Consider the following 249,767-nt stretch of genomic DNA (forward strand, 5'->3'; position numbering starts at 1 on the left):
TGGCAGGCCTGGGCCCAGCAGCTCCTCACGGGAAGCAGCAGAGGGAAGAGGGAGGGCTGGAGGCGAATGAAGACGCGTGTGTGTTGGGAGAATGACAGATCTGGCTCTGGGGAACCAGCTTTTTGCCATGAGCTGAGAGCGTCCCGTCCCGCACAGCTCCCGGGGCCGGCGCTGGGTGAGCTTCACGAGAGGTTCGCTCCAGGGAGGCCCAGTGATCAGTGGCCTCTGGGCTCAGCTGTTTGCCCCAGTCGGGGCGTGGAGCCGCCTGGAAACATGAAGTCACCTCTGCAGCCTGTTATTACATTTCCACCTTCCTCTCCCAGGGACGTTTCCCAACTCTTGCAGGGCCCTGCTGCTTCCCTGTTCCCTTTGGGAGGGGCAGACACCGGGGGCGGCTCTCTTGTGCAATGTCCCCTCCTGTGACGGCAGTGCCGGGCTGGCACGATGGTATATAAGCCGGTGCAGCTCGGCGCTGGGCATCCTGGCACAGCAGCACCATGAAATCAGGCCTCCTCCTCCTCCTGGGGCTCCTCGCCCTCTGGGCTGAGCTGCCGCCTGCCTCTGGGCAGCTCCGTCAAGGTGAGGGCTCCCTACCCCTGGCTCCCCACCCAGCCCGGCAGCCAGCGCTTCCCTCCTGCCTGCCCCCAGCCCTGAGCCTGCCTAGCCCCGTTCGCTCTCAGCGGGTCCTGCCCCGTATCCCCCACGTGACAGCCCCTCGCAGCGTCCCTGGGCCTGCTGCCAACCCGTGTCTCTCGCCCCCGGGCGTGGGGCTGTTCCCAGGCCTCCCCCATTACGCCCCAGTGAGGCCTCCTGGCTCTGTCCCGCCTGCCCCAGAGACGCTCACAGCGCTCACGCATTAGCAACAAGGTCCTTGTTTAGCCCCATCTCCCGCCCCAGGCACTGCAGCTTGCAGCGACCCTTGAGACTGGGGCCCGTTAGTTTCGAATCAGGCAGCTGAGATCCTTTGCAGGGTTCCCCCTTCCTTCCTAACCCACCTTTCTTTGCTCCGTAGCGAACGCCATCTGCAGTCTCCCTGCGGATCCCGGCCCTTGTGAAGCCTACATGCCCAGCTACTTCTACAACTCGACCACCCAGAGGTGTGAGCAGTTCATTTATGGCGGCTGCGGGGGCAATGGGAACAGGTTTCCCAATGTGAACGAATGTCTCAAGACCTGTGGAAGCTCAGGTAAGAGCAATAGAAACTGAGCTAGTTGGGTCATGAGCTGGGCAAAAGGATGCTCTGTCCCCCATACCCCAGAGATGCTCACGCATGCGAGCGAATGAAAAGCAGCTGGGGCCACAGAAACTGATCTCCACTCTAATGACTGACTGGCTGCATCACAGCAGTGCCTAGAGGATCCAGCAGAGCCAGGACCCATCATGCCGGGTGCTGCAGAGATGCAGTGAGAGGCAGCCCTGGCCCCGAGGAGCTCACAGTGTGACTAGGCAAAGGGAGGAGGGCTGAGGACGAGCGTGGGCACAGCTCATGCTGGGAGATGAATCTAAACTGAAGGTCCCTGAGTCCTGGTAGCTGCATTCCAGCCGGCTCTGGAAGGCCCCTGGCTAGGGCGTTAATGACAATAACAATCCTGCTGAACACGTCTCTACTCTGGCACCCAGAACCGCAGACCTGCTGGCCTGGCTCAGAGGAGTCATGCTCATCTCTGGCACGGCTGGGGCGGGGGCTGAAGGAGCAGGAGTGAGTCCCAGTTTCAGACACTTCTGTGCTGGAGAAATGGCTCACACAGCTGCCATGGGTGCTGGGCATTTCTTCTCTAACCTCGGGAGAGCGCCCACGAGCCCAGGTTGCCTTTGGCTCAGGGATCCTGGTGTCCGGAGAGCCGAAGCAGCAGCCACCATCCGGCGTTATTTATTACAAGCCGGGTGGGCAGACGCTCTTTAGCGTCATCCTACATTATCACTGTTGTTGCTGAGGGTGCAGTCCATAGTTCATCAGTCATTGGCAGTGGACCACATCCACCCTGATTGAATTGGCCCTGTCAACACTGGTTCTCCACTTATGAGGTAACTCCCTTCTCTTCCTGTGTCAGTATAATATGCCTGCACCTGTAATTTTCACTCCAGGCATCCCCACTTCCCCTCCAGTCTGGGTTCACTAGCCTGAGCTCTCTTGCAGATTATCGCCTCTCCCAAGGTGACATTTGCCTGCTCCCGCCTAAGACGGGCCCTTGCAAGATGCACAGCCGTCGCTTCTTCTACCACCCGGCCTCCAGGACGTGCAAAACATTCATCTACGGCGGCTGCCAGGGCAACGGGAACAACTTTAGAACTCCCCAGGAGTGCCAGCTGGCCTGCATGAAACGCGGTAAGGGGACCAAGCGCGTGAACCCACTCGCCTGGGCTGGGCAGCTCAGCGAGCTGGGACAGCCTGAGAATTAACACATCTCCCAGCGGGACTGATCCCCAGGACAGGGCCGCCCAGAGGATTCCGGAGGTCCGGGGTCTTCGGCGGCGGCGGAGCCCTTCCGTTCCGGGACCCACCGCCGAAGTGCCCCAAAGACCCGCGGTGGGGGCCCCCCCGCCGCCGAATTACCGCCGAAGCGGGACCTGCCGCCGAAGCGCAGCCCGGTCTTCGGCGGTAATTCGGCGGAGGGGGGCCCCGCCGCGGGTCTTCGGGGCACTTCTGCGGCGGGTCCCGGAACGGAAGGCCCCCCCCTCCGCCGCCGAATTACCGCCAAAGACCGAGCTGAACTTCGGCGGCGGGTCCCGCTCCGTCTTCGGCGGTAATTCGCCAGCGGGGGGTCCTTCCGCCCCGGAGCAGAAGGACCCCCCGCCGGCGAAGACCGGGAGCGGCAGAAGCTCCTGCGCCCGGCCCCACAAGAGTTTTCCGGGCCCCCCGTAGCGAGTGAGGGACCCCGCTCCAGGGGCCCCGAAAAACTCTGGTGGGGGCCCCCGGGGGGCTCGGGGCCTGGGGCAAATTGCCCCTCTTGCCCCCCCCTCTGGGCGGCCCTGCCCCAGGAGTCCAGGGTGGGAAACGGGACTAAATAAAAATAGCTTGCTTGTTCTGGGGGCTGGATTCTAGTCCTGCTGTGGGAGGTCAGGGCAGGGGAGACAATCAAGAAAATCAGTTAAAAATATGTTCAGCGTATGAATCTGTGCCATAAGTATTCATAAACGAACAGCCCTGGCTGTACCGTGAAGGAGCCCTGCATGAAATGGCCATGAGCAGTCGTATGCACGTGTAGATTGAGAGTTTGCATACACAGTCTGTAACTGTTAGCAAACGGGGTTTGCAGTTGCACATACGTTTTGTCTGCCTAACCTTAGTTTCTGAAAATCCGGCCCTAAATGTTCTTCAACCAATATGTAAATGAAGTGACCATTAAGGAACGGGTTTTCATGGGGTTCGGATACGCACACGGCTCTCCCGCCCTTGTGACCAAGTCCTCGCCATCCCCCAGAGCATTAATGCTTGTGCCTAGAAACCTGCCCACCCCAGAGTCCAAGCAGCCTAGTGAGCATCAGTTCCTTCTGTTTGGGGGCTTTATCCCCATCCGTCCTTGTGATCTCAGTGGCAAACTCAGTGATGGGAGGAATCCACTAGCACGATTCATCCTCACGGGGGCAGGGAGGGCAAAACAACAAACATCATTTGTCCTCTTTAATGCCCCACAATAGTCCGTCTGGTGTCAATGGCCCGTTCCTGTTGGCAGGACATAACATCAGCCATTCACACTAATTCACGGCTTTCTCCCCTCTGGCGAGTTACACAGTCACAGGGACTCACCATATGACTGCTCAAATATTACCGTACACTATGGGATACGGATGCTGTAAGCGAGATGAATGCAGGCGGCAACACACCAGCATTCAATAAACACTAAACAGATTCCTGTCATCCCACCCCCTGTGTTAACACCACTAACGCACAGGTGAGCCAGACTGATTCCAGTGCTGTACCGGATTTACCATGGCGCCAGTGGCACCATAGGGCCGGGCCCAAGCTCAGAAGGGGCCCGTAACACTCGCTTCGCCCCCTCTGCAGAAACAGAGCCTCAGAGCAGCCTGGATCCAGCATGGGAGCTGAGACCCCACGGGGCCCTGGGAGCTGTAGTTCCCTGGCCAGCTCCCTGCCTAGAGGGCCTGCCCTGGAGTAGGGAAGGAACTACATTTCCCAGCATTCCCTTGGCTGCTATCAACAGGAAAGGGAGGGGGAAGCTGCGAGACTCCATGTGCTGCAGCTTGCTGTGGCTGGGGAGCTGGCTGCTAGAGCAGGGTGGCCGTGTGAATGGGGAACAAGTGTGCCCAAGGAGTCGAAGGCTTTGGCCCCGATATCACCCTCAGAAGACTTCCCCAGCCTGGCTTAGGGATGCTGGTGTCACCTCGCCTGGCAGCCCCCAAAGAAGGAACCAGGTGGACTAAATGGACAGTGCCCCCCTCTATCTGAAGCCTGGCAAGGGAGGTACGTGGGTCCCACCAGAAGTTATAATGGTAAGTAAGGGAGGGAAGGCTCTGCTAGAGGACCTGGGCAGCTTCAGATACAGCACAGGAGGATTTCCACTTCTGAGCCATGAAAATAGAAATTGACTTTTTCCTTTCCAGGTGTATCTAATATTCAGAAAGGGAATCTAGCACCTGCCTTACAGATCTGAACACCTCAAAATTCAGGAGTGCTCAAGCTCAATGTGGGCAACTGTTACCACATTTCTCCCAAATCAAATATGCGGATCCACTGTTATTTGCTGTAGAAAAAGTAGGATAAAAGTGAGCAACAAATGCAGAGGTCTTCCCAGTGCTAACTAGGGCTGGAATTGCTATTTTCAACAGCCATTGCCATTTTTTTTTAGTTTCCTTTGTTTAAAAGGAAGACAGTGATATTGCATTGGCAAATTCCCCACAGAAACAAAGAGGGGAACAAAAGAATAATAAACGCTCCTCAACTTTTCCTCATTTATGTAGGACAGTCTTAGAATATGGATCCAGACATCTTCCAATCACACAAGCTGAAAATTGTTCCACTTTACTGCAGTTCTGTAACCATGCGGGAACCAATCCTGTTCTGTGCACATCCCAAATTCCTGCTGAATGCAGAAGTGCCTTGCTTTTGTGACCATCTCACCTGATCTGTCCAGCCCTTGTAAGCGAAGCAGGTTCACATTTAGTAATTAGGTGGGAAGCCTCTAAGAAAGCATTAGGTGCTGTAGGAGGTGTTGCTTATTCACTAGGTGATGTGGGACCTTCCTGTTACACTAGTAAACCAGTGCCGCACAGAAGGCACTTTGCTCCTGGAGTCTAGAACGGGGCCTTTGCATCTATACGCAGCCCGTTAAAGACAATGAAAAGCCTCCCACTCACTTCAGGAGGCTTTGGACAGAGCTGGTTATACACAGGGTAACTCCGCTGTCTTCACAGGGTCCTGGTCCCACAGCGGAGGGGGGGCATGTGCGCTTGTTGCAGAGCTGCTGCTCAGGGACGGGAACCTCCTGGCACCCCAGCCTCCACAATCACTCAGGCTGCACTTTGTGCACGACTAGGTGCTGGCTGAGGGGGGCGTGGGAATTGGTGGCCTCTGCTGCAGGTGATGGGAATCTCAGGTATTTAAAGCCATGGCCTAGAGGAGGGAAGTGCCTAACTCCAGAGTCTGCAGCTGCCTAGGGCCAGGGCTGAGGATTTAGAGTCCCTGGTGCTGCCGTTGCAAGGTTCAAGCATGCTCAGCCCTGGCATTGCCACCCCTCCTGCGGCTAGTAGCTGCAGCTGGCTAAGGCTGGCCTCTGGGAACTGGCCCCATGGCTGTAGCCAGAGAAGCAGCAGGTGGCTCTGTGACTACTGGGGCCATTAAGCTAGAGCAGATACAGACACTGGAGTTCACCTCAAGGAACAGAGGTCACCAGTGGGACAGGAATGTCAGGGGAAGCAGGGAAGGAGGGAGCAGGTCAGGCTGGCAGAGGGAGCTTCCAGCTGGGTGGGAGCATGTCCAAAGTAGAAAGGAAACAAGCGTGGGGAGAGGTGGTGGTGACTAGCATGTAGATGGGAGCAGAGGGGAGAGGCTGGTGGCTTCAGATTCCCAAGGGCTAAGTCCTGACTGTGGGGAAATGGTGTTTGCAGGTGGCTGGCTCACATGGCAGGATGGGGGCTGAGTGATCAGGTGTCTGCTGGCTTTAGAACTTTGAGCTGAGACTAGGACCACATGCCGTGACTGGTGACATGGGGGGTACTGGAGACGTGGCTAGAGAAGGTCTCAACGAGGAAGGAGATAAATCTGTGGGGAGTTTCCTTGATCACTGTGAAAGTTCTGCTCACTGTGGACACTGGTAAGCCCACATGGGTTCAGCTCAGTGAGAAGAACCGGGGGCTGAGGGAGCTGTGTAGGGCAAGGCGTACAGTCATGGAGGGGTGTGTGATCAAAATGAAAAATGTCTCTGAGGTTCAGTACTGGGTATGCTATGGCACCACTGGCACTGCCCCACCAGGCCCACACTCGGAGCCCACAGTGACTACATAGGGGCCCACAAAAGGTTAATCCGGCCCTGTTCCAGCGCTGTGTCTGTCACTGCTCCCCTGAGACGCGGGGACTCGGATTGCCAGTGTCACCCCACCCTGGCTTTGTTAGGGTCGGGGGGGGGGGGTTTATAAAGCTCTGGCCTGAGCAGGTAGTTGCCACGTTGCGCAGCTGCGATCCTGTTGCTACATTTCACGTTGGAACAGGAACTGACCGGCCCCTTCCTGAGGCCGTTGGGCGTTCAGCTGCTGAAGCAACTGCTCCCCTTCTCCTGTTGTCAAACGGAACAAATGGCTTCCCAGGGAGGTGCCTCTTTGCAGGGGTGAGAGCGCAGCTGGGACGAGCCCTTGGCCCTCCCGCTCGCCACTCTGCACCCGTTGGAAACGCTGTTACTGTTATGGCCCCCAAAGGGGCTGGGCGCGGCACAGCCAGGATCTCCCATCAGCCCAGCATGAGAGACACGAGCTCTGTGCAGGATTCACAGAGAACCACAGAGAGACTGGGACTGGAGAGGGACTGGGCGGGGACCCCTAGCTCTAGGGCAGAGGCCAGGGGTGCCCTGAGCGCAGGCCTGGGGGCAGTTTTCCATCTGGTATCTAATCTCTCACTGCTGTCTGCAGGGCTGGTGCGTTTCTCTGAGGACCCCGCTCAGCCCCACATGGAGCTGTTGGGCTTTGTTACCAGCCAGGTGTCTCAGTGCCGTGGGACCGTTCTGTCTTCCAGAGAAACCCGGGTTCTGCCGCGTGTTCCCCCCAGACACCAGGGGGATCTGTGCTCTGCTCTGCTTCAGAGATGACGACTGCCTGGAGCAGAAAAGTGCTGCAGTGTTGGGTGTGGCCGCAGGGCCGGATTAACCTTTTGTGGGCCTGGCACCAAACATATTTGTGGGCCCCAATGGGGGCAATGGAGCATGGCGCGGGGGGGGGGGTCTGTCCCCGGAGCGAGGGGCTGGCCAGGGGCACGGCATGGCAGGGGTGACCCCGCTTCACCCAGCCCATTGCAGGGGACTATTTACTAACCGGCAACTGTCAGATGCCCAGTGGCCTGCCCAGCCCTGTGCCGCCAGCATGGCCCATGCCACGCATACAGCCCCCCCCCCCCCCAAAACCCCCAGGACTCCCTATGGCCAGAACCCCCCACAGACCCTTTGCAAATGCCCAGCGCCGTGCAGAACATCACCCCTGCCCAGTGTCCCCCTGCTCACAGCCCCCCCAACTGCCCAGCACCCCACATAGAGCCCCCACTCCCTAGTGCCCCAACACACACACCTTCCCCCCCGCTCACAGCCCAGCACCCCCCTCCCAGAGACCCCCTCCCTCCCAGCCGAACTCACTGGCACTGCTGGGAGGCGACTGTGTCTGCCGGGCTGAGCCGGCAGCGCCCCCAGCGCTGGGCCTGGGGCAGGGAATTGCTTCGGGCCCTCGGGAGTGGCGCAATCAGCAAGGCCAGAGCCTGCCCCAGCCGGGCTCCCTCAGGACCCACTTTACTGGAGGGGCCCAGACAAGCCCCCAGCACTGTCCCCCCCCCACCCCCAATTGGCTGAGGCTGGCCAGGCTCCTGCACCATCCCAGGTGGCTCAGCTCTGGGGAGACAGGCAGGGCCCCTCAGCTGGTGGAAGCAGAGACTGCCAGAGCCGGAGGTGCACTGGGGGCTGGCCAGGGGGCTGGGGGAGCAGGGGAATGGGGCCGGGGGAGGAGAGGAGCCCTTGGCCAGCCAGCAGGCAGGTGGAGAGGAGCAAGTGGTGGGCGGGGGGAGCCGGTGGGCTCTCGGGGCGCAGTGCAAGCAGAGCAGGCCGGGGCCCCTTCTGAGCATGGGCCCGGCTCCCTGGAGCCACTGGCGTCTTTGTAAACCCGGCCCTGTGTGGCTGGACTTGCCAAACCCCCGCGGCAGGTGAGGTTCAGCTTAGTGCCGGGGGTCTGCCGAGCGAGTCCTGCCTCCCGCTGCACGGGGCCGTTCTGATCACCAGGCACAAGGGCTCCCTGCCCCCATCTCTGAGCGCTGGGAGGAATCGGGGTCACGCAGACAGGGGCAGGGCCCCAGCATCACAGACCTGCTCCGAGGGACCCAGCTCCCCCAGGCCTGGGGTCTGCGTGGAAGCTGGGAGTGCAGATTGCCCTCTCCCCGCACGGTGCTCCCAGCTCTCTGGGGACGAGGCGAAGGGCTGCGGGAGGCTGGCGTGGAGATGGGGAGAGGGCTGCTTAGGGGTGATATCGGCCGGCTGGGTCTCCTGCCTCCTCCCCGGGGCTGCTCTGTGCCAGGGGGTTTGCCCAGTGGTGGCTCCCGAGGTCACCCAGCCCCGTGCCCTCAGCCCTGCTGCAAGGAGGGCGATTGCCCGGGAAGGGCCCGGTGCAGCTGCATCCGCCGTGCCCCCGACCCCCCCCCCAAGGCAGAACCGCTCTGCCTGCACCTGACACCGAGGGGCCCCCTGCGTGCCGGGATCTCTGTGCCCAGCCCTGCGCATGAGGCAGTCCAGGATTGCAGGTCCTTGCTGCTGTCACCTCCCTCCCTGCCCCCCAGCCTCAGGAGCAGCCCCTGGCCTGACCGACTGCCCCTTCTTCCACAGGGCCGACCAGAGAGAGAGACCGGGACGAGCCGAGAGCGTGACAGCAGGGCCTGTGGGGGGATGGGACAGGATCCTCCAATCCGCTCTCCACCTGACACCCACGCCCAGTCGCCCGTGGGCCTGATCTCGCCCCGCACGTGGCTTGTGTAATAAAGAGCTCAGCTCAGTTGGCCTCCCTGTGATTTCCTGGCTTGGGCCTCACTGTCCTTGTATGTCCCCCGGGACAACCCCCCTGCAGCTGGAGCCTGTGCCCCAGGCTAATGTCCCTGGTGAAACAGGGTCTCCGGGGGGGTGGCAGGCACTGGACAGTGTCACTAGAGCGTGAGCTGCCCCATAGGCCCTGGCTCCAGAGAGCAGCTGTTTGTGTGCTGGAGACACCAGATCCCGAGGATCGCAGTCCCCCGCCCCACAGGACCTTCGCTACAAGAGGAGCATGTTCCCTCTGTAGCCCCACCTCTCGTAGCATCTCCCCAGCGCAGTGAGCTGCAGACGGTGCCCTGGGGCTGCATGAGCACGGCTTCGCCCCGCAGTGGCAGCCTGGCTCTGCCACCCTGAGACTCCCCGCAGAAGCTGGGGCCGTAGCACTGTCCCTTTGGGCAGGAGAGGGGCCTGCTGCTGGAGGCCGGGGGTGTGAGCCGATGGACCCTGCTCCCTTCCCACACTCCGGCTTGCTTTCCCATCCCCACCAGAGCGACCAGACCCCGGCCCGTGGGGCCCGCCTCTGAATCCCAGGGGAAAGACTTTCTCTGGGGTTCCTGCTCCGGACCCCAGCCACACCCGACATCAGCTAGAGCCCTGTTGCTCAAAGTGACCAACTTTGACTGGTGCTGGGTTACAAATCACTTTAGTACTGAATGCAGGGGTAGGTAGTGAAATGTTATCAGTGTTGTCTTTATTGCATGAATAAAGGTGACCAGGACTGTGCTTAAGCTGTCCCAAATGAGGGGGTCACCTCAACTGAAAGAACCTTGTTAAGCCAGGGGCGTGAATGCCAGAGCCCTGTGAGAGTAAGAGGGGTGGGGATGGTGTCCCAGCCAGGCGGTATGGACTCTCCCCAAGGGTCCCCCATCTGGGTTAACCTGGTTTCTTCCCACTGTTCAAAGACAGAGCTAAATAGGCTCCATTAGGAGCTTTTGTTATTGTAAGTGTTTAAATGAGAGCTGAAATCAGTGGTGGTGGGACAGTGTTTCTGCCCAGCCTACCAAAAGCTGAAAATCACTAAGGCCTGGTCTACACTAAGAACGGGGGTCGAACTAGGGTACGCAAATTCAGCTACGTGAATAGCGTAGCTGAATTCGAAGTACCCTAGTTCGAAGTACTCACCCGTCCAGACGCCACGGAACCGAACTCCGCGGCTCCAAGGTCGACTCCGCCACCGCCGTTTGCAGTGGTGGAGTACTGGAGTCGAACGGAGCGCTTCCGGAGTTCGAACTATCGCGTCTATATTAGACGCGATAGTTCGAACTCCGAAAAGTCGAACTCTCCGCGTCGAACTGGCATGTAAGTGTAGACTAGCTGTAAGAGACTGACTGCAGAGGTCACAGCAGAGAGGTGGCCACAGTAGATAACTGACAGTCAGCTGGCGGGAACGGCGAACAGTCAGCCTGCAGAAGCAGCAAACAGGCGGCCGGTGGGAGTGGAATGAGCGGCTGGCAGGGCAGCCAGAAGAGAGGGACCGTGGCTGGCAGGGCGACCAGCCAGAGCAAGTGCTCAGATGGCAGAGCAAGCCAGGTGCCTTCTGCCCCAGGCGGGAGGGGAACTCACACAGCTGCACCTCCCTGGCCAAGGACATTCCCCGTGAGTGGGGTGTGGTGAGAGAAAAGGAAAGGGGGAGGGCCAATGGAAAATCAGAACTCTGAGGCTGACAGTCCCCAGGGCCAATGGGGAGAGACCAACGCTCCAGGTCTGGTTGATTGACAGGGCAGCCAGGCCAATGAGGGAGTGAGGAGCATGGGGTCCCGTGTAAGGTGGAGCTGCTGGGCCAGAGGGGCAGAGCTAAGGGGAGAGCAGGAGCCGGGCTGGGCTGGAGGCAGGATGTGCGTGGGCCCGGGCGCATGAGCGGCTGGGGAGTCCAGGGGCCCCAGGCACAGGGTGGGAGCCACAAGCCCTCCCCACGCCCCTCCTCCAGTCACATCCCAGAGACGAGGGTCAGCAGCACAGAGACGTGCAACTCCCGGCGTTAGACATCAGCTGAGGGCACCCGCGGTGCGGGGGGAACAGAGATGGACGGGGCGGGATCCAGAGCACAGGACACACACGCGGTAGCCCAGGCCATTGGGGGGCCTTATCCCTGCCCCCCGAAGGCGCGTCAGAGACCCGGTGGGAGAGCGAGAAGGACGTCGCGACCCCTCCCTTAGCCCCCAGCCCACGGGGGCAGAGTGCCAGGGGCAGGGGCGGGTTCTGGAGCTGTCCCTGCCGCCAGCTCTGGGGAGGGGAGGGCGCATGAGTCCTGCTTTCTGGGCCATGGGGAGCTGCCAGGCCGGTGTGCCCAGCGTTAGGAATGACAGTGGCAGGCCTGGGCCCAGCAGCTCCTCACGGGAAGCAGAAGAGGGAAGAGGGAGGGCTGGAGGCGAATGAAGACGCGTGTGTGTTGGGAGAATGACAGATCTGGCTCTGGGGAACCAGCTCTTTGCCATGAGCTGAGAGCGTCCCGTCCCGCACAGCTCCCGGGGCCGGCGCTGGGTGAGCTTCACGAGAGGTTCGCTCCAGGGAGGCCCAGTGATCAGTGGCCTCTGGGCTCAGCTGTTTGCCCCAGTCGGGGCGTGGAGCCGCCTGGAAACATGAAGTCACCTCTGCAGCCTGTTATTACATTTCCACCTTCCTCTCCCAGGGACGTTTCCCAACTCTTGCAGGGCCCTGCTGCTTCCCTGTTCCCTTTGGGAGGGGCAGACACCGGGGGCGGCTCTCTTGTGCAATGTCCCCTCCTGTGACGGCAGTGCCGGGCTGGCACGATGGTATATAAGCCGGTGCAGCTCGGCGCTGGGCATCCTGGCACAGCAGCACCATGAAATCAGGCGTCCTCCTCCTCCTGGGGCTCCTCGCCCTCTGGGCTGAGCTGCCGCCTGCCTCTGGGCAGCTCCGTCAAGGTGAGGGCTCCCTACCCCTGGCTCCCCACCCAGCCCGGCAGCCAGCGCTTCCCTCCTGCCTGCCCCCAGCCATGAGCCTGCCTAGCCCCGTTCGCTCTCAGCGGGTCCTGCCCCGTATCCCCCACGTGAGAGCCCCTCGCAGCGTTCCTGGCCCTGCTGCCAACCCGTGTCTCTCGCCCCCGGGCGTGGGGCTGTTCCCAGGCCTCCCCCATTACGCCCCAGTGAGGCCTCCTGGCTCTGTCCCGCCTGCCCCAGAGACGCTCACAGCGCTCACGCATTAGCAACAAGGTCCTTGTTTAGCCCCATCTCCCGCCCCAGGCACTGCAGCTTGCAGCGACCCTTGAGACTGGGGCCCGTTAGTTTCGAATCAGGCAGCTGAGATCCTTTGCAGGGTTCCCCCTTCCTTCCTAACCCACCTTTCTTTGCTCCGTAGCGAACGCGATCTGCAGTCTCCCTGCGGATCCCGGCCCTTGTGAAGCCTACATGCCCAGCTACTTCTACAACTCGACCACCCAGAGGTGTGAGCAGTTCATTTATGGCGGCTGCCGGGGCAATGGGAACAGGTTTCCCAATGTGAACGAATGTCTCAAGACCTGTGGAAGCTCAGGTAAGAGCAATAGAAACTGAGCTAGTTGGGTCATGAGCTGGGCAAAAGGATGCTCTGTCCCCCATACCCCAGAGATGCTCACGCATGCGAGCGAATGAAAAGCAGCTGGGGCCACAGAAACTGATCTCCACTCTAATGACTGACTGGCTGCATCACAGCAGTGCCTAGAGGATCCAGCAGAGCCAGGACCCATCATGCCGGGTGCTGCAGAGATGCAGTGAGAGGCAGCCCTGGCCCCGAGGAGCTCACAGTGTGACTAGGCAAAGGGAGGAGGGCTGAGGACGAGCGTGGGCACAGCTCATGCTGGGAGATGAATCTAAATTGAAGGTCCCTGAGTCCTGGTAGCTGCATTCCAGCCGGCTCTGGAAGGCCCCTGGCTAGGGCGTTAATGACAATAACAATCCTGCTGAACACGTCTCTACTCTGGCACCCAGAACCGCAGAACTGCTGGCCTGGCTCAGAGGAGTCATGCTCATCTCTGGCACGGCTGGGGCGGGGGCTGAAGGAGCAGGAGTGAGTCCCAGTTTCAGACACTTCTGTGCTGGAGAAATGGCTCACACAGCTGCCATGGGTGCTGGGCATTTCTTCTCTAACCTCGGGAGAGCGCCCACGAGCCCAGGTTGCCTTTGGCTCAGGGATCCTGGTGTCCGGAGAGCCGAAGCAGCAGCCACCTTCCGGCGTTATTTATTACAAGCCGGGTGGGCAGACGCTCTTTAGCGTCATCCTACATTATCACTGTTGTTGCTGAGGGTGCAGTCCATATTCATCAGTCATTGGCAGTGGACCACATCCACCCTGATTGAATTGGCCCTGTCAACTCTGGTTCTCCACTTATGAGGTAACTCCCTTCTCTTCCTGTGTCAGTATAATATGCCTGCACCTGTAATTTTCACTCCAGGCATCCCCACTTCCCCTCCAGTCTGGGTTCACTAGCCTGAGCTCTCTTGCATATTATCGCCTCTCCCAAGGTGACATTTGCCGACTCCCGCCTAAGACGGGCCCTTGCAAGATGCACAGCCGTCGCTTCTTCTACCACCCGGCCACCAGGACGTGCAAAACATTCATCTACGGCGGCTGCCAGGGAAACGGGAACAACTTTAGAACTCTCCAGGAGTGCCAGCGGGCCTGCAGGAAACGCGGTAAGGGGACCAAGTGCGTGAACCCGCTCGCCTGGGCTGGGCAGCTCAGCGAGCTGGGACAGCCTGAGAATTAACACATCTCCCAGCGGGACTGATCCCCAGGACAGGGCCGCCCAGAGGATTCTGGGGGTCCGGGGTCTTCGGCGGCGGGGGGCCCTTCCGTTCCGGGACCCACCGCCGAAGTGCCCCGAAGACCCGCGGTGGGGGCCCCCCCGCTGCCGAATTACCGCCGAAGCGGGACCCGCCGCCGAAGCGCAGCCAGGTCTTCGGCAGTAATTTGGCAGAGGGGGGCCCCGCCGCGGGTCTTCGGGGCACTTCTGCGGCGGGTCCCGGAACGGAAGGCCCCCCCCCCGCCGCCGAATTACCGCCGAAGACCGAGCTGAACTTCGGCGGCGGGTCCCGCTCCGTCTTCGGCGGTAATTCACCAGCGGGGGGTCCTTCCGCCCCGGAGCGGAAGGACCCCCCCACCGGCGAAGACCGGGAGGAGAAGAAGCTCCTGCGCCCGGCCCCGCAAGAGTTTGCCGGGCCCCCCGGAGCGAGTGAGGGACCCTGCTCCAGGGGCCCCGAAAAACTCTGGTGGGGGCCCCCGGGGGGCTCGGGGCCTGGGTCAAATTGCCCCTCTTGCCCCCCCCTCTGGGCGGCCCTGCCCCAGGAGTCCAGGGTGGGAAACGGGACTAAATAAAAATAGCTTGCTTGTTCTGGGGGCTGGATTCTAGTCCTGCTGTGGGAGGTCAGGGCAGGGGAGACAATCAAGAAAATCAGTTAAAAATATGTTCAGCGTATGAATCTGTGCCATAAGTATTCATAAACGAACAGCCCTGGCTGTACCGTGAAGGAGCCCTGCATGAAATGGCCATGAGCAGTCGTATGCACGTGTAGATTGAGAGTTTGCATACACAGTCTGTAACTGTTAGCAAACGGGGTTTGCAGTTGCACATACGTTTTGTCTGCCTAACCTTAGTTTCTGAAAATCCGGCCCTAAATGTTCTTCAACCAATATGTAAATGAAGTGACCATTAAGGAACGGGTTTTCATGGGGTTCGGATACGCACACGGCTCTCCCGCCCTTGTGACCAAGTCCTCGCCATCCCCCAGAGCATTAATTATTGTGCCTAGAAACCTGCCCACCCCAGAGTCCAAGCAGCCTAGTGAGCATCAGTTCCTTCTGTTTGGGGGCTTTATCCCCATCCGTCCTTGTGATCTCAGTGGCAAACTCAGTGATGGGAGGAATCCACTAGCACGACTCATCCTCACGGGGGCAGGGAGGGCAAAACAACAAACATCATTTGTCCTCTTTAATGCCCCACAATAGTCCGTCTGGTGTCAATGGCCCGTTCCTGCTGGCAGGACATAACAGCTTCTGCAGGAGATCAGCCATTCACACTAATTCACGGCTTTCTCCCCTCTGGCGAGTTACACAGTCACAGGGACTCACCATATGACTGCTCAAATATTACCGTACACTATGGGATACGGATGCTGTAAGCGAGATGAATGCAGGCGGCAACACACCAGCATTCAATAAACACTAAACAGATTCCTGTCATCCCACCCCCTGTGTTAACACCACTAACGCACAGGTGAGCCAGACTGATTCCAGTGCTGTACCGGATTTACCATGGCGCCAGTGGCACCATAGGGCCGGGCCCAAGCTCAGAAGGGGCCCGTAACACTCACTTCCCCCCCTCTGCAGAAACAGAGCCTCAGAGCAGCCTGGATCCAGCATGGGAGCTGAGACCCCACGGGGCCCTGGGAGCTGTAGTTCCCTGGCCAGCTCCCTGCCTAGAGGTCCTGCCCTGGAGTAGGGAAGGAACTACATTTCCCAGCATTCCCTTGGCTGCTATCAACAGGAAAGGGCGGGGGAAGCTGCGAGACTCCATGTGCTGCAGCTTGCTGTGGCTGGGGAGCTGGCTGCTAGAGCAGGGTGGCCGTGTGAATGGGGAACAAGTGTGCCCAAGGAGTCGAAGGCTTTGGCCCCGATATCACCCTCAGAAGACTTCCCCAGCCTGGCTTAGGGATGCTGGTGTCACCTCGCCTGGCAGCCCCCAAAGAAGGAACCAGGTGGACTAAATGGACAGTGCCCCCCTCTATCTGAAGCCTGGCAAGGGAGGTACGTGGGTCCCACCAGAAGTTATAATGGTAAGTAAGGGAGGGGAGGCTCTGCTAGAGGACCTGGGCAGCTTCAGATACAGCACAGGAGGATTTCCACTTCTGAGCCATGAAAATAGAAATTGACTTTTTCCTTTCCAGGTGTATCTAATATTCAGAAAGGGAATCTAGCACCTGCCTTACAGATCTGAACACCTCAAAATTCAGGAGTGCTCAAGCTCAATGTGGGCAACTGTTACCACATTTCTCCCAAATCAAATATGCGGATCCACTGTCATTTGCTGTAGAAAAAGTGGGATAAAAGTGAGCAACAAATGCAGAGGTCTTCCCAGTGCTAACTAGGGCTGGAATTGCTATTTTCAACAGCCATTGCCATTTTTTTTTAGTTTCCTTTGTTTAAAAGGAAGACAGTGATATTGCATTGGCAAATTCCCCACAGAAACAAAGAGTGGAACAAAAGAATAATAAACGCTCCTCAACTTTTCCTCATTTATGTAGGACAGTCTTAGAATATGGATCCAGACATCTTCCAATAACACAAGCTGAAAATTGTTCCACTTTACTGCAGTTCTGTAACCATGCGGGAACCAATCCTGTTCTGTGCACATCCCAAATTCCTGCTGAATGCAGAAGTGCCTTGCTTTTGTGACCATCTCACCTGATCTGTTCAGCCCTTGTAAGCGAAGCAGGTTCACATTTAGTAATTGGGTGGGAAGCCTCTCAGAAAGCATTAGGTGCTGTAGGAGGTGTTGCTTATTCACTAGGTGATGTGAGACCTTCCTGTTACACTAGTAAACCAGTGCCGCACAGAAGGCACTTTGCTCCTGGAGTCTAGAACGGGGCCTTTGCATCTATACGCAGCCCGTTAAAGACAATGAAAAGCCTCCCACTCACTTCAGGAGGCTTTGGACAGAGCTGGTTATACACAGGGTAACTCCGCTGTCTTCACAGGGTCCTGGTCCCACAGAGGAGGGGGGGCATGTGCGCTTGTTGCAGAGCTGCTGCTCAGGGACGGGAACCTCCTGGCACCCCAGCCTCCACAATCACTCAGGCTGCACTTTGTGCACGACTAGGTGCTGGCTGAGGGGGGCGTGGGAATTGGTGGCCTCTGCTGCAGGTGATGGGAATCTCAGGTATTTAAAGCCATGGCCTAGAGGAGGGAAGTGCCTAACTCCAGAGTCTGCAGCTGCCTAGGGCCAGGGCTGAGGATTTAGAGTCCCTGGTGCTGCCGTTGCAAGGTTCAAGCATGCTCAGCCCTGGCATTGCCACCCCTCCTGCGGCTAGTAGCTGCAGCTGGCTAAGGCTGGCCTCTGGAAATTGGTCCCATGGCTGTAGCCAGAGAAGCTGCAGGTGGCTCTGTGACTACTGGGGCCATTAAGCTAGAGCTGCTAAAGACACTGGAGTTCACCTCAAGGAACAGAGGTCACCAGTGGGACAGGAATGTCAGGGGAAGCAGGGAAGGAGGGAGCAGGTCAGGCTGGCAGAGGGAGCTTCCAGCTGGGTGGGAGCATGTCCAAAGTAGAAAGGAAACAAGCGTGGGGAGAGGTGGTGGTGACTAGCATGTAGATGGGAGCAGAGGGAGAGAGGCTGGTGGCTTCAGATTCCCAAGGGCTAAGTCCTGACTGTGGGGAAATGGTGTTTGCAGGTGGCTGGCTCACATGGCAGGATGGGGGCTGAGTGATCAGGTGTCTTCTGGCTTTAGAACTTTGAGCTGAGACTAGGACCACATGCCGTGACTGGTGACGTGGGGGGTACTGGAGACATGGCTAGAGAAGGTCTGAATGAGGAAGGAGATAAATCTGTGGGGAGTTTCCTTGATCACTCTGAAAGTTCTGCTCACTGTGGACACTGGTAAGCCCACATGGGTTCAGCTCAGTGAGAAGAACCGGGGGCTGAGGGAGCTGTGTATGGCAATGCTTACAGTCATGGAGGGGTGTGTGATCAAAATGAAAAATGTCTCTGAGGTTCAGTACCGGGTACACTAGGGCACCAATGGTGCTGCCCCACCAGGCCCACACTCGGCGCCCACAGTGACTACATAGGGGCCCACAAAAGGTTAATCCGGCCCTGTTCCAGCGCTGTGTCTGTCACCGTTCCCCTGAGACGCGGGGACTCGGATTGCCAGTGTCACCCCACCCTGGCTTTGTTAGGGTCGGGGGGGGGGGGTTTATAAAGCTCTGGCCTGAGCAGGTAGTTGCCACGTTGCGCAGCTGCGATCCTGTTGCTACATTTCGCGTTGGAACAGGAACTGACCGGCCCCTTCCTGAGGCCGTTGGGCGTTCAGCTGCTGAAGCAACTGCTCCCCTTCTCCTGTTGTCAAACGGAACAAACGGCTACCCAGGGAGGTGCCTCTTTGCAGGGGTGAGAGCGTAGCTGGGACGAGCCCTTGGCCCTTCCGCTCGCCACTCTGCACACGTTGGAAACGCTGTTACTGTTATGGCCCCCAAAGGGGCTGGGCGCGGCACAGCCAGGATCTCCCATCAGCCCAGCATGAGAGACACGAGCTCTGTGCAGGATTCACAGAGAACCACAGAGAGACTGGGACTGGAGAGGGACTGGGCGGGGACCCCTAGCTCTAGGGCAGAGGCCAGGGGTGCCCTGAGCGCAGGCCTGGGGGCAGTTTTCCATCTGGTATCTAATCTCTCACTGCTGTCTGCAGGGCTGGTGTGTTTCTCTGAGGACCCCGCTCAGCCCCACATGGAGCTGTTGGGCTTTGTTACCAGCCAGGTGGCTCAGTGCCGTGGGACCGTTCTGTCTTCCAGAGAAACCCGGGTTCTGCCGCGTGTTCCCCCCAGACACCAGGGGGATCTGTGCTCTGCTCTGCTTCAGAGATGACGACTGCCTGGAGCAGAAAAGTGCTGCAGTGTTGGGTGTGGCCGCAGGGCCGGATTAACCTTTTGTGGGCCTGGCACCAAACATATTTGTGGGCCCCAATGGGGGCAATGGAGCATGGCACGGGGGGGGGGGTGTCTGTCCCCGGAGCGAGGGGCTGGCCAGGGGCACGGCATGGCAGGGGTGACCCCGCTTCACCCAGCCCATTGCAGGGGACTATTTACTAACCGGCAACTGTCAGATGCCCAGTGGCCTGCCCAGCCCTGTGCCGCCAGCATGGCCCATGCCATGCATACAGCCCCCCCCCCCTCCAAAACCCCCAGGACTCCCTATGGCCAGAACCCCCCACAGACCCTTTGCAAATGCCCAGCGCCGTGCAGAACATCACCCCTGCCCAGTGTCCCCCTGCTCACAGCCCCCCCCAACTGCCCAGCACCCCACGTAGAGCCCCCACTCCCTAGTGCCCCAACACACACATCTTCCCCACCCCCTCACAGCCCAGCACCCCACCCCCGAGGCCTCCCAGAGACCCACTCCCAGCTGCACTCACCGGCCCTGCTGGGAGGCGACTGTGTCTGCCGGGCTGAGCCGGCAGCGCCCCCAGCGCTGGGCCTGGGGCAGGGAATTGCTTCGGGCCCTCGGGAGTGGCGCAATCACCAAGGCCAGAGCCTGCCCCAGCCGGGCTCCCTCAGGACCCACTTTACTGGAGGGGCCCAGACAAGCCCCCAGCACTGTCCCCCCCCGCCCCCAACTGGCTGAGGCTGGCCAGGCTCCTGCACCATCCCAGGTGGCTCAGCTCTGGGGAGACAGGCAGGGCCCCTCAGCTGGTGGAAGCAGAGACTGCCAGAGCCGGAGGTGCCCTGGGGTCTGGCCAGGGGGCTGGGGGAGCAGGGGAATGAGGCCGGGGGAGGAGAGGAGCCCTTGGCCAGCCAGCAGGCAGGTGGAGAGGAGCAAGTGGTGGGCGGGGGGAGCCGGTGGGCTCTCGGGGCGCAATGCAAGCAGAGCAGGCCGGGGCCCCTTCTGAGCATGGGCCCGGCTCCCTGGAGCCACTGGCGTCTTTGTAAACCCGGCCCTGTGCGGCCGGACTTGCCAAACCCCCGCGGCAGGTGAGGTTCAGCTTAGTGCCGGGGGTCTGCCGAGCGAGTCCTGCCTCCCGCTGCACGGGGCCGTTCTGATCACCAGGCACAAGGGCTCCCTGCCCCCATCTCTGAGCGCTGGGAGGAATCGGGGTCACGCAGACAGGGGCAGGGCCCCAGCATCACAGAAGGGGTGACCACCTGTGCTGACTTGGGCGGAAAGGTCCCCAAATGTCCATTTCACGTCTCGTTCCTGGGTGAATGACTCCAGGACAGCCTGCCTGATGCGTGGGGTGGTGCCAGCCTCTTCCTGCTGGGGGCGCTGAGTTGGCCGAAAGCCGGGGCCAGGCCATGGTAAGGGGAGCCCAGGCTGCTGGGGGGACTCCCAGGCTCTCCGGCTGCCCTGGTCACCCTACCCCAGGGGGCAGGAAAACCGGCCTGGAGCTGCTCTCGGGCACCTCGGCCCCCGCCCAGGGCAGGTGGAGGGTCTGGGTCTCCCCACGGCGGCCCAGGCTCCCCTTCCCACGGCTTGGCTCCGGCTTCTGGCCTGGCCAGAGTGCGGGGCCGGGGCGAAGAGGCAGTGCAGGGGACGTGGCCACAGAGGGTCTGGGGTTCCTGCCTGTGTCTCGTTTTTACATTTTGAAAAGGTCACTCTAGTCACAGACCTGCTCCGAGGGACCCAGCTCCCCCAGGCCTGGGCTCTGCGTGGAAGCTGGGAGTGCAGATTGCCCTCTGCCCCCACGGTGCTCCCAGCTCTCCGGGGACGAGGCGAAGGGCTGCGGGAGGCTGGCGTGGAGATGGGGAGAGGGCTGCTCAGGGGTGATATCGGCCGGCTGGGTCTCCTGCCTCCTCCCCGGGGCTGCTCTGTGCCAGGGGGTTTGCCCAGTGGTGGCTCCCGAGGTCACCCAGCCCCGTGCCCTCAGCCCTGCTGCAAGGACGGCGACTGCCGGGGAAGGGCCCGGTGCAGCCGCATCCGCCGTGCCCCCGACCCCCCCCCCCAAAGCAGAACCGCTCTGCCTGCACCTGACACCGACGGGCCCCTGCGTGCCGGGATCTCTGTGCCCAGCCCTGCGCATGAGGCAGTCCAGGATTGCAGGTCCTTGCTGCTGTCACCTCCCTCCCTGCCCCCCAGCCTCAGGAGCAGCCCCTGGCCTGACCGACTGCCCCTTCTTCCACAGGGCCGACCAGAGAGAGAGACCAGGACGAGCCGAGAGCGTGACAGCAGGGCCTGTGGGGGGATGGGACAGGATCCTCCAATCCGGTCCCCACCTGACACCCACGCCCAGTCGCCCGTGGGCCTGATCTCGCCCCGCACGTGGCTTGTGTAATAAAGAGCTCAGCTCAGCTGGCCTCCCTGTGATTTCCTGGCTTGGGCCTCACTGTCCCTGCATGTCCGCCGGGACAACCCCCCTGCAGCTGGAGCCTGTGCCCCAGGCTAATGTCCCTGGTGAAAGGGGGTCTCCTGGGGGGTGGCAGGCATTGGACAGTGTCACTAGAGCGTGAGCTGCCCCATAGTCCCTGGCTCCAGAGAGCAGCTGTTCGTGTGCTGGAGACACCAGATCCCGAGGATCGCAGTCCTCCGCCCCACAGGACCTTCGCTACAAGAGGAGCATGTTCCCTCTGTAGCCCCACCTCTCGTAGCATCTCCCCAGGCCAGCAAGTTGCAGATGGTGCCCTGGGGCTGCATGAGCACGGCTTTGCCCCGAAGTGGCAGCCTGGCTCTGCCACCCTGAGACTCCCCGCAGAAGCTGGGGCCGTAGGACTGTCCCTTTGGGCAGGAGAGGGGCCTGCTGCTGGAGGCCGGGGGTGTGAGCCGATGGACCCTGCTCCCTTCCCACACTCCGGCTTGCTTTCCCATCCCCACCGGAGCGACCAGACCCCAGCCCGTGGGGCCCGCCTCTGAATCCCAGGTGAAAGACTTTCTCTGGGGTTCCTGCTCCGGACCCCAGCCACACCCGACATCAGCTAGAGCCCTGTTGCTCAAAGTGACCAACTTTGACTGGTGCTGGGTTACAAATCACTTTAGTACTGAATGCAGGGGTAGGTAGTGAAATGTTATCAGTGTTGTTGTCTTTATTGCATGAATAAAGGCGACCAGGACTGTGCTTAACCTGTCCTAAATGAGGGGGTCACCTCAACTGAAAGAACCTTGTTAAGCCAGGGGCGTGAATGCCAGAGCCCTGTGAGAGTAAGAGGGGTGGGGATGGCGTCCCAGCCAGGCGGTGTGGACTCTCCCCAAGGGTCCCCCATCTGGGTTAACCTGGTTTCTTCCCACTGTTCAAAGACAGAGCTAAATAGGCTCCATTAGGAGCTTTTGTTATTGTAAGTGTTTAAATGAGAGCTGAAATCACTGGTGGTGGGACAGTGTTTCTGCCCAGCCTACTAAAAGCTGAAAATCACTAAGGCCTGGTCTACACTAAGAACGGGGGTCGAACTAGGGTACGCAAATTCAGCTACGTGAATAGCGTAGCTGAATTCGAAGTACCCTAGTTCGAAGTACTGACCCGTCCAGACGCCACGGAACCGAACTCCGCGGCTCCAAGGTCGACTCTGCCACCGCCGTTTGCAGTGGTGGAGTACCGGAGTCGAACGGAGCGCTTCCGGAGTTTGAACTATCACGTCTATATTAGACGCGATAGTTCGAACTCCGAAAAGTCGAACTCTCCGCGTCGAACTGGCATGTAAGTGTAGACTAGCCCTAAGAGACTGACTGCAGAGGTCACAGCAGAGAGGTGGCCACAGTAGATAACTGACAGTCAGCTGGCGGGAACGGCGAACAGTCAGCCTGCAGAAGCAGTACACAGGCGGCCGGTGGGAGTGGAATGAGCGGCTGGCAGGGCAGCCAGAAGAGAGGGACCGTGGCTGGCAGGGCGACCAGCCAGAGCAAGTGCTCAGATGGCAGAGCAAGCCAGGTGCCTTCTGCCCCAGGCGGGAGGGGAACTCACACAGCTGCACCTCCCTGGCCAAGGACATTCCCCATGAGTGGGGTGTGGTGAGAGAAAAGGAAAGGGGGAGGGCCAATGGAAAATCAGAACTCTGCGGCTGACAGTCCCCAGAGCCAATGGGGAGAGACCAACGCTCCAGGTCTGGTTGATTGACAGGGCAGCCAGGCCAATGAGGGAGTGAGGAGCATGGGGTCCCGTGTAAGGTGGAGCTGCTGGGCCAGAGGGGCAGAGCTAAGGGGAGAGCAGGAGCCGGGCTGGGCTGGAGGCAGGATGTGCGTGGGGCCGGGCGCATGAGCGGCTGGGGAGTCCAGGGGCCCCAGGCACAGGGTGGGAGCCACAAGCCCTCCCCACGCCCCTCCTCCAGTCACATCCCAGAGACGAGGGTCAGCAGCACAGAGACGTGCAACTCCCGGCGTTAGACATCAGCGGAGGGCACCCGCGGTGCGGGGGGAACAGAGATGGACGGGGCGGGATCCGGAGCACAGGACACACACGCGGTAGCCCAGGCCATTGGGGGGCCTTATCCCTGCCCCCCGAAGGCGCGTCAGAGACCCGGTGGGAGAGCGAGAAGGACGTCGCGACCCCTCCCTTAGCCCCCAGCCCACGGGGGCAGAGTGCCAGGGGCAGGTTTAGATTCTGGAGCTGTCCCTGCCGCCAGCTCTGGGGAGGGGAGGGCGCATGAGTCCTGCTTTCTGGGCCATGGGGAGCTGCCAGGCCGGTGTGCCCAGCGTTAGGAATGACAGTGGCAGGCCTGGGCCCAGCAGCTCCTCACGGGAAGCAGCAGAGGGAAGAGGGAGGGCTGGAGGCGAATGAAGACGCGTGTGTGTTGGGAGAATGACAGATCTGGCTCTGGGGAACCAGCTCTTTGCCATGAGCTGAGAGCGTCCCGTCCCACACAGCTCCCGGGGCCGGCGCTGGGTGAGCTTCACGAGAGGTTCGCTCCAGGGAGGCCCAGTGATCAGTGGCCTCTGGGCTCAGCTGTTTGCCCCAGTCGGGGCGTGGAGCCGCCTGGAAACATGAAGTCACCTCTGCAGCCTGTTATTACATTTCCACCTTCCTCACCCAGGGACGTTTCCCAACTCTTGCAGGGCCCTGCTGCTTCCCTGTTCCCTTTGGGAGGGGCAGACACCGGGGGCGGCTCTCTTGTGCAATGTCCCCTCCTGTGACGGCAGTGCCGGGCTGGCACGATGGTATATAAGCCGGTGCAGCTCGGCGCTGGGCATCCTGGCACAGCAGCACCATGAAATCAGGCCTCCTCCTCCTCCTGGGGCTCCTCGCCCTCTGGGCTGAGCTGCCGCCTGCCTCTGGGCAGCTCCGTCAAGGTGAGGGCTCCCTACCCCTGGCTCCCAACCCAGCCCGGCAGCCAGCGCTTCCCTCCTGCCTGCCCCCAGCCATGAGCCTGCCTAGCCCCGTTCGCTCTCAGCGGGTCCTTCCCCGTATCCCCCACGTGACAGCCCCTCGCAGCGTTCCTGGCCCTGCTGCCAACCCGTGTCTCTCGCCCCCGGGCGTGGGGCTGTTCCCAGGCCTCCCCCATTACGCCCCAGTGAGGCCTCCTGGCTCTGTCCCCCCTGCCCCAGAGACGCTCACAGCGCTCACGCATTAGCAACAAGGTCCTTGTTTAGCCCCATCTCCCGCCCCAGGCACTGCAGCTTGCAGCGACCCTTGAGACTGGGGCCCGTTAGTTTCGAATCAGGCAGCTGAGATCCTTTGCAGGGTTCCCCCTTCCTTCCTAACCCACCTTTCTTTGCTCCGTAGCGAACGCGATCTGCAGTCTCCCTGCGGATCCCGGCCCGTGTTTAGCCTACATGCCCAGCTACTTCTACAACTCGACCACCCAGAGGTGTGAGCAGTTCATTTATGGCGGCTGCCGGGGCAATGGGAACAGGTTTCCCAATGTGAACGAATGTCTCAAGACCTGTGGAAGCTCAGGTAAGAGCAATAGAAACTGAGCTAGTTGGGTCATGAGCTGGGCAAAAGGATGCTCTGTCCCCCATACCCCAGAGATGCTCACGCATGCGAGCGAATGAAAAGCAGCTGGGGCCACAGAAACTGATCTCCACTCTAATGACTGACTGGCTGCATCACAGCAGTGCCTAGAGGATCCAGCAGAGCCAGGACCCCATCATGCCGGGCACTGCAGAGATGCAGTGAGAGGCAGCCCTGGCCCCGAGGAGCTCACAGTGTGACTAGGCAAAGGGAGGAGGGCAGAGGACGAGCGTGGGAGAGGAGTCCATGGCACAGCTCATGCTGGGAGATGAAACTAAATTGAAGGTCCCTGAGTCCTGGTAGCTGCATTCCAGCCGGCTCTGGAAGGCCCCTGGCTAGGGCGTTAATGACAATAACAATCCTGCTGAACACGTCTCTACTCTGGCACCCAGAGCCGCTAGCCCGGCTCAGAGGAGTCATGCTCATCTCTGGCACGGCTGGGGCGGGGGCTGAAGGAGCAGGAGCGAGTCCCAGTTTCAGACACTTCTGTGCTGGAGAAATGGCTCACACAGCTGCCATGGGTGCTGGGCATTTCCTCTCTAACCCCGGGAGAGCGCCCATGAGCCCAGGTTGCCTTTGGCTCAGGGATCCTGGTGTCCAGAGAGCCGAAGCAGCAGCCACCTTCCGGCGTTATTTATTACAAGCCGGGTGTGCAGACGCTCTTTAGCGTCATCCTACATTATCACTGTTGTTGCTGAGGGTGCAGTCCATAGTTCATCAGTCATTGGCAGTGGACCACATCCACCCTGATTGAATTGGCCCTGTCAACACTGGTTCTCCACTTATGAGGTAACTCCCTTCTCTTCCTGTGTCAGTATAATAAGCCTGCAGCTGTAATTTTCACTCCAGGCATCCCCACTTCCCCTCCAGTCTGGGTTCACTAGCCTGAGCTCTCTTGCAGATTATCGCCTCTCCCAAGGTGACATTTGCCGACTCCCGCCTGAGACGGGCCCTTGCAAGATGTACGGCCGTCGCTTCTTCTACCACCCGGCCTCCAGGACGTGCAAAATATTCATCTACGGCGGCTGCCAGGGCAACGGGAACAACTTTAGTACTTTCCAGGAGTGCCAGCGGGCCTGCAGGAAACGCGGTAAGGGGACCAAGCGCGTGAACCCGCTCGCCTGGGCTGGGCAGCTCAGCGAGCTGGGACAGCCTGAGAATTAACACATCTCCCAGCGGGACTGATCCCCAGGACAGGGCCGCCCAGAGGATTCCGGGGGTCCGGGGTCTTCGGCGGCAGCGGGGCCCTTCCGTTCCGGGACCCACCGCCGAAGTGCCCCGAAGACCCGTGGTGGGGGCCCCCCCGCCGCCGAATTACCGCCGAAGCGGGACCCGCCGCCGAAGCGCAGCCCGGTCTTCGGCGGTAATTCGGCGGAGGGGGGCCCCCGCCGCGGGTCTTCGGGGCACTTCTGCGGCGGGTCCCGGAATGGAAGGCCCCCCCCGCCGCCGAATTACCGCCGAAGACCGAGCTGAACTTCGGCGGTGGGTCCCGCTCCGTCTTCGGCGGTAATTCGCCGGCGGGGGGTCCTTCCACCCCGGAGCGGAAGGACCCCCCGCCAGCGAAGACCGGGAGCGGCAGAAGCTCCTGCGCCCGGCCCCGCAAGAGTTTTCCGGGCCCCCCGGAGCGAGTGAGGGACCCCGCTCCAGGGGCCCCGAAAAACTCTGGTGGGGGCCCCCGGGGGGCTCGGGGCCTGGGTCAAATTGCCCCTCTTGCCCCCCCCCGGGCGGCCCTGCCCCAGGAGTCCAGGGTGGGAAACGGGACTAAATAAAAATAGCTTGCTTGTTCTGGGGGCTGGATTCTAGTCCTGCTGTGGGAGGTCAGGGCAGGGGAGACCATCACGAAAATCAGTTAAAAATATGTTCAGCGTATGAATCTGTGCCATAAGTATTCATAAACGAACAGCCCTGGCTGTACCGTGAAGGAGCCCTGCATGAAATGGCCATGAGCAGTCGTATGCACGTGTAGATTGAGAGTTTGCATACACAGTCTGTAACTGTTAGCAAACGGGGTTTGCAGTTGCACATACGTTTTGTCTGCCTAACCTTAGTTTCTGAAAATCCGGCCCTAAATGTTCTTCAACCAATATGTAAATGAAGTGACCATTAAGGAACGGGTTTTCATGGGGTTCGGATACGCACACGGCTCTCCCGCCCTTGTGACCAAGTCCTCGCCATCCCCCAGAGCATTAATGCTTGTGCCTAGAAACCTGCCCACCCCAGAGTCCAAGCAGCCTAGTGAGCATCAGTTCCTTCTGTTTGGGGGCTTTATCCCCATCCGTCCTTGTGATCTCAGTGGCAAACTCAGTGATGGGAGGAATCCACTAGCACGACTCATCCTCACGGGGGCAGGGAGGGCAAAACAACAAACATCATTTGTCCTCTTTAATGCCCCACAATAGTCCGTCTGGTGTCAATGGTCCGTTCCTGCTGGCAGGACATAACATCAGCCATTCACACTAATTCACGGCTTTCTCCCCTCTGGCGAGTTACACAGTCACAGGGACTCACCATATGACTGCTCAAATATTACCGTACACTATGGGATACGGATGCTGTAAGCGAGATGAATGCAGGCGGCAACACACCAGCATTCAATAAACACTAAACAGATTCCTGTCATCCCACCCCCTGTGTTAACACCACTAACGCACAGGTGAGCCAGACTGATTCCAGTGCTGTACCGGATTTACCATGGCGCCAGTGGCACCATAGGGCCGGGCCCAAGCTCAGAAGGGGCCCGTAACACTCGCTTCCCCCCCTCTGCAGAAACAGAGCCTCAGAGCATCCTGGATCCAGCATGGGAGCTGAGACCCCACGGGGCCCTGGGAGCTGTAGTTCCCTGGCCAGCTCCCTGCCTAGAGGGCCTGCCCTGGAGTAGGGAAGGAACTACATTTCCCAGCATTCCCTTGGCTGCTATCAACAGGAAAGGGCGGGGGAAGCTGCGAGACTCCATGTGCTGCAGCTTGCTGTGGCTGGGGAGCTGGCTGCTAGAGCAGGGTGGCCGTGTGAATGGGGAACAAGTGTGCCCAAGGAGTCGAAGGCTTTGGCCCCGATATCACCCTCGGAAGACTTCCCCAGCCTGGCTTAGGGATGCTGGTGTCACCTCGCCTGGCAGCCCCCAAAGAAGGAACCAGGTGGACTAAATGGACAGTGCCCCCCTCTATCTGAAGCCTGGCAAGGGAGGTACGTGGGTCCCACCAGAAGTTATAATGGTAAGTAAGGGAGGGGAGGCTCTGCTAGAGGACCTGGGCAGCTTCAGATACAGCACAGGAGGATTTCCACTTCTGAGCCATGAAAATAGAAATTGACTTTTTCCTTTCCAGGTGTATCTAATATTCAGAAAGGGAATCTAGCACCTGCCTTACAGATCTGAACACCTCAAAATTCAGGAGTGCTCAAGCTCAATGTGGGCAACTGTTACCACATTTCTCCCAAATCAAATATGCGGATCCACTGTCATTTGCTGTAGAAAAAGTGGGATAAAAGTGAGCAACAAATGCAGAGGTCTTCCCAGTGCTAACTAGGGCTGGAATTGCTATTTTCAACAGCCATTGCCATTTTTTTTTAGTTCCTTTGTTTAAAAGGAAGACAGTGATATTGCATTGGCAAATTCCCCACAGAAACAAAGAGTGGTTATACACAGGGTAACTCCGCTGTCTTCACAGGGTCCTGGTCCCACAGCGGGGGACAGGAACCTCCTGGCACCCCAGCCTCCACAATCACTCAGGCTGCACTTTGTGCACGACTAGGTGCTGGCTGAGGGGGGCGTGGGAATTGGTGGCCTCTGCTGCAGGTGATGGGAATCTCAGGTATTTAAAGCCATGGCCTAGAGGAGGGAAGTGCCTAACTCCAGAGTCTGCAGCTGCCTAGGGCCAGGGCTGAGGATTTAGAGTCCCTGGTGCTGCCGTTGCAAGGTTCAAGCATGCTCAGCCCTGGCATTGCCACCCCTCCTGCGGCTAGTAGCTGCAGCTGGCTAAGGCTGGCCTCTGGAAATTGGCCCCATGGCTGTAGCCAGAGAAGCTGCAGGTGGCTCTGTGACTACTGGGGCCATTAAGCTAGAGCTGCTAAAGACACTGGAGTTCACCTCAAGGAACAGAGGTCACCAGTGGGACAGGAATGTCAGGGGAAGCAGGGAAGGAGGGAGCAGGTCAGGCTGGCAGAGGGAGCTTCCAGCTGGGTGGGAGCATGTCCAAAGTAGAAAGGAAACAAGCGTGGGGAGAGGTGGTGGTGACTAGCATGTAGATGGGAGCAGAGGGAGAGAGGCTGGTGGCTTCAGATTCCCAAGGGCTAAGTCCTGACTGTGGGGAAATGGTGTTTGCAGGTGGCTGGCTCACATGGCAGGATGGGGGCTGAGTGATCAGGTGTCTTCTGGCTTTAGAACTTTGAGCTGAGACTAGGACCACATGCCGTGACTGGTGACGTGGGGGGTACTGGAGACATGGCTAGAGAAGGTCTGAATGAGGAAGGAGATAAATCTGTGGGGAGTTTCCTTGATCACTCTGAAAGTTCTGCTCACTGTGGACACTGGTAAGCCCACATGGGTTCAGCTCAGTGAGAAGAACCGGGGGCTGAGGGAGCTGTGTAGGGCAAGGCGTACAGTCATGGAGGGGTGTGTGATCAAAATGAAAAATGTCTCTGAGGTTCAGTACCGGGTACACTAGGGCACCAATGGTGCTGCCCCACCAGGCCCACACTCGGCGCCCACAGTGACTACATAGGGGCCCACAAAAGGTTAATCCGGCCCTGTTCCAGCGCTGTGTCTGTCACCGCTCCCCTGAGACGCGGGGACTCGGATTGCCAGTGTCACCCCACCCTGGCTTTGTTAGGGTCGGGGGGGGGGGTTTATAAAGCTCTGACCTGAGCAGGTAGTTGCCACGTTGTGCAGCTGCGATCCTGTTGCTACATTTCACGTTGGAACAGGAACTGACCGGCCCCTTCCTGAGGCCGTTGGGCGTTCAGCTGCTGAAGCAACTGCTCCCCTTCTTCTGTTGTCAAACGGAACAAACGGCTACCCAGGGAGGTGCCTCTTTGCAGGGGTGAGAGCGTAGCTGGGACGAGCCCTTGGCCCTCCCGCTCGCCACTCTGCACACGTTGGAAACGCTGTTACTGTTATGGCCCCCAAAGGGGCTGGGCGCGGCACAGCCAGGATCTCCCATCAGCCCAGCATGAGAGACACGAGCTCTGTGCAGGATTCACAGAGAACCACAGAGAGACTGGGACTGGAGAGGGACTGGGCGGGGACCCCTAGCTCTAGGGCAGAGGCCAGGGGTGCCCTGAGCGCAGGCCTGGGGGAAGTTTTCCGTCTGGTATCTAATCTCTCACTGCTGTCTGCAGGGCTGGTGTGTTTCTCTGAGGACCCCGCTCAGCCTCACATGGAGCTGTTGGGCTTTGTTACCAGCCAGGTGTCTCAGTGCCGTGGGACCGTTCTGTCTTCCAGAGAAACCCGGGTTCTGCCGCGTGTTCCCCCCAGACACCAGGGGGATCTGTGCTCTGCTCTGCTTCAGAGATGGCGACTGCCTGGAGCAGAAAAGTGCTGCAGTGTTGGGTGTGGCCGCAGGGCCGGATTAACCTTTTGTGGGCCTGGCACCAAACATATTTGTGGGCCCCAATGGGGGCAATGGAGCATGGCGCGGGGGGGTCTGTCCCCGGAGCGAGCGGCTGGCCAGGGGCACGGCATGGCAGGGGCGGCCCCGCTTCACCCAGCCCATTGCAGGGGACTATTTACTAACCGGCAACTGTCAGAGGCACAGTGGCCTGCCCAGCCCTATGCCGCCAGCATGGCCCATGCCACACACACAGCCCCACCCACCCAAACCCCCAGGACTCCCTATGGCCAGAACCCCCCACAGACCCTTTGCAAATGCCCAGGGCCCTGCAGAACATCACCCCTGCCCAGTGCCCCCCTACTCACAGCTCCCCCCCAACTGCCCAGCACCCCACATAGAGCCCCCACTCCCTAGTGCCCCAACACACACATCTTCCCACCCCCTCACAGCCCAGCACCCCACCCCCGAGGCCTCCCAGAGACCCACTCCCAGCTGCACTCACCGGCCCTGCTGGGAGGCGACTGTGTCTGCCGGGCTGAGCCGGCAGCGCCCCCAGCGCTGGGCCTGGGGCAGGGAATTGCTTCGGGCCCTCGGGAGTGGCGCAATCACCAAGGCCAGAGCCTGCCCCAGCCTGGCTCCCTCAGGACCCACTTTACTGGAGGGGCCCAGACAAGCCCCCAGCACTGTCTCCCCCCGCCCCCAACTGGCTGAGGCTGGCCAGGCTCCTGCACCATCCCAGGTGGCTCAGCTCTGGGGGGACAGGCAGGGCCCCTCAGGTGGTGGGAAGCAGAGACTGCCAGAGCCGGAGGTGCCCTGGGGTCTGGCCAGGGGGCTGGGGGAGCAGGGGAATGAGGCCGGGGGAGGAGAGGAGCCCTTGGCCAGCCAGCAGGCAGGTGGAGAGGAGCAAGTGGTGGGCGGGGGGAGCCGGTGGGCTCTCGGGGCACAATGCAAGCAGAGCAGGCCGGGGCCCCTTCTGAGCATGGGCCCGGCTCCCTGGAGCCACTGGCGTCTTTGTAAACCCGGCCCTGTGCGGCCGGACTTGCCAAACCCCCACGGCAGGTGAGGTTCAGCTTAGTGCCGGGGGTCTGCCGAGCGAGTCCTGCCTCCCGCTGCACGGGGCCGTTCTGATCACCAGGCACAAGGGCTCCCTGCCCCCATCTCTGAGCGCTGGGAGGAATCGGGGTCACGCAGACAGGGGCAGGGCCCCAGCATCACAGAAGGGGTGACCACCTGTGCTGACTTGGGCGGAAAGGTCCCCAAATGTCCATTTCACGTCTCGTTCCTGGGTGAATGACTCCAGGACAGCCTGCCTGATGCGTGGGGTGGTGCCAGCCTCTTCCTGCTGGGGGCGCTGAGGTGGCCGAAAGCCAGGGCCAGGCCATGGTAAGGGGAGCCCAGGCTGCTGGGGGGAGTCCCAGGCTCTCCGGCTGCAATGGTCACCCTACCCCAGGGGGCAGGAAAACCGGCCTGGAGCTGCTCTCGGGCACCTCGGCCCCCGCCCAGGGCAGGTGGAGGGTCTGGGTCTCCCCACGGCGGCCCAGGCTCCCCTTCCCACGGCTTGGCTCCGGCTTCTGGCCTGGCCAGAGTGCGGGGCCGGGGCGAAGAGGCAGTGCAGGGGACGTGGCCACAGAGGGTCTGGGGTTCCTGCCTGTGTCTCGTTTTTACATTTTGAAAAGGTCACTCTAGTCACAGACCTGCTCCGAGGGACCCAGCTCCCCCAGGCCTGGGCTCTGCGTGGAAGCTGGGAGTGCAGATTGCCCTCTGCCCCCACGGTGCTCCCAGCTCTCCGGGGACGAGGCGAAGGGCTGCGGGAGGCTGGCGTGGAGATGGGGAGAGGGCAGCTCAGGGGTGATATCGGCCGGCTGGGTCTCCTGCCTCCTCCCCGGGGCTGCTCTGTGCCAGGGGGTTTGCCCAGTGGTGGCTCCCGAGGTCACCCAGCCCCGTGCCCTGAGCCCTGCTGCAAGGACGGCGACTGTCGGGGAAGGGCCGGGTGCAGCCGCATCCGCCGTGCCCCCGACTCCTCCCCCCAAGGCAGAACCGCTCTGCCTGCACCTGACACCGAGGGGCCCCCTGCGTGCCGGGATCTCTGTGCCCAGCCCTGCGCATGAGGCAGTCCAGGATTGCAGGTCCTTGCTGCTGTCACCTCCCTCCCTGCCCCCCAGCCTCAGGAGCAGCCCCTGGCCTGACCGACTGCCCCTTCTTCCACAGGGCCGACCAGAGAGAGAGACCGGGACGAGCCGAGAGCGTGACAGCAGGGCCTGTGGGGGGATGGGACAGGATCCTCCAATCCGCTCCCCACCTGACACCCACGCCCAGTCGCCCCTGGGCCTGATCTCGCCCCGCACGTGGCTTGTGTCATAAAGAGCTCAGCTCAGCTGGCCTCCCTGTGATTTCCTGGCTTGGGCCTCACTGTCCCTGCATGTCCGCCGGGACAACCCCCCTGCAGCTGCCATCTCTCCCATCGCTCTGGGCACTGACGTGCAGGGTCCTGGCTCGCCCCCACTCCCGTTTCTCAGCCAGTGACCCAGACCCTGCTCCCAGCACTCGAGCTGCTGGCGATGGTGACGTAGCCTGACTCACCAGCGCGGCCATTGCCTGGGCATAGCCCTAGCGAACGGGCTGCATGTTGGCAGGGCCAGGCAGCGGGCGGGGTCATGGGCCTGCCTCTGATCTCAGGTGCTCCTCCCTTTTGCAGTGGTTTGCAGCGCTGACTGGAGCCCGGGACAGACACTCTGGTGAGAGGCCCTGTGGCCTCCTAGTTCCTAGGTTATTTCCTTCCTGACACAGGGAAGCTGCAGGGAGACAGGCTCGTTCTTCGTGGCCTGCTCACTGCTCCTGCTGCCCAGCCTTTGTCACTTCACAGCCCCTGGTCTGCCCTGGCTCAGCGGCCAGCTGGGCTGTTAGCTGGACCCAGCAACAGCCTCAGTCGGGGAGCGAGGGGACGGGGGCTGGGGAGCAGAACTATTTCAGAATCAGATGGTTGTGAAGTTCCTCCTTAGGCCCCAGCAGGAATTTCAATGCCTTGTGCCCGGCCCCACCCAGTGCCCTCATTCCGGCTCCCCAAGCGTATCCTCGGGAGGCGGGGCCCTACCCTACCCCTCAGGGCCTGGCAGCAGTGCAGCGTCACCAGCCTCGATTCCCCGCGCAGCCCAATGGGATGCCGTGTCTGTCCTAGTGGTGGCTGTGCCAGCCTGCGGGCACCACTGAGATGTGAACGGAAGGTTCCCCTATGCAGGGTGAAATTCCCCCTGCACGGAGGGACCCCAAAGGACAGGCATCTCTTCAGCAGCATTGCTAACCACCAGCGTTCACAAGCCAGGAGTCAGACCCCCAGAACCACGAGATTGGCTTAAAAATCATGAGATTTTAAAAAACAAAACAAAAAACATGGCATGGGTTCTGTTCCTTTGACGTTGGGCCTCTCGGCCTTCGGGCTGCTCTGGGACCGTGTTTCCTAGCTTTTCTCTGCAGCCATGGGTGCTAGAACCTAGCTGGTTGTTGTAAATGGAAGCTGAGATTCTCCTGTAGCCTTAGGCTGCTGGGAGTGGACGACAGGGGATGGATCACTTGGTGATTCCCTGTTCTGTTCATTCCCTCTGGGGCACCTGGCATTGGCCACGGTTGGCAGGCAGGATACTGGGCTAGATGGACCTTTGGTCTGACCCAGTCTGGCCGCTCTGATGTTCTTATGAAATAGAGGGTGAAGAGAAGCACTAGTCAGCAGCAGACTCATGCTAACGCCTGCAAGCTGACGATGGAGGGCTAGCTCTGCGGCATGAAGGCATGGCTGCTAGGGCAGGCGGTCCTGAGCGAAGGTTACAGTGCGGCCTGCATGCTCCGCACAGGGGTGTCTGATGTGTGCTGGGATGGAAGGTGCTTTAGGGCTCTGGTGCTAATCATCGATGAGCGGAACGACACGTATTTCCCACCTGCTAACCCCCTGCGTAGCAGGATGAGTGGAACTGGAGTCAGAGGGCCCATGTTCCCCAGAGGGTCTGTGATGGCAGGACACCAGTGGAATGGGGGAGTTGGGCTGGAAGCGGCTCGCCCACGCAGGCAGAGCAGTGTGCGGGGTTTACTGAAGCTCCACCTGGCCACCTCGACCTGTGCTCAGCCTCACGCTTTGCTAGGGAACCGCGGTGGCAGAGCTGAGCTGTGAGTTCTGTGCAGGGCAGCGGCTGGAGGTGTGATCCAGGGAATTCCGACTACGCCCCCCGGAGCCCTGGCCTTTGCAGGCACCGCACTGAGAGACATTGATATGACCCCTCTCTCATGAGACAACACGCTGGCAGCTTGCCCCCTTGGTGAAGGATCCCGTTTGTTTCTTTCCATCCCAGACGAAGCCTTTGATCTCAGTCACAAGCAGGACACCCCACCCCTCCTGGTTCCTGTCGATTTTCTCTCTTGTAGATATCACCGGTATCTGTCTCAGTGAGCAAACAGGCGTCCCTTGGCAGACACACAATACACAGAAGACTCGTGGCCAGACTGAGAGGTAAGCGTCTGTTACCCGCTGCCTGCAAGGAACATGGCCAAGGCTGTCACCTCCTGGCGACTTCCCTCCCGGCACCTTGAGAATATGATTTGCAGTGCAGAGCTTTGTGCAATGATTCTGACGAGCAGTGAGCTACTGGCTGGTGGTGGAGACCTCACATTCCTCTCTTTGGTGACCTGCATCTGACCGAGGGGATCCCTGTCAAACCCTCTGCACTCCCTGTGCTCGCTGCCAGGTGGCTCCAAGAGGTTTCTGGGTCACAGATGGCAAGCGCCACAGACCCTCGTGGGGAATCCAGCCACAGGAGCGGTGGCTCTGTTCAGGATGCGCTGTCAGAATTGTATAGCTGCAGTGCAAGAGGCAAAAGGAGGCATCTCCTGAACAATGGAGATAATTGTAAAAGCATATGGGGAGGTTTTCAAAGGCGACAGGTGCCTTGAAGGAAAGCTGCAAATGGAAATAGACCCGACTGGGGAACCTGTGTGCTTACCACGAGGGAAACGTCCCTGGCCCTACCTTAGCCAGTACCAGGAGCTTGAGAGGCTGCAGAGCAGAGGTGTCCTAGCACCACGGCAGCCTGGGTAAGCAACATGGTGGAGGTAAAGACGCCATCAGGGGTGTATGCAGATGCATCATTTCCAAGCCACTGAACCAGGCATTGACTAGATGCCACTATCCACTGCCCACAACTGACCTCATGCCAGAACTCGCCAAAGCCAGAATCGTTCCGGTCTGTGCTGTGAGGCATGGCGGGGTTGGCACATAAGCCTGGTAAAGAGGCCAGCATGCTGACAAGCTTTACAACACCACTTGGTCACTACCAATAGCTGCCCATGCAGGTGGCATAAGCCCGGCACCAGAGCTGGTCCAGAGAAGACTCACCCAGGTGCCGGCAGGGCTGCCTGGGGTGAAAATAATTGCAGATAATATCCTCACTGTAGGTGAAGGGAGCAAGGACCCACGAGCTCAATGAGACCATGGCAGAAAACTACAAGCTTCCTACAGCCAAGCAGGGACAAGAACCTAAAACTCAACCCAGAAAACCTGGACACAGGGCTGTTGTCCCTGCCTCAGTACGTAGGGCTGCCGTGCAAACAACACAGGCCTCACGCCTGGGCATTGACAGCTGGCTGGGATGGGCAGGGAGTCGCGGAGCGGGTGGGCAGGGAGTCTACACCGCCACTTTCAGCGCCAAAACTTTAGTCATTCGGAGGTGTGAAAAAACACCGCCCTGAGCAACAGAAGTTTTAGCGTTGAAAAGCGCCGTATCGACAGCTCAAAGCTCTGTCACTGGCGATTTAGATTTACAGGGTTTAGTGAAGTGTCGTGTTTCAATGTAACCTGTCTTCAGCGTCATGCTGCGTGACTGCGACAGGCTGCGGGCGCCTGCGGGGAGTCCATGGCATTGTGGAAGGGGGACCAGAGACTTATTGGGAACCCCGTTCTCAGTCAGCCTTGCAAGGAACTGTGCCATGGCAGCGAGCAGGCCCGGCCTGGCCACGCCGGGTTTCAATGCGGGGCTGCTGAACAGCAGGTGGGATTTAACTGTGCAAGTCCTGATGAGACAGAAGCCAGGGAGTGGAAAATTCCAGGGGCTTTTTCCCAACAAGCTACAGCCTTTCTGTGCACCGGCAGATGGCACTGTTGCACCGTCGATCCCAGGGCCCCTTGTGCCTCTCCCCAGGCTCTGGATTCTTTTCCCTGCCCGGTGCCTTTCCTGCGCCGTCTCCGAGGTGCTGGTGGTGCAAGCCAGCGTGGCAGGCAAAGTGCCCTGCGACAGCTCGCAGACAGCTGCCGGCATCAGGGCTGCACTGCCCGCTGAGTTCACCCCGGGCACTGCATCAGGGCCTGCACTGCCCGCTGAGTTCACCCCGGGCACTGCATCAGGGCCTGCACTGCCCGCTGAGTTCACCCCGGGCACTGCATCAGGGCCTGCACTGCCCGCTGAGTCCACCCGGGCACTGCATCAGGGCCTGCACTGCCCGCTGAGTCCACCCGGGCACAGCTGAAGGGAGAAAGGGGATCTGGTGCCATGTCTTACCAGAAGCACCTCTCCTGGTACCGGTCCTTCCTGGTGTGTCGCCCTGCAGCAGGGGCATTTCCACCATGGCCTTGGGTTGGGTCGGCATCGCACCATCATGTGGCAAATGCTGCCATCTGACCCAAAAGTGTTGTAACAGACCCGTGGCCAGTGAGGGCTCCTGGCTGCCCCTGCTCCGGCTCTCCCGGAATGGCCCAGCAGTACCAGGCCCTGCTACGAGAGCAGACGGGGATTCGCTCATTGCTCCACCCAGCAGAAGGCAGCTGCCACGTGCCCAGTGCTGCGTTCACTGCGATCCTTGGGGACACACTCAGGCCAAGTGCGCTCACGGGGCTGTACGGACACCCCGGGCCCCACGCACCTGCATCCAAGGGGATGATTTTGCCCTTAGCTTGCAGGGACGTGAACCCTGGACCTTCAGCAACAGCCTCTGGCACTGCAGCTAAAGGAGCGACTCCTGGGCTGGGAGGGCCATTAGAGGGCACCATGGGCACACGCATGCACCTAACAGCCCAGCACCTTTTATTAACAGCACAGACACTCAGCTCAGTCCAGTCAGCTCAGGCTCCTGGAAATAGCTAGAGAGCTGGCTCATACTGCGCATGCTCAGGGGCATAACACAGTCATTAGCGTAGTCCCGCCCGTCCTGGGATTACATCACCTCATGCACATAGTCATTCCCCTGCCTTCCCTGTGAGTTCAGCTTCCAGGGCGCCTCCTGCCAGCACAGCTAGAATCCAATTAATGAACTGCGTCACTGGCGCTGCCAGAGGGGGGTTGGCCGCGTGTGCATGCCGTGTGCCGTCGCTGGGGGAAGTCGCCTGGCCAGGCCGGCCGAGCGTGCTGCACCGAGCCCTCCACGCCCGCTCAGACCTGGTGTGAACAAAGCTTTTCTACAGCCAAGCAGGACCAGAAAACCTGTGACTCAACCAGCGTGAGCCGACATGCGTTGGCCCTCTGCTCACAGCTGAGGAGCTGAAAGCAGATCCCAGCAAGATCAAGGCAGTCAGAGACCTGCCAGCTCCAGCGGGTGTGAAAGGGGCTCAGCACTTCATGGGCATGATACATTTTCTGCCCAAGTTCTGTCCACACCTGGCTGCAGAAGAGGAACCCAGACGTCAGCTCACAAGGCAGGATGAGGCGTGGGACTGGGCAAGTCCCCAACAGCATGTGTGTTCTTCTAGGTGCCGCCTGGCGAGCTGCACCGCGAGGTTGTGTGCCTCCTTACCCCCTGCTGGTCCCCATCGGGATGCGAGCTGGGCCGCGGAGCTGGACAGTGCACTCAGGAGCCGAGAGTCCAGTGTTTGGTTCTGATCTGCCCATGGCACCTTGGGCAAGTCATTGAACTGGCCCGTGCCTCAGTTTCCCTGCTGTGCACCTGTGAGGATGACGCCTCCCCTTGCTCGGGGTGCTGAGGCCTCGCACAGCACAAAGTATTATCATGAAGACAGCTCACGATCCGCAGGCTGATGCTCTGACTCACTGCACCACAGACCCTGATTCTGGCTGGGGCCCCAGCCAGAGCCCAGTCCCAAAGGAAAGCTGAGATTCCAGATACCTGCAGTCGCCTTCCCTCAGAGGATCAGAAACCACCTGCGTCCCGTTCACACCCACCCCCACTCTCGTCTCTCTCCACCTCCAGCAGACACAGGGTCTCAACCATTCCTGGAACCTGGCCTCTGGTCTCCCAGCCTCCCACATGTCCCGGCTCTTGGAAAACACCAAATGAAGCCCCGCAGAGCCACCCTCTCTGGGCCCAAAAATGCCACAGCCAAGGCCCCTGCAGCAGCCCAGCTGCCCCCTTAACAAGCGGGATGGGGGGGGGGGGGCCATGACACCTGGCTCCACAGCTACATATTTATATAGCAGAGGGGTCTGGAAACGCCCTGGAGCTGCCCCCGCCTGTGGCAGGCCTCGAGCTGCAGCCAGTCACACCTCCTGCGGCTGGGGCTCTGGGAACGCAGCGCCCCACGAGGGGGCGCGATGGCCCTTCCCGCCGGGCAGCTGCCCACGCCCACGGGTGACATTTAATGGGCCCGCAGAGCCTGCTCGCTGGACAGGTACCAGCTCTTCCCTACAGCTCGGGTAGGACTAGGGGTGGCCGGGGTGGGCGAAGGGGAAGCTGGGGGGTGGCTGGCAATGAGCTGGGGGTCTCAGGCCAGACGGCAGCGGGACAAGTGATCATGTCACAAACGCACCATGCACGGCACTAGTGGGGGGGCTCTTGGGGCGGCAGAGGGACTGAGGCCTGCTGGGGCCACGGAGGCTGAGCTCCCCCTGGGACCCCAGTGGGGGAAGCTGGCACAGCTGCTGCCCATGCTGTGTCTGCCTGTCCACCCCCGCCCCCCAGGAGAGGGAGTGCAGGGCTGGGGGGCTGCGGCCCAGGAGCTGGCACAGTCCCCTCCCCCCAGCGCCTGCGGCCCGGCACAGTAGCTGGTTTCCACACAAAGGAGACGCCGAAGGGAGTCTGCTGCCGCTGGTGCATCGGGGGATGATGAATTGCTAAGCACCGTGTCCCCGCAGCGTTGGTTTGGCACACGGGGTGGGAGGAGGTGGCTGCAGCCTTAGCTGAGACCTGGCCACGCCACAGACCAGCCTCTGCCCAGGAGCTGAGCCGGGTAAGGGATTGGGACAGATCTAGCAGGGGGTTGCTCCCGGCTGCACCAGCCCTAGGGAACTGCTAGAACTGTGTCTGCAGCTGTGAACTCCCCTCCCCCTGCTGGTATCCTCAGCCCCCACCCCTGCCCTGCAGCGCCCCCTGCTGGGCGAGGCTGGGGCTAGAGTACCTGGGAGCTCCCCACGCCCACAGCGCCCCCTGCTGGGCGAGGCTGGGGCTGGAGTACCTGGGAGCTCCCCCCACCCACAGCACCCCCTGCTGGGCGGGGCCGGGGCTGGAGTACCTGGGAGCTGCGCTCCCTGCTGGGTGAGGCCAGGGCTGGAGTATCCGGGAGCTCCCACACACACACAGCGCCCCCTGCTGGGCGAGGCTGGGGCTGGAGTACCTGGGAGCTCCCGCCCACAGTGCCCCCTGCTGGGCGGGGCCGGGGCTGGAGTACCTGGGAGCTCCCCCTGCCCCCACACAGCACCCCCTGCTGGGCGGGTCCAGGGCTGGAGTACCTGGGTGCTCCCCCCATCCCCACAGCGCCCCCTGCTGGGCAGAGCCGGGGCTGGAGTACCTGGGAGCTCTGCCCCACCGCGCCCCCTGCTGGGCGGGGCCGGGGCTGGAGTACCTGGGAACTCGCCCCACAGCGCCCCCTGCTGGGCGGGGCCGGGGCTGGAGTACCTGGGAGCTCCGCCCCACAGCCAGCGTTTCCATCCCCCCGCGCCTGACAGTGACTGTCCCAGGAGAGGCCTCCCACTTTCCCTGGTTTCACCTGCAAGTCAGGGCCCCCTTCCCTCAGCCCCGGGGCTCTGGGGGGCTTGTCATCGCCCAGTGTCACTGAAGTGCCACGGGAGAGTCACCTTCCCTTCTGGGGCCAACTGGGGGGATCCTGCACCCTTCCTAGTGCCCCCAGCCCCTGCCGGGCCTCGGGGAGAGGGCAGGTCTGGGTCTCCCAGGCACCAGGGCCGAGCTCATCGCACCCAGACACTTAGACCCCCCAGGAACAGCCCCACAGCACTCAAGAGCCATGTCTCCTCCCCACTGGGGTTTGCTTTGAAGAGGGTTCAGCTCGTTCGTCTGGATGATAATTACTGAGCACAGACGGTGCGCTGCGAGCATCCCCTCCCCCACGCCCCGTCCCTGCCCGCGTGCAACGCTCGCTGGCAGGGTTGGCTTTAGGCCTATTCCACCAATTCCCCCAAATTGGGCCCCGCGCCTAAGAGGGCCCCGCACCCAGTGAGAATCCCTTCCCTGGCTAGAGGCGCCTTTTTAATTTTTACTCACCCGGCGGCGTTCTGGGTCTTCGACGGCACTTCGGCGGCGGGTCCTTCACTCGCTCCGGGTCTTCGGCAGCACTTCGGTGTCGGGTCCTTCAGTGCCACCGAAGACCCGGAGTGAGTGAAGGACCCACTGCCGAAGTGGCACTGAAGACTCGGAGCACCACCCGGTGAGTACAAGCCCCACGTCTTTTTTTACGTGTTTTTTTTTTTTAAGTCATCCTTGCTGGGGCCCCATCGAAACTGTTCGAATTGGGCCCCGCACTTCATAAAGCCGGCACTGCTCACTGGCTCTGGCCTCTGGCAAGCTTTGTACAGGGAGAGCGAGCAGCTTAGCAAGATGGAAGGCCCCCGAAAGGGCCAGTTTATTCTTCAGCTCAACGTCTACCTGCTCCACGCAGCCCTGGAGCCAGCATGGAAATTCCTCCTTTGGGGAAGGGGACAGTGCCCAGTGGGGTGGAGTGGGGCATGGGCCGCGTGTTGCCTGTTCTCCCAGGCCAGGGCGGCTCATGCAGCAAGCAGGGAGTGCTGCGAGCGCGCTTTGCTGTGCGCCTCCAGAGTTCTGGAGCAGGCTGTCGGAAAGTGACACTGAGCAGGACACGCCGTGCAGGGCTGAGCTGCGGGCCGGCTTATCACAGCGCGGTCGCTGATCGCTGCTGCCCGGGCAGGGGTGTGCTGGTTCGGCGCTGCGACAACTTGTGGGGACAAGGGCAGGTCACAGGTCACACTAATGCTGGCGGGGCCAGGAATCCCCAAGTCTACATATGGGCACCTGCGACAGGCAGCAGGGAGGGAGACACAGGCCGAGGAACTGCTGGCCAGGATGCGGCAGGCACGGTGGGTTATTGGCCAGGATGCGGCAGGCGCAGTGGCTATTGGCCAGGATGCGGCAGGCGCGGTGGGTTATTGGCCGGGACGCGGCAGGCATGGTGGGTTATTGGCTGGGATGTTGCAGGCACGGTGGGTTATTGGCTGGGACGCGGCAGGTGCGGTGGGTTATTGGCCGGGATGTTGCAGGCGCGGTGGGTTATTGGCCAGGATGCGTCAGGCACGGTGGGTTATTGGCCAGGCTTCCCAAAGTGCCCTATGGCATGGTGCGGCCGGGCTTGGTCTCGCCCATGCTCAGAGGGTCCCTTCACACAGGGATAAGAGCCCTGCGGCAAGGCCACGGCTGGTCCGCATCAGCTGACTTGGGCTCCAGGGGCTCGGCCCAGGGCACTAAACGTCGCCGTGTAGACATCTGGCCTGAGCTCGGGGACCCTCCCGCCTTGCAGGGCGTGTGGCAAGGCACCGCCAGTGAGCCCTGGCACCTCCCGAGTGCATGCACTCCCCACTGCCCCCGCTGCCCCCTGCGCCCACAGGATTGATCCGAATCTGGTCACGGTGATGCAGGCGTCTGGCTAGACCCTCCGCCAGGCAGCTGCCAAAGGACAAGCGCAGAGCCCCTCCCGTGGGCGTGGCGGGGCTGGGAAGGTGCCGGGGTCTGTACAGCTTGGTCAGGCTCCAGGGTTAGGTCAGGGAGCCTGTCCGGGCCGTCGCTGGCCCTGCCTGCTAGCAGATGCTGGGCCTTTCCTTTCTGACTGCGGGGCAGGGCATGGCCTTCCCTGGCTTCAGGGCAGTGCAGCTGCTGGGGAGAGCGACTCAGCAAACCCTCCAGGGCCCGCAGGGACACCTGCACTTGGGGTCACGTCCCCTGCTCCCAGCCCCTCGGGCTCAGGCCTGTGGGGACGTGGGTGCTGCCCCATGCTCTCCTGAGAGGAGGTGCCCTGCATGGGGCAGCCTGTCCATTTCCCCCTGCCCCCGCTGGCTCATGAGTGAAGCCCCATCTTCCTCCACCCCCTGGTCCCATTCCATTAGCTCCAGCTCCTCGGGGGTTAATGACGCCAGCTGCCTAAATGGCTCTGCAAAGGCTGCGGCTCAATACTAGCCCTAATGGCTCCTATCAATAATGCACAGAGCCCGTGACCAGCGGCGGGAGATAGCGATTGGCTGGGGAGGGGGATCTAGGGCCGGGGCACTTGTCTCTGGTCATTCCCCCCCACGCCCTGACAGCCTGGGCAGCGACTGCCAGGCAGTAGCACCCCCGGCTGTTCCCAGCATCAGCTGCAGACGCCAGGGCCCGTCAGCACCACCCGGGGGTGCAGCACTGTGCAGCGGCACAGCCCAGCGGCTCCGGGAAGGCAGCCTCCCAAAATGGGGTTTTTATTACAGCCATACATCACCGCGGCGTTCTGATGCGGGTGGACGGCGGTGATTTTTCTTCATGGTTTACAGACAAATGAGGGGAAGGAAAATTGATGTGAACTTTGCTATAGCGAGAGGTCGGGCGCAGGGGGAGGGAGTGATCAGTGCATTCATGCAGAGCGGCCAGGCCGCTGCCAGGGCTCCCTCACCCGCAGGGACAACCTGGCTCTGGCTAAAGTGTCTGCGCACATCCTGGCCCCAATCCAGCCCAGCGCGAAGGCATGTGCTGGGACAGCTCCCGGGCTCCGATGGTACTACTCCATGCCGACGGCTAAACGTGGGGTCAGGAGCTTTGCTGGGGCCATTCAGGGAGAGGAACCTCGCCAGCGACGCCATGCCATCAGCATTCCCAGGCCTCTCTGCCACGGTGCGCAGTGCTCTGGGGCCTGCACAGACCCACACACTGCATGCTCCAGCCTCTCAGTACTTCACTTCAGCTAGGAGAGAATGCAAAGCCCCTGGTGCTTAGCTCCTGGAGCCGCTCCCTCAGCAGCAGGGGGACACTGCTGAGCAGCAGGGCAGGTAAGTCTCAGGGTATGGCTACATTTAAACTGCTGCAGCTGCACCACTGTAGCGCTCCAGTGTAGACACAACCTGCGCTGCCGTCGCTGTAGCTAATCCACCTCCCTGGAACGCAGGGGAAATCCTTCAGTTGGCCTAGCGCTGCCTGCACTGGGCTTTGGTCGGGGTAGCCATGACTCTTAGGGGTGTGGATTTAGCCCTGAGCGCCATGCTGTGCCAGTGTAAATGTTCAGTGTAGACCAGCCCTGAGTGTTGAACAGAGGTGTCGATGGGGGAGCAGAGGGGACTCACCAAGAGAAGACCCCAAGACCAGCCCCCACTCCTGGGCTTGAGCCGCCAGCCCATAATACTTCCAGACTCCCAGATATTGGAGCCACCTCTCCGAGGCTCCTGCAATGGACTTGACAGGGCCCCATTCTGCAGCTGGCAGTGGGGCAGCTGGTACCATTCCCTGCCCTCCCAGCCAGGGCCCTTCCCCCGTTCTCTGTACCTACAAGCTCTGTGTTAGACCCTGTTCCTGTCATCGAATAAACCTCTGTGTTACTGGCTGGCTGAGAGTCACGTCTGACTGCGAAGTGGGGGGGCAGGACCCTGTGGCCCCCCCCAGGACCCCGCCTGGGCGGACTCGCTGTGGGAAGCGCACGGAGGGGCAGAGGATGCTGAATGCTCCAAGGAGAGACCCAGGAGGTGAAGCCGTGGGAGCTGCTTGCCCTGCAGACAGGCTGCACCAAGGGAGAGGAGGCTCCCAGAGTCCTGACTGGCTTTGTGGGGAGCAGGTCCAGAGCATCGCCCGGGAACCCCGTGACAGTGGGGGGTCCTTAGCGAGAGAGACGTTGGGAGGAAAAGAAGGAAGAGCAGGACGAGGCTGTACCCAGTGGGGCTGCAGCCCTGCCGGGCCCAGGATACCACACAGACAAGCTGGGTAAGGTCATATCTGTGGCTGCACCAGCTTCGGGTGGGGAGAGAGACCAGCTCTTCCTCAGCTGTGGGCAAAGCGCTCCAGGGCAGAGCTGCCGCTCAGGAGAGCCATCATGGCCCCCGGGGGACTGGGAACATCCCATCCTGGGCTGCGCTTGGTGCCAGGGATTGGTTTGAGCAGCCGGCCAGTCTGTCCCTGGCTGCCCGCTGGCCCAGCTGAGGCGAGTGATGTGTCTGAGCTGCAAACAGGCCACCCAAGCACCCTCTGACTGCACCAGGAGGGCCTGTCGGCCGGCCTGGGGTGTTCCATCACCCGCCTGCCCCGCTGCGGGCATCTGCCCGAACGGGCCCAGAGGCTGCCCCGCACTGTCGCCAGCAGTGTGTGTGTGTGGGGGGGGGCGAGTTGCCCCTGTGGCCAGGGCCACCCAGAGGGGGGGACAAGAGGGGCAATTTGCCCCAGGCCCCAAGCCCCACGGGGGCCCCCACCAGAGTTTTTCGGGGCCCCTGGAGCGGGGTCCCTCACTCACTCCGGGGGGCCCGGAAAACTCTTGCGGGGCCGGGCGCAGGAGCTTCTTCTGCTCCCGGTCTTCGCCGGCGGGGGGTCCTTCCACTCCGGGGCGGAACGACCCCCCACCACCGAATTACCGCCGAAGACGGAGCAGGACCCGCCGCCGAAGTTCAGCTCGGTCTTCGGCGGTAATTCGGCGGCGGGGGGGGCCCTTCCCTTCAGGGACCCGCCGGCGAAATGCCCCGAAGACCCGCGGTGGGGGCCCCCCTCCACCGAATTACCGCCGAAGACCGGGCTGCACTTCGGCGGCGGGTCCCGCTCCGTCTTCGGCGGTAATTCGGTGGTGGTGGGGGGCCCGCCGTGGGTCTTCGGGGCACTTCGGCGGCGGGTCCCGGAACGGAAGGGCCCCCCGCCGCCGAAGACCCCGGGCCCCCGGAATCCTCTGGGCGGCCCTGCCTGTGGCTGTGCTGCTAGGGCAGGGTCTGTGCCGGGGCATGCTCCCGGGAGCCAGGCCATACCCTCATGGGTGCTGGTTAATCTGTGGAGACAAAGCCCCCCCGGATGGGCAATGTCCCCCAAGCTCGCAGCTCCAGCTGCTGCCCGGGCTTCCATGGCAGCCAAGGTCACTGTCCAGGGAAGGAGCCCTCCCCCTGGAGCACTGTTCTCAGCCCCGCTCTCCCCTCCAGAGCCTGCCAGCTCCTCTCTAAGCACCAGCCCAGGGGGCCATCGGAGAGCAATGCCTGTGGCTCGCCCAGCACCCGGGGTCCCCTCTGCACGAGGGCTCTGTGGGAGAAGCAGTGCAGGCTTTCCCATGTTGCTCCCCATGCAGGGCAACTCCGCGGGGGTCTCTGGTGGTTTTAACCTCTGGCCACACAGGGGAGCACCGGGCGCAGAGCCCAGAACTGGGATCTAATCTACAGGGCCACCCGGGGTGGGGGGAAGTGGGGCAATTTGCCCCGGGCCCCACAGGACCTCCCGCCGCTGAATTACCGCCGAAGCAGGACCCGCCGCCGAAGACCCCGGGCCCCCGGAATCCTTTGGGTGGCCCTGCTAATCTAATCTGACCCAGCACTGTTCCTCCAGCACATCCCTGCACCCCCTGTGCCTCAGTTTCCCTTTGTCACTTTCCAGATGTGCCCAGCGCCGTGGGATCATCAGCTAATGGAGGGGAAGAAGTTTTGCCACCAAAGAGCATTAGCCCCAGCAGCTGGCCAGTGCCCTGCAGTGTCACCTGTAGGGTAAAGACATTCACCTAGCCGGAGGCTCATTATTCCAGCCACCACTGAGGGCGACCCTAATGTAATCGTCTGCCCTTCCCTCAGAGCCAGGCTGGGAGCCTGCAAAGCGTGGGGGTGGGGCAGTGTATGGGAGGGTGGAAGCAGAGGGGGTGCAGGGGAAGGGGGTTGTACATGGGGGGTGTCTCTGCTTGTGCTTTGTCATTACAAATGCGGGTCTCTCTCCAGGAGCCCTTCCCCTGCAGACTGTGGAGGGCGGAGGGAGGTAACACCTGCCTGCAGAGCGCTCCTGCCGGTCACTCCTGCTAGACAGCCGGCTGGGAGCAAGCAGGGGCAGCAGGACTGTTTAATGCAGCCCCGCCCCCTCTCCTCACCCAGCTGGGCAAGGAGGGGCAGGTGCAGCCACTTAGCCCAGGGGCCGCAGGCGGCTACTGTGTGGAGCCAGCAGGGCCAGGTCCTGAGTGCTGAGCCGTGGGAGTGCAGCCGGGCGGGCAGGGTCTGAGCCAAGACAGCCCTGTGCCCCAACAACTCCTTCCCCCAGGGATGTTCAGGTATGAGACAGAAGCCTGGGGGGTGTTTGGGGTCAGAGCCCTGGGGGCCAGTCTTGTGGGGACCATGCTGATGCCCAGTGCTGTGAGCCTGTATGTCGCATGGTAGCACTGTGCAAGGCCCTGGCAGGAGGGGATTGTGCCCTGATGTAACCTCTGTGCTGGGGCCTGTATGGCTCTCTGCACTGAGACAGGGGCTCCGGCTGCAGAGCTTCAGCCTCAAATTCCCTGTCCCGGGGCTCCTAGACTTCAGTTTGGGCTACTCCTCGCCTTCCCCCACACCCTCGCTGCTGCAGCTCTTGGGAGTATGCCCCTGCTGCGCCAGGCGCTGCACACACATATAACAGACAGATGGTCCCTGCCTCTGTGCAGGAGGAGAGAGGGCGGGTGGCTACAGCACAGGCCGGGCGATGCCTGGGAGCAGCAGGATAAGCAGTGCTTGCAGCAGGTGATTTTCTCCAGAAGGAGAAGCTGGTTGGCTTTGCCCATGCTCCCTCCAGGGGATGACGAGGCAAGTCCCCCCTGTGACGAACTGGGAATGTTCTTAATGTTTTCTCTGATTACTGTGTTGGTGCCTCAGTCTCCCCTATGCAGGTCTTAAGTATCTAGGTGGTGGAATAAGGGTGTGTGGTTGCTGCAGAGCAAAGGGCCAGTGCACCTAAATGCCTGACACTGTCTCCTAGCAACTGATGGCCTGGGCTGGGCCCCTTCTCTGCAAAGGTGCCAACTGAAGGTGTTGGGGACAAAGAGATCAGGTGCCTCCTGGCCCGGGAAAGAGACAAAGGCCAGAAGGGAGGGGCTGAAGGGTGAGTCAGTTTGGGGCTGGCTGGGGATGGGAAGTGAGGGCAGACGTGGGGGTCTGGCTCACTGCCCCCCAGAATGGACCCGGCTGAAGGGTCCCGTTCTCTGTACCTACAAGCTCTGTTTTAGACTGTTCCTGTCATCTCATAAACCTCTGTGTTACTGGCTGGCTGAGAGTCACGTCTGACTGTGAAGTGGGGGGGCAGGACCCTCTGGCTTCCCCAGGACTCCGCCTGGGCGGACTTGCTGGGGGAAGCGCACGGAGGGGAAGAGGATGCTGAATGCTCTGAGGTCAGACCCAGGAGGTGAAGCCGTGTGAGCTTCTTGCCCTGCAGACAGGCTGCTCCAAGGGAGAGGAGGCTCCCCAGAGTCCGGCCTGGCTTGGTGGGGAGCAGTTCCAGAGCATCGCCCGGGGACTCCGTGACACCCCCTCACTCCTAAAGTTGGCAGTTTGCCTAAGCCAGCACTGCAGGCTTGGGCCCACTGTGCTCAGGGTACAGCTCTGGGGCTGATCCCCTTGTCTCCCTTAGCGTTTCAGCCTTGTTGCCTCATGGTTAGAACAGGTGCCCTGGACTCCTGGGTTCTCTCCTGAGATCTGCCCCTGGCTCGACCCTGAGCACCTGGAGGCACCGCTGCCTCTCCTGCGTGCGTTGGGTACGTGACCCTGCTCTCCCAGGCCCCCATGGGAGGTGGGTTAGCTGATCAGGAGGAGCCGTGGGTCGTGCCGTGCCGGTATTCGGTGCCCTGCTGCCAGTCTAACAACGCCATCCATGGTGCAAGGGACACGGGACGGATCAGCAAGTGCTGCCGTGCAAAGGGCTGGTAACCCAAGGGATGCTCATTAACTCTGCAGGCCTTGTAACCGAACTGCTTTCTGGGGGTGACTGGCTCCGTCCTGCCAGCAGTCGCCACAGCCTCCCCACCTCCTGGCTGTTAAAGATCCGGGTTCACCCCGTCGAATAGCGAGGAGCCGCTTCAGCACAGGGGCCAGACCTATTAATGAAATGCTAATTGGCTCCTTTACGTACATCACTTCCAGACAGCAGCATCTGGGCACTACATTGGCAGGACTTGGCTTTCCATTCATGCCCGTTAAACCGAATGCCACGTCCCTCCCGGGTCCCGGGCAGCACCCTGCACTTCACTGCGATCCCAGTTCGGTGTAACTCACGTCTGCGCAACAGTCATAGCCACAGGCCTGGACGTGCCCCAGATGGTCTGTCCTGTGGGGGTCCCTGCGGAGAGGGGCCTGGAGCTGGGGCTGCTCCTGCTTGCACCAGGGAAGGGAGCAGGGGAAGCACAGCACAGGAAAGGCCCAGGCGTGAGTTGAATTCCACCGCCCACACGCACAGCCCGAGTTGGAGCCCTGTCCCCATCCTGTCACCCCAGGCTCTGCAAGCGCTGACGTGCTGGGGGAGGGCGTCCTCCCCATGCGACAGATGGTCTGGGCTGTTGCGGTGCCGTGAGTGGGATGGGGCAAGCAGGGATTGGGGTGGGGGTGGAGGGGCTGCAGCCTTGGCTCCCGGTTCAGTGTCTGTCTGAGGGGTCCCCCTCATGGTGATTTTACCGAGCTCCCTTGGGGTTTCAGTGGGAGAGCCGTGCCGGGCAGCTCTGAGCCAGTTCCCCTTGTCTCCTGCTGATTGACACTGTAATTGGGCCTTGCTGGTGCCGGGCTAATCGAGGTCACCTGCTGATTGCTGTGCCGGCTCGTCAGGGCTCCCGCTCATCTCAACGCTTGTCTCTCCGCCCCCACCTGGGTGACGGCTCCGCTGTGCTGGCTGCTGGCCCAGAGCCCCTCCTGATCTCTGTGCCGCAGCTCTGGGCGCTGCTCTCTGCCTCCCTCCTTCGCTGCCCCGTCACTGGGGGCCCTCCTTCCCCAGAGGGACTGTGCCCACCCCATGCACTGGGGATGCCTGGGCTGGCACTCAGAGCAGGGCCAGGCTGGGGGTCTCCTGCTCCCAGCTCAGTTGCTTGGACAAGGCCCATAACCTCCCCATCTGCCTCTGTAAATACCAATGTTCCCCCACCTCTGGGGTGTGGGCAGTCGTTCCTAGAGCCTGAACTCCAACCCCTGGCCAGGTCCCCAGCAGGTGTAAATGGACAGAGGACCCGGCGAGTCATAGAACCACAGAATCTCAGGGTTGGAAGGGACCTCAGGAGTCACCTAGTCCCACCCCCTGCTCAAAGCAGGACCAATCCCCAACTAAATCATCCCAGCCAGGGCTTTGTCAAGCCAGGCCTTAAAAACCTCTAAGGAAGGAGATTCTACCACCTCCCTAGGTAACCCATTCCAGTGCTTCACCACCCTCCTAGTGAAACAGTGTTTCCTAATATCCAACCTAAACCTCCCCCACTGCAACTTGAGACCATTGCTCCTTGTTCTGTCACCTGCCACCACTGAGAACAGTCTAGATCCATCCTCTTTGGAACCCCCTTTCAGATAGTTGAAAGCAGCTATCAAATCCCCCCTCATTCTTCTCTTCTGCAGGCTAAACAATCCCAGTTCCCTCAGCCTCTCCTCATAAGTCATGTGCTCCAGCCCCCTAATCATTTTTGTTGCCCTCCGCTGGACTCTCTCCAATTTATCCACATCCTTCTTGTAGTGTGGGGCCCAAAACTGGACACAGTACTCCAGATGAGGCCTCACCAGTGCTGAGTAGAGGGGAATGATCACATCCCTCCATCTGCTGGCAATGCCCCTACTTATACAGCCCAAAATGCCGTTAGCCTTCTTGGCAACAAGGGCACACTGCCGACTCATATCCAGCTTCTCGTCCACTGCAACCCCTAAGTCCTTTCCTGCAGAACTGCTGCCCAGCCATTTGGTCCCTAGCAGGGCCGGTGTGAGGAAGTCTCACGCTAGGCGAAACTTCCACCTTGCCCCCCCCGCTAACTCTGCCCCCCCCACGGCAGCTAACTCAGCCCCCCACTCAGGAAGCCCCCCCCCAGCAGCTACCCACCACACTGCGACAGCTAACCCCTCTCCCCCCATCCCCCCACGGCAGCTAACCCCACCCGGGGAGACTCTCCCCCGTCCCCCCGTGGCAGCTAACCCTGCCTGGGGAGACTCAAGCAGCTAACCCTGCCTGGGGAGACTCCCCGCCAGCAGCTAACCCGCCTGGGGAGCCCACCCCAGCTCACCTCGGCTCCGCCTCCTCCACTGAGCACGCCGGCGCTGCTCTAATTCTCCTCCCCGCCCAGGCTTGTGGCGCCGATGGGAGGAGACTTAGAGCAGGGGCTGTGTGCTCAGCGGAGGAGTCAGAGTGGAGGTGATCTGGGGCGGGGAGCGGTTCCCCTGTGCCCCCCCACTCGTTACTGTGGGCGGCCCTCCCTGTGCCCCCCCGCCCCAGCTCACCTCCACTCCACCTCCTCGCCTGAGGGGACTTTTAGGCGTCCCCAACCACTAGGCGCCCTAGGCGGCCGCCTAATTTGCCTAAATGGTTGCACTGGCCCTGGTCCCTAGTCTGTAGCAGTGCATGGGATTCTGCCAGCCTAAGTGCAGGACTCTGCACTTGTCCTTGTTGAACCTCATCAGGTTTCTTTTGGCCCAATTCTCTAATGTGTCTAGGCCCCTCTGTATGCTATCCCTACCCTCCAGCGTATCTACCACTCCTCCCAGCTTCGTATCAGTCAAGGGAGCGCTGCTGATCCCAAGGCCAGAAGGGACCACTCTGATCTTACACAGGCCACCAACGCTCTCCCAGGGATTGCCACATCCACCCAGAGCTTGTGGCTGATCCAGAGCAGATCTGTCAGAAAGAGCTGTCCTGTCTTGCTTACTGACTCCAGGAGAGACTCCTGCACATCCCTTGGTCTGTTGTGTCGATGATGAATAACCCTCCCTGCTGAAAACGTGAGCCTCATTCCTGACTTCGGCTTTGGGCAGTGGGTCTTGTTAGACCTGGGTCTGCTAGACTGATGGGCTCTCTGCTCTCAGAAATCTGCTCCCAGTGCAGCGACTTGCAGCCTGTGACCATCACCCTTTAACCTTCCCAGCCAAGCAACCGAGCCTCTGACATCTGGTCTGCACTGGTACCATTGTGTTTATACCTCATGTGCACACCCAGCCATGTCCCTGCTGCGTCCTGCCGACCAAGGCTAGCTCCTCTTTCCTGGGCGTAGGTGTAACGTGGTTTGGCTGGACCCACACAAGCGAGACCAGGCCAGGCTGAAACGGGTCCATTAAATCACTCTACCTGCAGAGGACTGTGCGCTCCATGGATGAGGGGCTGCGTAAGGGCCCAACCCCGAGAGGGGGGCAGTGGGAAATCGGTGCCTCTCGGGGTTAGGCCCTACATGCGCTGCAACAGGCTCCGATTATTCCCTGGACTCCCTGCAGCCAGCGTCTCCTGGCCGAGCGGCTGTCTGAGGACATGAGGTCCTAGTCTGCAGTGGAAGTGCCCTCTCCTGGGGTGCTTGGGCTGGCTGTTTGCCGCTGGCAGCTGCACGAGTCCTGACATATTGTCACCATGGCCCTTTTCCCTCAGATCCAGCCCTGTCTCGGGAAATCTTCCACAAGCCCTCAAAGCTCATAGCACGGGGATGTGTGTGTGGCTGCGTGGGCTTGTGTGTATGTGTGGCGCTGTGTGTGCAGGTGCGGGGGCAGACAGAGCCTGGTGCCTCACTCTCTGTCCGTCCCCCCAAGCAGCTGGGAGGGTCAGAGGAATTCCTGTCCAGCAGTTACATTCGAGCAGGGCTCATGTCAGTATCTACTCAGCTGAAGGATAATTACTCCTCCCAGCATGGCCTCTCTCACAGCTTGTAGGAAAAGCCTCCGGCCGCAGCAGGCTTGCAAATGAACAGTAATATTGCAAAAGGCAAGCGAGGGCTGGTGCTCAGCCTAGTCGTTGTCTAAGCAGTGGGGAGATGGAGACCCCCTTCTATGGTATCAGCCATGGCCTGCATCCATACGTGACTCCAGAGGTGAAACAGACAGGGCAGCAGTAATCTAAGCGCCTGCTAACGCAGCCAGGGGACAAGGTGATCTGTTTAACAGGTTCCTCTATAAGCAGCCATTGGCATATTAATAAAAGATACGGTACCAAAAGCTGGCTACGTGGAATGTTATTGAATAGAACTGTCGCTATAATGGGTAAAGCTATGATAAGAGAGCGCACACGCATAATCCATTACGGCTTATCGGGCTCTCTGGGTGATCTCCCATGACCCTCTGCTGAAAACACCCCTGGAGGAAACTGCCTGGTGCAGCTATTTCCAGGTCCTCGCAAGACAGGGCTGGGAAAGGAGAGGAATTCAGAGAGTGATGAGAGGCTGTGTGCTTGGGAGAGGAGCTGGAGGGGAGGGAGGGCAGAGGCTGCTGTGGGGGGACACCAGGGAGCGGTGTGGGAAGGGGTCAGACTGTACCCTGAGGGAAGGGGGGTTGGGGCATCAGAAAAAAACAGGGCTTTTGTTTGGTCCTGTTGCTATGTCCTCCTAGAGGCCTGTTCCACTGAAGTCAATGGGAGGATGGTGTTGATATCAGTGGGCACTGGATCAGCTCCAGGTGTCTCTTTGCCCTTTACAAGCTGAGTTCCTGGATCTTTCCTACCTCCTCAGCTAGCCCCACTGGGAGCAAGGAGAGTTTTGCTGGTGCTGCGAATGGGTGAAGGGTCAAGTCGCATATCAGGAGTGGTCTGCAGAAAACAGATGGGGCAGGAGCCCCCCCAAACAGGAGACTTCTAGGGAACGGAGAGGCTGACAAATAGAACCAGGAGGAGTTTGGGGTATCAGAAAACTCTAGAACTGTAAGAATCCCCCTGATCCATTCATCCCACCCACCTTTAAATACAGAACAGACTTAGAATCATAAAAGATCAGGGTTGGAAGGGACCTCAGGAGGTATCTAGTCCAACCCCCTGCTCAAAGCAGGGCCAATCCCCAACTAAATCATGCCAGCCAGGGCTTTGTCAAGCCGGGCCTTGGAAAAACTCCTAAGGAAGGAGATTCCACCACCTCCCTAGGGAACCCATTCCAGTGCTTCACCACCCTCCTAGTGAAAAAGTGTTTCCTAATATCCAACCTAAACCTCCCCCACTGCAACTTGAGACCATTGCTCCTTGTTCTGTCACCTGCCACCACTGAGAACAGCTGAGCTCCATCCTCTTTGGAACCCCCCTTCAGGTAGTTGAAAGCAGCTATCAAATCCTCCCTCACTCTTCTCTTCTGCAGACTAAATAACCCCAGTTCCCTCAGCCTCTCCTCATAAGTCATGTGCTCCAGCCCCCTAATCATTTTCGTTGCCCTCCACTGGACTCTCCAATTTGTCCACATCCTTTCTGTAATGGGGGGACCAAAACTGGATACAATACTCCAGGTGTGGCCTCACCAGTGCCAAATAGAGGGGAATAATCGCTTCCCTCGTTCTGCTGGCAATGCTCCTACTAATGCAGCCCGATATACCATTGGCCTTCTTGGCAACAAGGGCACACTGCTGACTCATATCCAGCTTCTCATCCACTGTAATCCCCAGGTCCTTTTCTGAAGAACTGCTGTGACATGGTTCGGTCACAGAGACCCCCTTGGGACTGTCACCTGATATGCTGGAATTACCTCTGAGCCCGTTTTCTCTACCAGCTTGAAACTCCGGAACCCTGCCTTGTTGAGCCACACACCATAGCCTGCTGCAACACATCCCCAAAGCTGCAGACTTTAACCAAAAACTGCTCAGCAGGTTACCTATTTCCAGCACCCAGACACCCAGCTCCCAATGGGATCCAAACCCCAAATAAATCCATTTTACTCTGTATAAAGTTTTATACAGGGTAAACTCATAAATTGTCCAGCCTCTATAACACTGATAGAGAGATGCACAGCTGTTTGCTCCCCCAGGTATTGATCACTTATTCTTGGTTAATTAATAAACAAGTGATTTTTATTAAGAATAAAAAGTAGGATTTAAGTGGTTCCAAGTAATAATAGACAGAACAAAGTAAGTCACCAAGCAAAATAAAGCAAAAACACACATCTAAGCCTAATACATTAAGAAACTGATTACAGGTAATATCTCACTCTCAGAAATGGTCCAATAAGCTTCTTTCACAGACTAGACTCCTTCCTAGTCTGGGCCCCATCCTTTCCCCGGTACAGTCCTTGTTAGCTCCAGCTCAGGTGGTAACTAAGGGTTTTCTCATGACTGGCAGCCCCCTTTGTTTGGTTCCATCCCCTTTAATGGCTTTGGCACAAGGTAGGAATCTTTTCTCTCTCTGGATCCTGTGAGACCCCAGCCTTCATTCTTCCAGGCCTGGTCTACACACACCCAGGAAGGTTTGCAAGTAAGCAGACCATTTACAACCAATTGTCCTAGTCAATGGGAGCCATCAAGCTTCCAAACCACCATTAATGGCCCACACTTTACATAATTATGATAGGACCTCAGCGTTATACTTCATATTCCTAGTTTCAGATACAAGAATGATACATGCATACAAATAGGATGACCACCCTCAGTAGGTTATAACCTTTGTAATGATACCTTACAAGAAACCTTTTGCATAAAGCATATTCCAGTTACATCATATTCACACTCATAAGCATATTTCCATAAAACATTATGGAGTGCAAATCACAACTGCCACTTAGCCAGTCGGTCCCCAGCCTGTAGCAGTGCATGGACTCTGCACTTGTCCTTGTTGAACCTCATCAGGTTTCTTTTGGCCTAGTCCTCCAATTTGTCTCGGTCACTCTGGACCCTATCCCTACCCTCCAGTGTATCTACCTCTCCTCCCAGCTTAGTGTCATCCACGAACTAGCTGAGGGTGCAATTCATCCCATCCTCCAGATCATTAATGAAGATATTGAACACAACCGGCCCAGGACTGACCCCTGAGGCACTCCGCTTGATACCGGCTGTCAACTAGACATCGAGCCGTTGATCACTGCCCATTGAGCCCGACAATCTAGCCAGCTTTCTATCCACTTTATAGTCCATTCATCCAATCCATGCTTCTCTAACTTGCTGGCAAGAATACCCTGGGAAACCATACCAAAAGCTTTGCTAAAGTCAAGGTATATCACATCCACCACTTTCCCCATATCCACAGAGTCAGTTATCTCATCATAGAAGGCAATCAAGTTGGTCAGGCAGGACTTGCCCTTGGTGAATCCGTTGACTGTTCCTGATCACCAACTTCTCCTCCAAGTGCTTCAGAATGGATTCCTTGAGGGCCTGCTCCATGATTTTTCCAGGGACGGAGGTGAGGCTGACTGGTCTGTAGTTCCCTGGATTCTTCTTCCCTTTTTTAAAGATGGGCACAATATTTGCCTTTTTCCAATCGTCCGGGACCTCCCCCGATTGCCACAAATTTTCCAAGATAATGGCCAATGTCTCTGCAATCACATCAGCCAACTCCCTCAGCACCTCTCCCTCAAACACTTCCAAAAAGTTTCAAAATCTAGAATGGGAAAGGTTCTAAGTTCTAAGGCCTTTCATAAAGCTCTAAAATGTTAAAATTGAAATAGTAAGAGGCAGCGAACTCTACAGGACCGGGTCTAGGCACCAGCAAACCAAGCATGTGCTTGGGGCAACACAATTTCAGGGGTGGCATCCGGCCACCTTTTTTTTTGCTTCTGCAGTTGCACTCTGAGTTTTGTTTGTTCTTTTTGCTTGGGGTGGCAAAACCTAGAGCTGGCCCTGACTCTACCCTGTTTCTGATGACACACCATGGTATGTACTAGTTCAGCCCGGGGACCTGGTGTGCAGGGTGAGGCACAGACACGGTCTCTGCCCCACAGAGATCTAAGATGTACGACACCGGAACCATCCCCTAACTGTAAAAGACGTTCAGTTCCAGAATTCCAAGGTTCACTAGCTTTAAATTCTAGATCTCCTGAGTGTTTGAAAGTTCCAAACTCTAAACCTCACTGATCCTCTCAAAGTTTCTGAAAGGTGGGTCTGGGTTTGTGCAAGTAGGAAAGTACAAGAGAGATGAGCCTGTGTGGTAGCCTGGTCTCCACTGCTGCTTCCAATGTGCAATGAAGGCCTGGAACTTGCATTTTGACTCATGCAGCATATATTCCCTGGCTGGCTGTGCATTCCTCTTTGCAAGGCTCCAGCTAGGTCTCTTATTCTGAAGGAAGGATGAAGAGAGGACTGATAGTACAGTCAGGATTTTGTCAAGTGATTGCAAGAACATTTTGTAAAATCCCTAATGAAATATCTTCTGCGGCCTCCAAAGAGACGGATGTATAAAAATAAACCAACTACTAAATTCAAAAGATGAATGGGAGCAAAACTTCAGTGAACAAGCGAAAGAGCAGCCTTGCGACCTTAATCAGCAGTAAGATTATTAATGCATTTTTCCCCAGGTGCACCAAAAGATTTGCATTTAAAGCAATTTGCACAATAATGAGGCAAGCTGACCGAGCTTCACCCCATCACAATCTCCACCAAATCAACAGCAACAGGCTGAAGAACTTGTTTCAAAGCTCTTGTGCTTAGCTTGTGCCGCTCTTCCCTTCCCAGATGTCATTCCTAAACTTGGTAGCTGACAGCATCCCAGAAGCCACACCAGGCTGGGAGGTCGCTGGTGGAGGGGCCTCTCTTCTATCCGTTTCTCCTGCGACAGCTCCAGCACCGAGCAAGGACAAAGGGGCCACTGTCCTGCTAGCCAGTTGGCCTGAGCTGATGCTGAAGTAATGTTCTGTCCCAGCCTGGTGCTCCTACGAGACGGCACCTCCAGATGAGACATAAAACACAGGTCTTGTCCATTTGTGGTCATTCTTGATCCCATGGCATTTCCCACAGGAAGAGTGACCAACCCTTAGCCACACTTTGACACAGCTGATTGCACTCTGCCGTCCCATGAATCCCCTGCAGCTTCCCTTGCGTGGGTTTCTTCAGCCTCCTATCTTGCACTGCTGGGTGCTGTTAAACTGCTCCCACTTTCCCACCAGCAGTGGCTGCATCTCACTGGTTGGTGCAGTGATTCCTCTCTACTCCTCACATTGTGACTGAGGCTTAGTCCGGGGTTGTGGAAATAAAGCCTAGGAGAAAATGTCTGTGGAGGGCTGGGAAGTGCAGCACACTGAGGACAGGTGTGGAGCCCTTTACCTGCAGCTCCAGCCTGAGCTGGTGAGCCCAGCAGCTGTCACGGGCTGCTCAGGGGCCTGTGAAGAGGGGAGCTGGATTCCGAATCCCGCCTGCTGACAGGCCACACAGGGAGTGAGGACTTGGTGGCCTGTTCCTTTGGCCATAATTCAAAGTACAGCAGGGCTACCTGTAGCCAAACCCTGATGGTCACAAGTATTGCACAAGGGTGGCTTCAACCTTCACGGGCTTACAGCCAGGGAAGCAGACATCTCCTTGCTCCCCAGTGCTCCACCCTCAGTCTCCGGCAGACCCCCCCGTGGGGTTCAATGGATCAGTTTGGTAACAAAGTTCATTAGGGTTCCTCCTAGAAGCTACAGCTAATCCCCCAGACCTGTTAGCAGAGGGCAGGGCCGCTCGGCTGGTTGCGCAGAGCCTGTGGTGACCCCATCAGAGCAATATCAGCCTGCGCTGTCCGTGGAGCCCTGGGGTGTGAGGTGCAGGTGAAGAAGGGAGGATGGAAATGGCTTAATTCGGCCCAGGCCGTGAAGCAGGGCCATGGCTCTGAGGGCGGCTTCGTTTGAGCCCTTAGCAGAGCCATGAGCCGAAGCTCTCCCATCCCTGGGGTGTCTGGCTCGGGGCCTTGGGGCAGGCCTGTCTGCTCCCCCAGAGCTCTGACCCACAGCGAAAGCAGTAAACAGCCCCATTAAACACCCCTGGCTCCCTGAGCTGGGGGTGCTGGCAGGGGAGGGCGCCCGGCCCCAGTACATTTCAGCGCTTATGATAAAGTTCAAGAGCTCACCTGGGCCTGTTGCCTAGCAACTGGAGACAGTAAATGATACTGCTCCAGACACTTTAACTAAGCCCGGTTGCAGCTGAGGGATAAGGAAGGCAAAGCCAGACGTGCAAAGTGAGTTGGAACAGGCCCCCACCCCCAGCAAACTGAAGGCAGCAGCTGCAGGCCAGCCCTGTGGGAGCCCATACCAGGGTTACCACCTCGGTTTGGGCTTTCGCTTCCCTCCAGCCGCTCTTGGGTTCTGAGCATCTGCCTGCGGGGCGGTGAGCGGGATGCAGCACAGCTCCCTTGGCCGCGCTGCCGCTCTCACTGGCCGAGCACCGAGCGCAGGGTTTGCGCTGGGGTTTCCCGATGTGCAGTGTTGGCCTCGAGCGGAGAGGGAGGGCACTTTTCACTCTGTCCCACGGACACGTGGAGGCGAAAAGGAGGGGAAGAGAAGCCCCCCAGCCAAGCAGCACCCAGATTTGTTCCCTCTTGTTTAATCCTGGATTTTCAGCCTTCCGGACCGTACTGGCCACAGGAGCCCATCCCACAGAAATGCCTTAATCACGAAAAGGGAGAACGCTGGCCCTGTGCAGAGGGGGACGCAGAACATGCCAGGCTCCGAACCCTCCTGCAGCCAGCAACTCCAGTGCTGGGCTGGGGGCAGGACCCAAATGGGGACCTGTGGCTCTTCCTGCCAGAGGGGACAGCGCAGGCACAGTTTGAGGGCTGTCAGACTGAGCCAAAGGAAATGACAGTCCCTGGCATTTCCCTCCGTCTCCAGGCAGCAGCTTCTGAAAAGAGCAAATACCAAATTCTTTTGCTTGAATAGAAATTAATATAGTGTAAAATCTACAGTGGATGATTTAAGAAAACTTAATTTAAAATCCCAACACAAATAGACTTTTTATAAGGTCAAATGAAAGATTAAATGCTGCTGACGAGCCAAGTGCTTGCTGGTTGGAGGCTAGTTTTTATCACAAATATTTTGGGAGGGAGTCACGTCCTTGGACTTGGCCGGGCGGCTCAGGAGGCGGCCCGTGGCTCCTGGAGGGGCAGGCTTTTTAACCCAGCCTCGGGTTTTATGGACATGATTAGTTGTGGCACAAACAAAACTGTTTGGGTGCCCAGGCTCTGGCTTGCCGGTGGTGGAACGTCCGCAGGCAAACCGCAAGGAACTGGGGGCGTGGAATGGGAGGTCAGGTAAAAACACGTGGCTGTGAGTGGGTGGTGCATGCGCCTCTGAGGCTGCTGGACCCAGCGGTGGCTCCAGGCACCAGCACTCCAAGCGTGTGCCTGGGGCGGCAAGTCGCAGGGGGGGCACCCTGCCGGTCGCTGTGAGGGCGGCAGTCAGGCAGCCTTCGCGGCATGCCTGTGGGAGGTCCGCCTGTCCCGCGGCTTCGGCGTACCCGCTGCCGAATTGCCGCCGAAGCCACGGGACCGGGGACCTCCCACAGGTGCGCCACCAAAGGCAGCCTGACTGCCGTGCTTGGGACGGCAAAAAAGCTAGAGCCGCCCCTGGCTGGACCTGTTCTGACTAAACGGGTCTCGCTGCCTCTGCAAAGTGCAGAGAGCCTGTGGGCAGAGCCAGGCAAGGGCTGCCACGCTGCGACCTGGGCCAGACAAAGAATAACTGCGGGCGGGGGAGACCGGCTCCCCAAAGGGCAGGAGCGGGGCAGCTGCCCTTTGCCATGTTCCTCCCCGGTCAGGCCAGGCCGGCTCAGCCTGCGCAGGCAGTTTGTTCAAGCCCCAGAACAGCTGCCAATGTTCAGTGAGAATTCAGACTAGCAGCCGGGGAAGCGGGGGCAGGGGCCCTATCCTGACAGCGGGCAAGGACCAGATCCTACATAACAAGCCCAGCCCCAGGCCCGCAGCGAGGGGGCAGAGGACGGTGCTGTCCCTGCCATGGATAGTGCTAAAGGGGGCGATGAAGAAGGAAGAAAGCAAGCGGCAGGTTGGGATTTTTCCTGTTACTGTCTGGGGCAAAGGGGGGCCAGTCCATGGTGTAATCCAGCGTAAAGTCAGCACGTCCCTCCTGCCTGCGCAGGTGGGGTAACGCTGGTACCCGGCTGCGGCTGGAGGGCCGGTGCCCTGAGAGTGGGAAATGCCCCGCGGGGAGCTGAGCGACTGGGGCTGGAGCACAGCGTAGGTGCCAGGTGGTGTCACAAGGGGGGGGAGAGTCACCAATGAGCCATGCACAGGTCAGGTGATCACAAGCGGCACTGGCACAGCTGAGACTAGAAACCCAGCTCCCCTGCCCCCCGGCTGGAGTCCTCTGCTCCTGCCTCTCTTCCTCGGTGCAGAATGGGCCCGTCCTGTGCCCCGTGGGCCACCCGTGCCCCAGTGATCCATTCCTTCGACCAGCTCTGCCTTCAGCGTGTGGAACGGAGGTGGGCTGCTGAGAGAAGACATTCCCTAGGGACTGGTAGAGTAATTAGGGACTTGTGGCCGTAACGAAGAAACAAGGGGCTAGAAAAAGGCAGCGCCCTTGGAGACGGGATCCAGCCGCTGGCTGTCGCCCCAGGAACGCTGGCCTCCCCTCAGATACGTGACCATGAACCAACCCCCACGCTTCCTCGTCCCCGCGGGTTCAGGGCAGGGGGTGCCCAGCTGGGCGCTAAAGAGAGCGAAACAAGCTGTCGCCCCTCCCGCCTGCTCTCTCGTCCCCTCCCCCAGCCACCCAGGGACCAGGATTGATGGCTTCAGGGTTGAAAGGCTCCAAATGCGGAGGTTATATCCTTGAGACAGCCGCATCCATCACACACGGTCATTATTAAGTAACACTTGGCACGCCGGCCTGATTGCACACCTTATCTGAACCCAGCAGCTGTGCCCTAAATTCTGAGCGCGGCGCCTGTCGGAAGGAATTCGGCTGCCTGTGGTTAAAATTAGTGTTAGCATCTATCACTTCCCCCCTCCGAACGGTTTTGTGTCGGCACTTGGCAGCGCTCATCTGTCAGCAGGGCACCAGGCTGCCCCACTCCGTGCTGCTCCGTCACTGTCAGCCCCCGCCCCCCTGGCCAGGTGTCACCCAAAGGACACGCAGCAGCGTCATGGACTCTCTCCCTTTCCCCTCCAAGTTCTCCTGGCCCCTGGGACAGGCTTCCCCTGCCTCTTCCAAACTGCCTCCCTTGCTGACCTGCAGCCCTTCTGGCCTAGAATCCACCCCCTCCTGCCCCACACTGGGGAGTAAAGAGACTCGGCTTCCATGCTCTGAAGGGGGCCATGTGCCTTCGTTCCCAGCAGTCCCTGCATCCACACTGGGAACAGCCAGGCTGGCTCTAGACTCACGCTGCCGCACACTCGCACACTCTCCCCAGGGTCGCAGGGGGCACAGGCCGGCTTTTTTTTGCCGTACGTGACTCAGAAACGGCCAAGAGGATTTTGCTGAAAGTTCGCATGTGGGCCGGGCCTGGGAGCAGTCAGCGTAGCAGCTTGAGAGACGAACGCATCGAGCCGAGCATTGGCAGCCCTGAGGCTCGGAGACGGTCACTAAGTCGTAGGAACTCTGTGCTAGTCACTCCAGAGCTGCTAAAGTCTGTGTGCGAGTGGGGGCGGAGGGAATCTGTACTGCTGCACCCATTTGCCCCTCACTCTCCATTTCCAGCGTTGTGTGGAGTTTGCACTGACCGTCATGAGGAGCCAGGGGAGAGGTGCTGTAGTCGGCTGGTTCTGTGAGCCAGTCTCACCCATGCTCAGTGTCCTGACTGCACACCTGAAATGGCCGTAGCAGCACCAGTCCGACTCCTGCCCAGGTCGGGAGCAATGAGGCACAGCAGCAAACGCTTGCTTGGCACTTCCTCGGCGTTGTTCCCCACTCCGCAGCATGGGCTGCTTGTGGATGGGCCACTCGGCACGTGCAGTCTCTTGCTCCTGGACCTTGTGGGCACTGTCGCTTGGGAATGCAAATGACCACACGGAGACGTGCATAACCCACTTGGCATGTGAGCTGAGCCAAAACTGGGCAAGGGCTGAGAGCAAATGGATTTCAGATGTGGGCGCAGACGGTTGTGGGCAAAGGTTGCCCAGACCAGTGACTGTGTGCTGCCAACCACCCAGCCAGATGCCATGGCCGTAGGGTGACCAGATGTCCCGATTTTATAGTGACAGTCCCTATATTCATGGCTTTATCTTATATAGGCACTTATCACCCCCCACCCCCGTCCCGATGTTTCGCACTTGCTGTCTGGTGACCCTAGACGAACGAGTTCCTCTTCTCAGCGTGTGGCCAGCTCTTGCTCTGGGCTTGGAGAACGGTCGATGGGAGTTTTGCTGAAGAACTGCAGGATTTAGCCCCAAGTACGAGAACTCCCACTGGGGCAGGTGCCTCCCTTCAGGCTCTGCCCACTCCGGTGCCTGCACATGGCGTGGCCTGAGAGGTGAGCGCCATGCTTCCTTAGCGAGGCCTCACGCAGGACATGGTGTGGTTTGCCTGGTTTGTTCCCGCAGGGGACCTCCTGTCTTCTCATGCCATGGGCCTCAGGGTGCTCGCTCCTGATTCTCCCCACAGTCAGTAGGAGGGGAACCGAGTCGCAGGGGGCTGAAGCCTCCCACGAGCTCCCAGGTGGTGCCGGTCCCTGACCCCCAATGGTGGTCTCCCTGGAGGGTGCTGGGGCCAGGGGGGAAAACGTTTGACCAGGAACTTTGGAAAATGGATCCACTGGGCTAAACCCTGGGAGGAAGCAAGTCAAGGGGTGCTGGGCAATGGTGGCTCCCCGCTCCCTTTGTGCTCCCCCGAGCCTGGTATCAGAGCAGCTACAAATGGGTGAAAATCCAGCCCAGGGCTGGTGTGGCAAAGGGGAGTCCTGGCCCCCATGTCCTTGCTCCAGCCACCCCCCGGCTATGCAGGCAGCAGGTAGGCTGGGTGGGGAAAGCCCCTATATGAGAATCCCCCGCACGCTGGGGTGACCCTCCTGGGGCCAGCCGAGCCCGGCTCTGGTGCACAGGGGCCAGGTGGTGCCAGAGGAGCTTTGGAAGCTCTCGGGGCTAGATGGGGAATTTCGTCTCGCTCCTGGATTGTCTGTCTGGTTCCACTACGGGCCAGGGAACCTAGTCTCTGGGCTCATTCACCCCTACACCCCCTCCAGCACCCTGCCAGAGGACCTCACACCCACCCAGGACAGACCACTTAGCATTGCATAGAGGGGAGAGCTCGCTGGGCCCCCCATGCCACTCTCCTGGGCTGAGCAGCGGATTCCTGTTGTTTCAGGCTGATCTGAGAACGTCCCGCTCATCTCACAGGCAGCACGGCAGTGGGAGATGGGAGCAACGGGCACGTTAGCAGTCGTGCCTGCTCCAGCGTGACGTGGCAACAGCGGAGGAGAACCGCGGCCTGTCCTGCTTTGTAATCTCTCCTGCGCCAGAAGGGAAACAACATAAATAATATCCCATTACAGGAGCAGCGTGGCTGCGCTGAGTGACTTGTTTTGCTGGCTACATTATGGGCTTCATAAACAGACTCATTTATTTCCCAGCCTTTGCTCCCGGGGCCGGCCGCGATTGGAAAGGAGTGCTTGTAAACGCTTGGAAGGTGAGCATGGTAACGAGGGACTCGGCATGTAATGAAAACACTCTCGTTGCCTAACAAGGAGGAGGAAGGGCTGAGTCCCACCAGCAGGAAGGCTCCTGCCGCCCCCGGCTATGCCCTCGGTGCGATTCCAGCGGCCAGGCCTCCAGCTCCCGCGTCGCGGTGCTCGGCTGAACCAAGCCCTCTGTGAGAGAGAGAGGCACGGGCCAGATCCGGCTCACGCCAGCGGAGGTGGGGACTGACTGACTTCCATGGAGCTTCGCTCATTTACACCACCGGGGGCTGGCCCACGGGGAAATCACCGGGAAGAAGGCAGGACGGGGGAAGCAAGGCACGTGGGTGAGGGAACCCGCTTCCTCCCAGCGGCTGGTTCAGATCGGCACCAGAGTCCGGTGCCTGAACATCACGGGGATCCAATGGCTGGGCTGGGCCCTGTTTCACAGGAGCCAATGGATCTCTGGCTGGTTCCCCACACATGTGTCCCCATCCCCTGAGTCACCAGTACCTCCTCTCCACAGGGAGGCCAAGGTCTCCACAGGCCATGGAGGCCGAACAATCCCCTCATGCCTGTGTGTGGCTGAGCTGGGGACAGGAGACTCTGGCTCCTTTCATCATCGCTCCATTGAAAAATGCCCTGAAATCAGGGACTGCAGCCTGCTAGCAACTCCCCACCGCTCCCAGGGAGCCATGACATCTGCCCCATGCGCAGCAAGCGGGGGTGGGGGGAAATTGTGTGAGCTGAGGATGTCTGGGGCTGCTGTGCTGTGCTCTCCGAGTGCCTTTGCACAATACCTTCGGGCATCCGTCACGGTCACGAGCCGCTTGTGACCTTGGTGCAAAGAGCTCCAGACCAGCGGGGAAGAGGTGGTCTCTGCGTACTCTGAACACTGTGCATCCTGGGTTTGTGTTGCTCACACGCTTCACCTGACTGCACCATCCATATGGCCTTGCACCCCAGCAGCCAGCCTGGCCGGAGCTTTGGAGAGAGACTGGAAAGGGAGGTGCCAGTGAGGTTGGCAGGTGCCAATCTGTTCCTTGTACCATGGAAACACCTGGTGATGGTGAGCGATTCCTGCAGGTCATGTTAGTACCACAGGAGCGGCGAAGGAAGGGCCCTGCATTGCCTGCAGGGAGTTCGCGGACTTCAGCCCGGCTGCAGGCGTGCAGGAGACAGCCCCAGGCCATTGCCAGGGGACAAGGTGGGGGGTGGAGAGCGTGTTCTCCCATGTTGTGCTGTGATCGCTTTGCTGGGGAGGGGGAAGCACGTGGAGCGGGGGAGGGAGCTCCCTGCGATTTGCTCCCTTTCAAGCCTGCTCCAGGGAGAGGCAGGCGCCCCACTGCCTCCCCCCCCCCCAGCGCCCCACCTCTGCCCATTCGTCCCATCTCGCACTGCCTTTCCCCTCCCACCCGCCGGCCTCGGCGCCGAGCTGCTGCCAGCCGTGTGATCCCGGCTGTCGGTGTGATGAAAAGCCTCCTGCAGCTATGCAGATAACGTACAAGCACAGGTCAGGCGAGGCCCATGTACCCCATCCATCAGCCGCTGCAGCTGCAGGAGCCTCTGGGTGCCACCATCTGATGCGTGTTATCCGGCACAAATGTGTGTCTTCCCCCAAGGTTAAATGGCTGAGCGAGGTGCAGACGCTGACAGCTTCGCCGGCCTGCTGGAGCGAGAACTGAGCGAAAGCAACGGGCAACAACAACGTTCCCCTGCTGTGCAAGGCTCTGCCCCAGCCTCACCCGGGCGCTGCCTGGGCTGGTGTCCTCCCTGCCTGCGAGGGGAGGCGCTTGCTGGCATCAGCCCGCCGGCCTGGGGCCTCTGGGTGCCGCCTGCCTGCCAGGATCTGGCACTAATGGGACCGGACGTTGGGGTGGGGCTCGTGGGCTCGCATCCTTGGCCCTAGCACTCCCGGCCCCTGTGGCTGTGGGCAGGAGGCAGACCCCTGGGCCCTGGCTCTCTCGTCTGCCAAGCAGGGCTGGGTGCCGGGGGTTCATGGCTGGGCGACACTTGGGGAAGGTGGAGCATGAGGTATTATTAATAGTAACTGGAAATGGTGGCTCCTGGCAGCTGGTGGGAGTCCGGCCCAGGGTCTGGGGCAGCAAGCTGGCGGGGCGCAGTCCGGCTCCTCGAGGCCAGGGGTCCACGTCACTGAATTTCCCCCCACACACTCTGTATTCCCACGGGGTCCCTGCTGGAAGGAGTCTGGGACTAGCCATGCATGCTGCACGCCCAGCTCAGCCCCCCTGGTGCTCTCTGCATGGCAGGGCCAGGGGATGATGCCAGCCCTGGACATCCTGTGGGCTGCAAGGAGCAGACCCTGGCTCGTGCTCCCCGGCAGCCATGTTTCCTGACCTGTGCCCCCAGCTGTCCACTTGCCAACTGGATTCCCCTCCTGCCCACATGAGTGAGTACCCGCTTCCCTGGGCTAGACTGCACCTGGCCGGCCCCAGGCCCTCGCACAGGTCCAGAGAGGCCCGGGCCACTTCCAGCTTTCCAGGCTCCTAGCATAATAAACAAAAAATGACAACACATGGTCGAATCTTGTGCCATCGGAACCGATATATTTTTATTAATATTTATGAACATTTTTAAGTCTTTAATATGACAAAATCTATATCAGTTAACAAAGAAATTATGTCTCTTACCAAATCACATCTCTTATTTGCTTAGATTTGCTGCTCTAAGCTGAGAGAGTGGGTCACTTTTCGGTCCGATAGGGATGTGCATAAAAATAAGTTGCGAAACTTATCAAATGCCAAAAAATTAACAGGTGTCTACATTTGAGGCCCCCTTTGAGCTTGAGGCCCAGGCCAAATGGGGTCCTGGCTCCCCCTCTGCTTGGCCCTGGCCGGCCCAGCCCAGCCCTGCGCTGGCAGTCGTGCTGGACCCCGGGGAGCTGGGGGAGGGGGTAGCAGCTGCCCAATTCTCTGTGCTGCTGCCAGTCAGGTCCCCCCGCGGCCTTCCCTACCCCACTGCACACAGTGAACGGCCCGGCTCGCCCCTGCAGCTGGGCCTTAGTTATATGGGCTGTATGAGGGGCTCCTTGCACCTTCTCCCCTGCCCTGAGGGCCTGGCATGGCCTGGCCCTCCAGTCACAGCCACGTGGCTTTAGTAACGAGCTAGGATTTCAGGGCGTATCCGTACATGGGGAATCATCCTGGAGCAGGCATGTTCCCAGCGGGGTCCCGCAGGGATCCACTCTTAGCCCCACGCTAGTTAACATTTAATCAGTGGCCTGGAAGAAAACAAACTCCCCCGGTAAGGTTTGCAGAGAACACACAGGGGGAAGTGATAAATAATGCAGAGGCCGGTCCCTGATTCAGAGCCATCTGGGTGGCTTGATAAGCAGGGCACAAGCAAACAAGGTGAGTTTCAATAAGGTGAAATGGAAACCTAGGAACAAAGACCGTTGGCCAGAGATAGGGGGTGGGGGGCTTTACCCTGGGAAGCAGTGAGGCTGGAAAAGATGTGGGGGTGAGGGTGGATAATCAGCTGAACTCGAGCGCCTGGCGCGATGCTGTGGCCAAAAGAGCCAATGCGATCCTGGGCTGCATGAACAGGAATCTGGAGTAGGAGCAGAAAGGATATTTTATCTCTGTATTCGGCATCAGGATGCCTGCTGCTGGAATCCTGTGTTCAGTTCTTGGCCACAATTGCGGTCCTGGGGCCAGTTTTGTTCAACATCTTCATTAATGATCTGGAGGATGGGATGAATTGCACCCTCAGCAAGTTCTCAGATGACACTAAGCTGGGGGAGAGGTAGATATGCTGGAAGGTAGAGAGAGGGTCCAGAGTAACCTAGACAAATTGGAGGATTGGGACAAAAGAAACCTGATGAGGTTCAACAAGGACAAGTGCAGAGTCCTGCACTTAGGAAGGAAGAATCCCATGCACTGCTACAGGCTGGGGCCCGACTGGCTAAGCAGCAGTTCTGCAGAGAAGGACCTGGGGGTTACAGTGGACGAGAAGCTGGATATGAGTCAGCAGTGCGCCCTGGTTGCCAAGAAAGCCAATGGCATATTTGGTTGTATTAGTAGGAGCATTGCCAGCAAATCGAGGGAAGTGATTATTCCCCTCTACTCGGTACTGGTGAGGCCTCATCTGGAGTTACTGTGTCCAGTTTTGGGCCCCCAACTACAGAAGGGATGTGGACAAATTGGAGAGAGTCCAGCGAAGGGCAACAAAAATGATCAGGGGGCTGGGACACACGACTTATGAGGAGAGGCTGAGGGAACTGGGGTTATTTAGTTTGCAGAAGAGAAGAGTGAGGGGGCATTTGATATCAGCCTTCAACTACCTGAAGGGGGGTTGCAAAGAGGATGGATCTAGACTGTTCTCAGTGGTGGCAGATGACAGAACAAGGAGCAATGGTCTCAAGTTGCAGTGGGGGAGGTCCAGGTTGGATATTAGGAAACACTATTTCACTAGGAGGGTGGTGAAGCACTGGAATGGGTTACCTAGGGAGGTGGTGGAATCTCCTTCCTTAGAGGTTTTCAAGGCCTGGCTTGACAAAGCCCTGGCTGGGATGATTTAGTTGGGGTTGGTCCTGCTTTGAGCAGGGGGTTGGACTAGATGCCTCCTGAGGTCCCTTCCAACCCTGAGATTCTATGGTTCTATGAAGGGGGTGGATAAATTGGTGATGGTTCAGCGAAGAGCCAGGAGAATGATGAAAGGGTTAGAAAACCAATCCATTTAGCTTTACAAAGAGAAGTTTAAGGGGTGACTTGCTCCCAGCCTACAGGTACCCACAGGGGTAACAAATATTTAATAGGGCTCTTCCGTCTAGCAGAGAAAGTCCCAACCTAATCCAATGGCTGGGTTGCTTGAGACAAATCCAGACCTGGAGACAAGGCATCATTTTTAACCGTGAGAGGAATTAACCATTAGAACAATTTACCAAGGGTCCTGGTGGAGTCTCCATCATTAACCATTTTTAAATCAAGCTTGGATGTTTTTGTAACAGATCTGCTCTAGGAGTTATTGGGGCAGGTCTCTGGCCTGTGCTGTGCAGGAGGTCAGGCTAGATGATCACAATGGTCCCCTCTGGCCTAGGAATCTCTGACTCTACATTTTTAGCCCTTGTGGCTGCAAAGAAAAGCCTGAAAACATGACCTGAGCGTGGCCTGTGGCTCAGAGACCGGATGGTAAAGAAACAGTCTCGACACCTGTTATTTCTAAAAACCCCTCCTGCTTCCTGGGGGCCAGAGTGACGCAGCTGAGACATTGGCGGCTGGCGACACAGGGGCCTGACTCATGTGGCAGGCTGTTGGGAGCTGGTGCTGGGGGCTGCTTGTGGTGTCTGGCCCTGAGCTTTGGGAGACAGGCAGCTTGCAGCTAAAGGCCTGGCCCAGCTGCCATTGGCCTCCAGGGACAGATCCCACCGAGCTCAGGCCTCCGCTGCACGGTCTGGGCCCCATGACCCTCAGCGCTAGCCCTCATCCCCCGCACAGTGCCGGCGCAGGTCAGTCCCCTCGCTCGCCGCCTCCATCTCCCCCCGGTTGGTTCCGCCATTTTGTCTCGGCCGCGCCGCCTGCTTTAAGCCGCTCCCAGCCCTTTGCCCTCGTTCAATGTCACACTCGGAGCCTGTCAACTTGAAAAAAGGTTTGCATCCGATAAGCGATCAGGCTGTCAGGCGCCGAGTGCCGCTTGCTTGTGATTTACTGCAACGCCGCTAACCGAGCACAGATTTTTCTTAATCTAAATTGAAAACTGCTCAAGTAGAAAAATAATTTCATTGCTTCATCTTAAAAGGGGGGAAGAAGAAGAATTGTCAGCTCTGAGCTCATTTGGGGAGACGACCGAGCTGCGCAGCATGGGGCCTGGCCCAGGGTGCTTCCCGCAGGGCAGGACTTGGCCTCCTGAAATCCTTAGGGCGTCCCCGGGCAGGGCGTGGTGCTCAGGGTGCAGTCCCTGGTGCTACCCGCTGCCAACAGCACGCCCAGTGCAGTGGGGCTTCTCAGCCGCAGGCCTCCACGCACTCTGCCCAGGAGGGTGGGCGTCAGACCAGACGGCAACAGGAGCACGGGGATGACTTGATCTGGAACTTGGCCGAGGCTCCGGGATTAACCCCCTGTTCATGAAAAGTCCTGTGGGGGCTTTAATGGCCAAGAGCATCGGGGATCTCTGATTGACGACTGGGCCAGAGTGTCCCTTACCCGTGGGTCAGTGCTGCCTCTGAGCGAAGAAAGACACCCTTGGAGCTCCTTTCGGGTGTGTGCAGGGCGGGGGGAGGAGACCCTCTGCCCCATCCTGACAGGTAATGCAACACGCTGTTACCGTGGGATGAGGTGTCTGACGCTATGTCGCCTTGCAGTGACCACTGGGGCTCAAGCAGTGAAAATCCCTTGTTACGCCCTTTGATTGCCTCCCCCAGCTCGTGTTCGAGCGCCCACTCGAATGAAATGGCAGGGAGCTGTGGGCGGCCGGGGCAGCTCTGACTGGCACCAGGGCCTGGGCAGGGCCTGCACAGCCTCGGAAGAGCAGGCGGCGTGAAGCCATGTTTGCGCTCTCCAAAGCTGTGCTCCTGCGCGGGGCAGGGACGGAAGGCTGGCGAATCAGGCCCCAAGGATTTAGCCAGGACGCATCTTGGGAGAGGGGCTGTCTCTTCTGCTGGAAGCAAGAGGGGAGTTTCGGGGCAGCCCCTCCCCAAGAATGGTCACAGGCGTCGTTGTGACGTGAGGACCGAGGGTTTCTCTGCGCGAAGCCGTGCACCAAATCAGGGGCTGGCTTGTGATTCACCCTGTTGTTGTTTCTGTGCCAGCCGTGGGGGGGCCCCTATGTGTCGGGTTGGGAGGGCCCGGTATCCGATTTCACGTTGGTTGGTAAATAACCTGTTTCAGGTAAATGGAAGCAGGGCGCTCACCATCTGAATTGTGTGTGTCCAGAGCAAGGGTTTGCAGCCAGGTCACCAAGTGGGTTTCTAAATGGCGGTGGGTTAAATTGGTGCTGGGGCCAGTCCTGAGATCCCCCAGCTCCCCACTGGAGCCCGTTCAGTCTGGGAAGCTTATTGCACACGGGCGGGGGTAGGGGTAGAACTCCCTGGAAGAACAGTGGGTTTGAGAACAAACCTGGGTCAGCAAAGCATTCTTACTGAAGGTGACAGAGACACTCCCCTTTTGAGGACACGTCATCTCAGATCACGCAGGGTCATGTGCCCCCCCCCCCCAAAAATTCTGCCAGGGTTTGCCAGCCGGGCCCCCTCCCTGTGCAGCAGCTCCTGAAGGTGGCGAGCTGCAAGCTGCAGCTGTGGGGAGAGGCAGCAGCAAACAGTTGGGAGCTGCAGGAAGGGGCTGAGGAGAGTAAGAGGGGGCGTGCGTGGGGCGGTGTGACTCAAGCTGTTGGGGGTGGGGAACGTTTAAATCCCCCCCCCCCAAGCAGGTATCGATTTGTGGTCGTCTGTGCCTGGAAGTGGGGGAAATTGGATCCCCTGTGCTATGTACCACAGCTGCAGATTGTCTCTGCCATATAACAGCCTAATCCTGGGTTGAGCCTTGCTAAGCTTTTGGCCTCAAGGCTATCAAGGGGCAGTGAGTTCCACAGGTTAGTTATGAATTGTACGAAAGATTCTTTCCTTTCTAGAGTTTCAGATCGGCTGCTTTGTCGTCGTATTGTGAGAGAGTTGAATAGCAGAGCCTGCGCCACCTTTGCTGTCCCCCGCCTCGTGTCTCCTCTCACAGTGCCATCCTTTGCCCTCTGTCCTTGGATCAAAGTCCCTCGAGTGGCTCTCACGGCTGGTCTCCCAGTCGCTGTTCCTGCTCTGCCCTGGCCGAGAGGCCCCTGCAGGACTCTAGCGCTGGGCTGAGAGCACTCAGGGCAATACAGGTCGTTCATTTGTGGAAGCAGATGCAGATGCTCTGCTGGTTGGTGCAAGGTGCCCATTGGGCAGCCTTGTGTTTCTCCACAGACAGACATAGCCTGGGCCACAGCAGGCTCCCCACGCCACACTGTCCTGCCCGCGTCCCCTGCGCCGGGCAGACGGCTCTTCTGCGTGTGTGGCTCGCTCAGCCCTTGGCCTCTCTGCTGGCGCCAACTGGGGCACTGATGCCTGGTCAGACTGAGACAGGCCATTATCTCACACGACCTCTGGAACTGGGCTAGAATTGAACTGGTGACCCAGGGACCTTTACTCGCCCCCCAAGCAGCCGAACCTCCCCCCATAACGCCTTCCCCCCACGGAAAGGCAGCTGTGGGATGTGTCCCACTGCGCAGAGGCCCAGCCTCCCTGGCAGCTCTGGTCTCTTTCACCTGACGCCCGTCAGCTCTTTCATTTGCAAAGGAAGATTTTACTCCTTGCTAGACAGAGCCAGGAGCACATCAAAGGGATGAGAAGCGACAGCCCAGTTCAAAGAGCTCTGGGGGCCCAGGGTGGGGGGGCAGGCAGGGAAAGGAGGGGGGAGTTCTCCTTCCACTCCGCCTGCTCCCTTTCTGACCCGCTCCGGGGCGCCAGGGCAGGGAGGGGCCAAGCAGAGCAGGGCCTCGTGTTGGGAGGGGAAAGTAGAGAGCTGAAGGGGGACGGAGGCTGGGCAGTGAGTGGGAGAGCCCTGGGGAGGACAGTGACACTGAATTCCCAGGTCCTGGGTGCAATGGCCAAAGGGCACCCGCTCGTGTCCCCAGAGCTGAGGGGGCTTCTCAGTCTCTCCAGTGGAGCCAGGCTGCCCGTGACCTGGGGAACGAGCATTGGCGGGGGAAATGCTTCGTTATCTGGAACAACTTTTGCAAACATTGTTCATGCAAAAAGCCTGCAAGGCTCCAAAAGTAGGTTCCCCCCGGCCTGCTGCTCACACGCAAGCACTGACAACACGCCTGTCCTCTGCATGCCCCTGTGCAGGTGCAGGCATGCAAACATATCTACATGTATGTACTGTGTGCACATCTGAACACGTAGGGCTGAAATGGACAGAGAGTTCAGATCTGAATACAAACCTCCCCCCAGCTCTGGCTGGGCTCAGACCTGGTGCTCCTGTCTGGGCTGAGAGGTCATTCCCTGGCTCGTGCCATCTCTGCGCTCTGCACATGGGCAGCTGTGGGTACAGGCAGCCTAGAACGTGCGGCTCTGCACACACACACGTCCATATGCAGGAAGTGGCCAGAATAGGACTGTAATTTCAACCCTTTCCCTTAGCAAAACCATCTTCAGAACACGGGGGGGAAACTGCCTACCAGATCAATTGGTACTTTGGAGAGCGAGTGAATTCCAGGAGCATTTGCAGAGCTGGTTAATGACGTGCCCAGTGAGCTGCATCCCAAGTACGCAACCAAATTAAAGAAATTCTTTTCCCCTTTAATTTAAAAGTCACTGTTGGGAACTCTCCAGTGGCCTCGCCAATGATTTCCCCCCAGGCTGGCTTTCTGGAGAAATCTTTCATTTTGATTGTCACTCTTTGTGGAGTTTAAATCAGGGAAGGAGAGTTCTAAATAAGGCCCCACTTCAGAGCAGCGGTGCCAGGGAACCAAACTGCCAATGAGAACAGGCAGCGTCGAAACCCCACTTCCTCCAGGTGCGTCTCTCCAGATTCGTCCCCTTTCCCCTCTCTCATCCCCAGCCTCCCTTTGTGCTGGGCCTTCTTTGGTTCGGTTCTGTGTCACTCAGCCCCTGGTGGAGGGGCAGAGTCCCCAGACCATGGCAGTCTGCACTATAGCCAGGTGCCAGGGGGCACTGACTGCGTGGTGCAGGACGAAGGACGGAGCTGGGAGGATTAAACTGGGTTGGTTGCTTCAGCAAACCCATGTAAACGCACCATCCTCTCAGCTGATGCTGGAATGTAGTGACTGGCAGGTTGTCTCAGCCCAGGCCTGCTCTCGGAGAGTGGCCAGAGTCAGCTGTCTTGGAGGAAGGTGAAAGAACCCCCAAATATCTCCTTAGGGTGTCACCTGCCCAGCGGGGCCGTCTCTCCCTGTTGGCTCAGGCTCAGCCCGTGCCCTGAGACCGGAGGGGTCATAGCCCTTCCTCCGACTGTGGCAGGGACCATTGTGCTGTTCTGGGTGCGTGCAGCTCCCAGCACAATGCAATTAACACAGGACAGCTGTAAACTTCCATCCTCGCTAACCTCAATTTCCCCTTCACGCTTTCCCTGGCTCCCCCTAGCGCTCCCAGGTAGGGATTGCACTGGGTGCTCTGCTGCGTAGGGACCAGGTACAGCTCACGGCCGTCTGGGCGCTCGCTCGGTGCCGGTTCTGAATTCTGGTTGCTACTGTGAAGCTGTTGCTATTAACACGGCTGGTCCATGGATTGCCTCTGTGTAAACGTGGAATCCACCGTGGGCTGGTAGCACCTGCCCATTAGACAAGGGACATTGTAGAGCAGGTGCCCTTAACGACTGCACCTGACCACTCAGCTGGTAGGCGAAGGAGGTGGCTGGTGCTGGGAGAACCAGTGCTCACCAGCCTCTCACGAGGGGGCATGGAAAATTCCCCGACTGACGGGCAAAGCGGGGTTTTAAGAGGACTCCTGGGGAAGAGGGAGAAAGCCACACAGGAAGTCTTGGGCAGGCGGGGGAGAGACGGGCTGGCTTTTGTAGCAGATGGGGCCTGGCTTAGCTGGGGGACCAGCCGAGGTCCAGACAGGCTGGCCCAGGGAGAGAGCGAGGCTGCGGGGTTCAGAAGTCAAGCTGGGAGCTGTAGCAGGAGGCCTGGACATCCCCAGCGGACCCAGAGCCCAGCCCACCGAATGCTCCGGGGGGTACAGAGGCTGAGGCGGGGGAATGGGGAAAGGTTTATATTTTTGGGCAGATCTGTTTCTTGTGCTATCAGGCACAGAGCAACGGCGGTTAGGGTCCTGTGTGAAGTGTGACTAAGTGTGATGTGTTGTGCCTACCCCGTGCTCTCCAAGAGCTGACCGTGACCAGAGCACCCCCGTGGCTGGGGTTCAGGGGGTGGGGGTGTTTAAGCTGTAGGATTGCCTGGGGCTCAGCACTGGACCCTGGGCAGCTGGACCGGGAGGTCTCAGTTCTCAGGAGGGGGTGCTAACACAACGGCACCCCAAGAGCCTGGAGCCCCCAAGCTGGGCACGGCCTCAGCTCAGTTCAGACCCCAGCAGCGGGATCCCCTCACAGCAGCCTGGTGAGTGCTCCAGGGGGGCGGGCGGGGGGCTAGGCTCAGACGATGCTGCTGCCGGGTACCAGCCCCATGCAGCCCAGCGTGCTGACGCTCAGCGCTCCTGCTGCAGCACGGCCTGGTCGGTGTGAAACCTCCTGGGGCACCAGGTGTTCCCTTTCCTTGTGGCCGTCAGGGCCTAGCACTGGTTCCCTGGCTCCCCAACAACACAGCACCACCCCTGGCGTGACCCTCGTTCCCCGGCTGCCCTGGCAGGACAGCGTGGGGCAGGCGTCGCTGGGACTGGTGTCCAGGGGGCCTTGTTACCAGCACAGTGGGATTTCCCATCCCTATCTGCCACCCTGCGTTCCTGGGCAGCGCTTCGTCGGGCCCCGAGCTGCCATCCCCCCTGCCAGCCGGTCCTGGGGAGATGCTGCGATGCCCTTTCTGCAGCCTCTCTGGGCGGCTCCTGGGCAAGTGAGGGGCTGCTCTGCAGCGGGGGGAGCACCACGGCCCCGCATGGCTGTTCTGCTGCCCCCCCCCCTTTTCCCTGCCCCCCTCACAGGTCTTCTCTTCTTTCCTCTCCCGCTCTCAGCCTCTCTCGCTTTCCCTCCCTTTCCTCCCTGGGCACCCTCCCCTGCCCCCCTTGTTCTCTCTGCTCCTCGCCCTCCCCCCTGTTCTTTGCTGACACTTTCCAGCCAGCCAGCGCTGGGTGCGCGGATTTCACAGGTCAGCTCCCTTTCATTAGCCGGGATTCCAATCCTCTCTCCTCTCCCAGCGTGGAACTGCCGGTTCATAAAAATCTCATTAACCTTAATTCCACCCCTGCTCCCTCCCCACCTGTGCCGAGGGTCAGGCTGGGAGGAGGGGCCATGCTGGCCCTCCAGCCCCTCCACATTACCCATTGCGGGGTCAGCTGGGCCTGCAGCCGGCGGGTGTGCACAGGCTCGGCGGGCATCCCTGCCCCCTCCCGGTAAGTGCTGTGCCGTGCCTGGTTTCTCCTGACCCGCTGCCGCTCTCCGGCTGGGAACTGCCCGTTCATCTGAAGATGTGATACTGGAGCTGGCGGGAAGAACACACCGAAACCCTCAGCCCAAGGTGGGCGGGCGGGGGGGCAGATACTTGCTTCTGAGTCACAACCAGCCCCTTCGAACTTACAGTGGGGCAGCGTCTCCTTAAGTGCTCCTTTAACCCCACCCCCCAGCCTCTCTGGGGCCAGGCAGCGAGCGCTGGCTGCAGGATGTATCCCCCTGGGGAGGCCATACCGAGCGCAGGCAAACACCTGGATCTCCCGGCCTGGCCTCGAGGGCTGGGCGTGCCAGGGCCGGACCCAGCACAGGAAGGCTGAGCGGGAGCAATGGGCCTTGCTCCCAGCACAGGGCCCTAACATGCACCCCAGATGCAAGAGCCCCTGTGGCCCATTCTGTCAGCTGAGAAGAGCTGGAGCACGAGGAGCCTCTTTCCTGCTGCCCCAGCCCCTGTGCTGATACCAGCTAGAGATGGTCAGACAAGCGGTTTCCCTCTAAAACCCTCCCCAGCTGCAGGGACAGGGCCCAAGGGATGGGGTTAAAACAAAAGCCTTATTTAATGCTTTACCTTTCAAAGGCTTCAGCTGTTTTCCCTTCTCCTCTGTAGCTTTAATAAAAGGTTAAAAGGAGTTTTACTGGGGTGTTTGCCACAGTGCTGAGCAGGCTGAGGTCTCTGTATTCCAAACCCTGGACTTTGCTTAATGCTGGACAGCGATTGGCCCATGTATCCCATCTAAATGAATACACCACCGCTCTTGTTCCCCTGTGTGAATGGCTTTTTTCAGCTCACCAGCCTCCCAAGTGACAGCTGAAAAAGGCCCCTTCTAGCAAATGCAGCATGATATCAGGATAAAGCCACTGCACCTTAGGGTACACCGAAAAAACCTTCTCAGGTGGACAAGGCCCGAGAGACTCAGGGCAGGTCCACACTTAAAACGCTACATTGGCGCATTTGTACCAGTCAAGATGTTCTAAGCCAACGGGAGAGAGCTACGTTTGGGGACGGGGAGCATAGCTCTGTCTACACGGGAGGTGAAATCGGTATAACTGTCTCAGACAACCCTGAATGACGTAGGTATACCAGCAAAAAGAACAGGACACAGGAGTCCTTGTGGCACCTTAGAGACTAACACATTTATTTGAGCATAAGCTTTCGTGGGCTAGAACCCACTTCATCGGATGCATGCAGTAGAAGATACAGTCGGAAGATATATATACACACAGAGAACATGAAACAATGGCTGTTGCCATACCAACTGTAACGAGGGTAATTAATTAAGGTGACCTATTAGGTGACCTATTAGCAGCAGAAGAAAAAAAACATTTGTAGTGCTAATCAGGATGGCCCATTTCCAACCGCTGACAAGGTGTGAGTAACAGTAGGGGGAAAATTAGCATGGGGAGATAGGTTTGTGTAATGACCCATCCACTCCCAGTCTTTATTCAAGCCTAATTTAACGGTGTCCAGTTTGCAAATTAATTCCAATTCTGCAGTTTTTCATTGGAGTCTGTTTCTGAAGTTTTTTTGTTGTAATATTGTGACTTTGAGGTCTGTAATCGAGTGACCAGGGAGGTTGAACTTTTCTCCAACTGGTTTTTGATTGTTTGTCAGAGGATGGAGATGGATGGCAGGAGAGAGATCACTTGATCATTGCCTGTTAGGTTCACTCCCTCTGGGGCACCTGGCATTGGCCACTGTCGGAAGACAGGATACTGGGCTAGATAGACCTTTGGTCTGACCCAGTACGGCCGTTCTTATGTTCTAATTCTTGATGTCTGATTTGTGTCCATTTGTTCTTTTGCGTAGAGACTGTCTGGTTTGGCCAGTCTAGTGTAGACCAGACCGTAGCAGCCTAATTCCCATTGACTTTCAGTGAGAATTAGGCTCCTAAGTGCCTTAGGGCTTGTCCACACCTAGAATGCTATAGCTGCGCTGCAGCAGTACTTCAGTGTAGACACTGCCTATGCCGATAAGCGGGGCTTTCCCGCCAGCACAGGGACTTCACCTGCCCAAGAGGCGATAGCAAGCACTGTCTGCATGGGGACTTAGGTCAGCTTAACTGCTGCACTCAGGGTGTGGATTTTTCACACCCAACCTACGTAGTTAAACCGACTTAGCGTAAACCAGGTCTTAGTTAATTTTGGAAATGGGACTTGGACTCCTAAATCACTTTGATGCTTTTGCAAATTGGAGCCCAAGGCCCGTGTGCTCTGGCAGGGTCCTGGGCTCTCCACCCTCCGTGGCAGGATTCTCAGAGCTGGATCGTGCACCGTGTCCCCCGAAGCCAGATCAGGCTCCGGCCAGACTGGGATAGCAGCTTTCGCGGCCCAGCCAGCCCTGGCTAGAGGATTAAGGAACAAGTCCTTCGCTGTTTTTCTCCTTCCCATTTGTGGCATCACATACAATAACAGAGGGTTTGTTCTCTCCCGTAATGAGGGCCTTGCAGTGGTATCACCTCACAGCTCTATTAGCAATTATAAAAGAGGGAAAAAATGAAACCCTCTCTCTGCAGAGCCCCGTGTGGCGGTTCTAGGGGTGAACTCCGGAAAGGTTACAGCGTATTTGCATTTTACCCTTCAGTAATTTCAACACTTACGGGTGCAATTAAGAGGCGAGTCTGGAGTTATGAAGCTATCAGTGCGCAGAGACCTGAATACTAACAAACTCCAATATGCATTTGCCTTCCTGGGCCGTCTGATTTATCAGTGATAAAACTGCAATAATGCCAGCAGATTTCCATCGGCCGCTGTAATGGGGCTTGACTACATTAAATGCACATTTTTTAACTTGTCTGATAGCCCAGCCTCCTAAAAGACATTTAAGTGATGGGTTTAGTGCTCATTATGGATAGGCCATTGATAGCCACAGAGAGAAAGAGTCGTCTGTTATTTTAATAGAACTGCAAACCCGAGACTCCTCCGAGGCCACTAAGTGCATCCCTGTAGCCCAGCTGTGAACAGCAGGGCTTACCCTGTACTCTGCTTGCCTTGCTTGTCCCAATGCGTGCTCCACGCTGTGCTGCCAGCAGACCCTGGCCCGGCCTGGAGGGACACCTCTCCTTTCCCCAGTGCCCGAGAGGCTGGGTTTCCAAAGGCCTGCGTGTAGCCGGCGTTTACCAGACAATTAACATTTGATCTTCCAAAACCAAATTCTCCTCGGGGAAAGCCCCAGGATGTGTGCTGTGCCGAGGGCAGGAGCATGGGGTCAGGGCAGAAAAGGTACAACCAGCTCCTCTTCACATGCAGGGCTCTGTAAACCTCCTGTCCCTGCGGGCCTGGCGGGGCAGCGCCTGGGAGAACCAGTCTCCCCCGAGCCGCTTGGAAGAAGCTGCTCTTTTCTAGTGCCCTGACCCTGAGGTGCTGGCTCTGACTGGGCCTGGGAGGGACCAGCAGTTTGGATTCACAATGGTTGTATGACCGTTTCCTTTGGTTTCTCTCTATGCAGCTTACCAAACCTGGGGCCTGGTTCTCTGCTTGGTTACGTTAGTGAGTCCAGAGCAAGACTCTGGCTTTACCCGGGGTCGCTGAGTGCAGGGTTCGGCTGGCTGTGCTTCGCTCTCAGACTGTCGGAGAGTTTGTGTTTTGTAGCTGCCCTCCAGGTTGGCCCCTCACCCCCAGAACCAGCTGCCCTGAACTGTGGGGAAGCTCAGCCCAGCTTGGGATGTCGTGACTTGGGACCGTCCCAAGTTCTGAGATCAAATGAACCCCAAAAGCTCAAAGCGAAGCTCAAACGGGGTGAGTTTCATCTGGTTTTGCACCCAGCCCTTGTGAAGCTGCTGGTTCCAATGGGAAGTGCAGAATCGGTCCAGGTTGGATCAGTTTGTCAATGGGCTCACGACGCTAACGAACTGTCCAGTGCACCTGGGCAGTGTGTCAAGTCTGCAAGTATCAGAGGGGAGCCGTGTTAGTCTGGATCTGTAAAAGCAGCAGAGAGTCCTGTGGCACCTTATAGACTAACAGACGTTTTGCAGCATGAGCTTTCGTGGGTGAATCCCCACTTCGTCGGATGCAAGTCTGTAAGGAAACCCCGAGCTAGGGGAGTCTCCCAGGGATTGGGATTTTCCACCAGTAGTTCACTAGGCTGTAGTCAGAACCCAATGGTCTTCTATGCACAGGAGCTGGGGCAGGGCTGGAAGTAGTCAGACCCCCTAGAAACCCGCTCCCCTTTCGGACAGGCAGTAGGGTCGGACACAACTGAGATAAGGGCCGGGGTGTTTTAGATCTCGTCACTGGGCAGAGTCCACACCACCGGAGGAGGGGCTGGGAGCTGCCACCTTAACAACAGTCATGTTGGAAGGGTTTGCTTTGGCTTCTACAGCCGTTGTGCACCCTTCGCTTTGGACCAGCCTGTGCCCCAAAGACGTGGATGTGGCAGGTGTGGCAGGGGCGCTATCTGGTGATTAAGGGGTTAACTTCAGCTCAGTTTTCCTCTCCTCTTGCGGAGGTGCCCTGGGAGGGCTAGAAGAGTGGCTGGGGGGTGGAGGGGTTGAGGCAGTTGAGTTCTGCATGGCAGGTTATAGGTGAAACCCCAAAGCCGTGGTGGGACGGGGAGACAGAGATAGTTTGTGCTGCTGTGTTTTCAGCTTGTGTCCCTAGTAATGGCCTCTGCCTGTTTGTGACTTGGGGGTTGCTTTGTGCGTGGGGGGAGAGGTGGGCTGCTGGGATTAGATCCTCAAAACCACCGATTCGGGGGTGGCCCATTTACCCAGCAAAGGAGCCAGCCAAATCTCTGCAGACTCATTGCATCTGGGGCTCTGACCACGGCTATTCCGTTCGTTCTTCTTGCGACTGACCGTAAACTCTCTTGCCAGTGCTGGGTTTTCAGAAAGGAGAATGCTGGTCCTTTAAGTTTCATCACAAATTAATTGGATACTTTTGAGCTCAGTCTCATGATTTCATTCTTTTTTTTTTTTTCTGCAGCAATTTGGTCTGAGATTTCTTTCTTTCCCTCTATTATCCACTCTGATTAACTCAACTGCACCTGTCAGCTTTTATTCCATGGAGCGGGGAGTAGCTTGCAGAAACCTGTTAAAATGCATGAGTTTTATCACATTCACTCTTTCGTGGCCAACCATGCTGAACTATAAGCAGGAACGGGATGGAGCTGACAGGGAGAATGCAGCTGCTGGCTCCTACCCAAAGGCAGAGCCCTTTCTGGCTAGTAAATAATTCCCTGGCTTGCCAGGGGGTTCTAAGGAAGTCAGTTATAGCGACCTGGCCAAAGAGCTCAGTGCCCACTTAGGCACTTGTTGGAGAGGGCAGCTTTCCAAAAGCGTTGAGCACTTCCTTGCTCCCACTGAGAGCAATGGAGAATCCCGCTGGAACAGCTGATCCTCAGTGACTCCTGCTTTCCCTGGCCTCTGGCCTGGGATATGACTGTTGTTCCTAGATGGAAATGAGCTGGGACATTGCAGCTTTTAGGCCCCAAGGACTCCCAGCCATGGGGGCAACATAACGTCCACTGGTGGCCTTGATCTGGAAAGGTCTCCACCCCGTGTCTAGAACTTCCTGACCCCTTTGCTGGCAGTCTCGGCACAGTGACCAAGGAGGGAATAAGTTGCCTTTCCTCCCTAACAGTCAGGGCTCAGGAGCGTAGGGGGGCTAATGGGCTGGCTCCTTTCCCAGCTTTGCAGGCGAGCAGAGGGTTTTGTTTGTAGCTGATGCCCCCGAGCCAGCCAAGCCAACACCTGACACCAGCGGTAAATTCACTCTTACAGAGACAGCAGCAGGCCCAATGGGCTGGGCTGTGAACCTTGATACAGTCGTGCCAGCCTCTCGGCAGGTGTGATCTCTCGCAGATGGGGCTGGCATAGTTTGAGAGCAGTTCAGGGGAGGTCGGACACAGGAAATTAACTCCCTTCTCAGCCCCATGGAAGCTAGGCCCAGGGGAATGTCCGGGGAAGGACTGCATGGGGCTCAGTGCAGGAATGAATTCCCTTCTGCCTATGGCAGAAGCTGCTCCCTGAGGTTAGGAGGGTCCCTGGGAGCAGAACCTCTCCCATCTGTGCGAGTCACCCCCAAAGGCAGCCCCTGGGCAGCGGGACGTCTGTATGGGGCACTGCAGCACTGAGGTTGGGGTGAGTCGCCTGGGCCCTTGTGGCTCTGTTCCTGTGGGGACGCTGGTGGATGAGATCCAGGGGTGACTGAAGAGGGAGAGGTGGGGACTGACGGGGAGAGGCTGGTGGCAGTGACAGGGGAGTCAGGCCAGCAGTCTCAGGAGGATGGAGAGCTCAGGGTGGGCGCAGCAGAAGTAGCATGTTGGCTGTGGCCTAAGTGATTTTGAATTTTGGGTCCCAGTTGGAGAAATCCAAAGCAGCTTGCACTGGGCACTGGCAAACAGGCAAAACGAGTGGCCACTTTCAAACATTTTGGCCTAAAAGTGCCCTCCAGTGAAAGGGCAAGTTAGCGAGGGGGAGGGTCGAAGCGGGACTGGGAGGCGGGCCCCTGTGTCCTAGTCCTGCCTGGCTAGAGGTGCGCAAGCCACTTAGCTTCTCAGCCTGCTTGCTCCTCTCCCGAACAGGGGCACTAATGCCTGGTGGGAGCCTTCACTGACTCCAGTTTGCAAAGTGGTTTGAGATTCCCTGTGGAAGAGGGTGCAGCCGGATGGGATCGGGGGGCTGGGTACGTGCACAGAGACCATCTTGCTGGAAACTTGCTTCTTCTCCACTGTGCAGCACTTCTCACTCCGGAAAAATTGTTTATATTGCTTTTGCCTGATCGGAAAAACATCCTGAGAGCAGCTCTTCTGAAGCAGACCCAGAGCTAGCGGGAGAGAGAGACTCTCTCCAGCCCAGCCCCCCGCCCCACTGCCACACTCCATCAAAACATTTCTTAGTTGCTGCAGATTTACTGCTTTGCAAATGCTAATTTTACATTCCAATTATAACTTGTTCCCTTTTCTCATTGTAATAAACACGAACGCATCCGGAAACATTACCGCACCCGGGAAAGAGCAAGATCTGACATCGTTCAAAAGTGGCTTCAATCAGGCTGTTTTCCTAATGGTTTGTCATATCAACCCACAACTCCCTGCAATCCCCCCTTTGCTCCCAACCCCCTGAGGCATCATTTACATTTCTTAATAACCCCTCATTAATATTCATGATGTGGGGAGGGTAATAACGGCTGAGAGCACACCACTAATTCAATTTCAGTGAGCCTCCGTGTGTTTAGTTAATCACCGGGGGACCTGGGTTACTCAGTACAATTATTTATTCGGAATTAGATCTTGAGGCATCTGGATTGAAAAGTGAACTAGGAATAAAATTAAAAAGGGATTCTCCTCCTCTGTGTGTTCATCTCTTTGTGGCTCCCCCCGGGGCGTCCCCCTCGCCCCCTGCCAGCAGTGTGATGCGCCTCCCCGTGGGGCAGCCGGGCTGAATAGAAAAACGGTTGGTTTTTTAGTGGCGTTTCTGTTGCACTGATGGGAAATCATCATGATCGTGGTTTGTTTGTTTTTTCCTTTTAAGAAATTGTTCCAAAGCAGGGGCCATCTCTGAACCGCCAGCCTCTCTGTGTCGCAGGGGACGGCCCCAAGAGGATCCGCCCTAGCAGTCCTGGGCCTCAGGGTCTGCTGCAGGGAAGGAAGCTGAGTGGTGGTTACCGCTCTAGCTTCGCTGCAGCAACCAGCCTTTGGCCCTGAAGTGGCCCTGGGTGAGGCTACCCTGGGAGTCAGGAGCCCAGGCATGAGCGTGTGTGTGTCTGATCCTGCCACCCAGGAACGGGGCTGTTTCTGAACCTCTAACCCACACAATTTCCTCTCTCATCTAGAGCTATGACTGGCTGGGAAGTGCCTGGGCTCTCCTGCCCTGTTTCCATTCCCCCTCCCTCTCTCTGGCTCATTCTCATTAATAATGGATCCAGCTGCCTCCTCTTGTAATCCTCACAATCTGGCTCAGACATGGCTGAATCCCTTTCTCCGGGCACATTCCTCCCAGTGGAAGGGGGTGGCTTTGAAAGCACCCCCTCCACTCCGCCTACTTTGTGCTGACAGCTGCTCGGGGACTGGTGTTTACTGAGCCTGTCTCACGCCCTGGACTCTGTTGTCCCTTGATGGTAATTTTCCTTTTTGCTCCCTCTTTCCATTGCAAAAAAGCAGACGCTGCGTGTTGCCAGGGAAGGGGGAACGAGGAATATCAGGAACTAGAGGCAGTGGATAGCTCCGAGGCTGCTACCAACACAAGTCCAATCCTTTGATCCTCTGCTGCCATGTCAGTCTAATCACTAGACGGCACTTCCTCTCCCCACATACAACAGCTGTATCTGCCGCTGCACTAATGCACACAGGCATCTGAGAGATGCTGCGTACAACCGAAATGAAAGCGAGAACTCGGCAGAGGGAGAGGAAATGATAAATAATTTAAACATAAAAGGGAATAGAAAACCTCTGTCAAACACTCCTCACTTTCAGTGACTCTTCCTTCTGTCCTGGTGGAACAATCTACATGGAACACTTCCTGCTGGCAGTTTAATGGCTACACAGTGTCTCCTTGGGTGTGGTGCAATGCCAAGGCTTCCCCTGGGTTTTCAGGACTCTATTTGTTATTGCTGTTAACTCACTGTCGGTGTTATGGCACCAGCTAGAGACCCCAGCTGAGACTAGGGAGCACACTGTGCCAGGCGCTGCATGACCACCAGCGAGAGCCAGGCCCTGCCCTGAGGAGCTCACAATCTAAGCAGACAGAGGCCCAGAGAGCCGAAGTGACTTTCCCAAGGTCACCTAGCAAGTCAGTGGCAGAGCCAGGAATAGCAGTCAGGTCTCTTGACTCCCAGCCCAGGGCCCTCCCCAGAGTCACTGCTGCTCTCTTCCAGTGCAAGCCCTGCTAGGACTCAGTGACCAAGGTATCACTGGCTGCATGTGCTGACCTAGATCGTCTTCTGCTCTAGAGGAATGACAGAGTCTCTAGAATGGGGGGGAGGGGAGGAAGCGACATCTGACAGTGGGTAGGTGACAGAGCCTCAAAGGTATCTCAGCGCTGATCGACAGCAGCGTGCAGACAACCCAGTGGTGCAGCTTTGTTCTGAACCGTTTGGACTTGGTAGCATATTACACTCACTTAGCACAGGTGAATGACAAGGTGAGGGGCGGGGCAGGGAGAATCAGTCCCGTGTATCTATTGCAGAAGCTGCATTTCTGCACTGCCTCCGGGAGGAGCCTGCACTGTCCCAGTGCTGCTGGAGGAAGCAACAAAAGCTCTTGTTAGGGTTAGTGCAAAAAAACAGAACAAAGGGTGTGTCTACACTGCAGTTCGACACCCGCGGCTGGCCTGTGCCGGCTGACTGGGGCTTGCTGGGCTGTTTAATCGCAGTGTGAACCTTCGGGCTCTGGTTGCAGCCCAGGCTCTAGGACCCTGGGAAGGTCTCATTCAGTCCTCAGCCTGTCTCCTACAGTGCTGAAGTGAGGAGAGAGGAGTGTCTGTAGGGGAGTCTTTTGGACCAGATGTTTAAAGGCAGAGCGCAGCAAAAGCCAACCACACTTTTGGCAAGCTGTGAAAGGCGCCAAGCCTGCAGCCGCTACGCTGAATGGTCTGGCCTGTGTTTATGGGTACCATGATGAAGCCTTTCCCCTTCACTTCCGCCTCCCAGAGCAGCAGCTTTGACACTCCTGATGTGTTGTCAGAGGCCCTGCTCAGCTGATTGCTTATAATGTCTGAGATGATGGAAACATGGATGCAACAGCTGAGAGGATGGGCTGGAGACGCTTGTCATAACTTTATCTGTGGGAAGCAAGCTCTTGTCGGCTGGGTGATGGACGACCGAATGCCGGGGCTGAATGCACGTCCCAGATCGGCTTCGTTCGCTTGCTGAGCTACTTTGCAGGTGAAAAATGAGTTTCTGGGAAGATCCATGTGGTGGAGGGAGGAGATTCCAGGGGAGTAGTGCGAGTCGCCAGCACCTTTCGGTGTTTCCTTGGTAGCTGAGGGATGTTCTAAGGTAAATAAGTGACATTCGGTGGCGGACTAGGTGGAACAGCCATTGCATGTTGGGGCTCCTCTCACCCCCACAAGGCTCACTGTCCCACGAAGGCTGCAATCTTTGGGTGCAGTCCCAGCCCCACTGAAGTCATGGCAAAACTCCCATTGCCTTCCAGAGGGGCCACCATGTCACTCCTCGAGTCTTCATCTCTGCAGACCTGCCTGTAAACTTGCACAAGGAAAGCAAGTGAGGGGTGGCTCAGCCTAGTCCCCAGCTGGCAGGGCGTGTGTCTGCTTTGCAAAATGTCTGGCACCATTTGACACTGTTCCTGCTCTCTGGCCAGAGAAGAGCCAGCGCTGGACCGGCAGGCAGGTCCCTTCCACAGCTGAGCAGCTCTGAGCTTGCCATGCGCCTGCTCCCAGCCTCTGTCTGGTCTATGCTGCTGCTGTAACAGCAGTGCTGTTTAGTCCCTCACCTCCAAGAGAACTAATCCTAGTTCCTTTCATTCCTTCCCCATGGGAGACCTGGTGCCTGAATGGCAGGAGCCGTTTTTCATCCCTCTGGCTCTGGTTCTGGCCTGTTTGTGTGCCCGTGACTCTGCTGTTTAGCTGCTGGTGACAAATCAAGGCCCTTATCCTGCAAGCTGCTCTGCATGGACATGGAGTTCTGCCTGCCGGGAGCCACTTGCAGGATCAGGGCCTAAGTCACCGGGGTTGGTGCCAGGGTGGGAGGTGTATGAATGCTGAGTCCCTGGAGAGACTTGGCATTTCCCTTTGTCTGGGGAAGCAGCTTCTCTCTGCAAGCAAACCGCACACACATCCCCCACTGAGAGACACTAGGCTATGCAGAGAGCTCCTGACTCGCTGCGTTTTCAGGGGTAGACAGCAGAGGCCCTGCTCCCCCAAGCCTTTAGTTGAATTGTACTTGGCATTTCTACCGCGCCTTTCAGCTGAGGATTTCAAAGTGCTTCCATACAGGTGGGTACATAGCATTATCTCCATGCCCAAGGCCACACAGCAAACCAGTGAGAGGTAGGAACAGAACCCAGGTCTCCTGGCTCCCAGTCCTCTGGTCTAACTACTAGACACCCTGCCTTTCTTCTGGCAGCTGACCTACTTGTTACAGAAGTGGGGCCAATATAATTTCTGGAGTAACCCCATTGTCTTTAGGGGATTTGTACCAAGGATGGATTGATCCATGGTTGTGCTCCTTTGGAAGCTCTCAGTCATGAGCCTGTGAATCAACACTCCTTCCCTTGAGCATGAAAAATGCTTCTACTTCTCAGTGCATTTGGCCGCCCCCTTCTGGTATCCAGACCAGGCTCCAGTTCTGAACCCAGGACCAAGGGCACATTGCTTTCCTCCAGCCCTACATTCCCCTGGCATTTCTTTTTCCTCGGTTTTGTTTCTGTATTTGTTTTTAATTTGATATTTTGTCCCCATGCTCCAGCTCCCTTTATTGGATAAAAATACTGCATTATTGAATCCTGCCTTGCGGCAGCTTGGACAGAATTCAGTTTTGCAGACAGCAATAAGGTTGTTTTGGAGCCTTATGAGGCCAGGCGGCGTGTGAGATGGGAACATGTCCAAGAGAGGCTCTAGTAGCTGACGACAGTTGCTTCACTGACACTTGCATTGTCCTTTGCTTGTTTCACCCTCTGCCTTTCCATTCTTCCCAGCACACTTCAGAGACCTTAGTATTAGGGAACCAATGGCAAGGAAGCCCCCTGGTTATTTTGAAAAGCTGATGGGAGAGAAGCAGAATCTCTCGGAGACAGAGGGTCTACAAAGAGGTGGGGTTTAGGCCCCCAAAAAAGCCTGGGTCCTAATCCAGTCTCTGAGACTAACTCCTGCTGTGGCCTCCCTTTTCTTCCTCTGTAACATCAGAATGATGCTACTTGCTCACCTTTCTCTCAGTGGTTTCTGCCAGGATGAAATAGTTAGTGTCTGGACAGTACTTGGGAGCTGGCAAGCGCTGTCTAAATGCAAACTATTAGCAGAGCTGCCATTTGCAGTTTATGAATTAGTAACAACCTCTCTCTGCCTCACTTTCCCCACCTGCAAGATGGGCATAGGAAGCCTCTGAGTGTGCAAAGGTTTACCCATGTGCTGGGCTTCACACACTTCCCTTTAATGTCCAAGTGTGTAAGTCTCTGCAGGAGATGGGTCAACACTTACCTCCCAGCCCCTCTGTCAGGTAATCTCGGTGTGTAAACCCCTGTGAGCTCTTTGGGTGAACTACATGCCCAAAGTATTATTACGCAGTGAAAGGAAAAACATCATTTTAGGCAGATAATATCATTCAACAGGAACAAAAGCAACAAAAGGGGAGACGAGGGAAGTCAGAGCAACAAAACATAATGTCACTTTGAATACAAAAGTGAATGTTATCTGAGGTTCCTACGTATGCCAGGTTTATGCTCCTGTCTGTACACCGAGGGTTGGCTCTTACCTCTTTATGTACTTTATTTATTCTGCAACTCCGTATGTCTTATTTGTTAGCATCACTTGTCAAGCTTTCCAATAACTGTATCATGCTCACAAGTATATGTCAATACTCCTAGAATGACTGTGTTTTGCCTTCACAGCTGGAGAATTATCTGAATACCCAATAAAAGAAAGGCAGAGGATCCAATAATTATCCTTTACTTGTCTCTTCTTTAGAGTGCAGATTTGTTGAGTTAATTTTGTCGTGACTGCTGTCTCCTAGACTTTATTGAAACAACAGGGATGCTAGGGGCTTCTTTCTTGGAAAATGTTATATATATTTTTAATTTCATGACTGTCCTTAGAGTAGACACCTGCTGAGATAACTGCAATAGCTGCTATTGTTATGCTACAAGGATTTTTACCTCAAAGCTGATTTTTAAAGAACAGCTAAAATAGATTTGATAAGATTTTGGACAGTTTGGCTCTCTGTTTTCATCATTCCTTTTTTTAAAAGTCAACAAATGCTGCTAGTCATTGCTTCATATTCAGCTGAAAAGCAAAACTGACTGTCTGTCATGTCCTCGGTAACCAGTGGGATTTGATACATCTCCTCCATGCAGATGTTGATCTGTTTTCTGCACTAGGATGGTAGCTCTGCTGCAGACTTGCTGGGTACCCTCAGGCAAGTCTGTGAAGGCCTGATTGCCGCCAGAGCTACTTCTCCACAGTCCTTTTTGAATTCAGGAGGGGTGGGGGATGCGCAGCACTTCTGACAATCAGGGGTGCCAGATTCACAAAAGGATTTAGATGCCTAAATCCAACATTGGACACCACTGATACTCACAAAACCACCGCTTGGCTGCCACCCAACTCCACTGCTGAGCCCTTGCAAAGTCACCTAAGTCCTGAGGTCACTGAGATGCTCAGCACCCTAGCTCAGGCCTAAACCCTGGCCGGATTCTCACGCTGGGCATTCCTCCCCCTATCTTGTCTGATCTGATAGCGTTGCTCAGAGTACGCCTAACCTGTGCAAAAGGCAGCTGGGGGTAAGCCAGTTGGGACATTCTCTTGGGAGGAGGGAGTTCAATTCCTGCTCTAAGGGAGGCAGGCTGAGGAATCAAACCTGGTTCTTCCCCATCCCAGGGAGTGTCCTGACCACCAGCCTACTGGCAAGGCTGGTGTAGGCCTTACGCAATCTGTCCTGCTGAAGTGTTGGATAAATAGCTAAATAGTCATTGGAGCTGGGACTCGAGCCCGAGTCTCCCCTGTGAATACCCAGATCACTGAGCGATAGAGCGTCCATCTCTCACCCCACCCCTTTCTCTCTCAATGAATGTTTAATTCTTTACACAAAATGGACCAGATTCAACAGGCAATCTTGTGGGAGACCCAATGGCCTGGTGGTCAGGGCACTCCCCTGGGCTGTAAGGGTGTGTCTACACTGGATTAAAAACCTGTGGCTGGCCCATGCCTGCTGACTAAGGTTAAGGGGCTGTTTGATGTAGTGTACATGTGCAGGCTTGTGTTCAAGCTGGGGCTCTAGCCAGGCTGCTGCGAGATGGGAGGGCCCCAGCGCTCAGGCTGGAGCCCAGGCCAGAAGGTCTACACCACAGTTAAACAGCCCCTTAGCCTGAGCCCTGGGAATGCGAGTCAGCTGGCATGGGCCATCCAGGGGGGTCTAATTGCAGCGAAAACATACCGTAAGAGACCCGAGTTCAAATCTCCACCAAGTCAGGCAGAACAGGTGTCCCAGATTCCTTGGAGAGTTCCCTGACCAGTGGCTATTGGCTCCCTGCCCAGGAATGGGCTGACTCCAGGAAAGGGTTTGTGGCTGGGAACATGGGCCCTAGGCCTGGCGCTTGGCCCTGCATTTCACCCCGGTGGCTTTGGCAGCTCCCCATTCAGCTTGCTGGTTTCCATGAATCCGTTTCTTAGGTGTCCACCTCTTCCCCCGCCTAGCAGGAGGAGCCTGGGTGCCTACCTCAGGGCTGTGAGTGCTGCCGGGCGCCTGGCAGCGAGCCGCTGCAGCACCGAAATCCCTGTGAGAATCTAGTCCCAGGCCCCCGCCCTGGCTCTGCCCCCTCTGTCTAACAGGGAGCCGCGCCGCCTGTGCTCGGGCAATCGGGGACCAGGCGGAAGCTGAGTCAGAAATGGCTCAGGGGCCAGGCCCCATTAATTATTAGCACACGTTGTGGGGAGGGGTGCAAAGAGCTAGCTCATGGGTGCCCCTGACAGTGCAGCCCCCAGCAGGGCAAAGCAGGACACTGCTAACACTGCCCTGCCCTGCCCAGCACGGCCCCGCCCCAGTGCCCAGCCTGCCCAGCACAGCCCCACCTGCCCCCTCCGCCCAGCACGGCCCCGCCCCAGTGCCCCGCCTGCCCAGTACGGCCCCACCTGCCCCCTCCGCCCAGCACGGCCCTGCCCCAGTGCCCAGCCTGCCCAGCACAGCCCCACCTGCCCCCTCCGCCCAGCACGGCCCCACCTGCCCCCTTCTGCCCAGCACGGCCCCGCCCCAGTGCCCAGCCTGCCCAGCACGGCCCCACCTGCCCCCTCCGCCCAGCACGGCCCCACCTGCCCCCTCCGCCCAGCACGGCCCCACCTGCCCCCTTCTGCCCAGCACGGCCCCGCCCCAGTGCCCAGCCTGCCCAGCACAGCCCCACCTGCCCCCTCCGCCCAGCACGGCCCCACCTGCCCCCTTCTGCCCAGCACGGCCCCGCCCCAGTGCCCAGCCTGCCCAGCACGGCCCCACCTGCCCCCTCCGCCCAGCACGGCCCCACCTGCCCCCTCCGCCCAGCACGGCCCCGCCCCAGTGCCCCGCCTGCCCCCTCCGCCCAGCACGGCCCCACCTGCCCCCTCTGCCCAGCACGGCCCCGCCCCAGTGCCCCACCTAGCCCCGCCCCCTCTGCCCAGCACGGCCACGCCCCTCAGAACGGCCCCCTCTGCCCAGCACGGCCCCACCTGCCCCCTCCGCCCAGCATGGCCCCGCCCCAGTGCCCCGCCCCCGTGCCCCACCTGCCCCCTCCGCCCAGCATGGCCCCGCCCCATTGCCCCACCTGCCCCAGCCCCGCCCCCTCTGCCCAGCACGGCCACGCCCCTCAGCTCCGCCCCCTCTGCCCAGCACGGCCCCACCCGCCTCCTCCGCCCAGCATGGCCCCGCCCCAGTGCCCCACCTGCCCCAGCCCCGCCCCCTCTGCCCAGCACGGCCACGCCCCTCAGCTCCGCCCCCTCTGCCCAGCACGGCCACGCCCCTCCGCCACACTTGCCCAGCATGGCCACGCCCCTCGACCGCGCGCCGATCCCGCCCCCCCACGCGCCTCCGAGCGTCCGGAAGTATTGCGTTTGAGGGCACGTGACTCGCGCTCCACTGGGATTCACAGCAGTGTGGCGCCCCCCCTTCCGTCGCGCTTTGCGGCAGCGCAGGAGCCGCTTTTTTTTTAGCCGCGCTTTACGGCAGTGTGTTGTCCATCCCTCGGGTTTTGCGACAGTTGGAGGGTGCCGCTGCGCGGGGGTCATGGACGTGGGTGAGCTGCTCAGCTACCAGGTGAGGAGCGGCCGGGGGCGGGGCCGGGGCCGGCTCCTTCCCCCTCCTGGGGGGCCCAACGCCTGGCCCTGCCCCCCCAGTGCCGGAGCCAGTGCGGGGGGCGGGGTGTGTGATCCCCGCGTGCGGGGGGAGGGGCTCCGCCTGCAGCCTGCTCGGGGCGGGGGCCGGGGCCTGGGCCTGGCAGGGCCCGTGCTGGGGGACCGGGGGGGGGGGTGAAAGTGGGACTGCTCCAGCAGCTGGAGAACGCGAGTCCCCCCCCCAGGCCCTGGTTCTCCCCTTGTGCCAGGGGGTCGCGGGGGCCGGGGGCGCCAGCAGGAGACTCCCGTGCAGTGACAGACACCGGCTCGGAGTTAGCCGGGCGCGTCGTGGTGCCAGCACGTGGCCCGCGGCCTCGCCAAGCGTGAGACCCGCCGGCCTACAGGAGTGGGCACCGCTCACGGCTGTGTAACTGCAGTGGGCTTGGGGCCACCCCGGCGGGCACCGGCTCAACAGGCCGGCTACCGCGTGCCTGCGACTTTGGCCGAACGCTGGCCTAATGAAGAGCTGTCAAGTGCCACTGTTGGAAATGAACGGAGGGGTTTGGTAATGAAGGTTTATCATAGAACGTTCGAGGGTGACGTGTGCTTTTGGTTTGTTCCCCAAGCAAAATTATCTTTGTTTTCAGCAGAAAGCAATGTAAAAATCTTTGCCGCCAATTTCTCTTAAATTGTGTCTTCAATTGGAGGGCCAATAGTCAGTCCTTAAGAGACATTCCCATTGGTGGTGGCAAACTAGTGACGTTCTTGGATCCACAAACTGACCTTCCCCCCCCATATATAGAGTTTGTAGTGTCTTGGGATGAAAGGAGACCATGGGACCTATGGAGATCTTTCCACCTGCCTGTCATTGTCATATGTCCTGCATGCCTTTCTATTACTGTCTAATGTTTATTTGTGTGTCCCCATAGGGCAGTGTCTGTCTGTGCCTTTGGGCGGTTTCACACATTAACTGACTGTTAGGTCACTTTAGGCAGAAAACTTACAAGATCAATGTCAATGTCTTCATACTTTTTTGAAATTGTTTTTAATCACAATCTATCTAAATTTTTTTTTCTATAGTGTTTCTCCTCAAATATTGTAGCAGGAAAGTGAAACTGACAAGTCTATTTTTGTTATTCCAGCTGAATGAAATGTAAAAAGTAAATGTCAACATTAATGGTGAAAAGAACGTTAGATTTCTAAAATGATGTGGTGCAGTTTGTGACACAGGAGATACTTGTTTTTTAAAAGACTTAATCTGATAATTCTCCTGACTATTCTTAGTAATAAAATTTCCCTCATTAGGGGGGAGGGATAGCTTAGTGGTTTGAGCCTTGGCCTACTAAACCCAGGATTGTGAGTTCAATCCTTGAGGGGGCCACTTAGGGATCTGGGGCAAAATCAGTACTTGGTCCTGCTAGGGAAGGCAGGGGGCGGGACTCAAGGTCCCTTCCAGTTCTAGGAGATAGGATATCTCCATTAATTAATTAATTTAACCTTGGCATCAGGTATTTTCTTATGTATAGTTTGTGACCTTTTGGTTCTTAGTCTACTATATTATCCTCTTGAATAGTGTTTATCTACCTTCTCATAGCTCTCAACTTTAGAAGTGGATGTGTGGAGGTGTCTAATCTCTCTTCCAACAAATATGAATACAATTTCCTAATATTGTGTCTGTTGTCCCTGGCATCCCATGCTGCTTTCTTGTGGGTGTCTTCTAATTCCTGAAATATGGTGCCTCAAGCTTTACTCAGTAGGTTGGGTGACCACTGCAACACATTGGTACTCTGTTCACATCTCCAATTGTTCTTGCTTTCTTAACTGTTGAAAATGTGGCTTTAAGTTATTGTCCACAGTTGTCCTAAATCCTTTTCCTGAATAGAGCCTATGCTCATTTCACAGCCGTCTTCATTACTGTCAGCCATTATGTTGCACAAGTCACTTTTGAGTGTATTTTATCCGGATCCTTTTAAATCCAGTTTCCCTCCTCTTGAGTAGTGTGTATTATTTCATGAAGTTTGTTCTCTTGTTGGCCTACAACCATGATAGCCTTATCAGAGACTGTTTGAACTTTTTCTAGTCAGATGTAGCAAACCACTTATTTCCCCTGACCGCAGTGAGCCTGGAATACTGTCCTGTGGGCAACTGAATGAGACCTTGTATGGTGATTTATAACGTTGGGATCCCTCTTATGCTACTAAGGACTTGGAGATTCATTCTTGAGCAAACTAGTTCTTTGCCTTATAGTTCAGTACAGTATGAAACCAAAAGACACTTTAATGTAATGGCCAGCATATATGTAAGTATAAAACTCCAATTTAAAAGATGTTCAGGTAGATTATTTCTGCAGTCCTTAGAACTGTCTGGAAGTGGGATTTGTTATAACCTTGGGATATCTCCCTCTAGGGGAGAGAGCACTTGTGAATATGCTCTGTTTACTTGCCTGTGACACAGGCAGCCCATTAGTTAGGAGAAAGAACAAGAGTACTTGTGGCACCTTAGAGACTAACAAATGTATTTGAGCATAAGCTTTTGTGGGCTAAAACCCACTTCATCGGATGCATAGAATGGAACACATAGAAGATATTTATACATACAGAGAACATGAAAAGGTGGGAGTAGCCATGCCAACTGTAAGAGGCCAATCAATTGAGATGAGCTATCATCAGCCAGAGAGAGAAAAAACCTTTGAAGTGATAATCGAGATGACCCATAGAAGGTGTGAGGATATTTTAACATGGGGAAATAGATTCAATTAGATTATCACTTCAAAGGTTTTTTTCTCTCTCTGGCTGATGATAGCTCGTCTCAATTGATTGGCCTCTTACCGTTGGCATGGCTACTCCCACCTTTTCATGTTCTCTGTATGTATAAGTATCTTCTTTCTGTGTGTTCCATTCTGTGCATCCGATGAAGTGGGTTCTAGCCCACGAAAACTTATGCTCAAATACATTTGTTAGTCTCTAAGGTGCCACAAGTACTCCTGTTCTTTTTGCGGATACAGACTAACACGGCTGCTACTCTGAAACCTGCCATTAGTTAGGGTGTGTTTAAATTTCTGAAGTACCATTACTTTGAGGTGGAGAGGAAAAACTTCCATTGACTTTAGGTAGTTTCTGTGTTTTCTTTTCCACATGAGTGAGTTATTCTGGAAGGATGTGGAAGGGATCCTGCCTGTGCTAATTCCTCCTCTGTGCCTTCAGCTCACTGGCATCCAAACTGCAAAGTGCTGCTTACCTTCTCGCATAGTCAACAAAATGCGACCTTGTCCTATGACAGCTCCATGGGGGTCCGGTTTCTTCAGATCAAGTTCAGCACATCTTTTCTTTCTAAAACTCTTTGTGGACTTGCTCTTCTTGTGTCTCCGATCTTCCCCTTCCTATCCATCCAGCCATCTGTCTGCTGACTGTCAGTACTAATCTTGCTGCTGTTGATATGAGATCCTTTCCCTCTATTGCTCTTGTATCTCTCCATTTTACCAACTTTCCATCCAATTTCCAATCCCAAGTGAAAACATTCATTTTTCACTGGTTTCTACTTTCTCATTTTTCTCAGGCTCTGTTATTTATTTCTAAGTATTTTGTGGCACAATTTGTTTGTATGTAAGATGTTATAAAATACAAAGTTGCATTGTATTTCATTCAGTTCGCTTGTTTCAGCAGCTCTTCTGGAAAGGACGATTTATTCCTCACGTTTTTCTTGTTTCAAAATGAAAGATAAGTCCCTGTTTGATTCTATTCCACTCTGATAGGGAGGGCTTGCTCACATCTACTTGAAATATTTGATATCATCTCTGATTTCTCTAAACCTTTTGAATTCCTATTTCCCAGGGAAATGATCTTTCTACTACAGGGCTATGGATAATTTTTGAAGGATTGTTGGGAGGCAGAAAATGAAGAAATCCTCTCTTCCTCTCAGTTCTCATGGGTTTGGCTGCTGGTCTTGCCAGCAACCTATTCTCTACTTGTGGATACTTTTTAAAAAAATGAAAAATTATTATATCCTGCAGCTTCCAGTCAAACCTGGGTTGGGGGTTAAGGGAGGGATGCTTCCATTATTGGACTGGTAGCCGAAACATAGAATTCTTTGAGGGGGTCAACAAGCATGTGGACAAGAGGGATCCAGTGGATATCTTGTATTTAGATTTTCAGAAAGTCTTTGACAAGGTCCCTCACCAAAGGCTCTTAAGCAAAGTAAGCTGCCATGGGGATAAGAGGGAAGGTCCTCTCATGGATCAGCAACTGGTTAAAAGATAGGAAACAAAGGGTAGGAATAAATGGTCAGCTCTCAGAATGGAGAGAGGTAAATAGTGGTGTACTGGGCCCAGTCCTATTCAACAGATTCATAAATGATCTGGAAAAAGGGTAAACAGTGAGGTGGCAAAATTTGCAGATGATACAAAACTACTCAAGATAGTTAAGTTCCAGGCAGACTGCGAAGAGCTACAAAAGGATCTCTCAAAACTGGGTGACTGGGCAACAAAATGGCAGATGAAATTAGTGTTGATAAATGCAAAGTAATGCACATTGGAAAACATAATTCCAACTATATGTATAAAACGATGGGGTCTAAATTAGCTGACACCACTCAAGAAAGAGATCTTGGAGTCATTGTGGATAGTTCTCTGTAAACATCCACTCAATGTACTGCGGCAGTCAAAAAAGTGAACAGAATGTTGGGAATCATTAAGAAAGGGATGGACAATAAGACAGACAATAACATATTGCCTCTATATAAATCCATGGTACAACCACATCTTGAATACTGCGTGCAGTTGTGGTCTCAAAAGAGATATATTGGACTTGGAAAAGATTCAGAAAAGGGCAACAAAAATGATTAGGGGTATGGAACGGCTGCCATATGGGGAGAGATTAATAAGACTGGGACTTTTCAGCTTGGAAAAGAGACGACTAAGGGGGGATATGATAGAGGTCTATAAAATCATGATTGATGTGGAGAAAGCAAATAAGGAAGTGTTATTTACTCTTTCTCATATCACAAGAACTAGGGGTCACCAAATGAAATTAATAGGCAGCAGGTTTAAAAGGAAAAAAAAGGAAGTATTTTTTTTTTCACATAACGCTCAGTCAACCTGTGGAACTTCTTGCCAGAGGATGTTGTGAAGGCCAAGACTATAACAGAGTTCAAAAAAGAACTAGAAAAAATCATGGAGGACAGGTCCATCAATGGCTGTTAGCCAGGATGGACAGGGATGGTGTCCCTAGCCTCTGTTTGCCAGAAGCTGGGAATGGGCGACAAGAAATGTATCACTTGATTCCCTGTTCTGTTCCTTCCCTCTGGGGCACCTGGCATTGGCCACTGTTGGAAGACATGATGCTGGGCTAGATGGGCCTTTGGTCTCACCCGGTATGGCCATTCTTAAGTTTTTAGTAGGATAAACCATCTTGATCATGTTGGATAATCCCTGCTCCAGAGGTGCCTCCTAGCACATGATTATTGAGGGTATCTGCACTTTTTCTCTACCAGACAAAAAGCCACATAATTAAAATCCTGTTCTATTGTGGCCTTTCTGCAAAGTCCCTTGGTCTTCTCTGCTTTCCCCATCACAAACCTTAATTGCTTTCCTTATATTGTTTCAGATTTCTCCTCTCTGAACAGTTAATGTGTCCCTACTTAATCAAGAAGCTGTGCTCCCTCAGTGCCAAATTTGGCATGGAAGATTTCAGACACTATGCCTCCAATTCTGCACCAAGTGCTGGTCAAAATGGAAAAAGGAATTTCTTGCAGCAGAGAATACAATTAAACTGACTCCAGCACCTGGCTGTTTATACAGAGCTCAGGAATCCATGAACTTTATGTGCTTTTGCAAAACAGTTGCAGATGGTCTAAACCGATGATTAAATATTGCTTCTGTTTTGCCCAGAAATGCTGTGCCCATACCCTCTGTGTCTGGTTTCCAATTACAGTGGTAATTAAGGGGGCAGAGCCAACTCCAGTTATTTCCAGACATCTCTTTCAGTTGTCTCTAGAGGGGAGAAGGGGAGATGTCTTTAATCCTGCTCAGATGCGGATTTCACTGCTGTATGTAGAAATTACAAACTGCATTGGTTTTAGATAGACGGCATTTGTGAAATTAAAGGAAGTAGTGAAAGTAGGAATCAATGTAAAGCTTGGCTGCAGTGGCTGGGGTTATGTTCTTAAACTATAGCTCTTGTGAAATTTGCTAAGCTTGGCTCACAGTGGGATCTGTCTCAATTTGTGCAGGTGCATGATGGTGTACAGATAACTTACCATACATTTGCTGGGTAATGAATGCAGGTGAAACTGAAGACAATTAGTGCAGCTTGAGAAGCAGTGGACTTGGTGAATATTTACAACCTTATTAACCCAGTGCATCTCCTGCAACTGATAAGCTGTTCCCAGTAACTTCAACTCTGGTCATTCTCTCTGCTTAAAGTAGTAGTCCATCGCCAGGGCCGGCACCAGCCCAGCAAGCAGGTGCTTGGGGCAGCCAAGGGGAAGGGGCGGCACATCGGGCTCTTCAGTGGCAATTCGGCGGCAGGTCCCTTGGTCCCTCTCGGAGGGAAGGACCTGCCGCCGAAGAAGAAAGCGGCGGTGGAGCTGCCGCCGATCACAATCGTGGCTTTTTTTTCTTTTTTTCCGCCACTTGGGGCGGCAAAAACCCTGGAGCCGGCCCTGTCCATAGCACCAGCCATCGTATGCTGTTTGGAATGGTTGCAAGGTTCATCATTGCCCAGTTCATCAGAAATGAATGCCCTGAAGCTAAGATAATGAACTTGAAACATGACCCTGAACTCTGCCTTTCCATGTGCAGTCTCCCTCCCCTCCTGTAGACTGGAAAGCTTGTAAAAGGCCCGGGAGAAACAAACCAGAGCAAAATAATACAAAACTGAAATAAGTATCACTTGCTTGCCTATGTGAAGTGAGTTACTGGTTCTCATATGCATGTCTAACGATTGTATCTCTGTCTCACAAAAACCACTGTAACAGGCTTCCATTTTGCAGTCTCAAGGTATAGCTATACCGCAGTTAAAAATCCATGCGTGGCCCATGCAAGCTAAATCAGGCTCAGGCTAAGGGGCTGTTTAATTGTGGTGTAGACATGTGGGCTAGGGCTGCAGCCCAATCTCTGGGACCTTCCCACCTTGTAGGGTCCCAGAGCCTGGGCTCCAGTCTGAGCCCAAATGTCTACACCGCAATTAAATATCCCCTTAGCCTGAGTCAGCTGGCATTGGCCAGCCATGGGTGTCTAATTGCAATAGACCTACCCTCAGAAGAGAGGCCAAGGATTGAACAGACCACTGGCTTCTGGTCTTACGCTGAATTACCCAACTTTTGATTAGAGAGTCAGCAGGAGTTTCAGAATAGCATATTTGAATTTAGTTATTTTGGGACACAGTTCAGATCTCATATTGCGAGAGGTGATTCTTTGGGAACTTTCAGGTTGCTCGGCTGAGCACAAAGAGGGGTGTTCTCCTTTAAGTCTTTGATACCATGCAAGATGGAAAAGTATTGGTAATTGTGCAGCTGACTATGTGGATGGGTCTTAGCAATGCTAGAAGTTCCTTTAAATCTATTCTTGCCAGTGCATGTTCTGCCACTGTCTGTGCATATGTGCCTTGGTTATTAACTTGATCTTGATGGTAGAGATGGGTTTCTTACGGCAAGGCTGTGGTGTCTGTTAAAGGCTAGCCTTCTAGTTTTGGCAGCTGTTTGTGGTATAGTCTTTCAGTAACTGGCATATCTTCATTCATCTCTGAATCACTCCCTAGCATGAAACAAAGGCAGACAACTGCAGGACTTATCGGATGTGGTATGATCAATTTTTATCCCCTTTCCATGCAAATATTTACCAGGGGTCATCACCTTAATTTTTTTCCTGCTCTTACTGGCCAGTGTCAATCCGCGGGGGACGGGGGGGAAATCTTCAGATTTTTATGACTTCACAACTTTTTCCTTTTTGTGCCCCTTAAGCAGTAGCAAGCTGCCTTTTATGACTTTTGCACCCAGTGCAGGAAAGGGGAGAGGAAAGGAGTTAAAGGAGAATTAAGATTTAAACTGCATCCATGTGGCTGAAGTGCACAGGTTCCCTTCCCTATGTATTTGCTGGCTTCCGTGACTTGCAGCTCTGGGGACGTATTTGTGAATTTTTCTTATACTTGGTTGTTTAGTTGTTTTTTTTTAAATATTTAGATTTCACATTACCTAAAATTGCTCATCTCTTTTGAGCTGTGGCAATGAGAAGTGAGATTGAGAGTGGCTGGTTTAACACAGGTGTTACAAACAGGATTAAGAAGTTCTTGGAAAAAGATGGCTGGAGTTTTGGGACTCGTTTTCAGAAGTCATTCTAAATTGACAACTAATGGATAGTTTTTCTTGATGGCTCTTTCGAGCTGGTTGCAAGTGGCTGAGTTTTGCTCACAAAGGGAGCTCTATCCCTGAAGAAGATTCCTTTCAGATGTCTTTAATAAATGATTTCTGAGCTCCATAGTAACAAAGTTACTGTACCTCTGCATCATCTCTGTATTATTAAAATAAGTAAGTTAGCCAGGTTTCTTTAAATCTTCCTGATTCGTTGAGGAAGCAGTCAGGGCTCAAAATGTGTTCCCAGATTTCTGTGGGATACACTATTTTGTTAGTGATGGATAATTCCCTGCTCCAGGGGAAGGTAAGGCAGGTGCCCCTAGTATGATTATTCATTGATTTAGGGCACATCTTTTTTGATAGAATCATAGAATATCAGGGTTGGAAGGGACCTCAGGAGGTCATCTAGTCCAGCCCCCTCCTCAAAGCAGGACTAATCCCCAGGCAGATTTTTGCCCCTGATCCCTCAGTGGCCCCCTCAAGGGATTGAGCTCACAACCCTGGGTTTAGCAGGCCAATGCTCAAACCACTGAGCTTCACCACCTCAACCCATAGGCAGAGCTCTTTCTCTTTTGATACTGGATCCAAGGACAGACCTTGAGTTAGGACTTGCCAACACATGAGGGTTAATCCAGAAAGAGATGGGATGTACATTTAAAGCAGATTAACTATTCCTGACTAACTCCATGGGTAGATGCGCTTATTCCAGAATAAGCGCATCAGGGGGTAGCCGTGTTAGTCTGGATCTGTAAAAAGCAACAGAGTGTCCTGTGGCACCTTTAAGACTAACAGATGTATAGGAGCATAAGCTTTTGTGGGTGACGAAGTGGGTATTCACCTACAAAAGCTTATGCTCCAATATGTCTCTTAGTCTTAAAGGTGCCACAGGGGACTCTGTTGCTTTTTACAGAATAAGAGTGTCAATACACAAGGTTAATCAGGAACAGCTGTTGTGGAATAACTCCTCATGTAGGCAAGCCCTTAAATCCACATGTGAGAACAAAAAATTCCCCTTCCAGGATGCGTTATCTTAAAACTTTACATTTGGTCATTTTTAAGTTTCTACTAGTGTAGCAAATTACACCTAAAATAACTATAACTGAAAGAGAGTAGAGAGAAAGTCTTTGTTTTTCCCATCAGTTTACTTACTTTTTGCATTTGACAGCATTTTGTGAATATAAATTTCACCCTTCTACCCAGTAGAGTCAGATGATTCTTCCTGAAGAAGAAAAATGTATTTACAAAATCTGATTTTAAATTTTAAATACAGAAATCTGTTTTTTTAATCTAAAAATCATACATTTGTATCTATCTAGTTATCTGTAAGTGTAAAGTACAATTTAATTGTATGCAGTGGTGTTGTAGCCTTGTCAGTCCCAGGATATTAGAGAGGCCAGGTGGGTGAGGTAATGTCTTTTATTGGACCAACTTCTGTTGGTGGGAGAGACAAACTTTCAAGCTTATACAGAGCTCTTCTTCAGGTCTGGGAAATGCCCTCAGCGTGCCCCTTGAAATACGTCTTATACTAAACAGTCTGTTCCGCCTTGTATTTAACTGTGACTCTCGGAGTACGTGTCCCAGACCTGAAGAAGAGCTCTGCGTAAGCTCAAAAGCCTGTCTTTCTCACCCACAGAAGTTGGTCCAATTAAAGAAATTACCTCACCTACCTTGTCAACTTAATTTTAGATTGTTAGCTCTCTGGGGCAGGAAATGTCATTTACTGCATGTTTGTACAGTGCCTGGCGCAACAGGGTTTTCACTTGATTGAAGCCCCAAGGCACTACAGCAATATAAATAGTAAATCATTTCCATATTGTTGCATACTTAAGTTCTCCTGTAGTTCCCTGTGTTAGAAGGTGTTTCTTGAGTAGTTGACATCACAGGGTAGAACTATGAAAATGAGCACAGCTGGAACTGGGCATATGGAAATGTTGTAGGCTCTTTAAAACATACGTTATTTACAGGCTTGCTGGCACCCCCAAGACTCACTGTCCTGTGTTGTATAAGACTGGTGTGAAGTGTTCTGCTGCCTCGCACACAATCTGCCGTAAGCATTTAAAAATGTTTTTAAAAAGCCACATAATTTTGAGAGAAACTTTTAAGATGATGTTGAGTGTGTGCTATGGGGGCAGAGTTAAGGTTGTTTGGGTACCTTAACTCTCTCTATACTTTTAAATGAACAGAAATCCAGACATGTTATCTTAACCTTGAATTTATTTGGTTATTCATTATGCTTGTTTGATAAGTGCAATGTTCTTGTAAGGTTTTCTTTCCTTTATTTTGTTATGATTCTTTAAACCTTAACTCCTGCTTAACAAACTTTGTTAGAGAATTCAATTACATTCTGTTGCAAATGTGTTGGTGGCATTAATAATTACACTCCAGGCATTTTCATAATTTATCATAATAACTCTGTTACTGCATATTAGAGAACACCCCCCTCCTCCCAAAAAAAGATAGTATAATTGAGGTTGAAACAGCTTGTAAATGCTGATGATCTAGATTGCATGCTCAGAGGAACTGGAGTTGGTTTCATGGTGCAGTTTTAATTTAGAATTCGTTCTGGTGATGTAGCCTCTTACTATGGTACATTAGTTTGCATCTGACAACCCATTTGCCCTTCATTACAGCTACGGTCTCATTGCTTTTTAATTTAAAAAATAAGAAGGAGAGAGAAATAAGAACCTGGAGTCTAGGTTGGAAAGTGTCTGGATACACAGGGAACATCCAAGGAAAATGTGGATTTTTCTTTAACTCTTTATTGGCTTTTGTAGCACTAATTCAGTTCTGTGTTTCCAGTGGAAATCATTTTAGAGAAATGTTTGGGATGACTTGAGCCGTTTCTCCTGATAGTTTTTGGGTTTGAACTGTGGGTGGCAGCAGGCTGGAAACAGTAGAACATCCTTGTCTCTGGAAATCGCTGTTTGTGGAACAGGAGCATGGCCTGCCTTTCAGGGCAGCAGGGAAGGCATATGTGTTTACCAATACTTTTTCCTGAGAGGGTGTTAGCTGGAAGAACATTTTTATTTTTGTTTTAGACAAAAGTGTTGCTAATTGGTAGGGGAGAGTTTAAATTACTGGCTGCTGCAAACAATACATCGTTTCAAAGTTGACCTGTGGGGTGTTCTACGTTGTTAATGTGCCCAGAAGGCATGTAAGGAGCACACGTTTTAGAAATAAATAGCATTTTTCAGTCCAAAGGATCCTAAAGTGTTTTACAGTGTATACATGCGTTACTGCACTAGGCGCTGAAATACTGCCATTTCTGCAATGGACCTCAGCAGGTGCTTAAGAGTGTGCAGTAGAACTGCACAAGACAGATGCTACTAGCTTGGGATAAGAAGCGAAGAAGCATACTTTATCCAGTTGAAACAGGAGGGAAAATGTAGGCAGACAGAATAGAGGTTAACCAAGTTTGAATGAATCTGGCAAGAGACCAGGGCTTAGGATTCATATTCTTACCAGAAATGCCAAGCCATTTCTCATGATTATATGCGCACAGGACCTTAATTGTAAGTCTCCTCCTAAAGATGGCATCTTCAACAGCACAGTGCCCCTAACTATGCTGCTTTTATGTCCATTAAAAAACTATGTTGCGCCTGCTGTTCCATTTGCACTTTGCATATGGTCACAACTTCCAGTCTTATTTGCATAATGTGGACAGCCAAGTTTTCAGTTACCTGTCTTTGATTTAATTAAAAAAAGTAGTAGTGAGGGAAACTAAATATTGGAGCAGCTTATCGGAGAGGTGGTGGACTCACCATTGCTTGGAGTCTTTGGGGTGAAATTAGTTACCTTTTAGAAAGGTATGTTTTAATCCAGCTCCTGGGAGAAATTCTGTGGCCTGTGTGCGTGTGTGGGCTTGATGGTCATGGAGGTCCTTTCTGGCCTTGGATCCTACGAAGTCCCCTGTTTATCCCTGTCCTTCAGGGCCTTGGGGAGAACAGGATTGCATGCATTGTCCCTTAATGTGCTCCTAACATTTTCAGCTCTACGTTAGGACAGTGACTATACTCAAATCTCATGCTTCATTTCATCCCACTCAACTGCAGGGATCAGGAAGGATCCTCTCACCTATTCCCTCCCCAGATGCACAGTTGGCCAGATGCATTCTGGGGTTTTGTCTTCCTCTGAGGCATCAAAGATTAGCCACAGTTGGAGATGGGAAACTGGATGGGGTGGCCTCTTTCTTTGATACCAGGCTGGTGTGACTTCTGTATATGTTCAGAGTCAAACTGGTTGCCAGATTTGGGATGAGGAACATCCCCCTCCCTTCCAACTAAATCACATTGGCTGGGATGTTGGTTTGTTTTAGGGGTTTTTTTTGCCTTCATCTGCAGCAGTGAGTGTGGTTTGCCTGCTAGGATCCTGTGGGTATCTCAGCTAAACAATTCCCTGTCATTGGGCCTTGGCCATTGGTGGCACCTTGGACTCTCGTGTTCTCTGCCAGTGGACACAATAGTTTAGTCTCCTGTGGACTGAAATGCTTAGGCTAACTGAAGTCATGGGTGTCTGGGTGAAATGGAACAGCCTGTGATATATATACAAGAGATCAGACTAGATGATGTGATGGTCCCTTAAACTCTACGGAATCTCTAAAAATAAATGAAATGCTCTTTGGATTTTGCACTGAGACAGTGTCGTAGCTGGTCTGCAGCAGTATACGCATTTTAATCAAAATCACAGCAGGTCTTGCCTTATGAGCCTGAAAGAATTAGTGCCTCCTGGGGGCTACGGTTCCCAACGTGCTGCGGAGCTGCAAATTCCCACTTGGAAGCCTGTGCTCTTATGGGACCTGGCAAGAGAGGGACACTTCCACTTTTTCTTCTCCAAAGCTTTTTTTTTCTTTCTTTTTAATTTATTTACAATTCTCCATCCTCAAAGTCAGAAAGAGTCCTGATTGCATTGAAACAGTAGCTGCTACCTTTGTGGAAGTAAGCTGTGATTTTGAGATTGTAGATAAAGGAACAGCAAAGGAAAGAGTTGTGTTTTTGATGTTTTAAGAAGGCCAAAGAGGATTTTTCAGAAAAAAGATTTGCTTTGTACAATAGAAAGTTAGGTGGAAAACTGTGGGAGAAAGATAGACTAGTAGGGTTATCGTATCACAAATATCAAGGAACCAAAACCTGAGCAGCTGGCAAAGGAGAGGAATTTTTAGTTATTTTCCTTTAAATTAATACCTAGTTTACATAGACACCTGTTAAACAGTTGGCAGAAAAGATTTTTGTGAAAGGATCAGCTGCTGCCTTTCAATATAGGGCTGAGAGCTCTCATTCCATCTCCCTTTCCCTCCAGCAAAAGGCAGAGGAGACAGGACTTAACCTTCCCATCTCTTAAGGGGGGGGAAGTAGATTTTTTTTTCTCTCCTTAAAATCCCAACCCAAGAACTTTCAGGCTTTTTCTGTCCACCCTAAAGAAGAAAAAGCACTATGCCCTTTTTTTCCCTCTGTGGGTCCCCTTTAATTTTGCCTAGTGAATGAGAACGGTGGGTGAAAATAACAGGCAGTTGCAATCAAACATACTATGCGCATGTAGTTCCCATGTCCTGCCTCTGCTGAACTGCAGTATACAGGCCTAATACTGCCCTGAGTGTGCAAATGATGAGCCTGATTGGGCATCCAACCCAAGTGGATTTTGAAAATAATTCAGAATTGGGTCTTCACCGAGGTGAGTCAGAAGACGTGGTTGCAGTATTGGAAATTCAGTGAATTCACCTCTAGACCCTGGGGTCATCTGAGAGTTGGCTCACAAGTGATACAAGTTCTTGGTTCCCAAGTGAAAATGTATCCATTTCACAGAACCATTCCCTAGTCAGCTTGGTCACTAAATCCTGCTTGGATTTGAAGTTCCAGGGGTTTTGCATGATAAGGATGTGATGCCCTGATTGATGTTCATGAGCCAACGTAGGGAAGAAGCTTGACACAGCTCTTGCTGGTACTAGTCATCTATTTATATGATATTAAACATCACTAAAGTAAACTCTATTTCAATTTTCAAAGTTGGTAAAAGTATTGTAAGCAAATCTAACTAGCTGTGCTCAAAATAAATAACCTTTGTCTCTGGGGCTCTGAGATAAAGGGAGGCAAAAGTTCTTGGCTCACTCACTTCATTTCCTCTTCTTTCTCTTACCTCAGCCCAACAGAGGGACAAAAAGGCCCCGTGATGATGAAGATGAGGATATCAAAGCACGGCGGAAACAAGCCAGTGCACGGGAGCGCAGTCGCCACCGGGAAGAGGAAGCTGCTGCACTGGAAGAAACTGATGATGAGAAAAAAAAACTTCTTCAGATGGTTGACAAAGAGGGAGAAGAGGAAGAAGAGGAGGTAAATCTCCAGTGTTCTGTGGGGATGAGCTGCCTGAGATGTAGTCGCCTCTATTCAAAACAGAGCCTTTTCCACCACATAAGTCTAATGAGAAAAATATGGGTGCTTTAAGGTTGTCTGGGCCCAGAACTGTCCCCCCTTTCAGGAAGACACTTTCAATACCATAAATCCTATTGATAGTCCTAATTGTACCTACCTATCAGCCTACTCTGCAGTACAAATATTTGGAGGAAAAAAGGAGACTGTTTGTTAACCACTTTAACAATGGAAAATATGAAAATGAATGACACAATCATTTACCTAAGATTTATATTTCACTCTGCTTGGATGATGAAACTAACTGGTCATTTTTAATTCCTGGGGCTCAGAACATCACAAGGCAATTGTTTCCATTTCTAACCCTTCCGGGAATACACTCATTTTAAAAAGGGGCTTCTGAAATAATGAACAAAAGATCCTAAGAAGGCTTGGAAAAAACTTTCAAAATATAAAATCTCTGTTTTAGGTGTAAACTACTTGAGTCTACTTCTAAAATTTGTGACCGGAAATAGCTTCTGGGTTCTTATTAATTTTCTAAATCCATTAGTTTCATAGGTACTCTCAGCCTCATAGCTTCACCCACCCTCCCTCTCTTGGTAGCTCTGCAGCAGCAGCAGCAAAGAAGCAAACCACCTTCTGTAGGGGGAAGGACTTGGGTCACAGGATTAGGGTAGCAGCTTGGCACAGTTTCAGGGCAACTGCACCTGCTTTCAACAAGGGCACTCACTTAAAGGCTTCTGGCTCCTAGCTGTCACCTCACCTGGGCCTCATTCCCTTTTGATCTGAAATTTTAATGCTGCACAGTTCCCAGTATTGCACTGTGATATCCTTGGCAACCGACTCCTGCACTGTGCTTTCTCTCTGAAGGCAATGACCGGTGCATTGCTCACAAGTATAAGTTGTCACACTGCATGTTTAATCTTAAGGTAAAAACATTACTGAGAAACAGGTAAAAACCAATACAAGTTCTTACAGACATGCTAAAAATCTTACCAGAGATTACACCAACTCCATCCTAGGGCTTCTGTAGGTTTTAGTCCTTCCAAACCCACAGCTGGGTTTTCCCCATGGCTACAAGTTCACCTGCCTTAGAACCAGAACAAAGGCTGAGCAGTTCAGTCCTTTCTTTATACAGCTTGGGCTTTTGATCTTGGACTTTTGTAATAGATACTCGGTAGCTTCAAAAGGCGTAACCGAAGTTGGGGAATTTGCATTAACTAGGTATTCCCCTGGAAATCCACTTAACCCTTATTGTCCCAAAAGTCCATACTCCCGGTTCTTATGTCTCCCCGCTAGAGAGGTTACATACAATCCCAGCCCGCAGTAATACATAAACTTAATGAAGGTCTTTCAAGGATATTGCAGGATATTGCCGTCTCTGTCACACAGCTATCAAGGGTAAATGATTTCAAGTCTTGGAGACAGAGACCCAGTGTGGGACTGGCCCTTCTGTTACGGGGCAGGGAGAAGATCATTGTATAAATCTAACAAACGGGTTGCTATAAATCCAGGAGATAGACAGCAGGAAGTAACTGTGTCATGTTTGATGAAAAACAAGTGACATTTGCCACAGTGGAATCACGTGGGTTTGTAAAATATCATTGTCCTTTGTGTGCAGCATTTCTAATGTTCATCTCTGAAATTTCACTCTACTTTCTGATGTTGAGCTATTGCTACTGCTGCTGTGGTTGATGGTGAGACAGATAATGCGGGATTTCCTTAGTGTTTGAGTTGGAGGATGAATGGATCCAGCAGAAGCCCTGTTGATTGGCTAGAATCTTGGGAATCATGTAGTGTGCAAGTTCTCGGTCTCTAGCAACAAGAATATCATCCAAGCGTTTTGTTTTTCCCATAGCCCAAGGTGCTAGAATTTAAAAATCCCTTTAGAATCTAAGTCCCCTGATTGGTAGCTTAGTTCACGTCAGTGCCATTAAATAGCTTTTTTATTTACTGAGTAGATGCACTTGTTTATGCAGACAGTCTCTGTGGGTCTCATGGAAACATTTTGCTAACTGGACTTGCTTAATCTGAAAATGTGGCTCACGCTAGGGCTATGTCAGCCTTCTGCAGTGAGACTTTTGGTGAGCTTCCTTCTCTGATTGCCATTTGCTCCTGGTTATTGTTATATCACAGGTGTATCCAGGACTCGCTCAGTTTGTTGGTTACTCTTACTTATTGGCAGGCTGATGTTGCGTCCATCCCTGAAATCTAAGCAATATTTGTTTTGTTTGGCTAGGATGAGCCTCTGGATGAAAGTTCGGTGAAGAAGATGATTCTCACTTTTGAGAAGAGGTCTTACAAAAACCAAGAGCTGCGGATCAAGTTCCCAGATAATCCAGAAAAGTAAGGTCATGTGCAGTCCCTCTGCCTCACCCACTGTGAGCCTTCCCTCCTTGCTTGAGCCCAAAGTTAATCTCTTCATCAGAGATGCAGGTTCAGTTGTGTGAAAGATCATGTGATTAAAGACAGTTATTGCCAGGTATGACCTGTAAATTGTATTTGAAATTGTGAAATCCCCTTGGGAGCTGCCAACTGATGTACCAAGAACACTTCTGCCCCTGCTTTCCTGCCCTGGCAGCTTGGGGCTTCAGTGCCCTGCCTGGTTTGAGCCAGACTCGCTAGCCTGCTGCAGCCCAGACCCAGGTCTGAACCACGTCCCCTAACAGCTGTGGGCTTAACTGAAACCAGCTCACAGAAGTGTTCCTGTCTTTAACACTCAGATGCCCAACTCCCAACGGGATCCAAACCCCAAAGAAATCCGTTTTACCCTGTATAAAGCTTATACAGGGTAAACTCATAAATTGTTTGCCCTCTATAACACTGATAGAGGGTTATGCACAGCTGTTTGCCCCCCTCTCAACCCCCCAGGTATTAATACATAGTCTGGGTTAATAAGTAAAAAGTGATATTATTAAATACAGAAAGTAGGATTTAAGTAGCTCCAAGTAATAGCAGACAGAACAACGTGAATTACCAAGCAAAATAAAATAGAACATGCAAGTCTATGCCTAATACAGTAAGAAAACAATTGTCCTGGTTAATGGGAGCTATCAAGATTCCAAACCGCCATTAATGGCCCACCCTTTGCATAATTACGATAGGCCCTCAGAGTTATATTTCATATTTCTAGTTTCAGATACAAGAGTGGTACATTTATACAAATAGGATGATCACACTCAGTAGATTATAAGCTTTGTAATGATACCTTACAAGAGACCTTTTTCATGAAGCATATTCCAGTTACATTATATTTACACTCATTAGCATATTTTCATAAAATTATAGAGTGCAGCATCACAGAAATCAACATTTTTAATTTAAAAATTGGAATTGCTGAGACTCGTGCTGGTAGTGGCTATGCTGTGAAAAAGAGGACAGGTTGAATTTTATTTAAAAATATATTAAATTCCTTGCTGTGTTACTAATAAGACCTTAGATTATTTAAAATCTGCAGTTTTAAAATTCTAGTTTGTATTCTATTTTGGGGCAAAGATTTAAAAAAATGGGGCTTAAAGTAAGATTTGCAAGGTCTTTTTTAGGCACCCCAATAAAGACCTAGTTTTCAAAAGTGCCGAGTGCCCAGCTGGTCCTCTAGGAGCAGACGGTCTTGTTGTCTGTTGCCTGGAAAGTCAGATGGACTTGGGCTAGAATGTCCAGACCGCCATTACCAGAGTTTTACAGAATGCTCTCAGGCAGACTTTTCGTAACACGTACTGTTTCGTTTGTTGCTCCCTCCCACTTCTTCACTTTCCTGTCTATACTGATGTCTTGTGCCTCTCAGTATTTTCAGCCTCCCATCCTATAATTCTTCACCCATTTCTACTGTCCCTCTAAAACTTTCTCTTCAAAGCACTTTTTTTCTTTTTGAATTTGGCCTTTCCTTGTTGTCCCCTCTTTTTTCACCGATCTCTCCTCATTGTTAGTACTTTCCCCTCAGTTTCTCCACACTTTCATTTCCTTTCCATGATTTCTAACCTTGCCAGCCCCAAAGTCTAAAGAGGGCTCTGTTTACCTAATAAATGTAGGTGCTGGGCATTTCAGAAGGTGAAGAGATGACCATGAATTTAAGGTTGTATCCTAAATGGATCCATTTTTCTTCATAATTTTTGATACGCTCAGCACAGCCAAATCATGTAACTGTACTACCAAGTGTGTATGTGAAGGGAATCCTGCTTCACAACATGGGAACTTTCAAAAGACTCTACACTGAGCAAAATGAGTGGTTCAAATCTGTTGATAATCTGACTCTTCCTATGAAGTATTTGTTCTCAGAATTGCAGTTGTTTGAACACAGGGAGCTCCCTCCCACAGTTAGTCCAAGGCTCTTGGATTGAAATCTTCGTGTGTCTGTGGCTGCAGTCACTACTCATTAGTTTTTGCTGCTTTTCTCGCAGTCCTGAACTTTGCAGGCCCTGCTGATATGTGCTCTGCCACATTAAGCGGGGAGAGAGTTCTGATAGTGTGAAGCAAAAGAAATATTCTGTGACATGTCAGGCTGAATCCATGTCCCTTTTGCAAGTCTGAGTTCTAGTTTTAACAGGCAGTGTTGGTACTTGGTACTATGTTGTTGCCCTCTAGCTTGACCCTTTCTCCTGACTGGTGAGTCACACGTCTGGGAGTCTAATACCCCAAGACAATCCCTTCTGAAGGTCAGAGCTTGCTTAAAGTGAGAAGAAAAGCCTCGGCTCAGCAAGGCCAGTTTACAAAACCCTTATTCTGAATCTGAAGCAAGAGGCGTGAAGTTCAGTGTAAGCAAGTGACATCCCCATCCTGTTGCCGGCACAGAGGGCCGAGGACTGCAACAGTGGGGGTTCGTTGCCCGGTGTGCGCCGCACTAATTAACACACCAGGGTGGAGAAGCAAACCAGGTTTATTTGAGCCCAAAAAGGTGCCAGGGAGAAAAAGCATTCTCAAATCCTGCACACAGATACAAGCGGTTTTTCTCTCTTTATACATAACTTCAGCTAAACATTCCCATCACCCCCACACTCCTCCTCTCACCCCACGTTTCATTCCCATGCAGCAAATACACTTTGCAATAGCAATTACATTAAGCAGTTAAGTCATACTTGGCAAAAACCACTTTAGCTCGTTAGTAACTCTTCTGTGAACAGTTATCTTGTTTTATTTCTTTGATCTGTTATTCTGCCCCCCCCCCCTGCAGCCAGGTGTAAGCAGGCCTCATCATTATCTCCTGGCAGTACCACGGTTGAGCTAGCTGTTGTACATTCCATTCTCGGTTACTGGCCTGCTAGGTTGATTAAAGTTCAAACATAAACATGGAAGCGCTTTGGTCAGACATGGAGTGACTTTAGTTCATTCAGGCCTACTACAGAAGGCTTTATTGACACTTATGGCTTTCCACCCTCCTGAGTTACCTCGGGTTATGCCTAGTGACACCAACAACCCCTTTCCTCACACCAGTTCAGGGATGCTGGGTCTGATTCAAACGTACCCCTTTTCTGGGGATTGCCTTTATTTAACTTAAATTAAAGTAAACTTTCTGCCTGTTTTCTCCTAAGCTGGCTGGAGCTAGGTCTCTGCCCCTGCCCCTATTCTCCCTGTCTCAGACAGACACCCAAGTCCTCTTGTACCCTTACTGGAGCTAATATAACCCACACACGTTAACATTAAGATGAGTCAGCAGAAGAATTCTCTATGCAGGAACTAGCCTGCACACTCAGGGCTTGGCTACACTTGCAGGTGTGCAGCGCTGGGAGTTACAGCTGTCTTCGTACAGCTATGTAGGGAAAGCGCTGCAGTGTGGCCACATTTGCAGCATTTGCAGCGCTGTTGGGAGTGGTGCACTATGGGCAGCCATCCCAGCGTTCAAGTGGCTGCAATGTGCTTTTCAAAAGGGTGGGGTGGGGTGGAGTGTGACAGGGAGCATGGGGGAGACAGAGAGAGTGGATTTTTGGAGCTGACACTGTGTGAGCTCCCTGCCTTGCAAGTTCTAAGGACTGGAAGATACACAGCACCAACCTTCAATCATTTTAAAAGTTTGGACCCCTTCCCCCCACCCCTCTCTTATTCACTAAATGCAAATAGCCTTCAGACCAGATAAGCAGCTGCTCCAAAACGGACCCCCCCCCCGCCGTGTTGCTTCTCTCCTCATGCAAACACTAGCTGTGAACATTCCAAAAGAATCCCCCTGCTGCCTCTGCTGGAGCAAACAGGAGCTGTGTTTGTTTTTTAGATAAGCAGCTCCGGGAGCCCGGAGTTCACAACAAAACAGCAGAGTGGCTGAACAGGCATTCTGGGGTAACTCCCAATACCTCGGAGGCCAATTACAGCGCTTTTGGTGGCCACACTTGCGGAGCAGCGCTGCATCACCAGTGCTGCAATCCTTATACCCCAGGCAGAGCAGGAGTACAGCCAGCGCTGCAGCCAGGGAGATGCAGCGCTGTATGTGCCTTGCAAGTGTGGACGGTGACTAAATTGCAGCGCTGTAAACCCACCACCAGCGCTGCGACTCTCCAATGTAGCCAAGCCCTTACTCTTTTAAACTGATATAAATTAAAGAGGGCAGGAATGCCACATCATAAAATGCTTTCGGGGCCCATGTGCAGTGATATGACAAAATGAGGGACAAACTCTTTGCAGTGAGTTCAGAATCCAGTGACTTACTTGGTGATGATGTGAGCAGAATAGCAGGGGCGCTATTTCAGATTTTGGTGGCCAGGGGGCAACTTTAACTGTGATTCCAAGGGCTACTTAGGCACCTGAAAACTCTAGGTTTTTTTGTTTGTTTGTTTGGGATTTTTTGCAGATAATAACTTAGAAATTAGCTGATAGGAGCACTGTATCTAATTCCTATGTAAAAAAAAAAAAGGATTTAATAAATATTAGACCCCCTTTTCTGAATGTAACCTTGGCTCAGTGCTTTGCTCTATTCTATTGCTGAGAATAGCCCACTTCCACTTTAATTGAATTGTCTCGTTAGCACTGACCCCCTACTTGGTAAGGCAACTCCCATCTTTTCATGTATACCTGCCTACTGTATGTTCCACTCCAGGCATCTGATGAAGTGGGTTTTAGCCCACGAAACCTTATGCCCAAATAAATGTCTTAGTCTCTAAGGTGCCACAAGGACTCCTCGTTGTTTTTGCTGATACAGAATAACACAGCTACCCCTCTGAAACCTGTATTTTTTCTGAATCCCCTGTTCTCTCTAAAACAACCCCTCCTCCTTCTCCCCCCTCCACTGAGGGATTCCTCTTTTACAAGCTAAACTTCCATACCCTTCATTTAATCACCAGCCCTTTCTTATCTTAATCACCTTGCCTCTGTTTGTAAACAAAATGCTAACTCCCTGCCCCAGGGGCACATCTCCTCTGCATAACTTAGGCCTTGGCTACACTTGCAAATTTGCAGCGCTGCAGCAGGGTGTGAAAACACACCCTCTCCAGCGCTGCAAATTGCGGCGCTGCAAAGCGCCAGTGTGGTCAAAGCCCCAGCGCTGGGAGCGCGGCTCCCAGCGCTGTACGTTATTCCCCACAGGGAGGTGGAGTACGGACAGCGCTGGGAGAGCTCTCTCCCAGCGCTGGCGCTTTGACTACACTTAGCGCTTCAAAGCGCTGCCGCGGCAGCGCTTTGAAGTGCAAGTGTAGCCAAAGCCTAAGATTTCACAGGAATGCTGTGCTGTAGTTAAGAGCTCCACCTGGGAGCTCCCCAGAGGTGAAAGTAAGCTGGTATGGTCTGGTACGGTGTACCGGCAAGAGCTGGTACGCCGTGCTGGACTGGACCGGCTTCCCCGGCGGTGATTTAAAGGGCCTGGGGCTCCCCACAGCGGCCGGAGCCTCTGGCCCCTTAAATCCCCACCGGAGCCCAGCAGCCGGGCTCGGGCTGGGATTTAAAAGGCCCGGTGCTCCTGCCGCTGCGGGGAGCCCCGGGCCCTTTATTTTGCCCCACAGCCCTGGGGCTCCCAGCCGCCTCTGCAATCTTTAAAGACCCCGCCTCTTCTGGTTGAGGTCATGCCCCCACTCAGGAGTCCGGCGTACCGGTAAGTCCTTTCAGTTACTTTCACCCCTGGAGCTCCCACACCTCCTGTAGGAAACTCCGGGGGCGAGGAATTGGAAGTACTGTGGCACTGTGATGCCTGGATGAATGAGCCTTGGTTGGTGGGTTGTGTGGCTGCCTTGTTCTCAGTGTTGGGAAGGCCTGTGTTCTACTGTGAGAATAGCTGATGCACTTGTATTCCCACTGACCAATTTTGCCCTGCCTCTGTCCACAGGTTCATGGAGTCTGAGCTGGATTTAAATGACATCATTCAGGAAATGCATGTGGTTGCGACCATGCCTGATCTTTACCACCTGCTGGTGGAGCTGAACGCTGTGCAGTCTCTCCTAGGGCTGCTTGGACACGATAATACAGATATCCTTTCAGTGTTAGAACGCTTCTCCCAGGGGTAAGGCTTTCTGCCGGCACCTCCGCAATCTCTTGTGCTCCATTTTCTCACAGACTGCTAGATATTTTTTCTCTTCCCTCCCACCGCTTTAAATCTCCATCGTCTTTTGTTCACCTGAAACCCTTCTTTACTCAGCTACTCTCTCTCCTGAACATTTCAGTGTCCTTATTTTCGCCTGCCGAGCTGTTAATGGACATGTCATCTCATTTGAGGAATTAGCCTTAATTTCATTTTTAAAGATTTTGTTTGGGCACTCATGTAAAGTGGAGGGCTAACCACAGACAAGCATGCAGTGCACTTTCCTTTACAAATGCTGCTGAGGATATGGCACCTGAATGCTAGCATGCATCCATTCCTGCTATTTATTCCAGTCTTTGTTCCCCAAAGGTTCTACCAGGGAACCTCAGTTTTGACCTATGTCTGCTGTGTACCAGTGGTTTGTCTGTCCTGAACAGAAGCACCATAACTGCACTAATCCCTTTTGTTGCCAGGACATCTGACCTTCAGTTTAGGAGCAGACTGACACAAGGTACTTGGCTTACCAGTGATGTGCACGAGAGGCAAAGACTTCCAAAGTGGCTGTAAAATTCTATTCCCTCTTTAAAAGGGCTAGTTTAACCTAACTTAAAATCATGTAATGGCTTCCCCCTCTTCCATTCCGGAGGGAGGCTGCATGTACTGTGTTTGAACCAGCATTAGTGAACTAATGAGACGGCCCGGTCCAAGGATAGGGCACCGGATTGGGAGATGAGACTAGGGGTTTCTTCCAGTGGCTCGCTGTGTGACTTTGGGCAAGTCACTTGCAATCTCTCCGCCTCTTTTTTTCCATTTGTGAAAAATCAGATGATAATGCCTGACACTTTTCTTAGGCCCTTTGAGATTTCCAGGTTAAAAGTGCTGTAAAAATGCTAAATATTTATTATTGTTTGATTTAAGGATGTCATTTTTTCTCTTTTAGCAATTTTTTTCTTGCATTTAAGGCACTATATATTTTTTAAAAGTGATACAGTCTTTGCAAATAGATATAGTGATGATATTATAAAAACATATTTTTAAAATCTCATTACATTGCAGTTTTCATCAGAGAGCGCTATTTACAGGGTTGACTATTTTAACTTGCATCTAACATAACCTTGGTCTGCTAGAATGCTGATCTCTGCAAAACAGCCAACACCGCTGCTGTCTTATCTGTGATCTGTAATAGAAATTATTCTCAAGTATAAGGTTGTTAACAATTTACTGTTGTACAGCTGGAAATGCCTACCATGCATAACCAGTTTCATGGACATCATGGTTTAATATTTTATACTTTCACCAGAGACCTCAGGCTTTTTGTGTACAATGTGCACAGCACCGAAAGGTTATCTTGAATTTGTCATTCTCAGGGAAAACATAAACTATGGGGATTTTGACTGGGATCAGAGGGCTGGTTCATGGTGACCTTAAGAGCTGGAGCGTATGGGAACACAGCTTGTTTTGTCCTTTCAGCCATAAAAAGATGTGTCTTGGGATCACTTTTGTTAAGGGCTTGTCAGTATTTGCACTGCTAGCTCCCCACCCCCCTTTTTTTTTAAAGGAGTCAAAACTTGTTTGTCAATTAGTTTGGGGGCAGAAATTTGGCCTGCGAGCTGTAAACCTGGGAGAAAACGTATTTCTTGTTACAGGCTTGTAGAAATCTTTTCAGATGTGTTGGAAGCAGACTGTAGGCTGCAGTAGCACCTCTCTGTATGCTAGGTTATTGCTCAAGCCAAAAATGCAAAAACTATTGAAATAAAGCTCCAAGACATACAGGAAATAGGGCTCTTCATTCAGGTCTCCTGGTGGCTTTACTAAAACTAAACAGGATAAGGTTTTAAAATAGTTTCCCCAAAGGGAACACCAAAGGACAGGTTCTTCACATTTCATTTAGATTAGTGCCTTGGAGGGGCTAATGCAGGGAGGGGATGGAGAGGTGAGGGGATGAATCCCAGGTGATCTGTTTAGGCAGCTGTTCAACTGAGTTTTAGTGCAAAAGATGTGAGTAAAAGATGATGACTAGGCTGTGACTTAAATTAGCAAAAGTCAGGAGAGCCAGCGAAGCCTTTTCCTTTGTCCTGAACTCACCTGCACAACTGGCATCCTTGTTGGCAGGCTCAGTAGAGATTCCATGGATGGAAGTGCCATAGAAGCTCCACTATCCTGACCACTAGCGAGACTGCAGCACAATCACAGGTAGCCTGGGGGAAAACATCCTGCACGTGCCATGGTGCATTTCTTACGTGGCTAGAGGATTTCAGTTTCTTTAGCACTAGCAATTTGGTGTTGTCTTTAGTGGTAAATGTATAGGTGACCGTTTCAAAAGTGACCTAGGAACCTGTCACCGGCTTTTAATGGGTCTTGGGCTCCTAAGTCACTTAAACACTTCAAAACTTTACTTATATGTTTAGGTGAGCAAAGGCCTGACTTTGATGTTTTGTGAGCGTAACCTGTGTTTTTGTATCAGCAAAACTAGTCTCGCCTCACTAAGGATAGGTCTACTCTACAAGTGAAGGTGCGATTGTAGCACAGGTAGGTGATACCTGTGCTAGCCTCAGTCTCGCTAGCATGGGTAACAGTAGCTGTGTAGACGTGGCAGGATGAGCTTCAGCAAGGTCCATCCCACCCCATCTGCAGTACTATTGCTGCCCGTGCTAGCTAGATTAAAGCTGGTGCAGGTATATCTCCTCATGCCAAACTCACCCCTTGACATGAATGCTGCTGCATGTGAAGTAGGTACTATCACTTACTGACCTGAGCATTCTGCAGTGCCTGGATGTAGCAGTTTGACGTGGGAATGAAATAGCAGTCATATTACAGAATTTCCTGGGTCTGGTTAAGTCAGGACTGTAACCTTATTAAATAACAAAGTATATAAAAATACATTTCCATTCTTACATAAATGGATGCCTAGTTTATTAGCCTCTGGATTTTAAAGAGATCCTTCAGAATCTTGTTATGTAGGACATCTTGACAACTGGATTTCTTGTTCTGTCCCAGTGGGAATTGGGCAGGATTGATCAGTGTGTCTGAGAGAATAGGAAAGTGGGTCTAATGAGAGGGAATACGTCTGGCTGTACTAAGAGCTGTGTAGCTGTCCAAAGAACCATGTGTTATACAGCCCAGTGTTAATGAATTAAAATTGGCTGGCAGGATTTTTGCAGTTTTCCTGTGCGGTGCATGGTTATAGAAGCATGCTGTCCTAATTGGGCCAGGCAGAAGAGGGTTATCACTCCACCGTCATATTACGGCCTTGTTCGTGGGGTGCATGCTATGCCAAGTTAGCGATGATATCATTGGGAGGATAATGCACACAAATCAAATTGCTACATTTTTCTGTGCTCCTAACTAGAGTTTTAACAATTGCTACAATGTAAAATGGCTGGTAACCAGTTGAACCAGCTCTAGAGTATTTAATTGGTTTAAAAATGACAAAAAGCAAATGGCACTGGGGAACAGTGAAATTGCCAAATACAACAAATAGATGATCATGTTGCAGGATTACTCCCAATTACTAAAATCAGTTAGTTTTAGTGCTTATGAAAACAAGGGCTGCTAAAGCAGTGCCTGCACTTATGCTTGGTCTTCCTCTGTCGCTCTGCTCTGCTCGGCACACGCTCCTTGCTATTCCAGTCTCGGCAGTCGGTGAGCAATCACACTCACGTTGGGCCAAGTATGAAGATAAATGAGGTCTTGATTATGACTTTGGTTATCCTTAACATCTCCCACATGTGTCCATAGCCGTGGTGGATCTGCTTCAAGAACTGACGGACATAGACACGCTCCATGAGAGTGAAGATGGAGCTGAAGTCCTCATTGATGCTCTAGTAAGTAGCAATTTCAGTAGCTCCAGATTAGGCTGATCAGTGGAAGGATGAGATTTTAGATCTTTTTATAAAAGGATTTTTTATACCTGTGGCGTCAATGTTCCCTCTAATATTTTACGTGCATGTGCAGAATGAATTTTGTTATGTGCACCAATATGGAGGTGATGTGTGGTGGGGGTGGGGCTGAGGGGTTCGGATTGTGGGAGGAAGCTCAGGGCTGGGAAGAGGGTTGGTCTGCGGGGTGGGTGACGGCTCTGGCTGGGTGCTTGGGCTCTAGGGTGGGGCTGGGGATGTGGGGTTTGGGGTGCAGGCTTCCCTGGGGCTGCGGCGGGGAGAGAGGACTCCCCTCAGCCCTTTCTGGCTGCGGTAGCTCCAGGCCCGGGGGACAGGTGCCTTTCCCTGGCCGAGGCAGCTCTGGGGCTGGGGCCAGGGGAAGCAGCCTCTCCCCACCTGCACGGCCCTTGATAGCCTGCTATGTAGCCGTGCAGCTTAGAGGGAACTTAGCCTGTGGTTCTCAGTGCGAGGCAGAACAGTGTTGCTCCTAGTCTGTTTGAATAATCCATTTTCTTTTGAATGGCTTGAGATACTGTGAATACAGCCATGATGGGTTTCTTTTCTGGTATGAGTGAATTCTTGGGGCAAGTTCCTCCTCTGCATCACCAGACCACCTGCTTTTTTGGAAGGAAGGAAGAGCTTGTTTTTAATTTGCTTTGTGTGGAGACGGCATTTTTCTCTGTGTCGTATCTTACTGTGCTTCCTGTATTGGTATAGCAGGAGAATGAGGGCAGTTCTGTGACAGCAGCACAGTGTCATATTGAGTTAAATAGGAACTTGATACCTGCTCTTGTGCTTCCTTTGCAAAGCAAGGCAGTTCTCTGATCTGCTCATACTGGGAAAATTGAAATCCGTCATAGTTGGTTCAGAGATCTTTATTACTTTTTTTTTAAAGCGCAGAAGGGCCATTTTGATCATCTAGTCTGACCTCCTGCATAATGCAGCCCAGAGATGTTCACCCAATATTGCCTGCCTCAAGCCAACGAACAATGGCATGATCCTATCAAGGAAAATGCTCAGAATTCTTCATGTATAATCCAACAAACTCATCCTGCCACATACTTATGCTAAGGGTGGAAGAGAGTTTAATTATCCCTTATTCCACAGAGCGTAAACAACTGCATGTCGTGGTCCTGTACCAGTTGAAAGGGCACTACTACTGATGTCTTACTTTCCCTCATGAAGGAACTCTCTGTTTAGTTAACAGTATCGAGTGCCTCTCATCTGCTATGTTGGTGGGATACCCTCTTTTGCTGGTGTTTGGGCAGGATATCCTTTTTTACTGCATTGTAGTAGAAGGTGAAAGCTCTCAGTGTGAGCAGGAGTACATTGCAGGGAAGGGATGCCATTAGAACTATTTGTAACGGTATGCAAGAGATGGAGTCCATTCTCCTTTCAGGCAGTTTCTCCAAGTGAATTGCTGTGTTTGTGAAACACCTGCACTCTGGCTTGGTCTCTAACTATTATGTTGAGATTAAGGGGCTAGGGGATTATGGTTTCTTAGAGGAGCAGGGTGAGAAGACAGCTGTATTCTTTCTTCTACAATCCCTCTTGCCTAGTCGCTGTAATGTTGCCTTCCAAAGGTTAATTACAGTGGCCCTGAGTTGAGTTCCTCTGGCTGGCCTCTGGGCTGTTTTTAATTACTGTCCCTTCATAGAAGGGTTGCTGGATGAATGAAATGGAAGAGGGGAGCTGATAGGGAGGGTCCTTTCTATACAACGCACTGAAAGCAGTACATTGAACAAAAGCTCTTTTTGTGTATTTCTTGTCACCAGCCCACAATAGCCAGGTTTGATTGTTCACTTGAAAGAAACAGGTCAGCCATGTCATGAGAAAACCCGAGCTATCTGCTTCTAGAATCTAGATGGCTCCTTTATTTTAAGGATGTGGGCATCACCCTGGGAGGCCTGTTTAGAGATTGTTGCATTACCTACTACAGCACGCTAAACCCTGCTGTTACTGCACTCGCTGAGCTTATAGAAAACCTCAGTTAGCAAATGGGATTCGTGATTGGGGAGACACCGTGCTTGCATTTCCCACTCTCCTGTTTAAAACTGAGGATTGTCACATTAGACTTCAGCTAGTAGCAGGACTAAAGTAATGCTGGGATCCACAAACTTCAGAATCTGGATTCCCGTTTCTGCTATTGACTTGCTCTGTGGCCTGGAACATGTCATTTCATCTCCATGTATGGGGAGTGGAGATCTTAACATGGGTGTTGCATGCCAAAATGTACCGATGTGTTGAGGTATGTAAGCTCTCTGGGGCAGGGAGTGTCTTCCTTTATGTTGCACAGAGCCTGGACTTTTATTCAGCCAGCTCAGCCCGTGCGTAAGTACAACTCACCTTGTTGTGACAGAGCATTAGCAGGCGTTAGAATGAGCTAGCTAGCGTGAGCTTACATCACACCTTTCAATCCTAGGCAAAGCAGTGCCCAAGTGAATGCCGTCCAAGGCTTCCCCCAAACTGCCATAAAAGTCAAATTCAGTTTTAATCATTTACAGTTGGCTCTGGCCAGGGTGGCTACGTGATGTCACACATAATGGAAGCCAAACCCATCCTTTTTTAAACCTTTCTGCACCTAGAACTAAGACTTCCCTCTGTGTGACTGCTGACTCCTTACGTTGTGATGCTGCCTTCACAGGCATTGTTTCAGCTGCTTTCTGACAGCAAGGAAAAAATGCAGATAAACCATCAACAAGCAGTTGAAACTAGGGGAGCTGCTTTTATAGCTGGCAGGCAACTGATCCCCAGTTGGTTTTTAGTGTCTAGCACTTTGAAATTCAGGGAGATTATAAGTCAATCAGGGTGATTTAGGGAATAACAGACTGTGAAAAGGTTCATATTTTTCCTCCAGATGTTTGTTTTATCTGACACAAAAATTGTCTAATTAAGAAAAACGAAGTGGTGAATTTACTTTGTGAATCCTTTGCTAGCTCTGAGATTTCAGAGCACGATTGTTCATGTCTCCTGATCAGAGGCATGCTTTCTGGAGTGTTTCTGTTGTGCTTATTGATTTCTCCCTCCCACCCTCCTTCTCTCCCATCTCCACCCCAATCCTCTTTTCTCCATGTGGCCGCAATGCCTTAGGTTGATGGCCAGGTTGTGGCCTTGCTGGTCCAGAATTTAGAGCGCCTAGATGAAGGTGTAAAAGAGGAGGCTGACGGAGTCCATAACACGCTTGGTAAGGGGATATTACAGTACAGTATCTCTTTCTGACACAGTCAACAGAGGGGCGGGTGTATGTAGTCTGTCCCTGTTGTGAACTACCACAGGGGGCAGAAAAAGCCTTGCGTGACTTTCGTGTAATACTGATTTCATTTAGCTCGCTAGTAACAAAGCATAAATCTGTTCAATAGATAACTTCATTACAGGAAGCTGTATTATTTTAAGAGGCTTCCTCCTCTTCATGTATTAAAGTATTAAATGTATTTTTCTGTGGTCTGCCAAAAGAGTAGCTTCATTTATCACAGCTGTGTTTCTTAGGAATAAATGTGCCATTAATTTGTTACCATCTAGAGCAGTGTTTTTCAAATGCAGATTTTTCTGCAGCCCAACAGCCTCCTGGGTGGAGATGGGGGAAGGGGGGGCAAAGCAGTGGCCCCTCCCTGCAGCACCCAGCTGTTCCTCCTGGCTGCTTTGGTGTTTGCTGGCACCGCCAGCAGGGGATCAGCAGCCTGCACCACGCAGCCTCCTGGGGGCTCCGGGAAGCACCTCAAGAAACACATGGGGCCAGTGTGTGTGCTCAGCAGACTTTGGGTTACAGGCCCTTAGGCCACCAAAAAAATTGTTCTGAGAACCCCTGATCTAGAGCCCAGGAAATATATCCTATAACACAGCAGCTCTCAGCCCTTCCAGACAACTGTACCCCTTTCAGGAGGCTGATTTGTCTTACGTACCCCCAAGCTTCACCTCAATTAAAACCTACTTGCTTACAAAATCAGACATAAAAATACAGAAGTGTCACAGCCACTATTACTGAAAAATGACTTTCTCATTTTTACCATATCATTCTAAAATAAATCACTTGGCATATAAATATTGTACTTACATTTCAGTGTATAGTATGTAGCAGTGGTTTTCAAACTTTTTTTCTGGTGACCCAGTTGAAGAAAATTGATGCCTGTGACCCAGCGGAACTGAGGATGAGGAGTTTGGGGTGTGGGAGGGGCTCAGGGCTGGAGCAGAGGGTTGGGCTGTGGGAAGGGGTCAGGACTCTGGGCTGTGGGAGGGGCGCAGGCTCTGGGGTGGGGCTGGGGATGAGGGGTTCAGGGTATAGGAGGGGGATCTGGGCTGGAGCAGAGGGTTGGGCTGGGGACGCAGGCTCTGGGGTGGGGCTGGGGATGAGGGATTTGGGGTGCAGGAAGGTGCTGTGGGTTTGGGGGGGGCTCAGGGCTGGGGCAGGGTATTGGGGTGCAGCTCCCGGTCAGCGGCACAGCAGGGATGCTAAGGCAGGCTTCCTGCCTGTCCTCAGACCATGCTGTGCCACGGAAGTGGCCAGCATAGATTCAGCTCCTAGGCAGAGGCACACAAGTGGCTCCGCGCGGCTCTTACCTGTGGGGACTACCCCGCAGCTCCATAGCTGGTGCTCAGGGCGAGGGCAGCACACATTGCCCCACGGTCCCCCTGCCTAGGAGCCAGACCTGCTGCTGGCCGCTTCCAGGGCGCAGCGCGGCGTCAGCCTGCCTTAGATGGGCAGCACCGCGGACGGGACTTTTAATGGCCTGGTCGGTGATGCTGATCAGCGCCGTCATGACCCAGTGCCTTCCATTCTGCGACCCAGTACTGCGTTGCGACCTGCAGTTTGAAAACCACTAATATAGAGAGCAGTATAAACAAGTCGTCATCTGTCTGAAATTTTAGTTTGTACTTACTTGGCTAGTGCTTTCTATGTCTACAGCTCTGCATATCTGCGGATATCTGCTGACCAGATTTGCGTTTCGCGGATCGGCTGCGGATCCGTGCACATCTCTATTTCTGTAGCCTGTTGCAAAACTAGACAAATAGGTAGATGAGTTGATGTACCCATGGAAGACCTCTGAGTACCTGCAGGGTCCACATCCCCTGGCTGAGAACTACTGCTGTAACAACATTTACTTTTGCGCAATGTGGTGACTGTTTTGCAGAATGCTTCCATTCTGTTATCACCTTCCCCTCTGAGAGTCGCGTAGTATCCTTTTGGCAACCACAGCAATGGCTTCATAACAAATCATATTAGGAAAATAAATAGATATTTTGGTTTGTCTCTTCATGCAAATGAAAACGGAGTGTTCGTACCTTGTGACCATCCACATGTGTCTCTGGGGGCCACAATTTGTTAACAACTGAGGTACAATGTTTGCTTATTTTAAATGTTCATTATTGTTTTCTGTAAGCACAGTGCTTAAAGCGAATGAGAGGCTGTTCTCTGAAAAATTCTTTTTCTTCAGAGTAATCCATTAGGTGGGCTCTATTTCATTTTTTTTTACACACACACTTCTGTGGCCAGTTCAAATTTGACCTGCAGAACATTCAAAGCTGTGCTGTCGGGGACTTTTGGTACTCATTTAAAGATGTCATTTCTCTGGCTCTGTATCCTTCCTGAGAGGCTGGAAGTAGGAATCTTTGTTTTGTTCACATCACTCTCTGGGAACTAATGTTTGTAATTCAGCCTTTCCCAGTGGGAGTTGCTGCATGGGATGGTGCAGGAACTCTGGCTAGGGATGAGGGAAAGGTAGTTCAGAGCTTCTTCAGACTCCCCCTGCAGGAGCTGGTAACACACGGTCTGGAGATGGATCACCGTGGAAATGAGGAAATTGAGACAGTGCCCTGTACCTAGTGTAGCTTAAATAAGACCTCTAACTTTGAAACAAGAACTGCAGCCCTTGGAAGGACATTAAAACTGACTGAGCAGTGTGGAGCTGGGAGAGGTGCCTCTGTTTGGGAGGGGACTGGAGCACAAATGGAAACAAAATGGGCTCAGGCTATGATCTGTATCTTTCTTGTCAGCGATTGTTGAGAACATGGCAGAGTTCCGGCCAGAGATGTGTACGGAAGCTGCGCAGCAGGGCCTCATGCAATGGTTGCTCAAGAGACTGAAGGTGAGTTTATTCCCCTTTCATCCTTCAATAATAAGCAACAAGCCAGTGACCTGGAAACTGCTGCACTTGAGGTGATGTCCGGCATAAATACCAAAGGCCCAGGGCTAGTATTGACTCTTCCATTTAATGCAGATTTCACAGTCCCTTCAATTTCTCCTGCACTTCCACTCTCAACACCTGTGAGTGCAATAGATTAAAAGCCTTCCCTCTTCCAGCCTGGAAAATGTGCCTCTTGAATTTTTTTGTGGAGCACCAAAAATCGGAAGAACATGCTTTTGTATGCTAGCACCTGTGCATGGGGCTTAGGGAGTCTGTGGGGAAGTGTTCCAATTTGAGTCTCAGGCTGGTAGAGTGTCTGTAATAATTTGTGTTTTCTGAGACTTTGCTTTTCTATTTGTTTCTCGTGTGTTCTGTTTGGTAAATATGGCCCTGATCCTGCAATGAGAACCCATGTAGATCAACCCTTCTGCCTGCAAGAAACCCCATTGATACCAACAGGGCTCTACATGGGTGGTGTAGTCCACCCTTGTGTCTGCAGTTGCAGGATCGGGGCCTATGTTAGTAATTTTCACTTGTTAAGGCTCCACACTCCCTTGTGTGCAACTATTAGGATGTGGTGGGGAATGTTCTCTGAATCAGAAGGATCTGTGTTTTGTTTTGATTACACTGTTGCCAATAAATAAGTCCAGACCATTGGTACCGCATGTTAATGTTCTGCACTGTCGTTATGCACTAGCAAGCACTTGTCTTCTGAGTCACACAGTGTTCCTCCTGGTAATGCTGGTGGACAAGTAAAGAAAAGGCAGCCTGGTTGGCTGCTTCTGCAAAAAAAACCAACCAGTAGGGGGTAGGAAGGGGAAATAATTACGTCAAAAGAGGAGCCAAGTACTTAATCCTTTGCATGCCAAGAAGTGTTTGGCCAAGACCCACCTTGGGCTGGGGTAAGTTTAAGAAGGGTTCAGTGCTTGGATGCCCACAAGGAAAATGCTGAGATGTTGTTAACCTTGAAGAGTCTATTGAAAACAATGGCGAGTGCATGAAAACATCCTGTATGAAATAGCAGGTGAGTCTCCCTTAAAAAGGGGGTTGTGGGGGTGCTGCTGCAGCGAGTAAGTTAACAGCTCTGTTCATATGCTGAGGATGTGCTAGTGGTCAAGTCCTTGCCTTTGTGTTGTTCGAAAATTAGCACCTCTAGCAGTGGAGAACCTCCTCCTCTCTCCCCTCCACCCCAGAACACCTTAGTAGTCAAAAGGCAACTGAACCACAAAATATATTCCACCAATTGTATAAGTCTGCAAATGTTCCTCTGTGTCCCTTACGTAGTTGTTAGCAGAAGTAACCTATAATTTCTGACTGCAGGTGGTAACATAATTATGTTTCTTTTGGCTAAAAACAAACAAAAAAAATGTAAAGCTAATTGTATTCCAGGCAGGTATGTACTAAATGCAGACCTCCTCTCTGCTATGTAATTACTCTGACAGCTGAAAGACTTAGAAACTTAGGAAAGCAAAATAATCACCACTTGGATTCCCCTGGTTAGTGCAGCCAGACGTGACCGCTGACAGGCTGGCGAGCCTGGTGCCGAAGGCAGGCATTGTCTTCATTCTGACATGTTTTAATTTCTGCGGGGCGTAAGTGCAATGTGGTCAGGCAGTGTTTGCTTTTGTTTACAGCTGTCACTGGGGGAAGGTGCACACTAATGAAATTTCATTCAGTGACCTTTGCTTTTGGCAATACTTGGCTGATTTGACCATTTCTGCCCCCGCAGACACACGCCTGCCCCCTCCCATTGCTTCAGTGTTGGATGGGAAATACCTTCCCTGCTTTGTGTGGGCTTTGGTTCCCTTTTTTGTGTCAGTGAGCGAGCCCTCAATCTGTTCAGTTGCATCACAGTCCTCGAGAGCATCCTGCTGATTTATTCCCCGAACGCATTCAGGCTTCTTTTGAGCCAAGTGCGTTATCCCTTTGCATGCAAACAGACGTGCTGGTCCAGGACCACGTCGTGGGCTGGGATAAGCATAGGAAGTCTTCCTCCAGTCAGCACCTGCAAGCAGAATCTTGTTTTTCCCAAGAAGTGGCGTTGGTGAGTTAGTAGATAGTGCCGGTTCCAGGAGAAGAGTGTTAGGCCAGTGCCTCAATATGTGGTAAGGGCTCTGCTGCTGGAGGTCCCATCCTCAGGAGGAGATGTTGGACAAAGGCTCTGGCCAGAGATCTCTAAAGAGACCTGGCTCTTTCACAAGAGTAAAGATATGTGAACTCTGGTTTCTAACTTAGTTACTTGCATTCTGGCCATCAAAACGCCCTCAAGGGGAGAAGTTATATTTACTTCCTCATAAAAATTGTATTGGGTTGCTAGTGTGTAGTGTGTGTATCATCCAGGAGTGTGGGTCAGACACAGCCTGTCTCACCAGGGAGGAGGAATGCCCCGATTTCATTGGTTACTCTTACAGATGGCCCAGAATGGCTGCCATGCCCCATCTCCAGAGCTGGATTGGTATGAAGAGCTGCAGTCTGTAGAGCGCTTTGGGATCTTTCGGGGGGAAAGGCTTAGTGGAACGAGTACATTGGTGCCCCTTGGTGCGTCCTCCTGTTCGTTATTGGCACCAGATATTAGTCTTTTGTTCTCTCTAATGTGGCAACAGACTGAGATGATTGGTGCAGACGACACCTTGCGTGGTGACTGCTCCCTTAGTGACGCTGCAGGTAGCCGTGTGTGGCAGGCAGAGCGTGGCTGGTGACAAACACTGTTTTAAAGCTAACCCTTTTTGTGTTACTATTTTCTCTGTGTTCAAGGGAAGATTAATGGCCAGGCAGTGGAAAGTAAAAGCCCTAAAGGAGGCTGCCTGTTTTGTAAACGCCTTTAGTGAACTGACCCACATTAGTGCTTCTGAACTGTTACTGGCCAGTCTGTAACGTTCCCTCCAATGAAACTGCTTGGTAGGTAACACTGGGGGGTTGAGCACGATTCATGATCCCATCCAAGGGTCTTGCCTTTCTTCCAAGAAAAAAAGTTCCGGGCTGTTCGCTTTCATCGTGTCCAAGTGACTGCAGTGTTCGTGCAAGGTGTGGGATTGGGCCCCAAGCCCCGATACAGTGTGGGCCGGGGCAGTGCCAGAGTCTTGCATGCTGCCCTGCTTGATGCATCTCAGGCCTTTGTCCAGGTGTGTGAGGTCAGTGTTTGCCACTGGGTAGCTTTACTGTGATTCAGTTGACCCCAATTCAGTTCCTGGTGAGGTGGGTATAGGTTGTTCACACTGGGGTGAGGATACGTGCGTACAGACCTGTGTATAATCTCTATTTCTGTAAGTGGGTATGGAAAATCTGTCCTAACACATTTCTCCCTGTATGCGCCCATGTTTGTAGACTTTCCAAGCCCACTGCCAGGCATACTTGCATACACAAGCTTTTGCCTCTGAGGATATCGGCAGGGATCAGAGTTGATTTGATTGCTTTTTTTTTAAATCAGTGAGAAGAATTAATTTTTTTTCTTGGCACTGAATCAGATTATAAGATTATTGCTGTTTGTTTTGTTTTAATCGTTGCTCATGTCTTGCGTGATCTGCTTAGCACGTTCTCTAAATCAAAATAAACACCCAGAGCAGTGCCCCTGAGGGGTTTCTCATCCTTGTTTTCTCCAACAGGCAAAGATGCCTTTTGATGCCAACAAGCTGTACTGCAGTGAGGTGCTGGCCATTCTGCTCCAGAATAATGATGGTGAGATGCAGCCCTGGTATTGATATTCTGTTAGGATAGGATCCAGGCTTGTTTCAGATCATGACAGCAGTCTTCTGCCTCTGGCTTCCCCTTGCTTTCTCTCTCTTTCTCTCTGCAGCTTTTGTACTCTGTCAAGCTGGATTGATTTTGTTTGCTGATGTATCAGTGTTAGACGGCTGTAAAATCTGACAGTTAGCTTCATTTTTTCCTCTCTTTTTTTCCCCTCTAGACAACAGGGAATTGCTTGGGGAGCTGGATGGGATCGATGTGCTGCTTCAGCAGTTATCTGTGAGTAATTCATGTGCTTCTGGTCTGCCATTGAGAGACTCACTGATTGGGGTTGAAAATAGTGATGAGCAAAAATAGTAGCAGGAGTGGAACAGATGCTAGGTATTGTTCTGTCTTGGCAGCTTGTATACATTGTTGCATTATAATGCTCACTCTTCAGCACTTTCATAGTACTTTAGAAACTTCCACCGGGAGCTCACCCTCCAAGACAGGTGGGGGTTGTCCCCATTTTAGAGCTGTTAGTACTGAGGCACGACAGAAGTTAAAGGTTTACCTAAAGCTACATCAAGACTTGAAGGTAAAGTGAGGATTAGAACTCGGGTGCTCCTGGCATCCTCTGCTCAGTGCACTAGACTGCATTGCCTATTTGCCCTTTTAAGGGGGTTTACTCAGCTTTGTATCCTTAACTACTACTTGTTCGCTGAAGTGATGGTGACGTGCGTGGGTAAGGTCTAGGGTCAGGCTTATATTTACTTCACTCAACAACTACTTCTGGTGTTCACTATCAAGGTCTGTTCAGCTGTATCGTAGTCATTGAGGCTTGCATACAGAGAAGGGTTGAGGAAGAAATTAAGCAAAAAAACAGGAGTAAAGGCTAGTGACAACAGGGGAGGCCTTGTCTTTGGGGTGCAGAAGAAAAAAAAAATCAGGAAAAACTAACAATTATGTGGAATTGTTGGGCAGAGGCTGGTTGGGAGGAGGTCAGGAATGGCATAAGTGACTATTGAGGGATGCTAGTGGGGTGGTGGTAGGTTGGCTATTTGAAGTGATCATAGATTTCGTTAGTACACACAAACTAGTACAAAGAAGAGGTCATCTGAGCACACAGTCAGCAGCAGTTGTGCCTCTGGTAATCAGCTGTATCCTCATTGCACTATAGGTCAGGTAACCAACCTGATTCCATTTTTCCAGCACACCCTCCTGTTGTGCTTTCGATCGAATCCCATTTGCTAGCAGCCATTTGGGCCATGGCAATAACAGTCAGTCACACCAAATGGAATGAGAGAGGCGCAGAGATATGGGGGGTAATGCACCGAGAGGGTGGTTGCTACCATCACAGTTGCAGGCTTATGCAAAATTGTAATTTACAAGTTAAACTCTGAAGCTTTGCCCTGCAAAATGTTAATTTGTGTTTGATGTCAGTGTTCATATGCAACCAAGTAAGGGCTTACATTTTTTTGCTCTCTTTGCCATGCAGGTGTTTAAACGACACAATCCAAGCACGGCCGAGGAGCAGGAAATGATGGAGAACCTGTTTGACTCTCTCTGTTCCTGTCTAATGTTGAGCTCCAACCGAGATCGCTTCCTGAAAGGGGAGGGGCTACAGCTGATGAACCTCATGCTCAGGTACATATCTGACTTCTCGATCTCATTCTCATTGTGTCCAGACACCTCCGTCCTCATGCTCTGCCTCTTCGGTCCAGCAGCATCAACAAGTACAACCGCTAGTGAAACAAATTGGGTGGTGTCTCCCTGCCAGCTGGTTGCTAAATGCACCTGTAATCAATCCAGGTACCGTATTTTCCGGCGTATAAGACGACTTTTTATACTAAAAAACAACCCCCAAAAATCGGGAGTCGTCTTATACGCTGGGTATAAACAGCGGGCAGCCCAGAGCCCTCTGATTCCTGGCCGCGGCTGGGATTTAAAAGCCTCTGGGCTCCCCACCGCAGCGGGCAGCCCAGAGCCCTCTGATTCCCGGCCGCGGCTGGGATTTAAAAGGCTCTGGGCTCCCCGCCGCAGCGGGCAGCCCAGAGCCCTCTGACTCCCCGCTGCGGCTGGGATTTAAAGGGCTCTGGCTCCCCGCGGTTTCAGGCAGCCCAGAGCCCTCTGATTCCCGGCCGCGGCTGGGATTTAAAAGCCTCTGGGCTCCCCGCCGCAGCGGGCAGCCCAGAGCCCTCTGATTCCCCGCTGCGGCTGGGATTTAAAGGGCTCTGGCTCCCCGCGGTTTCAGGCAGCCCAGAGCCCTCTGATTCCCGGCCGCGGCTGGGATTTAAAAGCCTCTGGGCTCCCCGCCGCAGCGGGCAGCCCAGAGCCCTCTGACTCCCCGCCGCGGCTGGGATTTAAAAGGCTCTGGGCTCCCCCCCTCGGAAGGGGGGGTAGTCTTATACGGCGAGTATAGGCCAAAACCTATGTTTTAACTGTAAAATTAGGGGGTCGTCTTATATGCCCAGTCACCTTATACGCCGGAAAATACGGTACTAGTTTGGCGGACACATTCCTTTTTGGGTGATACCTCTTTGTCCCAACGCAATACTCCCCTTTGATCTAGCCAGAGATTCTTAATGTGCTTGTTTCTCCATCCAGTCCCCTCTCTCACATCTGAATATCTCACTGATATAATGCTCCATCCATCTCACATCCCTGATAGTTCTGTGTAACAATCCCAGTTCTGAATTTTATGCAAAAAATGATTTTTTTTTTAATTTATTTTTTTGGGTGAAACTTCCCCTAGTGAGGCATTACTGAGATAAAGTAGCTGCTGGAAGATGCAAGTATAATTCTGTCCTGGAAAACCAGGTGAAAGAACACTATAGGTCAATCCACTAACCCACTAAGAATTTGGACTCCAACAAAAACAGACTACAGGTTGTGGGGGCCTCTGAACAGAGTGCTTTTCTTTGTATCCAGATGTTATCCTCGCAACATTGATTGACCAGGTTGGTAAGGGTGTTTTTGTGAAAGCTGAGGTGAAACTGCTTTTGGGAAATGAATATAAATGTGCATTTCCTGTCCATGCACGTTTTGTGTCACACCGTAACTCTCCAGTCCTCCTCCTCCCCTCTTTGCTGGTGAAGCGTATCTGCTCTGACTTGACGGGCTCTGCCCAAGCCTCACAATTGCATGTTGAGTAGGCTCTCTGTCCAGTTCTGCCTGGTGCGCTGAGCTGCCTGTGGAGGCTGCTAGCAAATGCCAATGAGAAATGATGTATTCCTGCAGTGTATGGCTGGGTAATGTGCAGCAGTGGGGAGCTGAATAAATATCCAGAAACGTGGATTGTTCAGATAGGAACGCTGTGTTTTCTTAAGGCTAATTAAAAAAAGCTCCAACGCCAAGGACAAGGGGGAAGCCTCCCCCTGCCTGTGGGTTGTTTCTAATGCTAAGTGGCTAAGCTAGTCTTGCGGAACTAAATATCTGGAGTACTTGTGCCACGTGGGTAGGAATTACCATTTGGATTTTTAATGGCTTTTTTCCCTTTTTTGGACTGCGATGTTTACCATCTTCTTCACCAGGATCCTAGCTGGAATGCTGTGACGAGGGGGAAATTTTTCCCTTGACACTTTTCTTTTTTTAGTGGCCATAAAGGAGCAATGAAGGGCAGAGCACAATTAAACCGCCATCAACATCTGTGGTGTTGCTTCAGTCTGTGAAAGGAGTTGCAGTTTTGGAAATATGGCTCCTCACCCGAAGTGGTGAAAGGGGAAAAGTAGGACTTATCAAAGCTTGAGCAGGGCTCTGGATTTGCATGTTAGTCAATGATAAAGGGGACTGGATTGCTTGTGGGGCGGAGCCTTGAACTATTCAAATCCAGTGCAGGTCAGCAGCAGCCAGAAGTCATTGTCGCCTGGCTGTTTTTGACCTGGCAACAGGAGTTGGTGTTCTGCCTGATTCCTTCTAGTAGACAGATGTTCACGTCCCCAAACCACCATCACACGGGGCATTGATTTGTCTCCTTGTTGCACGTTTCAGAGGGAGCAGTGACTAGCTGGGCCTGGAGAGCAAACTACTCACCGCTCGCTAAAAGTGGTTCCTGTAGCTCAAGGTTAAAGGCACCGAGTGGGAGCTTTTATTGCTGTCATCTGTGCTGTCTGTTCTGTTCCACTTTCTATGGGCTCTCACTAACAGTAAAATAATTACTTCTCTCTTAAAGGATATGAAAGAACTTGAACATACTCAGTTCACTCTTTCTGTGCTGCGGACATGTCCTTTGATTCCCATTTCTAATGCATGTTTCTTAACACCTTTTTGGTATGGTTTGGTTTTTTTTTAGGGCTGTCAAGCGATTAAAAAAATTAATCGCGATCAATCATGCAATTAAACAATAATAGAATATCGTTTATTTAAATATTTTACAGTGTACAGTGCTCACTTTATTTTTGATTACAAATATTTGCACTGTAAAAAACCAAAGAAAAATTTTTCAGTTCACCTAACACAAGTACTGTAGTGCAATCTCTTTATCATGAAAGTTGAACTTACAAACATAGAATTATGTAAAGAAAAAAATTGCATTAAAAAACAAATCAATGTAAAACTTTAGAGTCTACAAGTCCACTCAGTCCTGCTTCTTGTTTAGGCAATCACTCAGACAAACAAGTTTGTTTACATTTGCAGGAGATAATGCTGCCCTCTTCTTGTTTACAATGTCACCTGAAAGTGAGAACAGGCATTTGCATGGCACTTTTGTAGCTGGCGTTGCAAGGTATTTATGTGCCAGATGCGCTAAAGATTCATATGGTCTCTTCATGTTTCAACCACCATTCTGGAGGACAAGTGTCCATGCTGATGACACACGGGGGGGGGCGGGGCGGGACACACGACAGGGCTCAGGACGGAGGGAGCTTGCTGTTAGCAGCTGCTGTCTCAACTTGCTGATCTACTTAAAAAGGCAGTGTACTTAAAGTGGGGTCAGCGTACTTAAAGGGGCAATGCACATCTCTCACACACAAGGTGTGTGTCTGTTTCTCTCTGCCATGCTGTCTCCCCTCCCTCCATTCATGCTGCCTTGTAGAGTGTGAGGCTACATTAACAATGTGTTAACCCTTGAGGGCTCAGCCAAGTGCTAGTTCATCATTTAGCAGTAAGGCATTCCCTGGGAAATATTCCCACTCCCCCCCCCCCTCCACCCTCTGATTCCACCACCTCAACCAAGCTTCACAATCATCATTGCTGTGTACAGTATTAAATTGTTTAAAACTTATACTGTGCATGTGTGTGTGTAATAGTCTTTTGTCTGGAGAAAAAAATTTCCCTGGAACCTAACCCCCCCCATTTACAAAAATTCTTATGGGGAAATTGGATTCGCTTAACATTGTTTCGCTTAAAGTAGCATTTTTCAGGAACATAACTACAACGTTAAGCGATGAGTTACTGTACACTATATCTACTGGATCCCCATAGTCCACATACTTGTTGACCCCCTCAGAGAATTCTAGTAGATTGGTGAGGCATGATTTCCCTTTATAAAAACCATGTTGACTCTTCCCCAACAAATTATGTTCATCTATATGCCTGACAATTTTGTTCTTTACTATAGTTTCATACAGTTTGCCTGGTACTGAAGTTAGGTTTAGTGGCCTGTAATTGCTGGGGTCACCTCTGGAGCCCTTTTTAAAAATTGGTGTCACATTAGCTATCCTCCAGTCATTTGGTACAGAAGCTGATTTAAATGATAGGTTACAGACTACAGTTAGTAGTCCTGCAATTTCACATTTGAATTCCTTCAGAACTCTTGGGTGAAAACCACTTGGTCCTGGTGACTTATTACTGTTTAGTTTATCAATTTGTTCCAAAACCTCCTCTAATGATACCTCAATCTGAGACAGTTCCTCAGATTTGTCACCAAAAAGAATGGGTCAGGTTTGGGAATCTCCCTAACATCCTCAAGCGTGAAGACCGAATTCAAAGAGCAAAGAATTCATTTAGTTTTTCCATAATGGCCTTATCGTCCGAGAGATCCACAACCTTCGCACCAGGCAGGCAAGTCACCATACGGTTCTCCTGGGGAGGGATAGCTCGGTGGTTTGAGCATTGGCCTGCTAAACCCAGGGTTGTGAGTCCAATCGTTGAGGGGGCTATTTAGGGATCTGGGGCAAAATCAGTACTTGGTCCTGCTAGTGAAGGCAGGGGGCTGGACTCGATGACCGTTAGGGGTCCATTCCAGTTCTATGAGATAGGTCTAGCTCTATATATTTATGGTAGCATTCTCTGAAATGCTCCTCCAGTTCAGCCACCCTGGTCTCCAAAGCCCGTACACGGTCTCTGAGGGCCAGGAGCGCCTTGCACCGAACGCACACGTACGCCATCTGCCCATAGGACAGGTAATCATACATGCTGCATTGGGTGCAATTAACTGGCTTGTCCCCACTCTGTTGCTGGACTTCTGACTGCATGCTCTTTATATTCCTGCAGCTGGTTCCTTTGTTGTTGTTTTGTTTTTTTCAGGGGGTGTTTTTTAGCTTAAGTTTGAAGAAGTTTAAGAAATGTTAAGTGTATGTAGTCCCCCCCCCTTACACCCGCCCAAGGTCTAACAAGTCCCAAGTTGTTCTAACGTTTTTCGTTCACCTGGTGTGGGAGAGAGGAGAGCTAGGTAGGAATGTTCTGTGGCTTGACTCCTGGCTATTTCCTAGGCACATGTTACATTCTTTGTCTAGTGCTTCCAAGCACGTTAGCAGGTCTGTATCACTGGTGTAACTGCTCCATTAGTGAGATATCTATCCAGAGCTGCCAGACAGTGTGGTGTCCTTCAGCTGAATGGTTAGCTTAGCAGATAAAGTGACCCAAGAGATTCCCATGGATGACAAAGGAATGAAAACAGGTCTGGGTTACTTATGCTGAGATTTAAGACTATATATCCACCAGCAAAGGAAACTTGCACCTTGTGTGAACTTGTTTTCTTACTTCCCTTGGGGACTATGCACAGCCTTCATCTACTCTCCCATTAAATAGCAAACCATAGTCAGTGCTGAGTGTCTTCAGTTAATGTATTTTTAAGTGACACATTCAACAAAAACTGGGCAAATGTTCTTATTAAAGCAGAGCTGAAATTGATTTTCAGACTTTATATACTGGGCCTCTGTATGATGCATCTTTATTCTGCTTAACTAAATGGATGCTGAAATGTTCCACGGGGTTAATATAGTTAAAGTTACAAATAAAAGGCGTGGCGAATCAAAGCAGAGTGACACAGGAAGGCTATTCCATATGGCAGAAACTGCAGAGAAAGTTCTTGTGCTGACAATGGCAAGAGTAGCTGATGAGAGGAGGGAGCAAACAAGAAATAGTCAATGCACATGAGGCAACTGTTTCAGTAATGATGGCAGTTTTGAACTGAGCCCTGAATTAATAGGGAGCCGACAGTGGTATTCAAAGACACGCCTGCGGTGGGCATCGCCCTTTGTATGTCTGGGAAGATGGGTGGCAGTATTCTGCTCTTGAAGTCTGTGATCTGTGTCTGGGGCGTGGGGGGTCATTGAGATGGGAGTTGCACCAGTCAGATCAGGAGGAGATAGAGGCCTGGATGAGCACTTCAGCAGAGGGGCAGATGGCTGATATTGCAGAGGTGGGGATAAACAGATTTGCAAAAGGCAGTTATGGACGAAGCAGGAGAATAGAGGATTGAGAGTGACTGAACTGTGGGCAGTGGAGACAGAAGAGAGGTCTGAGACAAGGTGAGACCTAGAGGAGATAGAATTGCTTGAGGATGCACCTTGTGCCCAGGCATGGAGCCTTGATTATGCTCTGGGCTGCCTCTCACGAACGAGATAATTTATCAGCAAGATGGTGGCCACCACAGAAGGTTTAGAAATGTCACATTCAGTTAGTCTTTCTTCCAGCACAGTTCAGGTTTCTGCAGGCCAGGAAGCACTTTATGCCGCGTGGCATCTCAGGCGCTGCCTTGAGCCAAAAAAGGTTCAGTTCTCTTAAAAAGGCAACAAAGGGAGAAAACCAGAATTGTGTTGTCAGCTTCCTTGAAAACATTGACACGAGGCTTATTACTTTTGCTGTAAAACCCTGTTAGGGCTTGGAAGAGAAGCGACCACCGTGTTCTCAAGGGACATATTGAGAGGGATCTCTGTTGTGTAGCAAGAATAAAGTGAATCTATCTTGGTTATTAACTGAAGGTGCAGGCATGCACACACAGACAAATGCAGCAGGTGCACAGAGATTTCCATTGCTTGAACGACAGACATTTCTATTCTGAAGAAATTCACTGTGGCTTTGCTTAACCTGTGCAAAAGCCTCTTTGACTGTGCAGCACAAACAAGGGTACGTGAGCAGTACAAGGCACAAAATCTGACAAATGCGTCTGCATGTGCACAGCTCCACAGAGCTTGTCTATAGTCCTTTCAAGGTGCATCTTTCATGGCTCTTAACATTCTCATCTGTTTACTAGTCCTGGTGTTCCCAACGATCCCTTCAAAGCTTAGAATTAGTCTCCTTGCTGAATCTTTTTTCATTAAGCATAGACATTTTACCCAGTGTTTGCCTCGCAGGCTTTGTCCATCAAGCATGCTGTACTGTTTCTTAACCGCTGAGGATAGGACAAGAAGCAATGGGCTTAAATTGCAGCAAGGGAGGTTTAGGTTGGACATTAGGAAAAACTTACTAACTTATTAACAGGGTGGTTAAGCACTGGAATAAATTGCCTCGGGAGGTTGTGGAGTCTCCATCATTGGAGATTTTTAAGAGCAAGTTGGACAAACACCTGTCAGGAATGGTCTAGATAATACTTAGTCCTGCCTTGAGTAGCAGGGGACTGGACTAGATGACCTCTCGGTCCCTTCCAGTTCTATGATTCTCAAAGTGACTGTATACAACATACTCACTGGATCCCCCTTGTCCACATGCTGCTTGACCCCCCCTCCCCAAAGAATTCTAGTAGATTGGTGATACATGATTTCCCTTTACAAAAACCATGATTATTTATTTCTCTTGATGTATACGGGGAAAATACAAATTTGAAGCATGAAAACCTTTTAGAAAGGAGAAATGTAAAGCACATGCAGTGGCCCTGGTAGATGCATACAGTGCCTTTGTCCGTAAGCGGTGTGCACAGGAGGTTGATTGTTACTCTGACAGTAAGTGCTGCCATTAAAAATAACACTACAGCTCGGGGGGGGCTGCTTTGCACAATGTGTACTCTGACCTCTGTGTAATGTAATGGGAGAGATGCATGTCTGGGATGCGATGGATTGGGATGAACTGAATGACACTAGGAAACCCTGCTTATAAGAGACAGGATGATGTATAGAGACAGGGTTTATAATAATTGGCTTTACATTTATGCTAATGTGGGGTCTGGAAAACCTTGGCAACAATCCTTTTAAAGAAATAGACTTTACAAAGGATACTTCTCTTATGTTGAACAGCAGCAAAGGAATAAACCACAGGGTGCTATGTGCAATGGGGAGACTCTGCATTGTAGTGCGTTAGTCCTTCTTTTAAACTGAGCTCACTCTCTATTTGGTGGGCTGCACGTCTGCTTGTGTTTGAATTAGTGCTCAGCTAAAAGATACTTCAATAAACCCAGATGAGACTAAGATAAACTACTTGCCCTCCAGTAGAATAAATATTTCAAATAAAATCAACCCTAGACAGTCCAGTCAAACAGCTATTGATCTCTAAAAGCCTGAACTTAAATCCAATGAATATTCCAGAGATAGCTCTGTGCAACCTGCCTAAATGCTGATCAATAGGCAATTACTTCCCTCTGAAAATGTTTCTTAGGCTATTCAGCCAAAAAAAGGACTTTATTTTTTAGCTTTTTGTTACTTTGACCCAGAGTGCAAGGGAGAGTTTGAAGTGGGAAGGGTGTGCAGGTAACAGATAGGGCAGGGAAAAGGTTGAACCCCCATATCTCAATTTATATATTTTTAATTTAATGCATAACTAGCATGAGTAAGGCCCAGGTCTTAGCAGAATATATAAGAACATTTAATGGATATTGAAAACATCCACAGTTACACTAGGCAGGGTAACTTTTTTTAGATGGGCTATATACTTTCATGCTTCAGGCATAAGATAACCACTAATTCACAGAGGTTAGGAAGAAGCGTCCACTGTAGAAATACTATTCTGTATCCGCTATGGGGTTTCTTGCACCTTTCTCTGAAGCATCTGATCCTGGCTGCTGTCAGAGAGAGGATAATATACTAGATCAGTGGTCCCCAACCTTTTTTGTCTGGCAGGCGCCGGACAACGAGCCAGCGAGGACCATGGCTGGTGGACAAGCATCCACCAAAATGCCGTCGAGAAGCGGCAACGTCAAGAGGCGTCTGCGCCGAAGTGCTGCTGATTTTCGGCGGCATTTCGGCGGCGACACCTCTTGATGACGGGCACCACGTTGGGGGCCGCTGTACTAGATGGACTAGTGGTCTGCTCTGTTTGTATGTGCCTGTTAAGAGCAGTGAAAATTTTTACCAATTAAGGGCTTGTCAGGTTTCATTGTGGTTTGGGGTATGATGGGGATGCAGACTTGGACCCTGAGTATGCATTCTTGCCAGCCCCTCAGTGTTCTGCAGCATGGGCTGGAAGGGGCTGCATGGATTCTTTTGTCTTCCGGTTGTGTTGTCCCTGCGTGTGTTCATCTGATCCACTTGGTCTGCTAGCTAAACGTTTCCGTGGCGCCTTTCGCAGTTCATGTTTCACAGATTTTGTTAAATGTCTCAAATCTATTGTGGTCAATTATGTTGCTGATGTGAGATGCATAGAATTTAAAATACTACTTCTGAGGTACCTGCCTACGATGTGAATTGCAAATATTAAAATTATAAATTCCTGTTAAGGCCAAATAGCTGAAAATCCCTCTGCTTCCCTCCAAGACATGATTTCAGGTGACTGAGTTTTCTCTGCTACATTTGACTTCACCCTAACAGGAAAAGCTGTAGTGTGTTCATTGCTATTGATGTTGTTAACTGTGGTCATAGAAAGGCCAAACTGGGAACTTGGCATATGTGGTAAAGACTCTTGATTCCGCTTTAGCCCAAAAAGTTGCTTTATGGAATGGTAACGATTATTGATTCCACTATCTCTTGTGGGGGAAACGTCAAGTTTATTCTTTAATTATTTAAATGCTGACTTAGTCTGTGTGTGGTACCCCAAGAAACAGAAGTTTCTCCCAAGTTATGGTTCCTGCTCTGAACTGTTTCCATGGTGATTAGCATGAACAGAACATACTAGATGCAGGCACCGAAACATGTCTTTAGTAATCTTGTACCTTATTCCCTAATAACCAGAAACTTCTTTGCTTAAACTCTGTACCGTTCACTTTTTTTAAAACATCATCTTAATAAAATTTTTACATCTCATCATAGCGAGAGCCAGATTCCCAGCTCAGGTGAGTGCAGCACGTGTTAAGAGTTTTCAAGCCTCCTTCATTGCTAAGAGAGAGGTCGGTTTATAACCTTGTGGGGACATTCTAAGGTGCCTAGCGTAACACTTTGAGGACTGGACTCTTATTAAATATTACTCTGCGTAGAAAATATATTTAACAGTTCTGTTATTTTTTGGGGTCAATTTGTGCCAGGCAGTTTATTTTTCGATACCCTATAAGTGCAGTTGTGGTACATCTGTCTCTCCCGGTATTCCTATGGTCCTCATCTCTAGCATATCTGAGAGCCTCCCTATAGTTAATCAGTTTTTCTCTCTCTCTTCCCTGCCACCAAGAAGCAGGTCGATGGTCTTTTCAGATGAACGGGCAGGCCCGCTGACAGCAGTTCTGGGCCCCAGGGCAGAACAGTCAGTGGGTCCCCACGCACGCACAAGCTGTGTCCACGCTCCGCCTGACATTTGGGCAGTGCTGCACCTGTGCGGGCTGGTGTCAAGCGAGCTGCAGGCTGCACTGCTGGGCACGCTGTTCTGGCACAGCCAGGGCTTCCCCATGCCCGCCCGGTAGGGTTGCCAACTGTCTAATCATGCAAACCCAAAGACACTTGCCCTGCCCCCGGCACTGAGCCCCCACCCCTTCTCCGAGGCCCCGCCTCTGCTCACTCCATCCCCCCTCCCTCCGTCGCTCGCTCTTCCCCACCCTCACTCACTTTCACCAGGCCGGGGCAGGGTTTTGGGGTGCAGGCTCCAGGAAGGAGTTTGGGTGTGTGGGGTGGGCTCTGGGAGGGAGTTTGGGTGTGGGTTCTGGGATGGGGCAGGGGGTGTTGGGGTGCAGGAGGGAGTCCGGGGGTCAGCGCTTACCTCGGGTGGCTCCCGAAAGAGACCGGCACATCCCTCTGGCAGCAGATCCTAGGTGGGGACCCCAGGAGGTCTCCACGTGCCCCTGCAGCTCCCATTGACTGAAGTTCCTGGCCAATGGGAGCTGCGGAGTCAGTGCTCGGGGTGGGGGCAGTGCATGAAAACACCAGGGCCGCAGGGCTTTCCCGCTGGTTCTGGGAGCGGCGCGGAGCGAGGGCGGGCAGGAAACCTGCCTTAGTGCTGCTGTGCTGCCGGCAGCAGCCGGGGGCCCCTGGGTCCTTTTAAATCGCCAGGGCCCCTGGGCAATTGCCCCCTTTGCCCCCTCCATCGGCCAGCCTGTGCATGGGGCTGTGAAAACAAGCATACTGCTGTGGGAAAGCCTGCACAAAGAGGTGCCTTCTCCATTTGCCTCTGAATGTGGCAGGTTTAGTGGTGGTTTTGTGACCGTCACCAGGAACCCTTCCTTGCTTTCATGATATGGACTCTTGTCCAGCAGGAACCCAACGGAGGTTACTCTACTCATGTCCTCTCAGCTGACCTCACACTAAATTTGAATCCTGGTCCTTACGGTGTAACAGTACCTGGTTCCATGTGCTGCACACCATGCTCTTCGGGTGGCCTCTTGTAAGACAATCTGGAGGTAGACCGCTTTTGTTGTAGCAGAAGAGCATGAAGGCTATTTTGCCCTCATTGTTGATTTGAAAGGGAGAGATCCAGGGAGCTAACACTTCTGCTTATCGCAAAACAAGACACTTAGAGGAATTTGTGTATAGACTCTTCTCACTTGGTTTTGCCATGTTAATTTTGCCTTTTCACACAGTCTCTTCAGACTTCTATAAATGAAGCTTTACTCCATAGCTCTGTGCATCACTCCGATTCTGAACACGGGTATTTTCTTTTCACAGAGAAAAAAAGATCTCTCGCAGCAGTGCTCTGAAGGTACTGGACCATGCCATGATTGGACCCGAGGGCACAGACAACTGTCACAAGTTTGTTGACATCCTGGGTCTGAGAACTATCTTCCCACTCTTCATGAAGTCTCCAAAGAAGATAAAAAAAATCGGAACAACTGAAAAGGAACACGAAGGTAGGACTCAGCCAGATCTGTCCTGTTACAGTGCAAGGTGGAAGGGGAAAGTAAATTTCTGAAAAGCCCACTCGGGTTTATGAATAGAACACCAGCCCTTTCATTACTCCCCAGCAGCATAAAATGCACGACAGCCTGTGCAGTCACCTTGGTGCAGTGTTTGCTGTTCACACAGCTGCTTTGCTTATTTCAGTACCAGCAGCTCATAGTGGTTCCATTTCCTGTGTGGCTGTTAATAAGTTATTGTATATGTGTACATGTGTCTGCTGTTTGAAGATCTGTCTCTTTGATGCAAAACTCTTTTGAAAAGAGTAATGAGGCAACTACAAATGTCACCTCAAAAGCAGTGTTTTCAGGGCTCTGAGCATTGAAGTGTGACTCAATGAACATCAGGCATTGCAGAAATAAACTAGTAGCAGCTAAAGTTGCTCTCTTTGTTTCCTTTTTCCTCTGGGAGACTCTGCTTTACAGAATGCTTCACTGGAGTACGCCGGGACCCTGCAACCTGAGCTGGGTCTGGCCCAATCTCCTCCTGCTGCTGGGGGAGAACTGTAAATACTGACAATGATACTTGGGCTTTGTACCAGAGATTTCCTAGCTGAACTTTCCGGGGGGGGGAGCAATTCAAATGGTTGGCAAAAACAGTGAGGAGGATGAGTGGATCTTAAATAGGTAACTCTTATTTTGAGTGATCCATCCCATTGTCCAGTCCCAGCTTCTGGCAGTTGGAGATTTAGGCACCTTGGCTAACAGTCATTGATGGACCTGTCCTCCATGAACTTATCTAATTCTTTTTTGAACCTGGTTATAATTCGGCCTTCACAACATCCTTTGCCAATGAGTTCCACAGGTTGACTGTGCATTATATGAAGAAGTAGTTGCTTTTGCTTGTTTTAAACCTGCTGCTGATTAATTTAGTTGTGTGACCCCTAGTTCTTGTGCTACACAAAGGGGTAAATAAGCCTTCCCTATTTCTTTCTCCATATCATTTATGATTTTATAGGCCTCTAGCATATCTCCCCTTAGTCGTCTCCTTTTAATCTCTCCTCATACGCAAGCTGTTCCATACCCCTAATCATTTTTGTTGCACTTCTCTGTACTTGTTCCATTTCTAACATACCTTTTTTGAGATGGAGCAACTAAAACTGCATGCCGTATTCAAGGTGTGGGCGTGCCATGGATTTATCTAGTGGCATTATGATATTTTCTGCATTATTATCTATCCTTTTCCTAATGCTTCCTAACATTGTTGGCTTTTTTGTCTGCTGATGCAAATTGAGCGGATGTTTTCAGAGAGCTATCTGTGCTGACTCCAAGAACTGTTCCTTGAGTAGTAACAGTTAATTTAGACCCCATTATTTTGTATGTGTAGTTGAGATTGTTTTACAATGTGCATTACTTTGCATTTATCAATATTGAATTTCATCTGCCATTTCGTTGCTCAGTCACCCAGTTTAGTGAGATCCCTTTGTAGCTCTTTGCAATCTGCTGTGGGCTTAACTATTTTGAGTCATTTTGTGTCATCTGCAAATGTTGTTACCTCACAGTTTACCCCTTTTCCAGATCACTTATGAATATGTTGAACAGTACTGATCCCAATACAGATCTTTGGAAGACCCTGCTCTTTTCCTCTCTCCACATGAACACTGACCATTTATTCCTACCATTTGTTCCTGTTTCTAACCAGTTGCTGATCCAGGAGAGGACTTTCCCTCTTATCCCATGATAGCTTACTTTGCTTATGAGCCTTTGGTGAAGGACCTTGTCAAAGGCTTTCTAAGGCTTTGGCTACACTTACACTTCAAAGCGCTGCCGCGGCAGCGCTTTGAAGCGCTAAGTGTAGTCAAAGCGCCAGCGCTGGGAGAAAGCTCTCCCAGCGCTGTCCGTACTCCACCTCCCTGTGGGGAATAACGGGCAGTGCTGGGAGCCGCGCTCCCAGCGCTGGGGCTTTGACTACACTGGCGCTTTGCAGCGCCGCAATTTGCAGCGCTGGAGAGGGTGTGTTTTCACACCCTGCTGCAGCGCTGCAAATTTGTAAGTGTAGCCAAGCCCTGAATGTCCAGGTGCACTATATCCACTGGGTCACCCTTGTCCATGTGTTTGTTGACACCCTCAAATAATTTTAATAGATTGGTGAGGCATGATTTTCCCCTTACGGAAGCCATGTTGACTCTTCCCTAACAGATCGTGTTTAATGATGTGTCTGTTCTTTACTGTAGTTTCAATCAATTTGCCTGGTACTGAAGTTAGGCTTACTGGCCTGTAATTGCTTCTGGAGACTTTTTTTTTTTTTAAATCGGTGTTACATTAACTACCCTCCAATCATCTGGTACAGAGGCTTGCTAAAGTGATAGGTTACATACCATAGTTAATAGTTTTGCAATTTCATATTTGATTTCCTTCAGAACTCTTGAGTGAATACCCTCTGGTCCTGTGGTTTATTACTGTTGAATGTGTCAATTTGTTCCAAAACCACCTCTACTGACACTTCAGTTTTGGACAGTTCCTCAGATTTGTCGCCTAAAAAGAATCACTCGGGTCGCGGGGGGGGGTCTCCCCCACAACCTCTGCAGTGAAGACCAGTGCAAAGAATTCATTTAGCATCTCCACAATGGGCTTGTCTTCCTTGAGTGCTCCTTCAGCCCTTCGATTAGCCAGTGGCCCCACTGGTTGGTTGGCAGGTTTCCTATTTCTGATGTATTTACACATTTTTTGCTGTTAGTTTTTGTGTCTTTATCTAATTGCGCTTCACATTCTTTCAATTTGATTTGGAGAATACCATGACCCCTCCAAGACTGTGTTACATTACCTCCTACTGGCTCAGACCCCGTACTGAACTAACATCAGCCATCTGTAGTCAGGGTAGAGTATTTACCATGGTCAGAATAGCAATGCTGAAAAGCAGCCGGGTAGGGGGGAGTCGGCACTTGTTTGTGTTTGAGAGGGAGTCTGGATGGCAGGGAAGAAAAGCGACAGATTCAACGAGCAGCTGTTTTCCTCCTGAAAAATGTGCCAGTAGTGAGCTGGTAACAGTACATTTGCTTTAGAGCACCAGCATTAGAAATTTGATAACATTATATTAATGAAGGCAATGGCTTGGCAAGACAGCTCCTGGAAGGCATGTTTGGGCTGTAATAGCTGTTGAGATGAGCTCTGCATCTTGAATACAACAGGACTGGGAGAGGGAGACGCTAAAACAAAACAAGAAATGCAGGCCTGGTGTGGCTGCTGCTTTCCTAGCTGTTTCTCTGATGTGGGGAGGATGCTTACTTGCCCGCCAACACATCAATGCCAGGGCTAGTTATGATTTATACGAAGGCTGGCTAATTCAGGTTCCATTAGCTATTTATATACATGTTCCTTGTTTTCATAGATGATGGTGAGGAAGAGATGCTCTTTTACATTGTTCCTTGGATTTGCATAATAAAACTGGAGAGAGGGATCTGGTGAGACACTCTGATGATAGATTTGAGGCTGTTTGGGAATCTTATTCCCAGGAGGAAATAACGATTGCCTCATTCCCTTTATCCAGGAACCTTAATCACTATGCCAAGCTGTGCGATTTGGAGTAGGGAGACCTGGGTCTGCTGGCTGTACCACTGATTTGATTTGTGCGTTTGGGAAAGTCACTTAACCTTTGTCTCAGTTTCTTCCTCTTCAGTCTGTGGACAATTCCTGGCTACCTACCTCATGGGTGTACTGTGAGGATTAGCCAGTGTGTTGCAAACCCTACAAAAGGGCTAGGTTATTAATTATTATTTATATTGTAAAGTGAAGCAGAGTTCTGTCTTCTGGGGGAAGGGGAGTGGCAGTTACTGGGCTCCTTGTTCACATAATTCTAGATCATTATTGGTCAGCGGAAATGAGGGACAGAGAGAGATGAGAGTCCAGAGATGATTTTTATAGAGCTTTTTTTAAAAAAATCCTATTTCCATAAGTCCAATTTTCTATGTTTTGCATCATTGGGCAGGTGAGTTATTGGATTTATAGCCATTTAAGTTAATTGGGATGTTTAACGGGGTTCCCCTGGAGTCTGTCAGGGCCATTGTCCTGATGTGTACGTGTGCCTGTGCTTTGCCAAATGTTTCGCCAGCAGTGATACAACCCAATAGCAGTTGTGTGCTTTGGGGAAATACAGCTTGAGGATAGCCACTGCGAGCACTGATAGAACGGGAATACTGAAATCTCTTCTTGGTGTCCATACTGGGACGGCATCCCCGGGGTGCAGCCTGGGACTGGGGGACCACTGTGCCCCCTGAACCATCTCCAGCCTGGGCTGTCCCTCACAATGCCTTGCTAGTGACCAGCAGCAAACCCCTCCAGGGGCTGTGATCACTCAGCACAACAGCCTGTGGAGCCTCACACCCAGCTCTATTGCATGAATGCTCCCAGAGCCACTCATGGATCACACAGAGAAAGGTACCAGAGCCAAATCCCCCCAGCACTGTACCTCAGGAATATACCATCTTGCACTGCTCAAGCTGGGCAGTGCAAATTTATTAGCTGGAGAGTGGACATACACCAGCCTTTGCAAACCTGAGCAGATTTGCCCCACACCTCATACAAATTCACTGGTAAATATAAACAATTAAACAAATTTATTGACTATAAAAGGTAGATTTTAAGTTAGTTAGTTCAATCAGGGAGGATGAGGCCCTGTTTTAGCAGTTGAGGGGTGAAAACCAAGGGAGGAGAAACTGGTTCTGTAGTTGGCAAGCCATTCACAGTCTTTGTTTAATCCTGAGCTGATGGTGTCAAATTTGCAGATGAACTGAAGCTCAGCAGTTTCTCTTTGAAGTCTGGTCCTGAAGTTTTTTTGCTGCAGGATGGCCACCTTAAGATCTGCTATTGTGTGGCCAGGGAGGTTGAAGTGTTCATCTACAGGTTTTTGTATATTGCCATTCCTAATATCTGATTTGTGTCCATTTATCCTTTTCCTTAGAGACTGTCCAGTTTGGCCGATGTACATAGCAGAGGGGCATTGCTGGCATATGATGGCATATATTACATTGGTGAACGTGCTGGTGAATGAACCGGTGATGGTGTGGCTGATCTGGTTAGGTCCTGTGATGGTGTCGCTGGTGTAGACATGTGGGCAGAGTTGGCATCGAGATTTGTTGCATGGATTGGTTCCTGAGTTAGAGTTACTATGGTGCGGTGTGCAGTTACTGGTGAGAATATGCTTCAGGTTGTCTGTGGACGGGGACTGGCCTGCCACCCAAGGCAAAGTGGGGGATCATTGTCCAGGATGGGTTGTAGATCCCTGATGATGCGTTGGAGGGGTTTTAGCTGGGGACTGTATGTGATGGCCAGTAGAGTCCTGTTGGTTTCTTTCTTGGGTTTGTCTTGCAGTAGGAGGCTTCTGGGTACACGTCTGGCTCTGTTGATCTGTTTCCTTATTTCCTCATGCGGGTACTGTAGTTTTGAGAATGCTTGGTGGAGATGTTGTACAACCGCATCTGCTCTAACCCCTCAGACAGAGACCAACACCTACAAAATCTCCACCAAGCATTTAGATCTGAGGGTCTAAAATAAACCTCCTGGTGAAACATGTTACACAGAGAATGTGTTTGCTCTCCATTTTGTTTTTCCTGAGCTTGGAAATGGTAAAGGGGATTTTTCTGCCTTGCTGTGTAAGCTTATCCAATGAGCAGTGGGAGGAGTAAACAGTGTTTAATTTAAAGAATGGCGTTAAGCCGTTTGTTAACAGGCACTTTGTTAAACGAGGATTAAAATGTATGTTTGATGCTTTTCTTGCTGTTTGGAAACCTTGTTACTAAGTGGTTTCTGAATCCACTTCTTTTCTCAGACCCATCTATCATCTGTCCTTCTCCATCCCCTCAGCTTTCTCTCGCTCTCTCTCTGTCTGCCGGGAACAGTAGAAACCCCAGATGCAGGGTTCTCCTTGATGATTCTCGGCTCTGTGGCATGAGACGAGTGGGATTCCCCAAGTGCTGAAGGTCCGAAAAGACAGTGGTAGTGAGTAAGAGCCCAAGCCATCTCCCCTCCCATTGCCACATGCCACTATGGACCTTAACTTTCTCGCCACTGGACCCTTTCAGTCCTTGACTGATATCAGCACCTGTGTAGGTGTTTGTCACCTTCCCTCTCGGCACATCTTCCTGGGGTCTTTTCTGCTCCCTCCCTTCCAGTTAGACCTGGGTTTTCTTTTGCTTTGTTTTTATTTTGGTGACCACTTGCTCTGGCAGCGCCACCAATGCCCCAGGCTCCCGCCTCCCAGGGACTCTGGGGGAACTTTAGTTCTGTGGTTCCTTAAAACTCTCCTTTTCTGCGGTGCCTACAGTGGCTAGGCCTCTAGTTTGCCCATCATACTGATCAGTATCGTCTCATTGTTCCCTTGTGCTCCCCATCTGACTGTATCAACCTGTCATCTCTTGTCTCGTGCTAAGATTGTCGGCTCTCTGGGGCAGGGACTGTCTTGGTTTTGTGCTTGTACAGCGCCTAGCGCAATGGGGTCCTGGTCCATGACTAGCACTCCTCAGTGCTATGGTAACACAAATAATAATCGTGGCGCTGGCATCTCAATGTCCTTGTCCTGATGCTTTGACACCCTGGCACGTTGCCTCAAGGCTTGGCCTCATGGTGCTTCAGAGTTCTCTGTTGTAGGCTTTGGAGTACAGAGTTAATGAACTCGGCAAGCTTTGCCTATGATGTGTGAAAGAGACACAGTCTATGGGCTCCTCATGAATTGTGTCTATGGCTATTTTGCAATGTTCATTGAAGGGTCACATTATGTAGTAAATAATTCTAAGATTATCTCCCAAACACATTTTTCCTTTTTTCAGTAACTGCTGGTCCAAAATTTGAGAACAAATAGACTAATCATTAAATGTTCCATTAAAATTACCCAGTTTCTTTCAATAGTAAACACAGTAGAAGCAAGATTGTCTTGGCTCAATGAGGGGGAAAAAAGAATCCCTCTACTGTTTCAGCATGGTATGCTAGAGTCTGGGATATCCTTGCCATGGAGAAAGCTCACGCATCAGATTAGTGTAAAACAAGCATGATATGATGCACTTTTAGACATGTGGATGCCTTTTGTATGTCCAAAAAAGGAAAATTCAGTAGTAGCAAAATACAAAGCTTTGCGGTGTTCCCTTTGAATACTGAGGGCAAGCTCTGAGGTTGTAAAGGGTAAACTAGAGGATGTATGGAAACAGCTTTTTAATTAAAAAAAAAAAAGAGAGAGAGAGAGAGAAAGATGTGTCCAAAAAACCTGACCAAGCTCTCATTTTTTAAATACGTAGATATTAGATACTTCCTCTGTAGCCTCCAAGAATGTTTTAATAGGAGTGTCCAGTAGCTGTATGTAGCTACAGATTTATCAGCATTTCCATTAGAAACCCTATTATTCCAGGAGGGATTCAGGATATAGCCCCATGAAAGCCTGTGAAATGTGCTTTGGTCCTACCCAGTCACATTCATGTCTGTATCAGCACGCCTATGTATTGTCGTTTTCTGTTACAGTGGTGCACATGATGGGGGTGGGGGGTGTCTGTTAAAATAACACGAAAGTAAACAGCTTAAAGAAAACAATCTTATGCACTAGTTCTTGGGTGGACTGGTGAATGCAACACAACTGGAGTTCTTCAGTTTCTGAGAGATGATGGCTTGTCTACACATAGAGTTGTTCCTGATATTAACTCCATGTGTGGACTCTCTTATTCCAGAATAAGAGTGCCTTGTTCCTGTTTAGCTTAACCGCATTTGAAAATGGGTTAAGATAAACAGGAACAAAGCGCTCTGGAAGAGTGTCCACACCTGGAATTAATCAGGAACAATTAATTGTCTACACATGGAGTTGTTCCAAGCCCTGATTCTTCAAAAAAGCATTAGAAAGTGATTCCAACAGACAGGTACTAGTAGTCACTTTTCATGTTGTTGTTCATAAACAGTTCATCCCACCTGCCTGACACCTTGCCGCAAAAAGAGAGAGATTCTTTTCCAGCAGGCGATTGCACATGCAAACTTTCAGGTGGAAAGGACCTTTTGACTTTGCCTGGAAACTAGAAAAGAGGTCAGAATTAAACATCATAATAATTCCTTAGCATTAACTACTGTAGTTTCATAATCAAAATCTGTATTTTCATTAAAAATGAAGTTTGATGGCCTTCATGCGATAAACAAACCCACTAGAGAGCAATTGAGACTGCAGCTAGACAGTTCACACCTTGCAGTGCAGTTGTTCACATCTTTCTTCAAACATCTGAATGTTAAAACCTAATTATCATTTAAATAATTCCCCTGTTAAAATGGTTTACCACTGGACAATGTACAAAACACATTCAGCAGTAGCACTTGTCCATTGAGCTCAAACCTACCTGGCATTATGTTCCATTTGTCTGTAGATAGGTGCTGCCATTGCACATGCACCTTTGAGAGCGAGAGGATCCTGCTTCTCCACTTTCTTGACTTTGATGGGTACACTAGGAATGTGCTTTTCAGATAGGAGTTCATGTGTGAAATAGCGTTGATCCTCATAGCTAAAAAAATCTTTTTTTGGCTATGGAATTTTTACTAGAGTATTTATTATTTTGTCAATGCAACTTGGCCAGTTTTCATTCATTACAGAAAATTTTATAGTCCAAATTAAATTTTATAGGAACAATTTCATATAATGTATTTATCGCTTTAAAAACTAGCATGAAGATGCCAACTCTGGTGATTGGGATAACTACATTTTTGTCTCTAATTTTCTATAGTATTGATACCAATAAAAATGACATGGTGCCTAATGGGTGATTTGTGTTGTAAGGTGTCTCGTTCATAGTTTGGGTTAGGTGTGGTTTTTATACATTATGTAGCAAGGGATAAAAGTAAAATAGGTCCTACTAATGAGAGACTCCTTGTACTTCGGTCCTGTTGGATCACTTAAACTTCGAAGATTGACCCACATTGTGTAATTGACCATACTGGACTTACTCCTGTTCTAATCTCCAGTTTTCGGCCAGAGTGAAGTCTGTTATGGGATATGCTTTCCTGAGTTATACGCTGGATCTTAAAACTTGGGTTTCTGGGACATAATCATGTGTAACTTCGACTGTAACACACCAACAATGTAATCCAACTGATCTCTGGGAGCTATTGCCTCATCCAACGGTCTTGCCATTAATGTTGTGTTTTGGCGAAGGCCTGTGATTGCTTTAAAACTTACTCCTATGAACTCTATTACATGTGTGTGTCTTGGTACCAGAATAGTGTTGAGTTTAGACTTTTCTGAGGCAAAACTGTTAGTCTTCATGCAATGAATTTTTAAGTATTTTGTTATCTTTTTGATTATTTTGTTACATTTTATTATTATTTTGATATTTTGTTAATACTTTAAGTCTGGTGATGTTACATTATCAAGAGTCTTGCTGTTTGCATTATCTTTGATACTTTTGCATACAAACAAAACTGCCTTTGATGAAGAGAAATTTCTTCTGTCTTGCTAAAACTGGAGACAATAGTATATGTAGTCATCTTCAGGCTGTGAAGGAGAGACGCTGAGTATATTTGATCATAGTGAGCACTTTGAATTTTATTATTGCAAGAAAGCCACTGCAATCCTGTCTACTTCTGTACTCATGTGCTCTGATTTTTGTATCCAGATGAGTATTTGAGGTATGACAGGAGATGGAACACATCTGCCTACTCCCAAAGAAGTGGAGAATTTTTTATTTGAGACGCCCTCTCTACTTGCTATATATAAAAATATATTAGTTTGGTGCTTGTCTGCTTCTTTAACACACTACTTGTTATCTAAAACGGAATGTTTTTGAGAGTTTGCCCTGTAGCAGATACGGTCTTGATATTCTTGGACCTAGTTAACCAAGCCCTTCCAGATATTGTCTGAGATTACTGAGGACACAAGGAAGGGAAAGGGAGGAGAAATGGGCTCTACAGAAAAAAGTTTAATTCCACTAGACACTTTGTATTTGTTTTTTAGGATTAGCTACTTGCCATAATCCTCTTGATTAAGGATTACGATTCCTGTAGAAGTGTAATCCAGACAAGCCTCCCAGTAGATGACTGAATACCATGCATGATTTACAATAAAATGTGGGTTGGTAATGGCCTTTCACAGGCTGTTAATCTATACAGCTAAATGCAAGTAATATGTGTAAGTATGGCATTCCCTACAGCTAGCATCTGTAGACAGGGTTGTGAGGAACTGATGGATCAGAAGCAAACTGAATTTGAGATTTGGGTTTGACTGTTTTGTTATAAAGATGGTTATGAATCATAAACCAAGGAGAGGAAGATGCTAAAGTGAGTCTTAAATTGTGAAGGAGGGTCAGGAATTCTGTTCCAGATAGTGGGTCATCGCAGGAGGACTGACTGCCCCACCACTGTGGACAGACCGGGAGGAAGATGCAATGATGTCTGGTACCTGAAGAGTATAAGGGAGCTGAGGAATAAAATGGAATGTGGCAGAGTTCGGTAATTCTATGAAGAAGGTTGACAGGCATCTGGATTTTTAAATGCGAGGTAGATGGGATAAAATGTTCTTTTCCTGGGTACGTGAGCGCAGAACATTAACATTTTTAAAAAGCAGCACTCCTAAATTTCAGAAAGCTGAATAAAATAGTTAGCGTATTCATCTGGCAAAAAAGTCAAGAGTCTGATGGGGCACCTTAGCATCCCATAGGGGTGAGAGGCCTGTCTGCTGATCTTCAAACTGTGCTATTAGGCTGTTGCTCTTGGAGCAATCTACTGGTTTAAAATTCCTGAACACACTCAGTAGGTTAAAATGGAGGAAACACAAATTCAGGTATGAGAGGCAAGGGCCTCCTCTCTGTGGATCATCAGGTAGCCTGTAGGGAAGCAAATCTTTAGACCCACATGTTGGCTAGTGTGCCCAGCCTGAGGGAAAACAATCTTTCCCTTGCTCACCAAGAGATTGTAATGAACTGGGAGGATGTTCATACCAAGTCATCCAAATTTAACTGCCTTCACTTTCCCCAAATGTCAGTTTTATTTAAGAATAATTTATTTTCTAACCTTGGAAGAAGTTCACCTGCTTTCCTATTTACCAAGTATCTGCAGTTTGTGTATTTTGCCAGTCTGCCCCATAATAAAAAGAAGCGAATTAGAGTGACACAGCTTTTTAGTTTTCCTTTAGAGGAATAGCTCTGTTACTAAAAATGCTCTCTTGATCCATGGTAACATGCACTGAAATGTAGCAACATCCTTTAAAATGAGTATCTGCTATGTGACTACATTCCCAGGGCATGAAACGGGTAAAATATAATAGAAAACTGACAAGATAGAGATTAGTTCTTCTAACTGAACATCATCTGTGAGCCAGCAGAAAATATTTTTCACACAATGGTCTGCCAAAACGAATGCCCACTAAAGAAATCAATCTGTTTAAACAAATTTATTGCACCAATTTATTATTTTACCACCAACTTTTCAGAATACAACAGGATCCTCTTATGTGAATGAGTCTTAGTTTTAATGTTTTAAATTAGCGTTTTAAAATAGGGCTTAATTAGTTTTAAAGATTAAACTTTGTTTAATGTTCTTGTAATAAAAAGATTGTTCTGGAAAATAACATTGCTAAGGGTGTGAAGGGAACTTTGCCTAGTGTGGTGCTCTAATCCTGTCTTGCTACAGGCTTTCATGTGCCCTGGACAGCTGGCTCTGGCCTCACTTTACCCATCAGTAAAATCGGAGTGATGCCCTCCTCTATCCTGGGGTTCCGAGGGGTAATTCATCTTTGTACCATTTTCAGAATCATGGCTGGAGGGCTCTGTAGAAGTGCAAAGTATTGACATAAATGAATAAATGTTAAGACTAGAAGGGACCATTATTGTCATGTAGTCTTACTCCTTGTGACTGCATAACATATGCCCTAGAATTCCACACAGTAATTCTTGCGCTGAGTCCAAGAACTGGTGGCTGAACTAGGGCGTATCCTGTAGATCTTTCTAATTTTGATTTTAAATGATTTAAAACTCTTAAAATTATTCCACTGGTGGTTCAGAATTCGTGCTAGGTGGGCTCTTGCCCCTTCCTTTCTTCTCCCCTTTCCACCAAGTGTGTGCTGTCACTGCTTAGATACCCCCAAACTGTACAGCTCTCTGTCTTTGGTATGAGGCTGGTTTAATCTGCATCAGTATTCCACTGTGCATGGCTCTGTCTGCCAGCGCCCTGCCCTGCCAGCCAGATGTCCGTTAGAATTAAATTTAAAAAGGGGAGGAAATAATAATAAAGGCAGAGAGTGTAATGTTATGGCTTGGTTTGACAGGACCTCCTGCTGCTGCAGCTGCCAGTGCCAGCCGTGGACTAGATTCATCTGTATTCCAACACACCACTACTGAAGTCAGGATCAATCTAATTAGGTATTTTAAGAACTGCTTGCATCCTAAATCTTCCATGGCCATCTTCTCTAGGGAGGAGTAGGGAGGTCTGTGAGGTTCTAAAGTGATATTGGACTGAGAAGAATCTCTGGTGCAGTAGGAGACCATGTGCCGTAGAACAAAGGCAGACCTAAGGGTCTTGTGCGTTCCTCAGAAACAAAGGCGAGTCATAGCATTGGTTAGGAGTTTAACAGTTTAATCACATCTGGCCCATTCCACTGGAGAAGACAATGTTATCTCCTAGGATAGAGTATGGCTAAGAGTCCAAAGCAGAAGCTTTTGGTCACCAGCTCTGCTTTGCACTCATGCATGTCTTTGCAGACTCTTGGGAATTGGTTGCATCCACACTAGGAAAAAAGGTGGCTAGTTTTGATGTGTTAGCAAGTCAAAGGAAACAGTAGAAGTGAGCCTACTATTTATCTCAGCCTACTAACAGGCCTTGTCTTCATTCCGATTTTACCTCCTGTTTATCGTAGGTTGGCTAATAATGGTAAGAACACACCTTTTTTCCCTGGTGCAGACCAGGCTTTTGTGGGTCTGGGTCTGACACTTTTTCAAAAGAGAAGCATCTAGGCCTGTCTTGCAAGGTGATTGTTCTGGGTGGGGCATCAGGGTAGGTAGCACCTTTGGCCTCTAACCTTGTTTCCCTCCCCCAGACCAACATTTTCCATTCAGATTTTACAAAGCTTCCACATAACAGGGCCAGTATTTATGGAGTTGATTGAGCTGCCTTAGGTGTAGTCTGAGGGCCATATGTGACCAAGGGAATGATGAAATATGGCCTGTAGATGTAGGATGAGGACAAAGCTGATCAGCTGCAGGTTCCTCTATTGATGGACTCAAAGCAGCAGCAGTTTCTAGTCAAGTGTGAGAAAATGCACCCATTTACATGTGTCTGTGTGTGTGATGTTTAGTGCTGCAGGTTCCTGGAAAGCTGTGAATGTGCCCTGTGGTGCCCAGAAATGCAGATCTATTTGGGCTAGTACTTCTCATTGTTCCTGCAGGTATCTTGATTTAATTAAACAGTGGATTCAGCCAAGCTTCATGTCAACTTCAGTTTAAATAAGCCAAGAATTGTCCATGTCAGTTCAATTAGCTGTGTTCCTGTGCTGCCCATAGGTACTGGTATTAATTGGGCGGTAGGGCGCATTAGAGCATGTTCATCGGAAATAGGCCAAGCAAGTGGAGACTCCTCCTTTTGGCTCAGAAATATTTTAGACTTGGAGAATAATTATACCATCATTTGGGAAGAGAGATTAAATAGAGAAGGCCAGATCCTGCCAGTGCTACCCGGCATAGTGCTCACTATTAAAAATGGGCCCATTAATATCAATGAGACTGTTCCCAGTAGTAAGCACTACACCCACTAGTAAGTGTTTGTATGGTTGGGCTCATAGTTTTTGTTCATGCATTGTATCACTTCACATCCATGTATCTGTGGAGGAAGCTATAGAAAGTGGACAGGATAGGTGCTGTAGCCAAAGAATAAACACTGAAGCATTCTTATGATTCAGTGTCCTTGTGGTTCTCCATAAATTCAGTGACTGAAAAGGTCTGAGGGGTCCTCATACATAACCACCTGATTGTGAGCTTGTGGGGAGGTGCTGTGGCTAATATGTAGATGTTTAAGTGGAGGAATATTGAGGAGGAGAAGTGGGGTGACATTCAGTTGCATCTGACATTGGTTATTCTACTACTGGAATCCGGTGTCCATACGTTAAAAAAAGGAAAGCCCAGAGAAGAGCTGCAAGAATTGGCAGGAAGTCTGGAAAACCTGTCTTATGACTTGAAGAGATCATCTTATTTAGGTTATCAGTGAGAAGGGTAACAGGTGACCTGGTCCTTATGTGTAAATACCTTACACAAGAGAGGGCTGATAAGAGGGCTCTTAAATCTAGCAGACAAAAGCAACAAGATCCAGAGACTGGAAATTGAAAGTAGAAAAATTCAAACTGGAAATCACATTTTTAACAATGAAGGGAACTAACCATTGACCAGCTATGAAGGGATGTGGTGGAGTCTGTCATTTACAGTCTTTAAATCCAGACTGGATTTGTCTCTAAAAGATGTGCTCTAGCTCATCCTGAAATAATGAGCCTGATGCAGAAATCACTGGGTGAAGTCCTATGGCCTGTGCTGTGGAGGAGGTTGGACAAAGAATCATACTAGTCCCTTCTGGCCTATACATCAGTGAAGCTAGGTAGACAGACCCTAGGGTGTATCCGTGACAAATCCACCTCGTCTTGAAGGAACTGGCTCGGTGTTCAGTTACTGACTACAAATCCTAAAGAGGGAGGTGATGCACAGGAGAGAGTGAGACTGGTACATGGGAGCAGGATTGGGGGACAAGGGGTCCTCATATTAGAAAAGATCAGGCCACCCCAGTACAACAGGAAGTGAAGCAACTTCTTACTCCACTGGCAGCCCCCTCATAGCCTCCTCTCTCAGACGCAGAGCAGGTGAACTCTGGCACGTTGGAAACACTAGCTTTCTTCCAAGCCAGCAGAACAAGCTGCTAGGATATTTACAACTTTTTTTGAATGTTATCCTCCTCATTTTAAGGACAAATGGGCTCAATAGCATTTGGGGTTTTTTGTCATCCCTTTTTTACATGGACAACTCATTTGATATAGTGTGTGTGGTGTAGTTGCCTCTTGCTATCCTGAAGGCCCCTCTGCAGTGAGCCTGCATTCACACAGGCTGCACTGATGTATCCATGGCCATCTTTCACCTCCATTTTATCCTGTCGAAATGACAGAGCAGCTGAACGGTGCCGGCCACCAGATAAACCTGTTATCTCCTCTGCTCTTCCTGCCAGCAGCTCTCCCCATCTCCTTGGTGCATGAAAAACTGACACCACCTCCAGCAGAAATCTGTTCCTGAGAAAGCTACATTTATTAATAGCAAATAAAACTGTGTGTTTCTATTTTTTGTGGTTGTTTTGCTGCCTTTATGTGGCACGCAGATAACCTGTGGTGCAAAGGGGCAGACCCCAAATTGGGGCATGGCACACTGATTACTTAGGTGACTGCAGCCTTTTAATGAAAAGATGAGCTGTCAGTTTATTTGAAAGTGCCATGCAAACAGATAAATGTCGTTTGTTCTTTGTACACCAGCGCAATTGAGCGAGGCTTCTCTTGGCTGCAGGCTAGGCAGAATTGTGGAAATGCATGTTAATCTGGTTTGATGGCAATGAGAAGATGATCCCTCCTCTCTGTATATTGCATTTTCTTCTGTGAAAATAACAGACCTTGACACCCCTTTCCCCCCTCTTGTCAGTGAGGCAGTGGAGGAGATTTTTACGGCCACTATTTCTCATCAATCTTAATCAGCAGGATTAAAGCAAAGACATCATTGAGAAGTTCTAGTTCAGAATACATTGAAATGTATGAAACCTGAGGTCTGTGCTTAATGCATACGGGAAGGCAGGAAGCGATAACAAATGATTCAGTGAGGGAGAGAAGGTGAAGGCTGTCATTTGCTCTGTGGCTTTGTGCTCGCTTCTGTCTGCCCTTATTTAAATGTTGCCCTTTGGTGCACTGCCCCATATCTGACATTGGCACAAACTCTGCAAATGATTTGCACCCCCTGCAGTGACCATGCCTGTAGTGGGGTGATGCAGGGCATGTAAGTCACTGCTATTGTTTTCACAGCCTCCCATTAATCTCTCTCTCCTCTTCCACCCACCTTTGTGCCCCAAAAGAAATGTGAATCCAGGCTCTGTCAGCACAGCAGTCTGCCATTGTCAGTGTCTGAAGGATGGGCAAGATAGAGGAGCCGAGGAAAGCGTTACAATTGGAGAACCTGGCTAGAAAGGAATGGAGATGTTTAATTCACTTTTTATTTGGAATACATTGAAAAACCTATCACAGAATTGTAGGACAGGAAGGGACCTCTAGAGGTCGTCTAGTCCAGCCCCCAGAACATGTTCAAGCACAACCTGTCTTTCAGGCAGGTACATACCGAGTAGACACACACTCACATGAAGTAAACTATCAGAGGGGTGGCCGTGTTAGTCTGGTTCTGTAGAAGCAGCAAAGAATCCTGTGGCACCTTATAGACTAACAGACGTTTTGCAGCATGAGCTTTCGTGGGTGAATACCCACTTGCATCACCCACGAAAGCTCATGCTGCAAAATGTCTGTTAGTCTATAAGGTGCCACAGGATTCTTTGCTGCTTCATGAAGTAAACTGTGGGCACAAAGAGGGAAGCCCAGTTAAGATCAGGTTAAAAACCAGGCCCTGTGTGAGACCAGATTCTGCCTCGAGCGAGGTTGGGGCTGCGTATCATAGAATATCAGGGTTGGAAGGGACCTCAGGAGGTCATCTAGTCCCACCCCCTGCTCAAAGCAGGACCAATCCTCAAACAGATTTTTTACCTCAGTTCCCTAAATGGCCCCCTCAAGGATTGAACTCACAACCCTGGGTTTAGCAGGCCAGTGCTCAAACCACTGAGCTATCCCTCCCCTCCATGGGTGTTCCTTCTAAGGGAACAGGGGCCAGCAGGGAATCTTCCTTTTCTACGTAATGTAGCTCCTGGGAAGCCTTGAAAACCAGCATTAGAGAGCCACATCACACCCTACAAGCAAAGAGGCCTAGAACAGAGCTTTCGCTTCCCATGAGATGCTGAGTGACCTGAACTCCCATGGTAGGTGCCCAGTGCTGTGCAGAATCAGACCCTGGGAGTGAGACTGTTGCCTTCTCTTGTTAGCAAGGCTCTGGAGAGGAGATTCTGCTGTAAAGTTTGACAGGGAAGAGCTTCTGAAGGAAATTTGTAAAGAATGAAAGAAATTATGTGATGCTTGCCATGCTCTCTCCCCTCACTGAAAACCCTGTTCTTCCTGTGGCTTTGGAGAACAGCATCTTGTGGGACATCGGCATAGCTATTCATAAAGAGAACACCTTGAAGCTGTGACCTGCCACACACAAGAAAAGAATCAGGACAAATTTGAGGCACTTAGTTCAGTTGCCCTTCAGACTCTGAAATTTAGTGGGGTTGAACATGAACTTGGGTTGCCTCTTGTGTTTTTGCACAGTTAATATTTTATTCTGTTCCAGGGTTGGGCTGTGAAAATTTTGACCCCTAAGTAGAATCTAGAAGGCTGTAGAGCAGATTTATTTGTTCATTATTTCCTTGTGTGTTGTGCTGAATTTGTATTCTGAACACAGGATTTTCTGTAAATAAGAGGTTTGTTTGAAGGTTTTGCTCTAGCTAATGCCAATTAAATCTCTGCAGGAGCTGTATTCTGGCGTGCTTCTACCTTCCTTGAGCTATGCTGTTCTAACAACTGCTCCCTGCTTGGTAATGTAAGGGTGGCTCAGCTGACAGTGCCAGCTTCTGAATGGAGCCTGGTTTGGGTCCAGTATGGCTGTTAGCTGTGAAAGAAGCAGCAGCGCCATCCCATTAGCTAGGAAAGGAAGTGCCAGAAGGAGAGTGAAAGCCACTGAGAGAGACCTCAGCCAGGGGAGTTAAATGGAACCAAGTTTGGGCTGTATTTTAGAACGTCCTTTTTTTTTCAGGGCTGTAATTAACAGAAAGAAGATTCCAAAACAGGTTCAAAGTAACACACAAATTTGATAAAAGCCTAGAGGTTTTTCCAGCTTTCAGCTAGCTGGGAGAAGAGACGAGGCACCTAGGGACCCATTCTTGCAACAGCTTCCCCATTCTTTTATAACCACACCCCAGATCATGGGCAGGAAACCCCTGCAGCTGGAACCAAACGTGTGCCTCTCTTGCACCTTGTCCCAGCGAGGAAATGATCCGGTTTTCCTGACCTGTGTGCAACTCTCTCTTCACCACCAGAGCACGTCTGTTCCATCCTGGCCTCCCTGCTGCGGAATCTGAGAGGGCAGCAGAGAACGCGGCTGCTGAATAAATTCACGGAGAACGACAGCGAGAAGGTTAGTGTGCTGGAGGCCCAACTCTGCTCCCACTGCTGGAGTACAGGGCAGGGGAAGGTGGTTAGAACTGGCATGGTGCCAGCGTTTCAGTGGCCGTGGAAAAATGAAAAATGGGTCTAATTGCTGTATCTCCAGGGGTGGAAAAAAGCCAAACCCTACCAGTAGCAGTGAGACTTAGGAATATGCTAGTTACTTGTGCTAGCTGCTGGCCAGTACATGGGCTAGTGCTCTTACGTTCCACACGTGTATCCCTCGCCCCTAATCCATGGAGTGCTTCATTCTTAGCAGGAGTGGCATTTGGGCATGGAATTGACCCTGAAGTACCACCAGCTGATGGATAGCCAGGGTAGCCATCTGCAAAGAAGCAGCTTTTGCAAACCAGTTCTTCTAATGGGAATTGTAAATTCAGTCAGAATTTAAGGCCAGAAGGGACCATCAGGTCATCTGGTCTGACTTCCTGCATTCCACAGCCACTAAAACCCACCCAGCTCCCCCTGTATTGGTCCCAGTAACCTGGATTAGACTAAAGCATGCCAGGTCTCGGGAGACTAAACTGTTGTGTGCCTCGGAGGACAAGGTGCACGAATGTCCAAGGCCCAGCAAGATATACCCAGCTGATCCCAGCAAGTGACCACGCCCAACACAACCAAGGTCTTTGTCAGTCTAATCTGGGGAAGGATTCCTTCTGACTCTGAAAATGGTGATCGGTGTGAGCCTGAGCATGTGAGCAAGAGCCACCCACCAAGCATCTGAGAATTCCCAGTACTGCCTCGGTGCACAGTCCACCCTGCCCTTAAGGATTATCTTGGTCCCTCTGTGCAGAACACAGCCATAAACCCTCAACATGCTGTTCACGGGCTGTCCCCATAACTGAAAGTCTCTCATATTGAAAGGCCTTGTTTAATTGCTTAATCCAGTGCAACAGAGAGGGCAGCCTTAGCCCGTAATGTGTAACACTGGTCTGAGTGGTCACAGCCTGGCTGGACAGACAGCCACAAATGGGTGGGGAGTGGACCCCCCCCCTTTGGGGAGGCTAGCCCCCAGCCCCACCCCTTCTGCATTGAGACCCTATGTGCCCCCTCCCCCCGCCATGGCTGTGGCCCTGAGCCCTCCACCCCAACCCTTCCGCAGCCAGAGAAGCCCCGGGCCGGCCAGAACCCCACCCCTCCAATGCCGGAGGAGCCCTGGGCCAGCCCCAGCTGCACTGGCCCAAACAGTCCCAGCCAGGCCAACCAGCCCACCTGAGCCCCAGGCTGGCCCGAGCCGCCCCAGCTGCGCTGGCCGGAGAATGGGAAAGGCGGTGTTCCTCCCTTCCCGAGACCTCCCAGCCACCCAGCGGGAGAACGCCGAGCTTTTTATATGTGCTATGCAGGTTCCAGGGTGGCTGAGCAGCTGGTATCTGCTACCCAGCTTCCCAGGGTTCATCAGTCATCTCTCTCGAGTCCAGGGAGATGACTGATGAACTCGGGAAGCTGAATAGCAGATCCCACCTCCTCAGCTGCCCTGGAACCTGCATAGCGCATAATAATAAGTAAAACCCCACAACCTGGCATCCCATGGCTGTGCCTTCCCTGGCCTATTATATCTGCCATCTATGCAGCTGCATTTAGGGAGCTGGGGAAAGTGGAGGAGCACAGATCGGAGGAGTGGGCTGAGCTCATGGCCTGGTTGCCCACCTTCTAGTGGGAGCTGATTGGATCACATTGTGATAAGGTGTAGAGATCACTGGCATTTCAATCCAAAGCACTCACCTGTCCGGCATTCACTCGTTCCCGTGTCTCTCCTGGGAGTGGCAGAGCTGCAAGCTGCTGTGTGAGATTGCTGGGAGGACGAACAGTGGAGTAGGAAGGGCTGAATGCTGAGTGGAGTGGGCCTTTCTCTTGCTTAGGTCTGTGTCTCTCCTGCCCTCACAGGTTGATAGGCTGATGGAACTGCATTTTAAATACTTGGATGCAATGCAGGTGGCTGACAAGAAGATAGAAGGAGAAAAGCATGTATGTATTGCTTCCTTGTGTTGCCAGCCCGTGTCTCTAACGCCTCTTCTTCCTCCCACTCTGAGCCCTCAGCCAGGGAGGTGGTGGTTTAATGTCCTGCACCTGGCACGTTTTTGAGTTGGCTGCCTTCTACCCACTCTCTTGCAAAGAGCTGAATGCCTGCTTGCCTGCAGAGGAGTTTCTTCTGGCAGGGGTGGGTATCCTTTGGGACAAGGTTGTACACAGGGGTTGACTGGCACGCTGCTGTTGGGCAAGGAAGATGTGAATCTCTGTGTAAGAAGCAGATGTTCCTGTCTATAGATGCTCAGCAGCCAAATTGGTGAATTCTAGCCAGACCACAGTGGATCCCCGAGCTCTGGGAACACAATTCACCACTCAAAGGACAGGCACCTTTGTGTCACTCACACAGACTCTAGCTCTTGTACTGTGCAGGTAATAAGAGAGAGCTCAGTGCATTCTGCCTGCTGGGAGGGGGCATGTTGTTTCTGGGCTGAACACAGCAACGAATTCCTGGCTAGCCAAGCCAGTGCTGTGCACTGAGCCTTCGTTTCTGTGCTGAGAGTCACGCTTTGAGACCTCTCTCGCCATGGTTTCCTCTGGGTGGGGGGGGGGAGGGGGGCTTTTGGTCTTCATTTACCAAAAGCTCTGTCCCTGGACTCACTTTCTTTGATTTCTACCGTATTTTTAAAAGTTCCCTATGTGCTTTAGATTAACCCTGTCTCTAAAACGTGCCCAGCCTTCCCTGCCTTCCTGTTACCCTCTAACTTCTAACTGTCTGCCTGTCACCACACTGTTCAAATGGCAGCCACCTTTTCCTGCTCAGCTACAGCTCCATTGGTGTTTTTTATTCGCTTTCAGCTCTGTAACGCAGCACTTCTCTGTCCTGCCTCATTAGCCTTCTCCAGATAGGCATCCTCACAGTGCTCACACAGCTACTGCTAGCAAGGCCCCAGCATGACTACTTTGAGCATGGGGGGCTGGTATTTTTGTCTGAGAAACAAGGTTAGAACCATATTGTAAAATCATGCTACAGCCTACTGGGTTGGGTCGCTCACTCTGCAGCACAGTTGTCTAGCCAAGTTCTCTGGTGAAAATCCTTGTCGTCGCTGGCTAGGGAAGCTGATAGCAGGACCTGGTAGCAACAGCCGCATTTCAGCACAAGTGTAACTAGCTTGGCTGTGCAAAAAGAACAGGAGTACTTGTGGCACCTTAAAGACTAACAAATTTATTTTAGCATGAGCTTTCGTGAGCTGCTTCCACCATGCACAGGGGCTAGGTGTAAAGTGTTTTGGATTAACATATTTGGGTTTGTTTATTTGTGTATATGCGTATATATATGTACACACACACACTGTACAGTGATTCCTGAGTCTAGGATTGCAGTAGCTGTGATTCTCTTTGCAGTCACTTTTACTAGACTGAAACATTACTGGGGCTGGCAGATGGGGGGGAGTAAGTGACATGCAGTGTGACAATTACATGGTAATATTCAAGGCCTCCTTCCTGCCTCTTTAGAGTCCTGATCAGCTGTGAGGGAGCTTCTTCCAGATTAGATGGGGCTGTAGCCAAAGACTGGTGGTTGCTCCAGATACCTACAGTGGATCGTTCTGAATGACATGAGCTTTGGTACCAGGTTGTATTTTCTTGGAACTGAAGCCGACACAGACTTCCCTGAACGAGAGGACGAGCTGTTGGAGTCAGGAGGCAGCTTGCGGAGCTGTTAGTGAGTTTGGCCCGCTTCCCACAAGATTATGGGTATCAGCACTGAAGAGAGTGTGAAATTGATTAGCACTGAGGGAGAGTAATCACGGCTGTGGCTCTCCCTAGCACATGAGCTGACTCTGCATGACACAAGCTGCAAACCCCCCACCAGTCTCTGACAAACATCTGTCTCCTCAGTGCCAAGGCCAGTTCACTGGGCACGGGCAAACATTCTGAGGGCATTCGAGCTCAGCAGCTTCCTGGCTGCTCAGAAAGGCAGAGGGGTGAGTGATGAATTGAGTCACATCCGCTGCCAGCGTTCAGGCTCCATATGGACAGCTACAGCTTCACAAATGAACAGTGGCCTGCAGCAAAACAGCGTTTTCCCTTCCTTCCCCGCCCTCTCCATTGCTCCTGTTCAAATGCAGCAAGAAATGATTGATTCTGTGCATTTCAGTGTTGGTGGGTGGGGTTCAGAGCTCGAAGATCCGGACTAAGGGCACTGTCTGGTGCCTAGCAGAGTACGGGCAGCTGCTGCTTCGAGCCCTCTCCCTCCTCCCTCCCCTCACTAGCTCTGTTTGCTCTTTATAGAGCATCTTTCATCCAAAAGGGTCTCAAAGCATTCCATGAATATTACACCTGCAGAATCCCTTTAGCCCTCGGGCAGCCGCCAGCCAGGATGCTGGGGTGGGGACCTTTCCCTTACAGACTGTGCCAGAGTTCCTCAGCGTCCATGGAGAGCAGACAGCACCTGTAGTTAAACTGCGCAGGACTCGCTTCATTTACATGGTAACGATGAGGGGCTGAATTGACCCTGCCAAAGATATCAATATTTCACCTTTGAGGTTTGCCCCACTCCCTGCTGTTCCAGGTCTGGGCCTCTCCTACTCAGAGATGAGTGGCATTAGGAAGCCCTGTGCATTCACCAAGCTCAGCACATTTGTGACAGATCTGTTCCGCTTGTGCTGTGCCCAGCTGGCTTTGCTGCCTGACTTACCTATTTTAGGGGCTTGGGAAAAGGGGACTCTCTTACAGCTCAGATCCTCTGTTAGCGAAGTGCAGCTAGAAAGGCTGCACCCTCCCTGCAGTGTTCTCGCCACTCCCCGGTGCCAGCTCCCCGTAGTTTGGAATGGCCAGAATAAATGGTTCCCTCTTACCCTGCCTCCGCTAGCTCTAGGGATGTTTGGGAGAGAGCAGAAATGTCCCCCATGTCCTTCGACCATCTGCAGCACCTTCCATCTGAGCATCGCAAAGGCCTTTACATGTATTAAGTGACGCTGCAGATCGTCCATGTGCAGTAGGTCTGTGTTCTGCATCCAGGGGTGCCAGTTTGCACCTCTTCAAGGCTGGCAGGCAGCAGCAGAGCCAGTAGGTGACCAAATGAGGGATGGTCCAGTGGTTAGTGCGCTAGTCTGGCCTGTGGGATACCAGGGTCCAAATTTTGCTCTGTCACACACATCGTGTGTGTCACCGGGCAAGTTCGATCTCTCTGGGCTTCTGTTCTCCTCTGTGTAATGGGGAGATAGCTCTGTCCTGCCTCCCAGGGGTGCTGTGAAGTTAAATCCATTAAAGATTGTGACTTGCTCAGATTCTCTGGTGATGGGGGCCATAGAAGGGGTATGGATCACTTGGTGATTCCCTTTTCTGTTCATTCCCTGTGGGGCACCTGGCATTGGCCACTGTCGGCAGACAGGATACTGGGCTAGGTGGACCTTTGGTCTGACCCAGTCTGGCCGTTCTGATGTTCTAAGTACCTAACAGATTTTTAGCACCCTCTGCATGCTCTCAGCAGCTCCAATTTCCTCTGTCTCATCGAGGCAGGTCCCACTGGAAGCAATGTCCTTTTTGGCTCCACCATGGTGGGCACCAGGGAAGAGGCTCAGGAGGTGTCCTAACTGCAGCACTCACATTAATGCTAAAATAATTGGTCTGAAAGCTGTATTATAAGCTCCTCTGGGCAGCGCCAGGTCCCCAAGATGAAAGATCTTTCCAACATTTTATACTGTAAGCTTCTAGGAAAAGTTTTATGGCGTATGTGTGCAGAGGGTCAGGCTGGATGGTCATGGTGGCCCCTTCGCCTGGGATTTTGTGACTCTGTGAATCCTCCTGTTTATCCCTGTGCTTCTTGGGCCACGGGGAGAACAGGATTGCCTGCATTGTCCTGAACATGCTCATGAGCCTTGCAGCTCTGCGTCAAGACCATGACTATAACCAGATCTCATACTGGGGCTCAGGACAGAATCCACCCCATATGCACGATTGCCTTGATGCAATCTGGGTTTTTTTCACTTTCTTCAGAAGCATCAAAGATTGGCCAAAGTTGGAGATGGGGCTTAGGACAGCATGGACCAGTTCTCTGAGGTATACAGAGAATCCTTTGATGCCTGGCTTGTGTGTCTTGCTCATCAGATTTGAGGTGGGAAAGGAATCTTCTCCCCTCCTGCCCTGGTCACACTGGCTGGGACTCTGGGTTCCTTTGCAGCGGTGAGTGTGGTTCGCCTGTTAGGTTCCTGTGGGCATCTCACCGAAACAATTCCCTGCCAGTGTAGGGACTTCAGGCCCTGGTGGCACCTTAGTCCCTCCTGTTCTCTGCCTGTGGACACAAGTTTAGTCTTTTGAGGACTGCAATGCATTAGTCTTAACTGAAGTCACTGGGCTCAGAGTAGGGGGTCTGGGTGAAACTGACTGGCCTGTATTACACAGATCAGACTAAATGATCTAATGGTCCCTTCTGGCCTTACGCTGTATGGAATCTATTACATTAATAAGTTGATCCTACAGGTCCTAGCACAGTGGGTCCCAATCCTGGCTGGGATCTGTAGATGGTACTGTAATATTAAATCTCTCTGCATTCTCTGTGCTGCCAAGGCCATAACTGAGTAACAGAAGCCTGGAAGCCCCTCCCAGAAAGTCCTGTCCAGCCATTTTCCTTCACAAGACCACTCAAGGTGGCTGCGGATTTGGCAGAAAGTATGGCATGCCGTGCAGTAACCCAAGAAGGGCACTGGGATTCCACCCCTCTATCGGAAACTTCCAGTTATGTGTAAAGTTGGTTCCCCTTCAGGAGCAGGTGCTGAGGGACAGTAGCTAGAGGTTAGAGATGCATCTTCCTTCAGTTGGTCATTTCAAGATGGTTCTGCCAGCAAATGCCCCCATCAGAGTGGAGTAGAGACAGTTTGAGTTCATGGCCCTGTTGTGTCCCTCTCACTTTCCAGGGAGGCAGGGGAGTCAGTCACCACAGGCACAGTGCGCATTAGTGGTTATTCACAGGAGTTATGGAATAAGTTTCTGCTGCTCTCCTGGTTCCCAGAAATAAATTGTCTCCCCTCTGGATGCCTAGAAAAAAACAAGAGCATTGGACCCTAAAAACTGCAGAAGTGGGAACTGGGAAAGGCTTGGAGGTGTCTGCTTGCTTTGTTTTGAAGGCCCCATTCGGCTCTGAAGTGGCTCAGGGAGTTTACTCTTGTAGAAGTAGGCAAAGAGAGCAGAGACTCCCCTAACGCTGATACCCACAGGACACCTACCTGCACATACCTACTGTACACCAATCATCAAACCATCTAACATTGGTGCTTGGGCCTTCAGGACTGCGCTCTGCCACTCAGGATCAACATAGTGCCCGAGGCCTTCACCGAGGTGATGGGCGTGAAGGGAGCTGCCCTCAGGTTTTGCTAGGATTCCATGCTTAGAGAGGCTTAGCCCTCTTGGCCTTCGCCTTCTAGGTAACTTCCTAGGCAGAGCTTCACTCATGCTCCTGATTGATCTCCTGCAATGAAGGGCCCTGTTCCCAGAGAATCTGGATCTACAGGTCCATGTCCCCCAACAGGTTCATTACTGCCTGGGCTGGGACGAGTGAGACTTCGATCTACTCCTTCCGTAGATGGATGAAAGCCACATTATGCAGGGCGCTTGAGAGGCTGACTTAGTGGAGCAGAATTTGGCCCAGTATGAGAGTTGGCTTCATATCAGTATGGTGGAGCTATGCACTTTCTGCAGGGTTGGAAGTGATCAGGCGATGAGTTAGCAGCATTCATCCCAACAGCCATGTGAAGCAGGGGACTTCCTTTTCCAACACCAGTACGTCTTAGTGCTTTTCGGCTGAGTCTCTAGCAAATAAAGCCTAGAAAATATCGAATCCTTGGCTTGTGAGGGAAGTGTCTTGTTCTCTCTCGAGCTTTTTAATCCCTGCTGTAGGAAAAGGTGCAGAACCCCCTGGGCTCTTAGCTCTGTCTAGAAGGAGATATAATTATAGGCAGCAGTAACCGCGGCGAGCTCTAAAAAGGGAAGAAAAAGGCAAGAGACGGTTTAATATTTTTTTTAGTTCCACAGAAAATTATGCTCAGCAGGTTTATTCAATAAAATGTTCTCACCAGATACTTTGCACTATAATGACTTACAAATTACATGCTAATTGTGCTACAGTTAAGTCATTCCACCCTTGAAAGGACAAGATGGACTGAACTAGAACTGAAGCAGTGTCCACAGATTTTGATAGCTTAAATGGGGATTTGTATTAGTCTGGCATTTGAGTTCAGTTTGAATTGCATGGAATTGAATTGAGGGCCAGAGATAATGAGGGGGGTTAATGTACAGTATAAGCAGTGTAACTATGTTCCCTGGAGGGCATGCAGATTGCAGAATCTGGCTACAGTTATGCAGTTGTTTGGTCGTCTTGCTGTCTGTATTGTGAGCTTCTTCAGGAACAAGCCAAGAGGCTAAAGTGAGCTTTATAAGCTCCACTGCTGGGATTGCTGGGTCATCTAGACAAGTCATGTTGAATGCCCTGTCACACTTCCCATTTCTAGCCCCCAAAGTTTACCGTAGCTGCAGCCTTATGTTTACTGATTCCCTGGAGATGCTAGGCATTGTAGCAACCAGTGAGCTTTTCAGCTATTGCGAATTGGCCGCTCGGTTTACAGATGCACAAGCACATCTTCGGCATGTAGGCAGAAATGAAGAAAACTTCACAAGACAGTGCAGTTGCTTTCTGTATGCAGGTTTGAGCACTCAGCTGTCACTTTGACATGACCTAGATGTAGACCTGCCCTTTTGCCTGCAGTAGGAGCTGTGACCCCATCCAGGAGTCAGTCCCAAGCCTGCGTTTCAAGGAACATGATGGCAAATCAGTGTGAGAGAAGCTGGGAGATCAGAGTGTCTGTTTTCACTGAGATGGCAGGATGCATAAAACCAGCTCAGTGCATCTTTAGCATATTGTTCAAGAACACAGGCTGCATGGAACAAGTCACTCTCCTTTGGTAACACTGTGTGGGGCCTCCAGTGCCTTTTGGACTCTGGTAAATTCACTCAGGGCCCTTAACGCTGTTTCTTTACAATCTTTTGAAACCACTTCATTCTGTGAAGTGTCCAAACCAAGATAAAAGATGTGGTGTTCGCTAACACACTCTCAAACTCTAGTGGGGACCATAGGGGAAGTCTAGGCTTTCACTTGGCCACCTTAGTATGTGTTAAAGAACATTAGCTTATGCATTAGCTTAACGTTTCACCTTTAAATCTCAGTTTAGACGGCTTATAGGACTCCCCTAGTGCATGTGGGTCACAGCAGCAAAGCTAGGTCCTGCTGGGATGTAGGGATGGAATGCCAGGTCTTTGGTGTTTTGTAGTATTATCTGTCTTCCCCTCTCTCCTTTTGCTTTGGACATTGTTCCAGTTCACTGTGCAATTGGGGTGCTGTGATTTGAGAGGAAATTGCAAATCTTTACACTTGGTCCTGGTCATTCCTGATCCTCCTGGTGACTGATTTACACCCCAGTTCTCTGTTGGCTCCTCCTGCCAATCCTACAGGCACGTACTCTGCTCTCCGTCCCACAGACTTTTCTTTTTGTGCTGGGCTGGATCAGGCATTTAATGGTGAGTGAGTTGCAGGTGGATACCTAACTCACGGGATGTACTGAGTGCCTCAGTCATGAAATCACCTCAGGAATGTGGCAGACATCCTCCTTCCTTGCCTTTCCTCTCTCCCCATGTGAATCTGCCCAACACGGCAGGGTGAAGGGAACGAGGGGATGAGCTGCCTACATTAGTGCAGGATCCAAGGCCTGACAGCAGTTTTCATGTCCATGCCTGAAGTGATGTAGAATGTTCTGGCTTTTAGCTCTACGCTTTCCTTAGGCTGGTCAGGGCTGGTTTACACTGGGAACTTACCTCACATTGTTACATCTCTCAGGGAGGTAAAAAATCAACACCCCTGAAAGACGTAACTGTACTGAGCCTGACCTACCGCACCCCCTGGTGTAAGACAGTGCGAGGCCCGTGGAAGAATTCTTCCATAGTTACCGCCTCTCGGGGAGGTGAATTAGCCGTGCTGACGGGAGAACCCCTCCTCTTCTTGTGGTTAGTGTCTACACTGAGGCGCCGCAGCAGTTTAAGAGTAGATAGACCTTCAGAATGGTGCAGTGGCATTCGTGACAGTCTGAACTGGTTCTCTCCCACACTGCTCTGCACTGTCAGACCTAGCTCTCCTCGGATGAGAGAGATGAACTGCCATATATGTGAGGAGAAGGGTGTGGAGCATCACTTAAGCCCACTTTGCCATGTTGTGCAGAGAAATGTTATCTCTCTACATGGTAGTGGCAGATCCATCGTCATCTGTAGATTTTGAGTCTTCACGTGACACTCTAGGCCTGTCAGTCCTCCCTCATTAGTGTGAGAGGAGCTCATTTTAGTTTCACAGAAGCCCATCTTCTTGCTGTCTTCTCCCATCAGCAAGGGACATCTCAGTGAATATTGGTGGCAGATTAGAAATGGCACCTGAGTCTCATTTGGAGGGTAGCAATTTGACGGCTCAGAGAGACACAAAGTGGAAAGGTGGCTATTTGGTGTTGTGCTGCTAGACAGATTAACATTTAAAGGGGGCTGTGGTTAAAAAAGACACACAAAAAAAGGCACCTTAGTACTGTACGTATCTCCCTGCGATGTGTCTCATGAGTTGTATCTGCTTAATTTACTGGTACACAGCAATTTTGCCTCACTGTCAGTGCGGCAGAGCCTGTTATATCTATGGAAGGTATGAGCATCTTCTTTGCTGCTGCCTGCATAGTCAAGCAAATAGCTGAATGCTGCTCCCCAGATCACTTCTTCTTGGTAGCGACGTACGTAAGAGAAATAATGAGGTTGCCTTCATGTGGAGAATATGGGAATTTTTGCAATACCTTCATGAACAATGTGTGCCTCAGTTTGCGCACCCACTTTGTATCCCTACCCACTGAGTGCTAAGGGGTTAATTTCTCTCCGGGATGGGGAAGTTAAACAGTGAATATAATGTACGCCTGCCTAGGTTGGAGCCAGTTACGTTATCAAGAACTAACTGGAATCAGCACAGGTGAATGATGTGTCCTGAAGCGACAACAGACGTTCCAATGACTGAACAGTAGCTTTCAGCGACTGGGAGCCAAGGAAGCTGACCGTGTGACCAGAGTGTGGCTCCAACCGGAGACAAAGGGTCCAGGAGTGACCAGACAATCTGTGGCTGCTGCACATTGAGGGTCAGAGAGTGACTGATGAAACCCAGGAGGCTCAGTAAGAGTCGGGGAGATTACTCTGTTATGGTGCACTCTGACGTACACTTGGCTTTGCCATTCTAATCTGGACCCTCCTATGCTGTAGTCCAGCTGGCTAATAATCGCTGCCTTGTTTTGTAAAGCCTGTTCTGCCTCCTTGCAGACACTGGCTGCATTGCTCCCTAAAAGGCCCAGATCTCTGTCAGGAATCTGGACTCTGTGCAGAGTCATGCGACTGTAGTGGGAACGCCCACATTGTGTTGCCAGGTGGCTTACCCCTGTAAAAAGCTGCGCTGAGGCCTAGTGATTAATGGGTGTTCCCAAAGAGACTCTGTAAAGGCTGGGGTGTCGAACCCCTGTAGATCCACAACTGGCTGCAGCCCTGGCAGTCTGCAGATCGTACCTGTTACTGTGTGCTCAGTGTCAGAATTAAGTGCCCTCGAGGGCGATAGGCCATGGGGGGCTTGTGGGGTGATGGAGGAGCTGCTGAGAATGGAACTTTGAGAGCATTTAAAGGGCCAGCACATCCCTAGCAGACTCTGTAGGTGTCAGGTAGGCAGTTGGTGTACTGGGAAGTTAATTGGAGCTGTGGGCGGGCTGTCAGGAGCCGTCGTCCCCCCGTCCGTCCCCCCCCCCGAGCATCCCAGGCATTTGACTGGCAACTGTTGTTCTCCAGCCCCATGGGGTGGAATAAACCTGGAGCTGCAGCATCCCTTGCCATAGGGGGGGAAATGTCTGGGCAAGCTGCACGGTGGTGTAGCCACAAGCTCCTCCCACTACATCCTGGGGCACAGGGAGCTCCTGAAGAGCTGCACGTCGGGGTGTCCAGGCCCCCAGCACGGTCTGTAACCCCCTATCACTGCCACGCCCCCCTCCCCCCACCTCAAACAGGAGAGCCCGTTTTGGGTCTGCTCTTGGAACCCTTTGTGCCTGTGGCATGGTGGGCAAGTGTGGAGGGGAAACAGGACAGTTGGGGCATTCTCCCCTGAACTCAGGACTGAAGGCTGCCCTCAGAGCAGAGCTTTACAAAGGGAAAGTTCTCCGTCCCTGCTGGGGCTGCCGCAGAGCTCCTCGTACGGCATGGGCTTCTCACTGCACGAGTCGGTCTTCCTGCCCGTCTCCCGATCAGGCTTGTTTTAGTTGGGCTCAAGGATCGTTGTTTTTCCTTTGTGAGTGACGACTCACATGCAGCAGATAGAGCTGTAACATCCCACTCCGCAGTGCTGCCGTCCATCACGAGCGCTCTCGGCCTGTGAGGCCTGGTGGCATCCGGTGAGCTCTCCAGAAGGTGTTTGCAAGATGCCAGGAAGCCTGTCCTAGTGCCAACCTCCTGAACTCGAGTGGGAGGGAACTCAGTGCTTGCATAAGATTCAGAAGCCTTTCCACAGGCAGCAACATCTTTCTCTTGAACTCTGCACAGCCATGTCTGTGTCCATTCTTCAGAGAGCTGGAGTGTGTTAAAGTTACCTGGGACTGTGAGAGTCCAGGGTTTTCTGCCACCTGGGCATCCCTGTGTTGTCGATAACCCAGTTGCCTTTAAAGCCTTTTCTGAGTCTCGCACACTGAGTCCTTCGGAGAGGACTGACTTATTTCATCCCACACATGGCTTGTCAGGAGATTTGTCTTCCTTCCCCGTTTCGGAGGCATCAGTTGAGTTGTCCTAGTTCTGTGTCTCAGGCATGTCGAGCAGTCACTGAGAAGAGCCCTTGACTATCTGAAGAGGAAGACTAATGGTAGCAGACGGTAGGACCCTGCAGAGGAGAGCATGGCGGGGGTTTCCAGTCACACTAGATTAAGATGCTGAAACCCTGTGTTAAGATGCAGTGTCAATATTAAGCTCTTGTCTGTGCTAGCAGGAGTTTGCCAGTAGGGCTCTGATGGCAAACCTGCCTGTGCAGAGCCAGCTTATACTGGCAAGAGCTCTGCTGCTGGTGTAGCTTATACCTGTTCCCTGAACAAAGTAAGCGCTTACTGCCATTATAGTCGTGTCTAGCAAAGATCTCTGCCGAGAGTGTGGTACTTTTTAAACCACACTTCTAACTGACAGATGTCGGCAGTATCTGTAAGTGTACATCAGGCCTCTGCCAGTCTGACAGGTGGGCAAAGTTAGCTCTAGCCAGGAACTGAAGGGGGAGGGAGTCTCTCTCGGGGCCCCGAGACGACAAAGGAGCTAGGGCAGAGGAGGTCCCGGAGGATGACTCTTAAGTGCAGGGCAGGGACTCAGCCTGTGGACAGACCCCTTAGGATCGTTAGTATTTTGGGCAGTGGGGAGGAGTGAGATGGATGGCTTAGTGCCCCTCCCCCCCTTACGGGGTTCTATAGGGCCCTGGTAGCTTGAGTCACTGATGCTGGCCTGGTGTTAAATCTCTCACCAGGACACACACTCTGCTTCCCAATAAATGTGTTAGAGGGGCTGTGCATGAGGCGGGACACCTCCTGAGCACTGTCTGTGTCCTCTCCAGCAGACGCTGGGCTCAGGAGTTTGTAATGTGAGAGTCTGTTGCAGAGGAGGGAAGGGTTAATTCTCCTCCTGGTGACTAAGGGACTCTGCCTGTAATTGCACTGCAGAGGTAGGCTCAGAAAGCCAGAAAAAGTTGGTAGCCGAAATCAGCTTGTGGCACTTGTGACCTTGTGTGCATCTTTGTCTGTGGCTCCCTCCCTCCCCCCTCCACACACACGATTCTCCTTGCTGAGCATTGCAGGTAGAGTGTACTCGCTGGCGATGGCTCTAATGAGGAAATATTGCTCTGCTGGTTTGTGCCCACCTGCCAGACCACTGCATAATAAATCAAACGAGCTGCAGAGAGCTAGCAGGGCCTGACAGGCTGCTTCCTTTATTTTCTAAAAAAAACAAAAAAACCTCCACTGTGAAGATTTGTGAAAGGTCACACGTGACAGGAGTTACAGCTGGTCTCTCTGAAAATGGATGGCACATACCTATGTGGGTGGGTTTGGTGGGCCTTTCCCAGACAGGGACTGTCTGAGTTTATTGCTGGGTTATCCTTGGAGAAAATGTTCTAAGCAGTGTGATGACTTTCCACGGAGATGGGCTAGATGCTGGCAGCTGCTTCCTTTAACCTCCGTACCCTGTGTGTAGGAAAAGTGAGAACTTCTTCCCCTACATATTGCTGTTGCCTGGGCCTGACAATCTATTGTCTGCTCAGCACACAAGCGCTGGGCCTGCCGAGGTCTGCTCACAACTCCAGATGCTTAGCCTTGGGGAAGAGCGGAAGAAGTAGTGCCCACGTTGCTCTCTGTAACCCCTATTGACTGAAGGGGGCACTGACTGGCTTTGAAAGGAAGCTCTATCTGGCCCTCCCTATAGGACAGGAAATCACCATGCTGTAGAACCTTTCAGAGTGGGAGGAGTAAAAGGGGATGAGAGAGGTTCCCAAAGGATCCTCCTCCTCCGGCCCCTTCAAAAAAACCAAACGAACCAACCCCACACTCCTCTTATGCCAGACACCCTTTCTGTCCTGAATGGGAACTGATCATGCTGAAATGAGTGCTTTGGATAGCATTCCTTAACGTGCTGTTCTGCATCGACCCCTTGTAGATCATCGTACCTACAGTGCCCCAAGACTGTCTGGCAGAACTTCAGCTGGTGCAACTGTCACGAAAGCCAGTGGAGCTATGATTGTTTATACCAGCTGAGGATCTGCTGCATGAATGTTCCCAGTAAATGAAGCTGGAATAGCCAGTAGTTTAGTGGTGGTGCATCTGCATACTGTGTAGGACCTCTAGGCTTGGTTCTGTCTTGTTCACATGGCCATAAGAAGCGTGGAGCTCCAATAGACAGGTCTTCGAGTCTGTTGAGGATTGGTAGCAGCCCTTCACTAAAAAGGGACCTTGAGGAGAGAACTATGCACATTTTTCACATCAAAACTGGAAACAGTTGAAATTTATTTTGTCACATTTTGTCATGGAATCAGAAATCAGCCTGACTTTGAAATACTTATAAACTTGTTACTGAAAAACAAAAACGTGATCCTTTGCAGGTGAGCACATTTTAGAGACAAAGGGTGAAAGTTTGCTCAGAAGTGAATGGAATTGAGTGAAATTAAATCCATTTTCAAGAGAACTATAATTTTGTAAGTGAAGTAAATGAGAACTTACAGTTTTTGATGCATAAAGTATATCCAATGAAAGAGTATTGGCAAATTTTGCAAGTGCGAAAATCCTATGAAATGGAATTGGGATAATTTTTGTTTAAAGAACCCACCTCCCCGTTTTTTCTAGTTTTGCACAGCCTATTTTATGGGGAAATGTCAGAGATTCTTGGCCTGGAGGAGGATGGTGGGCACAATGGCTGAGTTGAGAGTTTGGGGTGTGGGAAAGCAGAGGGATCAGATCCTAGGAGCTCGGTCAGAGACTCCATTTCTAGTGGGGGAAAGCTGGGAATATACGGCAAAGCAGATAAACCCTCTATAGTGAGATTACAAAAATGCCAGATACTTTGAGTTTTTTGTTACATGTACCACAGCAGTATGGGGGTAGGGCGCTCTCTTGATCCACCTGATAACACCTCCTTGTGCCATCCTTCAGGATATGGTGCGCCGGGGGGAGATAATAGATGATGACATGGAGGATGAATTCTACCTCCGTCGCCTAGATGCTGGTCTCTTCATTCTGCAGCTCATCTGTTACATCATGGCAGAGATCTGCAATGCCAACGTCCCCCAGGTAAAGACACCACCTGCTTCAGCCATGGGCTTCCAGCCATGACACGCAGCGCTCCGAATCCCCTCCACTGCGCCTCATCCCTACAGGAACTTCTCTGCACTAGACTTTTTTTTTTTTTTAAGAAATCTGCTCCAATCACAGTTGCACCAGTGGTAGCAACTGTGGATGCACTAATGGGCCAAGAACACCAGCATTGTTACCACCACATCAGCTAGAGCAGCTGAGTAGGGCCAGCAGTCCCAAAGGTAGAAATGTTGGTACCCTGTCTTACCATTGGATGTAGTGCCATTTCCCAGAAGTCTCATGTAGGCACCACCTAGGTCTCCTGTGAATTCCCACGGCAGCTCATTCTGGCTAGGGGTCTCTCAAACCATGTGATGTGCCATGGTCCTTTGTGCACACGAATATGGAGCTTTGTGGGCTGGGGGTGGGCACACCTTTTGCAAACCCATTGGGTGAGCCTTTCAAAACTTGCCTGGCTGTGCACTCAGAGGAGTGGGCTTCTGAAGGTAGATGGGAGTTTAGAACGCTCAGGATTTCCGCACTCCTGCCAAGAAAATAAGACATGCATGGTCTCTCTGCAGCTGTGCTGGGAATGATGTCTGTTTGTCCTCTCTTCTCTCCCTACCAGATTCGTCAGAGAGTCCATCAGATTCTGAACATGAGAGGCAGCTCCATCAAAATTGTTCGGCACATCATAAAGGGTGAGTTTCTCTTGCTCACCGGTTTGTAGTACCCCAGTCGTGTGCCTTTCCCCAGGGCCATTCTCCCTGAGATGAAGGGAATAGACAGAGCTTGTTCAGACTAAGCAAAGTTCTAGCTGAGTCTCATCTTTCGTTCCCATGGCCCCGCCCCGCCCCATCTGTGGCATATCTGTGTCCATGGCGTGTTAGTCTTGTTCTTAGCAGCAGATGAATATGGATGAAGGCGTTAAAGTATCGCTCTCCAGTTTTGAGATGTAGCTGTTGTGATTTGCAGGCCTAGCTTTAATGTAGTGTTTGCAAAAAAGCAGTGCTTATTTGGGCTCTACCCTCCCAGCTCCAGGCCATCCCGTCTCTTCTCCAACATAAATAGTCATCTGGATGGAGGAGCAGGAGGGCAGAGACACGTGGCAGGCTGCAGTCAAGTTCCCCCTCTGACTTGCCACTCCAGGTGGCTGGTCAGCAGAGTTGGCTAAAACATCTGTAAATTCCCTGACAGCCCAGGCTGCAATTCTTATTGTACAGTGTGGCCATGGCTGGCTGATCCTGAGGAGCTGGGTTGGAATCTGAAGGTGCTGGGGGATGAGTCTCTTCCCTCTGAGGGAGGGAGGAATGTCTCGAATGTGGTGTGGGGCTGAGAGTTGTGCCACTGTCAGTGCAGTGATCAGGGCTCTCCTGGCTCTGAGTCCAGAACAAAGAACGGCGGTTGGCCTGTCCCTTCCGTGCGGACAGGAAGAGAGAGAGCAGCTGTTTCTTCTCTCTCACCCCTCCCCACCCGTTCAGAGGGGAGGGTGAGGAGTGAGCAGTGCACTGGGGCCATGGGGAAAAGATTGAGGTGATTAGGGACTCCAGGGTCCTCAGGAGTATTCTTCCTGGGGGCACTGGGCAGCTGCTGCGGTGCTGGCAGCCGTGGTGCAGAAGCCGCCCATGTAGGAATAGCAGGGGCTAACCTGCGCTCCAGGCTGGTGTTTAGATGTCAGGGGTCGTGCACTTTGGGCCAAATTCATCCTTGGTGTCACTCCACTGACTTAACAGGAGTTACCCCAGGAATGAACTTGGGGAAGCTGCCTGCCAGTTGGAGGACCGGGTTTAGTCTGGGGGAGGAGTCTGCGTGTCCCCCTTGAGAGGCTAGTGACAAGGAGGAGGAGGATTTCCAGCCCTTGGCACAGCGGGAGCAGGAATCCCGCACTGCAAAGTGGCGTAACTCCAGCACCAGCCTTGTGGCTAGAGCCGTTGCTGAAGCCTCCCCCCCGCCAGTGTCTGGCTCGCTCTCGGGTTGGGCGTAGTCTGGGATCACCCCTTCACGCATAGTCTTGCTTTCCACTCCGTGGGCTTCTCGCTTGCTCCATTTTTATTTTCTGGTTTTGCATACTAATTAGGTGCCTGCTTTTTAGTTTGGTTTTATGGCCTACTTATTCTCCATGTTTCTCTGGCAGCTGATGGGTCCCTGGAGAGTGCTGCAAATTGCTTATCATGCAAGGGAAGCGGTAGCCTCTGTTCCTCCGGTGGCTTTTCAGTGGGGGAGGAGTGAATCTCTGCAGATTGACCAGGCAGCCCCCGGCCTGTTCTCCTGAAGATCCAGCCGCACTTACAGCTGGAGCGTTAGTACGCTCTTCAGGGGTACTTGGACTGGGAGGGAGCGGATTTTGGAATGGAAGTTCGGCCTAGTAGATAAAGCACTGGACTTGGACACAGGGGACCTGGGTTGTGTTTATGCCTCGGCCACTGGCCTGCTGGGTGACCTTGCTGAGTCACTGCCCTGCCCATGCCTCAGTTTCCCCATCTGTAAAATGGAATTAATGACTCTTTGTAAAGCACTTTGAGACATACTGATGAAAAGTGCTGTATTAAATCGTAGTGGTGATGGTGGTATTATTTAAGCTGATCTCTGCTCAAGGAACAATTGTATAAACGGGAACACTTGCCCTTACAGGGAGGAACATGGACTGGTGATTGCTGATCCATAGAGGGGCCATTCTGTCCTGCCTCTGCCCCCTTGTCATGCCATTGCCCCAGCCCCGACATGGGCCCTTGTGTGGTTTCTGAATGATATCCTGATTGGTGAATGAGGCATCAGAAGCACCTAGATGCTACAGTGATGGGCCCACTAGTAAGATAGCTGGGAGGGAGGAATGTGTGTTAAAAGTTAAACCAAAGCCCGTTCTGTGCTTAACCAAAGAGAAAAGGCAAATGCTTTATAACTGCGCAAAATTTGGCCCATGTTCCCTCAGTGTATGTTCTCTGCTGTTTCCAATATCCTCTTAGAAACCTGGAAATATTTCCCTATTGATTTTGACTGTTCTGTAACCATTGTATTTTCTTTTGTCTAATGAAGCAGAAGCCAATCTTAGGCACTTTCTGTTTGCGCAGCAGCAGCAGTGCATGCAGCTCTGAGTAAGCGCGGGTGAGGCGGGTGCGCGCCTGCCCACAGGCACACACACCACACCGTTTAAATAAATACATTAAACCCCACTCTCATTGGGTTTTTATCTCCCTTTTTTTCACTTCATGTCATCAGCTGTTAGTGACCTAATAAACAGTTTCCCAGCAAGTCGTTGTGAGGCTTAGTCTTACAAAGCTAAATGCTTAGGAGGGGAAAAGTGCTGCGCTTTGGGCAAAAACCAGAAAATCTGTGACTTGTTCTCACATGGGAGATTTCACTGGCTCAGGAGGGGGGATGGCTGTCAGTGACCCCTGTGGCAATTACATCACTTGAGGCAAGTGCTGCAGGTGCTTTTTCCTTGAACAAATCCTTAATATCTAACTGAGCTATGATCCGGCTCAGCTAGTGCTTCCTGCTCTGCAGAAAATGGCCACAGGTTCCTGCTTGAAGTGAGAGGATCTGAGTAGCCTGGTGTTATCCCACTGCTCCACCACCGGGCAGTACACTTGGGGACGGAGTCCCTCCCGGCACTCAGATGGGGTGCAGAGTTCCCCTTCGGCTGCTCGTGAACAAAGGCCAGGCCACTTGCTGCATCTCTCAGGCACTCAGAGTCACAAGGGCCAGTGAAATGGTCTGCTCGGGGCAGAACCTGCACCCCCTCTTATTTCCCTGTGGGGATGGTGCCGGTATGTGGAACGCACTCAGGAATACTGAGCTACACGCTGCCATCCGTCGGTACTTTTCCCTGGAGAAGGCAACCCCCCCATCCCCCTAGCTCAGCGCCTGGCATTGGTCTCTTCCAGGAGAGGAGTGTTAAGAGTGGGCTGGGCCGTCACTGGGCTCAAGATGCACCCCCAGGCCAGGGTGATTGAGAGCCTGGCAGCAGAGAGAGGGCATAGCCCTAAGCCTCACTGTGTGCAAGCTCCGGGCAGCTGGAACAGGATCTGAGCTGTTAACCATGGGGGGGCGTTATCTGCTTTGTGCAGGAGAGCCCTCTAGCCTCAGGTGCTCCCCCCACCTCCTTGTCTCCAGGATGCCAGTCAGACAGACCCACTAGCAGCAAACCGTGGTGGCACCGGGCATCTCTTGTTGCAGAGACTATAGCAGTTTATAAATATTAAACGGATTTATCCCAGAGGCCTTGGCAAAGAGCTCTCTGCTTTGTTTGTGGAGACAGTGAGTGTGCATGAGAGAAGGCTCCCACACCAACTAGCTTCTCCCTGTCCCCAGCCTTTTCAGTGCTCTTATAATGAGGGCTTTGATGGAGCTCAGAAATGTGTAGCAATGCTGAACACATAAATATTAAAGCAAACTTTCTTCTGCAGCTTTGCCATTCAGACACTGAATACAAGCTGTTCTGTTTGGTTGGGAAGAAGGGGATGCATGAGAGGAGCCAGAGGCTGGAAAACATCTTCCTAGGCAGACAGCATCGATTCACCGAGATGCTCGTGTCTTCAGCCCCAAATCTGCCTTTTGTTTTGTAATAATTTGTAAAGGTGCAGGGTGAACTGCCTCTGGCTCTGACCCAGATCTCATGGGAGGGCTTTGAATGCGGCTTGGGGACAGTTCCTAAACTGTCTCCTCTCCAGATGGAGGCTGGGGGTGTAATCTGAACTAGAGTTCTGGTCTCCCTGCAGATGTCCCTCGTGCTAAGGAATGAGGGAGAAGAGCACCTATTCTAGTGCCCCATCCTTTCAAAAAAAAAAATCTTTGAATGAGGAGTCAGTAGATGTTTAACATGCAAAGTTTTAATCACCAGGAAAAGGAGTCCATCACTGTCCCTTGGCTAACTCTCCATCAGGTATTGAAGTGAGTTGTTCACAGGCCAGGACACAAGTTTAGGTTCTGCGGTGGTGTCGCTGCAATAGGGGAGGTTTATCTGCCATCGCATCTTGCTCAGGGCTTGTTTGTGTTTTTCTGCAGAGTACGCAGAGAACATCGGGGATGGGAAGAACCAGGAATTCCGGGAGAGCGAGCAGAAGCGGATTCTGGAGCTGTTGGAGAATTTCTGAGACCCCTGGGTTTGAAATCTGTGTGTCTCATAACGAGGACACAGCCAGCACATTGAGTCTTTCCACCGCCGGCTGCCCAGCAGAAAGGACTTCTCGGTTAAACCAGTTCTAATAGGGATTTCTGAGACATTAAAGTTAATTTTTTTATTTCTTGTTTGATGTTTTCTGCCAAGAGACCTCGGAGCATTGCAGACACTAGTGCAGCTTCATCCCATGGTCTCTCTCCTGCATACTGTTGAGAAGCAATCCCATGCGCACAGCCTGAGGGGGTTGACAGCAGAGTAGAGGGGGGGCCTGGTAGGGAGACGCTCACCTCCAGGGAGCAGAGTCAAATCCAGCCCAGGGGAACACTGGTCAGGAATGTTACCACATTTCAGCTGCTTGGGGGATGGTCTCAGACAATTTCCACAGGACACAAGCTTCCATAAGTGGCCCAGATTGGGCACTCTTGTTGCCGGACTTCCTGGGCCATGGAGACAGAATTCCTCTCCTAGGGAGGCTTAGAGAGCCCTGCCTGGCTGTAGCGGGGGTTAAACCAAGAGGAACGGAGGAGAGTGCACTTGCTCTGAGTTGGGTAAACGGTGCCCCTCCACATCTCTCCCTCCTGTTTCGACCTACTGTCCCCCCTGTTCTGTGGCTAAACAGAACTCTGGCCCCTGAGCTATCGATCTGGGATTTCACATCCGTGAATGCAGTGCTGGTGGGAAGGAGAACCCCAGATGCAAACTGTCCCAGCTGCACTGTGCAGGTCTCTGTTCCTTTCCAGGGCATCATGGCAAGTGGGTTGTAAAGAAGCTGACTAAAGCCCTTTTCTCGCTCGCCCTCCTTCACTAGCAGTGTGATTCCAGATGTCAGCCAGCCAAACCCAAGTGTTTCTCTGAGCAGTGGCACCCAACTGGGACAGCAGCCTGCTGAGAGCATCCTTGCTTCCTTTTCTGCGCTGCTAGAGTTAATGATGGTCATCACCAAACAGCGGAGCTCCAGTAAGCTGGGCTGTGCCTAATTGAGAGAGATTTGCATGCTGGCAGCATTCGTTTTTTATCTCAGAAAAATGTCTTGTCAGGGAAGCTTAAAGGGTTCCTTCAATCATGACTTCAGGAGGCACCGCTGGCCTGGGTGTATTGAATGCCATTACTTAGGGATCAGCATGGGAGTCGTGGTGGCAGCAGCTGCACAAAGCTGCAAAAACGTATTTGTGGTGCAGAAATGATCTGTTCTGCCTTTTTTCCTCCCTTCTCCTTGACCCCGGTAGAAAAGAGGATCTTTAACCTTATCCTTTCAGAGATGGCTTCAGTTCTTGACAGTGCTGTACCCTGGAATTCTTCCCTTTCCATGGTGAATTCCTGCTTGCGTCTGGCCTTTGGACGTTCATACTGGAAGATGACCTGCTGGAAACCATGTTGGTCCTTCATGAAGCTGCATTTTGCACCAGAGAAACAAGGGGGTGGGGATGGGAAAAGAGGAGCTGGGTGGAGTAGCGGGGGACATGATAGTAGTGATGAAAGGAGTCTTAAAAGCTAGGAGCTATGTGGTGTTGTTTTTTTAAAGGAGAGCGAGAGACATGGTTTTGAATATGCTGAGTAGAAAAGAGTAATGTGAAGCATTGACTACAGGCCAGGTTGTTAGTTTAGATATACAATTGTGCACATAATTTGCACTCAGTTACTGCAGCTTCATTCACACAAAAGGGAGCTGTGTGCACAAATTACCAGAATTGGCTGTTTCTGTGCACAGTGACCCAAGTTGTGTCTTTAATCACAGTAATTGTGGGTGCAAGCTAGGGACGCATTCTGTGCACAGTCGCACCTCAACTCTGCTTCCTACCAGAGGGGCAAGATTCGTCTACCATGTCTGTGGCAGGAATGAGAGCAGCTTTCCAATCTCGCTGCTGTGGAGTGGCCTTAGTTTACAGCTATCTAATATTTGTTTTCCGTTAACTCTGTGCAGACCCATGGCCTTGGCTGGGCCATCAAGTGCAGAGACCCAGGGCTGGGAGATACCAAAGGGCTCTCTGCTCTGCTCTGCTCTGCTCTGCAGTGTTTGCAGAAGTGCTGCTGTTAGTGGAGCTTAGAGAACACTGGCAGTGACCATTTTATTAAACAGCCTTTCTCTTTGTGAAACGTTCTCTTGACCTGATTAGCTATTTGCCAGCTACATTTCAGTCTGCAGATAGCTCAGTATCAAATTCTTGCAGCCAGTTATGTTTGCTGTAGCTTGGCCACGTGATATGGTTTCTGTTCCCTGACTAGATTAAAGTCGCTTGTAGAACAGGTGTCTGGTGCAAGTACTTGTGTTTGCGGTTTCACAGCCCCTGTCGGTGCGCGTTCTCCATTTGCTCCCAGGGCTGTCTCCACAGTCAGTCGTGCCCGCGAATTCCTTCCGCGAATGTTTATGAAAGGGGGGGGATGGGCAAAGGGAATTATTTTTTTGGAGTGAATGTTGGTGGGGAAAAGCTGTGAGGTGCGGAGGACCTGAATCCGCAGGTCGGTGTTCAGGCTTTGCCTTGTGTGCCTCCTAGTGGCTGTCTGAGGTACAGAAGCTGCTCTCAGCTTTAGGGTCAGGGACAGATGCGCACCTGGCCCTTGGAAGGGAGGACAGCTAGAGATTAAGGCGAGTGTGAGGGGGAGAGGGGTCCCCCTCTTGGTGGTGCAGAGGCAGCAAAATGGCCTACAGTCTGCCCCCCACTCTCCCTCCCATGCAGCCTTGAGTGCAGGGTTGTGGCTTAGGAAGTGAGGACCTGGGGCTGGAGCACATGGTGCTCTGCCTATTCCAAGCTGCTGCAACAGCCTCTAGACAACTATTGCAGCAGAGGGTAAATTAGACCAGCCTTGAGGCTGCTCTGACTTGCATCAGAGCCAAACCAGCTCCAGAACTGGGGAAGTGTAATGCCACCTTCCTCCTCCTCCACACCCCCTCCCCTAGTTCTTGCACTAGCTTGGCTGGAATAGTGAATCGAGGCCCAGACCAAGGGGTAGGTTGGAGCCTTATCACACCATTTATACCAGCCTAAATCCTCCGGAGCTGTAATACCCTCTTTCTGCATTGTCTGCTGATCCGTTAGCCTGTCACTGAGCACCCTTATCTGACCCGTAAAACCATCACAGGGACTTGTGCTTAGAGGGCGATTCAGAAGCAGCCTGATTGAGAAGTCAATTGAAGCACAAACAGGCCAATCTGGGCTTCAAGAAAGGAGTAAATTCACTCTTTTTCCCAGTGAAAGAAATGTCTGAGGGGATTATAAAAAGTTAAAATGCCAGTGCTTATCTGCACACAAAGCAATCGGAGTGTCTCTTCCTTGTGATAGATGAGAAGAGTGGGCCAGATGTCACTGAGGTATTAGCACAGAGCTTGTTATCTTGGTACAGGCTTTCTTAAAACAGTGGAGTGATTCTAGTGCAACAAGATGCTCCTTCTCTGCTAGCGAGAGCAGCAACATTGCTCTATTGCCTCAGCGAAGCCCACGTAAACCCTGGGAAGGTGGAAACCAGAGTGAAAGCATCTTGCACAAATGTCTCTGGGTGTCTGAGGTGTTGGGGACTCCAGTGAGGCCATCAGAGGTTCCTAAAAGTGGAACAACCAGGCACCATTCCCCTTGAAGATAAAGTCACAGGATCCTTGCTCCTTTTTCAAGATATGCCAAAGAACAGTGTGTACCCGCTGGTTAATTCCTGGGTTCTCTTCAGCTAGCTGGCATTTGTGCCTGAAGAACCACCCAGCACATCTATATCTTCAGTGAATAAATAGAGTCTTGTGGGGCTGGGAAGTCATCTTCCCACCTGCACTAAATTTTCATTAGGCGAGGGAGCTGCAGTGGGAGAGAAACAGCTGCAATAAATTGTGGTCTGAGTTTGGGACCTGCTGCAAGCTGAGCTTTTCCACCTGCAAAATTTGCCCCTGCAGCACCTGGGCACTTGCTTCTTTCAACTTCTAGTGGCCATGATAGACTAGCCAAGAGAATTCCCTCTGGCAACATGCCAGAGCCCGCTCTAAGCTGCTGTGCATGGGGTGGGGAGGGCGACTCAGCCTCTTATCACAGGGCAAAGTGTGAGATGCCGTCTCCTCTGCCCTGGGTTTTTAATTAAGATAATTCTGTAGCTTAAAGTGCTCCTGCTGCACGCCAGGTCACTTTTGCACTAATGTTCAGTGGCACGGGAAAGCCTTGAAGATGCAAGCCAGGCACGAAGAGTCTGTGCAGCTGTGGATAAATAGCGTTGTTATAATTGGGAAGGATTAAAGGGTTGAGCTAATAGTAAACTTCTTTAATGAAAAAACTGTGGGTTGTAGACGGGGATTTGTCTCCGTGAACTTGTCTGCTGACCCTGGGTTAAAGTTCAGAGGGCAATGCAACAGTAGCTGTGCGAAAAATAAACAGCGAGCAGGGCTGTGTATGTTAAATGCGTGATGTTAATAGTGACGAGTGAATAGGGAGTTAAATTTAAGTCCCAAGCAGGGGAAGAGCAACTGCCCCACAGCGTGAGCTGCCACAGGAGACGACGAAGAACCTATTCTCACAGAGGAAATAAGAGCCTCGTTCATTTATGGGGCTTTGGCCGACATTTCAAGACCACCCTGCTGGAGGTGGCCGCACCTCAGCAGCGTGTATGGAAGTCCCAAACACAAGGAGGAAGGAGCGTGAGAGCGACGTCTCGGACTGTCCGGAGTCAGCAGACATCTCGGCCAAAAGCCATGAGAGAAACAGCACCTGCCCCTGGGAGAAGGGGGACAGCAGAGACAACTGCCTGTGATCAAGAGTGCGAGCTGCGTTGGGATCAGAACTGTCGCCCTGCACAAGTGGCTCTCACCTGCCTGTGACAGACACCTGAAGGGCCTGTCTCTTTATTGAGCATTTGGGCAACTCTTGTCTCCGGTGTGCCGTGCCAGTGAAGTCCAGTGGAATGGGAACGCCGTCTGCTGTGTTACCTGGCTGCAGATGGACTTTTCTCTCTTCCTAGCAGAAGGCTCTGCACCCGCTTGTTGTGTAAGTAGGGCCTTGTGCTGGTGTCTGGGCCTAGGCGTCCCGTCCCAGGCTCCGTGCTGGGTGGAAGCTGCATTGCCCAGGGCAGTTTGTGAAATGCGTTGGGATTCCGGAGGTAAACGGCGCTTTAGAATCGCAAGATTAGCGCTGTCCCTAGTGCAGCGCTGTGGCTGGTGCGGGTACCCGGGGCCGGGCGTAGGACTGAGCCACGACATCGCCTGCCCACATACAGCACCAAATAGAGCTCTGGCTGTGACACGGGGGTCGCGTGGAGCACCGGTAAAACAGCTCTCCTGGCTCTTAGCGAGGAGTGGCGTTCTGATGCCATGTTAAGGATAATCCCCTTTGGACTGCTACAGACTAGGGACCGAATGGCTGGGCAGCAGTTCTGCAGAAAAGGACCTAGGGGTTACGGTGGACGAAAAGCTGAATATGAGTCAGCAGTGTGCCCTTGTTGCCAAGAAGGCTAATGGCATTTTGGGCTGTATAAGTAGGGGCATTGCCAGCAGATCGAGGGATGTGATCATTCCCCTCTACTCAGCACTGGTGAGGCCTCATTTGGAGTACTGTGTCCAGTTTTGGGCCCCACACTACAAGAAGGATGTGGATAAATTGGAGAGAGTCCAGTGGAGGGCAACAAAAATGATTAGGGGGCTGGAGCACATGACTTATGAGGAGAGGCTGAGGGAACTGGGATTGTTTAGCCTGCAGAAGAGAAGAATGAGGGGGGATTTGATAGCTGCTTTCAACTACCTGAAAGGGGCTTCCAAAGAGGATGGATCTAGACTGTTCTCAGTGGTAGAAGATGACAGAACAAGGAGTAATGGTCTCAAGTTGCAGAGGGGGAGGTTTAGGTTGGATATTAGGAAAAACTTTTTCACTAGTAGGATGGTGAAGCACTGGAATGGGTTACCTAGGGAGGTGGTGGAATCTCCTTCCTTAGAGGTTTTTAAGGTCAGGCTTGACAAAGCCCTGGCTGGGATGATTTAGTTGGGTTTGGTCCTGCTTTGAGCAGGGGGTTGGACTAGATACCTCCTGAGGTCCCTTCCAACCCTGAGATTCTATGGTTCTATGACTCCAGTCTGGTCTCTTGGGGTTTGACCAACACATGCTGCACAATCACTACCCAGCATTGCCGGAGACTGCTAATTGAGCATCAAAATAAAGGGAGCTGAGCCAATCTCTGCTCTTCCCACTGGTGCAAACGTGCTGGGTTTTGGTTGCCTAGTTCCACACTGAGTTTATAATCCAAGGCCCTCGAAGCAGGAAGCTCTGGGGCTCTTGGTCACAAGTTGCTGGGGGTGGAGGACTGCAGGAGAGGGGTGGGGTGGGGGTTTCCACCTGTAGTGTGCTCGGCTGGTCCTTGTGCTTCCCCTCTTCACCTGCACTGGGGAATTCCCCACCCCCAGGGTGGCTACAGATACTGGGATCAGCGCAGCCCCCTCCCTTCTCTTGGCCCCGGCAGCCAGAACCCTTTCCTCAGATTCTCCGCCCAGGCGGTGGGGGCAGGGTCCATTTCTTTCCGGGGTTAGAAATCAGTGGGAAGCTGTGCAGCTCTTAGCCACCTTGCTGTGCAGAGCAGCTAAGCCTGAGCCCGCTCTGGAGCGGAGGCGAGACTCGGGGAGGTGTCTGGGCTGAAGCCAGCCTGGACAGAGGCGGGTTCTGGGAGGGGTGTGCGAGGGGAAGTCCCTTGCGTGCAGGACAGAGGAGCAGCACCGCTATCGAAGGAGCGACCTCTCGCCACGTTCCCGCCCTGCAGGGAGGAATAACCCCCATTGGCACACGAGGAAGCTGAGGCACGGAGAGGTTGGGACTTGGCCATGGTCCCAGCAGAGCTGGGAACAGACCCCGGAGTCTCCTGATGGCCATTGCTCTGCCTGGACCCGAGCGGGCTGCGTAGCCCTGTGCTGTGCGCCCGGCCAGGCCAGGCTGGCAGTGCTGGCTCCAGGGAATGAAACGACTCTGATAGCTTTGTGCACTCAGTGCTGGGCGCCCAGGGCCCCGGCTAGAAGCACCTGTTGACGGGCTCATCCTGGCACAGACGGGTTCAGCATCATTGGCACTGGTCTCTTTTGTCGCGCTCCCCTTCCTTCACATCACACTCCTGTGGACAGCGTAACGTAAATCCACTGGGCTCCCGTCTGAAGCAGCTGGGCCTCTGCTAGCCCGTGGCACGTGGAGTCATCTGCTCCGGAATCCAGGGCCTCTGTTTGCTGCCGCGTGCTCGGCGTTCAGAATGCAGCACTCGCTGTGGTGCTGCTGCTGCTCCGTGTCCTGCTCTCTGGCTGCTGCCAGGGGATTAGAAAATCCCTTTCCATGTTCCTTTCGAGTGTGCAGGAGGTGGGAGAATTGACAAGAGGGCCGAGGAGAGCGGAGCTCTGGTAAGACAGGAGGGCTGGGCATCCCCCCCCCCCCTCGCTCCCCACGAGAGTAGCTCAGCACACAGCTGGGAGCTGATTTATAAGATAGAGGCGGAGAAGCGTGCAGGGAGAGAGACCGATTTATTGCACCTCGCTCTGGGTCGTGTTTTCTTGTCTCTGATTGTAAACAGACTTGACTAAAGAGGTAAATTGGAAGTTAATTAGAGGGAACATGATTGATGAGACACTTTGTGGTGATTTGGGAGGTGAGGGAACTTCTTACACTCAGAGCAGAAGGGGGGCAGGGGGCCTCTGCGGCTGGTGCGATGACTCCCCCCGCTCCCTCCCAGCACTGTAGCCCTTGTTCTTCTGAATCTCTTCCCGGACGAGAGGTTGGCAGTGTCACACACAGCAGGGCCCACCCAGCAGCAGCTGCCACGCAGACTGCTCTGGCCATGGAGTTGGGTGGCTGGGTTGGGATCTGTAGCCCTGGAGCTGGTGAAATTGCACTTGAGGCAGGGGAATAGTCTGCCCTCCTTGTCCCACCAGCTGGGGCCTGCTTGGGAAGAGCCCTTTGGGCCCCTGCATGCCCGTGCGAAAGGAAGGCTGGAGTTATCCCAGCCTGGCTTCCAGCCGCCTCCTGCTCCGGGGAGAAGGAATCTGCATTTGCAGAGCAGGGAGCTCAAAGCCCTTTACCAGCAATGAGGCCCTCACTAGACAGATAAGGTGTTGTCAGTAGCTGCTGGTGTGGTGCTCTGCTCTTGATCGATGATGAGAACAGTCGGCTGCGTGCGTGTTCCCTCTGTGCGCTGCCCCTGCTCTGCACAGGTAGCTGACACAGCAAACCCCGAGAGACCCCAAAGACCAGAGACTCTAGTAAGGTACAAAGGCACCTGGCCAGGTTTATTGTCAAACGAAGCACAGTAATAGTTTCCCATAGACTCTACAGGACATACTACGAATATGTGCCCCCGGCAATGGACCGGCTCAGTCAGTGGCGGGACTCTCCACTGCCCCTAGGCCTGACAAAGACGTGCACTTTGGGACCTACTTTTATACCGTTACAGGACAGATCACTCATCCCTCCTGATGTATTGAGGTACAGCCCCTTGGCCCATTGGGGGCCGTCTCCTCCTTTGATCATGTTGTTTCAAACAGAGCTATCCATCATACTGTCCTTTTGACTCTGTCTTTAAGATGCACCTGCCTGTTCCTCGTTATATCTGTGGAGTGTTCTGATGTCATCTTGGCACAAGTTCCTCTTATTGGCACTTACGTGTGGATGCACCTGCTTCTAGCAACCCTCTTCTCGCCAACTTCTGTGAGTGGGGCCTGCCTCTGGCTCACAGCCCAGCTCTTGCTTAGCAATGCCTGGAAGTACTTTGGTTCAGGCTTCAGACCTCAGACTGGGCCTCTGACATAAGAATTTGTTTCAGGGCCTCATCTTACTACAAGAGGGCTTAACTGCCCATGTCAGAGCACTGCCCAAAGGCCCCCGTGCCAGGGGCAGGTATGTATCCCATCTCACAGCACAGAGAGCTATGGGGATTTCGTCCTTTCCTTAGTCACCCACAGGCCCAAGCGGTGTGACCCAGACATGGGGTGGCCTGGTCAGTCTAGGCTAACGGGGCAGAGTCTGTCCTGCTGCAAGCAGTCTTCATGGTGCTTTGTGCATCATGTCACTCAGCTCCAAGCTGCACTGCCTGCCTCTTGGGGAGTCGGGGGGGCTCTGAACCAAATCCACCTCTTTTCTGGCTGCTGACGGCTTGAGGGGAAACAAGGGCTCTGCTGGCACAGATTGTCCCTGCCTCTTTCCACGGGGGTGGAGCACCCGCCATGCCAGCTGTCCCCAAGGAACCTATCGTAAGGGCTGGCTCTAGGGCCCGTTTCTTGATACGCTTCCCACTTCGACTCGAGTCTCATCTCACTCCGTTGGCGACAAGTCTTGGACTGGGCTGGAGTCCCCAGGCTTCCCATCCCTCGGCGATCTGGTTTCAGACCTGGCACCCAACTGAACTGGCTGCTGGTGCTGGCTGATCTCCTGCTGATGAAGATCAGATCCCCTGAGATCTGTCGGCATCAATACTGCTGACCTGCGAGGGCCTGTTGGTTCTGCTGAAGTCCCCAGCTAGGGGCTCTGCTTCTTCCTGTGTGAAGCCCAACTCGTGGCCGTGGGTGGGTGATCGTCTGCAGGCGGGACTCCTCTTGCCGTCGCCCCATTCAGGGTCGCTGGGAGGACTAGCCCAGAGGTCGGGGACGCAGTGCTGTCCCGGCCCCAGCTCCTGGCTCCCCCATGGCAGTGGCGTGACCTGCTCGCAGGGTGAATGAGGGGGAGATTCAGATGAGGGTTCGCTGGCAGCACATGCGAGACGGGGGGTGATCTTGGCCCCAGAGTCCAGCTCCGCGTGGCTGCCTGTAGAGCCCTGCCTGCCTGCTGACATCAACCGCCCTTCCGGGGCGTGCGACCTCCCTGGACACTTCTGTTCAATTCCGAATGTGCCGCGTCACACGAGATCGGTGTTCCCGGCGTGGCGCCCCCGCCTGCAGAGGGCATTACACTGGGGGCAGGGGAGAGTAGCTGCTTCCCCTGCCCTGCCCCAGCCCCATCGTGGCGGCTGTGGGGAGCCTGCTGTTGATTTTTTCTTTCTGCCTCATCTGCACTCAGGGCTTCAGACCCATCCTTAGCCAGACTCGGCTGCCACAGGAGCCGATGCAGGGCCTGAGTGTAGGCAACTGAAGCCATAAGGCCCTGCGTGCAAACGCTGCCGGGGCTGGGTGCAGCCCCTATGTGACAGCAACCCAGAAAGCAAGCGGCCGACGTTGGAACCCCCTGGGTCTCCCGCCAACCTTGGCGTCTGATAAGTGCTGGGTTAGAGCATCTCTCACAGAGCAACAGGACCAGATAATGGCGCCTGGAAAGACTTCAAATTGAAGCAACATAACCTCTCTGATTTCCTTGCAGGAGGGATCCCAGCAGAAGCTATGCGGGGGTCCCTGGTGTGCACAGAACAGGAATAGCCGTGTTCACTGGGTGCCCGGATGCATCTCCGGCTTGGCTCCCCCGAACAGCTTGTTAGCATCTCTAAATGGGGCGAGGTGAGTGCAAATCATGACTGAGGAATGTTTTCTGGCATCCTTGTACAGGGACCAAGGCAACACTAAATACAAAGAGACACTGTCAGAATTGAGAACCAAACCGTCTGACGTGCAAATACAGTCACTTACACCAGGGATTTTTCTAAGAGATCTTGGTTGCAGGAAACCTTATCATGAGCAGCAGTAAATAAACCAGAAAAGGCACTGGGGGGAGGGAGGAAGAGTCTTTTTGTGTTTGATTTTTGGCCATTAAAATCATGATCTGGAACATGAAACAGTCCTAGAAATGACACTGATACCCCATGACAGCCCTTTGTCTGCTGGGAAATTGACGGTGGGTTTTGGAGAAGAGGAAGAAGTTAAATGACAGAAAATGAACTTGAATCATTCCTAAAGAAATGCTGGTTCTTTTACCAAGGCCTCTTTGTCCGGAGGGTTCTAGGGTTTGGATAATCTTGCGCAGCAGGTGGGCTGCTCCAGTCAGATCTGTGAGACTTAGAGAAGCCCGTATGCCCAGAGTGGAGTGTGCTCCACCAGTGGTAAGACACTGTGTGATCCTCCCTTTACCTCAGTCTCTGTCAAGCTACCCGGGAACTTTCAGTTGGTTGGTCAGGGGCAGCTGTGAAAACTTTAATTTGGCTGCCTCTTTTCCTGGTGAATGTTCACGTAGCAAAGACATAATCTTTAAGGATCTGCTGGCTCTGGCCTTGAACCTGAAACTGTATCTCCACCACCTCAGGATGTGAGCACTTTGCAGAGTTCATGATTCTCTCTCGCCTCAGCCCTCTGAGGTAGAGAAGTATTAACAACATGCTGCAGATGGGAAATGAAGCTCCGAGAAAGTGACTTGTCCAAGGTCACACAAGGACACTAATAGAGCAGAGAATTTAACCCTGGTAGCCCGAGTCCCAGAGCAGGGCCTTAGTTATCAGCCCATCCTTCCTCTCGGTGCAGAAATACTGCAGGATTTATGGATTTCTTTTCGTTCAGGTCTCTATCAAGCACCTACTAGTGGTGAGGGCTCAGGACAATGCTCTTGGGTCCTTTCAAAGCTCAGAGTGACTCTAGAGAGCAGCCCTCCCCCTCCCCCTCTCCCGAGGAATAATGGGCACTTCTTGCATAAGCCAGCAACACGGGACTTTTCACTCCCTAGAACTCAAAAAGCTTGGTCCAGTTCTTTACACAGAGACCAACAGCCTCCTTCGGCACTGCACGTTTTCATGCATGGCAGATGACAGAACAAGGAGCAATGGTCTCACGTTGCAGTGAGGGAGGTTTAGGTTGGATATTAGGAAACACTGTTTCACTAGGAGGGTGGTGAAGCACTGGAATGGGTTCCCTAGGGAGGTGGTGGAATCTCCTTCCTTAGAGGTTTTTAAGGCCCGGCTTGACAAAGCCCTGGCTGGGATGATTTAGTTGGGGTTGGTCCTGCTTTGAGCAGGGGGTTGGACTAGATACCTCCTGAGGTCTCTTCCAACCCTGATATTCTATGATTCCCTACTCTTAACACTAGACCGTCATCCCCTGCTGAGGCAGTGCCCGCCCCCGACTGACACTGGAATCTGTGTTCTCCCAGACCCAGGTCCTACTCGCCTGTACTTTTCACGGAGTGCTTTGGACTGTGCTCTCTTGTCTGGCAGTACCCAGACGTGTTGACACAACCCTCCTTTGATTTTCTGATATCGCTTAAATCAGCCCTAAGCCGTCTCCATGGTGCTGTTATCATTGTCATAACCTGTTTGTGTAATAAAATATCTTATTTATAGATAGTGGTAATGTGCCTTCCTGCGATGCGCACAGGCCTTGGCAAATAATCGAATAGCACACGACAGTCACACTTCAGCTGTGAAAGGAACCTTTCCAACAGAGATTGTTGAGATTCAAAACAAGGACCAGGAACGGGTCCAGTATCAGTCCGAATGGTATTTATTCTGCCCAGGAAAAAAATGAACAAACCAATCCACCGTTCTAGGCATGGAGTGGAGAGGCAGAAGCTAACCTGAGCCCATGCTAACAGGGCCTGGGTCCACTTTAGTAGCTGGACTCTAAATGAGAGCCCTCTTCATGCCGTTAGAAGCTTTGTCTTCGGGGGCTTGAGGCCACTGGTAGGGAACGAGCATCTCGCTGGGCTGAGTTCTCAAGGCAATAGGCAGCATTTGACACCTGTTATTCCCGGCATCGAAGACCCAGCCGTGAGCAGTAGCTGCTGGGGGGTGAAAGGTTTGGGCCTCAGCCTGCTCTTTCCATTGCCACTGCGGACGGGTGAGCGGCGTGGGGAGGACGGCTGGGCAGGGAGTAACGGCTGCGGGAGGGGCCTGTATTGGGGACATACAGTGCGAACAAGGCGTTCAGTGAGGACTCGGTCAGGGTAATGCTCTCGCGGGAGCGGGGGAGGGGGCTGTTTTCACGTCGTTAGCTGGCGGCTGAGGATTGCTGAGAGCCCCTGAGCGGCCTGGCTGCATGGAAGTCACTACCCCTCCCGAGCCCTAGTTACTCGCATGCAAATGGAGCTGCGCCGGTCAACTCACGCTGAGGTTGTGGCCCCGCATGTGGACGGCATCGGGAAGGTGCTCCGTGTTTTTATTTATTGTCAAGCCCAGCGCATGGCATCGAATTCTCCTTCGGTTTTTTCTCCATTAACTTATAAATTATTTTGAAATCTGAATTTAAGAGTCAAAATTGTTGTCAGCACTTAGAGGCATAACAAATAAATCAGCTACTCGGTAAAGATGCGATTCCAGTTTTCCTCCTGCAATGAAATTTTGAGCAACACTGACAATGTGACGAAGTGGGGGATTGTCTTGGTTTCCAGTGGGTTGCACGCAGACGGGGTGGGACTCAGTGTCCCCGGGTGTTACGGGTTTAACGAGGGGAGGGGAGAGGGAGTTTGTGGTTACACAGGACCAGAGAGGGAACTTGGGACCCCGGCCAATGGCCTGGAGGATGGAGACCCCAGCGACTGGTGACCCAGAGACCCAGCTCAGTTGTCGCAGCCGGTTCTGACCAGTGGGAGGACAATGGGCTGCGGGGAGAGGACCCCGGTGACCTGACCAGCTGGTTCCAGCCAGAGGACAGAAGAGGGGAGGCCCAGGCATGGGATTTACAACCTTGTTTCCCTGGAGAGAAGACAATGGACAGAGGCAGGGCTTGGGGCCGGGGATATGGGAGGCCCAGCTGGGAAGCAGGGGGGCTCTGGGCTGGAGAGGGGGAGCAGGCAGAGCCCCCCTGGCTGCAGGGGAGACTGGGATGTGCTGGGCTGAGGGAGGCCAGGCCTGAGAGTTTCCTGTGCTGGGTTCAGTGCTCAAAAAACCCTCCTGTTTTACGCTGGCTGAGAGTCACTCTGGTCTAGAGAACACGGTTGCATCGTCCCCTTCGGAGGGTGGAGGCCCCGGGGGTCCAGAACGAGGGGACTCCCTGAGGGGGCCCACGGCAGAGACAGACGTGCTGAGGCTCAGAAAGGTGCGGCTCCAGGAGGTGGAGGGGCCTGACCCCGAGAGAGAGAGTGGACCCCCGAGAAGGGCTGTCGCACTGAAAGGGGCACCCCCCACGGACCGCACGGAACCAAGAGTGGGCACGATCTGTGAGTCCATGACAGACTGCAATAGGGGGAAAGACGCTGGAAGGATGAGCACAGCTTTGTCCGGTGTAAAAGGATGCTGTTGTGTGTTGCACCAAACAGAATTTCTGTTTCTTGTCCAGTTATAGTTGAGTTCAGTTGCAGGTAAAATGATTCCAAATATAAAAGTTTTCTATTTTATGTCCAAATATTTAGACTGTTTCAAATTCAGCTTCCAATTTTGCATGCTCACTTTTGCAAGCACAACTAAATGCAGATGCACACCAGTTCTACACATGCAAAGCTTTCAACTTCATATGAAAATTGTGCAGCTGGGAGCTTGGTTGTCTAATTTGCATATGTAAATGATTATTGATATTCATCCATTTTGCAGATGAGCACTTTGCAAGCAGAATCCATTGCACATGCAAAATTGGAAAGAGGGTGGGAAATCTGTCACTGAATGAAATAAGAAATGCTTCAGCCTTGAGAGTAGGCTGCAGCGGGTGTTCCATTATCACTAAGACCAGCCCTGAAAGAGTGCCCACGGGTTTGAAAAACAAAATACAGAATGTGCAAATAAAGGGCCCCTATTTGCACTGTGAATGCCAGTCCCCTGTGTCTGGCTGAGACAGGCATGGGGTTAAAGGAGAAAATCCTGCTCTCATTCATAGCTGGGTGACCTCATTGGCTTCAGCAGGGCTGTACCGGTGCAACAGGGGGCAGGGCCTGGTGCCATTCACCGGTGAGTTACGATCAGGGTGGAAAGGGAAATTTTGGACATGTGCACATGGTGCAAGGATGTCTGGCATCTTGCTGCAGGGCTGGTCACCCTGCTGCACGGAAGACTTATTGTCCGTTAATCATCATGCTGTGAAAATAGAAAATCATCTGGAAATGGAACTTAATTCAGGCTCTACATCTGGAGATGTTCCGAGCTTTAAGAGGAAATTCATGCTCTCATTGCTTCTTCATGGCATCATTTAAATATATTTGATTATGCAATAAAAGATCTTCGCAGATTCCAGCCATTTAACTGTGATTATACGACGTCAGTATCCAGATTCCTAAGAGAGACCATCAATACGTATGCTCCCTGCATGTCACTCAGCAGGTACGACCAGCCAGGTAAGAGAGAACACCTGGCCGGGCTGGGCTTTCAGTACCTCAGGACAAGGATTCCTACTGGTATTCAAGAGGAGAATGTTCACTTCCTGGGAGGCTTTAGCCATTACTGCAATTATAATCACAATATCTAGCTCATGTAAAGCGTGTCTCATCCTTTGATCTCAAAGTACTTTACAAAAGAGGTAAACATAATTATCCAGATTTTACAGATGGGGAAACGGAGGCACCGAGCGATGAAGTGGCTTTTCCAAGGGCACCCAGTAGGCCAGCAGGAGAGCTAGGACCAGAACCAGGTCTCCTGAGCCCCAGCCCATCGCTTTAGGCTATGCTGCCATGATTTAGTTAACTGCCGTATGCTTGTTACACACTGCTGGTTTCTTCTTCCAGTTGTACTTGGCTAAAGGCAACCAGTTCTCATGTCTCTGACTGTAAAGTGAGTTTTGCCAGGATTGGGGAGAACTTTTCCTCCATGTGCTACATTGCCCAGCTAGTTACTTGATTGTGGAGTATTCTCGCTGTCTTCTGGATCTCTGCCCACGTGGGGCAGGCTTCTGCTTTCGCTACACCCTGCCCTCCACCGCCGTATTCGGTGATCTGGTCAAGTGCAGCAAATGCTCCACTGACGTGGGATTCTATTGAAATGATTTAAAATTAGTGAGATTCCTGCGCAAGGAGACTGATGCAGCGGAGATGCCCTCACTTTTCTACAGTCAAGGCCTCCCTTGAAGTTAGGAGACAAGTGACTCTCCCAAGGTTTTGCCATAATCTGCTTAAAACTTTAAATCTCCCTAAACTTGCTCAGGCTGCTGCGCGGTTCCAAGAACCTATCCACCGGGAACTCCTTAAGCTTCGCCTTTGATGCTGCTGCACTTTTGATGTTACAAAGCAAGAACCTTCTGAACTGCAACCAGCTGTCTGAGCATCATAAGATACAAAACTACAACCTGGCCAGGATGATCAATTATTGCTCTTTATTCCTGCCCCCACTCTCCAAATCCTAGAGGGAGTAATGAACCTGAGTAGAGATCAATGCTATCTGCTCTGTCCTTATGGGAGATTTATTCTGACATGTGGAAAACATTGCAGAATGCAGAATTTTTTTAAACCTATTGATTTGTAATGTTGGTATTACACTGTCAGTAGTTACACGGTCTATAGTCTAGCACTTTTTTCAGCTGGACCTCCAGGGACCCTGCCTTCCAGGGTGGTAATATGAAAAATACTCTTGCCACTTCTGTGGGAGAAATCCCGCTGAGCGAAGGGTGAAGAAATACTGTTGTATTTTCAAGTCCAATTTAAAGAATCTCTTTGAAGAGTGGGGGGAGGTGTCTGTCATCTCTCAGCAATATCTGACATAATCTGATTCTGACTGTTTATCTAGAGAGGAAATGTCATTTGGATTCCTGTGCAGTGCACAGATACCATCAGAGGAGTGAAGACAGTAGCTGTGACTTAGAGAAGAAGCTTGGTATTTAGACGGGTGATATGTTGCCTGCGGGCTCCTATTTGTGTTTCTGTTACCTTTTTAGAGCAGGTCGACAGAAGTTATAGGTCGTGCCCTCTGAGTGGGCCTGATTCTGATCTGTTACACTGGTGGAATCTGGGAAAACTCCATTGATGTCAGTGGAATTATTCCTAGATTTACATGGGTGAAAATGAGATCAGAATCAGGCCTATTGTGTTAAATCATTTCCTGAACATCTTTTATAGCAAGAAAGTGCCACGGTGCAAAGTGTCTCTTCTCACTCACACAGGCCTTAGATTGTATCTGAGCCGTCTCGCGGCCATTATTCAGACAGCACCCCCACTGCTATTGATGGGAGCCTCGCCTGAGTGAGGATTTCAGGATCGTGCCCTTGCTGTCCCAGGCAGCACGATTACAATGCATTGCGCTAATCATTACAATAATCGTTATAAAACAGCAGTGCCAGAGCCATTGGCTCGTGCTCAGCCCCGGTGCTGGCTGGGATCACGCAGCATCCCCGTGGCTAAAGCAAACAGGGGTGTGTGAGCTATTGCCTAGTCTTTGTAAGAGTCTAATGCTGCCGGCTTCTTTTATTTCACTATAAATAATACATTTTCCATTGTGGGGGAGGGAAAATACATTCAAGGGGCCTGTCTTCCTATAAAATACCATAATGAAATCATCAAAATAGGATTTACTTAGATTATTGCTGCTAGGTAATATACAGTAGATCAAGAATACTTCCAGCCTTGTATTAGAGCCTATTAAGCTTTTTGTTATGAAGAGGAACTTGCTGGAGTTGAGATTTGTGACACACTTTCAAATTTCCATGAGAAATCCTTTCGTACAAAAAGCTGTGGGTGCTACCTGCAAACAGCCGCCAGTAATGCAGTGTTTAAAATCTCTCTTTGAGGGTATCGGCTTCCATGTGTTACTGTATTAACTGTAATAGATTGAGCCATGTCACTTAACCAGAAAATCAGGGAGATAAAAGAAGGTAGTCTAATTGGAAGTGTGTTCTCTCCCTCCCCTGCCACTGGAAAACAGAGGACGGGATTTATCTCAAATTTCCCAGAACGATTTCTCCTTCAGGCACAGCCCCACCATGGAAAACGTTACACCCAGCGGAGTAAGGAGGTTAGTAGCGTGTGCACATGCGCTTTTGATGGAACCTTTGGTAACCTTAGCTCTGGTGGGTGTGGCTGAGGACCCGGAAAGGACGTGGTCCTGGCCCGTGCTTCACTGTTGAGCAGGCTGGCGGGGAGTGGGGACTTAAGGAGCCTTTTCCCCAGCAGAGTCAGATCTTGCTACAATGCATTAGAAAGTGGAACGCGGTAGCAGGGCCCAGGTCCCCCTGTTTGGGGCTCGAGACAGGAGCTCTTGTTCTCCTCGTGCAGTAGTGGCGTGGTTCTCAACCTGTGCACTGCCAGGGGGCCGCAGACTACGTCTAAGGGCTCCACGCCAGACTGAGTCTGCAAACTGACTGAACAGACTTCAGCTATAGCTACAGACGATAGATTTCCAAAGGGGGCCGCACCTCCATGTGACATTTCCAGAGGGGTTTGCAGATGGAATGAAAGGTTGAGAACCAGTGCACTAGTGCCTGTTACCAGCAGCAGCAATGCTGAGTTTGCAGGCAGTGGCAGGGCCAGCAGAAGGCTCCCTAACCATGGGGGGGGGGGCACTGGTGCCTGAACATGCCCCCCAAGGCCCTGCCCCTGCAGCACCCCTTCTCCCCAAGGCCCTGCCCTTGGACCGCCCCTTCCCCGAAGCTCTGCTCCTCCCCAAGACCTCCCCCCATCCGCTCGCTCACCCGTATGGATGGTAAAAAGTGGGAGGGCAAGTGCCCCCGGCCCTCCTGTTCCGGCACCGCCGGATAGTGGTGCACACGCAGCAACGTGCTCCCTGAATCCACGGTGTCCTGGCAGCAGGATCTTGGGGAGAGTGACCGGAGCTGCTTCTCCTTGCTGCAGCAGCCAGGGCAGGATTTGGCTGTTAACAGGACAAGGGAGACAGTGGAGATGGGGTGAGTGCAGGCCCCTACCGAGAGAGGGAACTAAAACCTCTGGCCAAGCTTCTCACCCCATAGCACCTACAATTAGGCTCCTAAATCCATAGGGAGGCAACTTAAGGGCTTGACTAAACATTTGAAAGTGCTGAGAATCGAGCGGTTCCCACGGACTCCATGAAGCAGGATGCTAATTTAGGAGTCTAAATAAGGACTTGAGGCTAACCTGAGACCCGCAGGTTTGGGACTCCGGGGCTTCTGGGTGGAATGGCTTCCTGAGGCCTATAATGCTGAGAGGGCCTTGGGTAGTGTGATGTGAAGCAGTGCACAGAACTAGGCAGGTCTGATGCTCTTCTTGGGATAGTCCAGTGTTCTCATTAGGACTGTCTGTATATTATACTGGGCAAAGACAAATCTAACCTGGGCACGCAGGGAACTTCCCCTCCCAAGGAGGTTTGTGAGACTCAAATTGATTCATAGGAGAGCAGCACAAACCCCATTGCTTGGAACATGAAAATACATTAAAATATTCTAAACCCTTGAGTGCAAGTTAACCAGCCCTGCTGATTTTAAAATGTAGTTACCGAGAGACGCACCCCACCCATGTACTTATTCACTACACCACTATTGACGTGGACTCTTCATACATTCCAGGAGTGGTGTACCTGAGCCCACTTATCTCCTGATGCTTTAAAAACTCCCACAGCCCAATCTGGGTCTGTGGTGGTGATGTGATATGTATGTACCTCGTGATCCTTGTGTCACGCAGTGTGGGGAAGCCAGGGCCCTGCACCCCTCTTCCTGAGATTCACTGTGACTCTCAGCCAGCCAGTAAAACAGAAGGTTTATTAGATGACAGGAACACAGTCCCAAGCGGAGCGTGTAGGTACAACCAGAACCCCTCAATCAAGTCCTTCTGGGGGGTTCAGGGAGCTTAGACCCCAGCTTGGGGTTCCCTGCGTTGCACCCCCAGCCCCAGACTGAAAACAAAACCTCTTCCAGCAGCTCTCTTCCCCCTCCCCCTGCTCCTCCTTTCCTTTGTTCAGTCTCCTGGGCAGAAGGTGTCACTTTTCCCAACCCCCCTCCTGGCTCAGGTTACAGCTCAGGTAGCCTCCTTCAAGGGAAGTCCCCCATCCCCACTGTAACCCCCCTGCGACATTCCCAGGTCAAATCCGCCCTGCTTCCTGCTGCATCACAGGTTATAAGCGATACCTGTAATCCCTCATAACCCAAGCCTGACCCCAGATGTACAGTACCTTCCCTCTTAACTTGTGTATATTTAATTTTAAACATTAACTTTAATAATTTTTTAATCTGCTGTTTAAGATCATCCTGAGATGCTAGTAGAATGGAAACAGCCTTGTTATACGATTACATCATCTGTTACCTCCACCCCCCAATACTGAACAGAAATATTTATTGAACACATCTACCTTTTCTGCATTATTATTGATAATTCTACCATTTGCATCTTGTAATGCACCAATATAATTGCTAGGATTCTTTTTGTTCCTAAAATACTTTAATAATTCCTTATTTTCCTTAATGCTGCAGGGTGCAGATTTCTCTGTCCCTTTGCTTCCCGTATCAATTTTCTACACTCCCTACCTTCTCATTTATATTCATCTAGGCAAAACAATAACTACAGGCCTCCACTCTCTGCCTTGGTTTCTTCAACACTCTTGAGCGTTCTTTGGGATTTGGTCAGTCTCCTCAGGTTTCTAGCTTCCCCCCTGCGAGACCTTACTCCTCCCGCTCAGGAGGAGCGAATCTCCTCTTTGACCTGTACAGCCAGCCAGCTTCCCCCAGGTTGGACCCATACCACAGTCAAAGGGTTCCCCCTCCCTCAGGACTCCTCTCCATTTCTGTTTTTACAGGCCTGCACTAACACCTCTTTCCATTCGTCCCTCTCCCCTAGGGAAGCTGCGGCAGCCACCCTGTGTGCGGGGAGGCCAGGGCTGGTCTTTACCACCAGGCTGGTTAGACGCAGACCCCCAGGTGCCAGTCCCCGTCCTTGGCGCCGGTGAGGCAGGAGGAACACAGCGACGGCAGGTCAGAGTCCATAACATCACCCCCACTCCAGAGCTACACAGTGGGGTGACCAGATGTCCTGATTTTATAGGGACAGTCCCAACATTTGGGGCTTTTTCTTATAGGGGCTCCTGTTACCCCCCACCCCCTGTCCCGGTTTCTCACACGTGCTGCCAGGTCACCCTAGGACAAAGCCACATTGTCCCAGGCCGGGGTCCTGCCCCGGGCCCTCGAGGGGCAGAGGCTCCGATCTGCCGCCTGGGCTCGGGGGAGTTCAGGGCCAGGGCCCGGGGGGGGGCAGGGTTAGCCCCAGGCTGTCACGCGTGGCCGGGGCGCCCCCCGGTGTGTGTCCCTGGGCTGGGGCCGCGCTGCTGCACCGCCGGTTCGCTCCCCGCAGTCCCGGCCCGGGGAGGCTCCCGGGCGGGCGCTGAGGTCGGGTCCCGAGAGGTTCCCAGGACCCCCGCGGCGCCCCCGGCCCTTCCCGCGCGGCGCGGCGCCCGGGGCAGGGAGGGGGCGGGCGGGGGGGCGCTGTCCGCGGTGCTGCTCCGCGGGGGCGGAGTGGGGGCTGGAGACGCGCAAGGGGCCCCTGGCCCGGCCGGTGCACGGCGCAGCGCGGGGGCTCCGCACCCCGAGCCCCCCCGGGCAGGCAGCGCGGGGGGGTAAATCCGGACCCCCCCCCGGGCAGGCAGCGCCCCCCGCCCCCTCCCCGGTGCCTCGGAGCCCCCGGCCCGGCCCGGCCAATGAGACCCTGGGAAAAACTTTGATGCTAAATCAAGCGCTCGGATCCCTCCGCCGGCGGGGGGAGGCTCTGGGTGAGCCGCGGCGCCGCCACCGAGCGCGGAGCCTTCCGCGGCAGGGAAGAGTCCCGCAGTCTCCGGCAGCAGCGCGGGAGCAGCGCGGCACCGCGCCCCGGCGGCTCTGCGGAGGGGCCCGAGCCCATGTGAGCCGGGCAGGCGGACGGAGCCCGAGCACCATGGGGGCCCTGGGCCTGACCCTGGGGATCCTCCACTACCTGGGGCTCTACCTCCAGCTGGGCGCCCCGGCGCGGGCCCCCGCGGCCAACGGTGAGCCGGGGCCGGGCAGAGACCGGGCAGGGACCGGGGCCGGGCTGGGACCGGGCAGGGACCGGGACCGGGACCGGGCAGGGGCTGGGGCAGGGCTGGGACCGGACAGGGGCAGAGACCGGGCAGGGGCTGGGGCAGGGGCTGGGACCGGACAGGACAGGGGTGGGGACCGGGCAGGGACCGGGCAGGGGCTGGGGCCGGGCTGGGACCGGGCAGGGACCGGGCAGGGATGGGGACCGGGCAGGGGTTGGGGCAGGGACCGGGCAGGGGCTGGGACCGGGCTGGGACCGGGCAGGGGTGGGGACCGGGCAGGGCGGAGGCCAGGCGGGGGCAGCCTCCGGGGGCAGCGCGGGGCTTTGGAAACTTCTCCCCCCGGGGCGGGGGCGCTGAGTCCGGCCGGTTGGGCGAGCCGGGGCTCGCGGGGCTGCGAAGCGAGCTCGGGGCGCAGCCAGCCGGGCAGGGGGCTGCTGCGGAGCCGTGTGCGGGGCGCGGCCGGAGGTCCCGCTCCTCCCCTGCGTGCTGCGCCCCCGGCCCCGGCCGCCCGGCCCGGCCCGGCCCGGGCCCCCCCCCGGCGCCGTTCCGTGGCGCGGGGCAGCAGCGAGCGGAGCGGGTCCGCCTGTCCCGGGCTGGGCAGGGGCCGGGCGGAGCCCCGCCGGAGGCAGGCGGAGCTCCCGGGGAGCCCCGCTGTGGGTCAGGAGCAGCCGAGCGAGCCCGGAGAGACCCGGGTCCGGGACCGCCGGCGCGGGAGCTCGCGGGAGCCCCTGATCTGCCAGGAGTTTAGCGAGGAAAAGTTCGTGACCGGTCTCCGGGGCTCAGCTGCTGCCGCTTTGCAGCGCCCCCGGGGGGTCCGATGATCAGTGTCGCCTTGGCCACCTGGCCCCGTGTGTTCACACAGCCACGAGCCACGGCGAGCGCCCTCCCCGCTCCCCTGCCTGCCCTCGCTCCAGCTTCATCCGGATTCCCAAGCAGAGCAACCCCTGGCCTGGTTCCAGGAGCCGGAGCTGGAGCCTGGGGGAGCCCTTCTCGTGCACGGCTCCACCGTTAGGGTCTGGCTCCCATGAGAACTTCCCTCACCGGAGGAGGCGGGAAGGAGACACTCGCCTCTGGGTTCTCCTCCCTGTTGGAGCCAGGGCGCTGGATGTGTGTTACATCCCTCGCCCTTCTCTGGGGAAGACCAGGAGCTCACGGATCCGGCCACGGCAGGTGATGGTAGCCTGGTCTGTTAGCCTGGGTTAGTTATGGGAACCTCCATCAGAACCGGGAGCCCCCAGAGCGAAAGCCGGTCCCTGCGCTGAGGCGCTTCCAGTCTATGTAAGAGCCAGGTTCCATGCCTGCCTGGCGCTCAGGACCGGCTTGCTGCGCGGTGTATTGTTGCCGTGCCCTGCAGTCTAACAGGGATGAACAGCAATGGGTTGTCATGCGTCAGGACTAACCTGTCATTTGTGCTAGTGCCTGGGAAACCAGGTGCATTTCCTGGGGTTCTGACCTTCCCTGGCTGCTGTGGGAAGGGGGTGCTAGAGACAGAGATCTGCCTCCATTAGCTCCCACAGAAATTCAGCAATAGACAACTAAGCACTGAAATGGTTGCTGTAAAGAAAAAAGATCTGAGTGGGTGAGTGCATTTAGGAGCCTCGTTACAGGGCTTTGTACCATGGGCAGTTCCGCAGCAACTCACTTAATCACAATAGAAACCTTTATTAAGGATCCTGAAATGCAGTGAATAAGTGGGTCATGTATAATAAGCCATTTGTGTTCAGCAGGTGAATACCAATTTGATAAAAGCTGTGTGTGCTGCAAGCCTGGATAAATTGCTGTTTAGCAGATTGGAGATTGATCATTTCATTAGTCACTGGTACCACTTTCGCCAAGCAGCGGGAGAGGAGGGGAGAACAGAGCCCTGGAAGCCTCCCTGGAGTGAACAAGTGATCGGCAGGGCAGGGCAGGGCAGGGCTGGAACCGGGCATCAAGCAATTCAGGGGGCACGTCAGACTGGTTACTCCAGAAAACAACACCCTGGTGTGCTTTGTCCTAATTCCGGGCCTGATCCTCCACATGCCTGTTGACTTTGGCGGGTGCAAGCCGGGGCCATGTAGCCTCTTGGATTGAGAGGAATGGCTTCTGAGAAGTGCATCCGCCTCTGACCTAAGTGGAAGCACAAGAGGCTTTTGGAGGAGGGACCAGCAGCCTGAGTGCCCCTGTCTGCAGCTGAGAGTTTGCACCAGAACATGTGCTCTAGGGGATGCAATATTTTAATCCTGTCCCCAAAGGCATCAGCTGGGCGTTGGAATGAAAATGCACCATGCGCTCAGCAGGCTTCCGAGAGGTTTGTTATGAATGGTCTGTGACTGCAGCTCCTAGGTGTTACAGTAATACACACAATATGTCTTCCTTTACGGGGGTATGTGGGTACCTTAGTCCCCCCATCCTCCTCTGCATTGCAAGCCTGAGCAATGTGATCCCAGCCCACCTGGCTGAAAGAGGCTGTTCGGACCAAATCTCTTTCAAACTCCCTCTCCGTGCCCTCACCACAAAGGGTTTGCTTTGAGCTAGTTGTGCTCTGCCCCCCGAGCAGGGAGCCGCTACTGCATTGTACGTCCCTGTCACTCCTCCACAACCAGCACTGCCTCGCTCTTCCTCGGGCTACTTCCTTCAATTATTCATGCCCCCCGTTGCAGACAGTGTGCGCACGCTGGGCTGGTGCCATTGGTTTTCAAACGTGGGTTAGTCCCAGTCTGTCTGTGTGCACGGAGCCGAGAAGGAAAAGAGCCAGCTGGTAAACAGTGTGCGTTCCAGAGCAGGAGAATCCAGCCTTCTTCTTTGCATCAGCTGCAAATGTGAGTGTCTTACATCAATGAGCCAGTTAGTTTAATGGCTGAAGGATTAAGGGAGCTGTGCCCTGATTCCCCACGGTGCTGCCCTTCTCCTTTGTCGCACACACCAATGATTATTCTAGCAATTACTTTCAGAAACACTCTGCATTCTTCGGGATTTTTTTCAAGCTTCCTGGAGGGAATTCTCCATCCGATGTGTTTTTCCTGCTGCTTCTCATGCAGTCGTTCAAGACAATTACTTCTGACATCCCTTCCCCATCAAATGTCGGTGCTTATCTTTCCCTGGAAGAAGGCTGACATATGATGGGCAAGACAGTGGGAATTATCACATTAGGACAATGACAGCTAATTGTCATTTAAAAATTCTCCACGAACCAGGCAGCAAATCACCTAGAGCAATGGGTGCCGTTCCCAAGAATCTGGGAATCATGAGGCAGAAAGGGCTGGGACCTTGATTTAACCAGGAGCTTGAAACTCCCTGCTTCCTTCTGCATTGTCTCGGTAGTGCTCCTCTTTCAGGTTGGTGTGGTTTGGGTGGTGACTGGGGCAGGCGGCTCTCTCACTCTGGCCTAGTCCAGGTTCTCTCCGGTCACATCCCTGGGGGTGGAAGAACCTTTGCTGCTGCTGTTTGGTGCAGCCTCTCCCTGAGCCTGGATAATGTGCCCCTTTCCAAACCCAGACCACAGCCACCTCCTCTGGCTTGAATTTGGCCTTCACCGAAGTTCTAGTTTTTATCTTCCTCTCCCGTTCCCAGCAGCCCTTGGGTAATGCTCTGTGCTGTGCAGCACGCGGAGGCGAAGGTTGTGATAATGGTCCTTGGTCACTGGACTCACTAGGGCAGAATAGACTAGGCCAGTGGTTTCTGGTCCTTCCTTTCATGCTGACTTAGTTCTGGTCCTTCCTGGACAGGCACGTGCCCCCTCAGCCAGCTGCACGGACTGACATAGGATGGCACGTGTTGTTTCCTTTCCCATCACCAGGCTTCTTGGAGCGCCTAGTGACACTGAATGTGGCCAGGTCCTGGGGACAGGACGCAGCAGGAACTGGCAGAACCAGAGGAGCCACGAGCAGCGCTCTCTCAAGTGGCTGTTGATGCCTTGTTTATTTTGGGTGCCCAGCTTGAGATGACGTGGCCCTGGCTTTCTTCCCCCACCACTCCGCTGGGAATAATGTGGAGCTGCAGGTGCTCAACCTCCATGAAAACCAGGCCATGGTGTCTCCAGCTGAGCTTCCAAATCTGAGGCAGCTTCTGGCGCTTTGGCTGGAGGAGTCTTGCCAGGAGCCCCTCAAGAGTCACTGGTAGAGTTTTCAGAACAGCCCCAGGAGTCCTGGTGCCCCGTTTTCTGCTCTAACTGCTTCTCCTCTGTTCTTTCTGGAAGCAAACGGTGGGAGAGACGGGAGTGTGACCCCAAACTAATTCACAGTCAGGCTGCTGGGTGTCTCTTTCCTTGAAGTGTCACCTCTTGGGAGTGGCCTGAAACGGGGGACAGGGACGATTTCTGCCATGCATTCCTTCCCTTGCAATGGTGAAGCCTCCCATGGGGACAAGAGGCCTTTTCCTCTGTGTGGGAACAGTGAACTGTTAGAAATACACACCAGTTCGGGGTAATTCCAGCTCCCTGGCAAGGTAAGCTCTGGCCCTGGTCAAAATCCCCACGTTAGTTGCATTTTTTTGGTTTTGTGTAACATATCACAAGATCCTCCCCTTGCTGTATCAGTGGGAGTTTTGCCATTGACTGTGATGGGAGCAGGATTCGGCCCTATGTTAGTAAGGCATTTGGGGAGCTTTCTGGGTGTAAGGTGTGCTCCACAGCTGAGATTCTGTGGTTTTCTCTGGGGGCTTAGTGCTGATTTCAAGATTTGCTCTGTGTGTGTGTGTGTGTGTGTGTGTGTGTAGCCTTACACATCATGCTATTAATGAAGCGAGTGACTTACAGATCACTGAGCAAGGACTTCTGCACAGGGACAAAGGAGAAAGATACCTTCTGTTTAAGCATCTGTATCTGGTCGCTTTCGGAGCTGAATCGCCTTTGCCACTCTCACAGCTGTTGGTGCCCCGTCAGCTCACGCCTGTGACATAGGAAGTCATGGTGCTATGTTTGAGCATCAGGCTTTGGTGCTGTGATGCATTCTTGATGACCTAGCATCAGCGTTCCCCGGAAGCAGGCTCATTAAAAACAGATTCATTCCGAGATTCTCAGGGCAGACAGCACCATTGTGATAATCTAGTGTGCCCTGCACAATGCTGGCCAGAGAACCTCGCCCAGCCGTTTAGGAGAGAGCACGGGCACAACATGCTGAGTGTATGTGGAGAAACGGCCCTAGTTCAGATACCCTGGGTGCATTCTGGCATCAGAACTGCACTCAGCCCTGACCCCACTTCCATCCCTTGGTCCGTGGAGAGAGGCATGAAGCAGGAGCGAGCAGCGTCTGCGCAGGCTAGAGGGTTAATTGAAATTCACAGCAGAAATGGGGATGCATTGCTTTAAATGTGCGGTACCCCCCTCTGCACACACACACACACACCTGCCTGAGCGCCCTGGCTCGTCCTTTTGCTCGTTACTGCCCTGTGGTTTATGCTAGCGATGGCCTGGCACCCAGCCCGCGAGGTGTCTGCCCCCAGGAAGCGGAGGCCATCTCTAGCCAGAGAGAAGGGAGTCCAAGGCCTGGTTCCCATGGCAGAGCCGTAGGAGGCATGTGGCTCACTGTGTGCTGTATCTACTCCTTTTGCAGCCCCCCGGGGTTCACAGACACAGCGCTGGGAGCGTTGGCTGTGGAATCAGTCCTGCTCCTCAGGACGTCAAGGCAGTTTTGCCATCGGCATTAATGGGAGTCGGAGCAGGGGCTCTGAGACCAGCTCCTGGGAGTGATGAGTGGTCGCCTCTGCCCCGGCCACACTGGGGCTGCAGGTGAACACAGCTCGTCAGGATCAGGCTCGCTGTGCACAGACGGGAGCAGGGGAGTGGCAGCGACAAACTCATGGGATTCCCACTGTCAGAGTTTGGTATGTGCCCGGTAGCTTCAGGGGTACTTTGAAGAATATCGAGGGGGGGGGGAGAAAAGGGGGCTGGGCGCAGAACCTGAGCCATGTAATAATGAATTTATCATGCGCCTTTGAGCACCTGGCCTCTGCTTGCTGATGCTCCCCCGAGCTGCCAGCTAATGGCTCCAGCCCAGGAGAAGCTGCAAATCACCAGTTTTAAAAAAAAATAAATCCGGCTGCCAGACAGATGTTTCCTCCGCCCTCCAAACATGGCAATTCTCCCCCAGTGTTACCCAGGTTATGGGGCAAGATACAGGCCTGGGCCACTGGGCATGAGATTGTCCCAGCTTTAGATTGATAAGATGGGTGCTTGGGGGGATAGGGGTTGCTTGAGGGGGATTCGGGGTGGGTTAATTTAAAATACAAGTGCTACAATTTGAGGCATGTTGAGAGCTGGTGCGTGACTGTACATCACCGTCTATGTAACATCCCATCAGGCTGTCAGGAGGTGATGGGAGAAGAAAGCTCCACTGGGTCTGCAGAACTAGCTGTTTGCTTGTGGTGGTTTAAACCCCAGCTCCCCCTACGATGGCACACAACTCACAAGCCCGGTGGGTGCCAGGCGTTGGCTTCCAGGTCTCTGGTGAGAAGCGTGGCACGTCATGACACAGCTGTGCGGTCCATGCTGCAGTACAGCTGCTGTGATGTAGGGTTGTCTCGCGCGCTAGGGAGTGTGCGGTGAATCAGGATTGGCTCAGGTGTCTCCAGCGCAGCAGCAGCTGATTGGGCCTGGCAGAGCTGACGGCCGAGGGGAAGAGCAATGAGGTTTGTACGCTGGGTAAGGGCTTGTCTACGGACTGAGAAGTGTGGGGAGAAATCCCCCATCGGGAGTTTGGGGATGGCCCTGGAGGGAGCTCCAGGCTCCTTACCAGCTCCTGCCTTGACTCCAGCACTCCTGCGCCATGCCAGGGAGAGCAGACCCAAGGAGCCGGTTCTCCAATGAAACACCCAGGACTCTCCATGGCGCAGTCCGGTCCCAGCCTCTCTCCCCCACTCGCGTTCTGTCTCCTTCCAGCACTCCGGGCTGGGAGCGGCAGAGGCTCCTCTCGCGGGCCTGGCGAGCTCAGTGGCGCAGGCTGGAAGTGATCTGCACCGGGGTGGGGGAGAGGAGAAATTTGACCAGCCAGGACTTGGAACAGATGGGTGAAGTCAGAGGGGCTAGCGACTGTGGTTAGTTTTAACTAGACGGGCCCTGGCAATTCCTGCAGGCTGCTCACGTGATGGTACTGGGTGTGTGTGCGAGTAACGTGTAAACACGCACACACACGTGCGTGCACACACTGCTGTGGAAGCCAGAGCCCCTGACCCCTCTCTGCAGAGAAGCTCTGGCGCTCCTCCTGCATGTGAGGGACGCGAGCTTCTCCCCAGCCCTGGGCATGGGCCAGAGGGGCGAAGGGGCTGAACTGCGAGGTGATGGCATCAGGCCTTGGCTGGCCATGAGGCAGGGCTGGGGAGGTGTCCCAGGACTACTGGGAAGTTGTAAATTAAAGCAGGCGCCTTCCAGGGGTAGATCCCAGGTAGACATTTTCCAAAGGGCTGAAGTGGTGAAGTAGCCTAAACCCCACTGATTTCTGGGAGACCCAGGCCTCCGAGTGCCCCAGTCACTTTCCCAACCGGGACGTAGGCTCCCAACTCTCTAGGCAGGGTGGGCGATTTTACCCTAGGTGCTTGCTCAGCCCTCAGCCGCGTGAGCTGCCTCCCGACCACGTCCGGCTGCGTGCGCTGGCTCACACATAGCATTGCCGGGAAACTTGGTCCTAAACACCTGGCCCTAACTCTGCCCTCGTTTGGCCCCTGCCACCCCAGCAGCAGGCAGAACACGGCCGCTCTGGGACGCAGGCCCGGGGGAAGGTGGGGCCGGCCGGGAGCAGTGCTCATTGAGCTATTGATGGGCCAGCACCTGGTCAATGGTACCGCCCAGCCACAGCAGGCTTCCCAGGGTGCATTCGCATGGCCCTTGGTGGTGCTGGCTGGCTGGGAGGTATAATTAAATTGCAGAATCCCAGCTTTGCTTCCTAACCCCAGCTGGGAGGAGGCTCAGCCATTGTGGGACTGAGCCGTTTGCTCCTGGCTGGTGTGACGTGGCTGCGGAGCCCGGGACGGGGAATAGCTTCGTGTACAAGTGAGGCTGAGCTGGCAATTAGTTCTATGAGCACCTTGACTCACTGAACCATAATAAACTGTGAATTATGACAAGGAGTTCTGTGAAAGGAAAGAATAAGCCACCTTCAATCACAGCCCAGCACATAATGACAGAGATCAGCGGTACAGAATGGACGGAGAAATTAGAGAACTACTGATACAAAGTCCCGCTCCACCTTTCTTTGTGTCTCCCCGCTCTTCCTCTCCCTTCCTGGGAGCAGCCTGCCTGCCTCCCTGGCTCCCTCCCCTTCCTTTCCAGATACCTTTCCTGCCTCTGCGTCTCCAGCTCTGTCTACACGTGATTCCTTCGTGGGTCCTGCTAATGACACGCTCAAGGATGTCAGCCTTGAACCTTCTCTCTGAGTGGCCAGGCACCTGCCTTGTGCTTTTCCCTGCAAACCCGTCAGTGGCGCTGCCTGTGCTGCGGGAGTCAAAGGCCCGTTCGTTTCATTCAAGCCCCCTGTTGTTAGGGCGGGTGGCAGGTGCTCTGTGCCGCATGTTGCCATCAGCCGCCTGAGCCAGGGAGCAGCTTTTATCATCCCAACGTGGACAAATACAATTCCCCAGCTCCAGGGCTGGTTGTAAGTTCTCACTGCAAGTGCAAGCGACCAGAGCTCAGAGGCCTTAGTGTCAGGCTCAGCTTTGTTGTTATTTAGCCTGCAAAGAGCCTGTCTCGTGATCCTTTTTCTTCTCCAAATTCCCACTGACTCCTGTAGGGCCAGGATTTCACCCCTGATATTCACAAGTGCTGAGCACCTGCAGCTCCATGTCCATCTGTACGACTTGCAGGGACTCAGCACCGCTGGAGAGCTGACCCCGAGCCTACGTAGTGGGCACTGGCGGCTTTGGGCATTTCAGAAAACAGCCACACGGATCTGTGTAAAACACCCAGTTCCCTGTACAACCATCACACTTCCTCAGGGGTGGAGCCAAGTCACCATGCTACTGGTCCGCTCAGGAGGAGGTTTCCATTGCAAACTGGATACAGCTCCAGAGGAGAAGCTTTTGGCTCATGTACATGTAGCAAGATGCCTATGATTGACTAGAGTTAATAATGGTTCATTGGGGTAAATAATTCACAGGCAAGCTAAAGCTCTAACGAAGTAATTAATATGCCTTTTGCAAATGTCCAATACAGAAGCGCTGAGCCACCAGCAGGATGGGCACAGGCACAGGCTAAGCGATGGGCACACACTGGAATCCCCAGTTCATGGTGCGCAGGCCAGCACGCTGCTGTCCGATGTCACAGACCCGGCCTGGGTTGAAGCCGAGCACTGAGAATTGAAAGATCTCCAGCGGGAGGCCCCTGCTCTCCCATTGCAGGGTATGAGTAGCTCAGGCTAATGTGGAGGGGATTCCAGGGAAGGGCACAGATGGGGCAGGGCCCTGGTTCTGTCTTCAGAAGCCACCCACTCCCCACAAAGCTTGTTCTCAGTAATACAGACAAAGCCATTTGATTGCTCCGTGCACTAGCGAGCCTCTGTGCATCTCTGAGCATTGGCTCCTCTGCTCTCCCCCATTAGAAACAAACAGATTGCGCCTGCCGTGTGCTTCTCTGTCCGAGCCGGACTGGCCACCGGCTGCCTGGGGAGCCGTGTTGATCTCGGCAACAAGGCTAGCTGCTCCCACCCCAGGCTCCGGAGAGGGAAGAGGCAGAGGAGACAGTGAACTGGATTTGTTTCCAGCTCAGCACGTTGAATCTCTGCCCCCAGTTGATCTGTTGCAAATGCCAAGTGGGCAGGAATCAGAGCCGGTTCCAGCCAGGCCGGGACGCCTTGATCGGGAGAGTTTTTCTGTAGACCTGGGCCTGGCTGCGGGGTTTATTGTTAGGGTGAAAAGAGGCTGTGTCTGCACAGTGGTGAGTTTGGTGATTTCAGGCAAGGCCCTGGCATTGCAGGGGCTCACCTGTCTCTTGGATCATCCCCTCTCTGCAGATGCTGGTGGACTCCAGTTATCGCTGATTAAACCCACCTGTGTTGGCTGAAATCAGCCGCCCGGCTGCGCAGCAGCTCTGCCCGTCTGCTGCTGAAGTCCTGCACGCGCTGCTCCCTCCGCCCTGCTGCTGCGCTTGGCTTTTGTTCGGCACCATCCTCCCCAGCCTCTTGCTCCTGGGATTTCCAGTATCCCTCACGCCCTGGCGTCCCCGCTCCCTTGGCTTGGATCGTGGCAGACTGTGCCCCTGGATGGGTTAGTATTAGGGCCGTGTCGATAGTTTTCTCCCTCCCTGGGCCTGCTTGCAGGACCCCTGTGAGTAGGAGGCCCCCCAGTAAGAATCTCCTCCCCATCCCCCGGAGCCTGTCCAGCTGTATGGTATGAAATCCCACTGGGGAAGCTGCTCAACGAGCACAATCCTGCAAGTGCCAGAGTGGTTTTTCCCCCTTAAGTCTCCCTAGGTTTGTAATTCGCCTGCTGTCCCCGTCGATGTCCCTGCAGCAGCTGAGAATGCTCCTTCCTCTGCTGCGGCATCCCAGCCACTGCCTTCCGCTCCGTGCACGAGGAAGGGGTGGGGGGCTGGGAGTCCCTGTCTCTCACCCACTCGCCCCCCGGGGACTGAAGCCCCCAGGCAGGGGGGGTTGTATCTTTCTGCTTGGGTCCATTAGCGATAAACCTGCCTAGTGGACCTGAGTCCATCTGTTTACAAGTCTATGGAACAAACCCCCCACCTTGAGCTCTCCAAGTATCGCCCCGTCCCTCTTTTGTCTCTGAGCTCATTGACCCTGCTGTTCACTGGCACTGTCTGGGGTTCCTCTCCGGCCTGGTTTCCGCCGCTCGCACTCCACTGGGGCCGCTCTCCCCAGAGTCCTTTTCCTAGCCAAATCGCAGAGCCAGTGCTGGACCCACATACCCGCCTGTCAGCTGCCTTCAATGCCATTGGCCAGGCGCTTCTTGCAATCTGGTGCTCTTCTGGCTTCCCTGGCTCTGTCCTCTCTCTAATCGCTCCTTCAGCAGATCCTCCTCTTCCCCCTCCAGCTGTCAGAGGGGCTCCACAGGGCTCGGTCTTCGGTCCTCTCCTCGTCTCCCATTTGCACCTTCTCTCTGGGTGATCTCATCCACAAACACAACTTCAGCGACCATCTCTCCACTGATGCTCCATAGACCTACCTCTGTACTCCAGACCTGTCACCTTCTGTCCCTCTAAACCAGAGCTCCCAATCTTCCGCCGCAAAGCCCTGCCTGCTGCCTCTTTTCTCCACTGTCCTGCCTGTCACTCAGACTTCTCGCTAGGGCGGCAGGCTGTGTCTAAGCCTTGCTGGCTCTTCCTGCATACTGGCTCTCAGGAACGCCCCTCCCCATCCCTCCACACAGTTACATGCTCTCCTCGTCTTGTGTCACAATCACTGGGCATGTTTCTCTCTGGCCTTGGCACATGCAGTCTTGCCCTGCTCGTCTCCTTTCAGATTGCTGCTGCAACGATCATGTTCCTCACCCGTCACCCCTCTCTCTGCATCCCTCCACTGCTCCCCTTCTCTGCTGTACTGAACATAAGCTGCCCCCGCCCCCCTCGCTGGTCACAGTGTGAGAAGGCAGCTGGCTGAGAACGCCTGCCATCATAGACCTCACCCAGCATGGGCCCTAGGAGTCTTCTGGAGCTGGAACTGTATCTTCTGAGGTGCCACCGCTGCAAAATGGTATCCAGAGAAGGAGGCTACACCTTGCTGCATTTTCTCAAGTATCTAGGGAGTCCAGGCACCAGATGGGAGGTTAATTTGTGAAATGTGATGCTTCCAGAAGGGTTGTTAATGATGAGAAGGAATGTTATTTAATGCATGAAAAACTTCTAGGCCCAAATTGTTAGAAAAGGACACATGTGGCTGTGGCAAATGCAGGCGCTGTGAGCGGCTGGGTGTTCATCTGCACAAGCATTTACTGCAGTTGCGACTAGAGCCATACAACTTTTGTTCTGTGAATAGTAAATTCACTGAAAAATACGCTTTCCGGGCACTGAAACTTGGTGCATTCAGGCAGAATTGGGTGAATAGTTTTGGCTGAAAAAACCTGACCACCAGAGGTTTGGAACTGTGGCTTTGATTTGCTGTTCCAGGCATTTTATTCCCCTGAACATTTTTTTTTTTCATTTCATGGTGGGGAAAAAAAAATTCAGCGTTGGTTTGAACCGAACGGACTGTCTTTGGATTTGTCAGTTTGTCACCCAGCTGAAACAACCGGGCTCAGCAATAATTGTACCAACTGCATCCACCCTGCCAGGGCCACTTGGCTGTTGGGGGAGGGGTTCCCGCTGGCCTCCTGTGGCTGATAATGGCCACTTGGAAAAGTCCTTTGCCTTCTAGGAAGCTCCAGTAGAAGCCTGGCCTCTGTTCGTTCCTCTGACGCACGCCCAGGAGCAGCTTGCGTTCTGTTTCAGTTTCGCCTGCTTGTCGCTTTGCTCCGGAGTGCAGGGGATTGACCTGACTTTGAGCGTAGGGTGCACGCGACTTACAGGTTTGAACGTGTAAATTAGGGCCTCACACTTGGTGGCGAGATCGTCCCTCCCCCAGCTGGGAGGCTGAATGTGAGCGCTGGTTCGGTCTGTGTGTGTAGGGCTGTCAGTGGCCAGCGGGCCGATGTCACATGCGTATTGCCTCCTGCAATGACCGAGAGGCTCCTTTGTAGAGCTCAGCATTGTCTTTACCTCCTGGACTAAACACTGAGACAGCGCCTGGAACAGCCATTGGGTGTCGGTACTTTCAGGAGGATTTCGCTCTGCCTTCTCTCCAGGGTATCCCACCGGTGGGAGGGACAATAGGTGACATGCAGGCACAGCACTTCAGGAAGCTGCAAACCCACCCTGCCCTCTCCCCTGGCTGCACTTATGCTGTGAGCTGAAAACCTGACCGGGAAAGCAGTGCTGAGAGAGAATGTGCCGGAGAGCGGCCCCTGGCACTGCCGGCTTAACGAGCTCTGCTAATGAGCCTCGAGATATTTGAGCCTCTTGGCGCTATTAGAGCCCTTGGAGTTTGTGTATTGGCACATAGCGAGGAGCCTCTGCCACGGGCCGGGCTGCCAGGCCAGGAGAGGCCCTGTTTGTTTCCTGCAGGAGAGACAATTACCGGGCACCAGCACAAGTTCGTTATTCACTTTCCGTCCGCTCCTCACCTGGTAGAGCAGCTAGGTGACGATGGCAAAGTCCTTTAGTTATGAGACTGTCCTGCCCTGGGCTGCTTCAGCCTGTGCTTTGTCAGCTTGGCAAAGGCAGGGCGCAAACGTCGCCCGAGCCATTGCGACAAGCCGAGGAGCCCGCGGCTGGTGCCCCAGCTGGTCCAGCGGGGATCTCGTTATCTCCAAAGGATGCTCTGTTATGCAGCCTGCCGCGGCTGTCACAGAGGAGCTGGCGTAGGGACTGGAAGCCGTCTCTGCTCTGGTAACCCCGTAATCACAATATTGGGTCCCCAGGCCTGCACACGTCTGGCAGCCCCAGGGGGCTGCTCCTGCTGATTGTTTAGGAGAAGAGCTCTGCCCACTCCCACACAGGGCGGCCGTGTGCCCAGCGCGTCGCAGAGCACAGGGCAGGCTCTGAGCTGTCGCCCGCCTGCGTCCTGGGAGCAGCTCCACGTTTACTCCTGTGCCGCTGAGAGCAGAACGGGGCCCACTGCTGCTGTGAGCTGGGTCCCCGGCCCAGTTCTGGCCGAGAGCCTGGCCTGGTCTCTGTGTCCCTCCTGCTCCCCCTTGAGCCCTCAGCAAGGGAGAGCTGGTGTCAGGTCCTTGTGCTCACCTGGAGTCCGGTCTAGCGGAGAGGCAAACCTGGCCTGGATTGCAGATCGCCCCAGGAACAGCCTGGGGGGCAGCCCCTGCAGGGAGAAGTGTGGCTAAGCACCTCCCAGCAAAGTGCGGGGCGGTTGGGCACGCCCTCCCTTTCTCCCCGGGGGGTCTCCTTCTGAGCGCCCGGCTGCGCTGAGCGACCCCGGTGGGTTGGTCTGTGCTGCCCTCCCCTGCCGGGACTCGGGCTGCGCGGCGGTGGGGAGATAGCGAGGCGACCAGTATATCTCAGGGTTATGACAGCCCCAGGCTGTCCCAGCAGGCGTTTTCAATTCCGTTTATCTGTGTTTCCCCATTGAGTTCATTTTATTTCCCCTGATTTTTGTTTCCTGGGAGATTTATCGATCCTGGTTTCCTCGGTTTATGACAGGCAGAGGCTATAAACCATCGGAGCACCGAGCCCGTTAAAGTCACTCTCTCCTTTGCCTGCTGGCTAAGAGAAGGCAGCACCAATGTCGGGCGGGAGAGCAAGGCGCAAAGGGACCAGGGCTCCAGAGCCAGCAGGCTGGGGCAGCTGCAGCGTGCTGGGCACTTCCAGATGTTGTCAGGGAAGGGCGTACGGCTCAGCATTTCTGGAGCACTTTGCAATGTCCGTGCACCATCCTCACCCGACGGGCCCGCCGAGCTCCTCAGGGAGAGCAGCCTTCCCCTCTCTGCCCCGTGGAGAGCAGGGGTAAGGGACCTGCTCCTGCCTGTGACCCTCCTTGTGAATGGGGCTACTCACAAGAGGAGGAGTGTAGCCCAAGGCTGCAGTGCGAGCTGGGGTTAGAGCACTGAGGTTCTGGCTCCCGCCACAAGCCAAGCCTGTGGATGCACAACCCCACGAGTCGAACATAGAAACCTTGGCCAGTAACTCCATCGGCTGTAAGGAACGGCACAAGTGTGGCCAGAGAGGGTCAGACCAAGGGTCCATCTAGCCCAGTATCCTCTGTTCCGACAGTGGCCAGTGCCAGGTGCCCCAGAGGGAATGAACAGACCAGGGAATCATCAAGTGATCCATCCCCTGTCGCCCATTCCCAGCTTCTGGCAGTCAGGGCAGCTGGAGCGTAACAGCCGGTTCTGCTTGTTGGTGACTGGCCCCTAGAGGGAGACAGTCGCACAGGCAAAGCCTCTACAGACTCATGCGGGACGGGAGCATTGGCCTGCATGGGTATCCCACTGAAAGTTTCCTTTTCTGCTCTGCCCTGGGCACAGGAGTCGGAGTCTGAGAAGGCAGGACCCTGCCATGTCTGTCCTCGGAAAACCTGCTCAGGCTGGAGTGAGCGCTCTGAGCAGCTACGGAGAATATGTGGGAGGAAACCAGGGAACTGTCGGTCTCAAACTATCAGTAGTTTTTAGGCCGGGGTGTCCAGCCCTTGTCTCCGCCTCTGGCCTGCCACTAGTGGCAGCACCGTTTGGAGAGTACATCGGCACCTGCCGTTTGTTACACTGCAGATGTTGTAGCTCCACTCTCTTAATAAATTTGCTTTCTCCATCTCTCTGTGAACACTTGTGCGATCAGTTTTCACCAGGCCAAATAGTCCTGGAAAATGAATTTTGTGCACAGACTTTTGTGGAAACTGAATTTTAGATTCACATGCACAAGTACTTGCACCTGGTCCTTGTGTAGGAGTGGCACAGGTTGGTCCCTGCTGAGCAGCACTGGAGTGAGCTGTTGATCCCAGGGGCAGGAAGCAAAGGCTTCGGGGGCTTTCCTATGAAGTGCTCCTGCTTTTCTCTCTCCTGCACCTTGCACTGTGTTTTTGGAGTGCTGGTCGGCACAGCAGGTTCAGTGCAGCCTGGAAGGGCTGTTGGAGAAAGAGTCCGCGCTGAATTGCTACAAAAGGCCCTCGCAGTCGTCCTGATCGTCTCCTCCGAAGGCTGCGCCACTATCAATCTTTCCTAGGATTTCCCTCCAGGGGGACCCCAAACTGTTTATCACTTTCCTGGGCCTTTCTCCAGCTCTTTGCCAGGTGCCAACTTCGCTGAAACCGACACCAATCAGAGGCAGTAACATCATAACCCTCATTAAATCAATTCTTTATTTTACCTCTGATAGCAGCTGCGTGATGTGATGTTCCTGCCCTTTGCTTCCTCGTCTACCACTTTGTGTAACTGGAACACTCCATGCGGTTCTTTTAGTTTACGTGTGTGTGTGTGTGTGTGTGTGTGTAGAATGCTGCAATCCATATTCACAAATGTTTGACTTTAAGGAGTTTGAGCTTGTGCCCTGTTCTGTTTCATGTTCCATGAACGTTGGAGCTTTTCATCTGAGGACCAGCTGTGCCATTCAGTGCAGACCCCTCTGCTCCCGTGTGAACGAGGGCCTTTGCACATGAATACAGGAAGTCACGAGCCACCCTTTGGGTTGGAAGTACTTGCACAATCAGTAGCAACCCCGTGTAATTTAACTGACCAGTCACACTGCAGATATCAGTCAGTTTATGACAGTCTGCAGGCAGAAATACATCTGAAGCTGGAATCGAACCGGCCAGGAGACGCATGCTCCCTAACAGGAGAGAGGGCCGAGTTTGTGAAATTGGTCAGTTGCTTCCTGGGAATAGTCAATCCTAATCCAGTGTCCTTGTGGTGTTCTGTATTTCCCATTGCGTTTCCGAGACACCCGTCCCTTCCAGTACCTACGTGGTCCATCTCCAGACCTGGGCCTGTGGGTGAAGCTCGTGCACACTCTGAATTAGAAGAGCAGAATCCTTCCTTGTCTGCGTCGGCTCATATATCTGTGGGCAGCTCGTCCACTGCTGGCAGGGTGGGACGGAGCCCTTGCCAGGCGTAGGGTTTGCAAGGGCACCTCTGCAGCCCGAGAGGCCGTGGCTTCTGTTATAGGAAGATCTATTTAGCGTCTTCCAATATTGCCGAAAGGTTAAATAGCAACTAATAGTTAAAAAGGCTCCAGTGAAATGTTCCTCTGAAAGGCAGGGATTGCAACCTCTGTGACTGATCCCGACCCCAAGCCCCCCTAGATTTTTTGGGGGGCAGCATGGGACTCTTGAATAGATGGATCCTTTGGACACAGCCTATTTTTATTTATTTTGTTCACCCCAAGAACTGCCCCCCAACTACCCCGCTAACCAAGGGGGACTTTAACCTACTGAGAACCATCTCCATTTTATACCACCGTCAGCAGAAGCCCTTATAGAACATGGCATCTGAATCCCAACTGCTTGCATTTGGTCTTGCAACACCACTGCAGTTTTTGAAGTGCTACTCTCTGCTGGTTGTACCTCCTGGGGATTGCAGTTCCACACTCTCTGCCCGCACCGGTTCCCAGTGAGGGTGGCTAGATAAAATATCACCTCTGTCACTGAGCCTTCGTCCCAAATTCCTCTCTCTGTCCATCACCTTATCACTCCTCTAACATCCGTGCTATTGCGCAGCCTTTCTTTCACTCACAGTGTCTCACTGTCCATCTATCAGCCAGACTAGCGCGCTCCGTCAGTCTCAAACGGAAAAGTCTTGATGTGCTGGGAGTTGGGTGGAGCGTCACTCCCCAGTGTTCTGCAAAGGGTAGAGCAGAGAAGCCCTGGGAGGGAAGACTGCATCCAGCCCACGCCTTTGGTGCCAGTTTCTTTGCAGTGGATTTTGTGTCATTGGGATGGGATACACAGGGGTGCTCTGGATGGGTCTGCGTGAAAGATGATTATCTCTAGCTGTTAGTAGAGTTTAGACTCAGACTTTGCTTTTAAATGTAATTTGACAAATGGCCTTTTTCAAATGGAAAGTATTAAAAATGTGAATTTCTCATTTCTGGAGTCCCCTTTGTGCCGGGCCTGGGCTCCTGCTCTTCTGAAATAGCGCCAGTTCTAGCAAAAAGCAATTCCAGAAAGAAGGCAACATGATTTCCAACCCGGCTGGTCTCTTGTGGAGTCTGTAATGAAATGTGAGAATTAGTGCAGTTAGTCAAGGCTTATGAGCAGTTTGGATTCCTCTGGCTATTTAGCTGTTAGCCATTTCCCTGAGCCGTCTGAGCAATAACACTGAATTTAAAGGGACCTACAGTTACTCTTGCTTTGCTTCCTTTGTTTATGCACCAGTGACATTTGTGATGCCAGCAGAGTTCTGAGGCGGGTGTTTGGTGAATTACTTGCTGTTGCAATGCCGATGCGGGGAGGGCACCAGGAAATATGGCAGCTCTTTGAGATTTTTCTAAAAGGACGGCTAGTGAGTTAGGTCCATGCTTTGCGAGCACTGCACGTGCAAACAACGCAGGCACAGCTTTGCACACACCGGGACTGCAGCTGAACACGTACACTTGATAGTTGTGTGAGCAAATGGCTCAGTGCCGTTGTTGGTGTGTTTACTGTACTTACCACGTTAGCTGTCTGTGGAAAGGAGCTGGCAGTGGGAGATGCGCATTTGCATGCACGCAAATCAGAGTGTAACATCAGTAACCGCACGGGGGTTTGGGTGTGAACAACAGCTGTGAGCTGGCCAGGGGGCCCTATTCTAGGTAGTGAGCCTCTGCCACCCACTGCGGGGACGCTGCCTGCTGTGACGTTCGGCCCCGGGACGCACTGCGCTTTCCCCAGACATTAGGCCACATCCTGCTCGTGTGACAATAGTAATTTTCATGGCAACGAGCTTAGGATCTAATGAGCAGAGACGCCTGCCTGGGTTCCAAGAACGGGGAGTAGGCGGCTATGGAGACGTGCTGGCAGGTAGCTGGTTGCTGGCAGGGGGGTGACTGGCCCCTGCCCGATGCGGCGGGGGGGCTGCATTTAGGAGCTGGGGTGCTCTCAGGTGTATGGCAGAGAAGAGCAGCAGAGGCCCAACTGTCTGACACCCTCCCCCACTCCCCACATATGCATGGAACACCCCATAGCCCCACTCCCTGTTCGCTGCTCTCCCCTCTCTTCCTCCCTTTGTCATTCCTGCGTCTCCTCCCTCCCTCTCACACACACACACACACACACACACTCGCCCACTCTTGTTCTGGGGCCTGGGAACAGCTGCCTCCCCTGCGCTGCTCTCGGGGGCTGTTGGCCGATGGCGCTTTGCAGCCTGGAAGCGTGGGGGGGGTGCCGTGCCCAGGGCCGGATGGTGCCCGTGGAACCAGCTCGACTGGCCCTGCAGCTGAGAGGAGATGGGGGCACGAGACAAACCCCCCAGTGTGTGTGGGGAGGATGGAGGAGATGAGCACAGATGAGAGCCAGACGGGGCAGAAAGGTGGGCGGCTGAGAGAGAGGCAGTGGGGCTGAGACAGGGAGACTGGACTAGCCAGGTGTGGGGGTGGGAGGAAGCCGGGGGCACGGGGGGGGGGGTGGGGAGGAGCAGAGAATGAAGGGCTGGGGCAAGCAGGGCTGCAGTGGCGGAGGGGGAGGAACTCCCCTGTTCTTCCCGTCAGCGATTATTTACTGCCCATTTCACTCTTCGGTGCCTTTTGATGGACGAGCTCTTAGGAGTTTCCAGCTGGCCGGTCACTCCCGTTTAGCCTCCCCTCCCTGGGCCTGTGGCTCAGGGCCCAGCTGCAGCCAGCACTGTGCGGGTGGGGTGGGGGAGATGGTAGCCAGTAGCCGGGATTTTCTCCTGGGGGGAGGTGCCTTCTGCTGCGGGCATCAGGGCCGACCAGCTGGGAAGGTTTTCAAGGAGCCTTCGCAGCTGTTCAGAGCGGCGGTGCTGCGAGCGTGTCCCGGTAGCTGGAGGGACGGTCGGGGAGCTGCTGGGCTGAGCAGAGGGCCTGTCCATACTGGCCGTCGGACTAGCGAGGCTGGAGTGTGGGCAGCAGACGTGCGCGCTCTCGGCTGCAGCCGCATCGGGCGTCGCACGGCATTCAGCAGCCCCGTGAGAACAGCAGGTCTCTGCCTGCGTGTCATAAACGTGTCAGTCTGCTCCGTGCCCCCCAACAAGCAGGGGCCCCAGGCTCTGGCTGTGGGTGGGTGTCACAGGGCTCCCTCGCTGCTGCAGCGCCCCCTCCTGGCTGTGTCTGGGGAACCAGCGCTACTCTGGTCCGGCACCCCCCTTCCATCGTTCGCTTGCCCCAGACCCTCTGTCTGCAGCTCGGGGTCTCTCGCGTGCGGCGTGTCACAGCCCTCCCGCTGCGTCACTGTGGAGTGCCCCGTGCCGGGCTAGCCCAGGGCCTCTGGACCAGCTGTCCGGTTGGCATCTCCCACAATCCTGTGCCACTTCTGAGTGGCTGGCAGGGGAACCCAGCCCAGAGACCCTCAGCAGCAGCCAGGTTCTGTGCAATCTCCACTCTCGCTGCCGTTTCCCTGGGCTGCTTCCTACTCTGCCCCCCACAGGCTTTCTTCTCCCCCTTCTGGGTCAACCCTTGCCCCAGGGCCAGGATGCCAGCACTTCTCTCGCTGCTTTTCCCGCTCTAAACCCAGAGGGTGACTGCCGGCGTCCACACTGCTGCAGCCTTCCTGGCTTTACCCTCCAGCCAGCTGGGCTTTATCAGCCACTAGTCGTTGTCAGTCACGCCAGACGCTCCGCCCGGTCTGGTCAGTTGGCCCTACCTGCACCCCGTGCCCCCGTCAGAGCTGGGTGGGGTGAACACCCATCACAGTAGGGCTCCCTGCTGAGCAGAACGGTCACGGCCTAGTTGCCCAGCTTGGAGGAACCACTGCGGCCTGGGGAGGAAACTGAGCCATGTTGGATTTGGAAGCAGTCGAGGGGCCGGCGTGGCCCAGCCGCACCCTCCCTGCCCTCTGTGCACGGCAAGGCATCCATCGTCGGGGGCTGCGGGGATGGGGGAGGGGTGTCTCCATGGCCCCCTCCACCGGGGTTACGCCGGGTCATTTCACTGGGGGCTTCGCACGGACCCGGAACCAGCGCATCCCTTGGCCGCTGCTGCCCGCTCGGGTGGCGTTGGGCCTGGTCTCACTCCAACCCCCTCTCCCCCCGCCCGGGCCCAGCTGGCTATGTCATTGGTGGGGGAGGGGCTGCATGGCTTTCGGCTGGGAGAACCCACCATAAAGGAGGGGCGGCTCTGCCTCAGTTTCTGCTTCTCTCTGCTCTGGGTCACTTTGGCGGCGGGCGAGTAGTGCAGTGCTTGCTGTCTCCCCAGTCCCTCGAGTCGCCAGGCCGCTCCGGCGGGGGGCGTGAGGGCGCGCGTGTGAGAAACCCTGGCAGTGTAGTGCTGGGTCTCAGGCAGCCGCCGCGCTCGTGGCCTTCGCTCGCGGGTAGCACCAAAAGCCGGAGCAGCGACGGGGCCGGGGGGGCTGAGAGTTCCAGTCATCAAAGCAAATCACAGGACAAGCGCAGGGGAGAGGTGGCTGGTCTGGGGAAGCGTCCTATGAAATGTCTCCATCACCCTCACGTGATTCGGGGACGGATTGGTGCCAAATCGCTGGTTTTCCAGGCACCGAACCCAACCCTCCATGCTGCAGCGACCGGTGGTTGTATTGGCCTCCGCTCGCCTGAAAGCCGAGGAGGTCACAACCCTTGTTGAGCCTGGCCCAGGACAGGTTGGTACCAATCCCAGCATCCTGCTGACAGCCTGGGTTGCCTCCTTCTGATGGCAGCCTGCTCGCTGCCGATTGAGAACCAGCTGCTGGACTTGGCAGGACCTCAAGGGGAGCAGAAGGTCAGCTTTGCCGAGGGCTGCTCTCAGCCAGGCGGGGAGCGTGTTGCTGGAGCAGATATAACTGTCGCCTTTCCTTTGCTGGTACGTGTCGAGCGCGCCAGCCGTGCATGCCAGGACTCCGCCAGATGGCGGGGGCCCCTCGCAGCAAGATCCTCTTTGGTGTTTGCTTCCCCAGCCCGCTCTTTGTTGTCACAGAGGGACCCAGGATTAGAAGCAAATACAAATCCAGTCTAAACGCCTGGGCTTCTTGGCAGCAGAGGCCCTGCACATGTTGTAGCCTGGGCAGTCGCTACCTTCTGTGCTTCCAGCGCCTTTCTCGCAGGCTCATGTTAATAAGCTGCTTTACGGTCTTAAGCTTCTGAAACCACCGATTTTGTAACAGACGCAATAATGGGGGTCAGATTATTTCCTCTTCGTCCTTCTCCTCTCACCACTGCAGGCCCCATCAGCTCCCAAAGCCGAGACCAAGTCCTGTCCGCTCCGGGGAATCTCTGTGCTCCATTTTACATGGTGGGGTGGCTGCGGCAGGAAGGGCCTGGCCGGGAATCGGGCTGAAATGGTCCCCACGTCCAGCCCCGTGTGCGTCTCCCCCACTGCCCTTCAGAGCTGTCGTCTGCCCTCAACGGCTAAAGCACCTGGCCTCACCTAGCAGAATCCAGCGGGTCCGCTCCACCTAGAGGAGTCGTTTGCACCTGCTAATCCTGGCACCCCGAGAATGCCTCGCTTGTGCATTGGCTGGGGGTGTGGGGGGAGGGGGTTGGCTGTGATTCAGTTGGGCATCACGGGGTTAACTGCTTCCCACTCCTTGCCCTACCCAGGGATAATGCAGCCTCCTGGGCTTGTTGCCCCACATCCCTCCCCTTTACTGTTACTCAGGCTGCTTAGCAAGAGACTTGCTGCCCCATTGAGCTTGTCTCCCTGTAGCTCTTCACCAGGCCCTGACTTGATGGGGACAGTGATGCTGCAAGGATGAGGGCCACCGGGAGATCTCACAGGGGAGAGATCCCGCTAGAGCACATCCCTGATCTGCGGGACGTGCTGAGGCTGTCGGGGGAGCTGGCAAACGGAGGGTGTCATCCTGCAGGTCAGCACCCCGGCATGTGCTGGTACCCAGAGCCAAGGAAGAGGCTTGATTGCAGAGGCTGCTCCAGTAAGGCTCGGTCAGATCTCCTTAGTGTCTAATGATGGGCAGGGGGAGGCGCCGATGCGGGGGCGGGGGGGAGGCGTTCCCAGCAGTCCACGCCTCTGGAGCCTGCAGCGTGGTCTGGAACAGGCTTTCTCATGAGATCTCTAGTGGAGCCACCAAGCTCAGAGCTGGGTCTGGATCCAAAACTGAATTAACCCCCGTTTTGCAGATGGTTGGTTTCCGGGAGGGAAGATGGCCCAGCGGTTAGGGGACTTGGGAAACCCAGGTTCAATTCTCTGCTCTGTCCAGACTTCCCGGGGGATGTTGGGCCAGTCGCTTAGCCTCCCTGTGACTCGCAGCCCACCTGCACGGAGGGAGAACCGCTGCCCTGCCTCATAACAGCTCAGGCGCCTCTCTGGCCCCAGCTGCAGTATCTAAGGCAGGGAGTCCCATTGCAGAGGTGCTCTGAGCTGTGGTGTCTCGATGCAGCTCTAGAGCCCAGCTACACCTGGATTCACTGGGGATAGTTCAGCCTCAACGTTCCCTCGAGGGGAACTAATTCTGTGTGCACAGGGGAAGTGGGGCTGGGGCGGTGCTCAGACGCCACCTTAGAAAGCAGGGTCCTGGACAGCTGGGGGCAGGGGTGCAGCGTTTAGAACAAATAATGCAGATGCTAAAAACAAGCTGCTCAGCAGTAATAAGAACATACGTGGCATTGAAACCAGGAGTCCCGTAGGATGTGCTCATTAAGGAAAGTGCTTCCCACTCACTTGGTAGGCATTGACTCTTACCTAGCTTTGTTTAGTGTTGGGGGAACTGCACAAACTGCAGCTCCCCCCGGTCACCGCTGGGGCTCAGGGTGTGAGCCGGGGTCCGGCCCTGGGCTTTGTGCACAACAGCAAGGCTGAGGCTGTAGCACAAGCTTGTGCCGTCTGCCCTTGGAGTGGGTGCTCCAGGGCCCTTGCACCCTGGCTGCCACTGCCAGAGCTGGATGTGTGCAGCAGACGGGCAGAGGAAGGCCGAGCCGTGGGACTGCCACACACCAACGCTGTGTTTTCTGAAAGGGGAAACGAGGAACCACCAGTGGCTGCCTTGTTCCTTACCAAGATGCTGCCGTGCTCCTCTGCTGCCATGGAACGATTCTCTCGTGAACTGAAGGAGGCAAATGGAGACACTGGGCTAGGCATAGGAACCTGGGTCTGAACCCCAGCTCTGCTGCGTTCTTGCTGTGTAACCTTGGGCTGCTCACATAACCGCTCTGGGCCTCAGTTTCTACATCTGTGAACTGGGGATAACAATACTTCAGCTTGGGATGGCTCTTTACCTTCCAACAATGAACCAGTCTTCCCTCTGTGCACCGTGCCAGGGCCTAATGTGCGAGCCGCTCACCTTCAGAGACTCCGCCTCCCTCACAACAGAGGAGAACCTTGCTCAAGCCCCTGGTGAATGGTCTCCACCTCACCAAACCAGAGCACGTGAGCCTTTGCTGTAGAGAGAGTGAAGACTGGGATTGCAGGGCTTCTGCTCGCAGGACTGATGTGCAGGGCGACAGAGCTTAGGGGCGGCCCTGCCCGGGCCGTGCAGGTCGGGGGAGAGGAGCATTGGCAAGGCCCTCTGCCGTGGCCAGGAATGCTGGGGTTTGGGGCACTGAGGGCCGTATAGAAGCCCCTGAACTGGCACTCCAGGCGGGGCTGTGGGTGAGAATTAAAGCACAGCGGGAGGCGTCTGCACGGTACCCTGCTGCTGGTGGCCCTTGGACCCCATGAGCAGGAAACTGACACACAAGGCGCAGGCAGAGAAATCCATCGGTTGTACTTTTTGCTGATGGTGGAACTGGAGGGCGAGATCCCGATTAGGCCATAATCCGAGAACATTAGCGTCATTCTTGTGTAATTGTTTCACGGTAATGGCCCCAGCCCTGATGCTACAGGAGCAAGAAGCGCAGCCCTTCGCCGTGTGTCGCGGAGTAGCTGGAACCAGGAGGCAGGGGGCTTTCATCCTTTTTATGTAGCCAGCTTGAACCAAGAGAGCGCTTTTACGCAGGCCTGTAATTCGCACTTATTTCCGGGGCTTGGCTGTTATGGAACCCCGGGGATATCTTCCTGCACTGACTGAAGCCTTTGTAATTCTTGGTGTCTGGGGTCCCTTGGTTGAATGGGTGGCATGGGAGGAGCGCCGCCAGGAATTCAGCAAGGAGACGGGGATGCCTGTTAAGCCCCTTATGCAATGTATTTTCCTGAGCTCCCCTGCTAAAATGGATTAAAGGAAAGCGATAAGTCTGTGGGATTTCCATGTGTCCAGAGGGATGGAGAGATATTAAAGGTATTAACTTTTCTGTCTGGGGTGATAATAATTCAGTTTTCAGCCTGGATCTGAACTCCACAAGAAACCCACGGGGAAGCGGCACATGCAGTTCTGTAGAAATCAGCTCCCGAGCAGAATCACAGCGGCAGGAAAAGCCATTGGGGCGGGAGTTGGAGGAAACCGGGTGGATTTGAGGGGCAGCTCTGGGGATCTTGGTGGCTGGAAAGTCAGCACTGAGCAGGGCGGGATGAACTGGTTCTGATACAATAGCTGCCCGTGTTTCACCCAAACGAAACACTCCTGGGAGGGAAGTTGCCTGTTCAGCCTGGAAGTGTGGGGGCTTCCAAACGCTGCAAGGCTTTGAGTATTCAGGTGCTAAACCCTCAGCCCCATGGAGTCTAACCAAAGAGGGTGGGGACGGGGTGGTCTCTCCTGACAGGGTAGAAGCTGTCGGTGGGATATGTCATTGATTGTGACAATAGCATTTCCGGAATGACCTGCCCGTTGCAAACACTCTTTACAGTGGAACGATACTCTCCAGAGACGGTGAAAAGAATTCTAATTACACCTCTGAACAATATTTGTTTTGAGAGAGAAAAGCAAACCATATGGCATGTGGGAGACTGTTTGGGGCAGCATTAAATGAGGATTTGTTTTTCATTTATACTTCGATTTAGGCAGCGCTGGGATTGTGTTTGGTTTACTGGGCAGAGATCCTGTAACTTGGACATCTTGCGTGTCCTGGAACGGGAGGCGCCCAGGACCAGTCTGGCTTGGGAGAGCAGGATGGACTCACGGTTCCTAAAAGGCCCCTTTGCATGCTGCTGGGTCTTTCTCCGGCCGGATATTGCTTCTTGTAAAAAGCCTGTGGGTCTGGTGCTGCGCTCACGGACACAGGCAGGAGTCTGGGGAAAGCACAGGAGAGCCAGTGAAGGTTTTCAGGTGTAGAACTGACGTATGTGAGAGGAGAGCCAGGCCCAGCAGACATCTTTGACTTGGATGACCCTGTTTGTACAGAAAGGATCGTTCCCAGGATGGCTGCGCTGGGGGCAGGCTCTCCGCAGAGAAGCTGGTCTCTTAGGGTCCTGGGTTAGGGCTGAGCTGCGTAGCCCAAAGTTAAATGAACGTGGGGGCTGCACAGGCGGGTGGCTTAGGGCTGGCTGACGTGTGTCTGCCCTCAGCCCCAGGGGGTGGGATCTTTCCGGTGAAAACCTCCCCTGACCGGCCGGGCGCAGGCTGTGCCGTGGGCAGCAGAGGCAGGCTGCTGTGGGCCGGGGGTCTGAGTGCCCTGCAGTCCCTAACGGGGGGCTGGCTCTCCCTTCTCTCTCCCCTGCAGCCCTGTTCACAGAGACCCCGCATGACATGACGGCCCACGCTGGGGAGGACGTGGAGATGGCCTGCTCCTTCCGAGGCAGCGGCTCCCCCTCCTACTCGCTCGAGATCCAGTGGTGGTACGTTCGCAATCACCGGGACTGGACAGACAAACAGACGTGGGCTTCAAACCAGGTAACGCCCCCCCGCCGGCTTCTCCGCCTCAGAATTACTGCCTGAGATTTGTTGGCATTTCCCTTTGGCAAACCAGACCTGCCCTCCCCCAATGCCAGGGGCTGGTGGGGGGTCCTGCTCACGGACACTCCACTGCCGAGAGGCTGCTGCTCCTGCCACTGCCGCCGGCAGCCTGGCAGTGTGCCCGGTTGGCAGGTATCTCTGGGATGAGCCATTTTAGTATAGTTTGCCCAGGGTGTTTGTGTCTCCAGCGGGCTGAATATGGAGACTTTATCCCAGTGCCCCCCCGCCCCCGTCTCCTTCCTCAGAACCCACGTTTGGCGGTGGAGTCTGTTTCCCCAGCCCTCCCCAGATGGGAGGAAGGATTCTGGCTGCAAGTCCCGCCCCACCATCAGGGATCATACCAGGATGATACAGCAGGGAAGGTTACTTCCCAGGGTCCGCAGGCCACGCTCTGCACCTTGGCTGGGCTGGAGCAGCTGGGGGGGGGGGGTGCGTGGCCTCCCCCTGGTGTGTCTCCTTTCCCCTGTTACCTCTGATGCCAGCTGGCCGATCCTGCTGGGTTTTGATAATATCACAAATGGATTTGTCTTCGTGCTCTGTGTTCTCCCCTTGTGTCACCACTGTCCATCCCTTCATCGCCCGCTCCCCCTTCGCTCCAGATATCAGTCCTGGCAAACAGCTGTCTCTTTATTTCTCTTTCTGTTCACACAGAGATAAGGGCCAAATAATGGAAAGGCAGCTTTAGGTATTTTAATGAGGCTGTATTCTTGTGTCTCTGGCAGTATTACCATAAATTGAGAGACGTGTCAGAGAAATGCTGTAGAACGGGGGTGGGGGGAGAGTGAGGCGGGGCGGGGGAGAATGTGACTCTCAGCATGAGCTGAATGCCATGCTGCAGAGCACGGGCACCTGGGTCCCAGACACTAGGGGAGCAGACGGAGCGGGCTCGCTGCACTTGCACGGCTTAGCAGGCCATTCAGAGGCATTGATTCTCCTCGGGGGAAGTGCTGAGCCGTGAAGCCGCTCAGAGTCCAGAAGGGTGGGGAATGGGGAAGCAAGAGGGTCGTCCCGACACTGAAACCTAATGCAAACCCCAAATCTAAAACCTGATTCCAGGCAGGAGCCTTTACCGATCAGTCCGGGCTTGTCTCTGCGTGGCCCAGCTGTCCGAGACTCTCCCTTCACACCGTCGCCGGTAGCACCCAGGCCTGTCCGTATTGCCCCGCACAGCTGGGCTCTCACGGCCTGCCAGTTACAAGAGCACCCCGCTACAGAAGTTACATGCAAATTGTGGCTGCAATATTTGAACTTAGGAGCAGAAGGTAAAAGCAGAGCCTGTAAGCTGGCACCCCCCACGCCCACCGATGAGGCTCGGCGACCCAGTTCTGTATCTGGACACTCGGAGCAGAGGCTGGGGCTCTACTTAGGTACCCACCTTGGGAAATGGTGCTCAGCACCTGGGACAGCTCCCCCTCGCTGGTGCGGGCTTCGCGGGCTGGGTGGGGTGCGGCTCTCTGCAGCAGGGTGATGCCACCTGGAAGGGGTGAGGAGAGAGAGGGCAGAGAACAAGCAGCTCCGGGAACGGCTGGTTTCTTCCCCTCCTGTTCCTTTCTCCAGTTCCTTTACCCCAGGCCTCTCTGGGCTGCCCGGGCTCAGCAGCAGCCTTGTCCCTACGCAAAGAACGTCTGTTCACTCCTAGATGCTCTGTGTGGCTGGGGCAGGGTCCTGCCTGGTGCATTCTCCAGGGCTCTTCCCAGCCCACCCTTAAATCGCTGGGCCCACTGAGCCCCTTTCCCCTGGGCGGATTATTCCCTGGTCTGAAGTCTGGGTTTCCAGACATCCAGCCTGCATTTTCCTCTGCCCAGACTGGTTCTGTTGCTCCCGGCCATCCACCCCAGTGATCCCTGCATTCCTTAGCCATCATTGAGCCCAGCAGCACGTTGCTAATCTCTCCTCCTAAATCATTCACCCCAGCCCCTTCATTCGGCTTTTGCCTTCCTATTTGTCATCATCTGCCTGGTGTGGAGGGGCCCAGAACTGACTGCAGCATCCTCGGCGCGCTCCGTCTCCCCGTCTCTGGTCTGGTGCCTCTGTGCCTGTTGCAGCCTGGTGTCATCATCTTGCATTGCAAACTCCTTTCTAATCTGCAGTCTGCCAGGTCTCTCTGGCCGGGAGCAGCCTGTGTGAGCAGGCAGGACTGGCGCCTTTTCCAGGCGCAGCATTCAGCGCTGAAAGCTGAAGCAGAATGAATTTTTCCTCTTTTCCTTTCACTGCTGGAACTTTCACTCAGTAGCACACTCGCTTCCCCTCCTCCACACTACCTCCGCCACCTAAACACCAGCTCTCCCCGAGAGCTGCCTTTGAAGCATAAATTAGGGGCTGAGGTGTGAATTAGTCTGATGGGTTTTTCTCCCCTTCCAGCTAAACTAATGGGTTCTCTTCTCTCCTTCTCTCCCCACCCCAATTCCTCCCTCCCCGACAGCTAAAAGCATCTGAGCAGGAAGAAACTGGGAAGGAGGCCACGAAAATAAGCGTGAGTTTGGATACTGACTTCTGGCGAGAGCTTTAATCGAGGGTACAGCTGTAACTTTGGTCCCCGAGACGCTGGCAGCTTGAACAAAAATTGCCCCGTTCTGTTTTTTAAAGACCAAAGATTTTTTTCAACTTGGTTTGAAAAGCTGCCAGTAGGAGAACTGGTGCATGTTGGGATCAGGAGCTGGTGGCCACTCCGCAGTGAAGGCTTGCAACCCACGGCGCATGAGTGCCGGGTGGCACTGTGCAGAGTGATTCCCTGCCGGGGGGTTTGCTTTGGAATCTAAGCCTGAATTCTGGAGAGCATTTATGTGTGCGCCGAAGTCTCACTGATGTACAGTGCAGTACGTGCTTATGTGCTCTCCTGAATCGGGGCCATACATTAGAACAAAATGACTCATTTAGCCCTTGAAGCAATTATGTTTTCTGCAGTGTTTTAAAATTCTTTGGGGTCTTAAGTGCCTGCTGTCAGTCCCAGTGGAGCGGTGCCCGTTCTCTGCCCAGTGACCACGTGATAAATCACGTCATTGGCCTTTGCCAGGGAAGGGCAGTGAGAGAGAGAAATGGTTTGGGCCAAAGACTCTGGCTTCCCTTCTGCTTCCATTGAGGCTGCTAGAGGGGGCGCTCTCGGGCTGGAGAATCCAGAGGGAGAATCCGACTGAGGGATCCACTGCGCCAGCGCTTCCGAACTGGAGCATGGAACCGCTCAGGCTGCTAGGCACATGCCTGCTGCACATCTTCTGGTGGGTCATCCCAGGGCTCCAGGTAGCCCCACACAGCCAGGTTTGGGGTCCGCCCAGCTTGGGAGCTCAGTCACTGCAGAACTAGCCTATGTGAAGGGTCCGATCCGGAGTGCTGAGTGCCCTCCTTCCCCAGTGGAGTTCGTGGGCGGCAAGGGACTTTGGGTCCTTGCAGGAGCACTCAGCCCTGTGGCTCTGGTGGGGCTCCTTGCATGAGTGCAGGTTGCTGGCATGAGGAGGACTGCAGCCTTAAACCTTGTTTATTAGCATTGCCTGGACGCTCTGGCTGCGAGCGGGGCCCCGGCGTGCAGGGGGTGGCACAGAGAGGTCATCCCTGCCCCCTCGAGCTCGAGGTCTGACCAGGCCAGACGGCCACACGAGAGGTTTCTGGCCCCAGGTTACAGGCGGGGAGCTGAGGCACAAGGACCCGAATTCTCAGTCCCACTAAGGCCCCTGTCTGCTGCCTGCTGGTGTTGAGGAGAATCTGGCCCCAAGAGGGAGCGACTGGCCCTGCGCACACAGGGTGCCTGTGTCCCAGCTGGAAATTGATTGCCCGAGTCCCAGGCTTGGACCTTTGCTGCAGACCCCACCCTTTCCCTCACCTCCCCGGAGCACAGCTGCTTCAATCCCAGCTGGCCTGAGCTCTGGGAAAGCCCCGAAGCTCATCACCAGCCACGTTGTTGAACTCCCTGAACGGAGAGTGCAGACAGCCCAGGATAGATCTTCTTTGAGTTCCTGTAAAAGCAGCAAAGAATCCTGTGGCACCTTATAGACTAACAGACGTATTGGAGCATGAGCTTTCGTGGGTGGATGCATCCGAAGAAGTGGGGATTCACCCACGAAAGCTCATGCTCCAAAACGTCTGTTAGTCTATAAGGTGCCACAGGATTCTTTGCTGCTTTTACAGATCCAGACTAACACGGCTCCCCTCTGACACTTGAGTTCCTGAGGCATCTAAGGAACAAGTTTCCACTAAGAAGAAAATAATCAAATTGATTTAGCGGATTAGAAGGCCGAAGACATTTTGGCTCACATGAACGGAACGAGGAGACACCAATTAGTTAAATAAAATAAATGGTCCTGGCCGCCTGCTGTCACTGGCGTCTTCGCTCCCTCCCTGTCGGTCTGGCTCCCACCTGCGCTCTCTCGCTGCTCTGGCTCTGATAAGGCAGGCGCGTCACAGAGACTTGCTTCTCAATTATCTCGCAGCTCATGGCGGAGACGGGTTTTGCCCAGGCCCGGGATGACAAAAATAGCAAAATATTTTAAAAGTCCTGGTTTTAACTGCCACTGCTCTGACTGCCTGGGATTTTCAGAGCCCTGCGCTGGCCTGAGGAAGGCCGAGCAAGCCCAGCACATCACTCCCATGTTCTGTGCTGAGTTAAAGAGCTGAGCTCACCCCTCCAGCGGTGGCAGTCCCCAACCTCCTGTCTTCTTTGGCGGGAGCTGACGGTGCTCAGTGCCGCACAGGATTGGGGCCTGAAAATACAGATACAGGCAACTGGAAACCCCGGGATGATCCCACTCCAAGTCTCACCACCTACGGGCATCTGCTCTCATTTCAATGTGTGGGGATTAACATGGGTAAATCCTATTGACAATAATGACTCCCCCCATGGAGCCCAGCACGCAGAGCATATCCCCCTGGGCCTAGTCAGCTGGGTCGGCTCCGAAATGTTGAGCCACATTCATCACCCTTCACACGTTGTCCCACCGGGAATTTATTTCAAAGAGCGTGTGATGTGGACGTGTTTCAAACCCTGATCTAGCTGAGATTTCTCTAGTCTAGGGCACCCGTCGTGCTACCGCCTCGGCGCTGTGGCTAGAACAACTCACCCTCATTAGGGTGCTTCTGTTTAGAAAGTTCTCAGGGCCCGATTCAGACCTGGCGTCCAGGGACTCTGCTACTCCAGTGGAGTTGCACAAGTCTGAATGTGGCTCGGGTGTGGATTCTGTGTAACAACCTAGGACCGTGCCCCCTTGGACTGTGGCCTCGTGAACCCTCTGAAGCTAACTAGCTGCGAACGCTGCTCATTGTTAGCCTGGGAGAGCTCCAGTATTACTGGCGCAGACAGGCTGCTTCCCCTGCTGATTCAGTGTCTGTGGGGAATAGGGGGTCACCGTGCCATTGAAGAGCGATTCTACGGAGATCCCAGATACTTGTGGGCATCAGAGCACACAGAACCTTCTCATAAGAATCAGGGACGTTAATCCACGTGCCAGGGCCAGACGCCAGGGAGAGGGGCTCCATGTTCCCCCTAACGCCTTGTGTAATTGTGCCTGGCCTTCACTCCCCCTTGCAGCCCCCCGGGTGCTGTCACAGCTGCTGCATGCCATGCAAACTGGGGCTGTTTCAGCGGCAGCAGGCGCTGTGTAAATGTCAATCACCATCCCTCGAGTCAGAGACGCAGACTTTAAGGCTAGGAGGGGGATCACCAGATCAAGTCTGACCTCCTGTGTAGACAGGCCACCAGCACCCACCCACTAACTCACCAAGGTCTTACAGCCCCCAGGGCCCTAGACTGTTCTGTGCACGGGCGGAGAATAGGCGGGAGTGAGGGGCACCATGTCTGAGGTCCCTGCTGTGGGAAGGAATTCAGTGAGCTAAACCCAGCTAATCCTAGCAAGTGACCACCCCTCCAAGGTCCCTGCCAGTCTGATCTGGGGGGAAATTCCTTCCCCACCCCACATTACGGTGTGCGTAGCAGCACCCCGACTGGCTCCGCTGGAGCAATGCTAGCAGGGTAAAGGCGTTGTATCGATGTGCTGCACAGGCGGGGATGGCTCCAGCTGGCGTGGCTGCGTCAGACTGGGTTGAACACACGCTGGAAGAAGTCCTCGATGGCCCGGAGTGAGTGTACAGGCAAAAATATCCCCATCTCAGCGCCCCGTGCTTTCCCCCCCTGGCACCCCGGCAGCGCTAGCCTGTGTGCGAGGCCTGGGGATGCCAGCTTAGTTGGTTTGGGTCATGTCCCTGCCTGGGCAAGGGCAGCGGGGGGAGAGTTACACAACATGGCACTGGCTCCATCTCCCCGCTCCCCTCCACCTGCGCAGTCCCAGCCTGGCCCGGTAACGCTCGCTGGTGGGACCTTTGGAAACGAGCAGCTCAGGTACAGGGCTCCCGAAACGTGCGCCTGCTCTCGTGCCTTTGGAAATCCAGGCGCGCACGGGTCCTTGCAGCTCTGCCTGTGCCCGTTCAGCGCGATACGCTGTGTCGCTGGAGTGAGCGTCAAAGCAGCAGCATTGCTGGGCGACCAAGCTCTGTGAAACGCCCGGCCCGCTCCTTTTGCGACTTCTCTTTCCTGGGCTGGTTTCGAATGATTCCAGAGCTCTCTGGAAACTGCTAAGGTTTGACCGGTTTCCACCTAAACCCAGCACCAGCTCTGACTTCCTAGCTACTCATCCAAGATGGGCTGGGTGAGCTGGTCCGTTTGGGGGGCATGTTGCCTAGCGTGGGGTTTGCTATGAGCTCAGCTGCAGGGCCCATCAGTCTGGCCCCAGCTGGGAGGTCAGAGACCTGCCTGTCCAACGTGTATGGAACCGGTAAGTGCTCGCCTGGGGCCATGCAGCACATGCCTCTTGGAGGTGCTGAGCACCCTTGCTTCCCTTGGAGGGACCGTGGTGCCTTCACGATTTAGCCCCCTGTTGGGGACCCGTGGGCATTTGGGACAATCCGCTGCCGCTCACTGGCTTCATGCCCAGCCGCCAGGCCCGCAGCCGCTCCGCTCTGCGTGGTGAAGAATGAATGCGTAACGTTAAAATGCAAGAGGCTCACGGGCCGTTCCTCAGCCCCAGCCAGCTGGGACCCCCTGCGGCGCCGCTCCCAGCATGCGAGAGACGTGGGGGGAGCAGATGGGAGGCCACGAGGGCAGAAGCTGCGGAATGATCCTGGGGTGGGGTCTTCTCTTTAACTGCGCAATTGCATTTTCCAGCATAATTAGGCAGTTAATTGCATGCCTGAATGTGATCAGTGCGTTTTCCTGTGTAACTATGATTGATTCCCAGGCAGGCTGGGGGTGACGCTTCCTCCAGCTCAGGCCACGGGGAGAGATTCACTTTTGAAAACATTTATTTATTGATTGTTGTTTTAAATGTCCGTGATTATTAAACGTTTAGAGCCTGGGAAAGAAATGCAGGGAGATGAGCCGTCCCTGCAAGTGACTGTGATAAAATGTGCAGCGTCCGAAGGGGAAGTAAAGCAAACACAACCGGCCCCAGAAGGCAAACCAGGCTCTGCGACCGACGTGCGGAAAACGGCACATTGAGAGCTCCCGTGGCCAGGTGTTACCCGCTCAGACTTCGTCAGATCATAAGTAACGTTGTCGGCCCCAGAGAGTCCGACTGCATTACAGCCCAGGAACCAGGAACCACCTTCGGAACCTGTCTGCATTAACTCCCCTTCACGGCTTTTCAGCCAGAATGAAATTCAGCCCCGCGCAGGGGCCAGCTCCAGACCTGTGTGCCCGGGGGGCTCAGGGGGACTTCAGCCTTGCGCTAGGCTGCTCTCCCCGGGGGAGAATTTCACCCCAGAGGCGGAAGAGAAGGTGCTTTGAGCCGAGAGAGGCACAAAGGAAACTTGTCTCCTTATTGTAAACAAAAGCAGCTTTCAAAGGAGCCTGTATGGAGTATTGGGTGGCATTTCAAGGTGCTTTTCCAGCAGCTTGGGAGGCAACAGCCAGGGCACGTGTCTCTTGAGTTCGTTAGCAAGCTGCTGGCTTGGTGCATTTGGGCTGTCACCGAAGGGCAGTTTTGCCCATACAGCAACTGCATTTCCCTAGGAGGGCAGCGTTGACCATTCCAGGAGAGACTGCTGGGCTACCAAGGCGATCAGTGTCCAGGTGCAGCATGGCCAATATCCAGTGCGTCAGAGAGAGCCTACAAAAGAAACCCTCCAGCATCTAGCCCAGCTTCCAGTGGCTGCACCGAGGGAGAATATTCCTTCCTGACCCCTGTGGCGGTCACTTCACACCCTGAAGCATGACATTTCATTACTTTTATCTCAGCCTGCATCACTGCAGATATTATTAGTGATCATAAAATTATCCAGCCCTTTTATAATCCAGCCACAAGACGGGACTCTAGGACCCACTAGAGCAGCAAATTCCACAGACTGACTGCAAGGTTTGCAAAGGAGGTTTCCTTTTATTAGTGCTAAATTTACCAGCCATTAATTTCTTTAAGTGACTCCTTGTTCTTGTAATACAAAGTTGAAAGGAGGAACTGATTCTTTCCCATGTCACCATCCAGAATCTCCCACCCTTCAGCAAAAGACCGGATAGCTCACCTCCCTTCAAGGCTGCAATACTTGGTGTTGTGCATAAATTCTAGCCATACCTCTAGCCTTCCCCATCTCAGTAAGCAGCTTTACTTGGAGAAATGGCATTGTCCAGTGGAATAGGGCAGCAGACTGGGCCTCATGTCTCATTGCGTGGCCTTGGTCTAGGCACTGGGCCTCAATTTCTCCATCTGTAAAATGGGAATAATGATCTTTTGCTCAACTTTCCAAAGTACTCTGAAATCTGTGGATGAAAAGTGCTATATAAATGCAAACTGCTATTTAAATTCCTTCCTGACCTTGCTGCAATCAGGAGCATGAGATTTGCTGACCCTTTTCCTAGTCTGTGCAGCTACAGCTGTGAGTATTGGTCACAAAATTATCCAGCCCATTCTAAAAATTCATTGACAGTGTTAGACTCCCTGGCAGCTTCCTTCCCAGCTAACTCTCATGTTGTATTTTGAAAATGCGGGAGGAAAAAATCTTAGTGACAGCTTGGCATTGCTGTACGGGCGTTCCTTGCTGCACCACAGGGCCTTCAACCCCAGCAGAGGGCAGGGGGAGATTGATGCCAATTCTCTGCTGCGTTTACAGCTGGAATGACCATTGGCAGCTCTCTGAGGGTTAGTCTACACTTACCTGCCGGGTCGACGCGGTCGACTTCTCGGAGTTCGAACTATCGCGTCTAATCTGGACGCGATAGTTCGAACTCCCCGTGCGCTCCAGTCGACTCCGGAACTCCACCACTGCAAACGGCGGTGGCAGAGTCGACCTTGGAGCCGCGGACTTTGATCCCGCAGCGTCTGGACGGGTAAGTAGTTCGAACTAGGGTACTTCGAGTTCAGCTACGCTATTCACGTAGCTGAACTTGCGTACCCTAGTTCGACCCCCGCCCTTAGTGTAGACCTGCCCTGAGATTCTCATTAGCAGATGCTGCTAAAGGGATGTGGCAGAGCAGCTACACCATGTTGCTACCGTGCAATCTGCAGCTGCCTGCAGGTCTCAGGAGCACCCCATCTGTGGCTGCGTAATGCCAGCACCCCCAGACTGTGCGTACAGCCCGACCGCCTCACTCCCATCTTAAGGCATCAGTTCATTACTCTCTGGCTCCATGGCCTGCAGCTGCAGAGCACATGCAGCCCTATAATGAATCCATTCATTAGGCCGGTGACAGGTCTCTCCCGCTCGCTGAGCCTGTGGCTGGGTTTGGTTCTGCTCTGTTGCTTCTTCAGCCGGGGGGTTCACGACTCCCAGACTGCAGCCTCCAGGCCAGGCACTAAACCCCACAAAATCCTCAGCTCACCAATGCAGTGGTAAGGAGAAAAATGGCCTTTCCCATCCAGTGTGATTAGAGGGAACAGAGCCAGGGGCCTCAGGGCGGGTTATAAATCTGATTTATTGACCTTACCCAACAGCAGCAGCAGCTTGGACTAGTGCGTAAGTCTTAAATTTCATTGGGTGATAAATACTAAGAGCGAATCAATTTGGTAGAAAAGCTAATTAGCCTGCATGGTTCTGCATCGATCTCAAACACAGCTGGGTGGAGAATGCTGGATTTCATCCCCTGGGCCGGAGCAGCTGTGGGCTGAAGGATCCCATCGTGCACAGGGGCTGGGGGTGCGGGGTGTGCATTAGAGGAGATGATGTTATGTCCTGGCCAGTGGCTGAATATTTCTCCTGGGACCGGCCGAATGGCATGTACCCTACCACAACCGTGAGCTGCTTCATCTCCGTGTCTGGAGCCTCTGGCCTGCTCCAGTTAGCCTCACCTCTTGCCCCTTTCGGTGGGGTGGTTGGTCACAGGGTCGCTGATCTCACCAAGGTGTCAGGGCCTGGCGTGAGCCAAGCGCTGGGGGCAGCCGGGCACTGATGGTCACTTGCTCCAGCTGTAGCAGAGACCCAGCTCCCGGGCCCCCATGTTTCTTCTTCTCCCTCTAGCTCTGGTGGCTCTGGAGGGTGCTGCACAGCCAGGGGGGAGATGGAGCTAGCGTGGGCCAGGGGCGCCGGGCCTGGGGAAGGCTTTTCAAGGGCTGCAACTGCTTTCCCCTGCCCAGAGCAAGAGTGGAGCCTGGGAGCAGCTGTGACTCTGAAGCCTAAGGCCCCCCCCACCCCGAGTTGTTGGCGCCTTCCTTGGGGGCAGAGGCAGATTAGGGTTTTGTGGGGCCCTGGGCCAGAGCAAGCGGGGACCCCTCCCCACACTCCTGCCGGGGAAATGGGGTCAGGCTGCGGGGGCTTCTGCCCATCCAGTGCACCCCAGCAGACGGGCTGGGCGGATCAGAGTGGGGCAAGCCCCTGCACCCCGACCCCGCTCCCTGACAGGAGCGCCGGCCAGGCAGAGCAGGTTGGGACGTGGGGGTGCCCATTTTTCCCCGTTGGTCCAGTGGCTAATCCACCGCTGCCTGGGGGCATTGCGTGGAAAGGTGTGATGGAGCGTGGGAGGGCTGGGGACGGGCTGGCGGGGGCTAGGGGAGCTTGTTCCTGGAGCCCTTCTGCTCTCAGCGCTGTGCTCTCTCCCGCTCCCCGCCAGGTGGTGAAGGTGGTCGGCAGTAACATCTCCCACAAGCTGCGGCTCTCCAGGGTGAAGCCCACCGACGAGGGGACGTACGAGTGCCGGGTGATCGACTTCAGCGACAGCAAAGCCCAGCACCACAAGGTCAAGGCCTACCTGCGGGTGGAGCCGGAGGAGAGCTCTGAGGCGTCCCACCATGGCTCCTCCGCCAGGCACATGCAAGACACCCAGCTGCTGGGCGGCCAGCTCTCTGACCACGCCAGACTGAGCGGCACCCCCTCCCACCACCAGCACCACCACCACAAAATGGGCAAAGAGCTGAGGAAGCGGGCGGCAGACACCTCCTGCCTGCTGTAGACTGAGCCGGCGTGGCACGGGCCGGGCTGCTGGATCCCCCCCCCCGCCCCCCGACACACACACGACCCTCCCCACCCCAGACTGGGCAGAGGAGGAGTGCGCGAGGACTGGCGCCGGGTCGATGGAAATCTCATGCTCCGAATCAGAGACTAACGTGTGTGCGCGCACACTGTGACTCTCGCATGTACCCCTCCCCACCCTGCCGTCTAGCTATGGATTTTTAAATTTCTTTAAAAAATACCCTTGAGCTGATGCAGTGCCGTCTCCAGGACTCGAATGCAGAAATGAGGCCTCTCTGTTCCCAAGTAGGGTGTGACCAGAGGTGGGGAACTTCCCCATTGCCATCAGCTTGTAAGGGTGGGGGCTCTCCCTGCTGTCTGTGCCCAGGGGAGGGGCTGGGGCTCGTTTCCATGGAATACGGCCACTAGTCGCACTGGTTCCCCTGGGGGGCCGTGTGCAGACAGGGCTTCCAGCTTTGTGCCAGGTTTAGTGTATGCCAGCTGCTCCCCCCCGTTTCGCATTGCTAGCTTTTTATGACTCCAGTGAACCCATCTGGGTCTCTCTGTATGTGGGAACCGCAGTCACTCCCCTTTGCTTTGCCCCATGAGTCCTGTCCTCCCTCCCTCGAGAGACCCAGTGTAGTTACTCTGGTTGGATCCAGTCGTGTGGATACAGCTTATGTGGCTCATTCCTATAGACTGTAAATAGTCACCTCGTCCTCCTCCAGGCTGCCACAACCCCACCGGCCGAGGAGGCCAGTCTCTGAGGGCCTGGGAGGGAGGGAGGGGCGCTGGTTTTAAGGAGCCATCCCATTGGCTGGCGGGAAGGGGCAGAAAACGCCAACCTGCTTAGATTTCCTTTGGATAGAAGACGGAGCCGGGGTCGGCTGGTTTGTGGCTAAGCTTGGGGAAGCGCAGGGCTCTGCCCTCTGGAGTTACCCAACCCTGGGGCTGAGAGCTGCCCCTCTTCCCTTATTGCATTTCCTGGAGAAGTGGGGAGGGGCTCGGACTGTGGATGGTGCCCAGCCCCCTGTAGGGCTCAGGCTGACCCTCCCCCACTGTCGAACCCGTTCCTCTGTCCAGGGAGGGGGGTGGGTTCAAGCCACAGCCCGGTTCTGAGCATTCCTACCCTTGGTTGTTCAATACGACAGGCCGAGCCCAGCCTGTTCCTGGGGCACGTGTTAGTATTTCTCTGTGCGCCGATCACCTGCGGGGAGGGTGAGCTGCAGCCCGCGAGAGCAGCTCCTGGCGCGGGCGGGAGGCCGTGGGCCCCCTGACCTGCAGTCAGCCAGGAGGGGAAAGGGGATCTCAGCTGCTCTCTTGCTCTAACCTCCCCATGCACCACATGATCCAAGCTGAGACTTGCAGCCCCGCTGAAGCGAATAAAGCTCTTTAAATGAACGCAGCCTCCGCCTCTCTGTTCACAGCAGCCTTTTACAGGGGGCCCTTTAATAAATCCTGGGCAATATAATTGAGCAGGGTACCATGTGAGACAGCATCCCCCCCCCCATGACAGTGCCCCCTGGAGGTGCCCCGCAGCCATGACGCACCCTGACCTGGTGCTGGTCCCAGCTGCAGGCCCTGCCAAGATGCAGAGCAGCACTTTAATCCCAGCTGAGGGTTTAGATTCCCCCCAGCTGGAGGATCAGCTGCAGCTGCCAGTTCTTCGGCTCAGAGCCTCACCAGGAGGCCATGATCCTGCAGCGCACGTGGGGAGACAGGACCTGCCCTCTCGGGGCTGGCTTGGGGCGTTTGGCTGTAAGCTCTGCACAGGGTGAGTCGGGGGTTTGTTCTGACGTCACCAGAGCCCTTGGGGTGGGGGGTGCTCAGCTTGGCCTGCTGGGAAATGTCTCCTGAGCTGTGCAGAGCCTAGCCCTGCGCCTGGACTGCCTGCTGGGGGTGCAATGCGGAGCTCAGACTGAGACAGCAGCGCTGGGAGCTCCCCCATCACCTGCGCATGGTGAAATGGGCCGCTAGCGCCTCGTGCCCGAACTCCTGCCTTGCCCCCATGTCAGGGCTTGGCCCTATTGGTAACAGCAAACTCCTCCAGATCCTGCTCTGCCAAAACACGCTCCTAGCCAGCGCGAACTGCCCCGCCTGCCAGCCTGCCATGGTGGGTAATTACCCACGATCTTTGAGCACCTGAGCCCACCGCGACCCAGCCGTGGAGCTCTGCATTCTCATACCAGGGCTCTGGCCTGCCACCGCCTTCCATGTGCTGGGAGCACTTGCTTTAGAGCAAAGGGAGGGAGGTGAGGCCAGGACACCAGGGTTCTCTCCTGCGCGTCTAGCCGCGCCCCATGGGCTCTTCAGTCCCCAGTGCAGAGAGGCCCTGGCTTTCCGCTAAGGGCATTGCTGTGCCCGTGAACACAGCAGCGGGCAGAATTTGGACCCTTTGTGGGGAGACCCAGCCGCTACCCTGAAAACCTGACCAGTTCCTGGTACCAGCTGGTGTACAGAGCCGTGCAGCTACTTACAGGACGAAGTAAGAGGCTCAGATTAATTCTCTCTGCTTAATTTTCTGCTGCGCCTGGAGAGGTTTCCATTGGGTCCCTTCCTCTCTTCGTGCCCTGCTGATGGGAAGCCTCAGCCTCACCCTGCTGTGTCCTGCAGCCAGACCCGGGGCTTTGGGAGCTTCCTCCATGCACAGTGCAAAGTGGAGCAACTCTTCACGGCCCCGTGGCTGTGGGTGGGGGAGGGTGGGGAGCTCAGATCAGGTGTTGGCCCTGGTCTGTGCCAGGGGGCTACAGAAATCCAGTTGCATGAAACGTAACTGCCTGGAGGGGCCGGCTTTCCCTTTGGCACCACGGCAGGCTCTGTAGATTTCAGGGTGTTCTCCAGACTCAGCTTTTCGTAATGACTAAAGAGAAGCTCTGAGCCCTGCTGGGGCTGAAGCAGCCGCCTGAGAACAAGCCATTGCAGCAGCGGGTGTTGGCGAACTTCAAAGCCTGATGGTGCCCTCACAACAACCTGAAAGGCAAAGTGCAGGGCCCCCGGTTTCCTGATGGCTCTGCTAACAGGGTCACATAACTGCACCTCTCCAGTGCTCTAGGGCCATGGCTTAGCAAAGTATATAATACATTAAAAAATCCCCCAGGGCCAATGCCAGGCAATTAAAACCAGACAGAGAGGCAGAGCACACGGCTCGCAGTCAAGGACAGTAATAAAAGCTACCTCTTCCCTCCCCCTTCCTCTCACCACCTATCAAGTGTGGCATTGTCCACAATAACACAGGAGGAAACTGTACAGAACCCTACAAATACATAGGATACTTTGCCAGGAAAGAAATATTTAGCAGCTCCCGGGACTGGTAGTTTTAGCAGGAAATCCAGCTCTCCCACTGGCAATAAGAATCGCTGAGCAGCCACTGGTGTGTTTGTGTTGCTCTGATACCTCTGGTCAGAGGCAGGCACCTCTCCTGTGAGAGAGAGGGAAAAAGCATCCCTGCCCTCCGCAAAAAAAATAGTGAAACTAATCGACAAAGGCTGGCAAAGAAAGCGAATCAGAGCAGCCTCAAGAGCGACCCAGGGCTGCGAATCCCTGCAGAACAGATGTGAGTAAATAAATGGTGGTGTCTGGAGTAATAGCCTGAGAACCTGGAGGTGAGTTAGTAAAACCAACTGGTTGTGTTAGGAGAGATTCATTTCCCTGGGTTTAACTGAACCTGCAGGAGCAGGAGAGAGTTCCAGCTCCTGGCCCGCTGCCCCCCAGGCCGCTGAAGCAGGAGAGCACGGTACAACCTAGAACACAGGACCAAACTCCTGTTGGGCAGTGGCTGGCCAGCTCTACCACCAACTGGTAACCCTGGCATGCCTGCCACACGCATCGCAGAGGTCCCAGAGCAGAGAGATGCCCCAGCTCCGCAACATATCCGTGGGCATCCACACCCGCCTGTTCGCGGATCCAAATGGTGTATCTGCGCCGGGCTCCACCGACAAAGGCGGCTGGGGCGAGGTGCCCCGGGAGGTGGGCGAGGTCCCTGTCTGCAGCTGGACTTCCAGTGAAATCAGCCCGTCTGGAGCCGGTGCTGCCGCTCAGGGACCAGGGTCAGGTGCTGTTTCCAGACTTAGTCTCCTGGCCGGCCCACGGGCCAGCAAGCTCAGGAGCTGCACAGGACAAAGGGCATGCTCAGGGAAGGGGCTCTAAAGCATGCCCCCTCTGCGCCTCAGGAGCCCAAGCAGATTCGCTTTCTCCCCCCCTCCCCCCCGAGGGCCGGCACTGCTGAGCCCCACCAGCCTGCCCGTACATAGCGCCTGCCCCAGCGGGCCCTGTGCTAAGGTCACAACAGCCCTGGGCGCTAGGAGGCGATAAATCCATTTCACAGCAGGGGAGGCTGCAGCAGAGGGGTTAAGTAACTTGCACACTATCAGGAATGAAATCCCAGTCTCCTGAGTCCTCATCCTGTGAGCCAGCCCCACTAGCCTCCCCCCTTCCGTCTGCTCTTTGCTATTCTGCCTTGTGCATTAGCATCAAAGCTACCAGCTGAGGTCTGGCTGCAGAGTTATCATCACTGGCTCTGGGTGTATGCAGCAGAAAGAGCTCATTTCAGGTACTAGAAAAAGGGCTGAGCTTAAGTGCCGGCAGTTAGATAACCTCCCCCCACCTTCGTTTGGTTTGTAAACTGAACAAACTTAATATGCAAGTCACTGGTGGGGAATAAATAGGCACCATGAAAATGTCATTTCTACAGAGTCACTTTTCTGACCATTATAATGCTGCAAACAAAAGCAATTTACTCTGCCTGTAATAAAGCAGGGGTGATAACGAACCTGAGAGGAGCTGCATAGCTTGCTCCTGAGAAAGGCCGGCCTCCCTGCCCCGGCAGCCACTTCAAAAGAAACACAGGATGCTGGGCAGAGACTGCGGCCACTAAGAATTTCCAATAGATCCATAAAGCCCAGAGAAACCCCATTGCGTCACATACACCAACCACCTGGATGGAGAAGCTGTCTATGAAAAATCAGTCCCCTGTCAGGAGACACATCTGCGGAACATAGATCCACAGAGGCATTGGAGAGGATGTGTAAAAACAGCCCTGCTGCCATCAACTAAGGGCGCTGCTCCATTAGTCCAGGCACTCGGCGACTGCAGCCCAAACTGCCTGGAGCCAACCACCAATTCTGCGCATGCAGTGAACCTGGGCGCACAGCACTGGCATCTGTGTGTGACGCTTTGGAAGCACCTAACTGCTTGGGCCTCTATGCAACTGCCTGTTTGCCTGTGGAATCACCTGTGTGTGCAGATGTGTGTATGAATGTGTATATGGGTGATCTAATCAAGGCGGGGTGGACGTTAACAGCCCCGTTCAGGTTTGGCAGTCGCTGTTTGCTGTCGGCTTTATAAAGACCATTTCCCCATTGACTCCAACGCAGTTCCGTGGTGGTCCCGTTTTCTGCCCCCATGGCTCTAGTCATTTTAAACCACAGCAGCTTTTGCAGTCCTGTGGGTGCTCAGGCGCTGGGCTGTCCCCCATCTCTGCAACTAGCTGCGTCTACCCACAGTGGGCGGATATTAGGGATTATTCAAAACCCTTTTTGGTTTCTATTGAAGTGTCAGAGCAGCGTAAGGCCTGTGATCCAGAGAACTCCTCTGAGCCTGACACTGCTCATGCTGCTTCTCCTCCCCCGTGGGAGCCCGAGGAATTATCGTTAACGGCAATATAAAGTTAAACCTTTCGTAAGTGGCCACCTGAGAACCAGCAAGAACCACTTGCCTGGTGAAGCTGGTCTTTAACTAAAGGTCAAAGAAAATTGTACTGGAAGCCTTGGGGAGACCTTAAAGTGGCCAGGTAAGCGCAGGGCCTTGCCTAGCGGAGGTGGGACAGAGCCGGTTCTAATGCCCGGAATTATTTGTAACCTTTTGAAGTTTAACTGCTTGCCACTCCAGGGCTTCAATGCAGTGAAAGGTGCACGGGGCTTTGACAGGGCAATCTGGGGACAGACGGCCTCATGCATCTCCGGATAAGCGGTGTGGCTGGGCGAGGGGCCAGGGAATGACGCTCAGTGGCTCGGTTCCACAGACCGTGAAGGAGACAGCACTTGTATTCTGCTAGCGAGAGGCTGTCAGGGCCCTAGAGCCGGGGGTCCTGCCCGCTGGTATTGGTGCTTACGCTGATATAGCAAGAGTTCGTTACACCCCACCCGCTACTTTACTAATGAGCCTCTGCCCTGGCCCCACCCCGGGGCCTGGGGGTTGCAGCAGCCGCTCCTCTGAGGGGGTTTAGCTGTAGTCAGTATTGCCAGCGTGGGGCAAGAGTCTAATTTGATTGCTGTGGTTGCAGCTGTGTTTAAAGCCTCTTGACTGCTCGTGGCCCCGTGCTGGCTGGGCCATTGCTGCTGGGTGTAGAGGCGAGTGCAGCCCATTTGCTGTCTGCCGAATCCTTCACAAGGCGAGCGGCTGGGGAGCAGTTCAGGGACAGGAGCAGAGCAAAGAGGTGGGTTGATGAGCTGGCAAAACCAAATTCCTGCTCTTCCCCAACCAGGCCAGGCCTGGCCATGAACACCTGTGCCAGCAAAGGGCCTGCTGTGGTGTGTCTCCGTTAGACTGACGTAACAGCTGGGTCTGGCTGCATTCCAGTGTCTGTGGGCTGCTTTGGCCTCCAGCCACTCTGCCCGTGAGCAGCACGTGTGGGACATGGCTCTGACTTTGTGCCACGCATGTTGCTACGTCACTGCTGAGTTTGGTTCCTGGGAGTGATGGCGGGGGATGCAGAGGAAAGGCGCCGCTCCGAACCAGCAGCAGCTTTTCTGTGTCAAAGGCGCGTCACGTGGTCTCTGTGCCTTGGCGGGTTTCCAGTGGTAAATGGTCGGTTCACCTACAACCCAGCAGGCTGTTTCATTAGCTCACCAAACTTACAGCGGGTTTGGGTTTTAGCTGTTCCTCCGCCACCAGCGTTAGCCCCTAGGGAAGGCAGATGGTAATGACGAGAACTCTTCCAGTTCCTTTTGTCTCACGTCAGCCCCAGTGCGACAATGCCGCACCTTCCTCCTTCCCCCAGCCCCGCCTGGTGGTCTGGGGCAGGCTTCCCCTGCAGCAGCCGGGTCTGCCCAGACCACTGACCCTGGTGCCTGGCTCCTGCTGCTTCTGACAGCTAGCGAGTGGCGAAGGCCCACAGGCGCTTTACCTCAGGAGACTCCTTTGCTTGCAGCACCATCTACAGGAGCCCTGGCTAGACTCTGCACTGGCTCTGCCCAGAGCCTGGCGTTTGGCACAGCGCTGGCCAGGGGTACACGTACGGCCAAGGGGCCCCATTCGCACTCACACCAGCAGGGCCGGCCCACACCATTTTGGCACCTGAGGCGGGGAGCTCAAATGATGCCCCCATACCCCCTTGTAGACACAATTTTCTACACTCTGGGTCCCAGTGGCGCCCCCACACAGTCTGGCACCCGAGGTGGCTGCCTCAGTTCGCCTCACGGTGAGGCCAGCCCTGCAGACCAGTGCCTGACTCTCCCCCTGCAAGAGGACACTTGGGCCTGGTGTGTTTAGCACATGCCCTGGCTTTCCAAAGGCTCTGTAGCCAGGCAAAGCACTGCAGTTTCTCCGGGCCAGCCAGTGGCAGTAACCGCTCACCCTCCAGCCAGCTCCCTCGGCCCTTGCCTTTGAGCTGACACGATTTGAGGCACCATCTGCTGCGGCCACAGGGGAGTGGGCACCGCAGTGTGCGTGAGCTTGGCTCCTCTACCCTTCCTGCAAGCTGAAACCCACTCCAATTCCGGCCTCTGGGCCTTGTCCCTTCCTCGGCTCGGGGTGAATTCCACCCCACAGACAGAGCAGAGAGCCAGCTGATCAGGATGGTGCTGCGAGCTCGGCTCTGTAGGCAGAAGATCCCACCTGGTTGTGAGGTTCGTGTTTCTTCTGTGCAAAACCAGCACAGCTGGGTGCGAATGGGGCTCGTGGGCCATTCCACACACACACGCTGCTGGAATGAAGCCCCTAGCAGTGTGCAAGGGAATTATTTGAATTATCACAGCGCCTAGGGGACCATCATGGGCCAGGACCCCACTGTGCTAGGAGCTGTACAAACGCAGAACAAAAAGTCAGGCTGCAGCTGCCCAGCACCCCCGACGCTGTGCCTGGCCAGGCCTCATTCCCTCCTCTCCCAATTGCTGGTTTGTTGTTTCTGGTTTCCAAGTGAGCAGCTTGGGCACTGCGTCCTGGTGAGGGCTGTGTACCCACTCCGTCCACAGGGAGCGCTCAGACACCTCCTCTTCCCACGCTCTGCCCACAACAGCCTGGCATGCGACAGCTGAGTGGCACTGGGAAGGTTCAAAGACATGCTGAGGGTACTTTGTGGCAGGAGATAGGTTGCTAATCAAGAGAACTGGCCACTGGAAAGGGAAATGATCGCTACAAATGCAACGCCCGGCCTTTGTTCTTGTAAAGTCCCCCTGGCAGGACTTGGGAGCCAATGAACGCTCCCCATAGGACCTTTCCTTCCCCATTTGGTGACAGGGTTCTGAAAGAGTGTCATTTATAAAGTAATCAGCCTGCCGCTGGACTCCAACACCTCTCTGCATGATCGCCTGCAATGCAGCCTCTTTTCTGCATTCCTCAGGAATGGCGGTGCTGACACTCTGCTTCCAATCCAATCACATGGCCCAGAGGGCTTTAGAAAGGGACAGAATTGGAAAGCATGCCAGGTATTGTCTGGAGTGCTGACAGGTCTCAGCAGGAGCCATACTAATCATTTGCAGGGCTACATACCTCTCAGGAGGCAGGATCTGACTGCACTTTATCTGTACTGTATGTACAGTCAGTCAGTCAGTTCTGGGCTTAAACTTGTGTTTTCTGTTTTAGATGTGTGCACCAACTCGGTCACGAGACGTGGCGGCGGAAACGATCCTTGCCCCTTGTGGTGCTGTTTACGTAGTGTAGCCACCACCAATGCTGCTGCTACCTCTAGAGTGAGTGAGTGTTGAATTCACGCGTGTTTCCAGCCTCTTTGCCCAGGCGCTAAGTTACTGCACAAGCTGCAAAGCAGTGGAGAGTCAGTCCTCACGGCCCCAGTCTAACACATGCAAAGGGGTAGGGCCAGCAGTGCCCAACACCTCCACATGGGATTTAGAGTACGCTCTGAGATGTCACTACCTGAATGTAACCTACAGCATGGTCAAGTTGCATAGCTTCAGAATGTGACCTATTTAGAACAGAAACAGCTGGTAGGCATTCTAAACAGCTGGATATAAAACAAGGCAGTCGACTCCCCTTGAAACATTGAACAAAACCAAGGGCTGGGACATGGATAAAAAAAGAAAAGAAATAAA

The 249,767-nt window shown here is 53.3% G+C and overlaps 5 protein-coding genes and 2 long non-coding RNA genes across 12 annotated transcripts; 6 read left to right on the forward strand and 1 right to left on the reverse strand.

Annotated features, from left to right (window-relative positions):
• The first annotated feature begins 497 nt into the window (after nucleotides 1-497).
• Nucleotides 498-11,985, forward strand: LOC123348275 (BPTI/Kunitz domain-containing protein-like). Its single transcript, XM_044985785.1, has 4 exons — nucleotides 498-579; nucleotides 1,013-1,186; nucleotides 2,138-2,326; nucleotides 11,876-11,985. Exons 1-4 carry the CDS (start codon nucleotides 498-500, stop codon nucleotides 11,983-11,985), a joined length of 555 nt encoding a protein of 184 aa, XP_044841720.1.
• On the forward strand, nucleotides 4,178-9,189 carry LOC123348230. Its single transcript, XR_006573191.1, has 2 exons — nucleotides 4,178-4,452; nucleotides 9,024-9,189. It is a non-coding gene; the product is annotated as an uncharacterized LOC123348230 (long non-coding RNA).
• Nucleotides 11,986-12,027: 42 nt separating the features above from the next.
• On the forward strand, nucleotides 12,028-21,216 carry LOC123348226 (kunitz-type serine protease inhibitor B1-like). Its single transcript, XM_044985707.1, has 4 exons — nucleotides 12,028-12,109; nucleotides 12,543-12,716; nucleotides 13,685-13,855; nucleotides 21,051-21,216. The coding sequence occupies exons 1-4, from the start codon at nucleotides 12,028-12,030 to the stop codon at nucleotides 21,089-21,091; spliced, it is 468 nt and encodes a 155-aa protein (XP_044841642.1). The 3' UTR covers nucleotides 21,092-21,216.
• Nucleotides 15,667-33,649, forward strand: LOC123348225 (kunitz-type serine protease inhibitor bitisilin-1-like). Of its 4 annotated transcripts, none has more exons than XM_044985706.1 (4): nucleotides 15,667-15,965; nucleotides 24,573-24,746; nucleotides 25,705-25,893; nucleotides 32,558-33,649. In XM_044985706.1, exons 1-4 carry the CDS (start codon nucleotides 15,926-15,928, stop codon nucleotides 32,596-32,598), a joined length of 444 nt encoding a protein of 147 aa, XP_044841641.1. In that variant the 5' UTR covers nucleotides 15,667-15,925; the 3' UTR covers nucleotides 32,599-33,649. The 4 variants fall into 4 exon arrangements, 2 of the variants coding, with proteins under 2 accessions (XP_044841641.1, XP_044841640.1); XM_044985705.1 differs by lacking the exon at nucleotides 15,667-15,965 and adding an exon at nucleotides 23,937-24,139; XR_006573189.1 differs by lacking the exons at nucleotides 15,667-15,965; nucleotides 24,573-24,746; nucleotides 25,705-25,893 and adding an exon at nucleotides 26,581-28,015.
• A 57,973-nt stretch (nucleotides 33,650-91,622) lies between these two features.
• On the forward strand, nucleotides 91,623-181,322 carry CTNNBL1 (catenin beta like 1). Of its 3 annotated transcripts, none has more exons than XM_044985545.1 (16): nucleotides 91,623-91,811; nucleotides 106,309-106,497; nucleotides 108,773-108,879; nucleotides 114,770-114,909; nucleotides 118,688-118,785; nucleotides 121,930-122,023; nucleotides 124,828-124,919; nucleotides 128,561-128,633; nucleotides 128,863-128,921; nucleotides 130,120-130,268; nucleotides 141,734-141,915; nucleotides 160,087-160,184; nucleotides 162,098-162,178; nucleotides 175,942-176,079; nucleotides 176,711-176,783; nucleotides 181,087-181,322. In XM_044985545.1, exons 1-16 carry the CDS (start codon nucleotides 91,782-91,784, stop codon nucleotides 181,173-181,175), a joined length of 1,692 nt encoding a protein of 563 aa, XP_044841480.1. In that variant the 5' UTR covers nucleotides 91,623-91,781; the 3' UTR covers nucleotides 181,176-181,322. The 3 variants fall into 3 exon arrangements, with proteins under 3 accessions (XP_044841480.1, XP_044841482.1, XP_044841481.1); XM_044985547.1 differs by lacking the exon at nucleotides 91,623-91,811 and adding an exon at nucleotides 92,422-92,440; XM_044985546.1 differs by lacking the exon at nucleotides 91,623-91,811 and adding an exon at nucleotides 102,143-102,221.
• A 114-nt stretch (nucleotides 181,323-181,436) lies between these two features.
• Nucleotides 181,437-202,074, reverse strand: LOC123348138. The gene is made up of 3 exons (XR_006573174.1): nucleotides 201,960-202,074; nucleotides 199,569-199,747; nucleotides 181,437-182,560 (listed from the first exon to the last, which is right to left on the reverse strand). It is a non-coding gene; the product is annotated as an uncharacterized LOC123348138 (long non-coding RNA).
• Nucleotides 202,075-202,638: 564 nt separating this feature from the next.
• VSTM2L (V-set and transmembrane domain containing 2 like) lies at nucleotides 202,639-241,902 on the forward strand. Its single transcript, XM_044986110.1, has 4 exons — nucleotides 202,639-202,858; nucleotides 228,917-229,086; nucleotides 231,572-231,622; nucleotides 240,164-241,902. The coding sequence occupies exons 1-4, from the start codon at nucleotides 202,768-202,770 to the stop codon at nucleotides 240,500-240,502; spliced, it is 651 nt and encodes a 216-aa protein (XP_044842045.1). The 5' UTR covers nucleotides 202,639-202,767; the 3' UTR covers nucleotides 240,503-241,902.
• The last annotated feature ends 7,865 nt before the right edge of the window (nucleotides 241,903-249,767 follow it).

This window comes from Mauremys mutica, chromosome 13 (assembly GCF_020497125.1).
Source record: "Mauremys mutica isolate MM-2020 ecotype Southern chromosome 13, ASM2049712v1, whole genome shotgun sequence".
In the NCBI taxonomy this organism is placed as follows: Eukaryota; Metazoa; Chordata; order Testudines; family Geoemydidae; genus Mauremys; species Mauremys mutica.

What these genes read in the sequence shown, in the direction of transcription:
- LOC123348275 (XM_044985785.1), top strand. Translation starts at nt 498, where the DNA reads ATGAAATCAGGCCTCCTCCTCCTCCTGGGGCTCCTCGCCCTCTGGGCT. An exon ending in CTCTGGGCAGCTCCGTCAAG is followed by an intron (nt 580 to 1,012) that starts GTGAGGGCTCCC and finishes TTTGCTCCGTAG; the next exon opens with CGAACGCCATCTGCAGTCTC. An exon ending in GCTGGCCTGCATGAAACGCG is followed by an intron (nt 2,327 to 11,875) that starts GTAAGGGGACCA and finishes CAACTCTTGCAG; the next exon opens with GGCCCTGCTGCTTCCCTGTT.
- LOC123348226 (XM_044985707.1), top strand. Translation starts at nt 12,028, where the DNA reads ATGAAATCAGGCGTCCTCCTCCTCCTGGGGCTCCTCGCCCTCTGGGCT. An exon ending in CTCTGGGCAGCTCCGTCAAG is followed by an intron (nt 12,110 to 12,542) that starts GTGAGGGCTCCC and finishes TTTGCTCCGTAG; the next exon opens with CGAACGCGATCTGCAGTCTC. An exon ending in CAAGACCTGTGGAAGCTCAG is followed by an intron (nt 12,717 to 13,684) that starts GTAAGAGCAATA and finishes GCCTCTCCCAAG; the next exon opens with GTGACATTTGCCGACTCCCG.
- LOC123348225 (XM_044985705.1), top strand. Translation starts at nt 24,058, where the DNA reads ATGAAATCAGGCCTCCTCCTCCTCCTGGGGCTCCTCGCCCTCTGGGCT. An exon ending in CTCTGGGCAGCTCCGTCAAG is followed by an intron (nt 24,140 to 24,572) that starts GTGAGGGCTCCC and finishes TTTGCTCCGTAG; the next exon opens with CGAACGCGATCTGCAGTCTC. An exon ending in CAAGACCTGTGGAAGCTCAG is followed by an intron (nt 24,747 to 25,704) that starts GTAAGAGCAATA and finishes GCTCTCTTGCAG; the next exon opens with ATTATCGCCTCTCCCAAGGT.
- CTNNBL1 (XM_044985545.1), top strand. Translation starts at nt 91,782, where the DNA reads ATGGACGTGGGTGAGCTGCTCAGCTACCAG. An exon ending in GGTTGCTCAAGAGACTGAAG is followed by an intron (nt 124,920 to 128,560) that starts GTGAGTTTATTC and finishes TTTCTCCAACAG; the next exon opens with GCAAAGATGCCTTTTGATGC. An exon ending in GCAATGCCAACGTCCCCCAG is followed by an intron (nt 176,080 to 176,710) that starts GTAAAGACACCA and finishes TCTCCCTACCAG; the next exon opens with ATTCGTCAGAGAGTCCATCA.
- VSTM2L (XM_044986110.1), top strand. Translation starts at nt 202,768, where the DNA reads ATGGGGGCCCTGGGCCTGACCCTGGGGATCCTCCACTACCTGGGGCTC. An exon ending in AGACGTGGGCTTCAAACCAG is followed by an intron (nt 229,087 to 231,571) that starts GTAACGCCCCCC and finishes CCTCCCCGACAG; the next exon opens with CTAAAAGCATCTGAGCAGGA. An exon ending in AGGAGGCCACGAAAATAAGC is followed by an intron (nt 231,623 to 240,163) that starts GTGAGTTTGGAT and finishes GCTCCCCGCCAG; the next exon opens with GTGGTGAAGGTGGTCGGCAG.